At 53.9% G+C, this 269,435-nt stretch overlaps 72 protein-coding genes and 1 pseudogene across 73 annotated transcripts, besides 1 other annotated feature; 41 read left to right on the top strand and 32 right to left on the bottom strand.

Annotated features, from left to right (window-relative positions):
• Positions 1 to 1,199: 1,199 nt before the first annotated feature.
• NCS54_01263700 (ANAPC4-WD40 domain-containing protein) lies at positions 1,200 to 3,142 on the top strand (the record flags this gene model as incomplete). The annotated part of the gene is made up of 3 exons (XM_053157864.1): positions 1,200 to 1,534; positions 1,587 to 1,714; positions 1,770 to 3,142. 3 exons carry the CDS (start codon positions 1,200 to 1,202, stop codon positions 3,140 to 3,142), a joined length of 1,836 nt encoding a protein of 611 aa, XP_053013839.1.
• A 1,022-nt stretch (positions 3,143 to 4,164) lies between these two features.
• NCS54_01263600 (Glycerophosphocholine acyltransferase 1) lies at positions 4,165 to 5,880 on the bottom strand (the record flags this gene model as incomplete). The annotated part of the gene is made up of 1 exon (XM_053157863.1): positions 4,165 to 5,880. The coding sequence occupies one exon, from the start codon at positions 5,878 to 5,880 to the stop codon at positions 4,165 to 4,167; it is 1,716 nt and encodes a 571-aa protein (XP_053013838.1).
• A 1,896-nt stretch (positions 5,881 to 7,776) lies between these two features.
• On the top strand, positions 7,777 to 11,763 carry NCS54_01263500 (Structural maintenance of chromosomes protein; the record flags this gene model as incomplete). Its single annotated transcript, XM_053157862.1, has 5 exons — positions 7,777 to 7,807; positions 7,879 to 7,972; positions 8,025 to 10,962; positions 11,013 to 11,690; positions 11,746 to 11,763. The coding sequence occupies 5 exons, from the start codon at positions 7,777 to 7,779 to the stop codon at positions 11,761 to 11,763; spliced, it is 3,759 nt and encodes a 1,252-aa protein (XP_053013837.1).
• A 783-nt stretch (positions 11,764 to 12,546) lies between these two features.
• NCS54_01263400 (HTH TFE/IIEalpha-type domain-containing protein) lies at positions 12,547 to 13,902 on the top strand (the record flags this gene model as incomplete). Its single annotated transcript, XM_053157861.1, has 3 exons — positions 12,547 to 12,641; positions 12,698 to 12,793; positions 12,846 to 13,902. The coding sequence occupies 3 exons, from the start codon at positions 12,547 to 12,549 to the stop codon at positions 13,900 to 13,902; spliced, it is 1,248 nt and encodes a 415-aa protein (XP_053013836.1).
• A 4,870-nt stretch (positions 13,903 to 18,772) lies between these two features.
• On the top strand, positions 18,773 to 20,712 carry NCS54_01263300 (annotated as a pseudogene). Its single transcript has 3 exons — positions 18,773 to 19,682; positions 19,731 to 19,910; positions 19,967 to 20,712.
• Positions 18,773 to 20,712: a sequence feature.
• A 968-nt stretch (positions 20,713 to 21,680) lies between these two features.
• Positions 21,681 to 22,245, top strand: NCS54_01263200 (Hypothetical protein; the record flags this gene model as incomplete). The annotated part of the gene is made up of 3 exons (XM_053157860.1): positions 21,681 to 21,715; positions 21,772 to 21,929; positions 21,989 to 22,245. The coding sequence occupies 3 exons, from the start codon at positions 21,681 to 21,683 to the stop codon at positions 22,243 to 22,245; spliced, it is 450 nt and encodes a 149-aa protein (XP_053013835.1).
• Positions 22,246 to 22,503: 258 nt separating this feature from the next.
• On the bottom strand, positions 22,504 to 24,159 carry NCS54_01263100 (Hypothetical protein; the record flags this gene model as incomplete). The annotated part of the gene is made up of 1 exon (XM_053157859.1): positions 22,504 to 24,159. One exon carries the CDS (start codon positions 24,157 to 24,159, stop codon positions 22,504 to 22,506), a length of 1,656 nt encoding a protein of 551 aa, XP_053013834.1.
• A 1,210-nt stretch (positions 24,160 to 25,369) lies between these two features.
• Positions 25,370 to 29,608, top strand: NCS54_01263000 (Hypothetical protein; the record flags this gene model as incomplete). The annotated part of the gene is made up of 2 exons (XM_053157858.1): positions 25,370 to 25,724; positions 25,782 to 29,608. 2 exons carry the CDS (start codon positions 25,370 to 25,372, stop codon positions 29,606 to 29,608), a joined length of 4,182 nt encoding a protein of 1,393 aa, XP_053013833.1.
• A 545-nt stretch (positions 29,609 to 30,153) lies between these two features.
• On the bottom strand, positions 30,154 to 32,136 carry NCS54_01262900 (Signal recognition particle subunit SRP72; the record flags this gene model as incomplete). The annotated part of the gene is made up of 2 exons (XM_053157857.1): positions 30,154 to 31,339; positions 31,397 to 32,136. The coding sequence occupies 2 exons, from the start codon at positions 32,134 to 32,136 to the stop codon at positions 30,154 to 30,156; spliced, it is 1,926 nt and encodes a 641-aa protein (XP_053013832.1).
• Positions 32,137 to 32,579: 443 nt separating this feature from the next.
• NCS54_01262800 (Hypothetical protein) lies at positions 32,580 to 33,466 on the bottom strand (the record flags this gene model as incomplete). Its single annotated transcript, XM_053157856.1, has 2 exons — positions 32,580 to 33,190; positions 33,253 to 33,466. 2 exons carry the CDS (start codon positions 33,464 to 33,466, stop codon positions 32,580 to 32,582), a joined length of 825 nt encoding a protein of 274 aa, XP_053013831.1.
• A 2,323-nt stretch (positions 33,467 to 35,789) lies between these two features.
• On the top strand, positions 35,790 to 37,223 carry NCS54_01262700 (Hypothetical protein; the record flags this gene model as incomplete). The annotated part of the gene is made up of 1 exon (XM_053157855.1): positions 35,790 to 37,223. The coding sequence occupies one exon, from the start codon at positions 35,790 to 35,792 to the stop codon at positions 37,221 to 37,223; it is 1,434 nt and encodes a 477-aa protein (XP_053013830.1).
• Positions 37,224 to 39,099: 1,876 nt separating this feature from the next.
• Positions 39,100 to 40,381, top strand: NCS54_01262600 (Hypothetical protein; the record flags this gene model as incomplete). Its single annotated transcript, XM_053157854.1, has 2 exons — positions 39,100 to 39,183; positions 39,242 to 40,381. 2 exons carry the CDS (start codon positions 39,100 to 39,102, stop codon positions 40,379 to 40,381), a joined length of 1,224 nt encoding a protein of 407 aa, XP_053013829.1.
• Positions 40,382 to 40,691: 310 nt separating this feature from the next.
• Positions 40,692 to 41,711, bottom strand: NCS54_01262500 (FAD-binding FR-type domain-containing protein; the record flags this gene model as incomplete). The annotated part of the gene is made up of 3 exons (XM_053157853.1): positions 40,692 to 41,372; positions 41,428 to 41,514; positions 41,565 to 41,711. The coding sequence occupies 3 exons, from the start codon at positions 41,709 to 41,711 to the stop codon at positions 40,692 to 40,694; spliced, it is 915 nt and encodes a 304-aa protein (XP_053013828.1).
• A 367-nt stretch (positions 41,712 to 42,078) lies between these two features.
• NCS54_01262400 (Alpha-1,2-Mannosidase) lies at positions 42,079 to 47,376 on the bottom strand (the record flags this gene model as incomplete). Its single annotated transcript, XM_053157852.1, has 6 exons — positions 42,079 to 42,165; positions 42,221 to 44,303; positions 44,360 to 44,548; positions 44,627 to 44,887; positions 45,497 to 46,633; positions 46,685 to 47,376. The coding sequence occupies 6 exons, from the start codon at positions 47,374 to 47,376 to the stop codon at positions 42,079 to 42,081; spliced, it is 4,449 nt and encodes a 1,482-aa protein (XP_053013827.1).
• Positions 47,377 to 48,951: 1,575 nt separating this feature from the next.
• NCS54_01262300 (calmodulin) lies at positions 48,952 to 50,110 on the bottom strand (the record flags this gene model as incomplete). The annotated part of the gene is made up of 7 exons (XM_053157851.1): positions 49,991 to 50,110; positions 49,745 to 49,801; positions 49,654 to 49,669; positions 49,376 to 49,501; positions 49,249 to 49,319; positions 49,056 to 49,197; positions 48,952 to 48,986 (listed from the first exon to the last, which is right to left on the bottom strand). The coding sequence occupies exons 1-7, from the start codon at positions 49,991 to 49,993 to the stop codon at positions 48,952 to 48,954; spliced, it is 450 nt and encodes a 149-aa protein (XP_053013826.1). The 5' UTR covers positions 49,994 to 50,110.
• Positions 50,111 to 50,787: 677 nt separating this feature from the next.
• Positions 50,788 to 51,943, top strand: NCS54_01262200 (Hypothetical protein; the record flags this gene model as incomplete). Its single annotated transcript, XM_053157850.1, has 3 exons — positions 50,788 to 50,810; positions 50,882 to 51,429; positions 51,480 to 51,943. The coding sequence occupies 3 exons, from the start codon at positions 50,788 to 50,790 to the stop codon at positions 51,941 to 51,943; spliced, it is 1,035 nt and encodes a 344-aa protein (XP_053013825.1).
• Positions 51,944 to 52,192: 249 nt separating this feature from the next.
• On the bottom strand, positions 52,193 to 54,790 carry NCS54_01262100 (Hypothetical protein; the record flags this gene model as incomplete). The annotated part of the gene is made up of 1 exon (XM_053157849.1): positions 52,193 to 54,790. One exon carries the CDS (start codon positions 54,788 to 54,790, stop codon positions 52,193 to 52,195), a length of 2,598 nt encoding a protein of 865 aa, XP_053013824.1.
• Positions 54,791 to 55,173: 383 nt separating this feature from the next.
• On the top strand, positions 55,174 to 55,636 carry NCS54_01262000 (Hypothetical protein; the record flags this gene model as incomplete). The annotated part of the gene is made up of 4 exons (XM_053157848.1): positions 55,174 to 55,178; positions 55,311 to 55,395; positions 55,455 to 55,515; positions 55,584 to 55,636. The coding sequence occupies 4 exons, from the start codon at positions 55,174 to 55,176 to the stop codon at positions 55,634 to 55,636; spliced, it is 204 nt and encodes a 67-aa protein (XP_053013823.1).
• Positions 55,637 to 55,957: 321 nt separating this feature from the next.
• Positions 55,958 to 56,912, bottom strand: NCS54_01261900 (Clathrin light chain; the record flags this gene model as incomplete). Its single annotated transcript, XM_053157847.1, has 3 exons — positions 56,744 to 56,912; positions 56,476 to 56,687; positions 55,958 to 56,416 (listed from the first exon to the last, which is right to left on the bottom strand). The coding sequence occupies exons 1-3, from the start codon at positions 56,784 to 56,786 to the stop codon at positions 55,958 to 55,960; spliced, it is 714 nt and encodes a 237-aa protein (XP_053013822.1). The 5' UTR covers positions 56,787 to 56,912.
• A 536-nt stretch (positions 56,913 to 57,448) lies between these two features.
• On the top strand, positions 57,449 to 58,788 carry NCS54_01261800 (CID domain-containing protein; the record flags this gene model as incomplete). Its single annotated transcript, XM_053157846.1, has 4 exons — positions 57,449 to 57,546; positions 57,606 to 57,697; positions 57,756 to 57,956; positions 58,007 to 58,788. The coding sequence occupies 4 exons, from the start codon at positions 57,449 to 57,451 to the stop codon at positions 58,786 to 58,788; spliced, it is 1,173 nt and encodes a 390-aa protein (XP_053013821.1).
• A 747-nt stretch (positions 58,789 to 59,535) lies between these two features.
• Positions 59,536 to 61,953, top strand: NCS54_01261700 (Hypothetical protein; the record flags this gene model as incomplete). Its single annotated transcript, XM_053157845.1, has 1 exon — positions 59,536 to 61,953. The coding sequence occupies one exon, from the start codon at positions 59,536 to 59,538 to the stop codon at positions 61,951 to 61,953; it is 2,418 nt and encodes an 805-aa protein (XP_053013820.1).
• A 795-nt stretch (positions 61,954 to 62,748) lies between these two features.
• NCS54_01261600 (Hydrolase-4 domain-containing protein) lies at positions 62,749 to 63,704 on the top strand (the record flags this gene model as incomplete). The annotated part of the gene is made up of 2 exons (XM_053157844.1): positions 62,749 to 62,814; positions 62,874 to 63,704. The coding sequence occupies 2 exons, from the start codon at positions 62,749 to 62,751 to the stop codon at positions 63,702 to 63,704; spliced, it is 897 nt and encodes a 298-aa protein (XP_053013819.1).
• Positions 63,705 to 65,156: 1,452 nt separating this feature from the next.
• On the top strand, positions 65,157 to 66,521 carry NCS54_01261500 (ZT-dimer domain-containing protein; the record flags this gene model as incomplete). The annotated part of the gene is made up of 1 exon (XM_053157843.1): positions 65,157 to 66,521. The coding sequence occupies one exon, from the start codon at positions 65,157 to 65,159 to the stop codon at positions 66,519 to 66,521; it is 1,365 nt and encodes a 454-aa protein (XP_053013818.1).
• Positions 66,522 to 68,444: 1,923 nt separating this feature from the next.
• On the top strand, positions 68,445 to 71,340 carry NCS54_01261400 (Hypothetical protein; the record flags this gene model as incomplete). Its single annotated transcript, XM_053157842.1, has 7 exons — positions 68,445 to 68,486; positions 68,566 to 68,593; positions 68,656 to 68,762; positions 68,822 to 69,406; positions 69,465 to 69,886; positions 69,942 to 70,848; positions 70,924 to 71,340. The coding sequence occupies 7 exons, from the start codon at positions 68,445 to 68,447 to the stop codon at positions 71,338 to 71,340; spliced, it is 2,508 nt and encodes an 835-aa protein (XP_053013817.1).
• Positions 71,341 to 72,458: 1,118 nt separating this feature from the next.
• On the bottom strand, positions 72,459 to 75,299 carry NCS54_01261300 (RING-type domain-containing protein; the record flags this gene model as incomplete). Its single annotated transcript, XM_053157841.1, has 4 exons — positions 72,459 to 74,242; positions 74,290 to 74,983; positions 75,064 to 75,168; positions 75,264 to 75,299. The coding sequence occupies 4 exons, from the start codon at positions 75,297 to 75,299 to the stop codon at positions 72,459 to 72,461; spliced, it is 2,619 nt and encodes an 872-aa protein (XP_053013816.1).
• A 539-nt stretch (positions 75,300 to 75,838) lies between these two features.
• NCS54_01261200 (Hypothetical protein) lies at positions 75,839 to 76,720 on the top strand (the record flags this gene model as incomplete). Its single annotated transcript, XM_053157840.1, has 3 exons — positions 75,839 to 76,102; positions 76,156 to 76,473; positions 76,544 to 76,720. 3 exons carry the CDS (start codon positions 75,839 to 75,841, stop codon positions 76,718 to 76,720), a joined length of 759 nt encoding a protein of 252 aa, XP_053013815.1.
• Positions 76,721 to 90,297: 13,577 nt separating this feature from the next.
• Positions 90,298 to 92,919, top strand: NCS54_01261100 (Hypothetical protein; the record flags this gene model as incomplete). The annotated part of the gene is made up of 2 exons (XM_053157839.1): positions 90,298 to 90,823; positions 91,553 to 92,919. 2 exons carry the CDS (start codon positions 90,298 to 90,300, stop codon positions 92,917 to 92,919), a joined length of 1,893 nt encoding a protein of 630 aa, XP_053013814.1.
• Positions 92,920 to 94,620: 1,701 nt separating this feature from the next.
• Positions 94,621 to 96,235, top strand: NCS54_01261000 (Aa-trans domain-containing protein; the record flags this gene model as incomplete). The annotated part of the gene is made up of 5 exons (XM_053157838.1): positions 94,621 to 94,758; positions 94,808 to 95,069; positions 95,119 to 95,310; positions 95,368 to 95,759; positions 95,810 to 96,235. The coding sequence occupies 5 exons, from the start codon at positions 94,621 to 94,623 to the stop codon at positions 96,233 to 96,235; spliced, it is 1,410 nt and encodes a 469-aa protein (XP_053013813.1).
• A 595-nt stretch (positions 96,236 to 96,830) lies between these two features.
• On the top strand, positions 96,831 to 97,736 carry NCS54_01260900 (Hypothetical protein; the record flags this gene model as incomplete). The annotated part of the gene is made up of 1 exon (XM_053157837.1): positions 96,831 to 97,736. One exon carries the CDS (start codon positions 96,831 to 96,833, stop codon positions 97,734 to 97,736), a length of 906 nt encoding a protein of 301 aa, XP_053013812.1.
• A 542-nt stretch (positions 97,737 to 98,278) lies between these two features.
• On the bottom strand, positions 98,279 to 102,058 carry NCS54_01260800 (Hypothetical protein; the record flags this gene model as incomplete). Its single annotated transcript, XM_053157836.1, has 3 exons — positions 101,812 to 102,058; positions 101,329 to 101,753; positions 98,279 to 101,278 (listed from the first exon to the last, which is right to left on the bottom strand). The coding sequence occupies exons 1-3, from the start codon at positions 101,969 to 101,971 to the stop codon at positions 98,279 to 98,281; spliced, it is 3,585 nt and encodes a 1,194-aa protein (XP_053013811.1). The 5' UTR covers positions 101,972 to 102,058.
• Positions 102,059 to 102,464: 406 nt separating this feature from the next.
• On the top strand, positions 102,465 to 104,732 carry NCS54_01260700 (Protein CASP; the record flags this gene model as incomplete). The annotated part of the gene is made up of 3 exons (XM_053157835.1): positions 102,465 to 102,573; positions 102,629 to 102,796; positions 102,844 to 104,732. 3 exons carry the CDS (start codon positions 102,465 to 102,467, stop codon positions 104,730 to 104,732), a joined length of 2,166 nt encoding a protein of 721 aa, XP_053013810.1.
• Positions 104,733 to 106,289: 1,557 nt separating this feature from the next.
• On the top strand, positions 106,290 to 107,195 carry NCS54_01260600 (Hypothetical protein; the record flags this gene model as incomplete). Its single annotated transcript, XM_053157834.1, has 3 exons — positions 106,290 to 106,503; positions 106,560 to 107,097; positions 107,153 to 107,195. The coding sequence occupies 3 exons, from the start codon at positions 106,290 to 106,292 to the stop codon at positions 107,193 to 107,195; spliced, it is 795 nt and encodes a 264-aa protein (XP_053013809.1).
• A 1,462-nt stretch (positions 107,196 to 108,657) lies between these two features.
• NCS54_01260500 (F-box domain-containing protein) lies at positions 108,658 to 111,387 on the top strand (the record flags this gene model as incomplete). Its single annotated transcript, XM_053157833.1, has 1 exon — positions 108,658 to 111,387. The coding sequence occupies one exon, from the start codon at positions 108,658 to 108,660 to the stop codon at positions 111,385 to 111,387; it is 2,730 nt and encodes a 909-aa protein (XP_053013808.1).
• Positions 111,388 to 112,398: 1,011 nt separating this feature from the next.
• Positions 112,399 to 113,355, bottom strand: NCS54_01260400 (60S ribosomal protein L17; the record flags this gene model as incomplete). The annotated part of the gene is made up of 4 exons (XM_053157832.1): positions 112,399 to 112,554; positions 112,609 to 112,796; positions 112,926 to 113,139; positions 113,353 to 113,355. 4 exons carry the CDS (start codon positions 113,353 to 113,355, stop codon positions 112,399 to 112,401), a joined length of 561 nt encoding a protein of 186 aa, XP_053013807.1.
• A 685-nt stretch (positions 113,356 to 114,040) lies between these two features.
• On the top strand, positions 114,041 to 115,245 carry NCS54_01260300 (Hypothetical protein; the record flags this gene model as incomplete). Its single annotated transcript, XM_053157831.1, has 5 exons — positions 114,041 to 114,164; positions 114,233 to 114,280; positions 114,336 to 114,406; positions 114,473 to 115,136; positions 115,187 to 115,245. The coding sequence occupies 5 exons, from the start codon at positions 114,041 to 114,043 to the stop codon at positions 115,243 to 115,245; spliced, it is 966 nt and encodes a 321-aa protein (XP_053013806.1).
• Positions 115,246 to 115,947: 702 nt separating this feature from the next.
• On the bottom strand, positions 115,948 to 117,670 carry NCS54_01260200 (Hypothetical protein; the record flags this gene model as incomplete). Its single annotated transcript, XM_053157830.1, has 4 exons — positions 115,948 to 116,372; positions 116,422 to 117,187; positions 117,241 to 117,366; positions 117,419 to 117,670. The coding sequence occupies 4 exons, from the start codon at positions 117,668 to 117,670 to the stop codon at positions 115,948 to 115,950; spliced, it is 1,569 nt and encodes a 522-aa protein (XP_053013805.1).
• A 2,458-nt stretch (positions 117,671 to 120,128) lies between these two features.
• Positions 120,129 to 122,620, top strand: NCS54_01260100 (C2 domain-containing protein; the record flags this gene model as incomplete). Its single annotated transcript, XM_053157829.1, has 5 exons — positions 120,129 to 120,230; positions 120,276 to 120,413; positions 120,463 to 120,767; positions 120,815 to 122,104; positions 122,260 to 122,620. The coding sequence occupies 5 exons, from the start codon at positions 120,129 to 120,131 to the stop codon at positions 122,618 to 122,620; spliced, it is 2,196 nt and encodes a 731-aa protein (XP_053013804.1).
• A 5,988-nt stretch (positions 122,621 to 128,608) lies between these two features.
• Positions 128,609 to 130,456, top strand: NCS54_01260000 (FAD-binding FR-type domain-containing protein; the record flags this gene model as incomplete). The annotated part of the gene is made up of 1 exon (XM_053157828.1): positions 128,609 to 130,456. The coding sequence occupies one exon, from the start codon at positions 128,609 to 128,611 to the stop codon at positions 130,454 to 130,456; it is 1,848 nt and encodes a 615-aa protein (XP_053013803.1).
• A 1,674-nt stretch (positions 130,457 to 132,130) lies between these two features.
• On the top strand, positions 132,131 to 132,898 carry NCS54_01259900 (Nitroreductase domain-containing protein; the record flags this gene model as incomplete). The annotated part of the gene is made up of 1 exon (XM_053157827.1): positions 132,131 to 132,898. Exon 1 carries the CDS (start codon positions 132,281 to 132,283, stop codon positions 132,896 to 132,898), a length of 618 nt encoding a protein of 205 aa, XP_053013802.1. The 5' UTR covers positions 132,131 to 132,280.
• Positions 132,899 to 133,260: 362 nt separating this feature from the next.
• NCS54_01259800 (Phosphatidylserine decarboxylase proenzyme 1, mitochondrial) lies at positions 133,261 to 135,011 on the bottom strand (the record flags this gene model as incomplete). The annotated part of the gene is made up of 3 exons (XM_053157826.1): positions 133,261 to 134,350; positions 134,404 to 134,535; positions 134,599 to 135,011. 3 exons carry the CDS (start codon positions 135,009 to 135,011, stop codon positions 133,261 to 133,263), a joined length of 1,635 nt encoding a protein of 544 aa, XP_053013801.1.
• Positions 135,012 to 136,058: 1,047 nt separating this feature from the next.
• NCS54_01259700 (Hypothetical protein) lies at positions 136,059 to 138,446 on the top strand (the record flags this gene model as incomplete). The annotated part of the gene is made up of 2 exons (XM_053157825.1): positions 136,059 to 136,355; positions 136,428 to 138,446. 2 exons carry the CDS (start codon positions 136,059 to 136,061, stop codon positions 138,444 to 138,446), a joined length of 2,316 nt encoding a protein of 771 aa, XP_053013800.1.
• A 799-nt stretch (positions 138,447 to 139,245) lies between these two features.
• On the top strand, positions 139,246 to 140,328 carry NCS54_01259600 (Ubiquitin carboxyl-terminal hydrolase; the record flags this gene model as incomplete). The annotated part of the gene is made up of 3 exons (XM_053157824.1): positions 139,246 to 139,267; positions 139,324 to 139,337; positions 139,393 to 140,328. 3 exons carry the CDS (start codon positions 139,246 to 139,248, stop codon positions 140,326 to 140,328), a joined length of 972 nt encoding a protein of 323 aa, XP_053013799.1.
• A 470-nt stretch (positions 140,329 to 140,798) lies between these two features.
• On the bottom strand, positions 140,799 to 143,049 carry NCS54_01259500 (Hypothetical protein; the record flags this gene model as incomplete). The annotated part of the gene is made up of 9 exons (XM_053157823.1): positions 140,799 to 141,135; positions 141,187 to 141,311; positions 141,360 to 141,840; positions 141,888 to 141,997; positions 142,045 to 142,402; positions 142,460 to 142,553; positions 142,601 to 142,697; positions 142,747 to 142,836; positions 142,885 to 143,049. 9 exons carry the CDS (start codon positions 143,047 to 143,049, stop codon positions 140,799 to 140,801), a joined length of 1,857 nt encoding a protein of 618 aa, XP_053013798.1.
• Positions 143,050 to 144,408: 1,359 nt separating this feature from the next.
• NCS54_01259400 (Hypothetical protein) lies at positions 144,409 to 146,196 on the top strand (the record flags this gene model as incomplete). The annotated part of the gene is made up of 3 exons (XM_053157822.1): positions 144,409 to 144,914; positions 144,961 to 145,436; positions 145,487 to 146,196. 3 exons carry the CDS (start codon positions 144,409 to 144,411, stop codon positions 146,194 to 146,196), a joined length of 1,692 nt encoding a protein of 563 aa, XP_053013797.1.
• Positions 146,197 to 146,698: 502 nt separating this feature from the next.
• On the bottom strand, positions 146,699 to 149,618 carry NCS54_01259300 (Hypothetical protein; the record flags this gene model as incomplete). Its single annotated transcript, XM_053157821.1, has 5 exons — positions 149,442 to 149,618; positions 149,088 to 149,383; positions 148,305 to 149,031; positions 148,166 to 148,251; positions 146,699 to 148,112 (listed from the first exon to the last, which is right to left on the bottom strand). Exons 1-5 carry the CDS (start codon positions 149,568 to 149,570, stop codon positions 146,699 to 146,701), a joined length of 2,652 nt encoding a protein of 883 aa, XP_053013796.1. The 5' UTR covers positions 149,571 to 149,618.
• Positions 149,619 to 152,371: 2,753 nt separating this feature from the next.
• NCS54_01259200 (Hypothetical protein) lies at positions 152,372 to 153,827 on the bottom strand (the record flags this gene model as incomplete). Its single annotated transcript, XM_053157820.1, has 3 exons — positions 152,372 to 153,200; positions 153,249 to 153,515; positions 153,562 to 153,827. 3 exons carry the CDS (start codon positions 153,825 to 153,827, stop codon positions 152,372 to 152,374), a joined length of 1,362 nt encoding a protein of 453 aa, XP_053013795.1.
• Positions 153,828 to 158,847: 5,020 nt separating this feature from the next.
• Positions 158,848 to 159,891, bottom strand: NCS54_01259100 (Hypothetical protein; the record flags this gene model as incomplete). The annotated part of the gene is made up of 4 exons (XM_053157819.1): positions 158,848 to 159,197; positions 159,249 to 159,314; positions 159,364 to 159,705; positions 159,756 to 159,891. 4 exons carry the CDS (start codon positions 159,889 to 159,891, stop codon positions 158,848 to 158,850), a joined length of 894 nt encoding a protein of 297 aa, XP_053013794.1.
• Positions 159,892 to 160,404: 513 nt separating this feature from the next.
• Positions 160,405 to 161,423, bottom strand: NCS54_01259000 (Hypothetical protein; the record flags this gene model as incomplete). Its single annotated transcript, XM_053157818.1, has 3 exons — positions 160,405 to 160,871; positions 160,921 to 161,016; positions 161,072 to 161,423. 3 exons carry the CDS (start codon positions 161,421 to 161,423, stop codon positions 160,405 to 160,407), a joined length of 915 nt encoding a protein of 304 aa, XP_053013793.1.
• A 3,301-nt stretch (positions 161,424 to 164,724) lies between these two features.
• Positions 164,725 to 165,727, bottom strand: NCS54_01258900 (Hypothetical protein; the record flags this gene model as incomplete). Its single annotated transcript, XM_053157817.1, has 4 exons — positions 165,634 to 165,727; positions 165,222 to 165,572; positions 165,103 to 165,174; positions 164,725 to 165,056 (listed from the first exon to the last, which is right to left on the bottom strand). Exons 1-4 carry the CDS (start codon positions 165,695 to 165,697, stop codon positions 164,725 to 164,727), a joined length of 819 nt encoding a protein of 272 aa, XP_053013792.1. The 5' UTR covers positions 165,698 to 165,727.
• Positions 165,728 to 166,694: 967 nt separating this feature from the next.
• On the top strand, positions 166,695 to 167,159 carry NCS54_01258800 (Hypothetical protein; the record flags this gene model as incomplete). Its single annotated transcript, XM_053157816.1, has 1 exon — positions 166,695 to 167,159. The coding sequence occupies one exon, from the start codon at positions 166,695 to 166,697 to the stop codon at positions 167,157 to 167,159; it is 465 nt and encodes a 154-aa protein (XP_053013791.1).
• Positions 167,160 to 167,953: 794 nt separating this feature from the next.
• NCS54_01258700 (Hypothetical protein) lies at positions 167,954 to 168,832 on the top strand (the record flags this gene model as incomplete). Its single annotated transcript, XM_053157815.1, has 1 exon — positions 167,954 to 168,832. One exon carries the CDS (start codon positions 167,954 to 167,956, stop codon positions 168,830 to 168,832), a length of 879 nt encoding a protein of 292 aa, XP_053013790.1.
• A 2,721-nt stretch (positions 168,833 to 171,553) lies between these two features.
• Positions 171,554 to 173,908, bottom strand: NCS54_01258600 (Hypothetical protein; the record flags this gene model as incomplete). The annotated part of the gene is made up of 1 exon (XM_053157814.1): positions 171,554 to 173,908. The coding sequence occupies one exon, from the start codon at positions 173,906 to 173,908 to the stop codon at positions 171,554 to 171,556; it is 2,355 nt and encodes a 784-aa protein (XP_053013789.1).
• A 2,749-nt stretch (positions 173,909 to 176,657) lies between these two features.
• On the top strand, positions 176,658 to 178,316 carry NCS54_01258500 (Hypothetical protein; the record flags this gene model as incomplete). The annotated part of the gene is made up of 9 exons (XM_053157813.1): positions 176,658 to 176,751; positions 176,823 to 176,954; positions 177,006 to 177,185; positions 177,236 to 177,286; positions 177,340 to 177,459; positions 177,514 to 177,603; positions 177,658 to 177,698; positions 177,750 to 177,934; positions 177,986 to 178,316. The coding sequence occupies 9 exons, from the start codon at positions 176,658 to 176,660 to the stop codon at positions 178,314 to 178,316; spliced, it is 1,224 nt and encodes a 407-aa protein (XP_053013788.1).
• Positions 178,317 to 179,644: 1,328 nt separating this feature from the next.
• Positions 179,645 to 180,563, top strand: NCS54_01258400 (Hypothetical protein; the record flags this gene model as incomplete). The annotated part of the gene is made up of 2 exons (XM_053157812.1): positions 179,645 to 179,751; positions 179,810 to 180,563. 2 exons carry the CDS (start codon positions 179,645 to 179,647, stop codon positions 180,561 to 180,563), a joined length of 861 nt encoding a protein of 286 aa, XP_053013787.1.
• A 117-nt stretch (positions 180,564 to 180,680) lies between these two features.
• On the bottom strand, positions 180,681 to 182,081 carry NCS54_01258300 (Hypothetical protein; the record flags this gene model as incomplete). The annotated part of the gene is made up of 2 exons (XM_053157811.1): positions 180,681 to 181,824; positions 181,954 to 182,081. The coding sequence occupies 2 exons, from the start codon at positions 182,079 to 182,081 to the stop codon at positions 180,681 to 180,683; spliced, it is 1,272 nt and encodes a 423-aa protein (XP_053013786.1).
• Positions 182,082 to 182,696: 615 nt separating this feature from the next.
• Positions 182,697 to 183,167, top strand: NCS54_01258200 (Hypothetical protein; the record flags this gene model as incomplete). The annotated part of the gene is made up of 2 exons (XM_053157810.1): positions 182,697 to 182,870; positions 182,922 to 183,167. The coding sequence occupies 2 exons, from the start codon at positions 182,697 to 182,699 to the stop codon at positions 183,165 to 183,167; spliced, it is 420 nt and encodes a 139-aa protein (XP_053013785.1).
• A 2,003-nt stretch (positions 183,168 to 185,170) lies between these two features.
• NCS54_01258100 (Importin N-terminal domain-containing protein) lies at positions 185,171 to 188,121 on the top strand (the record flags this gene model as incomplete). The annotated part of the gene is made up of 3 exons (XM_053157809.1): positions 185,171 to 185,272; positions 185,340 to 187,967; positions 188,020 to 188,121. 3 exons carry the CDS (start codon positions 185,171 to 185,173, stop codon positions 188,119 to 188,121), a joined length of 2,832 nt encoding a protein of 943 aa, XP_053013784.1.
• Positions 188,122 to 199,714: 11,593 nt separating this feature from the next.
• On the bottom strand, positions 199,715 to 200,308 carry NCS54_01258000 (Hypothetical protein; the record flags this gene model as incomplete). Its single annotated transcript, XM_053157808.1, has 2 exons — positions 199,715 to 199,903; positions 200,024 to 200,308. 2 exons carry the CDS (start codon positions 200,306 to 200,308, stop codon positions 199,715 to 199,717), a joined length of 474 nt encoding a protein of 157 aa, XP_053013783.1.
• Positions 200,309 to 202,747: 2,439 nt separating this feature from the next.
• Positions 202,748 to 206,455, top strand: NCS54_01257900 (Zn(2)-C6 fungal-type domain-containing protein; the record flags this gene model as incomplete). Its single annotated transcript, XM_053157807.1, has 10 exons — positions 202,748 to 202,802; positions 203,981 to 204,006; positions 204,059 to 204,079; positions 204,133 to 204,236; positions 204,299 to 204,340; positions 204,398 to 204,700; positions 204,753 to 204,980; positions 205,032 to 205,068; positions 205,120 to 206,090; positions 206,191 to 206,455. The coding sequence occupies 10 exons, from the start codon at positions 202,748 to 202,750 to the stop codon at positions 206,453 to 206,455; spliced, it is 2,052 nt and encodes a 683-aa protein (XP_053013782.1).
• A 2,133-nt stretch (positions 206,456 to 208,588) lies between these two features.
• NCS54_01257800 (Protein SSH4) lies at positions 208,589 to 210,263 on the bottom strand (the record flags this gene model as incomplete). Its single annotated transcript, XM_053157806.1, has 3 exons — positions 208,589 to 209,550; positions 209,613 to 209,918; positions 210,005 to 210,263. The coding sequence occupies 3 exons, from the start codon at positions 210,261 to 210,263 to the stop codon at positions 208,589 to 208,591; spliced, it is 1,527 nt and encodes a 508-aa protein (XP_053013781.1).
• A 1,966-nt stretch (positions 210,264 to 212,229) lies between these two features.
• NCS54_01257700 (Hypothetical protein) lies at positions 212,230 to 213,387 on the bottom strand (the record flags this gene model as incomplete). The annotated part of the gene is made up of 1 exon (XM_053157805.1): positions 212,230 to 213,387. One exon carries the CDS (start codon positions 213,385 to 213,387, stop codon positions 212,230 to 212,232), a length of 1,158 nt encoding a protein of 385 aa, XP_053013780.1.
• Positions 213,388 to 215,737: 2,350 nt separating this feature from the next.
• NCS54_01257600 (Hypothetical protein) lies at positions 215,738 to 217,555 on the bottom strand (the record flags this gene model as incomplete). Its single annotated transcript, XM_053157804.1, has 1 exon — positions 215,738 to 217,555. The coding sequence occupies one exon, from the start codon at positions 217,553 to 217,555 to the stop codon at positions 215,738 to 215,740; it is 1,818 nt and encodes a 605-aa protein (XP_053013779.1).
• A 6,755-nt stretch (positions 217,556 to 224,310) lies between these two features.
• Positions 224,311 to 225,228, bottom strand: NCS54_01257500 (Hypothetical protein; the record flags this gene model as incomplete). Its single annotated transcript, XM_053157803.1, has 1 exon — positions 224,311 to 225,228. One exon carries the CDS (start codon positions 225,226 to 225,228, stop codon positions 224,311 to 224,313), a length of 918 nt encoding a protein of 305 aa, XP_053013778.1.
• Positions 225,229 to 225,701: 473 nt separating this feature from the next.
• NCS54_01257400 (MFS domain-containing protein) lies at positions 225,702 to 227,661 on the bottom strand (the record flags this gene model as incomplete). Its single annotated transcript, XM_053157802.1, has 8 exons — positions 225,702 to 225,847; positions 225,896 to 226,097; positions 226,151 to 226,873; positions 226,926 to 227,055; positions 227,107 to 227,331; positions 227,385 to 227,434; positions 227,486 to 227,512; positions 227,572 to 227,661. The coding sequence occupies 8 exons, from the start codon at positions 227,659 to 227,661 to the stop codon at positions 225,702 to 225,704; spliced, it is 1,593 nt and encodes a 530-aa protein (XP_053013777.1).
• A 1,198-nt stretch (positions 227,662 to 228,859) lies between these two features.
• On the bottom strand, positions 228,860 to 230,027 carry NCS54_01257300 (Hypothetical protein; the record flags this gene model as incomplete). Its single annotated transcript, XM_053157801.1, has 3 exons — positions 228,860 to 228,898; positions 228,949 to 229,725; positions 229,779 to 230,027. 3 exons carry the CDS (start codon positions 230,025 to 230,027, stop codon positions 228,860 to 228,862), a joined length of 1,065 nt encoding a protein of 354 aa, XP_053013776.1.
• A 640-nt stretch (positions 230,028 to 230,667) lies between these two features.
• NCS54_01257200 (Zn(2)-C6 fungal-type domain-containing protein) lies at positions 230,668 to 232,779 on the top strand (the record flags this gene model as incomplete). The annotated part of the gene is made up of 4 exons (XM_053157800.1): positions 230,668 to 231,158; positions 231,229 to 231,656; positions 231,706 to 232,309; positions 232,359 to 232,779. The coding sequence occupies exons 1-4, from the start codon at positions 230,902 to 230,904 to the stop codon at positions 232,777 to 232,779; spliced, it is 1,710 nt and encodes a 569-aa protein (XP_053013775.1). The 5' UTR covers positions 230,668 to 230,901.
• A 2,532-nt stretch (positions 232,780 to 235,311) lies between these two features.
• On the top strand, positions 235,312 to 236,109 carry NCS54_01257100 (Hypothetical protein; the record flags this gene model as incomplete). Its single annotated transcript, XM_053157799.1, has 1 exon — positions 235,312 to 236,109. One exon carries the CDS (start codon positions 235,312 to 235,314, stop codon positions 236,107 to 236,109), a length of 798 nt encoding a protein of 265 aa, XP_053013774.1.
• A 2,086-nt stretch (positions 236,110 to 238,195) lies between these two features.
• On the top strand, positions 238,196 to 244,465 carry NCS54_01257000 (Hypothetical protein; the record flags this gene model as incomplete). The annotated part of the gene is made up of 1 exon (XM_053157798.1): positions 238,196 to 244,465. One exon carries the CDS (start codon positions 238,196 to 238,198, stop codon positions 244,463 to 244,465), a length of 6,270 nt encoding a protein of 2,089 aa, XP_053013773.1.
• A 1,388-nt stretch (positions 244,466 to 245,853) lies between these two features.
• Positions 245,854 to 247,669, bottom strand: NCS54_01256900 (Hypothetical protein; the record flags this gene model as incomplete). The annotated part of the gene is made up of 4 exons (XM_053157797.1): positions 245,854 to 246,127; positions 246,179 to 246,705; positions 246,756 to 247,592; positions 247,655 to 247,669. The coding sequence occupies 4 exons, from the start codon at positions 247,667 to 247,669 to the stop codon at positions 245,854 to 245,856; spliced, it is 1,653 nt and encodes a 550-aa protein (XP_053013772.1).
• Positions 247,670 to 249,380: 1,711 nt separating this feature from the next.
• Positions 249,381 to 250,247, top strand: NCS54_01256800 (SAP domain-containing protein; the record flags this gene model as incomplete). The annotated part of the gene is made up of 2 exons (XM_053157796.1): positions 249,381 to 249,522; positions 249,616 to 250,247. 2 exons carry the CDS (start codon positions 249,381 to 249,383, stop codon positions 250,245 to 250,247), a joined length of 774 nt encoding a protein of 257 aa, XP_053013771.1.
• A 6,189-nt stretch (positions 250,248 to 256,436) lies between these two features.
• On the top strand, positions 256,437 to 260,619 carry NCS54_01256700 (Hypothetical protein; the record flags this gene model as incomplete). The annotated part of the gene is made up of 2 exons (XM_053157795.1): positions 256,437 to 256,464; positions 256,493 to 260,619. 2 exons carry the CDS (start codon positions 256,437 to 256,439, stop codon positions 260,617 to 260,619), a joined length of 4,155 nt encoding a protein of 1,384 aa, XP_053013770.1.
• A 731-nt stretch (positions 260,620 to 261,350) lies between these two features.
• NCS54_01256600 (TRNA (adenine(58)-N(1))-methyltransferase catalytic subunit TRM61) lies at positions 261,351 to 262,722 on the bottom strand (the record flags this gene model as incomplete). The annotated part of the gene is made up of 3 exons (XM_053157794.1): positions 261,351 to 262,283; positions 262,346 to 262,581; positions 262,638 to 262,722. 3 exons carry the CDS (start codon positions 262,720 to 262,722, stop codon positions 261,351 to 261,353), a joined length of 1,254 nt encoding a protein of 417 aa, XP_053013769.1.
• Positions 262,723 to 263,612: 890 nt separating this feature from the next.
• NCS54_01256500 (Clr5 domain-containing protein) lies at positions 263,613 to 266,350 on the bottom strand (the record flags this gene model as incomplete). The annotated part of the gene is made up of 3 exons (XM_053157793.1): positions 263,613 to 264,972; positions 265,019 to 265,200; positions 265,256 to 266,350. The coding sequence occupies 3 exons, from the start codon at positions 266,348 to 266,350 to the stop codon at positions 263,613 to 263,615; spliced, it is 2,637 nt and encodes an 878-aa protein (XP_053013768.1).
• Between the last annotated feature and the right edge of the window lie 3,085 nt (positions 266,351 to 269,435).

Raw genomic sequence — 269,435 nt, 5'->3', positions numbered from 1 at the left:
TATCTGAAGCCATCCTTTCTTGGGGCCGTCATTGACCATGACGCCGCTCCAGTAAGCAGACAGTGTGCCCTGTTCCATGTGAGTGGTCACGTCGGCACCTACCGAGCTCTTGGACGCGGGAACTACCTCCAAATGGAAGTCGGCAGTAGAAAGGCAGAGACCGCGACCAAGCAGGTAGGGGTCCAACGGGAGCTGAAGTGCGGGAAAAACCGAGAACCCGTCAATCGGTCCATGTTTGCAACGGGTTTGGAGAAGCATTGGGGGGGAGGCAGAGGAGGAGGATAGGATAGGTGCATGCATCAGGTACAACTAGAATGGGCAAAACAATGAAGGGTTTGACACACAATGCTGGATGCAAACCAAATTATCCAGCCCCTCGATTCCCCTTCAATGCCATTCTCAGGCTCGATTCATGGAACAGCAGGGGATCACGGTCCTCTATTATTGTGGTGGTGGTTGTTATTGACCCGCGCGTTTCCTGGTCGTCCGCGGTCTTCCTTGTCAGAGCCCGCCCGGGCGCAGGGGGGCCCATCCTGGCGTCTTGGACCTCTGATTGGCCACGCGCCTGTTAGCGCGCCCTTCTGAGTCCTAGGTCAACCTCCCTCCAGCAGCAACATCCCTCATGAACCTGAGCCCGCGACCCTCTTTCCCGCCACCCCCAGTGCTCCTCTCAGCGTAAACCCGGCAAAGCCCAGTACCGCACCCGCCCACCTCGACCTCTATCCTGCTACTTGGATCTCGCACATCACGTCTCGCATCACCAGCTGCCGCGTCTTGCATCGCCACGAGCTTCCCCTCTCTAGGTTATTCTCCTTCTCATCGCGGCTTCGGATTCTCTGCTGCGTATTTCATTACTTGTCGACTTCAACCACTTGGCCAAACGAGCGCCCTCAGCCGAGCACCGTGCCCGACAACCCCCCCAGTTGCTGGGTCCTTGCGAGATCGAGACGATGCGATAGACGCCTTCCGAAAAACAAAGCCGAGATCTGCTGGACGGTGCTTGGGATTGCGCCCTCACCGTCTCGCCTGGACTCTCCCTCCGCCCTCGCCGCCTGTTCACCTCATCAATCAAGCGTCACTTCGCTTGCCTGGCAATCCTCCGCTATCCTCTCGCGCCGTCACGACTTGTTCTCCCCACCGTTTCCCGCACGATTTCTTTAATTAGGTACTAGGAGTCGCAACCCGACTACATCTCAACTATGGCGGCACTTCCTGGAGCCGCCGGCATCACTGCCTCGAGTCATCATCGCTCTAAGCGAGCCATGGACGAATCCAAAAGCCATGCCGCCGCTCCTCGCGCATCTACTCCTCCTCCCCGCTCAGATCGCGGTCGCTTGGAGCCCAGACAGACCCTCGACAATGGATCCAATCGTTCTCTTCGCAGCAACGCAAGGAAAAGCGATGCCACCCGTGCGAGCCCGTTCGATGTCGACGCCGTCGACAACGCTTTGTTACGCGAGTTTCAACGACCACAGCGAGAGAGCACACCAGGTGCCAGTCCTCATCGTAAGCGACAGCGGATAAACGGCGATCGGTTGGTCAACCATGCAATACGTCAACGTCGTCCCTTGCTTACCCTTTCGTAGATTCATCCCGACTCGTTCCGGCCAAGACCTGCAAGCTAGCTTCAGTCTTCTCCATGAGGATGGATCACCTGCTACCCCTTCGAAACAAAAGAAGCGTACTCCTCACGGTGAACTGCACTTCCAAAAGAGTATGAACCCCTCTGATAGCTTCGTAAGTGCTTGATATACTGACAACTATCGTAGCGGAGGAGGCAAACCGCACTTTCTCACACCTGCTTCGTGCTGAGCTCTTTGAGAACTCAGTACCCCAAGCAGCAACCCCAGCTCTCTCCCCGAACCAAGCTCTCCCCACAACCTCTCACATCCCCGCCAACGATGGCACTCGGGCTCACACACCTCCCACTAATGCAACTGCGCCTTCATTGCCGTCTTCTTCTTTAACGCCATCAACACCCCACAAGAATCTCTTCTCATACATGTCACCACGCCACCACAGCAACGTCGCTGGACACCCGACTCCCTCGAAGACACCACAAAGCCGCCACGGCCCCAATTTGGATACTCGAGCTGAGATATACAGCCTATCGCCAGTACGATTTGGCAGCCAGCAGATGCTGCTCAGCCCTAGGCGCCAGCCAAGGGCTGTTAGCAAAGTGCCCTACAAGGTCCTTGACGCCCCCGAACTGGCCGATGATTTCTATCTGAACTTGGTGGATTGGGGGAGTGCAAACATTCTTGGTGTCGGCCTGGGTTCCAGTGTTTACATGTGGAACGCGCAAACCAGCAAGGTAAACAAACTTTGCACGTTGGAGGACGACACCGTGACAAGCGTGTCATGGATACAAAAAGGCACACACCTTGCTATAGGGACTGGCAAGGGCCTAGTGCAGATCTGGGATGCGGAAAAGGCACGAAGACTACGAACGATGACTGGTCACACAGCGCGTGTGGGATCCTTGGCCTGGAACACTCACATTCTTACCTCTGGATCCCGCGATCGACTCATCTATCACCGCGACGTGCGAGCTCCTGATCAGTGGCTGAGGAAACTCGTTGGCCATAAACAAGAAGTTTGTGGCCTCAAGTGGAATTGCGAGGATGGGCAGCTGGCGAGTGGTGGTAACGACAACAAGCTCATGGTCTGGGATAAGCTCTCAGAAACTCCGCTTTGGAAGTTTTCGGACCACACCGCAGCCGTCAAGGCTATCTCATGGTCTCCTCACCAGCGCGGCTTGCTCGCGTCTGGAGGTGGTACTGCTGATCGCCGTATCATCTTCCACGACACCGTCAAAGGATCAGTCATCAACGAGATTGACACAGGTAGCCAAGTCTGCAATATTGCTTGGTCAAAGAACTCCAACGAAATCGTCTCGACTCACGGCTACAGCCAGAACCAGATCGTTGTCTGGAAGTATCCTTCCATGACCCAGGTGGCCAGTCTGACAGGACACACCTATCGAGTGCTGTACCTGGCTATGAGCCCGGATGGCCGAACGATTGTGACAGGAGCTGGAGACGAGACTTTGAGATTCTGGTCGACATTTGGTCGGCGGCCAGGAACTCGAGAGGATGGTGACAACGGAGGTCGACTTGCTGACTGGGCTGTTATTCGATGAGCTTCTGTATTTGGAGGCAGTACATGTTTTCATTTGGTTGTCACGCCATCGAATTTTCTGGCCAGCTTGGATTCTTCATATTGACGACGTGTCATCCGTACACTTGAACGGCCGATTTATTACATGCCGTCCATCTACAAAAAAGTTTGGGCGTGGAGAGCAAGTGGTTCTCAAAAGTCGCATCTCACGCATTATGGAAGAATACCCTGAGGAATATCGCATCATCTGCATTAAACGGCGTCGCATCTGGACTTAGGCTCTCCTCTGGCTTAACGGAGGGCTTAACGGGTGGTGGTGTTGGTCGGGTTGCTTTGATTGGGAACATTTTGGGACATTGGAAGGGGCAGGCGGATATGCCCCCTTGAATGAATGGACGGGTTTGATGAGGGATGATGATCTTGGGCGCATTGCTGGTCCGGCTGGCAAAGGCAGAGCAAAGCAAGCAAGCGAAACAAGCTCTGAAGTTGCAGCAATTGTCTTTATCTGCACTTTTGTTTGTCATTTGGCCTGCATAGCGCAATGGGGCTGTTTAGCTAGGGCACAAAGATGCCACATGAACACAATGGACGGGTTGATACCCTTCCTTCAAGTTAAAGCGTCATCTTTGTCCTATGCATGCCGTGATATGTAAACAAATTCGACACATGAGTCTTCAAAAGGAGTCAGAAGCCGATCAAAGGTCTTTGGGCAGAGCTTGATGATCATCACACGACGTAGTTCTAGATCACATCACATCACAACTTGTAAATTGCCCATGTCTGATCTCTCTGAGGTGTCTGCAAAACAAGGGGTATTCTCCGTGCATATTGGTTGTAATGAACGGTAGGTTCTCATCAACTGAAGAACCAGCAAGACTTGAAACGCTCCATACACCTCCAGCCAAATAAAGTAGTAAACAGCCAACCAATCGTAACAAGCGCCCAAACATCATGCCAAGGGTGAGATTGCAGGAATCATCAAACAACAAGAACGCAACAAAGCCCAGAACATCGACTACGTAGCCGTCTATCAAAAGTTCAACATCAAGCAGTGGGTGTCTCACCCGACTTCCTCTCCCGAGTCGTGTCGTTGCACTCGCCGTCAACTCCAGTACTGGTAGAGCCCCTTGTCTCATCGAGAAGAGGGATCTTATCCACACTCACCGGCCGAGCGGCTTCATCTGTGGGTAGGGAGGTGTCGCCCAACATGTCCTTCTCGCGGGCTACTTCGTTCATCGATGGGATCTGGCTGGTAGACACGAAACCAGTCGCTCCTTTGTGAATCTGATTAGGAGCGGAGGATCCTTCCGGCCGAGGCCCCAAAGGAGGCGAGTGTGGCATGTGTTCTGGCGAGTTCTGCCATTGGATCACCTCCGCCTTCATAGCCTCCAATTCCTTCTGGAACCGAACACCAAATACGTCAATGTAGTATGTGGCGCCGTTGTAGATGCTCCATGTAAAGACCGCGATGAGGAACGCGGTGGAGGCCCAGCGGCTCAAGAACCAAAGAGGGCAAGGAAGCATGGTGAGAACAGCGTAAGAGTACTGAATCATCATGAAACAAGCTTCCTGCATGCGCTCAGGGCGTGCCAGCACTAACTTCCCGATCCATGTCTTGGAGTACGATTTTCGCAACCAAGTGAACGAGGTGGGTCGACCGGCCGCAATCTTTTCCTTCCGACGGACCGTAATGAAGAAGTAGTACGAAAGCTGCCAAATAGTATACGGAATCGTGCTCCAAGCTAGCATGGAGACAACGTTCGCATATGCAGTGGGTGATCCCGGAGGCGAAGTTTTGACGGTCCAGATCGCCGGAAATCGCTCCCTCTGGGTTTCCGGGGACAGCAGGTGGACGATGCAATGTAGAGTTGCACAAGGCATGATGTGGATGAAGAGTGAGGTGACCTTGTCGAAGCTGTGAAAGACGAGTGAGTTGCGCCACATGATGATAGCAACTGCATTGTTTCCAAATGCGAGGCAGTAAGCGGCAAGGAAAAGTCGCTTCGAACTGGGGAAGACCCAAATGGAGAGGAAGAGCAGAAAGTTGACGAAGTAGCATAGATCTGCCAGGAAGTAGTGGTAACCGCGTCGATGATAAGTGAAGAAGCGGATAGGCATAAAGTACAACAGTTGCACCGTGTACCACAGGTGGAAGTACTCTGGGAACCCGCCGATGAGGTATCCGCTGACGAATATGTTCATGACGCCAAAGATGAAGGACACCTTTTCCCGTGCGCTGATGACCTTGGTGTCGTTCCAACGCTTCCCTAGCTTGTCGACACGGCGTTGCATCTGCTTGCGGTATCGGTCGAGCTGTTCGTCAGCCGAAGGAACGCGGCGCCGCCATTCCTCAACCATGCGATCACGAGCGAGCGCTGTCTTGGACTTAATGGCCTCTCTCGATCGTCTAACTTTGTCCGTCTGAGCAGAGATGCCCTTTTGCAGCTTCTCAAGCTGCTGGGGCAGCGCGAAGTTGTCGAGTAGATCGAGGACCGTCAATCGATCGAGAGGTGGCAGAGCGTCCCAGTCTTCATGGTTAGAGCTGCTGCCAGAGAAGGATGGATTTCTCGAGTGAAGCGAGCTTCTGGGTGTCGTGGCCCCTAGCATTGGTGTATCAAGTAGGGAAGAGTCGGCGGGCAAAGAGTTGGGAGAGGCAGGAGCTTCGGGCCCGGGGGTAAGGACGGGATCGCTATCAGTCGAGATGTTGTCGGATTTGAGGCCGTGGGAGGCACCCGAAGGTGCCTTGGTATCGTCATCCATGGTGTCGTTCTTGGTTGACGTCGTGCTTGATCCGCGCGTCGAGGGTTGCCGTGCAGGTGGTAGCTAAGCTCCTAGCTATTGGAACGAACGTTAGCAATCATAAATAACCAACAGAAAGGCAAAATAAACGTTGCCAGGAACGAGAAGAAATACTCACAAGGCGAGGGATGCAGGGGCTGCTCTAGCACGGACGGGGGAAGGACGGTGTAAGGGAGCGCAGAGCGAGTCCAAGTACTTATACAAGGCCAGCTGCACAAGCTCCAGAGACAAGGGAGGGAGAGACCTGGCGGTTAGAAAGTCATTTGTGCTCTGCGAGACCCTGAAGAAGCGGTGACTAGGAATGGAGAGGACAAATAAGACAGACGAAGAAGATAAAGTTAGAAAAAAGAAAGGAAAGAACAAAGGGGACAGAAAGTGAAGGGAAGCACCAGCGGTGACGGAACATCCACGTGGGATTGCCTGGATGTTCAAGTCCCCAACACCTTTCACGTTGAAGCTGGACCCCAGACCCAGGCTGCTGATGATGAAAGCGACGGGCTGAAAGCTTGCTGGGGTATTCCGTAGTGTGGCACACACTGCCGGAAGAGCTGGGTAGGTATGGAGTACTTGGTCGATCCGCAGCTCATTCTCGTCCACATTTCGCACGAAACACTTGTCTGGTATTAATATTTGTAGAAATATATCTCTTCTATTAACTGGCCTACTCCTTGACGAGTATTTCTGCATACTGAAACCCGAATTAAAGTCACTTCATGGCTCCAGCTCCAGCTTCGTTCGACCCCGTCAGTGGGGCCAGGTAGCCACTGGCACATGCATTTGCGCCACAACCTGGATATCAGCTTGGATCTTTCCATCGACTGGCGATCAAGGGCCGTTTCAGGGCACAACTTTGCCATCATCGTCCAGGCAAGAATCGCTTGCATCATACCTACCGAGGCCGCCAAGCGAAGCCCTTGAATCCGGGCTCTGCTTCGTCACCTCGCCTGCAACTGCATGTCATTCATGCCTTGGAGTCAGATGCACTCTAGTTCCAAGTATGTTTCAAAATCAAATCCACTGCGAGTATCACGATACCCAAACCCATCATGTGAATCCTTGACCTAGGCCAGACCCGTTCTATTATTGGTCGTTCTACCAAGTTGGGATGTACGTGTACAGTCGTTGATTTCTGACTGGTTGTCTGGGTTTGGACGTCACTCTAGCTCTCTTCCTGTAGACAACTGATGATTAATCTGTTTATGGAAAGGAACAGTACGCACGCATTTGTTCTCCTTCTTCTGCCTTTTGGTACACCCCGTCTTGCTTTCTTGCCAGACTGCGGAATGATGCAAGCCACTGTTGCTCGCCCAAACTGAAGTGGACCTTGGCATGCTGGTTTAAGTCATGCTTAGTTGGTAGGTACTGCTTATCGGTAGTGCCTTATCCGCAGTTTTTTGTTGGATGGAATTGGCGGCACACAGGCACGGGCCATGCCCCAAGCTCGTCGCACTGAGAGAAGCCCCAAGAGGCTCCCGCCTCAGGTACCAACCAGCCAGCTTTGTTCGTCGCGCGACGCGTTATCCATCATTTTCAAGCGTCGCAATACGGCAAACGACATTCATCTTTACCCACCCATTCTCGCCGTTGACTATGCGTGCTCGTCACATCGAATTGGAAGACTTTGCGGCATAGCATTATTCTGCCTCCGAGATTAGTCTTAACGCGCTTCCTTTCTGCCTTTTCTTTGCGCGACTCACCGGCGCACTGGGTCCCCGGCCACTTGACGCGCCCTCTTCCTCCGTCGCATTCGCTTCGCGACCCGTGATACCCCTCTAAACCAACCTCACTCTCTTCTCTCACATCCGTAAACCTCCTCTCGACCACCGATACCCGGGCTTGCTGCCCACCGACGCCACCATGGGCAAACTCATTCGTCTCGAGTTGTTCAGTGCGTTATTCCCTCTTGCTGCAGGTTGAGTCAAGCGACGAGGGACCCCAGAGCTGACTTGCGCGCGATAGACTTCAAGTCCTACAAGGGCCACCATACCCTTCTTTTTGGCGATTCATACTTCACTTCCATCATCGGGCCCAATGGATCTGGGAAATCTAACTCGTAAGTCACATGCCGTCGTCCTTGCGCCGCCCGCTTTGCTGAACCTCGCCAGTATGGACGCCATCTCCTTCGTCTTGGGCATCAAATCTTCCCACCTGCGCTCCGCCCACCTCAAGGATCTTGTCTACCGAGGGCGAGTTCTGAAAACTGCCAAGATCAACGACGATGGCTCGGCTCAGACCAATGGTGACGCAAACGGCCATGCTGATGGAGACGACAAGGCTTCCCGAGGTGACCCCAAGACCGCTTGGGTCATGGCCGTGTACGAGGACGATGCTGGCGAGGAGCAGAGGTGGAAGCGCTCAATCACCAGCCAGGGCGCCAGCGAATACCGCATCAACGACCGTGTCGTCACCGCTCAGCAGTACAACGAAGCCCTCGAGTCGGAAAACATCCTCATCAAAGCCCGGAACTTCCTCGTCTTCCAGGGAGATGTTGAAGCGATTGCGTCACAGTCCCCTCAGGACCTCACACGCCTGATTGAGCAGATCTCAGGCAGTCTGGAGTACAAGACAGACTACGAGAAGACACAAGCTGAGGCGGAGCAGGCGGCTGAGAACCAAAACTATCAGCTTCACAAGCGACGTGGCATCAATTCCGAGATCAAGCAGTTCCGCGAACAGAAGAAAGAAGCCGACAACTTCCAGAAGAAAACAGATGATCGTGATGCTGCTATTGTCACGCACAGCCTGTGGAAGCTGTATCATTTCCAGAAGGCTATTGACGATTCATTTAACGCCATACAAGATCACCAACAAGAACTCAAGGAGCTGCGCCGCAACGTCGAATCTTTTGAGAAGCGTTTGGAGGCTGCCCGGAAGGAGCAGGCCTCGGCGAGTCGTCAGGTTGCTCGCATTGACAAGGATATCCGGGCCAAGCAGAGAAGTATTGAAGACAAGGAGAGCAGTCTTGTTCCGATCGAGGAAAAGATTCATGAATCAACACAACAAGTTGAGGGCCTACAGGCCCAAATTGCCAAGGTCACAAAAGAGCGCGACCAGCAGGCAGAGATCGTACTCAAGATCCAGAAGGATATTGAGAATGTGGAGAAAGCCCGAGAGGTCTTCGAGAACGACTACAAGGAGCAGATGAAGAAGCAAGGGCGAGAGGTCAGCGACGAGGACCGAAGGGAGTACAACACTCTTCGCGCCCAGGTCATGTCTCGCTCCGGCCCAAATCAAGCCAAGCTTGAGAATCTCGAGCGACAGCGAAAGGCAGATGAGGTTACGGTCAACAGCCTCAAGGGAAAAGTCGACAGTATTGCGGCAAGCATCGAGAAGATCGAAGCGGAGCTCACGAGCATCGACGAGAGGAGAACCGCAGCACAAACTGCCTCCAAGGAACTCTCGCAGGAAATTGATACCAAGAAGAAGGAGTTCAACCAACTTCAGTCAGAGCGTGTCAGAACCAGCCAAAAACGAACCGAGCTCGAGGAGAAGCTTGAGGACGTGGCCCGGAAGCTCAGGGAGGCCGATGATGGCAGGCGGCAGAGCGCCAAAGACACCCGGATGAAGGAGATGGTGTCTGCTCTAAAGCGCATGTTCCCTGGTGTCCATGGCCGCATCGGCCAACTTGTCAAGCCGAAGCAGAAGAAGTTTGACGAAGCTATTTCTGTCGCCCTTGGAAGAGACTTTGACTCGGTTGTGGTCGACACAGAGAAGATCGGTGTCGAGTGCGTTCAGTATCTCAAGGAGCAGAGGTTCCCGCCAATGACCTTCATCCCCCTGGACAACATCAAGGTCAATGCTGTGAACACTGCAGTCAAGGGCTTTTCTGGAGCCCGGTTGACCATTGACACTGTCGAATTCGATTCGGTTGTTGAGCGAGCCGTGTCTTATGCATGCGGCAGCTCTATTGTGTGCGATACCCTCGACATCGCCAAGCACATCTGCTACGACAAAAAGATTCCGGTCAAGGCTGTTACGCTCGAGGGTTATATCATCCACAAAGCAGGTCTTATGACAGGTGGTCGTGGGCCTGAGTCAAAGAACAAGAGGCGCTTCGAGGAAGCTGATGTTCAGAACCTTCAACGGATGGCCTCCAAGCTCAAAGATGAGATTGAGCGGTTGCCAAAGGCTGACAGGCGTGGCACACAAGAAGAATCACTGCAAATCGATCTGGCTGGATTGGAGAGGCGCCTGGCAGCTGTCAAGGACGAGCTGGCTGCTTTCAACAAGAACCATGCAAGCAAGAAGCGTGAGTTGGATAACCAGAAGAGGCAGCTCAGGGAGCTGGAGCCTAAATACCAAGAGCAGGCGGCACAGCTGGAGAATACCCAGAGAACATGTCAGGAGTTTCGAGATGCTATCGCACAGGTTGAGGACCAGGTGTTCGCAGACTTTTGCGCGCGACTCGGTTACAGTGATATCCGTGCTTACGACGCTTCCCAAGGCAAGCTCGAGCAGGAGGTTTCGGAAAAGCGCAACCAGTTTGAGGTCCAGAAGCAGAAACTGTCGAGGCTATTGACTTGGGAACAGTCCCGTAACAACGACACAATCGCTCGGATTAACAGACTGCAAAGCGTCATTCGACGCGTCCGTAACGATGCCAAAACGTATGTGAAGGAGAAGGACGAGATTCAGAACGCGATGCGAGATGAGCAGGAAGAGTTGGAGGCTCTCCAGGAGACTCTTGAGGAGAACAAGGCCGAGCTTGCTGAGAAGAACCAGAAGGTGTCCGAGGCCAAGGTCGAGGTGCAAAAACGCAGCAAGGACATCGATGAAAACCTGAAGGAGATCAGCGCGCTCGAAACGATCCTGCAAAAGAACAGTGCCAGCAAGTCAGCACTGCTCAGAAGATGTCGCCTGGAACAAATTCGCATACCCCTCGAGGAAGGTACCTTGGATGATCTGCCGACCGAAGACGATCTCCTTCGTCAAGATCCAGATGCTATGGATCTAGATGACGAGGACGAGGACATGATGGATATGGCAATGGCGACCTACGGAATTGCAATCGATTTTGACAGCCTCGACGAAGAGCTTAAAGCCGTGAGTGGTCCTCTGGGTTTCGTTTGGACAAATTCACTAATTGCATGCAGTCGGACGACGCGAGTGTTGAAGAGAGTCTGTCAGACAAGATTGCAAATCTGACCTCCGAGCTGGAGAAGCTGAATCCCAACATGCGAGCGATGCAGAGGTTGGAGGACGTGGAAACCAGACTCAAACTCACAGAACAAGAGTATGAGGACTCCAAAACGGCAGCACACGAGGCCAAGGAGGCCTTCAACGAAGTCAAGCAAAAGAGGTTTGAACTCTTCAACAAGGCCTTCACCCACATCCAGGAGCAAATATCGCACGTCTACAAGGATCTTACCCGATCAGAGGCATACCCCCTTGGTGGTCAGGCGTACCTGGACATTGAAGAGGATACGGATATGCCATACCTGTCGGGCATCAAGTATCATGCGATGCCACCGCTGAAGCGCTTCCGAGACATGGAACACTTGTCGGGAGGTGAGAAGACGATGGCTGCACTCGCGCTTCTCTTCGCTATCCATAGCTACCAGCCAAGTCCCTTCTTCGTCCTTGATGAGGTGGATGCCGCTTTGGATAACGCCAACGTTGACAAGATCAAGAAGTACATTCAGGACCATTCGGGACCTGGAATGCAGTTCATTGTCATCAGTCTCAAGGCTGGTCTCTTCCAAGACAGTGATAGTCTTGTGGGTGTATACCGCGATCAGGAGGTGAATAGTTCACGCACCCTTACTCTAGATGTGAGTTACCCCCAACCCACTTGGTCCTCCGTTCGCTTGCTGACTTTGTATACAGTTGAGAAATTACGCATGATGAGAACTAAAATTCTGAATCTTTTCTTTCGTGGAGTATGGGTGGACTCGAGAGTTTTTGCTGCAACTTTGAGTATTGAGCCTTGCGAGCTCTGCACGCGCTGTGTCACATATGAGTTTATGAGTTGTTACTGCGCTGGGAATTCATGTAAAATTACACCGAATACGTAAATCATGCAGCGCTTGGCGGATTGAACACTGATTAGGCGCAACTTGTTCTCTACCTACTACGTACTTAATCACACTTCGTACTATCAATAGTGGTGAAGCTGCATAGGTAAGGCTGAGAGTTGGGGCTAAGATGAGGCTAGGCTCATGCAAGACGGGTGGGTCCCATGCAGACCAAGCCACACCAGATCCCAGGCAGCTGGCAGCCTGTCTCGAGACAAAAGAAACTCCTCCAACCCGACATTAGAGATCCAAACTCTCCCCTATCAAGAATTCAAAGGCGTACTAGGACCTCTTTGCGCCCCCGCGCGAAGTTTGGAAAGTCTTTCAATCGGCTACATATTCTAGGCCTCCTCCCTCGCCATGTTCGATCGCCCATAAAATGGTTGTTGGGCCACGCTTTGTTCGAGACGGCAACCTCTATCGCATTCCCATGCTCTTGTCGCGACGAGCCGCAACAACCTGATCGGGGCCCGCGCAATCCCCTTCTGCTATCTCACCCTCTCAAAACGCTGCCATCGTACCATCGATCCGATTGAAATCCTCGATAACACCCTATTCTCCGTCTGCGCAAATCCTTCCAGAGGCGACTATCCTGCGATTCGCGACCGACACCATGGATCTCGCAGTCACTCTCATCAAGTCCGTGATGCGGGCTTTCTACCAAACTCGCGACATACTTGTCATCGATGCGCTTATCCTCCATGAGGCGTATGTCTCTCGATCTGGAGAAGTGTGAGGCTCCTGCTAATGTGGTGTGGTGGCAGGCTGAGAGATGATGACCTGGCCTACCTGATGGCTATCAATACAAAGGACCTCCACAAGATCTGCGGCAAGCTGCGTGAAGATAGATTCTTGACTGTGTATGGGATCTCCAGTCTTGAGGGGAAACAAAGCCACTGACTGTTGGTGCAGGCACACGCGATCAGAACTACGAGAAGGAAACCCGAGACCGAGCAATCGAACTTGGTACTATATCAATTATCGAAATACCATTGACGCGATCAAATGGCGCGTCTACACGATCGACAAGGAGGTGCAGGGCACCACGCAAGTGGCCAGCGAGAAGAAGGAATACTTTTGCTCATTCTGCAAAGCGGAGTGGACAGCCATGGAGGTCTTGGACAACGTTGGTCCGGATGGCTTCCTGTGCCATCGCTGCCACCATACGCTCACGTTTGAAGCAGACCGAACTTCAACCGGTCATGAGCAGTCGACTCGCCTCAACAACCAGTTCAAGTTCATCAGCGAGCTCCTGCCCAAGATCGACGCAGTCCACATCCCAGAATGCGACTTTGATCGTGCCTTTGCCAACGCTCGCCCGGTGAAGCGAGATGCGACACATCAGCGTGCCCAAACCGTCGCGGCGGACGCCGGCGCAAACCGACCCATGGCGGTCAAGGGCTTGACAAATACTGGGCCTCAGTCTATCGCAGTTAATATCTCGACTTCTGATGGGCCAACAGATGCTGAAAAGGCGGCGGAGCAAGCGCGCAAAGAAAAGATTGCCAAGCAAAACGCGCTGCCATCCTGGATGTCCAACAGTACAGTCACCGGAGAGTCATTCTCGGCAACTGCTACACCAGGCACTACCACGACTATCAAGAAGGAGGCCGCTGCAAACTCATCACTTGCTGCTGCACCTGACACCAAGGCTACCACTCAGATTGATGATATCTTTGAGAAGCTCAAAGCAGAACAAGCTGCAGAACGGGCTCGGGAAGAGGACGAATTCGGATCTGAGGAAGAAGACGAGGACGAAGATGAGTTTGAAGACGTGCCACCAACGGGTAACGTGTCCAGCCGGGACACTCCTGTCACGCCAGCAATCAAGCGAGAAGCGACTGCAGACGGAGACAACTCGGATGAGCGACAAGCGAAACGAGTCAAGGTTGAGCCTGAGCCAGTGGTCAAAAAGGAAGAAGAGGAAGATGAGGACAGCGAAGAAGAGATTGAGTTTGAGGATGTATAAAAGGCGCAAATTTGCATACGCCAATGGGATTTTTCTCATTTCTAGAGGCTACAAGTGCTTGCCATGTTCAGGCTGGCTTGATGTTTTAATAACGATTTGTCCACGGGGGTGGATGGATCTCAAGGACTGGCGAGAATGGATCCATTGAGACGGGAGAGAACCAGCCAGATTGGTATTAAAAGCCCGCGAGGGTAGGGACATGATACTGTGTTGCTATGGATGATTGCACAGGGACACGGCAGAGGGCGCAAAGACTACTATAGACAATATGAATCAAGAAGCCACAACTCCTCCTTCCACCTTGACAAGACGAGACTACCAACCCGTGCGATGGGGGTTTCAGGGCATTCTATTCACACTATATCATAAAGCCTGCCTATTCACGATAACATGCTTTCAAAGAGGAATAATTGATAATTATACACGCCTATTATGATATTGCAATAGCTCTTCGCAGTTTATTATTATATGGTCCTCTTACAATTTGTAGTAAGATGGATGTTGTGTTGTGTTCCTATCCTAACGCCAGAACGTTATCCTAACATATCGAATCCCCCGTGGCCCTCGATCATTTCCTGTAATATCTTGAAGGGCTCTCCCACATCGGTTCCTTGCAATTCCTCCCAGTTGAATCTTCCCAGGGCAACATCATACACCTGCTCTATGTGACCTGTCTCTCCTCACTTGTCTCAGAGCTTGAACGCTAAATGAATGTGTGAGAATTATCTCCCGTCGAGTGACGCTGTTCACCCTTCAGAGTGGCTGAATAAGCGGGGTCGAGAAAGTCGTCCATGTGGTCTTCGATACATACATGCCTTGGTGTACAGGTGCCGTTATGAAAAGCTGTCTCTCGCTGCTCTTCCTGGGTATATATAACAAATGCCTTTCGTCCACTCACAGTAGTAGAAGACTCTATCTCCGACGTTAGACTTGCAGTATGACCCGCCCTCCTTGTCGTGCAAGAGACAGAGGCTACATCTCGTGTGATTGAGTTGTTTGACCATAAACCCTGTCTCGGGAGCTGCATTGGCAAAGCTGTATAGCTTTGGATCGCAGAACCAGGGGGCAATATTTCCTCCACAACAACCAACTCCTCTCTGTCCAGATTAGCAATGATGACTTGAGTCGACAATTGTGATACATACTGATAAATCTATGCCACTTTGAGTTTCCGAGTGCTCCGGTGTTGCCGCTCTCTAGGTTCGAGACGGACATCCAAGGTCAAGACCGCGTGCTTGCTGTCCGCCGATTCGTCACCCTTTCGGGTGCGTATCACCAGTTTGTGACGCCTGTCTTCTCTACCAGTACGGTAGAGGCCCGGCCAGGTGACTGAAAGAGAGATCAGGCAAGTCGGTCATTTTAGGGGATGCACCGGCGACGGTAAGACTCGGCAGGTGATGAAGCTGTAAATGGGGCGAAGGAATGGGGGGCATGACAATAACCTCTTCTCTAGGGTGTCCAGCGACTTTTATTCACTCTAGATCTCTGGCTCGTGTTGATGTTGTGATGATGTGAAGAGAAAGTGAGCCAAGGGGGGGTATGCCAGGAGAAAATATGTAGATTGTGTGCAGAAGCATTGTATATTTTTCTCCCCGTCTCTAGCTTCTACTTGAAAAAGCACCGGGCACACACAGAAGTGATTCATAGTCGAGTTCTCGACAGTGAATCACTGAAGTTATCTGCCAGCTGGCGATAACTGCCAAGCTCTTGCAATTCCTCTCTCATCCTTTTCTTCCTTCAATCTTCTCCTTTCAAGCTTCTTCTTCTCTTATCACAGCAACTCTTGTTTCGGCTCGATTGTTTTCGTGATGCCTCCTATCTGAGGGAAAAGGTACTTGGAGGAACTGGTACTAGAGTCCTGGGAGCAAGTCGAAAAGATGGCGGAGCAGGCTCTTCAGAAGAAGGTCAGGCAATGGGATGCAGAAGCCGAGTCGAGACGTAACCAAAATACAGCACAACGCCGTACACCGGTAAGCCAAACCTTGTGGCTGTTTGCAGATAACCGTCACTCACTGTTCGTCTTTTTTAGCCACGAAAAGCTGCGGACAAGGTGACCAGCCGCAATGAGGAGGAGAAGCGCCCTCGCACTCATCCTCGCCTTCGGAGAATCAACAAGACCAAGGTTAGCAAGCGTCTTCGAGGCTCACAATCAGATTATTCAGAGTTAATAGTATCCCACTGGACAGGTTCGGAAGACAGCGCGCAATGAGGCTCAGCATGAACACCAAACTGTGGCTCCAAACAGCTATGACTTGCCACCAAGTCTCCCGGGCGACCAAGCTTCTCTTGGTGGCATGTCTGAGATCCGTTCCGTTCACGATCCACCAGATGTCAACGACGCCGAGTCTTCACGCAACTGGCTCTGGACACACAACGTCATCGGACGACTCCGGCACCACCCATCAGGAAGCCACACCCGAGAGAGACGTTGACGTTGATATGGACGAATAAAAGATAGCTCTCACGGCCCAGATCGTTCAACAACCCCAGGTGCTTCCCTGCAGGTTAGCTTCATAGGTACCTAAGTAGGTAGAACAAACATACCACAATCGCACCATCCTTTGGAGAACCCTCCCTCAGTCGCGACGCCAATTCTCGTGACTTGCTTCTCTCGATGTATTCAGCGCGGGGTCGGTTCACTTCTTCCCCCTTCCCCCAGAGGAATGGTGCTCCCAGGCGTTCGTCAAAACATCCGCGTCTTCTGTATCTTATCTTCTCTTCTTCCTCATTCTCTCCATCCCCTTGGTTGATATTTCGAGTAGAATCTCTACTCTCATTCAACTCATCTGATGTGGAGCCTGATGAGCCTGTGTCGGACCCCTTCGCCACCAGAAGCCCTATGTTCCATGCTGGGCTTAAGCGATGTGGCAGAGAAGATTTTGTGAAAGCGCTCCCTACGACAGGTATGTCAGCTCCTCTGATGTCTCTAGATACAAGTCTGATATTTCTCTCCAGGGAACAACAAGTCCCGAACCTTGGTGACCTGGAGCGCTTTCTTACACGATACCTAGTCACATCAAGTCCCTCAAAATAAATCGCGACAACAGCGCCATCTCTACAGAACTATGGCCAGCGCACTCTGCTACGCCGTGAGCCACTACATCTGCATGTACCCTTCGTTCAGTCTCGATGCTCGTGATCTGCTTAGACTTGGTACTTATCAGGCCAAAGTGTTTAAAACTAATGTAGTACTGCAGGGGCGCTACTTCAGAGTAAATGATCAGGGACAAGATTCTCGCCAAGGAGAGGGCTCGCGGCAAGAAGATGTGAATCTCATGAACCCAAACCTCACGTCTACTGTGTTGTCAAGCTCCTGACGATTTGAGCTATGCGTGACAGCGCTGTTTCTCATTCGAATTGGGAAAATTACATCGGCACTCTCCTCTGGACCCGCCCGACTTTCTAGTTTTCTGTGTAATAGAGAAGGGGGATATTAGATAGTTTGGACAATTATACTATGACAATCTTTCTGCTGTCCAGATGGGCCAACTGATTCTATCCCGCAGTACTTAACTTGTCAAACTTGGTTGCCCACCTATTCACAAACCATGCAAGTTCAGAACAGCAAAGAGGGTCAACCAACTCTTTTTGAATACACCGAGTAAATTTATACTGAATCGGATGAAATCTTCAGAGATATCATAATAAGTTGTAATATTCTAGAGCTCTTTCATCCATTTTCCCATCCCTCATTGATTGCATTCAGGGGGATAAGCTAACATGTGTGTACCGCCTGGCGTCTTGTTTTCCTCAACCCAAGCCAACCATCCTCGGGGCCAACATCGAAAATGCTCGACTTTCTCAATCATTCTATACATGCCAAGGGCCGCGGTGTTACGCAAGAATATATTAACCACGTCGATACAGTCTGGGTGGCGCGACTTAAAACATCAATAAGTACATTCCCTGGCTAGGGTAGGGATGATGAACAGCAGAAGGCGCAAGGACTACTGTAGATAATATGAGTGAAGGAGCGACAATGGCGGTCTTTGTAGATTAGGTATTCTAATATTCTTTTCAAATTATTACGATATGATTTTCAGGTGATTCAATTCAATTGCAATAAACACATCTACTGGAGGGAACCAACTCTACAGCGGCAGCCACCCTTGCTGCGGGTGATGGAAATGTGACAAGCAACAAAGGTCAAGGCTCCCATGGGCCAACCAAGCATTTGCACTTTCTGTTTGCTACCCGTGAGAGGCCGTCCCCAGGCGTGTGCCGATTGTTTGCTTTTGTCTAGACACCCGTTGGTTCGTCTGTTTCTTATTTCAACGATCGCCACGGTTCTTTAGCATCTGCACAGCCCAACGAGTTTCTCATTTTGGTGTGTGAGCACATGCCATGCCTCTTATTCTTGGTTACACTGTGGGAAGCACGCTACACGCCCATTTCGTCTTCTTTTCCATTCCCTGAATTAATGGCGGAAACCAGCTCTTATTTATTATGTGGGATCCCTTTAGGCGACGAAGTCGAGCACCATAACCATGATAGGATACGTGAATGGATACACACCATCACTGGAGAGGGGGATCTCCAATCATCCCAAGAGAGGGGCACCTTCTCGCAAGAGAGCGACAACTCCTCCTCCCACCTCGACCCGACGAGCAGTTCGCGCCACAAAGCTAGCTACAGCAAAGAATCCAACGACACTTCTACTGCCCAAACAACCCTCCCAGGTGAACAACAAGAGACCGGCCAGCAATCATCGCTGAGCGAGCGCCCAAGTACGCGCAATAGAAAGGCGAAGTCGAAACTGAAGCTTAGATTGTACCGTGAATCCCTCGATGAACGAGCCAAACGTCTAGGGAAATGGCCGGCCGTCAAGCATACCCCTCCACAAAGTGTTCCTAACCATTCTGATACAAGCGCCATCAATCGCCCAGAGCTCTCATCTACATCGCCCATCGAGCTCGACCAGAGCGACACTAGCAGCTTTGTCATGGCCCCCGACTTTCCACGCATCTTTTTGCTTTCGACGCGCCTCAGCGTCAACGAGTTACACGAGCTCGAGAACCAAACCCCGACGTTGACATATGACATCAACGAGGCTAACGTTGTGGTGGGCAATATCTCGCAAACGCAGCGCGCCAAGTTCGAACTGAGGAAGGCGAAACTCGAGACTGTGCCCATCGAAAGCCCACAGATACGTGACAACAAGTCTCAGCAAACGTACACAACCGCCAGCACGCAAGAGAGGGATCTCGAAGATGCTCCCAGCTCAAAGCGGAGAAGAGTTGCTGAGCCATTGACACCAAATGATAGTGATATTATCAAGGTTGTCAAACTGGCATGGCTGAAGGACTCTTTTGAACATGGAACTGTTTTGCCCGTGGAAAAGTATCTCCTGTACCAAGGCAAGAAGGTCTCGCAAAGAGATGCGACGTCAGCATCAGCCACAATCCAACATTCTTCAACAACAAGCATACTAGAGCGAGCCAGACAAGACCAACAAGCGCAACCACCGAGCAATTCACCTCGTGATCGATCCAAACATCGTTCTCATACTTCAGCAACCTCAACTGATCGTGTACCCAGCTTGCTTCATCAGACAACTTCGGAGCATGATATCACATTGCCTTTATTCCCCGATTTCCTTGAAACGCCCTATTCTTGTCAGCGGCCTACGCCGATGAACCCGCCTAATGAGGCCTTCATCGAGGCCTTGATCAAGGTCAGGACCATTCGTCAACTTCAAGGCGACGAGGTTGGTGTCAGGGCGTACTCTACTTCTATTGCGACTGTATCGGCGTATCCACACAAGTTGCAGAACACACACGGTGAGTCTCACCCTGCCAAGCAATATTGCACAGCTAAACGCCCTATAGAAGTAGAGCGATTGCCGGGCTGCGGTGCTAAGATTGCCGAGCTTTGGCGTGAGTGGAATGAGACAGGGGAGTTGACGGAGGTTCGTAAAGCTGACGCAGATCCTATGATCTCTGTACTCAGACTCTTCTACAATATCTGGGGAGTTGGAGACACGACGGCACGCGAGTTTTACCGCAAGGGTCAGCATACAAGGCATAGTTCCTGAGGATTAAAATCGAAGGCTGACGGACTATAGGATGGCGAGATCTAAATGACCTTGTCGATTTTACTTGGGACTCGCTCAGCCGCTCCCAGCAGGTTGGGGTCAAGTTCTATGACGAATTTCTACTCAAGATCCCACGAGACGAAGTTGAATCTATCGGAGCCGTCATACTGAAGCATGCGCGTGAGATTGACGCTGGCTTTGAGATGATTATTGCGGGAGGATATCGACGAGGCAAGTTGCAGTGTGGTGACATTGATGTCATTTTGAGCCACCGGGACGAAAACAAGACACTGAGAGTTGTGAACACGTTGATTCAGAGCCTTGAGCAAGCTCAATTTATCACGCACAACCTCGTAATGTCGCTCCACAACAGCGAGCGAGGACAGCGGCCAGTGTCATGGAAGGGCGAGGGCGCAAGCGGGTCAGGCTTTGATACCCTGGATAAGGCGATGGTTGTATGGCAAGACCCGAGCCAAGAGGGCGCACCACATCGACGAGTCGACATCATCATCAGTCCATGGAAAACGGTAGGATGCGCGCTTTTAGGCTGGAGCGGCGGAACAACGTTCCAACGAGACCTCCGACGGTACTGTAAGAAGGTGAAGGGGCTCAAATTTGATAGTAGCGGCGTCCGGCGTAGGTCTGATGGGATGTGGGTGGATCTGGAGAAGGGCCCCGCTGGAGACGGAGCTCCGGATATGGAGACTGCGGAACGGAGGGTGTTTGAAGGACTCGGGCTGACGTGGCGACCGCCCGAGGAGAGATGCACCGGGTGAGGCGGGGCGGAGGTGTGGGGCCCGGCGCCGAGAACTCGGCCGGAGTCAGTGAGAGACACACAAGACATTTAGACGGCTATTTGAACTCGTATGTTTGCCCTGCACTCTTGGGTTTCCAGTTACTCTGTCTCGTTCCTATTAGATCATGCTATCCGTCTCGTGTCCTGTGCCTACTACGTAGTACATGACTCGTGAAATCGGGCATGAATAGTTGCGGACTTTGGGACGGAGTTGCGGACTTTGAGTCGAGCCCGCTTAACAGAAAACAAGCGCCACAGAACAAATCGGAAACTTGGCCGGAATTCAGTTAGGCCGTCGGCACAACCTTGCCGCTTCCGTCAGGGGCCACTTGGAGGCAACCGTGTGGGATATGGCGCTTGGCGCTTGAAACCCCCCCGTCGTCTGGAGCCAGAGACTGGAGCTAAGAGGAGTTGGCGATTATCTAACGTCCGAATTCCTTTTGGGACCAATGGCCGCTTACATGAGAGCTGAGTAACAAGCCTTCTTTTGCATCGGTAGGAGGGGTTATTTCCCCAGCCTCAGCTCATACTCATGATCGGGGCATCGGGCGGAGCGGGTCTCACGTCGGCATCTCGCCTGTAACCCCCTTTTTTCGTAGGCGACGATCCGACGACGTACCATCCAATGCGGCACGGAGCAGGTTTGATACGACGCGTAGAGCGAAAAACGAGTGTTTCGTGCATTACCAGCCAGACATTGGCTGACCCCGTAGCATTTTCTGTGGCTTTCCCTTCTGGGTGGAGCTTCCCGGGGCTGGCCCGCTCCGGGAGATCTTGGTCCACGCGGACCCAAGTTTTGCAAGCTGGCGAATATTTAAGGCTGGGAGACCACGTAACTATCTCGAGACTGTTTAACCTGTACACACAACTTTCTGAAACATCAATCCCATCTCTTGACCTTGTAGAACCTCCTTCTTCTCCAACTAGCAACAACTATCAATCGCCATCATGCCTCCCACCATCCAACTTCCTGAGGAGTACGGGTAAGGATAGCTTCATCTTCAACAGTCAAACAAAACTCAACTAACACGGCCTCAAGCTACGTCCTCGTCGCCGCCACCTCCACCTTCTTCATCAACAGTCTCCACGTGGTGCTCACAAGCAAGGCCCGCAAGGCCAGCGGCCTCAAGTACCCCATCCCCTACGCCAGCAATGAGTTGGCCGAGAAGAATGACCTCGCCTACAAGTTCAACTGCGGTACGTTGTGACAAACTCTTACATCTCACTCCGAAGCCCTCTTACTGATCCTTCTCTAGCCCAACGATCTCACGCCAACTTTACTGAGAACCAAATCTCCTTCCTCGGTGCTCTCCTCATCTCTGGCCTACGCTTCCCCGTGGCCGCCGCTGCTATCGGCGGCGGTTGGGCTCTCTCCCGTGTCATCTATGCCGTTGGCTACTCGGCGGGTGGCCCCCAAGGAAGAATGCGAGGATCCATTGGAAGCTTCCTCTGTGACACCATCCTCAAGTTCATGGCCGCCTACACCTCCATCAGCTACATTCTGGGCCAATAAGTAAGGGAGGGCTGTTGCAAAAAGAGACCATGGTGTTGTTTCAATATTACTTGATTCCGTGTAAGAATAGGCCACCCACAATATTCCTGCGCCATTTTCCCCAAGTCCTGCCTTGTGTAGTGACCAATGGACGCCCCAATCTTTGTACCTTGTAGCATGACATAAACAAAACCGAGAGTTCATGACCTATAACCGCCTGTGTTCCGAACCCATACGTTGCATATCCGTTCCCCTTGAACCAAGAGTTCAGTCTTACCATTATCTCCGCATCCTTCTCCTCCTGAGCTCCTGACTAAATTGAACATCCTCCTCGCCAGCGGGCACAGCCTGTTTCTCATTCGCCTTTGCCCTGTGGTGCTTCTCGGCCTCCGGGAACCACTCGATTCCATTGTTTCCAAGGAGATAATCACCGTAGTACTTCATCGCGTTGAAAATCTCCTCTCCCGTTGGAATAATATGTTCCTTGGGCAACAGAAAGCCGTAGCTACCTGTATCCCGAAGCTTGAGTTGGTAGCTGTAATGAGCTCTCATCTCGTGGTAGAACCAGTCGACTGCGGATCCGCCACCGGACTCGATGCGAGACCAGAAATGGCCCCCGCTGGATTCTCGTGCTGATACAGCACCCTCGCATGCTGAGGTCACTGTATATGACTCTCCATTCGAGAGCCGGATCGACTTGGCAATGCCTGCTGCGAGTTCCTCGAGGTTCTCCAGGTTTGGTGGATCGACCGAGCAGGTATAAGAATAGGGGTATAGAATCTGCTGGGAGTAAGAGTGCAGATCAATCAGGCCGACGAATCGAACGTTGTTATTCCACGACGCATTACGCGCCCAGTCAGCAATCTGGACAGCTTCAGTCGCCTGGAAAGGCTTCTCTCCTCCGTAGCTCTCAGAGCATGGGTCGCGCTGAATCCGTGAACCATCCCATTCATATCCATAAGCGCGGTCCAAGTCCAGTCCACGGCAAAATTGGAGGTTCGTCTGTTGTCTCGTCTTGCGCCAGAGCCGGTCAATGTGCCATGTGTACTCGAAGCCATCAGGGTTGGCGATTGGTAAAAACACAATGTCAAACTCGTCAAGTAGCTTGGTGATCATCCGCTCCTTGCCGTAGCTTGTGATGAAAGACCAAGCCAGATAGTTGACAGTACTGGTCGAGATCCACTCGCGGGCATGGGAGCCACCCATAACCATGATCGTCTTCCTCTTCGGCGCATCGGGTTCAAGTACTGGAACACCGACACGAAGGGCAGGAATGTCGCGCCCCTCGTAAGACTTGCCAATGTTCATATATTCCACATATGACGGGAACATGGCCTCAAGCAGACGCATCCAGCGGACCACCACCGCCAGCGGCTGGTAATCCTGGAAAAAGAGGTTGTCACCAGGCGACAAATTAGTCTTGACCATGGGGGCAACAGTCTGAGGGTCGGAGCGCGTAGGGTTGCCATCGGATGGGAGAGAGTTGTAGACCGCGGCGGCCAAGTCGGGGATCAGAGTAGAATGCGAAGTGTGAAGCGACTTGGGGAGTAGGCTGAGCAGAGCGCCGACCTCATCGCTGTGCATTCGAATGTCGACGTAGTCTTCGGTAAACGCCCATACATCAAGGAATAGTCGAGCAGCGGCATCGGCGAGGGCACCCTCCTCGTGGGAAGTAGTGACATTGAAACGAAGGACGAGCTGGTTGGCATACTGGGCGCGGAATTGGTTCAGGATGGGCGGCTGGTTGCTATCCTTGGTGGGGTGTCGCCCGAATATGAACTCGATCGCATTATCGCGAAGCTTCGTGAGGAAAGGAAATAGTCGAGTATTTGTCTTATCGGCGTGGGAATTAAGGCTGGCCCGTTGAGTATCGATGCCGGCGGCGTCGGAGGCCTGCACCAGCAACAATGCTGCAGCGAGGAGCTTCAACTTCATATTTGACACGGGGAGCGCAGTCGGCGCGGCCGATTGATATTTCTTAATAAAAGTACCCGATGCTGAGGATTACCGAGCCCTCGGCAAGGGGAGTGATAAGTTGGATATGAGAGGCGATGGATGATCAAGTATGATGTCGTAGTGGAATCGGAGATGGGTCGTGGTCGCTGGATGCACAGCCTCAAGAGCAGGTACCTCTGCGCAAGGGTGGAATAGGTACAGTGCGAGATTTACCAGAGCCACGGCCGACCTGCCCCTCTGTAAGCGCTTAGGTCCGTCCTTGGTCCTCTCCCATTCTCTCCCTCCTGCGAGTTTCCCACTCAGGAGCAGGAGGAGAACCAACTGGCATGATGCCGTCGTCCGGAGAGCGGGGGCCTCTCGCTTGGGCTCAGCTTCCTGTCCCGCTTAGGTACCCAGGTGGTGGTGGTTGTGGTGAAAAGAAATGGATGTCTGGATGATCACCGAGACTTAAGATTGCTCTGATCTCTCACGGCAAGCTAAGTCCTAAGCGAATAGTTTCAACAGCCTCATTAAAATGGCGAACATCACCGTTAATGTCACCGCATGCTGCAACCGATACGCACTGAAATTGTCGGATTCCGCGGACAGGAATTCGACTTGGAACACCAGCCAAGCATTCTTTGCTTACTGTTGCCAACCGCTAAGATTGCACGGAGACGCGCCATCATCAGGTCCCCAAAAACGCTCGCCCTAGGACTGGACGATGACACACATGCACTGTGCACCAGCCACATCAACAACCTGAGGGACTAGCGCGCAAAAGCCTTTTACAGTGGGCCTTTCAGGTACCTCCCAGCCACATGGGATCCAGTGGGCTGGCACTGTACATGGGAGTCTAGCAGGCGTTGGGCCAATTGAGGCTGTAAAGTGGCCCAGCCCCTGGGCCCTTGTGGGAAGGCGCTGCATCAGGGTACCAGAGTGATCAAAGACAACTCGGAGCATCGACGACCACGAGCCTCGCGATCCCGCCCGCACTCGTCATCTCTCCCCTTGCTATCCGCACTTTCCCATCATATCATCGCCATCAACGCGCTGGAGCTGCCTCAATGATACCCGCCGCGCCTGGGTCAAGACTCTAGCTCGGTAGGTCGTCAGACGCCTGCCGCCCTGCCACGCTCTCTTGCCAAACGCCGCCTGGATCGATCTCGACAACGCCCGGGCTGGCCGCGTACCATGAGCAGTCGCCGCCATGCCTTTCCTACGCCGCCGCGGCAACATGGCCAGTGAGACCGATATACGCCGTCATACCTTCTTTGCGTCCAGCACTTCCGGCGACCTCCCTCCTCCGCTACCCTCCCAACCCGAACAGACCGATGATAATGATGACGGTCCCAACGAGCAGCATGCCCACCCCCAGCCTGCCGACGAATCAACCAACAACCGCCCAGAAAGCCGTCCCGAAAGCCGTCCGGATACCCCCCCAATCCAGGAAGAGAATAGCAAGCATCGTCGCTTCTCTGTCCTTCGCTTCCGCAATGCTTCCGACTCCCAGTTGTCTCTTCGAGCGAAGCAGCAAGCTGAGAAGCCCCCTCCACTACCGCGACGTAACCATCCCTCCTTCCTCTGGTAGATATAGATATAGTTGGCTGACGTTGACCTAGCACCCGAGATCATCACCACTGCTCCTACCAACGACTTCAATGGACCTAAGAAGAAACCGTCCCGCATGAGCTTGGGCGCCAAGTTTCGCCGTTCGACAGACATACCTCGTGATGACGATAGTTCCAACCGTGCTTTAGGGCGCCAGAGGACACTTCGCAAATCTTTTACAGACGAGAGGCGCCGTCCTGCGCTCGAAACACTGGAGGAACCAGAGTCTCCCCGACCCTCTACAACGGCTACGCATAGCAGTCCTAACGGGACCGTGCTGACGCCTCCGGGAAACCGACCATCCGAGTCGTCACGATCGGATGCCAGTTCCAACGATCGCCTGTCCCACCAGAGTTCCTCGTACCAAAGTCCCGAGACGACCCCCAAAAAATCCACTGGACGCTTCAAATTGCGGAGGGCCAAGAAGCCACCGGAACCACTCTTCCCCTTCGCGCATCTCCAACAAAGAGGAAGGGCACCCCCTGGGATATCCTCCGTGTCCTCCCTTGGTATCTCCGCCACTCCGCGCCCGGCGTCCGCACAAAGCGGCGGAACGGCTGGGGGAAGTACCACCAAGGGCGAACAGAGCCATCGACCAACCCAGTCGCCTGGGGGGAACTTGTTCGCACCCGGAGGAGATCAGTCGGGACATTCCTCTCCAACCAGGGGTAATCTTTTGCGAGGCAGGTCCTCGACCATGAGTTCCATGGGCCGCGACTCAACCGACGATCATCTTTTACCTCCGACAACTCGCACATCGTCTTCTACTGGCCGAAAAAGCTTTGGCGACTTGTTTGGGTTAAGCCGCTTGCGCCAGAATTCCGAGCTTAGTCGCCAGGGCACTCTGACGCCAACAACACCCGGATCGATTGGATCTAAAAACAATTCATTGCAACTCGCAAGAGAATCATTCGTTCTCCCAGAGCGCCGAGAAGACGAGTCAGCAGCCAAGTATCTCGTCCGCGTCGAAGATGTTGCCAGCCGAGGCATCATTGCCGCTACCCTTTCGAAAAGCGCAGACACATTCATGACATCTGTCTTGAGGAGTTACATGCGCAGCTTTAGCTTCTTCGGCGACCCCATGGACATGGCGATTCGCAAGTTGCTCATGGAGGCTGAGTTGCCCAAAGAGACACAGCAGATTGACCGGTGTCTGCAAGCCTTTGCGAATCGCTACCATGAGTGCAACCCGGGGATTTACTCATCTCCAGACCAGGCCTATTTCATTGCATTTTCCTTACTCATCCTTCATACTGACGTTTTCAACAAGAACAACAAGCACAAGATGCAAAAAGCGGATTACTTGAAGAACACGCACGGGGAGGGCATTTTTGACGACATTTTGGAATGCTTTTATGACAACATCACTTATACCCCCTTTATCCATGTTGAAGACGAGTTGGACGTAAATGGCGACCGCTTTGCTTCACACAAATCGAGGCGAAACCCTCTGATCTCATCGACAAGCAACGACCCTACTAAACGGGCCATCAAGGAGCCCATAGATCCATATACAGTGATTCTAGAAGGAGCCATGGATGCTCTGAGGCCAAACCTGAAAGACGCGATGGACCTGGAGGACCACTACAACTACCTAGGCACAGCAACCAGCCTGAACCTCAAGGACCTCCAAAAGACCTTCTTCAGGACCGGTGTGCTGCAGATTGTGTCAGCTCGATCCCGTCCGGATGCTTTCATGACGGAGCAGACAGCGACGAACCCCGCAGAAGCTCACCCTGGCATCGTTGATATCAAGGTGACCAAGGTCGGCCTCCTATGGCGCAAGGATGCGAAGAAGCGCAAGGCACGCTCTCCCTGGCAAGAATGGGGTGCCATTCTCACAGGGGCTCAGCTCTACTTCTTCCGCAATACAGGCTGGGTCAAATCTCTGATGCACCAATACGAGAATCACATCAAGGCCGGCCATGACGGCATCCCGCTGATATTCCAACCACCGCTGGAGGAGTTCAAACCGGACGCACTGATGTCGACTCACGGTGCCGTTGCTCTGCAGGACGGGACATACAAGAAGCACAAGAATGCGTTTGTCTACGTGCGACAGGGGGGCTTGGAAGAGGTGCTCCTGGCGGACAATGAGGAGGAGATGAACGATTGGCTCGCCAAGCTCAACTACGCTGCGGCTTTCCGCACAACGGGAGTCAAAATGCGGGGGGTCATCGGTGGGAATTATGACGGACAGGGCCGAAGAGGCATGCGACGGCTTGACAGCTCTGACGCTGCCACGCTCATTCAAACACCGACAGGACCTGTCTCGATTGCTCGGAGCCGGATAGACCATAAGATGGCGGAAGATATCTCGGCTGCTAGGCGAGACGTCATGCGACAGAAGATTGCCGAGGCGAATGAGAGCCTGCAAGAGGCCCAGAAGCAACTGGACGATCAGCTCAGAAATGCGCGCCATCTGCAGATCCTTGCGCCTATCCAACCGAGGACGAGAGAGCAGCTCCTGTCGGCTGCAGCTCGCATGTCTGCACAGTTGAAGTGGACTCGCCAAGAGATCTGGAAATGCAAGTGTCATCGTGACATTCTGATCCAGGATCTTGAAGAGGAGCACCCGACCCCGGAGTATACCCCAACCCAACAGCAGTCCAACCGGCTTCCTCATAGGACTGGTTCGCCTACTCCGCGCTCTAATACTACACGCAGGGGATCGCGAGGAACGCATCATTCCACAAGCGATGCCAGCCCTCGAACGCCAACAGAGCCTCAGGCCGTTCACATCCCCCATCCAGCCGAAGTCACGGAGGATGTGGACTCGCCCCTGGACCAGGTGTTCCAGACGCCCCCTCAAAGTGCCACTCGCCGTCGCCATAGCTCGCGGGATCTCACATTTACTCGACCGGAGGCTGGCAGCACAAGGCACGGCTCTATCTCGAGTATTGCGCAATCCCCTGTGAAATCGCTCCCCTCAACTCCACAAGCGAAGCCGCCGTCATCGCATGACGAACGAGCTAGCAAGCCCTCGCGGCAGTCAGAGCACGGCAGTCAGCACGACCCTGACGCTGATGAGCGAGATTTCTTGGAGCAGGCTGGCCTTCTTGAATCGCGACCCAGTCGTGACCCTTCGGACAAGGCAACCATGTCGACGGGTGCAGACGGAACCGTCGAGCGTGGGACTTCTATTGACAAGGGTGACAGGAGCAAGATCCGCCGAAGTCTTCAGCGAACCCTTAGAGAGGGCGCTGGGCATCTCTCGCACCATCGCAACAGCAGGCGAGGTAGAGAGGTCACAGGATCAGCAGAGGAGTCGGGACAGGACCAACAGCTATCCAGAGGGACAGGCAGCTTTGTGGTCCATGGCAAGAAGGCATCTGTCATCAATTTCGGTGATGGACTACAGAACATGTCCCAAGACGAGAAGATCCGCGCTCGAAAGCAATCGCAGCAGCAGGAACCGCCATTGTCGCCTATGCCTAGTGGTCCTGAGGATGATGACTTTTACTCAGCTGTTGGCGTGCCAATGGAATCACACGAACGGAGAGGGTCAGTCGCGAGTGCAAGCACGGCTACTGCCAGAAGCTTCCGAGAGCTTCACAGGAAGTACTCGACCGCACAAGCAGCTAGAAGCACTTCGGCTGGCGGAAGACTGACGATCCCCTCGGACACTGAAAGCGAGGTTGCAGTCAGTTTCTCCGATGGGCGGCGAAGCCCCCTGCCCCCTATTGAAACAGAAACGGATGAGGAAGGTGATGATACCAGTGAGGAAAGGGGTCGGAGCATCAAACGAGACGAGCTGGAGAGCCGCGGCTCGGACGCGGAATCGCTGCAAGGCCTAGAGCAGCGATCCAGCCAGCCCATTCAGCCCGTCAACGCATGATATTAGAAAAGGGAGATAGCGGGAGGCTCTTGTGTGACATGTACTTTGTGTGTATTTAGCGTTCTTTCTTTCTGGGAATGGGCTGTCAGGGGCATTTTGGCTTGGAGCTTTTCCTTCGTTTACCAAGGGCTCAAACAAAGATGGGTGAAAAATGAGTTATTACCAGGGGAGAGACGGCCTTGGTCAGAGGCTCGGTGGTTCCCACAAGATGGTGGACGCCGAGCCGACATGATGAGGATTCATGTGTATTTAGATATTACGGTGTCCCTTGAGCCCGTGTTGTTTTGCTTTGTCGACTGTTGAGCGGGCTTCATGATCTATCTTGGCGGAGCACATATAAAAAGTAAGCGTTAGAATTCCATCACTATCCCCCTTGCTGCATTTACATATACTTGGGTATTAAGAGATGTTGAAACAAAGTGATGTTTAAGAGTTTAAAGAGTGTTCGAAAAGACGAGTATTCATTGGTGTCTTGCTATTTCCCTTGACATTGTGACAATGTTGCGAATCAACATAAATCATTACAGTCATTGAAACGAGATATTCTACTTTCTACCCTTCTTCTTCTTCTTGGAGCTTTGGGGAGGCGCCTTTTCCACCTTCACGCCTCCTCCACCTACGAGCTCCAGTGTCTCCTCCTCCTTAACAATACCTCCCTGTGTCTCGCCGGCCTTCTTCTTTCCCTTCTTGCCCTTGGGTCGGTATGAGCTCCGATCGCGCAGCGGCAGCCATCGCTCAGGGTCAGGCTTGGTGCCCTCCACGTAGTTCTTGGGCAGACGGATCTTTCTGCGGCGCTTGCGCGTCTTCTCGGCCGACTCAGGAGCTGATCGCTTGAGGGACTGCGAAGCCTTGCTGCTCGCGGTGGCGACACCGACACCGAGAAGGGCAGTGACGTCAATGCCTTCGATGAGAGAGTCGACTGCGGGGAGGTTTCCGAGGTATTGCTCAACATGGGAAGGGTTGGAGGGAGCAAGGGATGCCACCAGGCCAGCAGCAGCAATATCCGAGGCCTGTTGCTCGTTGATGAGTCTCTGGAACGAAGAACCAGCGAGCTGCAGGTCCTGAGCGTTGGACGACTTCATCAGCTCGATACCGGCCTCCTCAAGTAGCGAAGTAGCAGTGCTGTGACGAGACTGCCAGTGTGTCGCCGCCTTGACGAGCTCAGCCTTGGCGGATGACTCTCGGCTCTGGGCTCGCAGGAGTGTTACAAGCAGGGCGACAAGGCCAGGGCTGAACCGGGCATCTAGAGCATTGGGGGTCTCGATCTTCTCGAGGCGTTGCAGGAATGACTCCAGGATCGACAGTGCCGAGCCGGTGTGACCGTTGTTGAGTTGTATTTGAACAAGAGTCAAAGCGAGACCGACATCGAGAGGTCGCTTCTTCGCTAGGTTGTGAATATTCCGTAGAAGTTCCTTTCCAGTGGTTCCTTGAGAGCTTGCGGCAGCATTGAAGACAGACAGGATGCCTGCGTCGGCAGATGTCGTAGGGTGCTCCACGTCCTCAAGGAGAGCCTCGGTGCGGCTCTTGACACCAGGGGCCTTGAATGCTTGAAGATCGATGGCCAGCTTGTTGCGCCGGAGGATATTGGACTGTTGCTTGAAGAGCTTGGCGTGTTCTTCTTTTGCTGCCACTGATGAAAACTTGCGTTTAAGCAAATGGGGGCTCTCGACGTTGGGTTCCAGAGCTACCAGGTTGTTCTCGGTGATCAACGAGAGATCAAGATCCTCGTCGCTTAGGAGATGGTTAGTTTCTAGATTCACGCTGTGTATTTGAGTTTCGAAAACCCACCTTGAGCCTGGTAGTGAGTTGTATAGCTCGAGGGCCTCCTTAAGCTTGCCCAGTTTCGCATATACAAATGCCTGTTGAGCGAGAATGGGACGCATCTCAGACTTCTTATCCTCCTGGGTAAGATCATCAGAAGCGTCGCAGAGCCTGGCAGCACGTTGCAAAAGCTCAGCGGCAGTCTCAAGAGAGCCCCGAGCAATATGCGCACAAGCAGCATTGTAGCAAAGTTCGAAGCCATCAGAGTCCTGAACCGTGATGGCATCCACTGGCGAGTAGCCTAACCAGTCAGACTGCGCAAAGGTAGCTCGAATGTTAATTCCGAGATCGTTCTCCTCATCAGAAGCATCAGTGTCGAGAAGGCGGCTGTATAAGGAGCGTGCCTCGTCGAATCGTTCAGCTCGATAGGCAACTTGCGCAGCGACATGCTTGAAGCTCCGGCTGCTATCAATGCCGGCAGATTGCAAAACCTCAGTAGCCTCCTCGAGCTTTCCTGTCTTGTAGAGCGCGTATGAATGTTCGAGGACACATCGAGAGAGTAGGGCGGTGCTGCCTTCTGCGATGGCGCGCAGGGCGTCGTCAAAGCGATCGAGCTTCAGTAAGGCAACAATGCGGGTGTGCTGGCTGACGACGTCGTTCTTTTTGGCCTTAATGGCAGCGTTGGCAGCTTTGAGTATTTCATCATGGTCTTCGATGGAGGCCTGGCGAAGCAAGGCGCTCAGAGCGGCGGCAGGATCTGGAGACATGATGGCGGCGGCGCTATAGAGACGAAGGCATGTCCGGGTGAAGCGAGGTTGATGACGATGTCAGCGACGAGGTGGTCGAGACGACTCGAGTAAGTGATCCTTCTGCAGATCGTGTCGTCTTCGTCACCGCCTACCGCCGTCTTCGAGTGGTGCGCAAAGATAGGTCGCGGATAGCTTCAATATCGTGTCGTATGTCTTGTCGTGATGTTCTGTCCGTGGCGGGGCACTTTCATTGCTCAGTGGCATTTTTGGACTGCGGGGCTCGCCAATTCGAGCTGTTCTGTGGCAGCCTTGACAGTGTGGCTTGTACCGTGTAAATTTCTATTCGTACTGCCACTCAGATATGTCCGAGTTGGGTTCTCATGCCTCAATCTTCGCTTGGTGGTGTTTTCCCAAGGACGAGATGACAGGTCTTTTTACAAGTCTTGAACCGAAATTTCTTCTTAAAATGAGCCTCTAAACGGGTTCCACCACTTCTTGCGGCCTTGCACCTCTTCAGCATTGGGTGAACGAGGCAGATATGCCGTCCTCCACACGTCTTGATCGCCGTGCCCCTGCCTTGACCCGCGCCGTCTGACTTCTCCCAGCTTGGTGGAAACCGACGACCTGGTTACGATAGAGATGCGGTTCCGGTCTCCGGGGGCCTCCGGGGTACGTTCGGCTCCGGGAGTTTGTTGGCGATGCCGATCTGCGGACCGCATTCCCCGCCGGCTTGTGGTTGCGGTTGCGGATTTCCTGCTCCTTGTCTTGTCTCGCTTGTCCCGCCCTCCTGAGCCTTTCTGAGATCTGATTTCTCTCTGCTGGTCATTTCGGCGAGACTTTTGCCTCCCCCTACTAACCGCGCTGCCCCGGGATCTGGAGCTTACCGTTGAGCCGACTCTGCTCGACAGGTCGTTCATGGCACGAATGGCATCCAGGCTCGAACCATTTGACAATGCCATGAGGGATTCGTAGTCGACCGGCTGATGCTCATGTCCTCCCAGGGCGTGGACGACATTGGCCAGGGCGGTGGTGAGCTTCTTTATGATGCGTCTCAGAGCAGATCGTGCAGGAGCTGGGGCATGCTTCAGATCCACGGCTCATGTGGTTTCACAAATATACGCAGACATGACTCACCATCGCCCTTTTCGAACCGAGCACCATTCTGCGAGAGGCGCGAGGAGTATGCTCGGCGAATTCGGGCTCGGTCAGAACGAAGCGAGCTGCTCAGCTCGGAGCGGGTCTCGCTGCCAGCTGCCTCATGGCGATTGCTGCGGAAACGCTTGAGGAGAGACAGGCAGTCTGTATAAGTGTCGAGCAAGGAGGCAACAGTGGCCCCAAAATTGCCCATGATATGGTGTAATAATAACAACTCGGCTCGGCGGCGTGGCGCACAGTAACAGCGACAACAAAACAAGACCCGAAACTGCTCCGCCAGATTGCATAAGAATCGCGAGACGACGTCAAAGGGGCCCGCCACAGGGGACTGCACGTGGGCGCAAACAAGTTCTTTTGCAGGAGAGGCGTGCTGTGGGTGTCAAGGGACGAGGCAGTCAGCGGCCCACAGCCTCCCACTCCCGCCCACAGTCATCACCCACGACCACCCACCCTGATGTCCGTTACGTACTGCGCTTCCGCTCGGAGCATTCACGGATGGGGATCATGATCGATGGCGGGTTGCCTTGGTCCAAGCTCTCGTGTCCACGAATCCGCACACAAGAGAGATTGGGGATTTCACACCGTACCGAGCCCAGCCGGTTCCAGAGATCCATGGCCATGGATCCATGGAAGGATGGATGGATGGAGACAAAACTACGACGTACGCATTGCAATACCGACTTCGGAATGCATCCCAAAGGGACCCGCTGATGCGAACCTTGGCGGACGTGAGCCCAAACGAGCAAGTTTGTTTGATAACCCTGCATCAACAATGGCGTCGATAACGGCGGCATTCGAGGAGCCAAGGAGCCAAGAGTGCAGGCGGAAGGGCAGAAGGGAGACTTTAAAAAGGAAGCAGAGTCAAGAAATAACGCCCTTAGGGCGACTCTGCGAGCGACCTGAGTAAGGTACGGGACAGTAAAGCTGGGCGGGCGTTGGGGGGAAGTGTGACAGGTGACACACCGATGACGGCTTCGCCCTCCCGTCAATCAGGTCCCGCGATACTACGGAACGGGGACCGCGAGAACCGGAGAGATCAACAGGCGCAAGCGGGTGCGGGAAGAGCCACAAGAGGTCAACACCAGGAGCAGGAGGCCAATCTTGGCAGCAAAAAGGGTGTGGGGGTGGACCAGCCAGAGAGCGTCTGCTAATCAGCTCCAGGTGGCCCGCCCTTGTCGTCTCTTGTCTCGACCCAGGCGTCCATCAATCACCAGCGCAACCCCGACCACGGATCGCAACTCATGGCGCAAAAGCCCTGGCTCTTTGAAGTCAACCCCTTGCGCCCGTCACGACCACCGCATGGCCGCCCCCAACTTGCTCACAACCACCCATTCACCCATTGTCCTTGCCTTTGTGGTCCCCCAAACAGACGGGAATACACATGGGACAAGACACACAGGCACCCAGGGACCGAGAACCAAGGACCGGCAAGGGGCCAAAGGGTCATGGGAGCCTAGGGGGGGGTCGGGGGTCGGGGGGTCCAGCCAAGCAAGCGTGGACGGGTTATCAATCAGTGCCAGGTGTGGGTGGGCGTCCATCCGAGGGAAGAAAAAAATTTATCGCCCTTCCGCCCATCAATACAGAGCGTGCACGCGCGCCCAGGGTCTGAGGGTCCTGCGGGCTGGGACAGTTTTGGACCAGAGCTGGCGCGTCGCAGCAAATCAAGACGTCTGCGCTATCTGGGTCCTCTGGGTCTTTGCTGGGGCTCTACTGCATCCCCTGAGTTCCCCGTGCCCCTAGCTCTGCCCTAGATCCCTTCTTCAACCTCTGGTGGGTGTTCTCTCGGCGTTCCGTGGGCCCTTCCCGGCCCTCCAAAGCCCTCAAGGTCCTACCAACACGTCCCCGTGGTGAACTTGGCCGTGGGCCCCTTCGCGTGGGCCTGTCGTTTGTCCCTCGCTGCCGCGGGCCTTTCTTTGCCTTGCCTGGCCTGGGTTCTGGGGCTGCGCTCCGCTGGGCTACGTACTGTACTGGGCTCTCCGTGTCCTGGCCGCGTCCCCCCACCCTCGTCGTCGCCTGTGGTGCCATGGCCCTGCGGGTCTCGACGTGGGAGTTGTGATGCCATCAGCCAGCCAGCGGGCGCAACCGGTCTGGGATTCGTGGGTTGCCCGTCGATGTTGATGGCGAGAGCGGATGATAACGTCGCAGCAGTGGATCCCATTCAGCAGCACCCTTTCGGGTCCGCTAGCGAGATACCTCGCCCAGCATTTCGCAATCGCTCGCAATCGCCGTTCCCGTCATCCTCTGTCCGCCTCGACTCGACATTCAGTCGCCTCGACCCGCAGACCTGACCCGCGTACTCTGCTAACACGGTTGGCCGGAATCACTCAACCCAGCATCCCTGGGGCTCGAATCTCGACATCGCCCTGCTTTATGATTAGAGCCGCCCGCCTGCTGCCCTGTGGGTTTTCCCTTCCGTGCTCCATCTCATATCTGGCTCCCACTGCCGCCGACCTTTCCATGGACGACGTATCTCGCCCTCGATCCCTCTCATCGACGCCTAGGTTCGACGAACCCCAATGTCACCGCCTCCCTCTCGCTCTCCCCCACCGGCCTCGGCGCCGCAGCTCGACGAGTCTCAGCTACCAAAGGGACAATGTCGCTACATCCTCATGATCCCCGAGCTCAAGGGCCAGCGGTGCGGCTGCATGGGTTTTGACCACAACAAATCGCTTCCCGGTGCCACATGCCACTGCGGCCATCTCTCCTGCTTCCATGTCCCTTCGGCGGATGCGCCTTCGCCTATCAAGAACAAGGCCGAAATTGAACTCATCAAGCAACGCGTCCGGGAGATCGAAGAGAGCCTGGACAGGAACGATCATGATCGCCTCTCGGGCTTGATCTCTCGCATCAGCGAGTTGGAGGAGACTGTTGAGAAGAACAAGGAGGAAGCTTCAGCTGAACTCAAGGGCTCCTATCGCAATGCCTCGGCCGCATGGCAGCTTGTCTCCCAGTTGGAGCAGACGGTGAAGAAGCTGCAGGAAACCGTCCAATCGCATGACGAGCAGATGACCAAGACGGGAATACAGGTGGACGAGTTGGTCAACCGTCAGCTGGAATTACTGGATAGCGACGAAATGATGGAGGAGAGAATCGAGAAGCTGGAAAGTGCCGAGCCCTTACTATCACCGCCCCAAGATATCGACTCTGCCGACACACCTTTTGAGCCCCTACACCTATCACCCACACCTATCAACACTCAACAGCAACCTATCAACCCCCCACAACCTAACCAGACATTTCGATCCCCAGCTATTGGACCCCTGAGACCGTGGACGATCCATGTCTCCCTGATGCCCTCCAGAGAACAGCCATTTCCGTTTGAAAAGGACACCACCTCATACAAGAGATGCCTCTCCCGTGGCTTACACCGAATGATCGCAGTGGAAGGTGACGATGCCCACGCCTTCACAACCGCCGTTTCGCGGGCCTTTCAATCTCTGCTCAAAGGCCGGCCGTGGATGCCTCTGCAAGCAAAGCTGTGCGATGCCGAGCGTCTTCAAGGCTTGCCCATGCTTCGGCAACTGGAACCCTCATTTATCCACGGTCAATATGACAGGGCCTTCCTCCGGCAGCACTGTGCCGTACTCGACGTAAGTGGCAAGATGGACTCGTTGTACATTGCCATGGAACACGACACGCTGTCGTGGAACTTTCTGAAGCGATCGCCCATCTACCTCGAGGGGCTTGAATCTGCATGGGAGCACGACGTCGTGCTCGACCAGAAGGACGACCAAGACCCATCATCCAGAGATCACTATGGTGACGAGGGGGGTGATGAGTCACCCCCTGCCGGCAACATCGTTGGAGCCTTCAAAGGGCTGAAGCGCAGCATGTCTGAAGTGTCATGTTCATCAAGCCTGGACGACACAGAAGGACCCCTCACGAAACTGCCACGGACGTGCAAATCGTCCCGACTAGAGATGCGACGCGGAGTCGAGACTGCGCGATAGGATGAGGAGGGATCGGGACGAGAGCACGGCACCAACAACTAAACACCATTTTGCGATTTCACTCACGGGCATTAGAAAAGGGACACCAAGGGATTATGAAAGCGACTGGTTTTCTCTGCACTGGGCATGTAATTGGGGCGTTCAGACACTTTTGGGAAACTACTATTGAGATACCTCGGGCACTGCACTGGCCCGTCTTTTGAAACAAAAGAAAGGCTCGCTCTTTTTCGGGATGGTATGACTTGGGAATAAAGGGATTTTTTTTTTCTTGCATTTGGATTTGGTTAGAAGCATAGACGAAAAGAGGTTGGAATATCCATCCCGATACTTGTACATGTACACATAGGAAGAAGAGGATTCCTCATGTTTGAGCCTTTACTTGCTACCTACGATACGATAACGATTTTGCTACGAGGGGCTTCATGTTTCACAGGCAGAGCCTCGCTGGTGATGACACGAGAGATGACGGTGTATCTGCCCTGGTCCAAGACATGTGTTGGGATGATATTGGTCTCCTTTGTTTCCTCTCATCACAGCGACAACAACACAGCTTGGCTGAGATGCTTTGACAATAGATAACGCCATACCGCCCCCGGGTGGTATCGCTTCCACTCAGCCACCGGTGTCAGATAGAACCCCTGCACCGCAGGAATGGGCCTCATTGGGCCGATTAGATCTTTTTTTCTGAGGCGGCATGAGGGCCAAGGTGAGATTTTCCCATGCCGCCCACCCGTCGAACGGGCCCTATCACGGTGGTGGGGGTCGGTGAGCCTCAAACAGAGGCGGTCATGGCTTTGAGTCGCGTATACAGGCTGGACAGGTTCTCTTTGTGCCCAAGAACTCTAATCAAACTGCCGTGTTGCTTATCTCGGTTCCGGAGAGCCGGATGGGCATCCCGTATCGTTGATCTCTCAGACCGCCTTATGGCCGTTTGTATTGGATCTGCCGGCATGAAGTTGCCCTCGGCCATGACGTCGGGCGTAAACATTACCTGCGTGCACTATGTTTGTTTGTTTGCATTAGGGCTATGCCAATATATCTAGACACCGCGGCGTGTCGTTCATGTCAGATAGGCCCTGAACATCTGAGGCCCCTAGATAATCTTTGTCGTCACGTGTGACTGCAGATATGTATCCAATGCTCATCATCGAGGGGGCGATATCTAGCCGTGAAGAGACATGGCGACTCTTGACACATATTACTTGCTGATTCAGGATCAAGCCCAGTTTGTTCGCCGACCAGTCATCATATGCAATAACCCATCATGCCAAACTGCAATTCAACCGTTCAAAGTCCTACAACCTTGTAAGATGGGGAGGAAGCCTTGTCGTTGTTCCATGCAGCCAGAGACGAGGAGGCTGAGATCAACGTGGCATCCCTGTGAGGGCATCGTCACAAGGCAGTCTGCACTCTACAAACGTTGACCAGGGTGTTGAGGCGATCTTTGAAAAGCCAAGAACCGGTTCTTTCATCCCATCTTTTGATCGTCAACGGCATGGCATTGGATCCAATGGGAAGTGTTTGTTTGCGATGCTAGAGTATGAACGGTTTGGGCGTCCCAAGTTGTAGCGGCTCAGCGGGTACCTACAGCGCGGAGGGCGCCTGGAAGCTTAGCGGCGGAGAAGCCGGGCTCTTACTCCGATCGGCCCATTTGGGACAACCTCCAAACGGGACATCAGCCTTAACCTTGGCCTTTTTCACATCCTTCTTCCATCTTGAATCACAGCCTGTGTAATAGATTAGCTCTCAACAGTGAATCACGGCAGAGCGAAACTCATCAATGCTCCTCTAACTTGTTCATCTCTCCTCTCTTCAACCACAACTCGCAACTCGCTCCTCTTCCGCGCTCTCTACATCCACACACAGCCTCACCACCATGGATCTCGATATCGAGATGGACGACGCCGTCGACACGGCCCCCGACGCGCCCGTTGCCGATCTCGGTCGCGATGACATCCTGGTAAGACCGAACCGCTCTGCTTCCCTCTGCGACAACCGGAATTGACCCCCACCATCAGCAGCCCGACGAACCAGAAGAGCCTGGTGAAGTCGCCGACGACGAGCCCGCCACGGACGACTCCAAGATCCTGATCCCCAACAAGATTCACATCCGGGGCGTCGACACACTGCACACCTCGGACATCAAGGCCTACGTCAAGGCCCATTTCGGCGACGTCGATAGGATCGAATGGATCGACGACTCGTCTGCCAACCTCCTCTTCCCCTCCGAGCCCACGGCGCGCGACGCCATTGTCGCGCTGAGCTCCGTCCCCGTGGCCGACGCGACCGCCCTGGCAATTGGCGAATCCCTCCCCGCGAAGCCCTTTGAGGGCAAGCCAGAGATTTCTCTCCAAGTTCGCTTCGCTGTCGCGAGCGACAGGAAGCAGGCCGGCGCCGCCCTCCGAAGTCGGTACTACCTCCTCCACCCGGAGCACGACCCCGAAGAGCGGCGCAGACGCAACCAGGAGAACCGCTCCAGGTATAGAGATCGCGATGGTGATTATCACAGGAACGGTGGCGGTAGACGGCGACGAAACTCGGACGACGAGGTAGAGACTTATGAAGCTAGCATGTACGACGACGCGCCCCGTCCGGAACGGAGAAGGCGCGATTCGGACTTGATAGATGAACGACCGCGCTCATACGCCCGTGAGAACCGAGGAAAGGAGCTCTTTTCCGGCCGGAGGTCACAGCGAGATCGGTCTGCTTCGCCGGTTCGCGACGGTGACGGTGATGACCTCATGGGCGAGCGAGCCAGTTCTTCCGGCAACAGAAACAGGGCGCGCGCGCTCAAGGATCGCGGATCAGCAGACAACAGCGCCAAGGAGCTGTTCCCGGTCAAATCGTCCATTAAACAGTTTGGCGGAGGCAACCTGGACCACCTCGAGGCAGCCATAGGATCGGCGGGCCTGAGAGAAGAGGATCGCCCCAAGATCGTTTCAGTGCCGACCACAAAGCCCAGGGGCAGCAGCGCGTTTAATATACGCGGCATGGCGAACCAGCAAGGCAGCGGCGAGGGCTTCTCCATCAAGGGAGCCGCGGGGGCTAACGCTCGAGAACTGTTCCCCTCCAAGCTGGGCGGGAGCAACGCGGGCAAGGAGCTGTTTGGCGGTGGGAGGTCCAAGCAGCGGCAGAAGGCCGAGGACCTCTTCTCCTAGGAGGACGGGGGGCGAGGGAATCGGGTCTTTGGATCAACTATACGGATGCATTGAGTTGGGCTGGGCTGGACTTGGACTGAGGTGGTGCATGCATGCATATTGGTGAATAGATTGGTTTTGATACGATACCACGGCGCAATAAAATCAGCAGCCAGAGTCTGGGCAGATTGTCCCGTCTCTTGTCTTGTCTTGTTTTGTCTTGGCTTCTCTTGCTGTTTAGGATGTTGCCTTTGACAGATAGCTTCCATCTTGATATTTCGAGTTACCCTTTAGGCGATGTGAACGACTTTATCCCTTTAGGATCTCAACTCTACCACCATTTCTCAACCAGGACTCGTCTCTTGTCAAGTCCTCCTTCTTCTGTTAAGCCTTCCACAAGCTCATCCGTCATTCCCTGAGGTCCACACACATACACCAGTCCCTCATCCACTCTGTCTCCCACCGCCTCTCTAATATCTTCAACACCAAACCGTCTTGTCAACACCTCGAACCCAGTGCCGCTCGCTCCCTCGGTCACTCCTCCCGTTGCAAAGACCTTCAGCTCACCCCTAAGCTTCCCTTGATCAAACCAACCCGCAATCCTCTCCAAGAAAAGAACCTCCTTGAGTCCTCCTTTAGGCACCTTGCTAGCATACAGAACCCTCACATCAACATCATGTCCTCCATCAGTAATATGCCCGATCATGCTAACAAGCGGGTTAATGCCAACACCCCCAGCAACAAACACCACACGACGTATCCCACCCATCGACACATCCTGCGGTGGAAAGACAAAGCTCCCTCCTACTCTAACCTGGAGCGTCGAGCCTAGGATTTCAGATGGCGGCTGCCACAGCCATGCGGCGGGCGGGTTCTCGGGAGACGCCTGCACAGCGAGGTCAAAGTACGGTTCGTCTGCGGAGGAGGCGTTTGATGGCCGGGACGTGATGGTGAAGCCGCCTGGCTTGTCGACGCCGGGGACGTATGTGTCGAGCCATTGGCCGGCAGAGAACTGCACACCATCAGCGAGGTTCTTCATGGGTATCTAATGCTTGATTTTGACGTACCTTGACCGGTCGAGGGAGCAGCAGATGGAACAACCGGATCCTCTCATTGACCTGCTCTATCTTGCTGAGCTTCGCAGGCAGAAGGCTCTGCCAACCACGGGTAAACATTCAATCTCCATTGTAGCGGGCATACCAACCTCATCGCGAGGCTCTTGGGCCGTTCGCTCGAGATGAGTAGTCCGGTTGGTCGACATGGCTACCACGAAGGACTTGGCTGGGCAAATCGTTGAACTTTGATACAAAGAAAGCACTCGTCTATACGACAGCGGTATCTTAAAAGGCATAAGTAGAAGTTGTCTCAAGTGATAGTTGTTCAAACAACAATAATTGGTCTGTATGCAGTCTTGTGTCATTCACTGTGGGGGTTCACAAGCCATAGACTCCCATGCCAATAGATCGTCAAGCTGAGTAAGGCAAGTAACACCAAAGACGCTAGTGTTTTAATATCAACAATGCTCGACATTTCAAACGAGTTTAATTATTGAAATTTTGTTGCAATGAACAAGAATTGATGCTTTACCGTCCGTTTTAGGATTCTATCTCCCCCCCAAAGCTCCAGCTCCTATAAGCCATGGCCCCCCGAGCCACATTACCTTGTCGACATCCAGTGCCCGTCAACTCATATACACAGACAGCTCCATGCTTAAGATTCTAAGCAGGCTCTGTCCAGTTAACCTGCTCCATGACCTGTCCAGCAGCAGGGTGTGTATATCCGATCCTCAGACGGAGTCGCAGAGGCTACAAAGACTGTTAGCATATTCAAAGCATAGTATAGGAACTGTACAGAACTTACCCCCTTGCTTCCAGACACCCTCATCATCTGGGTGGCTTCAGCTCCAGGTCCAATGTCCGAGGAAGAGATGCTCAGAAGCTGAAGCTTCTGAGACTTGGGAACGGCAGCCTGCAGCGACACGTTGGACAGGCCAGCCGCGCCCGATGTGTTGCGGAACTTGGCAGTGGCCTGGATGAGGCCTTCGGCATTGCGCTGGATCTGGAACGTCACGTTGAGATCGTTGTTGTCGTAGCAGGGGATGCCAGCAGGCGCTGCCGGTGCCTGGGGCTGAGGGGTCGAGGAGGAAGCAGCAGACATGAGGTCAAAGCTTGATGATGCAGGGGGGGCGGGAGACGCAGTAGCAGATCCAGGAGCAGAACCAAATAGATCCATGATGGATGAAACATTGGATTGCTGGGGAGGTGGTGAGGTTGAGCTTGGAGGAGGAGAGGTGGTGCCGCCAAGAATGTCAGCCAGCAGATCAGTGTTGGTCGTCGAGGGGGCGTTGGACGGCGTGGCAGCTGGCGCGTCCATGATATCAAGGAGATCCTGTTCCGTCGGCTTAATGACTCGTGATTTCCGGTTGGCAGCCTTCTTCTTTGTGGGCGCAGGTCCAAGGACTCGCGACTCCTCCTTGATCTGGGGAATGGGCATCTTCTCGAGAACACCCCGTCGGATCTGGTCAAAGCTGAAGAGGTTGTTGTACTCGACCACTCGCTGCTGGATCTCAACATCAAGACTTGTCTGGTGATATTGCAGAAGTCGTCGGATCTTCTCGATCTGAGCGGCATCAGAGAACCGGGTCGTCAACTTCATGAGTGCCGTCACAATGTACTCGGTAGAGACCTGCGTGGCATAGGCGCTGTTGAGGATAAGGGAGAACAGGTCGACAACCTCGTGCTCCTTGACCTCCTGGACAAGCTCCTCCTCCTCATACTGTCCACCCTTGAGGAGGACATCCGCGTACTCGCCGATGCACCAGGCGCCAGCCTGTGTCAGACTCTCCTGAGTAATGTCCTTCTTGAGGTTGATGTACAGTTTTTGCACCGCATAAGTCTGGAGCTCAGGGGTAGTGGCGACCAGGCGGACAAACGACGAGAGGATCTGCTCCTTGACGTAGTTGCCGGCCAGCGACAAGACACGAAGCATTGTGTCAAAGTGCCATCGCTTGTTGGGCGCAAACTTGTCAGCAGCAATGCCAATCTGGCTAGTCATGGTCGGCTTAAACTCATTATCGGCAACCTCAAGGAAGGCCAGTAGCTCCCGGATTAGGACTCGGACATTGGTCTCGTTGATCAAGGTAAAGCTCAGGTCCAAAGCTCGGCGTCGAATGCTGATATCAGGGTCTCTCAAACATTCCAGGATCGTATTTCGGTGCCTCTGCACGGCATTGGGCTCGATGGCGACCACCTTGATCAGGGTGTTGAGGGCCACGTATCGGATGTTGTTGTCGCGGTTGGTAAGGAACTTGCCCAGGATGTTGACACCCAGTACCCTCAGACCAGAGTCGGCCTCGATGTCGAGGATGGTTCGGACCGCTTCGTAGAGAATTGAGTTGCCGACGTTCTTGGATGATTCCGTGTTGGTGGCGACCTGTGCTAAGATATCGTTGATCTGCTCGCTGGTCTCGGCGTCGCCCACAGCCAGAACCCTCAGGAGGTGTAGAATCTTGACCTGCAGGAAGGGATCCGTAATGCCAGTAACATCATGCTCGGGTGCGTAGCCTGAAGTCGCGAGGCCCTTGAGAGTCCTGACGAGTCCAGGGACAAAGGATCTGAACTTCTCAACGATTCCTTCCTCTCCGCCCTCCTCCTCGTCTGCCTCGCAAAGGCTGGTCACCAGGGTCAGTCCGCAGAGCAGGACACCGTGGTTCCTATCCGCCAGAAGCTGCGTCGCCTTCTCGAGGAAGTGCTCCTGCAGATCCGGCACCTTGCGACATATCCTCATGGCGCAGAGGGCAGCCTTTCTTCGAATGTATGGGTTGGAGGTGGAAATGAGGTTTTCGATTTCAGGGAAGAGATCTCTCGACATCTCGATCGACGCAATGTTTCCCAGCGTGCAGAGCGCGAGGCCAACAACATATTGATTGGAGTGTCCGAGGTCGCTGGGCCAGAGGTTAGCAGCCAGTTGGCTACATCAGGGGTTACGGCATGGGCCTACTTCTTGAGTGAGTTGGTGACAAGCGTCAGAACCTCCTGGTTCTCATCCAACAGCAAACTAGTAGCAAGGTGTCCTAGGCGCTTATCGGCGAATCGAGGCGAGGCCAGGAGCTTCAGACATTCGATCTGTCCAAAGTGGGTTCGCTCTCCGAGGGTGAAGAGGTAGAGTAGCTTTGCGACATTGTTCCGACTATCCCAGAGTCAGCACGACAACGCTCCAGGATAGCTTTGCTAGCCGGCAGTCCTCCAGGCCGCACACAGCACCCACCGAATGTTATGATCATGGCTCTCCTCTCTGAAGCTGGCGCGGATTGCAGCGCTCTCCTTCTGGATGACAGCTCGCTCGTCGGCAATGGTCTTGGCCGCACGCACGTTTCGAATGAACTGTTTCACTGCGCCAGGTAGAAACACAAAGTAAGTCCTTGTCCGGTCAAGTCGCGGGGGGATGGCTCGTAGAGCAGGGACGTCGGCGCCGTACGGGAACTCATCTTGAGGAGAACGACCCAGCGGTTGGGCCGTCTTGTCGATGCTTATCCAGGGGTCGAGAGAGCGGTTCGAGAAGTAGCGGAGGTGGCCAAAAGCTCAATCAGGTCCAGCAGGAAGCAAATATCCAGATGAAGCCTTGAGCAGGACGACAAGAGGATGGCGGACGAGGTAGTTATTTGCAGCCTTGCTGTTGGCTCAAGGCAGCTGTTTAAAAAGAGGGCAAGGTAGGTTGCGCCGTCACGGGTCAGTGACGGTGTGTGCTGCTGTGCTGTGCTTCTGCTTGCGTTGCGGCGGCGGACACCTTTCAACGTGGGGCATGGGCACGGGCTCCACTGCCCCCGAGCCTGAACCCCTTGGCGACGTACCTCTGTTAGTCATCCGCAATGAGCTTAATGAAGGTATCAGGACGGATGGTTGAATAAAATATTCATATTGAATAGGGCATAGGGTCAAATAGAAAGGCTCAAATAGAATCAATGCTATGGCTCATGACCGCATAATTTCGACAAGAATAAGAAAGACTAGATTACACGCCAAGCCCACTGTTACAGGATCTCGGCCGTTTCCATCTTCCCCCTCAAACCCAATGCCTCTCATTATCCATCCCAACTCATGTTCCTCCTCCTGATATTCATGTCTCCTCGCTGCCTACTTTACATCTGGGCGGCTCAGCGGGTGCGCTTCCGTGTTCAGCACCCACTTGTCCAGGCTGATTACGTCGAACTCGCTAAAGATGAGGTAGAAATACTTGAGCGTCTCGGCCAGCCAGAAACTCTCCATGCTGTCCATCTTGACCGGTTCCGTCTTGGTCACATCGTCCACCGCCGACGCCGCAATATCTGTTCGCGTGACCTTCTCAATTGTCTCGAACATGGTCCACGCCTTGTCCATCCAGCTCGAGTCACCGGTAATTCGGTACATGATGAAGATGGACTCGATCGCCTCCGGTCTGAGGATGTATCGCCCGTCAGTCACCCCCGTCATTCCCTTGGGGATGTTGTGCTTCTTGACGATATCCTCGACGGTAGGCTTCTTCCACTCCGATGCTCTCATCGGTGGGGGGTTGAATTCAGAGGCATGTTGCTCCTCAACGGCCTTGAGCCATCTCTCCTCACTCCAGACACAGTCGTTGGTCGCTGGTGTATCGGCATTTCCGCATGGGATAAAGTGGAAGATTTCAGGGCCAAGTCCAGTCTGCGTAGCATGGTAAGACCAGACGCAGCCTTCTGTGAGCTGCGTGGCAATCTCGAGATCCGCTGGGCGGTTAAAGATACGACTAGCCATTGCCACCATGCCTCCAGCAAAACAGGTCAGGTGCTGGCCTCGGGGGACTGAGCTATACTTGGGCTGTTCGCCAGGCAGATCTGTAACCTGGTAGTCACCCGAGATGATGATAGGCTTCTCCCAAGGCGTCAGTGCCCTCCTGAACAGATGCTTAATGGCGACGGGAATGAAGCTCTCATATAGTCGCCGCGGCTGGTCAACTTGGCCGTTGAGGAGGAGATACTGCTTGGGCAGATACTCGTACAGTGAGTCTGACATGCCTCCCAGGGTGAAGTCGGTGCCCGCATGGAAGGCAGGCGTGTAAGCGTCAATGACGACGGGCCACATGCCGGGAAGACGAGTGTTGAGCTGCGTAGACTCAAACTGATCACCAATTCGCTTCACCGCATCGTAATATCTCATGTCGTTGGTGAGCTGAGATAGTTTGGTGAGTTCCAGGCTCAGAGAGCCAAGCTCCGAAACGAGAGCTTCCCGTGAGGCTGACTGCTGCTGTCCATATGCAGCCCTAAATCAGGTGTGAGAAGATGAACAAACTCCATGAGTAGGGGCAACTTACTTCTTCCACTCCCATCGAGTGACGGGCATGTGGTTGGGAGTATCAAAGGCGCACATAATCAGGTTGCCAACCTCGATGGCCTTCTTCAAGAGAGTGGCATGAGTCCTGCCACTGAGTTCATAAGCTGAGAGAAAACCTCCCAGGTAACGAATAGTAGTCTCAAAGATGTTGATGCTATTCACCGAGCTCTTTGTAAAGTCAATTCCGTCTGCTGCGGCGACAGCCTTTGTGAACTCATCCTTCATGTCCATGATCCATAGCGTGTCGAGAGAGTCGACCAGGGTGGCAGCCCATCCACCAAAAGGATCCTTTGACTTGCCGGTCAGAGGGGTCACTTCATCGTGCATCCACGCGTAGTTTGAGTAGCCACTCCAGCTGTGCTCAAAGCTCTTCTTGACAGCAGCCAGACGGGTCAGTCGAAGCTCCTTGGCGACGGCGTTCTCGGTGGGCGGGACAGCTTGGATCTGGGGGATCTTGACATTGGCGTCGCCCTTGGGTAATGTGGCCAGCTTCTCGGTCGCGATGGGATACTTTGCAGGCCGTCGCGTCCAGGCATTGGGACCTTTGCCCTCGAGAGGATCTTCATCGCCAAATAGAGTAAAGGAGCCCGAGTTTGACAGGTACCAAAAGCACAGGATCCAGACGCACGCGACACCAAGCCAGAGGCGCCCACGACGCAGAGGGCCGACCATTTTGTAGTAATTACACGGGCAAACCCCCGAGAGGCGACGCAGGGTCAACAAGAGAGAGGGAGGCGCAATTCAGGACCTCACATGGCAGGCCCAAGACGGGAAAAGGCTGAAGAAGACGAGGCGCGGGGACGGGTACGGGGACGTTGCAGCTGTCAGAAAAGTTTGGGCTTTTCGCGATGTGTCTGTCTCGACTAGGAGCAAAGGGACGGGAATCAGAATCAGCCTCATCTAACTTGAACCGAGCCTAGGCAGCTTAAGTTGGTAGCGGCTGAACCTCGCGGCTTTTCCTGCTGGAGCTCGTATAAAAGGAAGGGAAGGGCAGCCCAGGCATCCCTCTTCTCCTCGCAGCGCAGCGCAGGCCGGGCCTGTTCTCGCCCAACGCCGGCCATGTCTGATGTGTCAGTGTCTGTGGCTGGTGGCTATTGAACACAAATTGCGACGAGCTGTCTAACACGTGCAATGGAATGCACCGCCTTCGAAATACGACAGGGCCATTCATCAATGCTCGCTCATGCTGCCCTTGCTTGGCGCCCATCCTAACTAATATTGACACCCATGCCGCAGTGTAGGACAGATTTGGAGGACAGGTTGTCAGCTAGACCTGAAATACTCTGCTACTGCCGTATGCTTCTTCTCTTCCCTCTCAGCTTGCGTTGTCAACCTCGAATTAGCTGGAGTGGCAATTACTTCAACTTCAACTTCGACCGACGCCCTCGCATACCTTGTAATTACAGCCCGCTTCACGAGATCAACTCGTACTTGTGGGGTCAATCCTAGCTCCTCCCTTGCACCATGGACTCGCATCCATGGAGCATGTGTGGGCATAGCGTCCCTCGTAAGCTGACCCGGCTACCTGCTCCGAGTCTAGCCAAATCCCTTTAGCAAGGAGCGCTGCGAGCTGCCATCCACTAGACGCCCCAGATTCCTCTCAACAAAGGGCTCATGCCCCCTGAACAGGAGCATCAACACAGCGCCCTGTGACTGGCCATTCAATGCCACGTAGGATGTTGTCGAGACGTATTGCACATCAAGATAAGCACTCAAGTCTAGGCCTAGACGATACGGCCAATTTGCCGAGCCCCTTATCGGAGAAGGCCTGGGTGGGCTGGGCTGTAGGGCTGAGAGACATCCTCCTCAGTGCATGCTGAAAACGGTCTTTCTGACCGCTCGCCGCCCCTCACCAGAGTGCCTCAACAGTCTTGCAACATGAGGCTGGCTGCACATGTCAGCCGTCAGCGTGTCACAATTTCAACCTGGCGACAAACACGCACAATCACATCAAGAATCAAGACCAAAGACCATGTGGAAAAATTGCTCTGTTGTCATGATTCATGAGCCATGTAGATAAAAAATCATGGGACAACAACAGCCGTGGAGACATGAGTAAACACGGAAAGCTAGTCACTCCTCACAACTTTGGCCCAACTATCGAAGATGTCCTCCGAATCGCTTGCAGTTTTGCTATTAAATAAAGAAGAGTACCCGTGCTCCCTAGGACCATGCGCACTCGCTGCCAGCGTCGGCATGCAAATGGCATGTCTGGGGATTCGGTTGTTCAGGTATCAAGCAGGTCGTTTATTTTTGCATCATGAGCTGGACAAACTCGTTGTCTATTGTCGTGGTCAGTATTGGGAAGCTTCGCTGGCAACTTCTCGTCAGCAGTGACGGAAGAAACTCACAGTCGATTCGGCCATCACCGTCCTGGTCAGCCTCCCGGATCATCTCATCAACCTCGTCGTCGGTAAGCTTCTCGCCGATAGAGGTCATGACGTGTCGGAGCTCAGCAGCAGAAATGAAGCCGTTGTTATCACGATCGAAGACCTGGCGGTGAGTTAGCACATCAAGGCTTCAGCGAAGCATAATTTCACCAACCTTGAAAGCCTCGCGGATCTCCTCCTCGGAGTCGGTGTCCTTCATCTTGCGCGCCATCATGGTAAGGAACTCTTGACACTAGCGTCAGTCTTGTTTTGTCGGCCCAGGCTTGTCAAGTTCTACGCACCAGGGAAGTCGATGGTGCCGTTGTTGTCGGCGTCGACCTCGTTGATCATGTCCTGAAGCTCAGACTCGGAGGGGTTCTGGCCAAGGGAGCGCATGACGGTGCCCAGCTCCTTGGTGGTGATCTGGCCTAGAGCGAAACGTTTAGTTTACCGTCTCGAAACGATTCGCATCGACTGAAGTGCAGTGTGCGCATAGAGGTTCGATGCATCATGTAATTCGGAAAAGGAATCGGGCTGAGGCCGACGAGGGGCTTTGCGAGCAGGAGGGAGAATCACTCACCATCGCCATCCTTGTCCTATGCAAGAGGTTAGCGACAGCCTCGCCAGAAGATGGCCGCTAAGAGGAGCGACAGAGAGTGAGAGTAACTTACGAACAGGGAGAAGGCCTCCTTGAACTCAGAGACCTGCTCTTCGGTGAGGGAGTCGGCCTACAACGACAACTTGCGTCAGTCTCTGGTCTTGAAAACATGGCAACAAAACCATCAGCGTGAGCCCCTCTCATCAAGTCGCCGCGGGGTCAATGCCCATCGGCAGTAAGGGGAGAGGGGACAAGGCGGTAAAGAACAATGGATGGCGACTACGTCGCGCAGCCAGGCGGAATGGGTAGCGCAGCTCACCATGTTGGTCGTAGGTGATAACAAAAGACGTGATAGTAAAAGTGTGGGTGTCGATCGCACGAGAAAGGAGGAGGATGACTTGGACAAGTTCTGAGGTCGCGGGGTTGTCGAGCCAAGAAAGTCGGACCTTTTCGCTTCACGGGTTTGGAGCTTTCGTGGGGAGTGTCCAAGGTCAGGGGGAAATAATAGGTACCTAAGGCAAAAAGTACAGGACGGCTTGAGAGGGGAAAGAGAATGCACTGTGTTTTGCACGGCCCGGGGGCTCTGATGGAGGTGACCCAGGGGCCTCGAGGGGGCTTCCAGGGAGCCTGTGCAGTGGCTGGAGCTCTGTGAAAGGGGCACATGAGGCGCCGTAGCGGCGGGGACTGCCGAAGGGGATGGCGTGTGCGGAGCCTCCAGGTTGCTAACACTGTGCGGCTCCCTCTCGTTTCCGTTTCAGCAGTTCCCTCAGCTGTCACTGTATGGAAGGAAGCTCCCGTCTGAGGTGAGCCGCGCAGGCGACAGTCGGTCGGTACGTACCTCATCTCCCAGAACGGAAAGGGACACTCCTCGGAAACCCCTGTCGAATGGGGACTCCATGCTGTGTCGTAATGCTCCAGTCCAGCTCCCAGCCAAAGCCAGCTACAGATACCACCAGCCTCAACCCGCATTCGACTCGGCTCGCGATCCTCGCTCATGACGACAACGACGCCTTCATTGACCGTCCCATGACGCTCCCTTGACAACTCGCTCTGCTCGATCCAATTTCGCATTCTTGCTCGCTCTGACGGTCGTTCCTATCCCCGTCTGCGTCCGCCATGTGGCGAGACCGCACTAACCTGTACGAGGGCTCCCATTGTCAACTCATCATTGTTCGCTGTCAGGGCGGAAGCTGATTCTCCTGGGCATCAGATACATCTCCTACCGGCAGTCTTACGCGCACCATCCCACCCCGCGGAGACCTTATGGACCCGGCGCTTCTGCCGGCAGCGCCCTTGCCGACTCATACACCACCAGTTATGCGAACGACGACCGTCGCGGCCTTCTCTCGGCCGGCGCATTCGAAGACGATGGCGACGCCGTGATTGAGATGGACCTGCTTCCCCCTCGCTGGGCCGATGTTTCCGATGAGATCACAGACTTGCTCGCCAATATCGCTACCAAGGGCCAGAATCTCGAGAAGCTACATCAGAAGCATGTGCTACCCGGCTTCAACGATGAGGACGCCAAGAGGGCGGAGGAGGCACAGATAGAGAGGCTCACGCAGGATATCACCAAGGGTTTCCACGATTGCCATCGCTGTATCCAGCGGATTGAGCAGATGGTGCGCGAGTCTCAACACTCCAATACCATTACAAGGGCCGAGGAAACGATGGCCAAGAATATCCAAATCTCGCTCGCCGCAAGAGTTCAAGAAGCAAGTGCCAACTTCAGAAAGAAGCAAAGCGCATATTTAAAGAGTTTGTTACACCAGCACTCTGGCTCGTTTTTATCTAACCCTGTATCACAGAGCTTCGTGGCATGGGCGGCCTCGGTGCTCTCAGCCCTGTCGGCGAAAGATCCAGCACTCCCCAACCGGGCTATCTCGATCCCTCACTCCAAGAATCCGATGCCGACCGCTCATTCTCGCAAACTACCCTCCAGCAAGCTACTCAACAAAGGGTGCTTCACTCTAATGATGCCGCCATCGCCCAGCGCGAGCGGGAGATCGAGGACATCGCTCAGGGCATCATTGAGCTCTCGGACCTGTTCCGCGATCTCCAAACCATGGTCATCGACCAGGGCACAATGCTCGACCGCATCGACTACAACGTCGAGCGTATGAACACCGATGTCAAGGCTGCCGAGACGGAACTCAAGGTCGCGTCGGGCTACCAGCGGAGGACGACCAAGCGAAAGATCATCCTTCTCCTAATTCTTATCATCTTTGGCATGTTCATTCTGCTGCTGATCAAGCCCAAGAAGCACGGCTAGAAGGCGTCTGGTGATTGACAATGTCAGGGATACCCGCTGCCATCCGACGCTCTGCGGTCATATAGCGATCCGGGTGCTCAAGGAGGCAGCTTTTACTATACGGATGTACCAATACAATGTAAAGCAGGTCATGAGGGTCATGTCGCCGATGTACTTGGAGTCACGGTTTTTTTGTCTAATAATATTACACTGGCTAGATTCAGCTTTCATTATGCGTTTCATGGCCAACAATGTGGGCTATTTGGCCTTTCATATCTCCTCATCATCACCTCCATCTTTATCATAGGTCTTCTTGAAGAGCCTGGGGTAATTCTTCCACATCTTGGGCTTCTGGTTCTCGATCTCTTTCGATAGCTGAGCAACTCCAGGGAGAATCTCAGAGCCCCATGCCTCATCCACAAGACGCTTCATGTTCTCGGGCGATAGCTCCCGATTGTCCCTCGCCCTGGCTCTCGCTCGTCCAGGTAAATGTGCCACGGCAATGCGCTTGATGATGGCACTCCGCACAATCTGCTTATCAATAAAGACGCCCCTGTCACGTAGGAGGGCCAGGAGGCGAACTCCATACGCCAGGTCAAAGTCTTGAGCCCCTGCTTGCTTGACCTTCATGAGGGACAGTGTCGTCGGCGCCTGAGCCAACGTCTTGTCGAAACCCCATCTCAGGATTGCGCGCTGGAGGCTGTTGTCAAAGATCTTTTGCACTGGGTGCTGTCTGTGTGTAAAGGGTAGATCGGCCGGTATGCGAAACACCTTTTTCACCTTCTTGGTCCGTTTTTGCCAGCCGTCATAAGTGTTCTCGTCCGGCTCGGACTTGTCGCCTTTGAGCTCTTCCTCTGTGAGGCCCATCTCAGCCCTCCAAAACTCTTCAGGGAAATGGCTTCGTTTGCCTTTCTGCGGTTCTTCAACTGAGGGGTCTAGCAACAACTCCGTCTTCTCAGATTCCTTGTTTTGTATTACGCCCGGTTTAGGGGGCAGGTCTCTCCAGTGAACTGGGATCAGGCCTCCATACTCGGGGTTGTATAGTTCGCAGATCTCATAGCTCAGCTCCTCGAGCTCACTGAAGCGGCCGAGACGCCCCAGGTTGTAAAGAAGCATCTGCCAGTACCTGATAGGGATAGCGACATCGTGGCGTGCTACCCGCAAGGCAAGGTTGATGGCCCTGTCAAGTTGGGGATCTCCCTGGAGCCCGTAAAACTTTTGTTTGCTGGTCTTTGGGTGGTACCAGATATCCTTGAAAACTCGGTGTAGCAGCGCGGCTGAGTTTTTTTGCCACAGACTAACATGGGATGTGTCCATCTCATCAAGGACCAACCTCACTTTGTGGAGGTCCTCCCTGTCCAGCATTGCGCGGAGATGATTGTTGAGCTGTTTTGCATGAGAATATCTTTGCTGAGACGTGAAAACCTCCAAAGCCTCCACCTCTTGAAGAAGCCGCTCTCGCCCCCAGTCCTGCTGTCGAGCGGCGGCCGCAAGCAGCAATTGCCGTGTTTCTGGGTCGTCGAATTCATCAGGGTGAATGTCACAATGCAACAAATCCCTGAGCAAGTCATCATTGCCTCCTTGAGCAAAGGACATGATGGCTTTGCAGTAAAGTTTGGGGGCAATGGCAATCCTCAGCTTCTGAAGCTGGGTGAGGCGGTCTAATACGCCACGAGCGTCGTCTTCTCGAAGGGCAACAGACTGCAGTGAGAGTGGCCCGATGGTTCGCAAGCCAAGCTTGTGCATGAGGTTGATTGCAAACTCTGAAGAAGTCCAGGAGCTTGCAAACCATCGAGCCGTGAACTTGTCGCTGTATATGCCCTTGGGTTGGTCTGCTTGGGAGTCCTTGGGTGTCGAATCTGCCAGGGCGCCTTGATCGCTACCATCGGGCCCGAGGAGTTTCAGCTCCTCTTGAGTAAGACCAATTGTGGGAAAGTATCGTGAAGCAAAGTGGAGGAATGGTTTCGACTTTGACGACGTCGGATGGTCGTTGAAAAGAATGAACCTTTTCCTCCAGACGCGAGCCGGATGAGATTGACCCGAGACAAAGAGAGCCGGCACAACGTAGTCGTACAGCTCACGAAATGGGCTGAAGATATACATCCTCGTCAGGGTTCTCTGAATCTCGGGAGAGAAATCAATGACGAAGCTGGTCAGGAGAGCACCGAAGCTATCCAGGTCAGGACGAAAGCCCGGCATCAGCTTCAGGTGCCAACGAGACGCAGCGTCATAGTCGCTCTGGCTGAGGTAAAAGTGAACCACCTTCATGTACAGCTCAGGCCAATTGAAGTCGTATTCGTCGCGAAGCTGTTGAGCAAATGCGAAGAGTTCCTCCATTCGATCTGCGTTTGTTAACGCTGCTTTCAAAATATTGTCACGCAGAAACTCTGCTCGAGGCTCAGCTATAACGTGCACCTCTCCGGCCTTTCGGAGCTCCTTGAACATCTCCCATACGCCTTTGTCTCCCTGACTGTGACGAGTTGTTACGATTCGACGCTCCCAGTCAGATACCTCGTCCAGCACAGGGTTGTGCGCAGACAGATTCAAGTTTCCGCTCCCACAAAGCCGTATACCCAAAGGCGTAGGTACTCTCGCCTCGCGTGACCCCAATGCTCCATCCTCATGGCGTATTCTCGGCGACCCAGACGTTGTCGACCTCCATCTCCTCTGCGTTATTACATTCTCAGCAGTCGAAGAGCATGTGATGCAATTTGGCAAGCTTGGTGTCGCTAATGGGGGTACGAGAGCCGGGCACTGGGATCGGAGTCGAACGGCGATACTCAAAGACCGGGGGCTTGAGACGGACGAAATTCGTGCTGGTGTCGGTGCATCCGGGAAGCGTTGAATGCGCTTCAGCATTCGATACATAGCCGGTAGTCGGGTTCACCAGCTCCAGTTGGATTCACATCACCGCATTGGGTCATGTAAAGGTCGTAGCAGCAAAAGCATAGAAGTTCGCAACGTCGAAGAATTCGGCATGGATATCCAAATCTTCAACCCGGAGCTACAAGACTTTTTTGATTCGCGCATCAGTGACCTCGCTCGCGGTAATGGATGCATGGGTCGCGCTAGCACGTGCCCACCAACGGGAACGCTGAAAGCTGTGCTGAGTCATGCTCTGCTTCCGGCTCCAATCAGGTTATGGCCTCATTTCTTCTACCGAACATCGACATCCTCCGTTCACCACTCAACCACCCCACACGATACCAACCATCGGAATCTCTCACGCCTCTCAATCAACCTCTTTCAAAATGGGGTACGTGCAATTGATCCCTAGCCGACTCTCGCGGTTACCAGAATCGCCTCCTTCGATCCCAATGGCCATTGCCGAGCCCGGACAGCACCGAACATCACATCATACGAGAATCCGTCACTGACATTCTCGCAGCCTCGTCGACGCTAAGAACCAGGTGCCTCAGCACCAGCGATTCTACCAGAACGCCTACAAGAACCACACCCGTGTGTGGAAGATTGTACGACCCGAATTGATCATCTCGCTTCCCGCCGAACTTCCCGCTGACCGAGTCGATAGAACCCCCGCAGCCGCGTCTTCCTCACTCCCTACCTCATCCTCCTCTGGGGTACCTTCGGCGGTGAGTTTCTTACATTGAATCCGAAATATCAGTTGGAATTTGGGGCCCCAGTGCTGACCAACATACAGTCAGCGTCTACGGTGCCGGCCGCAAGGTCCTTGGCTACAACTCCTACTTCTAAAGGATGGAGCTTAGTCGACTTGTCCTATAGCTTGCGAGACGATGGATGGTCAATGTGACTAGTAGAGTGTGTCAATAGATGGAGATGGACCCAATATGATATCCCCACGGAGCTGTCATCGTTTCACTGTGTTGTGTTGGTGCTCTGAACCATGTTCATCTATTCACACGTGATTGCCATTAAACCTGGACTCCTAAATTCTAGAATACAGCACGGGAAAAGCCGGGAACCGGCGTATATCAACGATGGTGTCTAGTGCTCTGCACCGACCAGCAACTGTCCGTTGAAAGATTGGGGGATTGACAAACAAGCGAGCTCACTCTAGTAGCCCGTGGCACCAGGCGCCTTCTCGTCCTTGCGCAGGCTCACGAGCAGCTCACGGAAGCGCTCCTTGCCAGATCCAGAGGCACCACCCTTGGTACCCTTGCCGCTGACATCCACCAGCTTGGCGATACGGTCCCAGCTGGTGCCGCCAGAAACAGTGTCCTCCTGGTTGGCCAGGAACTCCTCAGCTTCCTTTCGTGTCTGGGCGATACCCTTCTCTTTCTTGTTGTTATAGTTGTCATAGAAATCGTCGATGTTTTGCTGTGCCTCCTTGATGGTCTCCTCTCGCTGGGCGGCAAATTGTTCGACACGCTTCGCAATCTGGGCATCTCGGCGTTCGCGCCACTCCTTGATAACCTCGGGCTCCTCCTCTTCCTCAGCATAAGCTTGGTATCCCGAGTTGTAGCTGACAGAAGGTCCGGTGACAGCGGTTCCGCCGGGCGCAAGTCCAGTACCCTGTATCCGTACACGTATCAGCATCTGCATCCACGTCCCCTTTAGAAGGAGCAACTCACCGCATCAGGCTGAGTCAAGTCAGGGAACTGAGACTCGAATGTTGACTGCTCATTGCCGCCGGAACCGAGGAGATCGCCTTCGGCATCGACAAAGGCAGCAGCGTCATCGTTGGTCGCGAACTGGTCAGCATCGTCTCCGAGAAGAGCCTTCTCGCGGGCGAGGAAGTCATCAGTCGAGGGATCGGCGGATGGGTCCTTGATATCGGTTTGCGCTTGATCATTTCACATTAGCTCCCAGCTCTCTCATACTCCATCGTCATGAACTCACCCCCCGAATCAAAGTCCTCGAGAGATGGGAATCGGTCGGCCATTTTATCGATGCGCGAGGGTGTTGTCTTGTCGAAGAAGATGTGCGCAGTTGCAGGAGGGTGAAGGTAGGATGGTAACGAGCGAAGCGACGACGTCAGGGATTCACTGCTGTTGTTGTTGCGATCCTCCTATTCAGGTACCGCCTGCCAAATAGGCCATCCTAGCTGATGATGTGGAATCTGCCGGGCGGTGAGTGGTCTTGTTCCAAAGAAGCTTAGCGGGTGGATCTCTAATATTCGATAACACCATATGCTCACATGAAACCATGCATATAGAAGCTATTTTCGCATTAGCGGATGTTTATTTGGATACTTGCCCAAGCTCCTGTTCTATAAACTCTCCCGGTTTTACCAGAGAAAACTTCACTTCATCGCACAACTCAGTCACGCATCACTTTCAGTCATACGGCAAACATTCTCAGTTCAAGCGCAGCGCAACCCGTTCCAACTGGTGCTGTTTTCGTGAGGGAGTCGGTTGGCGCGAGCTCTGAACAATCTCCCTGCAAGTAGCTGTCGTAGACGATTCAAGTGGTACCACAGCAACGACTCCAAGTTGGCTCTTAAATTGATACCCTACGCCACCTATTTTATTCGCTTGAGGCTACGCTTCTCTCCATTCTCATCCGTTTCTATCTCTCGCTACAAGGAGGACTAGCGCAGTCAACATGGCTTACAATGATGATTCTGTGCTGGCGCGGCTCTCATCGCTCACTGAGACCCACGACAGCATTGCCACTGCTGCCCAATGGATCATGTTTCATCGGTATGTCTGCTTGCCTTGACGGCTTGGGTAAGGATCAATGAACTAATGCAAGTCGGTAGGAGACATGCAGACCGTACAGTCCAGCTCTGGTTGCAACGCCTCAAGGACTCGTCCAGCACTAAGAGGTTAAGCTTGATCTACCTCGCGAACGGTATGTTTGACATGGGTCATTATGAGGTTTCCAACAACAGCTAACAACCATTCAACAGAGGTGGCCCAGCAGTCCAAGATCCGACATAAGGATGACTTTATCATAGCCTTTGCTCCAATCATCGCGGAAGCTGTGTCTATCGCGTACAAGGGTGCTCCCGCTGAGCTCCAAGCGAAACTCAAGCGCGTGGTGGATGTTTGGAAGGACCGGACAATTTTTGAATCGCCCATCCAGGCCGCTGTTGAGGCTCGTATCGAAGGTCAGTTGTACGAAACAACCCAGCAGAGTGAGTGCTAATTTGTGGTATAGAGCTTGACAAAGCTCGCGGTACAGCCAAATCCAGTTTTGGGGGCTCTCCCTTTGGTGGTGGTGGTGGTGCAGCTCCCATTCCAGCCGAGTTTGCACCATTGGTGACTGCTCATCAGACTGTCACCAAACTGAGCATCCCCTTGAAGGCCACGGTCGCGTCAGCAGACCAAGAGTACGAGAAGCAAACCAACTCTTCAACCCCAGTTCCTTCGGCCCCTGTCTACGCTGCTCGTCTCAACGGTCTCCTCAAGACCCTTGCCAATGCTGAGAGCGCGGTTGCCGAGTGTGTGAAGGCACGCGAGGACCTTATCTCTGGCTTGGAGAAGCTGCTTGGTGCCAATCGTGCTGCATTGGAACATGACAAGACTGCCGCGGCCCAGTTGACGTCTCGAAAGACGGAGATTGAGGAGAAGAAACATGCGGTGGAGGTGGGCATCATGCGAGCCTTGGGTCCGGCGGACAGCAACGGCACTCCAGGAGAGGGAGAGGGTTCTGGTACACCACCAGAGCCTGACAGACCGGAGATGGAAGCACTTACTCCCCCTCCTATGGAACCCTTCGGCGCGCCTACCCCTGAGGCATTGACTCCGGAGGGTAACCCGCCTGCTCCAGCTACTACAGCTGAGGATGAAGCGCCATCGTACCAGTCGCTGCCAATCTCAACTAATGGATCCAACAAGCGGCGTCGGGTCGACGATGGTGACGACTTTCCGGATTTGGGAGGTGATGACGGCATTGATGCTGACGTTGCTGAAATGCTCAAGGAGGAGTCCAAGTCATGATCCAGCATCAGTTCAGGGGAAGTCAGCGTCATGACTCCAAGTTCCTTTTGAAGCTCAGTTGGAGGACACTAATGGGCGATACACGGGTTTCTTGGCAAGATTTACTGTATTCTTAATATCCGGACAAGGACAAATTTCCTATTTTCCAAGAAATGGAGGAAGATTGGGTCCGTTGTGGTTCATGGTTATGGGGGTATGATCGTTGTAAAGTAGTTTGTGGTGGGGTATCCTGGGTCAGAAATTGAGTTGAAGCACAAAGTGCTCGCTTTGTAATGGACCAATTTTCTATCCACGCATTGACTGAGAGACCCATTGACGAAAGCGGAACAATTGAAACATGTAATACTCAGACAATGCCGTCTTCAGTCGGAGTTATACCCTTCACGTTCGGGCAGAAACCGAGTTCATTCGGTCAGTCGGATCGGTCGGGAACAGTGAGCGCGTAGCTCCGACCGAGGGGCGCCACAGGCGCGATAGAGGGCTCCACTCAAATTTTGAGCCTTCGCAGACAGAGGTTTGCTTCGTCCGTCGCAACATCGGAAGCTGAGAAATGCCGCGGCGATGACGGCATCGCAACCTCCTCAACTTTGATTTTTCCACTCTTACGTCCCTCCAACATACGAATTCCTCACGGCTTAGCTCGGTCCTGCTCTGCTCTGCTCTACTCTGCCCCTTTGCCCTGGCAAACAGCGTGGCCTCTGAACATGCTCCGCTGAGTGGGCGTCTGAACAATCCCCCGCCGTCACCATGGTTTCGGGAGTAGCACGCCGGGTGCTGCTCCCACGCGTCGCCGAGACCTCCCCGCTGCCCTTACAAGTGTCTCTCGCTGCATCGCGGAGTTCATGGTCAGCTTCTCCCTACAAGTCCGACGCTTCTCCGCTCCAGGCGAGGTTCTTCCACGCCTCTTCCGCCCGCCAAACCGCACTGCCGCCCTTCTCTATCGCCGCCTTCCGATCATCGGCGCTCAACACCCAATTCCGCAATCCGCTCTCCCAGACGCAAGCGCAGACTCGGCTTCTTCAGAATGGTTCGGTAACTGATGCCTTGCGCCAATTCTCTACGGCGCCCCGTCTACTACGGGAGATCCAAACTAAGGCCGAGGAGGGCGTCAAGAAATCCGTTGAGGTAGAAGCTCAGCAAGAACAGACGGAAGAGCACGAGAAGCATGAGTTTACCAAGAGCGAGAAGGCTGCTCGGGCTGCGCAGGTCAATCTGTCCGCCAAGTTGTCCAAGGAAGGCAAGGTGCATGCCAAAGCCGGTCTGGACGAAATCTGGCGGTTGATCAAGATCGCGCGCCCGGAGCTTCGATGGCTCGGTATTGCCTTTGTCTTCCTCGTCATCTCCTCTAGTGTCACCATGTCTATCCCCTTTTCCGTTGGTCGAATCTTGGATCTTGCTACCAAAGGCGAAGCTGAGGATATCCGCCTGTTCGGATTGACTATGAACCAGTTCTTCTTTGGTCTCGGTACAATTCTGACTCTGGGTGCTATGGCCAACTTTGGCCGTGTGGTTCTTCTCCGTATTGTCGGCGAACGTGTTGTCGCTAGATTGCGATCCCAGCTTTACCGACGTACATACGTTCAGGACGCCGAATTCTTCGATGCGAACCGAGTTGGAGATCTTATCTCCCGTCTGAGCTCTGATACCGTCATTGTTGGCAAGTCAGTGACTCAGAATCTGAGCGACGGTCTTCGAGCCCTTTTCAGCGGAGGTGCCGGTTTTGCTATCATGGTCTGGACGAGCCCCAAGCTCACTGGTCTCTTGCTACTCATGTTTCCCCCTATCGCTGTGGGAGCCTTCATCTACGGTCGAGCCATCCGGAATGTCAGCAGGTCCATTCAGAAGAACCTGGGTACACTGACCAAGATTGCTGAGGAGCGTCTTGGCAACGTCAAGACTAGTCAGGCTTTTGTTGGTGAGGTTCAAGAAATCGGCCGGTATAACCGACAAATCAGAAGAATCTTTGCCCTCGGCAAGAAGGAGTCTCTGATTGCCGCTACTTTCTTTGCTTCGACTGGCTGGGCCGGTAACATGACTATCTTGGCCATGCTGGTCGTGGGAGGCAGCTTTGTGCGAAACGGGTCCATGTCAATTGGAGATTTGACCTCATTCATGATGTATACGGCATTCGCAGGCTCCAGTCTGTTTGGTCTCTCGGGTTTCTACTCAGAGCTCATGAAGGGAGTTGGTGCGGCCAGTCGACTATTTGAGCTCCAGGATCGCAAACCTGGGATCCACCAGACCGTTGGTGTTAAAGTCAAGTCAGCTCAGGGTCCCATCAAGTTTACCGATGTCTCTTTTGCTTATCCGACACGACCGGCCGTCAAGATCTTCAACGGGATCAACTTTGAGATTCCATCTGGCAGCAATGTCTGCGTTGTTGGTCCATCAGGAGGAGGCAAGTCAACAGTGGCCTCTCTCCTCCTCCGGTTCTACAACCCTACTGGTGGATCCATTACCATCAATGGTCAAGATATTTCCAAGATGAATATCAAGTCTCTGCGAAGACGGATCGGTATGGTCTCACAGGAGCCTGTGCTCTTTTCTGGTACCATTGCCGAGAACATTGCCTACGGAAAGCCCCGGGCGAGCCGCCTCGAGATCATCTCCGCCGCTCGACGAGCCAACTGCAACTTTATTAGCGATCTACCCGATGGCTTGGAGACCCAGGTCGGTGCCCGTGGTTCCCAGCTCTCTGGAGGCCAGAAGCAGCGCATTGCTATTGCGCGAGCCCTCCTTAAGGACCCCGATATCCTGATCCTCGATGAAGCTACATCTGCTCTTGATGCCGAGTCGGAGACTCTAGTCAACGAGGCTCTGGCCGGTCTCCTTCGCGGACGCAACACGACCATCTCCATTGCTCACCGTCTCTCCACCATCAAGCGATCTGACCAGATCATCGTTCTCAACAACGAAGGCAAGGTGGCCGAGATTGGCAGCTACCATCAGCTCGCGGCGGACAAGGAGAGCGCGTTTAGCAAGCTGATGGAGTGGCAGATGAGCGGTGGTGAGGTTCCCGAGAAGGGCAATGCTGCCTCTCGGGCACACATCACCGAGGCAGAGGAGCTCGAGGATGACCTGGAGAGGCGAGAAGAGGAGGATGATATGGATATCTTTGAAGAGGAGGAGAAGAAGGAATCCAAGGATGAGGAGAAGCGTCCTTGAAGTGACGCACATGGCATAGAGCAAGCACCCTTTCTCGTCGCAAGGATGTAATACCACAGGCTCAACTCTGGGCCACTTGGGGGGGAGAACCGGTTTTAGACGAATCATGTACATTATATATCCCGATATCTACGTCTGGGTTCTGTGGCAGATGATTCTGCTGCCAGCAGCTGCAGAGAGAACTCCACTCGACAGGTACCCTACTTTCATTGGCGTCGTCGGTCCGGTCTGTTATTTAATCCCAAAAAATGGAGAAAATGGATCAAGGGGTTGGGGGCGGGCGAGCGTGAATAGAAGGCAGAGTTTCAATATGGTGTTTCTTGGCCAGGGGCCTCGTCTACTAACTAACCGACATACGCAGTAATGGATCCATAGCAGTTATTCGTATATGAGTTGGCCTGCATCAAATATCACTGCGAGGCATATCCATATCCATACTCCATGCTCGAAATGATGAGCATAAGCAGATTTGAGTGGTAATCTTCTAGCGCGACGCCATCCAAGCCTCGTTCATGTGGTGAAGCCAATAACTATATCGCAGGTTGAGTTTCTCGGCAACGGCTGTCACATGTGACCCAAACGGATCAAAGACAAGCGGCATGACCCTTACCTAACGACCAAGTTTAATCTCATGGCTGCCTTGAGTTTCGGCGCAACACGATTTCCCTCCTTGGACAGCTTCATTCGTTGCTAAAAACAATATTGGGCATCGTCTGATACATCAGATACTGGTATTTTTTGCTGCATTTCGCTTCTTCGTCAGCTCTTTTACAACTACCCCGACAAGCGAGCTCCATGTCAACCGAAACCGAGGGTACGTTTGAGGTGGGGGGTGCCAGCCTGTACACAAAGACATGGACGGTAAGTAGAGCCATGAACGTAAGGTCGAGACAAGAGAGGGGATACTGATGCTTGAATAGCCCGAGGGACCCATCCGGGCCAAGGCCGTCTTGTTACATGGCTTCAGTGACCACATGGGCTGGTACAACGACGTCTGCCGCGTCCTGGCATCCAACGGCATCCAAGTCTTTGGCTTCGACCAGCGCGGATGGGGTCGCAGTGTCAGGAAGCCCTCTGACAAGGGCAACACCGGCCCGACGTCCCAGGTAACTGCCGACATCGCCGCTTTCTTGCAGAGCAAGCTGCCCTCGGAAGTGCCGGTCTTTGTCCTCGGCCACTCCATGGGCGGCGGCGAGGCCATCGCGCTCGCGGCTGATCCGCAGTACGCCGAGTTGGTGAGCCAGGTGCGCGGCTGGATACTCGAGGCGCCGTTCATCGGGTTCGCACCTGAGGAGGTCCCCAGTTCGATCAAGATCGCTGCTGGACGACTGATGGGCAGACTTCTCCCGCATTTCCAGTTGAAGCATGTCATCACACCAGAGAACCTGACGCGAAGGCCTGAGATAGGCAAGGGGTTCCGGGACGATCCGCTGTGCCACGATACAGGCACGTTGGAGTGCTTGGCGGCGCTGCTCGACCGTACCGCAGCTCTGCAGTCGGGATCCGTCAAGCTTGGGAGCGAGGTGAAGGCGCTATGGCTTGGCCATGGCGATGTTGACATGGCGTGCAGCTACGATGCGGCCGTCAAGTACGTGGAGAACCAGGACATCGCAGACAAGGCCATCAAGACGTACAAGGGCGGGTATCATGCGCTGCACCTGGACCTGTGTCAGGATGAGTTTGCAAAGGATGTCGTCAACTGGGTCCTAGAGAGGAGCCCGGATAATGGCAAGATCGAGGCAAAGCTATAGTGTAGCTGCGCTGGCGACGGTTCTCGTGCTACCGTGATAGAAGCCAAGGGTGGGGAACCTGTGATACAGAAGAGCCACTGGGCTCTGGGGTTTCGGGTACCTGTACGATGTGAGCGCTGTAGTGAAGCATCACTTGATGCTGTCACACCTGTTTCGTGTATTTTCAGAGAAGTCTCATTTATTACAGAGAGCGATGAGGTAAATTTTATATAGACATCGGCACATCACCCTGTGGCTAGCTGAGCTATCTAACCACGCTGACTATCGATGGCTAGACCAACAACTACCCCAGATTTATTGCCGTTTCTTGACAACGCAGCAACCAACAGACCAATAGATCGAAATGCTGCAGCTAGGCCCTTCTCACGCTATTGATTTATGATATGGAATTTCCGCTGGTGAATGAGCGTTTCCCGTTGCGTCAGGGGCGGGCCCAGGTGCCCGTGTCTGGTTCCGAAGACGCCCGAAACCCAGTGCGTTTTCGAGACGCCCGAAGCTACGGGACGCGGAGCCCAGCCCCGGCCGTTTTTCGAAGCACTCTCGGCGCCGTTGTGGACTATAATTGAACCTCATCCGCTCCCTAATTCAACGTTGTCTTTGCCCTTTCTCTTCCACTGTAATATCAGCCATTTCTCCCACCTCTCCCACGCCGCTCGGAGACGAGCCTCCGCCCCAAGCGCTCAGGGCGGGGACTCACTAACCCCTGCCCGACCCTCGCCCAGGTACCCCGCGTCCTTAGCACTATCGCTCCTGCAAGTGCATCTGCGCGGTGCTCTGTTAAGACGCCCGTCGAAAGCGACCTTTTACACATTGGGCGATCATCTCCCGGCGTGGGATCTTTGAGGGCCTTGACGCATTGACGTAAACACCCAGGCCCTTTGTCTTCGCTTTCTCTACTCGCAATCATGCCCAACCCACGTGGGCGGACCAGAAGACATGGCTGGTTGGCCAGACCGGACCGGGTATGTTTGTTGTGGTGTTTATCAATCGCTTTGCTATCAGTCTCGCCTCTCCTTTGGGGGTAAGGATGGTAGGGAGGGCCAAGAAATCCATGTGACTGATCTTGGTTATTGGTGACGATCGTTTTGGCTCATCGCAACGCTAGGAGAGGCCTCTTTGAGGAGGAGAGAAATACTACTCCGCTCTTCAGGACCTGTTCATCCTCCCACAATATCTTGGTTCTTGTGTTGCCCTCTCTCTTCTTGTGTGTTTGCACTTTCACGAGTCTCGTTGTCTTACCCGGTCTTCCGGTCTCCTGCCACATCAAGAGGCCGCATTGTGTCGGTCTTCTCTTCTGGGACAGCTTCCCCTCAAGCTCGTCACCTCACTGACCGCCATCCTCGGCACTTGGATATCTCCCATTCGCTCGCGTGACTCCTCACAAGCCCTCGCAGCTTCTCAAATCCCCCTCCTCACAGCTCCCAGGTCGATTGAAAACTGCAGTGGCCCATCATGTCTCCCGACAACTCCAGCACCGTCATCCATCACACACACGCCATTCACCTCCAGTCCCTCAATGTAGCTCGCAGCAGCTCGCGGAGCTCCAATAACCGCCATGCATCCAGTACCGCCTTTGAGCCCGTGACGGCGGACGACAACGAGACCATTGCCCGGAATCCCTCTCACTTGACAGATGTCGAAAGCCAGGTCACAGCCACTGGCCGCCGACACCCTAGCTGTCTCGACCCTGACCCGTATGGCCTCGCGCGGGCGTACAAGACGGACTCGGACCTAGACGAGATCAAAGCCAACACGTCGCGGAAGCGCGACGGCGCCGCTGGCCGCAAGTGCATCCCCGACCAGGTGGGCTCCAAAGTCAAGGCGCGCAAGCTCCAGGGCTTCTACAAGAACCAGAACGCGGCCATTGAGCGCATGCTCAAGTCTGTCGAGGAGCACCGCGACGAGGCCCGCCAGGAGCATGGCGATGATCAGCTCAAGTTCCGCATCGCCGTCTGGGGCTCCTTTGCTGCCAACGTTGTCCTGTCGGCCGTCCAGCTCTACGCCGCCATCTCGTCAGGCTCCCTCTCGCTCTTCACCACCATGGCCGACTCCATCTTCGACCCTCTGAGCAACCTCACCCTCATCCTCTCTGCCCGAGCCATTCGCCGCGTGGATCCCCGCCGCTTCCCCGCGGGCAAGGCCCGTCTCGAGACTGTGGGCAACATTGTTTTTTGCTTCCTCATGATTGCTGTCTCTCTCATTATTATTGCGTTTGCCTGTCAGGAGCTGGTTCAAGAGAAGGACGATAAGAAGTTCTACCTACCCTCTGTTGTCGCCGTCTGCTGCGCTTTCGCCACCAAGTTTGCCCTCTTCCTGTACTGCTGGGCGCTCAAGGACAAGTACAGTCAGATCAACATTCTCTGGCAGGATCACCGCAACGACCTTCTCATCAATGGCTTCGGTATCTTGACATCCGTCGGTGGTGCCAAGCTCCTCTGGTGGATTGACCCAATGGGCGCCATCCTCCTGTCGGTGCTCATCTCTGGTATCTGGCTGGGCACCGCCTTTGGCGAGTTCCTCCTCGTCGTCGGCGTTACGGGCTCTGTCGAGATGCAGCAGCTCATCACGTACGTGTGTGTCACTCACTCGGACGCTATCCAGGGCATCGACACGGTGCGGGTATACCACTCGGGCCCGCGTCTGATCGCCGAGGTCGACATTGTCATGGACCCAACCCAGACGCTGCAGGAGAGCCACGATGTGGCCGAGGCGCTGCAGTTCAAGCTCGAGGATCTCCCCGACATTGAGCGAGCGTACGTCCACATTGACTACGAAACGACACACAAGCCAGAGCACAAGTTCAAGAAGGATCTGTAGTTCTAGCTGCGGAATGTGTTTTCAGGGGATGAGGGCGTCTTGAGAGTGGTTGAGGAGTTTAACAAGCTCGTATTGTGTGTTGAAATGTCTGGTTAAAGGGGTCATGGTGGCTTGAGACATGACCCAAGAGAGACAGGAGAGCTAAGACAATGCAGTTGAACACATTGGCAGATTCAGCTCTAGAACCCCAAGTGTAAGATGGGGAGATGACACGCCGAGAGCAATAGACGCAGCTCTCGAACCAGTCAAAGCCAGCTCGATACTGTAGCAGGCAAAGTGTGTAAATCATGGACCGACTTTTTAGGAAACAGGAAGGAGATACCATCATTGATGCAACTTAAGCTCACGTGGACCATGCAGGTAAGATCGTGTGATGCGCAAAGATCGACCTAATAGGTAGATGAAACAGGCATCGTCGAGATATCTTTGATGCGGGTATGTGGGCGCATTGCAGATCTCGGCATATTGGGGTCCGGGGTAGTTCTGAGAACGAGGCTTCCCTGTCTGAAGGAAGTGAGATGGACTGGCATTGGCATGGGCAAAGGCGCCTCCTCTCGGATGTACTTGGCCCGATTAAACATGGATGTCTCGGAGAGGAGAATCTCAGGCGTGGCGCAAAAGAGGTCAGGGTTAATATCTGCAAGCAAGAGACGTCACGGCATTTCGACTGGCATATGAGAGGAGATTGGATGTCTTTATAAGGGATGAAGAGAAGAGGGGGCTCTGCAGCGCGCAGTGGTCGTATATGCGGTGTTAACATCCAATCTGCAACATCGATCAAGGGAAAGATGGCTAGGAATGGTTGAGATTGCGTATCCAGACCGGGCAAGCCTTGTTGCTTGATGCTAGGGCGCGTCGCATACTTGCAGCGGCTTACAAGGGGAACATGACCAGTTTGGGATGAATGCAGGAGACGGCCTCAGACCGAGGGACAAGGAATACGCTATGCTGTGTATGATGCGAATGCATCAAGAGCAATTGCGAATTTGCAAATGGATAAGTTCGCCTAGCCCAGGATAATTAGCATGCACATCAGACGAAAGGAATTCCATCATCGTGCAGCCGTTGAAATTAGTGGCGATTTGCTAGAGCCGCTGCTACTGGTCCAAGCCCATCTCGGCCGGGACTCGAGCCTGCCAGGGGGTACCTACGTACCAACATATCATCCGCTGCAACCCCAAAAACATGTCTATCCGTTATGCTCATTTTTGATCACAGACGCACTGCTACCCTCAGACTTTCACCTCGTCGGCGCTTCTAGAACGCCCCTTGCTAGCCAGCCGTGGCTTGCAGCAGAGTTTCTGGTCCCTGAGGGAGAGAAAAAGTTCGCTGAAGCTTGTCCAAATTGCAGGGAGCGGTTTGGCGTTCATGCCTGCTGGTGGGGGCCGCCTGCTCCACTAGAAAACGGCAATCCCTGCGCCTCTGCCCCACAGGAGCTCGCTCGGGTAGCAGGCCCAAGGTTCCTGGCCAGGTTCCCCCTCCAGGGCCATCATCGGATCATCACATCACCATCCATCCATTGCTGCTGCACCTTCTCTCGCTCTCTTTACCTACCATCCTCTCTGTTATCACGTCACGTCTCGCTTCCAATCTTATTCCTCTCTTTTCCGAGAGTCCACCTGTCGATGCGAGGGGATTTTTACAATATTCTCAAACGCACTAGTTAATTCGCTAGCTTTTTCTTTTTACCAAGTCAAAGCTCCCAACGTCCTCTGCCTTGACTGACGACGACTCCTCGGCTTCTCGACGCGCTCCGTCCGTTGACCGCGACACCCTGTCAAACCTCCACCTTCCGACTCGCTCTCAGCATCTCCTCCTCTCGAGCTCCCATCCATGCGTTGCTGACCGGCATATTCAACCTGTAGCTGACCTGGGCGGATTGCTCCCGAGGTTTGTCTTACAGCCAAGGTCAACTCAGTCGCAATGGCCGCTTCAGGTGCAGGCGGGGAGCAAGTCTATGCTACGGTTCGTCCCCTATCCGCGCCCTCCGAGCTGTTCGGAGCTCCCATCCGACTTGGATATCGGCAAACTGACTCTCAAATAGCTTCTTCTGAGCGATTCCTACCTCCCTGGTCCGTCAATTATTTTCAATTAGCTTCCGTACCCTCTCGACATCTCGCTGACCCTCCTCCAGGCGCCCTGGTTCTCGCACACTCCCTCCGCGATGCTGGAACCCATCGCAAGCTGGCCGTTTTGGTCACGCTCGACTCTGTGTCTGCCGACTCCATTACCCAGCTAAAGGTAAGTTCCCAATGCCCTAGGTTTTCCAGATTTGCCCATGCTAACCAACCACCCCCTAGGCGGTTTACGACTACATCTTTCCCGTCCCGCGCATTCGCAATGACAACCCAGCCAACTTGTACCTTATGAATCGTGGCGACCTGCATTCAGCATTTACCAAGATCAATCTTTGGAAGCTCACGCAGTTCTCAAAGATTGTCTACATCGACGCCGACATTGTCGCATACAGAGCTCCCGATGAGCTCTTCGATATCACCCACCCTTTTTCTGCCGCCCCCGACATTGGATGGCCAGATCTCTTCAACACGGGTGTCATGGTTTTGACGCCCAACATGGGTGATTTCTATGCCATGATTGCAATGGCTGAGAGGGGTATCTCCTTTGATGGTGCCGACCAAGGTCTCATCAACATGCATTTCGGCAGCCAGTACAACCGCATCAGCTTCACTTACAACGTCACTCCATCCGCCCACTACCAATACGTCCCAGCGTATCGGCACTTCCAGTCCAGCATAAATATGGTGCATTTTATTGGCGCCAACAAGCCATGGTTTACTGGCCGAGACGCCCCTCGCGGGACCGATCCCTTCAACGACATGGTAGGGCGATGGTGGGCAGTCTATGACAGACACTATAGGCACCAAGTAGGTTGTTGACATTTTGCGAGCTGCAGAACCCGGGTTTGCTAACATAGTTATCTAGGAGTCTGCTCCAGAAAAGGGGCCTCCTGCTCCCGAGTATGTGCAGTACTTTACCAAGGGTGAATGGCACCCTGAGCCGACACACGGGCAGCCACCTGCTGATGAGCACCATTCCCATGACCAACAGGGCTCTTCGTCTGGTGGGCACCATCCTGAGCATCAACCGCATCATGATGGGCATGATCATGGACATCAGCACCATCTACAAGATTCCGGGCATCATCATGAACAACATCATGGCGAGGGCTCTCACGGTGAAGCTCCAGCTCCTGGTCCCCAGGGCGAACAAGCTCAGCATGAACACCACTCGGAGCACCACGGCACCGAGCATCACCACCATGAAGGGGCCCCGCATGTGCACCAACATGTAGAACCAAAGAATGAGCCTCCCCCTATTACGATGCACAGCTGGGATGCTCAAAGGTAGGCATAACTTTTGCAGCCCTCTAGCCCCCGAGAGAATTACTGACCTTATTAGACAACCGCCTCCCTCCGACTCGAAGCCTGAAGCGATGAACTTCCCATCAACACATTATGAGATGTCCCAGGACACAACCCCGTTCGTCCCGCCCGAACGATACCCGAGTCCGCCAAAGAATATGTGGTACGAGGTTCCCAAAGAGCCTCCTGCTCCGCCCACCAAGGCACCTTCTGAGATTTTCCCTTGGGAGCGCAACCGACCACCCCCGACAAGAAGCTTTGCAGAGCCCCCTGCACCAGAGCCTGTCGTCGAGCCCACGCCACAGCCTTCGGTGGTGCATACGGGAGGGCCTTCACACCAACCTCCAAGCCAACCTTCATGGCAACCCTCGGGAGAACCTTCAGGGCAGCATTCGGTACAACAGCCAGGACAACAGCCAGGACAGCCATCTGGAGAATACTCCAGAGAACCTTTGGTGGAATCTTCGGTAGAATCTTCCACGGGACCATCTGCAACAACCGAGGTTCTGACTGAATCCGCTGGAGTAGCTTCGTCCACGACTGAAGCAAAGAGTGAGCCATCCACGCCAGTCACGCCAACCCTTCAGATCATTCCATCAGATCCCTGGACGTCATTCACGCGTGTCAATGCCTGGGATGAGGTCCCAGAGATTGAGCGTTATGTTGAGGGTCTGCGCGGCCACCGACGTGGCAAGAGTTCGGGCTCCCTCGGGCGTATCAAGAGCCCATCAACTGCACCGTGGAGAGATGACCGGGGTGGTGTGAGGCTTCGTGGTATGAAGCTCACTGATTTCCCCAGCGCAGCGGAGCGTCCGAGTTTGCCAGTGACACCAGCGCCGATCCACCGGCAGTCATTCTGGTCGGGAGATGACACAGAACATGGGGCCCATGGAGGGGCAAGGCAGCTTCCGGAAGCTGAGGGGGTGCCGTCGCAGTCTGACTGGGTATGTGTGCATGGGAGACGATGGGGGCCTGCAGACTGCCTGTGTGAGTTGACTGACTTGGTGCTGCATCACCAGGATCCATTGGCACAGCTTCAGAAGTTGGCCAAGCAGCACGATGTGTTGCTAAAGAAGCTCGGTGGTAGGGACGAGGGCGAGGAGCGAGAGAGCGGTGCGGGAGGTGTGAGTCGCGAGATCCCATCACGCCCATTGCCCTTTGGTTCAGAGGATATAAAGTCACCTACTTATGTTGCGCAGTCGGCCCCAGGAGTGCTCAGCCCCCAGCCGGTGAAAGGCGAGAGGTCGGCGAGCATCCTGCGGGAGATGAGCAGTAGCAGCGGCCTTGAAGCCACGACTACGACTTCGAAACCGTCATCGATCCCCGAGCCGAGCTATTCAGGACCCGGGGCAGCATGGGAGAGGGGAGAGGAGTTCTTGGAGCGCGAGACCCCATTGCCACCCAAGGACGAGGACTTGGATGTGCTCGAGACATAGGAGGAGGTGATTTTGGGGTCGACTAACACTCCTGGACTGGAAGACATGGACGCCTTCGGAGATGAGATGGAATGATTAATGCGCACCGTTTCAACGGACAAACATGGGAGCAGGTATAGGCACAGGTACAGGTATGGCGGAATTCTTGGGTAACCGTACCGCGGATACGGGTTTTCTTTGTCAATCGCGCTCTTGGCTTACCTTGGTCACCTCTCTTTTTCTTTCTTCTGCTTTGCTTCGACGCTCATGGTCAACGGTGGAGGAATAGCAAGGAGGGGAGGGTATATTTTGTCTCGGAATGTCGACACTATGGAAACGTCTCTTTAGGGGAGTCATGAAGAGCAGGAAGCATATTTCCCTTTGAGCCGCTGCCTTTTGGATTCGTTCAACTCGCTTGTCTTCTTCCTTCATTGCATCCTGCATCTCTCTGCTGTGTGTTTCTGTTATTCGCTTTGGTATGTTTCGATGCATTGTTTGTCTTGCCCCTGACTTTCCATATCTGCATCATCTCCTTTTTACTCATCAATCAGCATCCCGTCACTGCAACGACCAATGGCATCATTATCATCGTCATAGGAGTTTCTGGGTCATGTCGAGACTTGATGTATAGTACGGATTACTTTCGCATGTCCAGCGTTGGAAGATGTACAATATTCGATTCGGCAGTCACAAACTTGTATTCTTGAGTATTGCAGTATATTATCAGCCAACACAACATGAATGATGTCAAGTCAGAATATGTGATACCTGTTCGATAATATACCATCCGGTAAAAAAAGAGCGGGTGACCCGATCACGCTTCTCATTCTGCTATGTCTTGTCTCTGATACAACCAATATCCACGTTTCTACAGCCCATCCATCATCTTGACTACTGTTAGTCATGTGTGTAACACAACAAGCCCCATACAATTGAGCAAAGAAAATCAATATGAAAAAGGAACGGAAAAAAACTCCCCCAAAACGCCGGGTTCATGTCGCTACTTGGAGTAAAAGATGTGAGTTTTGAGCTCATTGATGAGCCAACTGAGTATGTATGTATGTATGCAGTGGGTATGCCGGTGTAGAGAGAGAGAGGTAGGGGGGAAGCGCATCTAACTTTTTCAGCTCAATCATCGTCTAACCCTCCCTCCGCTCGCTGCTGGTGCCCTCTTCACTTCTGGCCATGCCCTCCTCGTCATCTACATCCTCAACAGTCACAGCTCGGGCCTTTCCCTTGGCGGGTTTCGTCTCTGGCAAGTCGTCCGAGTCACTTGACTGCGCCGACGAATCGTCTTGCTGCATCTGCTGGTGAGACTCTGCCTCCGGATGGGCTAGCTGGGAGGATGGGTCAACAGGGGCAGCTTGGCCTGCAGTTACATGTGGCTCGTTTCGAGGTACTGAATCTGTCTGGTCCAGGCGAGCGCCGCTGCCACCAAACAGCTGAGCCGATCCTCCCCAGTTAGGCATGCGAGGGCTGGGTGCAACTACAGTAGGAGGGTCCACGGCGCGCATAAACTGAGAAGTGAACTGAGAGGGTTGGGAAGAACGAGAGATGGTTGTCTCAGGGGCAGAAACAGACGAGCTGGGTTCAGTCGAGGCCTGGGCGTCATTGCTTCCACTTCCACTGGGGGACGGCTGTCTGGCAGTAGGCGTAGGTTGAGGCACATTGTTACCATCAGCCACTGTCGTCTGAGGCCCAGCTTGAGGCGAGGGCTGAGTCGAGCTCTGGCCCCCATCTAGCCTATGCAGGGGCAACAGAGACCAACCAGGCGGGATGACAACACCCTCTGGGAGGTCGGTGCTTCCAGCGGGAATAGGCACGGCATTGGCAGGTGCGCCGTGCCGGGCCATGAGAGGGCTCGAGTTTCGTGGAGGGATGGTGGGGAATGAGGAGAAACCGGGTGGTTGAGTCACGGCCACTTGAGGTGGCATCTGATAGTGGTGATGGTGATGGGGGACCAGGGGAGGTTGCGTCGTGGGTAGAGCAGAGGAGGGCGCCAACTGGGACTGACCACCCTGCGATTGCTCTTGAGACTGCTGGTGCCTTTGACGGAGGCGTTGAAGCTCAGCCTGAAGCAGATGGACGGTTTGCAATTCTTGCTGGGCAACCTGAAGTGACTGCAATTCGCGTTGAATCATCATATCCGCTTGATACAGCAGAGTTCCAATATTCTGAATGTTGTCTCCGGCGAGCGGCTGAGGAGTCGCCGGACCAGTCTGGACAGCAGGGTTGGGAGTAGCAGCCGCTGGGGTAGGAGGAGCCAGACCCTGATTAAAGGCAGCTTGAGGTATACCGAACTGCTGAGCAAGCTCTCGCACTTGCTGGCCGTTGGCTCCGAATCCTATCCGTATGGGGCCAAAGTTGAATATTCTCGGCCCTTGGCGCTGTTCAGGTCCAGGTCCAGGTCCATCCCCGTTCTGCTGCCCCTGAGCTGCGGCGTTTCCAGCATCTGCTGGGGCTTGCTGGTTTGCAGGGCCCCTAGCTCCAAGCTCAATTCGAAGTCCGGCTGCTCTGTTCTCGGCTGCTCGGGCATTATCGTTGAGGCTAACGGGCCGACGGCAGATAGGACAGGCCTGTTGGCGTTCAAGCCAGCTTTTGAGGCAGCCAAGGTGCAGAATATGCCCACAGGGAAGCTTCTTGGGCCGGACTCGGTCAATCGTGTCTGGGTTATTTTGGGGATCCCAGAGCTGCATGTCCTCACGGCAAATAATGCACGTGTTCTCTCTTGCCAGGTCCTCCTCGGTAGCGTCGGGATATCGATTCATCTCCTGTACGGCCTTTCGATATCGCAGCAGAGCTCCCAGTCTCTTGATAAAGTCCCTTGAGGTCATGAACAAGTCCCTCATGATGTGGATAGGAAGGCCATAGAAAGCAAGGAGCATAAAGAAGAAGGCCACGTAAATACCCAGCTTCATCATATCTAGTCTCGTCAGTATTGGACTTGGATTATAAATCGACAATTCTTACCGCTGATGAGGTCCAGCCAGAGAACGAATTCTCCCTTGGCTGACCACCCTGGGACCTCGATATCCATCTCTTCGATGTCGTCTGGGTTGGGCAGAGGTTCATCAGACACCTCCTCGCCTGCTGCCGCCGCCACCTCCCGTTGCTGCACGATAGTATCTCGCTCCCTTTGAACCTCGGCCCTCCTCGCAGCCAGACGCCTGTGCTTCTGTGTCTCTTCAATGCGATGCTCCACCAGGGAGAGTGCGTAGCGAGCCGACGTCCGCCATGAGCAAGTCGCCAGAATGGCAAACTCAAACAGAAACATAAACATCATGTTGGGCTTTGCCTGCTGAATAACCGTGTTGACCGTGTAGCGGAGGATGAACATGTCGTAGGCGAAGCTCAGCAACAGGGACGCGCTGAGTCGCAAGTGGAAGAGACGGGGATTCGGTGGTGGTGCCTGCTCGAGCAGCTCGACCCGCGCGTCGCCGATCCATCCCCAGATCTTGCCCGTAACCAGGGCTGTAAACATGACGAGGAACCAGGCCCCAATCTCGTCTCGAAATATGGTCATGGCCAGGCATGTCTCTGTTATCGCAAACCAGGCTCGTTCGGTAAGTTGCTCGACCTCGACGGCGCGGAGGGGGCCAAAGAAGAGCCGGATGAGTCCGTAGACGATACTGCTGTACAGCAGCAGCGAAAAGTTGACCAATACCTGGTGGTTGTGAGATCAGCATGGGATTACGCTCACGATGAGGGGAGCTCCGGTTTCCGGGACCGCGGGGGGACACATACCAGCAGACAAGAGTTGCTCTGGGCCAGATAGACCATGGCCGAGTAGAAATTGGCGCGCTGGTAAAAGGCCGAGAGCACGATGGTGCCCGCGAGGGCCGTCGAGGCCTGGATGCACAGCTGTCAGCGCGAGTTCTAGGTGATCTACCATAGCTCCAGATAGCTTCCCCAAGCTTCCACCAAGAGATCCATCCATTACTTACCCCAGCATACCAGCCCAGCCGCATCTTGTTGGGCATGGAATCTCCAGCGATAGTGGGATAGCTCTAAAATTGGAAATGGTAACAGATCATTCCCGCATCCCCATTGTCGAAAACCGCGTGTCGCTTGGTGAGTGTTTCGACAAGAGTAACAAAGGCGTCTCTACTGTAATGTGCTTCTTGATGCCACGTTAAGCAGAGCCAGAGCCACACGAGCGATGACGCAGGGGTGGCGGCCGAGGCACGTGATGCTTATCGCACCTTCTCAGTTCGCAACGCGGGTTGCCGGTGTTTACCCGCTCGGTCATCAGAATCAGCGGAAACTTGGTTGCTCGTGAGAAGCCTACCCTAAAGCCGGGGACGAAGAATGAGTTTCTGACAGGTTGAACAGAACACTTCAACTTCAACTTACATACTCCGATAATCCATTGTCTAGTATGAAGTAAGCTAGATCATACACTTGGCTTTCCATGTGAGTTGAGCCCGGATTATCCGGTCTAGTTGTTCAATTGCTGATTCCGGCCTGCTGTGCTTCGTCTAAGTGAGTTCTGTTGGCAGAGCTGGATACAACATCCGCCATGGCAGCGCCGATTCTCACACCAGCATTACTTGCGGCAATCAGGAAACAACCCAATCTACCCCAAAATACGTGGTACTTTATTGCTGCCACGACACTATCTGCGCTCAACCGGCCAGACGAACTGCCCAACGTCTACAAGCATGCTGTTGAAGCAAGTCCCGACATACCCGAGGCTATACCAGGGCGGGATGAGCAGCTAAGCATATCGAGGCGCATTCGCGAGGCCCTCCTAAAAGCATCTGCAGTTGGAGGCATGCCAAGAGTACGCAAGACGGGAGGACATAATGCCAAGCCGGAAACTGACTTCGCACATAGACCATCAATGCTCTGCTGACACTCAGGACCGTGACACCAGAGGACCTCCTCGACGCAACTCCCGGGGACAAACCCTCCCCGAGGTTTAAGGACGTATATCAAACACCGCCATCGGAGGTGCTGGAGCGCGGCCAGACCTTCTTCAACCAGATATATGGCAAGATTTCCAGGCGTGTGATGGGACAGATGGACCGCTCAGGAGCAGAGGACCTGGGCCTGATGGCGAGACTGACGTACGGCTACGTCCTCAGCAACACGGATGTCCTCACGCCAGCAGAAACTTCATTTGTGCTCATCGCTGGTCTTATACCACAAGACGTGAGTGAGAAACATCTCATCGGACTGCTCCTGGCCCACCTTGGACACTATACTGACTGGTCTACCCTAGGTCAACCCTCAACTCAAGGGTCACTTGCGGGGAGCGCTCAACGGAGGAGCCAGCGTAGAGGAAGTAAGGGCAGTCAGAGATGTGGTGATAAAGATATGTGAAGCATCTGGTATGAAAAGGCTCAGTGAAGATGCCACCGGGGGATGGGGCTGGAGAAGTGAAGTCGCAACAGTATAGAAACATACACATGAAGCACCATTGGATATGACCACGGCTTGTTCGCGTGTTTACGACATACCCTAAACCACCCATCATGGGTGTCATAAATCGACATGACGGACCACACTGCCGGGCCAGTCACGTTCAGCGTACAACCCCAGATGCGTGTCATGATAATAACGGAAGTGTTATATGTCATGCATGCAACTTCCCGTCGATCATAATCGATCATGACCCATCTCATTATCGCAAGCAACAACTTCACGAATGCCCATTCCAGGAAACCTATTGCGTGCGCAGTACATACTCACTCGGAAAGAATCTTCAGTAAGCATAGGGTTCCATTCTTCATACGGGCCCGTACGATGGATAGCGCTCTGTTTCATGTGCAAAACGACCGCAAAAAAACGTCCGTGTCTCTGCCCCTCTGTGGAGGAACGATGGCAGTTGAGTTGCCCTGCTCCCGGGCAGTTGGGGCTCTGCTCGCCAAAGGTGTTGGAGGACGGAATGAGTTCCGCAGTTAGGCGAGCCTGCGCGTAGATCTAGGCGTTGGGGTTCCGAGGTCACGCGCCTAGCCCAGGGTATCGACCAAACGAGTTAACTGCAATGAGGAAAGGATGAGCTTGCGAACCGGGGTTCGGGGGGCCGGAGAGTTGGAGAGGGGCGGCGCCGGGGGTGGCAGCCGGGGCGCGAGCCAATGTCTAATGCCGCTTGCTACCCGCAGATTCGAGGCAATCGAGGCCACCCATGGCCAAATTCGGGCGCACCATGGCCCTGGTCTGATGCTGCTCAATGCTGGTTCGCTGCAGGGGACCCTCGACATCTCATCGACAGGAGCTTCCCGTGGCCAAAGCAAAGGCAAACTTTCAACCGTCGGGGGGCTGAGACACTTGCTTGACGAGTCTCGACCTTGAAGACGCCTGGGGAATTGACGCGGGTCGCCACGTCAGACTCCTCAACGGTCTGCTGTACTGTATCTGCCGGATGTATCTCATCAGGCTGAGAGGAACCCCCACAACACCCGACTTGACCATCTGGTGACGGATGTGTGCGCCTAGGTCGGCTGTCGTCGAGATGTGTGCCCCCAGGCACTTGGTACAATCTGGACCAGAAAGTACAGTATCCATCTGTACTCCGTATCCCCCGACAATTGCTTTCGCGAGAGAAGCTGGGACGCGGAAAGAATCCTTCGTCCTGTCGATCTCGTCGGGTCAAAATCACTTGATCCCCGTCGTCGTCCATGGATGATTGTTTCTAAGTCCGTGGGTTGTTCCTCTGGCAGGCAGACAGCGGAACCACACCGATCGGCCGACCCCAGCACACCAGAGAGCTCCTGATACCGAAAAGGGAGCCTCCCCAGGTCCAGCAACCCAGGCTCCCCTTGCGTCATGCCGACTCTGGGCGGGCAGACTCAGACTCCAAAGACGAGAAAGCCTAGATGTGGGGAACCTCGGGCCCTTGGAGCCATGTCGCAGTGCAGTCAAAGGAAAGGACTCAGTGGGACGTCCAACCACACCACAACCCTCTCAATCGCTTGAAGACGACCAGACAAACCCCCAATCAAGCACATGATGCAGGGATCGCTCTGGACCCCACGGCTCACCGACCAGCCACACCCTCTTTGAGAGACTGGTCGAAGCCCGATAGTGTTGCTCGTAGGCGAAAGCGGCAATTGGGAACCTCCAATAGAGGCAACCATGGCGACTATTTGAGGATGAAGCGTAACATTCTGGTCGGGGAAGGGTCGCATTATTCTCTTGGGCTGCAGGAAGGCTAGGATAAACTGGTTGAACTGCAGCCAAACACCAGGCTTGGACCGACGTCGGCTTGCAGCAATAATCTCGGATGCATGGCTGTCCGAGGCTGTCACACACATTCTCTTTGTTCGCTGAGACCAGCGAATGGCCAGAAAAGGCCGGCCATGACAATCGCCAGGGCCGGGGTTTAGAAGGGGACCTACACTCCCCCCAAGGCCTGGTAGTTGGATCCTCGTCCCCCAGCACCAACAGGCCTTGTTGCGGCTTTCGCCTCCAGAGCGTCTGGGTTTGAAGCCGACAGGGCTCTCAAGGCGCCTCTCGCTGCCAAGGGGCCATCATCCATCTCCTTGTCGATTGATTCTACACGTGGCCAAGGGCCAACAAGAGGGGCGGGCACGTCAAGCCCCCCGATGCTCTATCTTTGACAGGGGGGACCGGAAGCGGCAAGGCGCGCATCACCCACTGTGTCGGGTCACTCAGGACGAGGTTGCTGCCGACGAATCGACGTGAAACGAACCTCTACCGCCTAGTTCCGCACGCCTCTCCAAGCGCTGTGGACACGCGGGGCCTACCCAGGACAGCGCCCATGGTCTTGCGCCGAGTCTGCCCTCAGGATACCGAGCATTCTGAAGGCTCGAGCTCGCATTGAGTTCAGATATCGCCCGGGAGCGATGGAGCATGGTAGCATTCGGTCTTTGTACCCGTAGGATGAACCCGAGCCGCAGATTGTAGATCACTCGGTGTTAAATGCGGCCGCAATTACGTCGCCGATAACCAGCGGAAACAGCTTTTGGCAGGGAATCGAAGTGCTTCATTGAGCACCTTCCGAACGGGTTCACTGTGGCAAGAAGCCAACAATTGACAATTCTCGCTAGGCGTGTATCGTGTGCCTTTTCCCTGGGACATGCATGCCATCAAAGACACGATTAGAGCCCAGTCACACCGTTGCTGCATTTGGAACCGTTAAACCGCGGTTGTCTCGCGGGGGGGATCTCGCTCCATCACTTTACTTCTCAGGGCCTTGCCCCAATCATCCGACAATTTGGGTGTGGCTTTTATGGCGTTCGACCCGCCCCCTGCCCCTTCACACCATAAAGGGTCGCTTGGCCAAAATGGCGTTGAGATATCATGGTAACAAGGCAACACTGGCCTGAAGAGAACATCGTTCGAGAGCCTTGATGTGCGGAGACGATGTGACACTATGACCAGGTGACGATGTCGTGGTTGAATCTGGACCGAGACCCAAGTTCCTGGAGAGCGGTACTGGCGGCCCGACAGAAGATGATTACGAATAGCGATTGTTTCTTTCCCATCTCTTCAACGTTCTAGGCCTCGATCATATTCCGACGCGATTGTGATTTCCCGTTAGCCTGACAGTTAGGCTGGTGGCGCTCGCGTAAGGCTAGTCCAGTTGATATTGGTCGGCAACGGGTTTTTCAATGTTGCAAGGCTGTCCCCTGAGTGACGAATGCCTAGACCAACGCTAGAGGCCAAAGTCGAAGCTTGAACAGAATCGCGCTTCAACCTCGATCTTCGGGCGTTTCGACGGACACCAAACTTGCACACGGGCCATGCATCACAAAGGGGGGCCTAGGCCTGGTGGAGTTTGCGGTGTTGTCATGATGGATGGGGTCGACGCCTTCCTGCGCCGAAAGGTTGAATCTCTTCTCGCCGAACACCGGGAAAATGATGGCAGTGGGTCTCCCATCTCCAGTCCAAACCTCATACTCTTTGTCAAGAAAGAAGCGGTGGGCTACGGGCGAGTTAGCACCGTTGGGAGAAGTTTGGAGAACGAGGCCTGTCTAATTCTCCGAGTTTGCTTTTGAGCGGAGTATTGCGGGAAATCAGTTGTCCCGCTGTCCATACTCTCATTCATGATATGACAAGCGAAATCAGGCTGGGGCAGTGGGGGTAAGGCGGAACACCACGGTCGGTCTCTGGGCACTCGCCAGTCTCATAAAAATGTTTACAGCAAGGTCGAAGCCCATGATCGACAGAACTTGACCGTGCTTGCAACCCCTCCTCGCTTGTGAATGTAATACCCCAGGAGGCACAGTCAAGCAAGCCTATGGAAATACAGACGAGTGGAGCCTCGGTGTGCATCGAAGAGGAAGCATGTTATCAGATGAGGGAGGATATTGTCTCGAGGAATGAGTGCCGTAACTTGTATCATGCTGCTGCTTCGCGTGACATCCTCTGATAGACATGGGGGGGCGGTCTTTTCACATGCCTCAGAGGAGAATCCATGCTGGGTCCGTAAAATGTGCCGTGTCTCGTGGATGGCTGGTAAAGCGTGGTGATATAAGGTTAACTGACATGTAGTAGTAACCTTTATTGAGCTTGTTTCCGCCGCCTCAGGAGGCGACTGCGAACCCATTAGGCTTGTGATCCAAAAAAAAAAAAAAAAAAAGGTGTGTTGTTTGGGCCTGGGTGATCACGCCCGGGAAGTCGGCTCGCAGGCGGTCAACCGGTGCCAAGATTCAACACAGGATTTTGTCTTTGGCAGCGCAACACGAGGGAAACGAATGGTGATTCTTGCCGAAGCAGGAGCCCGGAGACACTGCGTCTCAGACAAGTAGTGATAAACACGGGCGATACTCAATGCAGCCTAGAAATACGGAGCATTTCCTGGTGGAGCGGCTCCCGAGTTTGATAGGACGCCCAGTGATTCCTTTGAGTTTCGGAGATGGGTTGTTGCAGTCTCGAGTCCATATCTGAGATTAAACGGGTCCTTGCATCTCCCAAAGCGCGTAGGGCAGACGCCCAAGTTCTGCCCCTAGCCGCTGTCATTGGGGATCTGCAAATCACCCGTCGTCCGTGATGAGACGGGTGGTGTCCTTGAGGGGTCTGAATTGCGGGACAGCAGTGGTCTGATTTCTCAAGTGCTAAAAGAAACGGCGCAAGATCTCAAGGGCTGGCATAATTGATTTTTCCGAATCGTGTCGTATCGTTGGTGTCACTTTGTCTCGGCTAGGGGTGGGGGCCATTTCGTTGTCTGTCTGACATGCTGGGCCGTCATTCTACCTGTCTGAATGAAATTGACCCTCGTCTTGCTCAAGAGGGACAGACTCGCGCCAGGGTGGACCGATGAACAGCCTCCTCCCATTGTGATGTGGTGATGATGTATGTCCCTCGGCTCCCTTCAATCCCAATATGGAAGAACCCGTGATGAAGTCAGGTCTCAAAGAGGACGAGGCGGAGGGCGGGCCACGGAAATGGCGGCGCCGGACGGTGCGGGCAGTCAGATTGATGGCTGGTTAGTCGCATCGGCGAGGCCGAAAGGGCTTGGCAACTTTATCGATTTGCTAGGATGGCCGCGACCAATGAGAGGGCGCTAAATGACAGGGTAACGGCGCTCAGGGAGCTTGCTCGGGCGGCCGACTCTGGAATGCGTTTCCTGTGGGTGTAGGAGCGCGGGTGCCGAGGCTCTGAAAGCTGTCCAACAGTGTTTGTCTGGCGCACCGGTGACTGGGATGCCGGAGGTGTTGCTTTTGCGTAGCTCCGTATTTCCACTGTCCTCATCGACATGTTTTGCTTTTTCCCTTGCTTTGCTGGCGTCGCTTTGCCTTTCACGGGGACATTGAAGGATGCATACCTTGCCTTGGTGTGAGGGTCTCCCAAGCGCCGAGTTTGGTAGAAACTCCGCGACGACTAGGAGCTGAGGAATGCGTCTTGACTGAAGACTCTGACGAGATACAGGCATGTCAGACAAGCGACATCATCGCACCGCCAATGATGTAAACAATCTCGACAGTCAACTCACCGTCTCAGGTCCTCCGTACCCTGTGGTATCATCGCTTAGGCCGCAGGTCGCAAGGTGATGGTTGCTGCTCAACCTGACATGGTCTTGACCCTATGTGAATTTTCATGATAGCGGCAGATGTCAAGCGACGTCGATGAATGGCGGGCGGCTACGGTGATGGCGGTGATGCGACAGAGGCCCCCGTGTCATGCTGTCCTCACAGACGTGAGACAGACAAACAGACGGTTGGCAGATGCGCTGCACATTACCACTTCGAGGCGCATACTTGCTGGATGAATCGGACGGGGGACGACGCCGTGTGGGCTTGGCATCTAGGGTTGAATGAGGACGCTTGGGCTGGCCGCTGGTCTGAGGGCGGGAAGTCCTTGGGGAAAATGGCGGAGGTTACATGGGGTCGCAGCAGTGAATGAATTGCTGGCAGGCACAGCCTGGGAGTTCGACTGCAGGGAGACAGATGGATCAGATGGACGTGGGCGGGTGTGGAGGCAGGCAGGTACGTACCGAGCGGTACTGCCGGGCTTGTTCAGATCGCGGTACCACAGAGGGCAGCCACATGTACCGTCCATACCTGCCCGCCCTGTCTGTGCTCAGCCCTACACACCGGCTCGCTCCCAGCAAAGTGAGGAGCCCGGTCACCAAATGCTACCCTTTATTATTAGCGTCATCAGCCACGCCTAGCGTTGCCGTTCCCGCCAGCCCACACCCACTCAGTGTGCACCAGAACAAAGCCAGAGCAACACCATCGCGAAGAGACGGTGAAGGCTGTGTCTCTGCAGCGGATGTCTTTTGTTAGCCATTGAGGCATGTGCATTACATCGCTCCATGATGGAGAGCTCGTGGGAGCCCGCGACACATAACCTCATGCAAGAGATAAGCAGACGCAGCGCAGCGGTGCCTCCGCCCTTACAAGACAAATATCGGCCTTGTTGATGTTTTCGGTCTTTACTTTCCATATCGGGCAGGAAATCCATGATCCAGTAAGCGCGGGCATCATGAAGGCGCCGTTGTGTCGTCGAGCGATACATGTCCTGGTCCGCGTGGTCTGGAACCTCTCTCTCGAATGTCGTGCCGTGTCTTGGGACGAAGCATTGATTCCCCAACTCAACAGACTCGCATCTGATGGGCCAGCATAGACGAGCCACCATGTGGCCATGACGACCTTGTCACGAAACGTGGACAATCTCGCTGAAAAAAGCATCGGGATAATGTGAAATGTGACTAGAAAATATTTTGATGACGCCAAGGCGGATCCTCGATGACTTCTGTTGGTGATGCCCAGGGTCGTCCTCTCCGCCGCCCAAGCCTCCAAGCAGGGGTCAGGGGGAAGAGCACGCTTTTACAGAATAGGACTAGTCGGCAGAGGGCGTGAGTTTGGGCATTGACTGTTTGGGAAACAAGCTCGGTCCATTACTGGCCCGTGCCGCTCGCATTCGCCAAAAGCGCTCTGGGCAAATGAACGCCGCGGAAAGCCACGAGCGGAATCGCGCCTAAGCAATGAGGCGAGTGGCCGCCCAAGTTCTGAGCCGCCATCAACGGCACGACTCAGACAGGCGAGGCTCCCACGCGTTAAATGTTGAGGTAAAACGAGCGGCCGCTGGGAACAAGACGCTGAATCAGACCCGGGGTCTTGTTGAACCTGTGGCTGTTTCTTCCCGATGCTACGATCAATGGGCATCGGACACTAGAGTCGGCTCGGACGGGACAGGGGCAGGCGACCGGACTGTTGGTGTCTCTCCGTCTTACTGCTTGACTTGTCGATGCTTTGATGGCCATTCATGTCCCGTATAGATGATATCCGTCAGACAGGAAGTAGCCTCGGTCGTATTTGCTCATCCATCATAATACGGAGTGCGGGTAGCAAGCCAGGTATTGAGATTGATAGGGCTGAGTATTTCGTACCTCGGTGCCACGTCGTGATGGCGGTGCACCCGTGTGCAAGGTTGGTGCACTGTGACTGCGCATAGCCGATAAACGGCCAATGGGTATGCGTGGCTATTGGCTCAACGTCCTGTTCGTGGTGTGCGTCGTCGGCTGGCGAGAGGGCACCGGCGCAGGGTCTCATTCGGGAGCCCCTCATCTGCATGCTTGGGTTGCCAAATCGCTGGAATAAGTTAATTCGGCCTTGACCGATGCACTTAACGCATGCTGACGACGGGTCTTTCAGTCAGCCACAGAACCGGCCAGCAGGATTCGATTCGACCCCAAGCGATCGGGGGAGAAGACATCGAACCCGGAGGTGAGGATCAGACAGCGCAGGAGCAACAAGAGCAGGAGAAAATTGTGAGATGTGAGAGCCTGAGGGCAAATTATGCCAGCCAGGCGATGTACTGTATGGGGTTAATTGTGGATTGCGAGAACAGAACTGCGTGTCTGGGTGGTGCATGTAAGGAAGGATCATTGCAGCAAATGAGCGGCCAGGCCACTGTGTTGGATTTCGAGGTTCGTTTCTCGTGACCCACTTGTCAACCCCTGCAAGTGCCCTTCAATGTCTGCCCCTTCCGCTTCCTGTTCACCATGGGAGATTTCTCCGAGCCAGAAAACTCGTCGTTCATCATGTCATTTTCGTTGGCGGAGTATTTCCTTGCATCATTGCTTTTTCTCGCTTCTTGTTACCCAAGTTATGGCCCTGCTATTACTTCTTTGCCTATATCATGATTTCTCTGTACCAGGGTGTCGGATCATCGTGAACTAGGACATGGCACCCAGGAAGTGTCACTGCAAGCCGGGGGAGGCATGGCCGTTGGCAGCCTTGGCGTGTCGATATGGGTAAGCCACGTCAAGGATGGACAAAGTCTGGTTGTGCACAACGTATCAGGCTCAGGAGCTAATCTGAAACGATTGGATGCCAGTGCCCGAATGGTCCCCGAGGGTGACAAGGCGCCCACATCAGTCCCCGAAATCATCATCTCCCCGTTTATCAACCTTCACCACGGCGTCGAAGTGCCTGCATGTAATAGGGGACAGTCAATTCGAGTCGCGACCTCCCTGCCGTGGGAACTAAAGACTGACCACCTGGTCCGGGTCACCTTATTGGATACACCAACAAGGCGGCAGAAGCCATACGCCATAGCCCATTCGATTCAATGACTCTCTGATCAGCAAGATGTTGCTTCCAACCTCTGACCGAGAGACTGTGCACTGCTCAATCCTGTGGTCTCAATGGAACCATACTCCGTACCCAGGCAGCAATCCCGATGTGACCTACCTGGGTAGGCAGCCGAGTCTGCATCGGAGAGACGGCTGCCTTGCCCGACGGCAGCATTTGAACCGTCAAGAAAGGTTACCCAGTTGGGTAGGTGAACTGCCTATCCCTTACTACGCCTTTCTTGTGCTCCATGTACCGAGCACTGGCCTGCGCACTACCTACCGCCTATGACGTTGAAGCTTTCACAGGCGCTCGATATGACTAGCGCTAATGGAAATGCTTAAGCGGAAACGCGATACGATAAGATGCGACGACAAGGCGACCGCAAATGCTGCGAGGCCATGGATTTCATTACATCCATACATCCGGTACCTCCTGACTCGCTGGGAGAGAGGAATGCATCCATGAATGGCTGGCAATAAGAACACTCTCGGCAGGATGTTACTGACGCCCATCATTCTTCCTACATGAACTTGCCTAATGCTTTCATGGTTGGAGTCCTCTCTTGGGTGCGCTGCATAGGTATTATCGAGGATTGATCGAGCAACCAGACATGCGTTGCACAGCCATCCCGCTTCTTTTTTTAAACCTCAACCACTTGACTGACAGGCCCTCTACGATTGGGTGGATGCCCAGTGGGCGAGGCGTGTTGGCGCACGGCATCCAACAAGAGGCACATGCCCGTCAACAATGGCTCAGCCCGCGCTAGACCGGTTGCAGCTCCGAGACTCGAACCATCACCGCCGCCAAACGCAGGAACTCTGCACAACATGCGGTGGGAGACCTGGTGGGGGATGAGGCTTGGGATTCAACCTTCTCAAGGCGTCTTTTACCGTTTCACCTCGAGCTCCAGCACGCAGTGCCGGACATGGCGTTCATCTCCAACCTCAAACGGAGTAAGCCCCGGCGCCACAAGGGTCTCCGGGCGAGAGGATTTGCATCACCTAATTGCTGTCTGAGAGCCAACAAGTCGATATTTCAGCATTGGCAACTCCTATTGCGTCCAGAATTTGCTGCGAGGCATGGAATGTTGATTCTACCTTCTATCTTCTGGGGCCTTGGTAATATGGGCGGCCGCCTGTGAGAACAAGCTTGACTTAACTGCCAGCACTCAGTCTTGTGCTCCGTGTCACATTCACTAGGAGAGTTCCCTCGGATGACTCTGGTGAAACGATACGCCTTTGGTCAAACAGTCACTGCTCTTTTTGCAATCTGGGCCGGAGGTCGATATGTGGACCACCACGGTGTGAGCCGCTCTTGTAGCACCAGAGGGTGAGTGCGCAACCCAGTCGTGCCGTGGAGGATCTCACTGAGCGGTCTTCCCACCGACAAGAGCACAGAAAGGCTCGGAAATGCAGATATTTGGAGCCCATTTCTCTGATTATTCCCATCATGGAGCCCTCAATGGCCCGCCTCCACCGCCTCGGCCGTTGGGATTCCGATATTTTTCTCGTTGCGCGCCGAGTTGAGTCGGCGCCATGTGGAGAACGCATGTCGGCGTCATGCTAGGTGGCCGGACAATTTTGTTCGACAGAGCTTCTGGAGTGAGATGGTGAGATGGAGATTATGGGGACAATAGTTCGGGATGAAACACGCGCCAACAGCAACAACCACAGAGCAAAGACGTTGGATGTTGATAGAGATCTGGGGGCGTTCGACTAGTTGGGCTAAGCGCAAGGAGATTGACAAGCATGCCGACCGTCATCAAAGTGCAAGAGATTCATCTGGGGCAGTCATTGACATCAGTGATCTTCCGGGAGCGCAAGGCCCCAGACACGAGTGACCAAATTGGGAATAGCAGAGGGATGAATGAGATGCCCGAGACGCTTTCCCCGGGAGATTCGACTGAGAGCCAACGAGAAACGAGCAGCGGCCAGGCGGCCACGAGCAACGGTGATCAGGAAATGTTTCGACAGGGGGAGATGGGGGCAAGAGAAAGCAGACAGGACAGGGGCAAGACGGGCGAGGCCGGGCTGTGCCTCTGGAGCTCGGGGCCGATTTGGGCTTCCTGCAACCGAGGCATCGGATTGGTCCCAGCGATGGGAGACATCTTGCACAGCACCCGCGCCTGCATATCGGCAAGGACGAGAGGCACAGCACAGCACACCGCAGCAGCACAACGCACCCTTCGAGCCCTCGGACAGGGGGCTACATAACTTGGGATCCATGGATAAAAATATCCCCTCGAGCTAGGGCATCAGAGCCTCCACCACCTGGTGGGCAAAGCCTCCTTCACCACGTTCTGGGGAGGGGGCTTGCAGACGCGGGATGCCTGATACTTACCCTGAAGCCGATTAGAATTATGTATGTGTAAGTTGATTTCGGGAGAGTGAGGAATGCTGCGCATGTGACGTTGGAAGCAGCGCGGCCAGAGAATGGAAGAAAACATTGTGCGTGGCTAACGTCAGGCCACAGTACCCGGGACTACAGTACAGACTGGCCTCGTGGCGGCGACACACTCGCAACGCCAGACTTGAACGGTTGGCCGGTGCAGACGGCAATGGATGCAGCGTCGCGGACATTGAAAAGTCAATTTCATCAATTCAAGACTCGATCGATACCTGGCGCTCACCGACAGGCTGGTCCATGTCAGATCAGACAGATAGTCCATGGACAACCAACGGGGGGCCGGTTAGAGGTTGCACTGGGATGGGGGGGCAGCAGAAGGGAGGGCAGGGAGGGGAATGGAAGACGATGATGGTTGATGATGACGGTGAGGAGGAGGAGGAGGAGGAGGGGTCAACAAACGCAAACACCAGGCAAGGCAAGCAGCAAGCATCAGACGGATCATGGCGAACCATGGAGGGCGGACAAGGGGAGAATGTCCTTAAGGTTTGAGCTCCATCCCGTCCTTTCTTCATTCTTTTGATTTGGGTTAAGCTTCTATCCTAACTCGACTGGGCCAAATACTCGAATTTCCCTTGCTATGGCGGTTATTCTGGCCGTTTACCAGCATACAAACAGTGCCATGAATGAGCTTGAGAGACAACTTCATCCCGCAACACGCACACCCACGGAAGGCGGAAGACCTGGGCCGGCAGGAGACGAGAGGTACCAGACGGTCGATGGCCAGGTACCTGCTATACAGATTGGGCCGCCCGTGACGCGGGATTGACTTGGGGACCCCTGAAGATGGGAAAGGTGGCTGTGGGACCATCGACTGCGGATGGAGACAGTCCCACTGACAATCGATTTGGGCGAGGATTTGCTGTGCGTCCCCCTGGTCCACCCCCAAGGAGTACTTGCTTCCTTGTACTGAGACTTTGGCAGAGCGCCCCCGGTCAGAGCCATTGCCTCTGTGAATCCCTGCGAGTTGCCCTGTCAGAGAGCCAAGCTGCGACCCTGGCATGCCGGGAGGCCTGCTTGTCTTGTATTGGTACTTCAGAGCCAGGTATATCCACACTCCATGGGCAGATCAATTGTGTCCGCGGCGCACGCCTCGGTCGTCAGGGCACACACCCCGTCTCCGTATCCGTGGGTTTCTCTTCTCTTACCTCGCGATGCTCTGTAACATCCGCCTTTTTCGAGATGCTCCCCTTTGGAATGGCCTCAGCCGGACGTCGAATCACCAGAAGTAGGCCGGCGGCGCAGGAACTTGCTGTCCTGGCAGACGGGTTGCCATGTCTCGACAGGATGAGTTGATCTCACGAGTCTCATCAGACAGACGACAGACAGACGGGAGGCGATACGCCTCAACCTCTGTCTCTTCCCCCTCCATGATTCTCCCGAAACCCATGTCAAGGACCCCCAGGCACTGCTGCCATTCAATACCGAGTCTGGAACTGACTTGAAGGCACGGCATGGCATTCTCGTGAGCAACTTTTTTCTGCAACTAAATGTCTCTGTACGGATACCCTGGTTCCTATTTCGAGGCTGGCGCTGTCTGGCGCTGGACCTCTGCCACCACTTTGACCTTAGTTTTTGGCCTTGTCTTCTCACTCAAGTCACCCACACAACTCTATTATTGACACGGCTGTGCCCCTGCAACCACACACACACACATGCACCCATACACACCCTCGTCGCCTGGGCAGATGGGCTTTGGCTGTCTGGCGAATGGGGCGTGGGCTCACCCTCCCCCCCCCGGCCCCTACTCCCACTAGGCCCTGCCCTACCAGTGTACCAATGTACCAGGCCTGTCCGTCTCTCCTCTGGGCTCGTCTACCCCAGCAGCCTCCTCTCGTCGTGGGCTCAGGCTCGTCTCCATCACTCCAACTGGAGAGAGCCGATCCGTTGCGGACGGGGCCCGGATGCAGGTTGCAGTGGTGCCTTGTCTATATCTACTTTGGCAGCCCCCAACCCGTTCCTTGGGCCCAGGAAGAGTTCGTAGCTCTATAACCTCTACCGGTCCCATCATCACGATATTGTTCTCTACGAACGACACTGTCTCTTGACTCTTGCACGTCTTGACGACAACAAGAGATAAAAGAGGTTCCCTCGCCATCAGTGTTCCTCTCGCCTACCCACCACCACCGGCACCACGCTTCGCCCTCACCAGCGCAGACATACACAGTATTGCTCACCTCTTCACTTTGGTTTGAGCAACAGGATTCCAAACCACCGAGGTCGTCAACTAGTACTTTGTCCGTTGTGTCCACGTCCACATCCACCAGAAACATCTTGGACCCTGCGAGACGTCGACTCACACCAAGCCTCACTCCGTCTCTGGAATGCGAAGTGCAGGTGAGCTTCCCCGGGAATATGACATCTGATCCATACTCTGGACACCTGCAACATATCCTCTTCTGCTCTGCCTGGAGCTCCGAATCTGACATTTGCCTGGTGCTGCGACTCTAGATAAAGGTGATCGCATCCCGAGCTTGAGCTTCCGTCGCTTCAAGCCCGTCTTCGCCTTCGCCTCGAACAAACCCACACCGGGTCTTTCGCCTATCCCCACGCTTCTCTATCTCGCCTCTTCGACCAACACACCATGACATCCTTGACAGAGCAACCCTTCGCCATGTTTGCTCACCAAACCGACTCCTCGGACGAGTTCGGCCGGTATCCGGACCACTCTGGTGTCCAGGCCGTCTTCACCACGGGCCCCATGGACGTTAGCATCCCCGCGGATGCCTTCAGTTTTCAGCAGACTGCCGGCCAGGACGCATTCGCCTCATCGATGGGCTTTGTCGAACAGCCTCTATACGCCGAGGCTCCCAATTACATGCTTAACAACCGGGCTTCGCCGGGCATGTACACGGACGAGTCGGACATGAGACTCTCTTCGTCTAGCCTTTCAACGGCGTCTGCTCCCTCGGCCGCATCTTCGGCGATTGGATCACCCCAGTCCAACCACGGCCAGATGGGTGCTGTGCCCGAGTGGGCGCCCCAGGGCCTCGGAGTTCAACCAGCTATTGTGGGCAGCGACTTCATGACCGGGGCCGATTTCGCTTCGTTTGCTGGGCCCGGCATGGAGGAGCTCAACTTTGACTTCCCTGCGGCAAAGGGCTTCGTCGGTAAGTTGCTATCATTGTCCAATTCCTCGCTTGGAAGCGCTCGGCGCTCCCGTTTCCCTGCCTCGCAAGGGCATTGGCAGAGCAAGAGGCACAGGCACAGGCAGAGCCCCAGCCCGAGGCCTCATGTTCCCCACCACCACCATGCCCTAGCTCCCTCAGATCCCTGCTCTCTTGGACATGCCGGGTCGACGTGTCGAACTGCGTCTGTCTCTACCACGTCGTCGGCTCTCCAAGCGGTGCAAGGCGAGCTGAAGGGTGTCGATCCCCATCTTGCCCTTTCCTCATCCTGTCTCTTGGCCGTGTCGTCCCCTGCCTCTTCCAGCCCCGTCCCCTCCACTGCAGCATCCACATCCACCTCGGTCACATCATTGTCGGTGCCAGTGTCAACGTCTTCTCCGTACCTGGCCTCGTCTTGCAAGCGACGGCGGCTTAGCCCGTCGCCTGCCTGTCCAACTGAGACATTTCACCCATCAACCCAATCGGCACTTGACTGTCCCCCTCCGCCGCCATCGATACGCGACATTGCTTGCTTTTCTCACGGCAGTGGCCAGCTGGAAACCTCGTTTGGGCTTAGCTCCAATGGTTCCCAGTCCAGGGTGCTGCAGCTGTCACCGTCCCCCCTCTCCCACTCTCGCTCTCGCTTTCACATCAACAGCTCCACCACAACTGTTTCTCAGTCTCACACTCAGACTTGGACTCTGCTTGCTGACCATGCACCTTCCATGATAGATCCTACTCTCATTCAGCCTGAGATTACCCGACCTCCCATGGGAATCCCTTCTTATGATACTCACTTCCAACAGCCCAACCACACCTATCCCACCTCTCCCTCTGTGTCCTCCTCGTCCCCTCAGCCTCATATGATGAGGACCAACAGCTCCTCGCCCTTCCTCCACAACGGTACCTTCCAATCCGCCTTCCCCAGCAGCCCCTACGGTGCCCCCATCGACAACCACGTCCGCGCCCCTAGCATGAGCCAGTTTGTTCCCCCTACGCCTGGCGAGTACAGCGACAATGAGTCCAAGGAGAAGCAGCGATGCACCTGGCCCGACTGTGGCAAGACATTCAAGGACCTCAAGGCGCACATGCTCACACACCAGAACGAGCGCCCCGAGAAGTGCCCAATTCAGACCTGCGAGTACCACACCAAGGGCTTTGCTCGCAAGTACGACAAGAACCGCCACACTCTTACTCACTACAAGGGCACCATGGTCTGCGGCTTCTGCCCTGGATCCGGATCAGCCGCGGAGAAGTCGTTCAACCGCGCCGACGTCTTCAAGCGCCACCTGACTGCTGTCCACGGTGTTGAGCAGACTCCCCCCAACAGCCGCAAGAAGTCTTCGACTGGTGTCAATGCTGCCAAGAAGCTCACCGGCTATGCTCCCGATGCCACTGGCAAGTGTAGCACTTGCTCTCAGACCTTCTCCAACGCTCAGGACTTTTACGAGCATCTTGACGACTGTGTCCTGCGCATTGTCCAGCAGGAGGATCCTGCCGAGGCTATCAACGCCAAGCGCCTGGCTGAGGTTGAGAACGACAAGGATGTCCACATGACTCTGGAGAAGAACAACCTCCCCACTACTACCGAGGCCGCCATGACTCAGGATGACGATGAGGAGGCCGACACTGGTGATGAGGACGAGGATAACTCGCCACGAACCAATACGTCTCCCACCACCCGCAAGAAGGGCAACCCTCCCAACGGTGTTCAGAAGTCTCGGGGCGTCACCCACTCTCGAGGTGGTGTGACCCTGACGACCAAGACGCGCAGCCGCAAGAACCGTCGCGATTATCCTTCTTCATGGGGCTTCGACAAGGGTCAGATGACCATGAAGAAGCGAGTCATGGCCGTCTTTGATGGTCCCCGTCGCCTTGCCAAGGACGACATGATGCTCTCCACCGACCACGAGGTGCGCATCCCCTTGTCTGATGGCAAGTCCTACGTCACGGATCTCGATGTCCAGACCCTCAAGCGAGCCGCCGGCTTCCATGGTGCCACGGATGAGGAGAAGGGCCCCTGGATCTCTGACGACCCTACTGCCGAGCAGCTCCACGAGATGCAGCAGATGCTTGCCAGCAGCACCACGACTGTTTAATGACCTCGACACATCGACATCTACCTTATGAATCCAACAACACTCCCTTTCTTTAAGCACACGCAACAGAAAACTGTTTACAAAAAAAGGCTAGGCTAGGCAAGGCATGGCAAGGGCGGCGCACGCGAACTGTACTAGAGCAAAGGAATATCCGGACGGGTACGGACTACTACTATTTATGACGGGTTCTGATCGGGACACATTTTTATTCATGACAATCGGGATGGGGCGACAGGAAAGGGAAAACACTCCCTTTGGATTATTGGGCTTTTGTTTGCTGCGCCGGGAGTTGACGCATCGATACCCCTGTTTTATTCGTTCTTGTCCTTTTTGACGACTTCTTTCTTTTGGGACTGGCATCTCCCGACAACCCGATCTGATGGCTTGATGATAATGGACGATTTTTGACAAATCACTTTCTGAATGGACCTGGATCTTTGTTTTGCATATGTTGTTGTCTACATGGCTTCTCGGGGCTTGTCTGGCATGACTAGTTTTTATGCATTGCTCGGCAGAGCTGGAACGCAATATAGGGGTGGTGTATATTAATGGAGGAGGACTTGCAAAGGAGTTGTTATGGAAAGGGGACCACATATCGGAGGAAACAACAACCTGATATAGTGATGAATGATAATGTACAATGCTCAACACAGTTTGGTTCTTTCAATGTGATTCTTGAGGATACTTCAGCTGAGTGTAGATATATTGTCGAGCTTGAAGTTCTCAAGGTAAACTATGCTTGTTGAACCGAGGCAGAGCAGGTGATGCTTATTGACTTTGTATAAGGGTCTCCTGATGGTCTTGACTTCTAATGTAGTAGATCTTTTGGAATTTCATAAGCAACTAGAGCGTTTAATCCCATTGCCTCCCGGCTCGAGTTTCATCTCCATCCACACCAGTCTAGTTACGCATGCATGAACGTGCCCAGGCAAAGTGAATCCATATCTCGACCCCTGAAAGACACCAGCATAAAACAGTCCCTCTTTCAACTATGATTCTCAAGCAATTCCTGGTCTTTCAGATGTATCATCCCCTCAGAGATTTATTTCCACGTGATAGGAGGTGCATATTGTAGGCGTCACCTGGCAAGCTTAGAGTTTATGGTCGTTGACCCTGATAACAGAGAACAAGTCGCTGTCTCGTGACCATGGGACGGCCAATTTCGCCGAGAACATGTAATTGTGTATCAATCGACATTCTTGCTGGCTAGACACTACACAGTCTCTATGATCAATTCTTCCCAAGCCCCGCAAAGATATAGGTGATACCTTGTTTAGAGAATCTTGGGTATGAAGAAGGGAAGCGTTGGAACCCGGAGTCGACGAGGAGGATGGTTGACTGGGGGTTCAATGTAAGCTTTCGAACCTGCATGTCCCCTCCTCTCAGCCAGGAGGAGGCACATGATCAGGGCCCCTTCTTATCCATCACAGGGGAAAGCAAAGGAGATTGTGGAACAAGGTTCGTTGAGGCGGTAATGGGCGTGCATGGTGATGCAACTGAATCCCTTTGGATATGGCCTTTGTATGATAAGGTACAGGTATAAAAGATTCATGTCCGCTGTTTGCTGTCATGTTTGCCACACGGTTACGTTTCCTCAATCGAGTCTTGATAGTCTCCTTTCGCTTTATACAGGTGTCTAGACGACAACAGCAAGTTTCCGTGCAGTAAAACAACCTCTTACTACATGATATTGTCAGCACAATGAGAGGTAGCAAAGAAGACACAGAGGAGGGACTCGCCACTCTGCCTTCTGGAGCGGGGGAAGTCGACAACGATCCTACACTCGCCCACGATGCAGTCTTTGGCAACATTACCGAGAAAGGACCTAACTACCGCGACGTGCATATCCCGTATTTACTATTCCTTAACAAGAACTAATGGTAAATAGGTCGGATGGCTTGGCTCGGCTGCCCTCATGATGAAGTCCCAGATCGGCCTCGGCGTCCTCTCGATCCCGTCCGCGTTTGACGCGCTTGGCATCATCCCGGGCATCATCTGTCTCTTGACTGTAGCTGCCCTGACGAGCTGGTCGGACTATGTGATTGGCATGTTTAAACTGAGGCATCGAGAGATCTGGGGCATTGATGATGCCGCTGGTCTCATGTTTGGTAAAGTTGGGCAAGAGTTCCTCGGCGTTGCGTTTGTTCTGTGTAAGTCAGAGTCCTTCATCAATGATATGACTTGACTGATGTAGTGTAGATACCATCTTTGTTGCTGCGTCGGGGATTCTTGGCATCTCGATCAGTTTAAACGCCATGTCGACTCATGGAGCTTGCACTGCCGTGTTTGTCGCCGTATCCTCCATCGCAGTCTTTGCCTGCAGCAGCATCCGCACTCTGGCAAATATAAGCTGGCTTGCCTGGGGCGGCGTAATCTCCCTCACGATCGCAGGCAAGTAAACCCCAACCGTAACCCCTTGATACACCCATGCCAACTGTAACTCGTCAGTCTACATCGTCACCATCGCCGCAGCAGTCCAAGAACGTCCTTCAGAAGCCCCCCAGGAAGGAGTCTGGGTGTCCGACTACAAGCTCTCCAACAACCCCAGCTTTGCCGACGCCATCTCTGCCATCTGCACCTTTGTGTTTGCCTACGCCGGCACGCCGCTCTTCTTCCCCATCGCGGCCGAGATGCGAGATCCGCGGCAGTACACCAAGGCGTTGGTACTCTGCCAGTCGACCGTAACTGCTACGTACATCATCATCGGTATCATGGTGTACTACTACTGTGGTTCTTATGTTGCGTCGCCGGCTTTGGGTTCTGCGGGGCCTGTTGTTAAGAAGATTGCTTATGGACTTGCTCTCCCTGGTCTTCTTGCCGGCGCAACCATCAATGCCCACGTAAGTAAACAAGAGTCAACCTGTAAGGGGCAAATTGCTAAGAGTCATAGGCCGCAAGCAAGTACCCGTTTATCCGCTTCCTCCGCGGATCGAGGCATCTAACCGCCAACACATTCACCCACTGGGCATGCTGGCTCGGCTGCACATTCACAGTCTCCCTAAGCGCCTACGCCATCGCCAGCGGTATCCCCATCTTCCACGCCCTCGTGTCCCTCGTGGGAGCCCTCCTGGGCACGCTCATGTGCTTCCAGCCGATGGGGTGCATGTGGTTGTACGACAACTGGAGCAGGGGCCGTTCTGGGGGGAGGACCATCGGGTGGACTGTCCAGGCCTATGTAGCTGTGTTTGTCGTCGTCTCGGGAATGTTTCTCACAGTTGCTGGGACGTATGGGACTGTTGTTGGGGTTATCAAGGCTTTCAACGAGACGAAAGGGGCGGCGGCTTGGTCGTGTGCCGACAACTCCAACTCTGTATAAGGTATGTATACTACTGTCAGAGGTCCTATATTACGAGATTTCTAGAGGAAAGGATTGGTCACGATTGCTTTAGTTGCCCATCGAGTTTAGATATCAAGGGTGGTCTAGACTCTGAAGACAGGAACGTTGCCTACACAAACAACATGTTTACTCACTCAAGAGAGTCGCCAAAACATGATAATAATTTCAAACCCTTAATTAAAGAGAAACTCGTGGCCCCGACTCATGTTGGCATCCGTGTTACTCAGTGAAAGCGGTCGGACTTGGCAAATTCTCTAGTTCCATCGATGGAAAGGTTGCGTTTGCCCCACCAGATCGATCGATAACTAGATATCTGCCCATACTGCGCTGTCGCTCACTCACTCACTTAACTCTTGCGCTTCAACAGTTGCAACTCATCTCTCTTTGAAAATTCTTGTCTTATCAGACTAGACGGACTTACTTATTCATTCTAGAGCCTGTTTTATGAGACTAAGTGGTTCTTGAAGAGTCATCAGGGTGCTCGCGTGAGCTGGTTAGGCATCAACACCAAAAACATCACATCTCATACAAGAGATACACACACAAGGCACTCATCACCAAAAAAAAAAAAAAAATGTCCCTCACCTGGAGAATCTCCCTCAAGGGAGAAACCGCCGACCAGCCAGAAGACTACCTCTCCACAGCCCTCGGCGTCATCTTCCCCGACGACATCACCAACCAGCACGGCGACGCAGAGCACTCCCTCTCGTACGCATCGCCGTACCTCCCCAAGCCTCTCCTCATCGACCTCGCCGACCCTGTCAAAGAAGATGACCGCAAGCTCTTCTCTCACTACCTCTGGAATGCATCTCTCCTGCTCGCCGAGTTCATCGAGGCTGATTCGTTGGGTGTGCCGCTGGAAAAACCCCGCGAGGCGCTGGATAGTCTTTCGTTTGATGTCAAGGGGTTGGATACGCTTGAGCTCGGTGCTGGAACTGCGCTTCCTAGCATCATGGGAGGGCTGTTGGGCGCCAAGAGAGTCGTCGTGACCGATTATCCAGCTGAACCCGTCCTCAAGACGCTCCGCACAAACGTCGCCCGCAACATTCAACCATCCCTCTCACCATCCCCCCAAGTAGTAACTCCGACATCCTCCATCGTCGTCGAGGGTCATTCGTGGGGCGAGTTTGCAGATTCCCTAAGCTCTTCCAACCAACACGCTTTCGACCGTGTTATCGTCGCCGACTGTCTCTGGATGCCCTGGCAGCACGCCAACCTCCACCGCTCCATCGCCTTCTTCCTACGGCGTACACCTGATGCTCGTTGTTGGGTCGTCGCTGGATTCCATACGGGTCGGGAAAAGATGCGTGGCTTTTACGCTGCGGAGGCGTTGAAGGAGGTCGGGCTCGAGGTCGAGAGGATCTGGGAGAGGGACTGCAACGGTGAGGAGAGACCGTGGGATACCGACAGAGAAGACGACGTCACCGTGAGGAAGAGATGGCTCGTCGTCGCTTCGCTCAAGTGGATTTCGACATCGTGAGGGAGACTCGGTTCGTCAAATGGTGGAATAGCGAGAAGGGAAGAAAAGGGGGTTGAGAGGCTCATTTATACCCACGACCACAGACCCCTCGCAACACCCGGAACCCTCGGTATCACCCGTGGCGGAGCAAGACAATGCCGTACGGCCTCTGTTTTGTTAGCCCTGGATGATTGGTTCTCTGCCCGCTTGCCCGTCTCACTACCGCCCGCAGCATTGGGGCGGAGCATGGCGGTCGTGAGGGGGCGTAAGATTGACCCAGAGCACACGACGCCATGGATCGACGGAGGAGTTAGACTAAGCATAGTAAATGGGCCATGCAACAGAGGTAGAAAGACGGTGTAGGATTGTAGCTAGACCTGAACATGACCGGTCAATGTATCGTAAGAGATCAAGGCAAACATGATAGCTGGACATGGCTGTTGAATGGGTTGAATATACCTCGACTGTACACAAATCCGCCAGGAAATCCTTCTCTTCCACCCATCACATCACATCATATCATCTATATTAAAATGGCTGCCCAGCTCCCTGCAATTGGCTCGTCAATTGGACGCCTCAACACTTGGTCCCTTCTCCTCTATCTTGACCACCAGATCATAATTCACTCGCAAGTTCTCTGCCCCACTGAGCGCTCTCGTGAGCATAGTCTCGCGTCGCTCGCCGACAAGACGCTTGAGTGCCCCAACAAGGAAGCCTGCAACGATGTCGACCGACCAGTCATCTGGGATGAGTCCCAGGACCTCGTCGATCTCAAACCACCCACCGAAGCGTTCCAACAGGGCACCCGTCTGTTCTACACGGTCGCTGGCATCTTCTATCGCGAGGAACTCGCGTAGTACAACGTGAAAGAGGCGGTGTTGCTCCTCAATCGAGGGTCGCTCAGCAGGGGCGGCGCCCGAGGTTTTAGCTCCGCCTCGGAGGCAGTACGAGACGGCTGTGTCATAATCGCCAAGGTTGTGGATCAAGAGACGGAGGGCGTCGTCATGTTTCTGTTCGCGGCCAGCGAGGATGATGGTCTCGGGAACAAGCAGGTCATCTGGTAGACTAGAGATGCGATCTCTGATTGCCGCAGCATCATAATCATGCGCATCTCCCAGAAGTTGTAGCAGCCGCAGACGGCTGTGCCAAACCTCATTGTCGTCCGGGGCATTATCCCGAAGGAAGTGGCTGTACGAAGGCTTCGGGGCTTGGAGCGCCCGGTATGCCGCGTACGTTGCCCTCACGATGTCTCGGCTGACAGACGACGACTCAAGGTCCGTCACGACGACGTCGAGGTAGTAGGCCATGAGGTCGTTGATGTAGGTGGTATGCCCCTTGCCAAATACCAAATGTTCAAGGTAGTACTTGACTGCTTCTGGTGCTTCTTCCCGTAGAATCTCGACCGCCTGTGCCGGCTCAAACTTGGGTGCTCGCCCCTTGTCCTCGGCAAAGACCTGAACGCCGAGCTTTGGGTTGCGGTTGGCCAGCCATACACCATACTCTTGGACGAGAGCCTGGTTGCTAATCTTGGTAAGATATTCACGAACTCGTTGCTCGCCGTCGCGGAGTTCCTGGCCAACGTCTGTCTCCCCTTCGATGATTCGCCTCCATGTAGCCAGCACATCGCTGGACATCTTGCGGCTCTGGTACAGCCGGCTGAGGACGAACAGGCGGCGGTAGGACTCAAGCAAGCCCACGGCACGGTCGAAGCAGTCGACGCCCTTGTCCACCACTTCGTACAGCTCCGAACGGACAACGCCGCCTTTGCCCAGTCCCTTGGGAGAATGTTGATCGATTTCAAGTAGAACGAGTAACAAGGCAGCGTCAACCGTGTGGAACACCTCTCGCTCATCGGCAACGCTACCAAATCCCTTTCGTTTTCGCCACGTACCGAGGTATCGTCGGAGGAAGTGCATCGTCATAGGTTCCAGAGTTCCAATGCCGTCCTTAGCTGTCATCTCGAAATCTCTGCTTCGTAGGTAGGCATCCGCTGTCTTTCTCACTCCACCGCAGATCCAGATTCCACGCTGACCTTCGATGATTTCGTTCCGGATGCTGGGGATCAGCGATAATACCACTCTCGGGTCAAGGCTGCTCTCGACCAGGACCTCCTCAAGCGCCTTGATCTCTGATTCTGTAAACTTCTTGTCATCAGGAGACTTGAGCATGTTCACTAGGAGTAGGATCCCGGCCTTTTGTCGTATATATCCCAAAGTCAGAAACTCCAATTCGGTCCGGGCTTCCTGTCCCCGGATCTGATTGAGAGCAACAAAAATAGCTCGCCTATCCAAGTCACATGGACTGAGAACCTTTCCTGGGCATGCTGCCTCTAGAGCAGCATCAAGTTGGATGAGCAGAGGGTTGCGGATCGCCCACCAAATTCGACTTCCGCTCCAGACTGCTATTCTTGCTTCAGTTTTCGCGAGTTGCCGGGTAAACTCTTCGCCTTCTGAGTTGCGGTTTGCTTCCCACTCTTCTGGTAGCGATTCTTCATCTTGAGAGTCGATATTTCTTTCGAAAAGCTCCTTCTCTTTGGACAGCTGTTCTATCGACAATGCTGTCCTCGAGTCCACAGACTTGATGGAGGCTGAAGCCGGGTCAGGGGTCGACGGAGAGACAGAGAAAGGAGTGTATCTCCTCTGACATAATCTGTCTACGATTTCTTCAAACCGTGTCTCTTCGCTGCCAGCTAGCGAACGGATGCCATATACCGCATCGTGACCGGCTTGGGTGGCTGTGAGCCAATGCTTCTGTGGATGTGTCGCCGAGCCCGCATCAAGTCGCTGAATTTCGAGTCCATGGTACAGATCGTTGTCGTGTTCTTTAGTCATTGAGGCTAAAACATAACCTTCTTCTTGTGGCGGCAGACCTGGCTGTGACGATGCCAAGTCTGTTGATGGGCTATCAACGACAATTTCCCTTGGGTATCTAGCGAACTCGAGTGTTGGGCGAGTAGGGTCGCCATCAAGATTGACAAACATGCCAATTCCAGGTTCCAGAGGACTAGTTCCGGTAACGATTAGAAACTCGTCTGGGGTCGGAGAGGTGATATGAGGCTTCAAGAAAACTGAGCCCGGTTTGGGTCTCGGATCTGCTTGCGGAACAGGAGTGCCGGAAGGCGAAGGCGCAGCAGGTAAGGGTTTATCTAGTGACGGAGGGTTTGGTGAAGAAGTCCTTTCGATAGGGGGTCTAGGACTCGTCGATGGCTGCGGTGAAGCATTGCGAGCAATTGGATCCTCACTCTCATTGCCGCGTTGGTCTTGCCGGCGTATGCTCCCCAGAATTGAGCCTCCCAAACTCGTGCTCCGACTATGACCTGGTGCCTCTGATGATGGGCGACTGGCGGCAGAAGAGCTACGAAGGATCCCGCTTGATGTATCTGCGGCAATGCTCTGGGCATGTCCGATTTCACTTGGTGGGGTCGTCTCTTCGAGCGACGAGATACTCATTAGGGGGATCTTGAGTTGTTGCTCCACATCGATAAGCGCGTAAGATTTGGAGTCTGCCACACATGCGATCGAGTCTCGGCGCACTGACAGAGTGCTCCCCGAGAAGTCAATTTTCTAGCACATGTCAGCAGAGCCAATGTCAGACACGAACCGCATAAACGCACCTTGAAAGCACGAGCGTCTTCGCCAACGCGAACGACTTGGATTTTCCGCATAAGAGAGAGGAGGATGGTGACTCCTGAGCTCCTTTCCGAGCTTCCATCATCAAGCAAAGGTTCGTTCAAGTCGATACCACCAATCCAGCTACAGTTCTTAACCAACGTCGATCCAAAAACGGGGCTCAACTCGGGGAGGGAGTAGAAGGTGACGGTCCAGTTGCATAGGATGCATGCCTTGCCGACGCGCGGCAACAACAAGATCTGCTGAACACCGGGTCGCGAGGCTGGCGTGCCTGGGGTTTCCACATATTGGGGGCATAGTCGGGAGGCTAGGATGTAAACGGGTTGTCCGGACTTGTCTTTGGGGTCGGGAGGAATCTGGACGAAGTGAAGCAGCTCCGAGGCCGATGTGCCGACGTACAAGTTCGAGTCTGTGTACGATTGAATTAGCAGGGAGATGCGACAAGAACGGGTAGCATGAGCACCCACCTAGGTAGTCGACGCAGTTGATCTTGATGTCGTCCTGGGAGCCATCCGCGGAGAGCGGTACCTCATCAAGTAAGGCCCGCAGAACGTAGGGTCCATCTTCGCGGGTGTTCAGCGCCAGGCTGGAAGCTGGAGGCCCGTCGCCTGGGCCATCTGATGTCATAGCGGCGGTCTTGTTGGCAGCATCATCTGAACAAACTCGAGGTAACAAACAAGCTGACTTGTTGTGTAGACAAGATGCGAGTCCAAGCTGCCCACTCTAGGCTGGCGTAAGTTGACATGAGTGGATACAGTACGTAGCTGCAGCTGCTGAGCTTCCGGAAGTGGAGTGATAAGAAGTGGCTGAACTGCAAGGCTGTGGCGGGATTAAACGTGCCCCTGTGGCGCTGGCCTTGGCATTCTCAGCCTGACAGCTTGCTCAGCCAATGACATTTGATGACGCGCCAGCAACCTGGCCCCAAGTTCAAGGGAACACATTCCCTTCAGCTCGTCACCGGAATCACCATCTCATGGATCCAGTTTGACCACGTCAACGGCGACTCCTAACAACTAGTTACTGGAAGCACCAACTGCGACACACTCGTTCTCATAGCATCGTGGCGGTAAAGGCCATTCACTCTCTGCGCCGCCCCTGATTCTCCACGACAGACAACGCCATGACGGACGCAGCCGTAGAAGCCGCTCTGGCAACTTCCAACGAAGCCCCCGCGGCTCCTACTTTCGAAGGGGAGAACAAATTCCAGCATGCTATTTCAGCATGGAGGAGTACGACACTAGGGAGTCCTCAACACACAATGCATGATACTAACTCTGCTGACAGCCATCGACCTCACCACCCTCGTCTCCAACCTAGACAACACGGCATCCGACATTGTAGCCTATCAGCGGGACTCGACGGTACAACGCAAAGAACTAGCGCAAAAGACCAAGGAGTTTCGCAAGCTCGACGATGCCACCAAGCTTACGGAGATCAAGGGCCTGCTAAAGTGTACGATCGATACACCCGCATAATGGGATTATTCTAACTGGATGCAGCCTACCAAACCTTCATTGACCTTCTTACGAACCACTCCAAGTCGGTCAACTCGGCATTCTTGCAAACATATACCTCGTTCTCTGACGCTCCCGATCCATATCCACTCCTCGAGGCTTCGGTCGACTCGATGCTCCTCTCTGAGGACACCTTGCCAAAAATTACCGAAGAGAACCAGCGTTTGCAGGAAAGTGTCACAAATCTCACTTCCCAGTTAGAGGAGACCGAATCAAGACTACAGACCGAACGATCTGCCCGAAAGGAACTGGAGGAGAACCTTGACAGCCGAGTGAAGGAGGTAGAGTCATCATGGACCGCCGTGCTAGAGGAAAAGACGGACAACTGGGAGGCCAAGGAGAAGGCTTTGGAAGATAAGCTGGAGAAGCAAGAACGATTGTTGACCGAGATGCGGGCAAGCTACGAGGTCAACCAGCGACTGGGCAAGAATGGCGACGACCAGGAGGCTCAGCGTAGCCAGGTCTCAAGCGCCGAGCTTGATATGCTTCATGCCGACCTTGATCGCACGAGCTCTCGTCTTGCCGAAGTTGAGGCTCGAAATGAGCAGATGAGACTGGAGCTGGCGCAAGCCAAGTCTTCAGTTCAATCACAGCCCGAGGCCTCTCTCGAGGATGACCCCAGCTATATGCGCATGAGGTCGGAGAACCAGTCCATGATTCGCAAGCTGGAAGCTGCACGCGTGGAGAAGGAAGGTCTCAAGCGAGACTTGGATGGTAAACTACGATCCATTGAGAGGGAAGTGAACAAGTTGAAGGGCGAGAGGGACACTCTCAAGGCCAAGGTCCAGAAGTGGGGCGACTACGATGAAATCAAGCAGGAGCTTGAAGTCCTCAAGAGCATCGAGTTCTCCACGGGCGACGACGATGAAGTACGCGAGCATCTTGAGTCAGGGGATGCGGAGGGCAACTCTCTGGAGAGACTTCTCTTAGCTCGAAACAAGAAGCTTGGTGATGAACTGACGGTTCTTCGTGTTTCACACAATGACCTACAGAGTCGCCTGGAGAATCTTCAGGAGGAGCTGTCGAGGACAAATGCTGAGCTAGAGCGGTCTCAGAACCTCAACCAAAAGTTGGAGAGTGATCTGGAGAATCTCCAGGAGGAGGGCGCCAATGCTTTCCCGTCAGGAGCCTCTGTGGCTGGCACATATGTCACCCGAACAATTGGCCGCAAGAGCGGCAGAATTTCGCCGACCTCGTCCATTATCAGCGGCATGGACCCCCGCATGGGTGGTGAGCCAGGCGAGCGAGTATACGGAGGTGGCTCAGGCATGCTGCCCATGGTCACGGCCCAGCGTGACCGCTACAAGAAGAAGAATACGGAGCTGGAACAAGAGCTTTCAGACACGCACCGAACAGTCTCGCAGCTGCGCCAGGAAGTTGCAGCTTTGCAAAAGGACAACCTGAATCTGTACGAGAAGACGAGATATGTGTCGACCTACAACCGAGGTGGCGGCGCAGCTACGTCCTCCGCATACGGGGCAAACCCGAACCCCTCAACAGTGTCGATTGGCGAGACAGGAAACCCTGGCATCGCTCTGGACAGGTATCGCAAGGCATACGAGTCCAACATTTCTCCATTCGCGGCATTCCGCGGCAGAGAATCTGCTCGAGCGTACAGACGGATGAGCCTTCCGGAGCGGGTGGTGTACTCGCTGACGCGTATGGTTCTCGCCTCGCGAACCAGCCGAAACCTGTTCGCAGCATACTGCGTAATGCTCCACCTGCTGGTCTTCCTATCCATGTACTGGCTCAGTTCGTCAGATGTCGACCGAGCCGCTCACCTGGAATCTGCAGCGGCGGCGGCAGCAGCAGGTGTGGCCGGTGGTGGACTTGGCAGCCCAATGGATGGAGCTCCCAAGGACCCTGCCAAGTAGCCGAGAGGCGAGGCCCGTTTTGGGTGTGTTTTGCGTATACTGCGTATAGGGTTCAAGAAGGGTATGGGAATATATGTCTTGTAATACCACCGTAAGCTTGGAAGGGTTTGGTTTGAAAGTAGAGGAGATGACAGCTCGGGAACTTTGCGCTATGGAATCAATGGGTTCACCTATAAAATACATGTTGCCTGCAAGGTATTTGCTTGTCAAAATGAACTTGACAGACACGTCAGTCAAAGAACCAACATGTGAAGAAGGACTCGCGGCTATCTCTCGACATTCCACTGCAGATGCAAGTCATGATGGGACGGAAGCTTGGCTCTAGGGTGCCCGAATAGCCCGTCCCAATCAGAAGCGTCATTGGACGCGCGGGCCCAGTCGATGCTATTTTCTGCAGCCGCTGGCCGCTTCTCGCGGCCCGTCAAGAGGCGCATGACAAGACCCGCGGTGTCCAATCACAGCGTCACAGACGGGCGGCAAGATGAACAAGGACCCTGGACTCCATCGCTTTGGACGTTTTGGACATTGCTTGCTCGTTGCCGCGGAGAAACTTTGTTTCTCGTCTCGGCGAAGCTTGGCTTCTTGATCGGTTGGTTCGCGGGAGTGCGCCGAGATATCTTGGGATCTTGATCCGCGTCTTGGCCGATGGGTTAAGACGGGCGGTACGAGAGATTGGAGGGTAAGCGAGACGTTTTCAGAATGTACAATTGAGCAACTGAAAGGTCGTTTACACCTGGTCCTGGTCAAGCAAACCCAGCAATGTAACAATCCGTCTAAATGCCTCAATGGCTGATGAGCAGATGATTACAGTCTCGTCCATTAATGGACCTTTTTTGTTTAACGAGGACCCAGATCCCACATGGCAACGACCGAATCAACCTGCGCACGCATACAGCTCTCTTCCTAGCAGCGCCCATCCATAAACGCCCATGCATATGCCGACGCCCGAGACAGGCGCTTAAATCTCCCCCATGCCACCAATCACAACCCAGCAGACCCCTACCGTCTCGTCGATCATTGGACATTGCTCATCCATCTGCTTCTCAGTCACAGAGAGCAAGCGAAGGGGGGGGGGTTGGTGTTGTTCTCGCAGACGTACCCGTTTAATGGGTGCGTCGGCGTCATCAAACCAATCAATGTTTGTGTTTCTAGATGCTGCGGACCAAGTTGCCGCCGAACTTGCGCAGCCGAAAGAGAACGCGTATGACAAGGGCTTGCTTGATGGAGGGGGGGAAAGGCTGGTTATAATAAGAGACGGTTCGTCGCCGCCCCGTCTTCTTGTTGAAAGTGAAGAGGCAGGAAAAGACAATCCAATCTCAATAGTAGACTTTCGGGACGCTGGGCGTTCTTTTTCCTTTTTATCTTTTTCTTCTGTGTTTCCTTATTTCCTTGAGTACTCGAATATTCGTGTTTGCTGTTATCACGCCCTCCAGTCGAATTACTCCGTGTATTTGGACGCTCTGCTTCCTGTAGTTCTCAGGTCTCTCGAGTTACGACGATATCGACACATCCCCGAAACCAATCACTTCAATCATCTTTAGCCCGCACGACTTCAAGATGCAATTGTCAACATTGCTCGTATCTGCCCTGGTGGCGATTGTTTCTGCGGCGCCCACATACCCCGAAGTCAAGGCAAAGGATGCCCGTTCAGCCATCGACTCGTTAGGCTCCTTGTCCGACTACTTCAACTCTCTGGCATACAAAGTCAAGGCGGCCAAGGTTTCTGGAGAGGTTCCCGTTTGCGACCTGTCACAAGCCAGGATGCCTCTGAGTATGTCCAACTTTCAACCCTGTTCCCGGAAGCCAAGTACTAACCTGTGGTCAAAGACGGAGCCCTGGCCGATCCCGCCAAAGGTCTCACCCTCAAGCATGTTGCTGTTGGTCGCGGCACTCAGAATTATACCTGCGACCCCAAGGAGCCCTCAGTTGCCCCCAAGGCCAACGGTGCCGTGGCTACCCTGTTTAACGCCAGCTGTGTCGCGGCCCTATACCCTGACCTCCTCGAGCGCATCCCTGGCATGGCCGTCCACTTCCCCCTGACGAATTCATCCAGGCTTGGCCCGGCTGAGCTGCCCGTGTCGGGCCACCACTACTTCACCGCCGACGGAGTGCCCTTCTTCGACATCCGCACACCGGGTCACGACATTGGCGAGGCTCCCTGCGCGAAGAACGACTCAGCTCCCGCGCCGTCAAGCGCCTCGGTGGGACAGAAGGGAGAGGCTGCCGTGCCTTGGCTCAAGCTCGACACCATCGAGGGCGCCACCCACAACATCAAGCAGGTGTACCGTCTCACAACGGCTGGCGGTAGCCCACCTGCCACTTGCGAAGGAATGGATGCGCAGTTCCAGGTTGAATATTCGACAGTGTAAGTGAACCTTTTGTTGAGTGATACCGACGTTGAGAACTGACGTGTTGATTAGATACTGGTTCTGGGCTGGCGACATTGAAGAGGATGAAGAGTAAGGATAAGGGAGGAACTGAAAGGGAAGCAAGTCACGATCTGGTCGGCGTTGTTGGGGGATGGAAGCAAAGCTCATGATACACGTAGTAGTATGGTTCGTCACGTAATATCCCCATCATGTTGTTGTTAGCGCTCTGTACTGTAGGTTCATTAATTCGACCTTCGTCCGTACCTACCTACCTTTACGACAGTTCCCATTGAAGTCGTGTCATGTCTTGCCATAGATCAGGTCTTCAAGTGCGGATCCTCGGCATGGCGCATCAATCAAACATCACCTCACCGACGCCCGCAACACCCCGAGCTTCTCCGCGTCTTCGGGGGTTCCGTTCCCCCACGGGGACACAGGGCTGGCCCTAGCAGGAGACCCTTGGAGTCCTAGATGCCCGTAGCACTCGCTTATTCTGGGACTGGGGAAACAGAGATGGGTAGCTGCCTGTCATGAGAAGCGGTGATAGATGGATGGATGCTGAGATCTGGGATGGAATCTGCGCATGGTCCGTTGCGTCGTGGGGTTGTCTTTGACGGATGCTGAAAGAAATCGACTTCCAGGTTTCTTTCAGCTGGAAATAAACAAAAAACTTTCAGGACCGTCTCCACTATCTTTTAGGCTCCTCAGCGCCGACTCTCACTGAAGCTGGGGTCATGCCACTCACCGCGGCTCCTTACATTTAGCAGGCCCTGCAGGCACCGAAGAGGTACTTGGACTCCCGCCGTAGCGTAGGTGCCACGGAAGTACACTTCCATCCATTGCGGGACGGAACATGACCGTACCTTGCCTTTCCCCCGCGCAACCACTTCCCTCACTCTCCGTCTTTTGGTCCCAAGCGTGGGCCTTCTCCAAACTCAACCTAAGCCATCTCCAACATCCATCACTGCAGCCCGCACGCATCATTTTACCCCCCCGTTGGATCCTCCTTCTTGTCACGTCGGAGCCGCAATCAGACAACAACTAATATCACGTCGCCCAATTAGACCCGACGCACACGCTGAGAGCGGCAGCAGGAGGACGCTACCAAGCAGTGGGAGACGCGGGCCTCCCGTCTCTGTCCCCGTTTCCCGCCGTCCGCGAACCTGTTTCTACCTCTGTTTCTACTTCCCCAGAGGTCGCCACAACTCGCCGCGTCGACCCGACCCAACCCGCCCATTCACCCTGCATCACTCTGCAGCCTGGCTGCTGTTACTTCCGGGCTTCGCGACCAACCTCTCTACGACTTTTTCAGACCAATTTTCTGCGAATCATCGCCTTGTCGACTCTGCTTAATTAGACTTTGAGCCTCTTCTCGCATACTCATCGACTATTTTAACTCGGCGACTTCTTCCCCGCCCCGCCGCTGTTCCCCGGATCGATAAACTCATCAACTCCGTCCGACCGAACGAATGCCTACGAACTGAACCAGTCAGCTGCGCTGCTGCATTGGTTGAACCGTCACTTCTCGACAAAAACTCAGTTTCCCTGCCATAATCATGCCCGATATCATGATGGCCGATGCCGCTGGTCTGGCTGATCCGCCCGACTTTGAGGCGGATCAACGGACTCCAGAAACAGCGCCGCCATCCTGCGACGACGACGCTTCCACAAACGCTGATGCCTCTGACCTTCAAGCTTGGCCCTACGACGCTCCCTCAATTGTCTGGCCTCGCGACCGGCTGCCCGTCGAAATCTTCGAGATCATCACCACCCATCTCACCAGGTTCGAAGTCAGAAGCCTACGACTCGTGTGCAGGGAATTCGAAGCCAAGGTGTCGGCGCAGTATTTTCGAAATGTCGTTGTACCATTCAAGTCGGAGCTCTACAGTACCCTGGGCCACGATAGAAACGGCGTCCTCAACCGCACGTCATCAGCTCTGCTTTCTAATGGCATGCGAATCTTTGAATCTTTTGGCCCTCACATCTGGCGCTTTGCTCTGTCGCTCGAGCTTGACGAGGACGCCTTGGCCTACCCGCCTATAAAGCCTACACAAGAAGCCGTCCCGGCCTTCTGGGGCGTGTATCGTTGGCCACACACCACCTATCACCGGTACTCAGACCTCGAGGGACTCGAACAAACCGCCGATGAAACTGGGGCTATGAAGGATGCTCTCAAATGCTTGTCCAAGGTCAGGAATCTCGGACTCTGCTGCGACGCCGGCCTCGGGTTTCTCTCAGGACCTGATCACATTGCTCGCAATGCAACCACTCTCCATCCCGTCTTTGCAACTCAAAACTGGCGCCGCGCGGGTTCGGAGCCGGATCAGCGGAAGCGTCCCATCGTCACGGTGGGTGAGGTGACTGATCTCGTCAAAGCCATGAAAAAGCCCGTCTTTGAAAACCCAATCAGCTTTAAGAAAACTGTTCTACAGAAGATGGTCACCGATGCTGGGTTCCAAGGCACTCAAATTAACGAGGCGGTGCGCATGATCCTGGAGACAGAGGACTCCAACCTGGCCGCGATTGATTTCGATGAGAGGGCGTCAATGCTCAATAACTTTGAGGGACGACGGCCATTCGCGCCTAACAGGCTGCTGGCTGATTTTGAGCCCTCCTCAGACACTACGAAATACCCACTGATCCCCTCTAGCCTGACGACGGCGCAGAAAGAGATGCTCCTTGAGCTCGAGTGGGCACACCGAGCCATGATTCAGTCTTATGTTATTGGCTTGATTGACAACGCTCGCGACGGTTGCTTCCAGAACCTGACAACTCTCACGATTGCCAAAATCCCTAGCAGCCATGTGTACATTTTCAACCGCCATGACCTCTGGCAAAACCTCCCAACCCTCAACAACGTCTCATTGGGAGTGATTGCGGATTGGCGACGAGTCTCCAAACCAGCTCCTGGTTGTGTTGAGGACAGACCTGTTTCCCCTGTCGAGGCGGTTGAGAAGGTGTATCAGCTCCTCAACACATACATCGGAGCTCAGCAGAACATCGAGAGTCTTCACTTTGAATGGATTTGCGGTGGAGAGTTTGCGCCTGGAACATACCAGCGAAACCACTATATCCTCCCAGCCCCTTTTCTCCCAATGACCTATCTTATGAGTGCGACGGACAGCCCCAAGACTCACGGAGATTCTATTCTGAGTCTTCCCTTTGTCAAGCACTTGTCGCTCAAGAACTGCTGGTCATCCCCACATGTGCTTCTGCACATGCTACGCTTCATGGCACTCTCCTCGCTTGAGAAGCTAGAGCTTGAGTCAGTGTCGCTCTCGGGTCCTCCCACAAACCAGACCCAGGCTCCCCTTCTTCAAGGCGGTATGGGTCCAAACACGAACACCGCAAACTTGCTAAATCTATTCCAACAAGTGCATCATGGACCCGCCGATCAGACGCTGCTGCCAGCGCACCCGCAACCGCAACCTCAACTGCAGCTACAAAACCCACTGCAGCCGACCTTGGGTGATATTGGCATTGGGGCTCATCCAGGCGGAAACTGGGCTGCAAACATGATCCAAAATATGCAGCCCCTCGTACAGCCACAACAGCAAGATGAACAACAGCAAGATGAACAACAGCAAGATGACCAGCAAGATGCACAGCAAATACCCCCACTCAACTTGCTGAGCCAACTCAACACCTTGATCCCAGACTCGATGCCTGCGCCAATGGAGACGCTCCACCAACCCGAGTGGCTGTCTTGGGCAGGTATCATTGAGCATTTCTCTCCCAGCATCAAGATTCGCGATATCCTGGCAGAACAGACGGCCTCGACTGGTGCGACAAATGAAGACTCGTGGTTCGACGAGTTGGTTCACTTGGATCAATACCTGCCATGGGTAAACGCCCTCGAGATTGATGAGATGACGTATTCCCTGAAGTGCCTCTCATTCAAGTCATGTGGCTACGTGTCGGTCGACGCACCCTTCCTCAACACGAGAGGCATTCTTCCTCATGGCGCCCAGGGACTTGGCGGTAACGCTAACCCCCACAACCAAGATCTGACTGCTCTCATGCAACGATGTCGTGATAAGATGCTCGGCCGTATTTCGCCCTACATCTCAAGCCGCGAGCTGTTCCAGCTCATCAACGCCTTTGGTATGGACATCGGCTGGGAGAATGTCTATGATAGCAAGACGATCTCTGATGCTGTGGCTGACGGAGTCGAGAGCCCTGGGAGAGGCCGCTTCTCGGGGACTATAGATGCCGACTATGCGGAAGTTCGAAATACAACCGGGCACTTGGGCAACCACGTGGAAGGTCCGGGCTCGTTCTCATAGGACGAGGATGAAGATATGGCTTCCATGGAGGAAGAAGATGAAGATGAAGACATGACTAACACGGAGGACCAAGGTGCGGCTGAGGTCGAGGACACAGACATGGACGCAGAGAGTGATTCTGAGGACGAGCAGCAAGTTGGTGGTGTTGCTTTTAATTACTCTCCTTTTATTTCGTAAAAGAAGGGCTTGAGGACATGATATTGGGCAAAACAGGACTGTACAACCTCGCAACGGACACGCGAATGATGATGGACGGCTGGATGGGTTTGGGTTTACAGGGATTACGATACCGGCTCGGGAGAGCCCATGTTCATATGTGTTTGTCAATTGTTGTTGGACAACATTGATGTTGGAGTACAGTAAAGGCTCGCGCTGAATAGCTTACTTAGATGGTCTGGTAGCTTTGAGCACAAGACGATGTGAAATTTAATGATCTTATGACTTGGCATGAAGAGATTGTGAAGCTTGTGAAGGTGAAGCTTGTGAAGGTGAAGCTTATGAAGGTGGTGATAGGAGGACGATATCATGGCATGAATTTTTCTAGCATCATTGGCATTGACTGACTTGTATAAATTGCTGTGCAGTCAATCTTCACTGAAACAAGCATTGGACGTCAATAGGTAGTCGTGAACCCTGGGCCGGGTTGCTTTGTATCGTCATTTATGCCATTGCTCATCATGTGCCAGCATCACCTGGTCTCTGATCTCCATCACATTCACATCACATCACAAACCAACATTCATGAGGACTTGATTGATTTTATTTCGTCAAGAAAGCCTTGCGAATTTTTGCATGCGTTTCCCTTTAAAAGCCATGCTCACCGTAGCCTGCCATACACCAGGAGATGAAAAGCCACGAACCGCCCCCGCAAAAACCCTTAAAACATTGTGGAGTGCTTTGTGTTGTGCCTTGTTCACGTCACAAGAGGTTCCCCGAAATAACCAGTCTCGACCAGCGCTTAACAATTTTTGTCTATTGAGAGCTCCCAAGAGGAAATTGGAAGACCTCTACTTAAGCGGCGGTGATGGCCTTGCGGAGACGGGCACCGCGCTGTCGCGAGCTGAGGTGCTGGTCACGCTCGGCGACGGCATCGGACTTCTGGACGACCTCCTCAGCCTCGGTGAGGATGAGCTCGATGTGGCAGGGGTTGGACATGTAGGGGTTGATCTGCCTTGGGTCAGCACTTGACGAACATGTCATCTGGGGTTGAGGTTAACATACACGACCGTGGGCACGGTACGTCCGTCGTCGCTGCTTGGGGGCCTGGTTGACCTGGATGTGCTTGACGATCAGGGCACCGGTGTCGAGACCCTTGGCATCAGCGTTGGACTCGGCGTTCTTGAGGAGGCCGAGGAGGAACTCGGCGGACTTGACGGGCCATCGAGCCTTGGAGACACCGAACTGCTTTCCTGTTGGAAAATCCATCAGCATCTTGTTCCCAGCGTAGTGACCGAAACGTGATCCCATGATTCACACTCTCCACCTCTCCACCTCCTCCAAAGTGTTTCGCATGCGGGAGGGAATCTCGAGGGTCGTACCTTGGGCGGTTCGGCCAGTGCTGCCGGCATATCGTCGCATGGGGACGGCCTCCTTGTGCTCCTTAACGTTCTCGAGGAAAGCAACAGCGCGCTGAAGCTTCCAGCCGTTGATGGCCTGGGCGGTCTCGCGAGTGTTCTTGAAGGACACTCGGAGGTAGGCACCGCGGGCGCGGGCCGACTTCGAGGACTGAATCTCGGTGGCAGCGTATCGAACCTGTGTTGCGAAGAAAAAAGCCAGTCAGCCGTGGCATGTTCTAAAAATCTTCCCATCACGAGAAAAAAAGGACGCTGCTAGCACACAGAGCACGAAAACTCGCACCCGACGACATGGCCGTCGGAAGCAACAATTCGTGCCGTCTCGCGCGTTTGTTCCTCCTCTTTCTATTCATCGCGATCGACGGGGGGGCGCATTGGTATTGGTACTCACCATCTCGGCGACTTGGGTGGTGAGTGACGGTTATCGACGACGACGTGGGTTCGGGCGGGCTGAAGTTGAGAAATTCTGAACTTTTGCCCTAACAGGTCGGGAGGGACCACAAACTCGCTTACTCAATTTGGGTGGTGAGAGGTCTTAGGGTTTGGCTGCCCTGCTGGTGTAAGGTGCGAAAAAAGACGTAGTAAATCGTAAGAAAATCGCAAAAATTCTGAAATAGTCTAAAAAGAGTATCTAGACTCTAATTAACTTTCAGAATGAGTTTGGAATACTTTTATCTCTTCCTATGTCTTGCACAAAGGGAATATCAAATTCAGACTGATGTGCACCAGATCACCTGACCCTGCCATCCATCTGCACGTGATTTCTAGCTTTGCACCTTGCCTCGTCCGTCCCATCCCCGGAGCCACTCCCCACTCTCGGAACCGGAGAAACTTGCTGCAGCAAAGTGGATCTAAGCTTCAGGAGCTTCAAAAAATTCTTTCTCGACAAGTCCCCCAAACGCCCAGCGTTCCCCCAGGCAAGGCTACACAAAAGACAAGATTGGACTCTGATCCACGTCCGCCTTCTCTCGACGATCACTCCTCGCTTGGATTCCTCCTCGAACACGGCTCTCTGTCGTCCCTAGTTTCTTCAGTCCCTTTCAATTCTCCCCCAGGGAACCTCAAATCAATCCGATATCATGGCACCTTTCACCCCTCGAGGAGGCGCCCGTGGTGGCCGTGGCGGCGCTCGCGGAGGCCGTGGTGGTTTCGGTGGTGATCGCGGCGGCTTCGGTGGCCGTGGCGGTGCGCGAGGTGGCCGAGGTAAGAAGAATTGCGCTGTCGCGCGTTCTTGTCGTGTTTTGCATCTTGAGACTGACTGTTCGCAAAAGGTGGTGGCCGTGGTGCTCCCCGTGGCGGTCCCCGCGGTGGTGCTCGAGGTATGAATGACTCCTACTATCTACACTCTTGAATGGAAACTGACAATCTGAAAAGGTGGTCGTGGCGGTGGTCGCGGCGGCTTCGGTGGCAAGCCTGGCCAGAAGGGCGGTGCCAAGGTCATTGTTGTACGTTGAGGCGCGATCCTGGCCTTTATCAAAGTTGAAAGTTTTGCGATCTAACACCTTATCTAGGAGCCTCACCGCCACCCCGGTGTCTTCGTCGTCCGCGGCGGTAAGGAGGATGGTCTTGCGACTCGCAACCTGACCCCTGGCGAGTCCGTCTACGGCGAGAAGCGCATCTCTGTCGACGAGACGGTCCAGAACGACGATGGTACCACCACCACCACCAAGATCGAGTACCGCATGTGGAACCCCTTCCGAAGCAAGCTTTGCGCTGCCATCGCTGGTGGTGCCGATGAGATCTACATCAAGCCCGGCTCCCGCGTCCTCTACCTCGGTGGTGCCTCTGGTACCTCCGTCTCCCACGTCGCCGACCTTGTCGGTCCTACCGGCTACGTCTACGCCGTCGAGTTCTCTTCGCGATCCGGCCGTGATCTCATCACCATGGCTTCCAAGCGACCCAACGTTGTCCCCATTGTCGAGGACGCCCGTCAGCCTGCCCGCTACCGCATGATCGTCCCCATGGTCGATGTCATCTTTGCCGATGTTGCCCAGCCCGACCAGGCCCGTATCGTCGCCATGAACGCCAACTGGTTCCTCAAGGTTGGCGGTGGTGTCCTCATCTCCATCAAGGCCAACTGTATCGACAGCACTGCGCCTGCCGCCGAGGTCTTTGCCAATGAGGTCCAGAAGATGCGAGCGGAGTCCATCAAGCCCAAGTTCCAGCTCACCCTGGGTAAGTTTTTCTCTCACAGCAGTCATGAAGCTCGACTAACATGTCCTCAGAACCCTTCGAGCGTGACCATTGTTTGGTTGCCGGTGAGTACCAGCGCTACAAGTCCTAAATGACCATGGCGGCTACGGAGTTTTCGCTTGGAATCAAGATGAGAAGAGATGGTCTGCTTTGTCCTGCGGTTTCCCAGGTTTCTCACGATCCCCGGTAGACATTTCTTGCGCGTCTTCAGCTTGCATCAGGGAAAAATGGTTGACGGCTTTTCTTCAACAAACGGCGAGGGGCGTTCCGGGTGGGTTGGATCTGTATACATATCAAATGTTGTCCCAAATCATTTTTTTGGTGTTTCACGGCTCCAAGAAATCTATAAACAGTTGATCACAACAATAAGCACCAACACCACACCGGAGGGACGTCCTTGATTGAGCGATCGGAGACGAATATGGCACGGGATCAGACAGACGATGGATGCTTATGTGACCAAGCAAGCAGTCTGGTACACGTCTGCCCGGCCTACGACTTCATGATACCCCATACGATGGCCACGCCTGGCGTCCCTGTGTTGTGTCTTGTTTATAGAGGATAGTTTAGGAATGCAATTTGTAATGTTTTGACAGTTTACCTCAAAGTCGAATGACTGCAATGGAGTATTGTGCTGAGAGTGACGCTGTTATTAAAATCAACGGAACATAGATTGACAGGGCTGGGAGCCATTTAAGCTCATTTGTTCATGTATTCATCTATTATCGTGATGTTTATCTATCTACAGCAACAGGGTATATACTAGTGTCATCAAGGTCTATTTCTGTTCCGCTCATACTGCCAGTGACCGGCGTCGAAACTCGAGCTCTGCATCTGGAGAAGGCGCCTTGGTCATGACCATCGCCATGGGCATTGGGCGATCCTCGCCCTTCTTGAGACGAATGTCGTAGTTGATCAGCAAATGTGCCAGCACAAGCTTGATCTCATTGCCAGCAAAGAAGCGCCCAGGACAAGCATGCTTTCCTGCGCCAAAATTGATGTTTGTGTCGTTGAGGGATGTGAATTGCCATCGGTTACTGGCCTCATCCGACTCCTGGCGAAGATTGTAAAAACGCAGGGCATCGAAGCGTTCGGGGTTGGGGAAATATCTCTCATCGACGGAGATGCCAGCTTGGGGAGCGAGCACCTTGGTTCCAGGGGGAAGCTGGGTGCCGTCGGAGAGTGAGATCGGTTTCATGACTTTTCGGATGAAGGATGCTGCGTTTGGTTAGCTAAGCAGAAATATGAGGCAGAACTTGAAACTCACTGATGTTTCCACGAAGGCGCTGAACTTCCCTCATGAAACTGTCCATCTTCTTCAGCTTGGCCATGTTCTCCTTTTTCTCCCACCCCTTCTCCACTTCTAGAATACGATACGCCTCTTCGCGTAGCTCCTCTTGCACCTCGGGGTATGCGGCCAAGTCGCAGAGGCATTCGCAGAGCAGGTTGTTGGTCGAGTGGATGGATGCCGCGGCAAGAATTAACTGCAGTTCGGCCTGAACCGTAACGTCGGCCTTCTCCTCCTCGGGCAGCCCTTCAATGAGCCACTGGATCATATCGTCTGGGGCATCCTCACATCCAGGCATGTCCATGTCTCGTAGCCGCTCCTCGAGGATGGGTAAGAGCATCTCCTTGGCCGTCTTGATATCGTTGCGAATCTGGCCCAGTTCCGAAACAAAATGTTGGCCAATGGGTCGAGCCCATTCGGGGAAGAGCTGAAGCTTCACGCAGGCCGTGAAGACATGAATAGCAAAGTTGATGGTAGTGTTCATCCACTTCTCATCTCGGCTGATGGAGGGTCCGACAAAGGCTCTGCCACTCATACGGGCGACGGCGCGGAGGCCGAAGGGCTGCCATTTCACTGGCGTCCAGTCCTCGCAAGATGGGAACTCAGTGGCAAGAATGTATTCCAACTCTTGCTTCAACTGAGGCATGACTCGGGTGAGGTTCTGCGTCAGCTTTGTCCGCACTAACAGTGCGAGCATGTCGCCATTGTGGCCGGGTGTGAACTTGGTGTACTTGGTTTGGAGAGCCTGCTGAAGGATCAGTATTCGTTATGGCGTGGCTGCATGGGGGTAGATATTACATCTGATACAGCTTCGGTGGCACTCAGGACATCCTCTGGTAGCACCTTGAGCTCGCCAACAAGTCGTGCTGGTACCAATACTTGTACTCCCTCGGTGGCCTTGATCTGGTATACTCGATCGCGGAACTAACACAGTATAAGCACGTGTGGTGTAACGTTATACTCTTTTCCAACAAACCTTTGTGTAACTATCCTTGATCAACGTCTCGGCGTCGAAGATCCATTTCGTCTTGGGGGCTTTGTAGAAGGGGAACTCTAGTTCCGAAGGTTTTCTTCTTGACCGTATCAACCATACGGCTAGGAGGACGATGGCGATGGTGAGGTAATAGCTGGCACGCTTCCCTCCAGTGACAACTTGAGGTAATTGGACATCAACGCTTATAGGTGAAGCGAGGAGGCTCGATACGTTTTCCATGACGGTCGACGACATGGAGGGAAATCGGGTGGTGATGGGTTAAAAAGATGAAAGGATCCGTGGAAATCAAAGACCCTTCAAAGATTTGGCGTTTTCTAGATTGACAAAGTAACCCGTGGTCGTAGCGGGTTATAAGTCGTCTCAGTATCCGACAACAGGCCAGGGCAGTGTCGTGTATTAGACCGTGTCTCTGCAGCGTCAGGAAAGGGCCCTAGTGAAACCCAATGATTCGTCAAGGATCGACCGGTTCGGCGAGACTCGTGGCTAATAACACAGCACGAGACAGGAAAATACCCGATCCCAATCCAAAAGAAGGATCGAGTTGGTTGTGTAGGGCAGGGCTGAAAGGGTAGAGGTAGAGCAACTGCACCAAGCCGTACAGATGACCTCAAGTTACATCACGGGAGTCATCAAGTGCGCGAGGGACGGCCTGCTTTTTGAGACCAACCTGTAGAAGGCTTCGATGCTCCGGAGCACGCTCCATGCTGACGGAGGATTTGTTGGAAGTCCGTCTGTGTGGTGCTGTCTGAAACAAATTGGTTCCCAGAACAGCGCTCGGGATGTGCCACCTCCGGATCTTAGCCTGCCGCTGGGGTACAGGTAGCGTGTGAACGTCGTACCATGGCGTACAAAGTACATGCAGGACTGCCCGCCCTATTGATGACGATCTCAAATGCCGATGGAATGGAAGATGGGATTGATGGGCAGTTATCTTGACGAGATGCGTTAGACGGGTGAGAAAAGGCCATGTTTTTCGTCAGATGGGAGGCGATCTGCTTACACATCCGCACCTGCCCTGGCATCACCAAGTGCCGTTTTCAGAGGAAGGAGCAACCCCAAAGGACAGAAACTTCCCCAAATGCATCTAGAAAACCAGCAGAATTGTCCAAGAAACACCAACAGACGCCTCACCGACCTCAATATGCACAGACTGGTCGAGATCCATGTCGGTAACATGGCAATCCTTCAGCGCAAATCCGTATTTGGTGCTAATCGCGAATTCCTCCAGCTGCCCTCTAGTCTCTCGGAAGTCAGGCCTTCCATTCACTAGCGCCATTGTCCAGCGGCGGAAACATCGTCTTCCGTCAGAGGTCTGCGCGTCTGGGACATTTGGATCTGCCTTGCGACCAACGACAGGCCGCACAGCTCCTGATTACCACCTCTGACCCCTCAGCTTGCCGGCTTGTGCGTCTTCAACGCTCCAGCCAGCCATGCCCTCGGCAGTGCGGCAGCCCCCAGCCTCAGACATGAGACTCGATCCAGCTCCCTGCAGGATCCATTGCGACGCACTGAACGCAACAAGTTTGTGGCGCCCACTGTTACCGCAATCGCTCCTGAATCACCCTTCAAGAGCTCGCCGTTGTCAGCAGTTACTGTTCGAGAGCCGATGGCATTTACATCATGGTTGCCCACCGACATAAGCAAACAACGTCACCAGATGGCAAGCGTCTAGTCCAATATTTGATTCAACTTGAAAACTCTGTCCCGGATACCAAATGCCAGCAGTTGTCTCAATTCGTGTTGAGAAAGGCCCAGACCTAAGCCCCAAACCTCACCGCTCGAGTTTTTCCACTTCCTCGTCGGGCCACCATCACGAGAGGCTCGTTTGATTAGCCTCATCACACGTATGCTTCATGATACATAAGCTTCGATGCCTTATGATCATCAAGCGCAGATTGTCGACAAGTTTTTCAGGGCGGCATTGCGAGGCCTCAAATTCTAGTCATGATCGAAGTTTCAGTATCGAAGGACAACACAGTTGGTTCTGACCACTCACCTTCGTCATTTTCCAGCCAGATCTCGTATCAGACAGTCAACAAGTCTGATGACTTCTCAAATCCAAATGCTAGCTGCAGCAAGCCCCATCAACTCAGGTAACACAACCCAGGCGAACAATGCTGAACGGTTCGCCCGCTTAGCATGACTGTTCCACGATCCGATCCGTTCTCATCCCGCTGTACCCCCACACGGTTCCTGGCACATCTGCAGTTTCAACCCAAAGCAATCTCCAGACACCAATCATATCTGCCAATGCTTACCCCAGACGCCCGTTGTCGAAAAAGTTTTCGCATCATGCTTGGGGAACCCTGCTATCAAAGATCCTCTGAGCCTCCTCTTTGGCTGACTCGAGTTCATAATCACCTGTGTCTGCCTTGCCAGATAATGGGACCACCTCAAGGAAGGCAACCGAGTCAACGTATGTCGACTGCAAGGCCAATCGGGCGGTGCTTGGCTGCGTTGCGAGGATGATCAACACTGGGGAAAACGAGAGGGAACCAGCTGCAGAGTGCAAATTTTTCTCTTTCCTTCAGGGGCTGTGATAATCGAGGTGGCTGTTATCATTGCCTACCTAAGTGTCGAGGATGGCGGGTTTATATGTGAGAGCATGCACCTCTACATGTGTCTTACCAGAACTCCTCTTTATTCTCCCGACGGCACTTGACTTGCCCACTCCTTATCCAAAACTCTGAAAATGTCAGATTTCCAGGGGCTCGGTGCGAAGTTCGAAGAGCTAGATGCTCAGGGCTTCCAGAGCTCTGTGACTGGTAGCACTTCAAGTCCAAGTCCATTTGTGGTAAGGCTGTGAGCATCTGTATTGTCTCGCCTCTCACTCGAGCAGCAGGCTTCCGATGCATCCTCGCACACTTCACTATCCCTCACTTCCAACGTCTGTCTTCCCGCTCCCACGACGCACGATACTGCAAGGTCACACCATCACATGGACCACCTCGAACGCTTTGTTGAAGATCTCCAATCGGTAATGGCAGCTTTGTTTTCAAGAGAAGTAGATTACTTACATGTATCAGTCCGCGAAGAGGGCGTTTCCCAACTCTGCGTATTCTCGATACAAGAAGGTCGAGGTGCTGTTGATTCGATGGGAGGAAGACGAACTCGAAGTGGAATGGGAACTCAACGAGTTACACAAGATCTTCCGTGACCTGTATGGGTTTTCGACTGAGCAGTTTCTCATTCCAAGTCAAAACTCCCACCGGAAACTCAACCTCAAAGCTTTGAGGTTCGTCGAAGAGCACGAGAACGAGGACACTCTTTTGATCGTCTACTATGGTGGACATGGAGTCATCAACAAAGCTAGACAGTCGACCTGGTCTTGGTAAGAGAAAAATCCATCATCGATGACAAGAGCTAACTGTTGCATAGCAAACGGGACAAGACTTATGCAACGGTAGAATGGTCTGCCATCCAGACCTTGTTCGAAATGGCAAAGTGCGACGTCCTCCTGCTCCTCGACTGCTGTGCTGGTGCCAGTGCGGCTCCGCTTACTGAGCGGCCGACCAACATCAAGGAAACAATCGCAGCTTGTGGGTTCGAAACATGGACACCACGCCCCGGGGCGCAGTCGTTCACTCATACATTGATCGAAGTGATGAAGGAGTGGGCCTCGCAGCTCCCTTTCTCCGCCGCCATGCTGCATAGTGAGATCCTGACTCGACTCAAGCATGCGCCGCCTCACCGGTCATCTCAGGGAGCATTGGTTGAGTCGAGGAAAACACCAGCTTACATCGTCTCAACGCCCGACCCGCATACCGCCTCCATTACCCTGGGCCGCATGTTTGAAGAAGAGTCTTATTCTCTCTCGTCATCTCAAGCCGTACCCGGATCCATTCCCGGAAACCTCTCAGAGAAGGTGCAGTCAGACAGTTACGTCTCGAGTGAGGACCGCATCCAGGCCCTAATGGCGGTGGACGATAAGGGACAGAGAGCGGCTCCACATGTTCTCCTAACAGTTGCGCTGGAGGAGGACCAGGTGCTCGATGCCGCGAGCTGTGCTCGATGGCTGAAGCAGTTTCCACTTTTGGCAAAGTACGTGAGTGTTGAGGGCGTCTATCGCAGTTACTCAACACTTCTGCTGCTGTCTGTGCCCGTCGTTTTGTGGGACTTGCTACCAGATCATCCAGCAACGCAATTTGTGGGATACGTCAAGTCCCGCAACCTCGTGCCGAGGGAGGTGATGCAGGACCGGGCAGCTACGCCAATCCCTATTACCAAACACTCGGCTCGAGACCAGGCAGTCGATCCCTTTGATTGCGTTTCTCCGCTGAAATCGACCTCGGGATTGAGCAGCCTTGATTCCGGATACGACTCGAGTATTCCGCGGCCAGCAACGCTGGCAGCATTGAGACGCACCCGGCAAACAACGGATGGCATGGTTGGTTCTCTGGCTAGCCAGGTACTAGCGGGCAGTAGACGAAACAAGCTGTCATCAACGGAACTTCTAGGCCCGGATCGACCAACCTCTGTGCCGGCCAACACAAGTTCGGGCTTGCAGCAGGGGCTCATGTCTGCCAGCCAAGGACCAAAGCGTCTGATCGTATCTGTTAGGGAAGCAGACTTTGATGACGACAAACTGGGTGTGACCTGCGTGCTTTGTTACGGGCACAATGTCCAGCGAAGCCAGTTTGTGAGGAGAGCGACGCCAAAGCCGATCTGGTGAGTCAATTAAGTTGAGGATGCCGAGTCGCTCGGACAGTGGAGGTCCCCGGTTCTGCATTGTCATTTCTGCTGGATCGGACTGGAGCCGGCTGCCCTACCACCCTGGCTCTTCTGGAAGATTGAATGGCACATGGTTACTAACGTTGGTCTAGGAACGAAGAGTTCCGCTTTGAGGTGCACAATTCACCAATGTTCTATCACATGAGGCTCTCGGTGTGGGGAGACCAGATGCTGGAGCTCATTGGTGAACTGCATATTGACCTTTGTGAGTTGGTGCTAAAAGGCCGGCTTCCGGACCTGGATGAATGGCAGAGCCTATGGCGCGATGGAAAGAAAACGGGGTCAATCCGCATAAGGTTACAATACCTAGACGTGAACGAGGATGAGGAGCGGCAGGCGGCAGAGACCAAGGCGACGGCGGCGCAACGGCAGCAACAGCGACAATGGCTGGAACGGCAACAGAGCGACGACGGGCAAGCTCGGGTGCATCAGATGGATTTTCAGGTCTGGTAAGGGGCAATAAGACGGCGCCTGCGATGACAGGGAGCCAAGAAGCGGTGGCTCAGGTCCGGTTTGCCCAACGCCATAGCTTTTGACCAGGGAGGATTCAAGGAAGAAAAGAGTACATGGTTGGTACACGACGGGCACCACAAAAAGACAGAGCTCAAGCGATCGAATGGCTGCACTAGGGGAATTTGTTGACAGGAGACACCCCTGCCTGGCAAAGGGGTCGGTACTTGGAGGAGCCGCGCCGTCTCTCCACAAAAGAAAAAATCCATCCATCTTATCAGATCGTGGCTTACTGCCTGACCCATGGGCCTGGGCCGGGACTGAGGCCGGTGTCGTTTTTCTGTGGGACATGTCGAGGGTGTTGAAAAAGGCAGTCAATTTCGATTAACCTTACTCAAACAGACGGCGGCCTTGGACGACGTAACGCTAAGCTTGTCGGTGAAAGGGATCCTTGAAGCTGACTGACCCTGGGCTGGGTAACAGGTAAATCAGGGAGGCGCAGAGATGACACAGGCCAGCTCACACAGGCAGCGTTGAAAGGCGTTATCTGACTGCACTCCCCGGATGCGATACTCTCCAATGCCGCGCCCCTAACGACGCAGCTGCAGCATGGCTATATGCAGAGCTGCAGAAGCGCCGGCGAGGCAACTCAACAGGCTGTTGGTTTTTGAGACCAAAAGGAAATACTGGGCGAAAAAATCCCAGACGAGTCACGGTGAGCCAGGTTCCGAGATCGGTGGGCCTACGTGTCCCTACTGTACGGGGATCGTCGTCATTAATAGGTTGCAGCTCATCATCCAGCCAGCAGAAACAGGGAGGAGGTCCGAGATTAGATTGGATTGATAAGATTTTTCCAGTCTTTGCATCTGATAAAACAATTGGGTGGTCAAGGCTGAGGAAGACGAGTCAATTGAGGCATGCGATTGGTCAGGTCCCACCGGCTGGAACCCTGGGGAAAGAGGAAAGAACGCCCAGGTGCTGGCGATGGGGCAAACGCAAAAGTGAACCTGACCCAAGGGGAGTGTGGACGAGATGGATGCCAACAAGAACAAGGCTCCGCCCGTTTTGTACTGGAGCTTGCGACTTGATTACGGGGATGTTCCCAGCGGCTTCGTTTTTGAGTCGTCTGCCAAGGATTGGGTCCTCGGTTTGCTCAATCCCGAATCTTTTCCACAGGTCTGCGCACATTTCGGTCAGCAGCTGGAGACGACAAGACTTTACATCTCGGAGATACACTTCTTTCTCTGCCGCCCAATCGATCTCCGAGCGGCTTTCGATACCCAAATCTTTTAGGATGTCAATGAAGAAGGGGACAGAAGGTGAAGCACTTGGCTATCTGAAGAATGATGTTGCACTTGGTCAATGGCAACATGAACCCAGTAGCCTCGGACGTACTTCACCGCCCGGTTCATATTCCAAGCTGGGAGTAGTCGAACAGACTACCAAGGACTAGCATGTTAGTTAACATAGTCTCCTGTATGTCATGAAGCCGGGATTCAACTTGTTTCCCATCCATGCAGCCGGGAGTAGCAAGGTTTGGCGTGTTTAGTTTACATGCCTGGATTCCAACTCGAAAGGAGTGCATGTCGAATCTGGGATCCTCTTCCGTGGCTAGCCAGGAAGCTCACCCTGGCAAAGACTTCGGTCTACTGTGTCAATGTCTGGGCGCTCAAGGTAATATTCGTTTTTTTTTCTTTTTTTTTTTCCTGAATAGGCACACATTTTCTTTGCATGTGGGCTGAGTGTATGCAGGTTGGAAGATTTCTGGTGCTTGATTTTCTCTACCTTGACTCGTCAGTGAGTTCCAGCCAAGTTCTTGTGACATGGTCGCGGTAGCGAGCTCATTGGCTTGAAACGGATGTTGCTCGACTGCAAGTTAATTGTTTGGGTATTGGAAACGACACCTATTGGCTCTTTAATTTTGGCCGAATTTCCCTTTTGTTTCCTTTTTGTGAGTTGATGTGGTACAGGTGTCGATCGCAGGGTTGTTTCATCAACCGCTGGGCTTGGATGATCCTGGAATTGATAGTGCAGCTGTGATCTTGGGATCCAACACCTGCCATATTCAAGACTCTGATATGTCAACTCAAGCATGAAACTCAATGATTACCCAGAAGATACATTCGTCAAACTAACATCATTACTGCAACAGTGTCTCGAAAAGTAGGCACAGACGCACTCATCAACTGGTCTGGAGATAACCTATACCACAACTCGGGGCCACTGGTGATATATACCTATCCTAGTCTGCTTCGAACCCCGTGGAGGCTGTCCAAATTCTTCAGTGGAGTCGCACCAGCTCTCTTTACCCTAAGACGTGCATGGGCTTAGGGAAGTTACTGGCTGGTTTACTGGAGGCCTTCAAGGCCTCCCCTCAACTATGTTAGGGGTGGGTCGAATCGACGACATAGTCCAGCTTAGCAGTCTGCACCAGCATCGAAAGCTTTTAATGGATTTCAAGGTCAAGCTGGCCAGCTCTTCCATGGTGAATGAGCGATATTTTGCCTGTTCAAACTTTTACTAATTTACTGCCACAACGATGAGGTACATCCAGGGAAGCACCTGGCTGCTGTAAACAGTAGCATGAATGGATCAGATGATGACATGTGGTCGGAAGCAATGCCCGCATGTGTCATCCCCAGAGTGCGTGTAGATGCCCAGCACGTCAAAGATGGGGTAAGGAGGAGAGAACTGCTGTTTTGGGGCAATGAAATGGCAGAAGTGATAGGTTCCGGTATCCCACACCAACATGAAGAAGCATCGGCTCGGGTTCGGAAAGCGAAAGGAGGGTGATCGGACGCAGGACCAGAAACCGAGAGTGGGAGATAGAGAATGCGGGGAGGATGGAGGTGGGGGAGGCAAAGGACGCTTGCGCCGGCAAGGACAGTAGTGCTCGATTCGATGGATTCGAACAAGAGCCGGAGATGCTGCTGCAGAGCCCGCGATACGGAATGTCGCCCTTATCCCTTATCGAAGGCCCGCGCTGGGATTCCCTTTTCCCCGGGGCGCCCGCGGAAAGGCTCGGTTCGGGGACCGGAGCTGATCCGGGCCAAGGCCTTTCTTTCTTTTCCTGGACCCCGGATGGAGACCTGCCTGTCCTGTAGGTAGGTCGCGGCTGTGCCTTATACATCCATGGATTCATACATGGATAACCTACCCGTTGAATTACGTCCCCGTGCCGGTGACGAGACAGTGAGCTGACTTTGACTTTTCCCTGCCTCGCCATTGGGGACTCGGTGAGCGTCAGGGGTAAAAGGATCAACTTCCGGTTGTTGGGAGCAAAGAAAAGGCCACAATCGCGGGAATAGACGGCGCCTTCGAAAACCGTGAGGCTAGCCGGGACGTGAGACTGCCGCCAGTGGCCTGACCTGAGCACGCCTTGACTCGGAAACGGAGACGGTTAGTGGTCGGTTGATGGACCCGACCGAACCCCTGCGGGTTTTCCCCTTGGAGAGACCATGATGGTGATGATGGGTGACATGGTGTCCCTTTTTTCCTTCTGGCAGAGCCTCATGGAGAGACTCACCGCTGCCCAACAGAACAGGATGAAACCGTGAAATAAGGAGTCGTTGCTTGCCAATTGATTGATTAATTGACAGCAAGGATTGGTCTCCGAAGGCGCACCGGAACGAGACTCGATTAGCCTGTGCGACCCACGTGTGCCTTTACACAATGGATGGAAATTCGCTGATACTGCGGGAGGTGTGCGTCTATCTAGCATCGTGTTACAGTGCTGACAACCACGAAACGCTTGAGCTCTGGCGGGCTGCTGGGCTAGAAGACCGTGGCCGATAGCCGGGCGCCTTACTGTGTAGACAGGGCACCGTCCATACCGGTAGTCCGGTTACGGTAAAGCACGTGAACGAAGACTGGTGCAGTGTAGGATCGCTCATCACCCTCGGGCGGGCCGGTAGGTACGATTTGCGCATTTCTTTTACTGATGAAAAAAAAAGGTGTTGTTTACTTGGTAAAAATGTTGGACATTGACGGTGGCGGTTAGTGGCGGCGGACATTCCTTTCTTCTGCTGACGGTGGTAGGTCACGTTGCGAGGAACAAGAGAGACGGGAGTTGTCCTGCTGACCAGAAGATGCACAAGAGCTAGGAAAGAGAAGCCGAATGGAGGAGCAATTCCTGTGTCTGTGTTGGCAAAACTCCTCGCGAGGGCTTCCCCTTCCCTTCCCCATTTTTGGTGCTGCCTCTTGATTTGCGCCGAGACCTGGTGACGTTTTGTGGGTACTGCCGAGGGTATGTACCGAAGAGTTTACCAGCAGCAACAGGTAATGATTTGTCCTGCCTTGACTGGACGTGCCACGACAAAGCGGCGGTCGGTGAGTGGTTGATTGATAAACAGGGTGGCCAATCACATGACGGGAGCATCAGGGCCCTCCAACGCCCGGTGGCAGGCGTCCGGTCACTGGATCGGCAAGTCATTAGATCATCCGCCGTCATTGAAGGAGGAAAAGAGAATATTTGCTCGATGTGGAAGCAGATAGCAAGCAATGCATTGGCGCACAACTCTAAGACAACAATGTTTGCTTGTGAGAGGGGGGGAAGCTCAGAGGTTATCCGGAGAATGGAAGGAGAAACCGAGAGGCGGCTTCCCTTGTCCACGTGCATAGATTGATTAAGTGCCACGATTGATTTGATTCGATTGATTAAGTCATTGATTGATAACGAAATTGCGATAATGACAACCCAACAAGGCTCCTGTCTCGGACACGGACCCCAGGAGGCGTGTCCAAGCCAAGGGAAGGGCCAAACATTCCCAAGCAACCGCGCGCGCCCCTTTCTCAATCATCATCAGCATCCCCAATCAATTACCCATCCTTCACTCATCAGCTTCCATCCTCGATCCCAGCCGTTGGGCATTTGCGCGAATCGTGTGTGTGCGTGGGTCCACATCCACCTCCCTTCGGTCCAATGTTTCGAGGTGGGCTTGGGGCTGGACCTGGGGCCCGGCTTAGCTGAGCGGAGAAGAGCGACGAATGGCCTTCTCCCCGGGGCCAGGCCAGGTCATGGAGGAGGAGCTCCTCAGTCAGTCATGGAAGCAAAAGCAGCAAAGCGAACATGACACCGCATGAATGCGTGTTTGAAGCCGGTCGACAAGGGGAGGGGGTGTCGTCGTCTGCTCCTCGAATTCGGGTTTCTCATTCTCCCTGGCAGAAAAGAAGCAACAGCAGCAGCAGCAGCCCTATCCTTGCATGTGCTGCTTAGGTTCTTATTCACAGCTTAGCCGTAGCTACAAAGCAGCCAGTGGGCATTCTTCGGGATTCCGACTGCAGAGTTCGGCCAGCCGAGGTTCAGGAAAAACAATCAAGGCATTGAAGCTCAAGACATGAACCCGGACGAGTAGACCCTGGGCCTTGCCTGGCATATTTTCCACACCTACCCGTGTGTTAATGCCAGAATTAATTAGTGAATAGACGAGGAAAAAGGAAAAAAATCCTGGCACAGGAGTGCTACCGCAGATACCTTCGTTTTTCCCTTCCAGCAAATCCTCGCCCGTATAGACCCACACCCCCCTTTGGCCGACGCACACACCACTCCCTCCAGGAAGCCCCGCCGAATATCCCCAACCCGCATCGGGGGGCGCGTTCCTTCCATTTTTTATAACCTCCCGCCATCGGCCGGGCTAAGGTATTATTTGAGTCTTTGCCCCCTCCAACCTTCCTTCACTTCCTCCTTCCCACACAAGCCTTCAAAACCTTGTTATCGTGCCTACAGGATCTTATCAATCGCATCTCCTGTCCTTCTCTCTTGTTGACTCGTTTTTGAAGTTTCATCCATCCTATCCAGGGCATACCATCATCCTTGCTGAATTAGGTCCCTGCGATATGCCCATCAGGTTCTGACGTCGATTCCCACCTCTACCAAGAAAAACTACCGCCACGATTCTCCCAATTCGACGGGCATACCAATACCTTCACCCGACCCTCAATTCGCTCAACAACCACCTTCTCCGTGTGACCAACACACGTCTCTGGCCCATCATGATTGCCGCCGCCTCTCCCATCCACATTGACGGCATCGTCAACCCCGCCGCACCAAACCCCGCCGAGCTGGCCATCACCGAGGGCACTCCCTCAATTGCTCCCTCCCTGACCTACTCGGACGAATCTGATGACCAAGAAGATGAGCCCGTCATCCCCCTCGAGCGCCGCCGTCGCGCATCTACACGCCTGATTGCCCAGAACGCCCGTGACATCCAGCGAATCACTGGAGAGTCGAGGGCCGAGTTTGTGGGACGCTGCTGTGGCGGCGCCTGCTGCATGGGTGACAGGGCCAACGTCGAGTATGAGGACGTTCCCCTTCCCGACAACGATGCCTACAAGTCTCTTGGACTTCGACTTGGAAACATTCCCGCTCATCTGACTGGCATCATTGAGATGCCTGAGAAGACCGTCTCTTTCACCTCAATTCCTCGTCCAGTCTCTTCTCCCACCGACTCGGCCATCTCCCTTGGATCTGACACTGAGCCCTCCTCCCCCAACACCAAGTTCCTCACCCCCGGACCTGGCTATGAGGCCGTCGACACCACCATTCAGCCTCCTCAGTTCGTTCAGCCTCATCCTCCTCACCATGTCTACCCCGCCAAAATCCACAACACTCGCGAGTTGACCGGGCCTGGTGCTGAGAAGCGCACCTACCACTTCGACCTTGACGTCACCGACTACCCTCCTGAAGAGATTTTCGACTTCAGAGTCGGTGGTGCCATTGGTGTCATGGCGCCCAACGATGAGATCTCGGTTGATGAGATCCTTGACACTCTCATGATTCCTCGCTTCCAGCGAGACAAGCCCGTTCTCATGAAGACCACCAAGGGTCGTTGGCCTACCGTCTGGGGTGACGAGAAGGCCCGTGAGCTCATCACCACCCGGCGTGAGCTCCTCACTTGGACCACAGACATTCAGTCATATGCCCCGACCAAGGAGCTTCTCCGTATCATTGCTGAGCACGCCTCGGCTGCCAATGAGAAGAAGATCCTCATGTACCTCTGCTCGAACGAGGGAGCTAGCATCTTCTCTGACTTCCGCGGTGGTCCTCACGTCACCCTCTCCCAGATCCTCAACGCTTTCCCTAGCTCTCACCCTCCTCTGGACGAACTCCTCTCGGTCCAGCCTCAGCTCATGCCCCGATTCTACTCTCTGTCCAATGACCCCACAGAGTCGTACGCTCTTCGTGACCACTCTCAGCGTCGCCTGATTGAGATTGCCGTCACTGTCCACGACTCCATGGATTGGCGACGTGGCTGCCGTGCTGGGGTCGGTTCCGGCTTCTTTGAGCGTCAGGCTCACAAGTTTATGCGAGCTCAGGCCGCGGGTGAGAAGGCTCCCCAGGTCTTCATCCCCATGTTCAAGGGCTTGATGGCGAACCCCCTGGCTAAGCAGTTCAACTCTGACGGCCCCATGCTGCTGATCGGTGCTGGTGTTGGCATTGCTCCCTTCCGAGGATTTGTCCAGCGTCGCCTGAAGCAGGCCAACTGCGCCAACAAGGTCTGGGTCCTTCAGGGCATCCGTGACTCCCTCGTGGACGAGATCTACAACGGTGAGTGGGGTGTCCACGAGGAGGAGGTCAAGCGCGTTGTGCAGAGCCGAGTGGGCACTGGCAAGTACGTACAGGAGGAGGTGCGAAACCAGGCCGACCTCGTGTGGTACATCATCAACAACTCCATCGACGGACGCATCTTTGTTTGCGGTAGCAGCAAGGGCATGGGCGAGGGTGTTGAGGAGGCCCTCTGCGACGTCGCCATGGAGAAGGGCAACCTGGAGCGCGATGAGGCTCACAAGTTCTGGCAACTCAAGAAGGAGGAGGGCAGATACATTGCCGAGACATGGTAGATGTCTGCCCATTGGGATGGAAATGACGACGACGAAACGATCAAAAGAAACTCGAAAAGTTACATTGACGGGTGGACAAAACCTGCTTTTCTACGCGAGGGGATGAGCATTGTACGAGGGGAGGGACATGAGCCGACGCATTCTAGGTGGTCGCGGCGCAAGCAAGAGGGATAAGCATTTGCATTTGTTTGAGGTGAGAGGAGCATTGGGAACATGGAACAAGGCGTTGAGAGGTTGAAGCATTTTATATGGATTTGTTTTTTTATGTCTGAGCGATGGAAAAAGCCCATTGGCACCTCGCAAGTGGACGGGTTTCTTGTATGGAAAATACCCCAGCGGCGATTTGAGACGGACCATGACCATTAAGGACTTGCTCTGTCCAGGCTGGGAAGTTGAGTTGAATGATATATATCTGTTCACAATATTGGCTCTTCTGTAACGTGTTGTGTGATTGGCCGAGTTTGGTGGTGATGGTAGAGATTCCACTAAGCCGTACGAGCAACTCGATATTATCATTTCCTCGTACGTGATTGGCATCGCATATTTAAACAATATGCAATAGGCTGTAGATCCATTAATATGGATATCACTTTGGAATCACACCTCCGCATCTCTTCCAAAGTACGTACTCCATCGCTGACCCTTTGGAATCACTCCGCATTATCACACTTGGCACATCAGATCGGGGGTAATGACGCGCAGGAGAGCTGAAACGAAACAAGACATGACGTTCCCATTTCCGGGTCTAGCTCTCACATGCCGGGTCAGCCTTGTAAAAGGTCACGTTGATTTACGTGAGCGAGGCGCATACATAATCAGCGTCTCGTTGTTATCAATCATTGCGAGCTCCCGCGCGGTTTCACGATAAATCAGAAACTGGAGGGGTTAGGAAAAAATGGGTACGTATCTTCCCGTGGGGCCGACCCGCTCTGAATCAGCGGCATGTAATCGACATGGCACCACTTGTAGTGCAGAGCACGTGCGCGCTGTAGGTAGCGAAGCCGGTTTATCTTTGAGGGGAATTATAGGGTAGTGCATTGGGATCGTATCATGTTGGGGCAAAAGATGAAATAGGTCGTGCCATTGGGGTACAGAGTTGCGAGGTTGGATTTGTGCTGTCGGCATTTGAGCGGGATATGGTGGGATACTACAGATGCAATGATGTTGGAGGCATAATGCAAGATACAGCAAAGATTCCACAGAGCAACACACCGCTGTATCAGCTATTGAAGCCGTAGACATCAATTGTCACAGATCAACTAATCCGAGACGGATAACCCGTCGAATGGTAACAGTCCTTTCCATCTATTTCCGCAATTCCGAGATTTCGCTCTGTTCTCTAGGGTAACGTTCGGAACTCTAACCTGATTCGGAACCTTACATCCGCATTTCTTTCGCTGATCAATCCTGACACAAGCGGCCGGGAGCCCCACTTCATCGCCGGTCGACACAAATTTTACGGCGGCGGTAGGCCACGGAGCCTGTCTACACTCCGGGCAATGCGCGCGCTAGCATGACAAACCAGGGCCGAGTAACCGCGCGCGACGCTCGCAATTCTCCCGAGACCTGCATTAGTCAGGCCTTTGCAAAAAGTCAAGGTGGGGGGTCTCTTGCTTTGCGACATTCCGTCAGGGTCTTGATGTGTTGTGACATTTGGCGGGGCTGGAGGAGGGGTTTGTTGGTGAACGAGTCGGTGGAGAGATTGGTATATATTCGACGTGTTTCCTCTTGAATTGCTTCTCTTTTTTCTCGACAGACTCATTCAACTTCTACAGCTTCTACTACTTACACCTTCAACTCCAAAACCACAAACCAACCTTCACAATGGCTGCCAAGCTCTCCGCCGACCTTGTCCTCCAGCTGGCCAAGAACCGCCGCACCTACTACGCCCTCTCCAAGGACCTCCCCGTGACTGCCCAGCGCATCCAGGAGATTGTCAAGGAGACCACCCTCCAGACCCCTTCCGCCTTCAACTCCCAGACCAACCGCCTCGTCGTCCTCTTCGGCGCCGAGCACGACAAGCTCTGGGACATCACCTCTGACTCCCTCAAGGCCATCGTCCCCCCTGAGGCCTGGGAGACCACCGCCAACCGCATCGCCGGCTTCAAGGGCGCTGCCGGAACCGTCCTCTTCTTCACCGACCTCACCGTCCAGGAGAGCTTCCAGGCCAAGTTCGCCATCTACGCCGACCGCTTCCCCCCCTGGGCCCAGCAGACCAACGCCATCCAGCAGTACCTCCTCTGGACCGCCCTCGAGGCCGAGGGTCTGGGCGCCAACCTCCAGCACTACAACCCCCTGATCGACGAGAAGGTCGCCGAGACCTGGAAGCTGCCCGCCACCTGGCAGCTCAACGCCCAGCTCGTCTTCGGCGCCAAGGCCGGCGAGGCTGGTGAGAAGGAGTATGCTCCTGTTGAGGAGCGTGTCAAGGTCTTTGGTGCCTGAACACGCCCGGACCAGAGAGCCATGAAGCTATGATTAATCATGGGAGAAAGCGTTTTTGGAATTGCATTTAGCGGTAGACTACTAGAAGCTTGAAATGAGCCGGCATTGCATAGTCTAGACTTTACGAATAAACTACTAAGAAATATACCTGTTTATGAATGTGATATATCTGTCTTACTATTGAGCTTGCCAACTAGCTGTTTACTAGACAGCTACCAACTAGTTCTCGCAAGTCCTATTGGCCATAAGCACTGATTCAACATAAGCAATTGACTTGGCACCAAATTGTAATACAATTATAAATTTCTAGATATCCAATGCTGACATCATGTGCCGCCTTTTACTTTTGTTTATACAATGTCTCACTCAATCACTCGTCCTAGTGCTTGGCCCATCTTGACCGTCTGTCCCTTCTCTACAGCCCATGCCCAGCCTCTTCGCTCCTTGTGCTCATCCGTCTTTTCTGCTGGTGCCTCAAATACTAGTACAATCGTGCTTCCTAATTGGAAACCACCCATCTCCTCACCACGTCGAAGTGCGTGGCCTCGGAGAACGGGACTGGCTGCCTCGTAAGTTGCCTCAGCAAAGCCCAGATAGGGCTCACCACGCTTGGCCGCCTCCTCAGCTGCCCGGTCGGCTGCCGTGTCCGTCAACAGGCTGTTTGTCCGAAGTTCCTTGTCAAAGTTGATGACAATGGAACCCACATTGGTTGCACCAACTGGGACGTAGCTGAAGAAACCCCAGCGCCACCGACCCAGAAGCACCACACGTTCGTTGAGAGTGAAGAGACCAGGGAGGGTTCGCTGTAGATAAGGGGACACACTGTACAGCTCTCCGGCAAAGTGACGACGTCGGTCAACAACCCAGTTGGTGGGAGAGTGGAATCGGTGGTAGTCGCCGGGAGCCAAGTAGATGACTGCGTAGTAGAGAGAAGTTGCCTTGTCGTGAGAGAGGACATCATACCAGGGCCGCTCACCCAGGGCAAGTTCAGCCCGAACCTCGGACTCAACACCAGGAGATGCGGGCATAGCCTGGTCCTTGTCTGAGGGACCCTGCTTTCCGGCACCAGAGAGAAGGTCAGGCAGTGTGTACGCGATTCCATTGACCTGGGCAAACTCCTCATCCTGCTTCACAAGTTCTTCGCTGTCCGAAATTTCGGTGAGTGTTCGTTCGTCGTCCGAAGACGACGAAGACGACGAAGACGACAGGCTCGAGATGCTGGGGGCAGGTGTGTTCTTTCCAAGTAGAGCGTCGATACTATAGGTCATACCCTTGACCTGCTCAATGTCACCGCCTTCGATTTGGCCAAATTGAAGAACCTTTCCGTCGGACGGGCAGAGCAGGGTATGGGGGTTAGGATCGAGAGGACGAGCACCGGGCTTGAGACGACGGTAGAAGAAGGATGCGAGGTTGGGATATACGTGAAGGTCGGGTTCGGCAACTTCGTCGAGGCTGTACACGTCAGTATAAGTTTTGCAAGATATGGGCCGATATGGGAGACCGACTTTACACCAAAGACGAGCGAATAAAGCTTGAAGCCGGGAACTCGAAGATAGTAGGGAAGGGTCAATTCATTGAACCTGCCCCAAAGCCTGGAGATAGCCTTGAGAGGCAGAGTCGACATGACCTGGACTTGCCTGGAGTCGAATTAGCATTGAGGGCATCGAAGTGGGATAGGGGCGATGATGGGAATTGCGTACCAAGGACCATCAGGACGCACTCTAGGCCGCCTCTTGGGGGCTTTGGTGCTCTCCTGACCATCTTCAATCTCTCGACGCTCCTTCTCTCTGGAAGAGACCTTATAGAACTGGACGAGGCCTAGAAATCCGATACCCAGACCGACAGGGATCCGGTACCATTGGATTTTGGTGTTTCGCATGGCCTCGCCGAGGCGCTGTGAAAATCTCGGTCTCTTGCCCGAATTGGAGGCAAAGGTGCGGATGGAGGATAGTGAGGGCCTTGGCAGGCATCGCGACCTTGTCGTCGAGTTGAGAAACATGTGTCGAGAGGCAGACGGTGAGAAGCAGTTTGCGCAGCGAGAGCGCGCGTAGAACGAGCAGCGGAGCATGTGACTGCCGACCTGGGAGGAGCCAGGCCCAAGGGTTGGTGCCATGGCGGCGGCGAACGAACGGACGGATCCCGTTCTTTAATTGCACGCTTTGATTGCGCAATGCGCGATGCGGTTGATAGGGGGAATAAAAGACCCTCTTCTAGATGGACTCAGGATTGACGTCAAGAGGACGATGACGCTGAGTTGAGGCTGTTCCTGTTCAGCCGTTAGCCGCACCCTCAGCTTTGTCTCGTGGGTGGGCGGGCTGCAGCTTCGGATGCAAGAGGCGCCGATATCCCGAGGGAGGAGGAGTTGAGCTCTGTCACTCTCTCACTCAAACGTTGGACTTTGGACTCTGGGACAAGCGGGAGACGGAAGGAAGGGACGAGCACAAACGGGCAGGACCGCAGGGGCCGATCCCAGCCTGGACCAATCATAAGCCCGCCCCATCAGCGGGAAGGTGGCCAGAGCTCAGAAGCGACTGCACAGGACAGAAAGAACACCCAAAAAAAAGGTACGTACCGACACCGCAACTGTTTGTGGCCTTGAGTGCCTGTCGCAGGTTGGCAGGCTGGCTCCATCCATTACAAGGCTCCAAAAGGCCACCTACCCTGACCACCGACGTCCGTCCATGTTGATGAACGGGGGGAGTATCACATCTTTCACCTCTCTTTTCTTCTCCCATCGATTTTATCGCCTCTCTAGGGGCATATATCGAGTCTCTGGCACTTGCTTCAGCTTCGTCTCATTCCTTTTTCGTGCCCTTGTCCAATATACCCCATTGCTTTTGTATCCGTCTCCAGATCCATTTGTTGGACATGCGACCCGACCCGTGTTAGTAAGACGATACCTCTGCGACCCGACGTCAGTCAACAAGTCGGTGCTTTTTCTCAACCAAGCTTGACGCGAACACCTTCATACGTAGCCGCAGCCGCAGCCACAGCAAGGGCGGGGACTGCAAGCAACAGACTCTCGATAACCGAAATCCATCTCCTTGCTTCATCTCCGTCATCCCTGATCCTTCAACTCTTCGCCCCCGAAGCTCTTCCTCCCCGTGCTTACCAACCCCGAAGCTATAGCCTGGTGTGGCATGCTCGCAGCTTGCCCATCATGGCTTTCAAGCCCCCCACTGCTCGTCCCAACGACGAGGGACCGGATGATGCCTCCTCGGGCTCCTCAGTAGACGACCAGACCGTCAACCTGCAGGTCGTGTCGCCTTCGGTCGGCGTGAATCGACCTTTGCTGTTCCCCGGTATCGCTGCCAACACCACCGTTAAGCAACTCAAGGAAAGGATTCGTCAGACTCTCCCTTTGCGACCTCCGGACGAACATCAGCGACTCATTCATCGTGGACGTGCTATTGTTCGCGAGTCAGATACCTTGTTGGACATATTCGGTGCCGATGCGGTAAGTTGCTTCGATATCGGACTTCAATTGTCCCCATCTACACTTTTGCTAACTGGCACCTCGTCTTTGCAGCTCCGTACCCCCGAACAACAGACCATTCATCTTGTCATTAGGGATACCCGAGATAGTCAATCATCTACTCCGACAGTGCCTCCCGTCACCGCTCCCGCTCCCGCTCCCGCTCCCGCTCCCGCTCCAGCTCCAGCTCCAGCTCGCGGCCCCAGCCCAACTGCTTCCGCTCCCCCAACAAACGTCCCCCGCCAGCATGTTCAACATGCCCACGGCCATGCCTTTGGATACCAGACTGCGCCAGGTTTCACTTGGAGACATTCGATGCCCCCGACCTCAAACCCGTTTCCTCAGCCGCGCATGCCGTCACCGTCACCGTCCCACACTCCCGAGCAAGCCGCCGCCTTTCAACATCATCACCAGAACATGACTCAGTGGTTGAACAATATCCAGCGAGAGGCTATGGCGAGGGCATTGAATCAGAATCAGCGGACCAGAGCTCAGATGGGCATGCGCGGCGTTGGGGACACCGCAGCTGGGAATGCTCCTGCAGGCGACAATAGCGGTCGAGCGAGCCCTGCTCCAGGTCACACCATTTATCGCGAGCATGTAGGACCCAACGGACACACTTACCAAGTTGAGACTGTCGTTCGCACCTCGGGACAAGGCAATGCAAGTGGAGCTATGACTCCGGCAGATGTTCAGAATATCATTCGAAATGCCGATGTCAATCAAGCAACACTGGCAATGACGAGCGCAATGCAGCGCAGCGCTTCAAGCACCTCTCTTTACAACCGCTCTTTGGCACAACCTGGTGTGACCACGCCAGTTTACCCTACCCCCAGTTCAATGGCTGGTAGCGGAAGAGGAACTCCGGACCAGTCGGCTGCTCGACTCACTACTGGGGCTCCTGGAAACTTACAGTCAAGACCAGGTTCCGAAGTATACATCCTGTCATCGCCTGAAGGACCACGAGCATTGCTCTTCAACAACGCGGGAGCTGAGACTTACTATACTCCGCGACTTCGAGGTCAAGCGAGTTTCCCGCAACTTCGAACCCCTTCTACACTTAGTGCTATTCACGATGTTCAAAATCAGATGCGAGCAAGGCATCACCACCACCATCATCACCATCATCTGCGTCCTCATGCGGCACCACAGCCACTGTCTCAAATCCAGCCTCAAGTACCGCCTCAACCCCAGCCGCAGGTTCAACAACAGCAGCAACAACAATATGTGCCTCCTCCTCAGCAGGACCAAGCGCGCCAGGACCAAGGCCAAAACCAGGCACAAGTTCAACAGGACCAAATGGCAGCTGTGGCCCCCTTGATGCATCGTGGCAACCCTCCTGCAGCAGCGCTTCCACCTCTGCTAATGCAGCTTTGGCCGCAGATGTGGCTTCTGTTCCGGCTCACCCTATTTGTCTGGTTTTTCACTTCTCCCACTGCAAGTTGGTCGAGATGGTTCACCATCATTACCATTGCAGTGCTCATCTTTGTTATCAGCACAGGTGTTTTGAATGGTGTTCCGGATCATATTTGGCGACCTCTGGGACGGCATCTGGAGAATCTGATTCCCATGGAGCAACCAAGGCGCCCACGCGCAGACCCGCAAGGAGCTCCACAGAGAGGCGGTGACCAGAATGGCCAGGCTCGACAAGAGCCAAACCCAGAGGACATGGCTAGAAGACTAGTGGCGCAGCATCAGGGTCCAGAGAGTTGGATTATCTCGCAGGTGAGACGGCTGGAGCGAGCCGGTCTCTTGTTTCTTGCCAGTATCGCCCCGGGCGTTGCAGAGAGACACATTGCCAACCTAGAGGCGGCAGCGCGAGCCGAGAGAGAACGTAGAGAGGCCGAAACGGCGGCGGCGGCAGCAGCGGCGGAATCAGCAGCAGCACAGGAGAATGAAAACAGCGAAAACCAGGAGGAGACATCAGCTCAAGGAGAAAATGCCGATACGGGAGCGGGACAAGGTGGCGAACAGGCAGAGGGGCAGGGAGGTGATGAAATACGTGAAGAACGAGGAGTTCCGGAAAATAATGAGGCGAACGAACCAGTGATTGAACAGCTTGTCGCGGTCTAGGTACCGGGCGTGTTCCGCTTTGGTCTTGGGAGGAGGGAATGGTAAAAGGGGAACGAATATGGATGATGGATGGATTCAAGCGAGATGATGTTGGCATGAGCGGAAAAGTTTAGCATGGGCAGCTTTGCCACGGCAAGCGTCTCAAGGATGGAAGGGTCAGGGAGTTGGGGGTGTTTCTCATCTTGGGGCAATATTCTTCAAGGGGTACAGTATTATTTTTATTCTTCTTCATTTGCAAGACGCTTTCCTCAGAAGGAAGCTGGGCGCAGGCCCTTGTATTGATTAGCCAGAAGCGACGCAGTCAGATGCGAGCTTTGCTTTGTTTGGGTTAATGGTCGAGCTGAGTTGAGTTGACTTATTAGTGCTCTCTGCGTGGCCATGTTCAGGGCGTATTTAGACAGTTACCAGCGGTACACTCGACTGTTTGTTCAAGATCGAATACATGGTAGTTTAGCTTGCTTGTCATTGTCAATGTCATGTCAACCAACCCCTGTTCCTTGTTGAGAGCTGTCGTCGTCGTAGCTGTTGCTGCTGCCTCGAGGGGTGGCTTATCTTATCAGTACACAAAGTGGCGGATGATATCAGAACGTGGCTGCGAGCTCCGTCTTTGCTCCGAGCTTCAACTTTCGTCATTCACCTCGTCAACCTCGTGTCAGTTTGTCCCGCAACAGGCCAGTTGAGCGACTGAGCCTATACTATCCCTTCCTTTTCGGCATATAGTTTCCTACAAAGGAATTTCTCATCGGAATCTGCCAGCGCTGGCTTGGAATTACTGGTCACCGCTAGGCCTGTCGCAATCATGAGTGGTGGATGGAACACCAGTCAGTACTTTCCTTGCCTCGTATGCTGGACCTTGCGCTAACCTGAACCTGTACAGTTGAGTCCGATGCGGTACGGAATATATACATCTCCTAGACGTGTGCTAGAGCTGACTGCAAGCTTCTAGGGCGTCTTCACCTCGCTCATCGAAAATCTCGGCGTCAAAGACGTCCAGTTCGAAGAACTCCTAACACTCGACCCCTCCGAGCTCCTTACCCTCCAACCCGTCTACGGTGTCATCTTCCTGTTCAAGTACCCGACCGACCAGCCCTATGCGACACCTGAGGGACCCCGCGACGGCTCTTTTGATCACTCGGCCTCGGAGAACATCTTTTTCGCCGCCCAGACGATCCAGAATGCGTGCGCCACGCAAGCGCTGCTGAGTGTGCTGCTCAACAAGACGGATGACGTCGAGATTGGCGAGAAGCTGGGCGAGTTTAGAGAGTTTACTATGGTGCTGCCACCCGAGTTCCGTGGTGAAGCCCTCAGTAACTCGGACCTCATTCGCGAGGTGCACAACAGCTTCGCCCGTAGCAGTCCCTTTGCCGATGAGACGGACAAGACGGGGGCTGAGGCTGAGGATGCGTTCCACTTTATCGCCTATACACCCATCAACGGGACCCTGTACGAACTGGACGGCCTTCAACCGGCTCCCATCTCGCACGGTGCCTGTACGTCGGACAACTTTGCCAGCCGCGTGGTCGAAGTGCTACAGCGCCGTATCGCCCGCTACGACGCTACTGAGATTCGCTTCAACCTCCTCGCCATGTGCAGGGACCTGCGACAGCGCGCACGTGACTTTGGCGACGAGGAGCTCCTGGCACGAGAAGAGCGCAAGCGACGAGACTGGGCATTTGAGAATGCGTTGCGGAGACACAACTTTGTGGGCTTTGCAGGCGAGGTTCTAAAGGGGGTTGTGCGAGGCAAGATCGCCGAGGGAGGTGATGAGGCTTGTGAGAAGTGGGTGAAGGAGAGTTTGGAGAGAAGAAAAGCTGCTGAGCAAGCCTTGAGAGGCCGAGGAGGAGGAGGTGATGGTGACGGCGATGTTGATATGGGAGTTTAAGTGATGGCAATGAGGATTAAGATACCATGTCTCGCGGCCGGTGAAGGGCAAGCTAGAGCTTTCTGATACCACTTGTCCATGATGGATGTTTTAACGGCTGACGCGGTGCCTTTTAGACGCGAAGAAACAGGGAGTTGTACGGATCATGACACTTGAGCAAAGCATTCAACAAGGCGTATATGATTTTGATTTCTCATTTCTAAACCAGTTACCTTACTACACGGCATCTATCAAGCCCGTCAGTCATCTCATCTCATCTAGCTCTCTCTGTCTCTGGTGTGCCGTCTGTCTCTATCTGAGTGGATTCTATTCCGCTGACATGACGACCCCTTCTTCTGAGCTGTTCAACAGCTTGTATATATCATCATTATGCAGAGTAAAACCTGCTTCTCACAAAGCCAAAATGAGATGTAGTCTCCCCTGAAACGACTGCTTACATAGGTAGATGCGAAAGACATTCGAGTATGGCGCTAGTTCACCCAGTGGCCAGGAGGAGAAGCGGGACGTCCAGCCTTGGTGACGGTATCTCCCTTGCCAGAGGAGACGGCGGTCTCAGAGCTGCTGTGACCAGGACGGTCGATGTAGTCCATGGCAACGTCGGATCGGCTTTGACGGCCGTCATCGTCGTCGTCGCTGTCATCATCGCTGACACGACGGCGGATGGCGCGGACGAACCAGGGGGCGCGGCCGGATCCCTTCCAGGTCCAGTACTCCTTGAGATCGTACTCGCGGGGCTCGAGCTGGCCGCGGGAGAGGAAGACGACGATGGCAATGAGACCGTTGAGGACGGTATAGACAAAGACACCGCTGAGAATATGGTTAGCTGGGATCTGAGAGGGAGGATAGGGGTGAGGTTACGCGATGAGACCGTAAGCGACGCTGTAGCTGAATGGGATAAAGGTCATGACAACAAACGAGGGGAGGACGTCGCCGATGTATCGCCAGTTGATCTGGGTGATTTGGCGGATCATCATGCAGCCGACCTGGGAAGAGTTAGCTCTGGGCACAAGCCCAAGACGAAGGGAACCTACCAAGATGAGGGTACAGCCAGTGGCCCATGGGGGAACAGACGCAAAGATGGGGGCTAGGAACACCGAGACGATGAAGCAAAGCCCAGTGACCATGGCAGTCAGTCCTGTTCTCCCGCCCTCTGCGATCCCGGCACCACTCTCAATGAAGGCCGTGACAGGGGAACTCCCAAACAAGGCACTGATAGAGATAAAGGCAGCATCAGTGCAGTAGGCGATGGTGGAACGAGGAAAGTCTCCGTCACTGTCCCTCACGACGCCGCAGAAACGGACCATAGAGTAGAGAGTCGCAGTGGCATCGATGATGTCAACGTAGAGGAATGTGAACAGAGCGAGAGCGAACTGCGAGGCCGGAGCTTCAAAGGCCCAGTCGAGCTTGTTGAATGTCTTTTCCATGGGGTGGAACACGACGATTTGCTTGAAAAAGTCAAAGCGGGAGTCGCCCTCGGGGGAGTGAGGGAAGTAGGTGATGGGGGTGTTGCGGCTGATGGAGGTTAGAGTGTGAGGAAGATAATAGTGGAGTGAACATACGGCCACGAGAGCATGGAGACGAGGGCGATGCCCATGATGAGGGCATACTTGATGCGGAAGGCCATGAGAAACGCGGTGACGATGCCACCGCAGAAGACGGCGACCCAGAGCTGGTATTGTCAGTATTGACATTGCTTGGATATAGGGAGCGACTCACCTTGGGGCTGGACATTTGACCCCCAGCACACATGCCCGTCACCTCATCAATCATCTCGACAGGACAACCACCCAGAACCAACGGCGTAGCTGTCCAGCCACCAGTGATGGCACCAATACCCGCCGAGTACGAGAGACCAATCTCCGTGAGGAAGAAGCCGATACCGACACCGGTAGCAGTCTTGATAGTGGCGGGTATAAGCTTGACGAGCCACTGTCGCATGCCTGTGAGGGCGAGGAAGACAAAGATGAGACCTTCGACAAAGACGGCGGTGAGGGCGAGACGGTAGGGGATGGGGCCGCTGGCATTGTAGCCCACAACTTGGAAGGTGAAGTAGGCGTTGAGACCCATTCCGGGGCTGTGAGGGGGTTAGTATACACGAGACTGAAGGAGATGATAAGAGGAGGCGACGTACGCGATGGCGACGGGGAGGCTTGTGAGGAGGCCAAACATGAAGCTTGCCATTCCAGCGACGGCGGCGGTAGCGGTGACAAGGTCTCGTCGAACATCTGATGCTTCGTTAGTTGCATTCTGCGAGACTCTACTATTGACTTGCCTTCCTTGCAGGCGACGTATTCGTCAATCTTGTCACAGGCCTGTCTGTCGGTCAAGTCGCAGACGCAAGTACCGCCAGTCTGAGAAAGAAGCGCAGCCTTTGAATATCAGCTTGAGTTAGAGACCCAAGAATTGAAGGCGACATACGTTGACGGCAATGATGTATGCCATGGTCGCAAAAGTAGTCAAACCAGCGCGAATCTCTCGAAAAAAGGTAGACCCAGCGATCTCGTCGGGCTGAAGGGTGGTTAGATCAGAACCAAGAATAGAGGAGGGGATTCTTACGTGACCGCTTCCAGAGAGACGAAAGAAGTAGCCCAGAAGAGAGGAACTGATGTAGCCGTCGACCTTGTTGAGAAGATCGCGGGCACCGCAGAAGCGAGACGACGAGGGTGCGCCTTGATCGCGGTTGGCGTCCATCATGCCGTGAGGGGGAGGAGAGGAGGCCATCGTTAGGTTCTTCGTCGCGGTAAATGACCTGAAGGTGAAGAGATTGAAGGATTCTTGATCGTGAAGAGAGAGAGAAAAAAAGAAGGGTTGAAGGGAAAAAGGAGGTAGAGAGGCTTGGCTGGTGACGCCAATAAACGCAGTGGAGAGGATGAGGGTGACACTGAACGAGTGTGACTAGGAAATGAAATGAAGAAGAAGAAGAGGAAGCAGATCAGAGAAGAGGGGAAGAGGGAAAAAGTGCAAGGTGATATGCACCTCAAGTGGCCGACACCTGGCAGCCAGCTGCGAAACTGTCAATGACCTCAGACTAGGGGAAGCGTAGTTACCGAACAAACGGTTGTTGTGTGCAAAAGAGACTCGAGTGCTTTCTCGAGTCCAAGTTGCGAGGCACAGGCACGACGTGAAGTTTGCCCTTCAAAAGGGGGGGCATCTCGTGGGAAGAGGTAACGTCGATTGTTTTTTTTGCTGGGAGGTTTCTTTATTGGAGTTACAAAGGGGAGGGTGGTGTTTCTGCGGGCCGGCTGTGTATCACCATCGTGAAGAGAATAAAGCAGTTGGAGATTAACATATATATCCACACTGGCTAGTTGTAGTGACCATGTCCGGAGATGTCAAGGCCTGTTAACATGTAGATGATATCGCAACATACATCCAACCCTTTAATTACTCGTCCCTTATCATCAATTTCCACCAACACACTAACCTATCCCTAAAAACCAGATAGTTCACGACCCTCAAGTAGCACGAACCTGTGACACGACCTGCACCTCCCCGGCCTTTATCAAGCGAGAAGACGTCCAATGGCGCATCCGAATCCAGCTGTACATATCCGAAGAGGGGTGAAGCCGCTATTCTAGAAGAGGGTGTATTTTACTATTGGGTCAGGTCGTGATGGTCATATATCTGTGTGACTACGCTTGACCTGATGAGACTATTCCTCCGTTCTTTATATCCCATCATGCCAACGCATTCTTGGCCTTCATGCTTGGCTCTTTGTATGGAATATGCTGGGGGAGACATGCCTCGGCCCATTGATCATCACTGACGTTGCACGTTGTGTGCGGATGTGCACTAGAAGGGTCTGCCAGTGCTGGCAGCTGGCAACGGCCGTCAACGAGACGAGCCGAATGGTGCTAAGAAATACTTTCTCTTGCGGTAGATGCCTGATGTGATCTCCGCAGCTTCATCATTTGCAAAAACATCTCTTCCTTCTTCACCACTCCAAGCACCACCTACGAGAATAGACAGCTCGACACTCTTCCACTTGTTCCATTTCATTTTTGAACCTGTTTCCAGACCACACGAGATTTTCACTCCTTAAATCTCTTCTGGCATCCTCGCGATAGCTTCATCGCAACCATGTTCGACGTCATATGGACCGATCCCGACCGCGAGCTCGTCGGAGAGCACCGCGCAAGAAAGGAAAAGAAGCGCGAACAAAAGCTCAAGCAGAAAGAAAGAGAAAAGTCCATCGTCAGGCGTTCTCAATCTGTTCATAGCGGTCGATCCTCTTCTGACCACCCCTTTGGCTTCCTCCTGGGTCGAGGTTCAAAGAAGGACAAGAACAGCATTCGCTCAAAGGATTCAAACACTGCTAGCCATCGCAACTCGGGTTTGTCGAATGAAATGTCCAATGTTGATCTTCAGGCGACGAGGGCAAAGAGGTGTTCGGGCCCGGAAACTTCGAGGCCGGAGACTTCGAAGCTCGTTCAGCCTCTGGGGCCGGCTTCGTACGTCACAAAGCAAACAGAAGTATCGTCTGTCCCTCGAACTTCTGGATCTGACAATCATGACTTGTCTTCTGAGGTCTGTATCTCATCTGAGCCTGATACTGATCAGCCTGTGACGCCGCCCGAGGAAGATAGGTAAGCTACCCAACCCTTCTAGAGAACTGCCACTGATAGGAAATAGAAACTTCCCAGCACCGCTTCTTCGACCTGATTCTCCATCCAACGTTGTCCCCGGCGTTAGATTCGCTGCTCGAAAAAGGGTACCCATGATGACCACGTTCAAGTCAAACGGCGTAGACAACTGGCGTCCACCCGAAGAATGGGCCTGCCTCTCCGAAAAGGGCCCCAGTGAAGACATGAAGACGCCAACACAGGCTCTGATAAAGACGAGTCATGATATCGGCACAGACTTGGAGACTCTGCACAGAGAGGTCAAGCGTATGGCAGCTACGAACGCCTCAGTCGTCCTCTCGCGGATTAAAGAGGTTTGGAGCACCGTTGACGAGAGTCTCCATGGGGAGCTCGTCATGGAGAAGAAGCGATGGATGCTATCTACTCTGCTTCACCTCGATCCTATTCCACAGAGCCCTGTTCGCTCTCTTCCACCTAGTCGTGATGCCAGAAGCGTCAAGATCCTAGCGCTCTACGAATCTCAAGGTAAAGAAAACACCACAAGAAGTAGCAAGGCCAGATGCTAACATGTATAGCGATGGCCTCATATCTCGCAGCGCTTTATCCAAGCAAGAAAATCTACCATCTCTCAGAAACACCGCTTTCAATCTCCAAATTCCCAAATGTCAACACCGTGCTGGTCCCATCGGTATCTCCATCAGCTTTCCCCGTTGCGCCGAACTTCTTCGAAACCGTCTACTCGCTCTCTCTTCCCGCTCTATGCCCATCGTCAGACATACCCGCCGTGCTTAAGAACATCAGCAAGTGTCTACGCCAAGGAGGTTCTCTACACCTGACGCTTATCGATCCTCTCCCCTGCGCCAAGGTTCTCGGAAACCGTATGCGTACATGGCTAGAAGAACATCTCCTTCTCAATCTTGAGCGTAACTTTCGCTGCACGAACCCAAGCAAACTATTCGGAGACTGGATGGGCGAAGCCTCCCTCCGTGGCTACGGCAGCACCATCACTTCAACAAGATTCTACGCAGTCCCCGAGAGCGTCAAGAAGAGTCGTTCATCCGAGGAGAGCAGCGATCCCTTTATCGACAGGGTGCGGGACGACAACGAGGTCAAGGCGGAGCTTAGGTGCCTCGTCGGGCGGATGCTGTGGATGGAGGTCTGGGGAGGTTATGTCACGGGCGACACGTGGTGGTGGGAGGAAGAAGACTGCGTCAAGGAGTGTCTTGAGCTGGGGACTTTTTGGGAGTACAAGATGATTGAGGGCTTTAAAGACAAGGACATCTAGAGAGAGAGAGAGATAGACCGTGGGAGATTTGGTCCCTTTTTCTCTTTAGACGCGGGAAGAATGGCTTTATACCCCAAGAGAAGATAGGCGCTTGGCTTTCATGTACAGAGAGGCTGGAGAAGAATGCCTTGTTTCTGATGAATGGCCGTGGAAGAGTTGTTGCTTGGTTGAACTGTACGAGGAGATGCTGTCACGAGTTTCTGTTTGAAGCCTTTGTATTGGCTGTTTATAGCATGAGATATCGGTTGTAGCATTTAGAAAGTAGCAGAAATGCTAATAATAATGGTATTAACTTGTTAAAACAAGTATTTGGAGCTATATAGTGCCTATCATATTGCAGCTGGCTGGCCAAATTATCGAATCAATATCCAAACGCCTACCGTGAAAGCCCTCGTGTGCGCTATACTAGATAATCTAAGTGTAGTCTGGATATGAACAATCCTGTACTTTTCATGACTCGCCTAGAAGCGACAGTTTCCATGTATCATGTCTGCTTGAAGAGTTACCGCACTGAGATGGATATCCCATCCATCAGCCTTGGAATCTCCTCAACGTCAGACTCTGCATCAGAAGCTTGCTCCTCACTGGCAGTTGACTTCTCATCGTCTGAGTAGTCGACCTCCACAGCGTCATCCTTCTCCTCGTCTTCCTCTTCTTCCTCGCTCGACACTACCTCATCGTCATACAGATAACCATACTTTGACGGTGTCTCCCACACAGGGGTGGCCAGCTCTTCCCTCAGATCCTTGAGATAATCCTCAACATCATCCATAGCGAGCTGCCACTCCTCGTGCTGTATCCTCTTATCAACAGCCTTAGCCCAAGCAACATAGTTCTCGCGCTCCCACTCCTCCTCCTTCTTGATCAGGGGCACCAGACGCACACGTGCCATGGGGCCGTCTCGTGCCTTGAGAAAGCCCAACACTTTCTCAAGGGTCTCGATGTCGTCACGTAGGTTTCGATCTCGAATACCGCCATAGAGCCTCATGAATGAGCTCTGCTCCTCATAACTCGGGAGACGCTTCGACCCAATGTCTAGCCAGTATGGGGCATGGCTGATCCAGACAAAGCAATCCCAAGGGGTGTAGCCACCCTCGTTGCAGCGGTAGGGGTTTAGATCTGGGAGGTCTAGTTCGTTGAGTAGTTCCAAAGCCGGCAGGGATGAGAATTCTGCAGCAAAGTGTAAAATGTTTCGAGAATCATAGTCAGTGACGGACAGGGAAGCACCCGCATTGATCAGACATCTCAGGCCTGACACTTGATCATACATGAGGGCATCGAGCAGCGGAGTAAAACCCAGGTCATCAGGAAACTCGAGGTCAGCCTTGGCCAAGAGAAGCATATCAATGACCTTTGCGAGGTCGTCAAAAGTACAAGCTGACCCCTGAGCCAGGTGGTGAAGCGGTGTGCTGTTTCGCTCATCACACCCCATGGCATCGGCACCAGCAGCCAGGAGTTGTGCCACCATCTCGGGATAGTGGCGACGTACAGCAAAGTGGAGGGCTGCAGCACCGTCGTTTTCAGTAATGTTCGGGTTGCAGCCGGCTTTGAGGATGACCTTGACTGTGTCAACATCACCACAGTTGGCAGCAAACATGAGGGCCGTCCGGCCGTGGTAAGCCTTGATGTCAACATCGGCGCCCGCGTTGACAAGCATTTCAGCATCTCTAGTGCGGTTCATCCGAGCTGCCAAGTGAAGGGGGGTGGAGCCGGTGCTGTCAAAGGTGTCGATGGCCCAAGGCTCTTCCTCGAGGGCATGTTTCAGGCCCCATCCCTGGCGGACGGCAGTATGAACCTGGGTGGTTGTTGTCTCGGGCTGATCTTTGACGAAAGACTTGACCTTATTGAGGATGTAGATCTCGTGGTCAGTGAGGAACTGATGCTGAAGAGCGGCATTTGCCTCGTATAAAACATTCCTAGACTAGGTTAGAGTTGCCTTTTAGGCGAGGAGAGCATAATAAACACCTACCTGGGAAGTCCAGACTCTGGTAAGACACTTGCCCATTGACAAAGGAGAGCCTCAACGCCATTGTAAAGTCGACGGCGGATTGCATACTATGAGAGAGGTATTAGCACAACGGTCACTCAGTTTTAGGCTCACCACTAACCTCCATGAGCCCTTCACCGGAAACATCATGGTCATTCGGGTAAAAAGGCGCCTTGGTTAAAGTCTTTTGGGTGATATGAATACCAGCCCTAAGATCACCCCAGATATCGTGAGTAAACTCGATCAAGGTCAACGGCCGAAGAGACCAGTTGAGCCCTGAGAACTGGCTATAAGCTGCCTGAAAGCTAAGAGCCCCGGAAAAGAACCATGTGGGAACCTGATACTGGAACTGGAGGCGCGGCGAGCGTTTCTGCCTGCAGCAGTTCGGGTTCGTGCACTGCTTCGAGTCGTTGCTACGGAAAAGCCACGAGCCTACCAAGGGCCGCGTCCAAGGTGCGCTCTGGTAGCTGCTCTCCTTAAAGTGGCATCGACATTGGCATGTGTGCGTATAAGTCATTCGTCGAGCTGGCATGGCGGATCTTAGCTGGACTGAGCTGTTGTATGCCCATGGCGTTGAATATTCGTCTTTTTTGGATCCTGGAGGGTGTACAATTCCTCGTGCATGAGTTGGTACTAGACCGATGGACTTTTCTCCGAGATAGTCTGAATCACTGTCGAGGTCCTCCACACGATCGTCGTCGAGTTCCTCTGGCTCTGATGTTAGGGCATAGGATGGTGGTAGCTCCTCAGCTGGTTGAGGTCCTGGCAGTTCAGCCTGAATCCCCAATGCTTTAGTTCTCGACTCAAGCATGAAAAGGTCCATAAACATCTGGAACCGAGCTCGGAATCTGCTTTTAGCATCAGCGAGGGGTGGTCTTGGCGAAACTCGTGGGTAGTGGCTGACTCGGCTTCACTGGATATCCCATGCGAGGTCATTGCGAGATGCAGAGTGCCCTTTGCGTTCTGCAACTTGCGTTCGAGCTTAAGAATCCTCTGCTCCTCCAGAAGCCACTTTCTCTTCTTCGTCTTCCACAGCTTCTTATCGGCCTCGTCGGTCCCGCGAGCGCAGCTCTCAAGGACCTTGTTCAGCTCAGTCGTCACCTCGTTGACCTGCTCGGTTGCCTTGGCCAAAAAGTCCTGCTCTGGCGAGTTGGACGGGATCTGCTGAGCGACCTTGGCCATGGCCTCGGTCAAGTCCAACTAGAGCAGTTGAGTCAGACGCTAGTTCCCACCGCCAAGCAAAGGAATAAGAATATACCTCTTTTATAAGGCCATCGAAATCGCCTTGTATCTCAGGAATCTCGCGTATCAGGCCGACTGTCTTACGGACGGCTTCCAGAGCCTGCACGACGGCGATGCCACTGGCGACCGCGCCGAGTACCTCCATTTTCGGACATGCAGTGGCTGCAAAGGTTGTATTACGTGAGGAGAATGGGGGGATTGAGAGAACCAACGGGCCCGTCAGCTCACGCAGGCAACGAAGCCATAGAAGGGGTTCTTGGTGAGGGCTGAGAGGCCAATCAGATGGCGAGGAGACACAGCCTCAGCGCGTAGAGCGCAGTGAGAGGCGGTGCAGGGAGAATCTGCCATGACGGAAGTCTGCCTCGCTGGTGATGTAGGCTGAGTTTGGATGCCTCTGCTATTATTATTGCGGCTGAAGCTGTTTCAGGGAGAAGATCTGTATATGCTTTTTTTTGTTGTTGAGACTGAGAAGCGAATGCTCTTGATCAATTTACGATGTTTAAGCCACCGACAAGCCACAGTCCACTTGCCGCTCTCTCCACCTCCACTATTCTCGGTGGGGATGGGGACTTGAGCAGGAAATAACTCACTGGGCCCTCACCTAGCACCAGCCGACTCACGTGAGCTCAAGCTTCTCCATACCTTGGATCTTAGCGAGAGCAACCACCTTGGGCTTGTTTCTTGGCTACCGTTACAGTCTTGATTAGAGTGTTCAACTCCTGGGATAGGGATAACCTTATCCTTGTTTCCTCTATATTGCTGGGTTCATGAGTCGGCTGCCTCCTGCTCACACAATGGCCTACCTGCTCCCTAGCTAAGCGCGGTGCGTGCTTGTGCGTCCTTCAACACCATGGAACGCGTCCGTGAGTGAACAAGGCTTTGAGGCAGCCATTCCCTCTTAAGCTGGGAATAGTCTTGGCGACAGCATAAATTGCTCATCTGCACAAGTTACTCATAGTGAACTATGCATTGTTTTGTGCAGACTTGGTGGACTCACAAGATGCTGGAACTTGATGAAGCCATCAAGACATGACGCTCCAGATGACATCTCCGTGAGATCGATATCACCATGAACTGCCTCTGATAATGATTATAATATCACAGTGATAAATAAAGGATTCATAAATAAAAGACCTCAACTCACTCATCAGCCTGTACCAGTCCTGCACACTCGGACCAAGACAATCATTACCAGTTCATCCCAAGTTTACCGAACAAACCGCCTGACACATAGCCGTGAACCGAGGTCCCAAGCGATCGGATGGACGGGAGAACCATCACCTCTTCCCGCAGATGGCTTGTTGGTGAGGAGAAAAAAAATGGATAGTCTTTTTAGAAGATGGCTTCAAAGGCCAAGCTCTCCTCCCCCGCAAAACAGAGCTTTAGCCAGCCAGCCATCTCGCTTCTCTTCTTTTCCCCCGCATTTTGGCCTTTGTCTTGGCAGAGAGCCGGATCCCCTGACCCTGCCCTTGGTCACGCTCTTTCTCTGACCATGTCTGTTTGGCGGGCAGCTAAAGCGGAATAGAGAGAGTCGGAGGTGATAAGAACGCCACTTGGATTGTCAACGGAAAAAGGCATCGCAAGTTAATGCTGTGCCCCCTCACAACCTGCATCTCCCAAGGCCTAGAAGCTCCCGCTCCCGTTTCAAAAGACCAAAAAGTCTATTCTATTAAAACCTCGTCCACATGATCTCCATGTAATGAATATCCTCGGGCATGCTGTCCAAAAGAGGAAGCTCAAGACCGTGGTCCAACCCCACTTTGAGAGAGACCATTTGAATTGCCGCTTCGTCAATCTTCTTCCCCAGGATCTCATCTGCCTACATCTCTTGGAAAAAAAGGGGGTCGGTAAAAAAAAGGAAAGAAAAATGAAGGAGAGAGAAAAACGGCCCACTGATATGTCCATCCCCGGATTTTCCCCAGATTTGCTCGTGTGCTCCTGTTTTTTGCTGTTCACGACCACCTCATTTTCTCATCCCCCTCTTCTCCGCCCTTTTTGCACAAAATATCCCCCCCTCTCTCTTCTCCAACAAACATATCAGAAATACCTAATTTCTCCAAAATCCTTCCATTCTATCATCACTCCCTCCGGACAAGCGGCTACACGCCCCCTTTATGTGACAGAACGCGCATGGCTTCCATCCCATCCCCTGCCCACCGCGTGGTTGATAGAACACCACGTTTTCTCCTCGTGTACCGGATAAAAGCCCTCAGCGCGAAGGAGGTCCAAGCGTAAATTGTATGCAATCCACAAGGAAAAGTTCTGTGCATTCTTCCTTGTGCATCTAGGCCCTTTCAAAAACTCTGCAGATCTCTTTGCTTCTCTCCAACCACCGCATGTGGCGGTCAAGGATTCTCGGTTCCTTCGCTTCGTTAATCGCTCGCATGAATTCGACAGCAAAAGTAAAAAGGAGAGGCGGGTTGCATGTTTCATGGAAAAAGCAAGAGGAAAGAAAAAAACAACCAAAATGTGACGCATCGATTTGACAAGGGGACTTGACGAGCAAAAGCAATGCTCACCCGATAAGCTTAGATGGATTTGATGGAGCTCAAGTCTGGGTTGAAGCCTGACAAAATCTTCACGTTGAGCAGATGTTTTCGGATGAATGCCAAAATATACACTTAGAGTCTATTCAGACGCTTGTGCAAGTAAATGTATGTGCCGTCAACTCCCCAATCCTCCTATGTACTAGTCCACATCCATCTTCAACTAGCATCCTACCCATCAGATGCGCAATTCAAGCCCCTAGGCTTTTCCGTAAACATATAATCAGTCGCGACACGAAACTGGGGTATCCGTTATATCCGTCCGGCCAATCCTCCAATGCCGTCCTTTAATGTGTCGCTATCCAAGACGCAGTCCATCATGGAAGCTGTGTCTTCATTATACAAGGTGATACAAAAGAAAAGTATGTAAAAGCCACTCCTCCAATCATACACGCTGGCCTCATACGTGTATGTTATCTCGCCGTCCATCGTCCGAGTTTGGCCTGCTCTCATTGGCCAGCTCCGTCATACTTTCTGTCTCGTACTTATTTGAGCGTGTGTTGGCCCGGAACTGGCTAAGATTATGTCGGTGGTGGTGATGATGGTGCACGCCGATCTCAGGCGCCATGCCACCCACCAACTCAGTCACGTCTGGTCGTCGACCCATGCGTAGGTCGCTCAGCAGGCTCTTGCATGCACCCCACGATGTGACCATGTAGATGAGCGCGTTCCAAAAGCCCTGTAGTGGAAGCACAAAAGCGCTCATGAACTCGAGCGGCACTGACGAGTGCTTGGTGTGGAACACAGCATACACACGGTTGGCGCTCGACGGAATCCAGGTGATAAGGATGGCCGTGAAGAAGAGGAGGGCACACTTGGTGTATTGCCATGCTGCGTTGTTGAGCTCGCGATTTCGTCGTCGAGCTGGGTTGCGCTGAACGGGGGGCACCTGCATGCTGGTCCGCGTCTGCTGCTGCTGGATCGGGAGTACTACGTCGGCAATATCCCCGGAGCTAGTATCTGCCGAGATAGTGACCGAGTAGGCTCCGTTTGTGTCCTGCGGGCTGTTGACATCCGGAGCTCGGCGGCCCATGGGCTGAAGGTGGATTGCATTTGGGGCCATCACCTCGGTCGTCACCGAAACCTCAGTAGTCTTAATAGTAGCGAGGGCATCTCCAAGGGAGGTGAGATCCTGATCAGTCGAGCTGAAGTTGTCGAGGTCCCTTCGCTTGCGATAGATGGTGTGACCAGCGCGGATATAGATGAAGAAAGTAATGGCAATGACGACCCTGTGAATGTCAGCATTGGCTTTTGGTTCCGGCTTGAGTGCTGCTTACCAGATAGGACCGTAGAAGGTAATGATGCGCCAGATATCCCACTCAGGACTCACCCAGCACCACAGGGTTGCATCACCGTACATTCGCTCGCCCTCCCGGTTCTTGATGAAGATGTAAACAAACGCAGGAATGAACGGGATTCCATAGCAGCCGACGAGGTAGGGAATTTCCATCTTGCGTAGTCTTCGAGCGTCAAACTTGAAGTAAAACGTCAGGTACACATTGATAGCCATGGAAAGAGTCCAGAATGCGTCTGCAGGCATGAACCTGCACATGTTAGTGTCTGTCGAGGAGTATTCCGAAAGGCACATACATCTGGATCAAGAAGGCTTGGAACTGGCAGCCCACGGAGTGAGGGGAACTCAGGTATTGCCTCGACATTAATGTTCCAACATTGGTCATCATGTTTCCAAACGAGGCGTAAAAGACGAGACGGTTGATGGGTTTATGAAACGCCTTGGATGACACAAACGTGCCAATGACGAAGAGGGAGCCTAGCAGCGAAAACACCGAGCATACTCGTTCTATGATGCTTATCGAATTGAGCTGCGACGGCGTGAGGATCTCTGACGACGACATGGCGACGGAGTTGAAGCACGAGGCCTAGGGTGATGATTGTTGTAGTAATGGTATCGTGGGCGTCGTGTAATTGGGTCGTTAAGTCGGGGTGAGAGCAGGCGATGTCTTCTCACCGATAAAGTATCATTCTCGTAAACACAATTCGATCCTTTGAAGAGTTGGAATAGCTGTTCGAGACGTGGCCGGCTTGTGGCAAGTCTTGTGAGGTTGCTATTAGAGACGAAGGCAGGCACAACCCAGTCTTGAAGTATAAAACCAGGAACAAAAGGCAACCGAGTCAAAACAGGCCAGGGTGATTATGATGTACTCTAGCGTGATGACGGACAGGCGAGAGTTAATGAGGGGAGGACGCAGATCATCATGGCAGGATGGCAAGAAGGAATATGGAGGGGACGATGATGGTGGGTGTGGTGGGAAAGACAAGATACAAGTAGTCTTGCCCAGAAGCAGCCAAGAACCCGGCACAAAGGAAGACAAGAGGTGTGTGTAGATGGGTGTTGCAGGGAGGGGCAGGAACAGGATTCGAATGGTTCGAGGGACGATCCCAAAGAGGAAGATGAGGCTGCTGTTGCTGCAACAGAGGAGGGGGAACTAGAAGAGCTAGAACAGAGACTACGACAGAGAGGGGGATAAGAGGACAGGCGAGGAGGGAAGAGGAAGGGTCTAGGTCACGGAAACCGTTGACGAGGGTGCCCCTGCGAGCATGGACGGCTAGCTTGATGCGCTGGAGATGCGAGTGGGCTTCCTGCCGGACGCATCATTAATGGGTCCCCGGGGAACAGGGCAAGGAGACTCCAAGGTGTCCACAGGCACAGGGAGAGACTCGAGATGGAGCTCCACAGGGTTGGTTGGCTTTGACGTAAGAGAGATCAAGGGCAGCTGTGTCGACGGATATCTCGGTGGTCGAAGCAGCGGAGTGGCGTAATTTTGTATGACAAGAGTTAGGAAAAGGAAGAAACGGCCTTGAACACGACAGCGGGAGGACGATTAAGCCTCAAAGTCAAACTGGACGGCAGATAGCATGGGGAACAATGGGCGATGGCAGCCAGAGGCATGGCCATCCATCTCGCATTAGGGCTGTATCTGCTCTACCACAGATAGGCAGCGTCCGCCAGACGAGACCCGTTGTGGCCTAGACAGCTCAGCCAAGCTCTCTAGGGCCTTGTCGTCGAGGTAGGAACGCGGATGGAGAATGGCACGGAGAGCAGAAGGTGGCGACGAATCAATGGCGTTGGAGAAGGGAGCAGCTGGGCAGTTAGACGCGGCGACGGGCCAGCGGGCCTGTTGTGCTGTGCTGTGCATTTCCAATGGGTGGCCGATAATGGGCGTCGATGGTGTGTGTCTGTCTGATGGAGGTGTGAAGGCAGAGATGATGTGTGTGGAGTTTGTGGAGAAACCTGGTGAGCAAAGCCCACAGTGCCCACTGCATGCCTGAGGATCTTGGGGTTGGTCAGCCCGCGCCTTCCCCCGTCTGTAACCCGTTGATGCAGAAGGTGCAGTGGAGACCTTGCTGAAGGAGTGGGCAGGTGGCGCATGCCCACTGGAATGGCCTCCTCTGAGCAACCAGCGGCACGTAAAACAGATCCCCTGGTGAGCACTGACTCTGTTGAAGAAGCACTGACTCTTCACTGCTGACATTGAGTGGTCCCTGGCTTCATCTCATTACTCAAAGATCCTGATCCGCCTTCTCTTTGCCGTCATAGTGTCAGGAACGGCGCCCTCCTTACGGCCCTATTCCTACGTTGCATGTCGTCGTCGGCCCCTGAGCGGCCAGCCAGGAGCTTCATCTCCTACCAAGCTTTTCTTTAACTGTCAGACTCGGCACTAGATGCCGTCGATTCAATGACAAATGCCCCGAGAAACTCGGCCGCGAGACAGTTGACAGCAATGATCTTCGCCCTCCCGAGACAGAGCTATCGATTTTAATTAAAATTCGTCTTGTCTAGGCCTCGGTATAAGTCGCAACTTCGGAATCGGCATCCCTCGAGTTTTGCTCTTGATCTTCACGTGGGTGCCTGTTGCTCGCCTCCCTCCCCCTTTCCCAATTTCCCCAGAGCCAAGCCCATCGTGATCCTCCCCCAGCTTTTTTCCCTCTCAGTTCGACAGCGCCCGCTGGAGAAAAGGAGCATCCAATTGACCGCGTTGTCTTGGTCTTTCCCATGTCTTTGCTTGGCGCGGGGTTTTTCTTCGCCACGACAGCTCTTGGCCAGCCACGCCCAGCCCATGGGACCCCTGCTGTATGACGGGGCTTGGCATCTGGGGGAAAAGGAAAAAGAGCGAGAGGAAAGGGAGGGGGGCGATGGGGACGGCAGATGGAGAGGATCCGGGGAATATTCAGCAAAGGTCAGCAGTTGACGGAGGCGTCTTGCCTTGTCGTGTTCAACACCATCTCTCTCGTATCCAGACGATATGCTTTGCTCACCGCTTCCTGATAAGCTTCACTGACCTCAGGCCGTACACAGCATCTCCTTTTCATCATCCAGAAGCACGCGGACCCATGACCCGTCAGCGCTCACAAAGCCCAAGTGGAACCTTTCTTCAGCGTCTTGTCCCCCCTCCGCCAAGCAGTTCCACGACTCAACTTGCCGCCTTGTTCCCTCTTAAACCCGTGTCGAAGTCAAAGCGCTCAAGCCGTGGCTGTCCAACCCCAGACACCAACTGCGCTGTTGTCGTTAGGGCTTGCGTCGTCTTCTTCACCGGAGCTTGTGGTAGCAATCGCCGGTGCGCCTCATCACACGCCGTCTCTCGTCCTGGCGCGATGGAACATGTGGTAGAAGAAGCGGCTCCGGTGGTATATCCAGATTGCCTCTTAGAATCAGGCCCCTTTCTCTGTGCGGGCGGCTTTGCTTACGGGATCGACTGCCGCCTCTTCCGTAAATCGAGTCCACGTTTGGCGCCGTCACTGAAACCCTGCGGCTTGATCGATACTGCGACAAATGAAGCGTCCATCGAGGTTTCAGTCCATCTTTATCGACCATGTTCGCGCCGTCGTCTTGGCCACGTGTGCTGACCGCAAATCATTTCCCACGAGGGCTACTTTGCTCTGGATGCCACGCGGGAGACCGGGCTCACGATGCCACCAGTATCATGTCACATCTCTTGGGGTGGTCTGCTCCTCTGCCTTGTGCCGATAGACGCCACATACGCAGCGGAAACGACCTGAGACCGTCACTCTCTTGAGCGGTGTTTTATGCCACGTTTGTTGGATGCAGGATGCAACGGTCTGGGCTTGGTCGACGGCCCTTCAAGGTTTTTGGCTTATGCATATCTGGTATATGCATCCATTACAGATGCTGCTGAGCACCAAAAGCCATGGTGGTGCCATGTCGACGCACACTGACGGCACAGTCACCCAATCTTGGGCCTCGCTTCTGCAACACCAGGCCCATGGGAAGCGTCATGATGCCAGCTTCCCCAGCTTCTCGTGATGCCATTCGTTCGACTATCTCGACGCCGAGTGATCAGATCCCATTGTGAACCCAGAAAATCTTGCAAACCCCAGATTTTCCCCGGGGCTGGGGGATTCTGGGGTAAAGACGGAGAGATCTGGGGCATTCTTGGTCTGCTGAGGAGGTGCTCACCACCCGTCTCTGCTCACGATGGACAAGCTGAGACTCGATGGAAAAAGAACCGCGGCTCTTGGCAGATGGGGTGATTGCGAATTCTCGTCCCAGCGAATCCTCATCGTCGGGCCACACCAGCCAGTTTAGTACCCGGCCCCGCGGACTTCCATCACCACCACCAAGGCATCGCCAATTGCGTCGTCACTTGGCACATCCTTCAGCACCTGGAAATGGAGGGTAGCCCGAGTGGTCGGGTTTCTGTTAGCCCGCGCCCAGACTCTGAAGCTACTGTGAATCTTGATTATTGACCAAGCATCTTCTGAGACAAGAGGACAAAGGAGAACTGGCTGGCCAAGAGCCATCGGTCACTTTTCTAAGCCCGGGTCCGACGCCATTTGCTGTCCCGGACTCATTATTGCCACAGCTAATTCCCGCCGCCAACGAAACCATCACCAACCCCGCGCCAGACCTTTACTCTTGGCAATGGCACCATGGCTTCAACAGAGTCATCGTCGCCGCACGTGCCATTGTCTAGATCCTGATAATTATACATCCCATGTCCTGCCCCCTTTCCCTGGTCCTTGCAGGGCAGGGGAAACTACGCCCGAGTTGTCTGAACGAGAGCTCGGTCCTCCTAGCATAAACCGCCTGCCTGGAATCAGGGTCCCCTGACACCTTGGCGAACCTAGATTGTCGAAAAACACGGCTGCATCGACAATCTTGGCCCCTGTGCCGTTCATATTTGTCAGATCCTGACGGCGTATCCGAGCGGCGTATTGTCTCTTGTCGCGTGATCCTTTGAGATGCTTGTTGTGTTGTATTACAGAATACGAGCTACGCTCATGCTCAGATGGGCCAGTCATTGACAGAGAGTTCAGAGTATCATTCCAACGCCCTTCTTCTAGGCTGTCGACGTTGGACTATCAAACAACCAAGATAGAGCCAGCCACACTAAAACCATAGCAAGACCAGCTCCAGACCCCTTGCTGTGCCTTATCGAGCCGTTTCGTACGCTAACCTGGTAGCCCCTGAATAGCTTCAGATTGAGCGCAAAGTCCGGCGCTTCGCCCCCAAGGTCTCACCGGCTTAGCCTCAACTGGGAGGCGTTTTCCGGAGCTATTCCCGGGAATCGATAGACTGAACATGATGGTCTGGTCCTAGAACGAGCTTGGGGGATGGGGGTCGTTGATGCTATTTGTTGAAGATAGGCCAAGACGGACTCCTCATGCTGGGACACGAGTCAATGTCGAGTCGAGCTGTCATTTCTCGTAACAGTCAGCTGACCTATGGAAGAGTCTTCTTCCCAAGCTCGATCCTGGGCTTGGGCTTGTCAACGTCATTTCGCGGCCGGGCATATGGCTGGCGTCTTACCTCGACCATACCTTTTTGTAGACGCATCTCAAGTTCGACTCAAGAGATAGCCCCCAACCCTATCTATCCGAACTTTCATTCCCCAGCTAGTGTCTTAGACTGTTCACCTCGGTTGGCATCTCCTGAGCAGGCACTTCATTCGCCGGCATCTCAGCTTCAACAGCCGTGTCGGATGAAGAAGAGCCTGGAGCTATTGGCGCTGACCCTTCTAGCTCATACGTAGGACGAGGAACGCAGTCTGAGGGTAGCTGTGCTTTGTACTCGATTTCTGGCTTTTCTGAGCTGCCACCCTCGACGTAGGCGAGTTTCGACTCCTTGGGCTGCTTCTGTCGTCGCTTCCACCACCAGATGCCAAAGAAGGCAGCGCATGCGAGGAAGACAAAGGATGGGATGACTGATCCGACGACGATGGGTATGTTGGTATTTGAAGAGTTGTCTGGTTCTCGGTCATTTCGCCATTATTCATTGGAAAATATATTCGACATACCATTTGACTCAGAGCCCGGGTCTGCTGTCTGAGTGACCTTGAGGGTGCGTGTCACCGTGAAAAAGTCTTGCTCATGATTAGCTCTCATCCCAGAGGCCTTGCCCTGTCAACATACTGCTTAAAGATGCTGTCGCCGCTCCTGTCTTAGTACCCAAAACGACTGTGATAACCCCTCCAGTGTAATCGGTCAAGACCGTGGTAGCGCACCCAGCACACGAGGTTGTCTGTATGACATTCTTGTTGGGTGCTATGGTGGATGCACTCTCAGTATCTTTGCACTTGCCGAGAAACTGCTTGAACTCGTTTTGGATGTCGGCGTTTACGGTGTCTTTGGTTGAATCGCTGTTTTCCTTTACGCAGTCTATGCAGATGTTGTAGACCTGCATGAAGGAGCCGTTCTCGGCACATAGTCTATCAGTCTTGTCTCCATCCGAGAGACCAATCTTGTAGGCGTTGTCTAGAATGGGTTAGTTACTGGACAATCATTGTCAGGGAAGGGAGGCGTACTGCAGTCATCGTAGCATATTGCAGGAGTTGTGTCTCGTCGAAGGTGAAGATGTCCAGTAGGGTTACTCTGCACAGGGACTTGAGGCTGGAACATGGACTTCCATGTCTGTCCAGCATATTGGAGTAGAAAATCCATCTTTCAATCGTATAAGCGATGTATAGGCATGCCAAGCAACCAAGGTAAGGACATGAGAGGGAAATGCAAAGGGGCAAAAGATGACTAGTTTTCGGGTTGTCGGTAATCCTCTTCCTTTTACTTATTTTAAGCATCCTCTTCAAAGATTGTCGATGGCCAAGGCCAAGTTTTCCAACAAAAAAACACCGCCTTGATCATCTCCAACCAGCAACACAGCCTGTGCGATTTAATCAGTGGCGTCGACGATCTCGTACCGCCACTCCAACATTCAGCAAAAGACGTCTCTTTTGAAGGGATTCGCCCGAGTTCCTAGCGCTGATGTCGATCAGCCCTATGCTCGCGCTTGACGTTATGGTTGTCGATCATTGAGGCTTGAAGGTGAACCCCCCCTTTTTTTTTTTGGCAACGTTGTAAATTGCGAGAGTGCAACATGAGAAACCTTAGGCTTGGCGAATTATGTGTTGTAAATGACATTTCTGGGATATCAAGGCTGATATACTTGGGTTTCAGACTTTAAGAGCACGTGTAAAAGAATAACAAGCATGGCCAACCTGCCGCTCTCTCAACCTCAACTTTACTTGGAAGTTCCTGCTGCGTTGTTGTCTCCATTCCCTGGATTTCTTCCGTCTCAATCTGCCCCTCCTGAACTCTTCTCTCCCCCGGCTTCTTGTCTGTCGGCATCTCGTGAGCGGCAACCTCATTCGCGGCCATCTCAGCCCCGTCTGGAGAAATCGGATCTGGAATGAAGGGTGTTGAGCCCTCCAACTCATACGTGGGTCGAGATATGCAATCCGAGTGCAGCTGGGCCTTTTCCACCTTGGGTTCTTCGTCCGGTTCGATCTGGGCTTCTTGATCCTTTATCCTTTCTCTCTTCTTATACCATCGAAAGCCGAGGAATGTGAGGACGATGAGAAGTATGACCGAGGGGACGACAGGGCCAACGATGGTGGCAATGTCAGGACCAGGTGGACTGTCTGGCTCTGGAAGCAGGTTAGTACATGCTGAGAATGGATAATGTGGTAGACATACCGTTGTGATCTGTCTCTGAAGCGACAGTCGACGATGTTTGTCCAGTTTCGTGATACGTAACCGTCTGCTTGACTGTTACATACCTGAAGACCGACTCTTGTCAAACTGTTAACCCTGGCCCAAGCAACGCAAAGAAGTCCGTGTAGCTTACTATCAAGGAGCGACGATGTTGGCACCGCCTTCGTACCCAAAACGATCATGATGGTAGAGCCTCTGTAATCTTCCAAGGCCGTCGTGATGCATGCATCACAGTCTGTAGTAGCACTTGACTGAGGGTTCTGAGGGTTACTTGTATCCTCCCCTTCACAGTAGTTGATGAATTGGCCGAACTTGGGTTCGACATAACTCTGAATCTCGCCGTCTTCGCTGTTTTCTGATATGCATTTCACGCAGCTGTTGTATGCGAGCATAAAGGAGCTGCCCTTGGCACATAACTTGGGGGTTTTCCCGGTCGACAAGGCGACCTTGTAGGCGCCATCTACACAGACATGGCCGTCAATCATGTTAGTACGCCGACCAAAAGGCTTTTAGACTCACCACAGTCATCAAAGCACACCGACGTCGCGGTGTCTCGGAGGAAAGGGGCTGCAGTGTACACATCTTCTGTTTTTAAACAGTCGAACAGCCAACAGGCGATTGCAGACATACCCTGGCACTCGCATACTGCAAATCGCTCCCATTCGGTGTTGTACAACCCAATCGCTTTTTTAGCTGAATCCTACGCAGCCTGATTTGAGCCTCTCCTCAGGAATCTCGAGACGAAGCATGCTTCATCTAAGAGAAGGCCCAAAAGACATATACTGTCCAATTAACGAGGTGTTCAAGGGCACCAAACTTCAAAATGAGGGTTAAATCATCACTTGTCATTCGCGACTTTCTTATTGTACTTGTTGTGGTTGTATCACAACGGCATTCAGCCTTGTGGCAGGGGCGCAGAGCTTGCATATGCACCGCGGGGAGCCTCGAGTGGGCACATGTAGCTCGTGTCTGTCCCGGCCTTTTGTCAAGCTTGGATCGAGGGTGGAATGACTTGATAAGCTTGAGTGTAATACGCTGTCAACTTCTGGCACAGGTCAGTTCGGTGAGGTCCATGCCCAGTAGAGCCAATATTTTTTTTTGGTTTTGGGTGGCATCGCCCCTTTGACTTGGGGGTTGGCTCGGCCACAGACGACAAATGTCTCGGACTACCCAATAAACAGGTATATAGCTCATTGCTACTAGATATGCTTTGCTCAAGGTTGGAGACCTGCCACGGGCTGGGCACCTGTAATCGGTTGAGAAGTGGTGCTTGACACTCCAAATCAATCTTTGCCAACTGAGAACTATGGTGATCGAGCTATTACAATCTCCAACTGATACCTTCTCTCATACCCAAAATGTACCTTGAATTCTCGATTGGATCGAGAGAACCTCCAACCCATGAAACCCCCATCACCTCAAGTTCACCGTTGGATCGTTGGCCATGAACCCATACGACAACATAAAACTATGCGTACCCAGACCACATGTGGCATCATTTGTCCAACATGAATCAATGCAAGCCTAGGTCATCCCGCCCATTGGACAAAAAGTTGCGTCGCGGTTTGATACTAAAGCACCACTCCAGTGTGTCGAATTGCCTGACTTCCAGTCTCCCCTCGTTTCGGCGTATTAATGACTTTTGCGTCTCCTATGTGGCCCCCTCAAAGAAGAGTTGCTTCTCTGCGCGGCGAATATATATGTTGCCCCTTGAATCAAGTGAAATCGGTTCAGTGAGCCAGTCTAGACGGACCCATCCCACAGAATCGCGATGGCCGTCGGCAAACTCGACAAGCAGACCAGTGAGGGTTTGGTACCAACGGCTATTGACAACCCCATCGATACAGGGGTAAACTTTGGATGCATCTTTCATGGAGCATGATGTATACCAATACTTCCATTTGTCGATGTTCCTGAGTGACGAGCAAGCGGGACACTGGTTGAGTTGGCAGAGCGTCTTGAGGAGCAGGAAAGGGGTGATTGCTGTCTTCTTCGAAAGCGATGAACTGGAGCTTGGATATCTTCATCGTATGCTCTAGTTCACTAATAAAGACACGGCATGGCTTGGGAGGCACTGTAACAAGACGTTGGATCTTGAAAGCCCCAGCTTCAGATGTCCCAAAAGCAAGAGTTCGCCCTTTGTCAGTATAAAACTATGAAGGATGGCTGTTAGTCATGCGCAACGACAGGGAGAGCTTTGTGGTCGTACCAATATGCCAGTCGCCCCGGGGAAGAAGGGTCTCTTGTTAGGTCTATGGTATTTCCTGTTAATTATATAGATCTCGGAGATTTGTTCGCCCTGGTGCAAAGGTATGAAGGCCAAAGACAACTCGGCGGGGTCAGTGATGTCCTCCAAGCCCGGCACCCTAGGCAGACTCGGCTGGTTCAACCCCTGATCCCGTTTATGGGAAAAGACGGTTAAAAGATTCCCCCGATGATCGAGTGCCACAGAGTAGCCGACGACATCGGGCGAGTTGCACTCGAAGAAGCGCATTCGAACATTAAGAGGCTGTTGTACACGCGGTTCCTGCATTGTGCCAAGGTCGATGATTGTGGGAGGATTTTCCATTGGAATCTTCCAGTAAATTATGTGTAGACAGCCGCCGGCCGTTGTTGGAATATCAGGCTTGAGATACCACCAAGCACCTGGTATGGCAGGATAGTTGCGACACCAAGCTTCTCGCTGATGGGGGTAGACTGGGAACATCTGCAGAATCCCAGATGAATCAGCCGCGACAAAGCAATCTTTTGCCCCATCAAGTACCGGCAACCGGCATATAATCTGAGACTTGTCTGAAGCATTCCTCGAAGAGTCTAGCAGGGCGCTGATGCCTCTGGGCGATGACTGTATCTTCTGGATGTAGTGTCGACCATCAACCTTGATGAAAGAGACGTACGTAGGACGACTTAGGTCATAAGAAAATCGGTATGGACCTAGAGGGGACATCTTTTCTCGCCCCAGTGCTACAGTGATTGAAGTCTCCCGGACAAGGTAACTGGCAATCATCCGCCAGACCTCACAGGGGAGCTGTCGTGGCCAGCTTTCATGGTAGAGCAGCTTACTGGATAGAAGTTCCACAAAATAACGGGCCGTGCATCTCCGGTGTCTGGCTGAAGGCGTAAATCCGCGTAGTGTTTCATCAATATTCCTCGGGTACAGATCCAAGGAAGGGCTGCGTCGGTAACATTGAAGATGCAAACACCTTCCACCCCGCTCGTTCCTCCAGCAAAAGGCTTCGGGAGCACACGTGTGAGGTTTGTTCGCTCTCTTGATACTGTATTGGCTTCTAACTTTATAAAAGACAAACTCCTCAAAAAAGCAGTCTTTAAAGAGATCTAGAGATACCCAGATGCCCCAGTCAGCCGAAGCATCGGGCGAACATGGCAAGCACTTGCACGCGACGATCTTCTCGCCTTCAACAAGGTCGAACTTGCACAATATGCATTGTGGAATACACCAAGAGAGTGTGAAATCAATCGGCTTATCGGGTTCATCATGAGCCATGGCAAGACGGAATGTAGACACGACAGAGGTAGGCTTGGTCTGGAGGATCTCACGAAACGAGGATGATGGAGGAAAGAAATGGGAATTAAAAAGAAGCCGGAGATGAAGTTTTAACCTCCAACACCAGCGCAGAACAGGCAAAAAGACGCCCAGCATCCATTCTCATGTTCAATTGGCTACCTTGCCAACCCAGGTGGCTCCGGCACGGTTGGATGCAGCCGTCATCAGACATCGTCACGCCTGACAAACAGAATCCTGCGGTTGACATGCATCCAGTCTCTCTACCCCATTCTTCGTCTACCTTCAGCCGATAGCTCGTAAGCGGGTGCCTCATTGGCTGGCATCTCGCCATAAGAATACGAATGAGCATGGCCTTGGTCGGCAGGCAATGTTGTAACTACTTGTCCGGGGCTGGGTCGAGGAATACACTCCGAATGTAGCTGAGGCTTGTCAAACTGGTCCGACTCCTGGTTATCTTGAGGGTTTGAAGGAGGTTTGGGTGTCCTCTTGCGCCGTCTGTACCACCAGAAGCCAACGCCTGCGAGGATCAACACGGCCACGACTGAGCCGACAATGGGTCCGGCAATCCAGGCTTGACTTCGGCCTGAGCTGTCTGGACAAGGGTCAGATAGTGTACGGAAGAAGCATTGTCAACGTACCCTTTGCCTCTGAAGCGCTACTCGACGTTGGTGGATCTAGCTGATCCGACTCGCCCGTTGCTGAAGGGCCATCTACTCCAATTAGTCAAAAACAAGGAGAGAGAGAGGCCAATACTGACTATTGGAAGTGGCAGCTGGCGCATTTCTCGAAGTCGAATCATCTGCGTCATTAGCACTCGCCGCCTCTGTAGCAGAGGTTTGCTCATCCTCTGCGGCAGTCGCCAAAGTGGTAGAGGCAGTAGCCAAAGTGGCAGAAGCTGTAGCCATAGTCGCCCAGTTTGTCAACGATGTAAAGCTGGCGCAATAGTCGATGAACCGCCCCAGCTTTGGTTCGACATATTCTCTGACATTGTCCGAGTCGGTCTCATCCTCGATACAATTTGCGCAGGTCTGGTACAAATCGTAAAAACCGTCGTCTTCGCACAACTCTTCAGTCCGTCCAGCCAGGCGTGCATACTGATACGCACTTTCTGTGTATCATTCGAATTAGTAATTCCCAAACAAACAGATTAGTGAGGGCCTTCGGCCTACCGCAGTAATAACATTGCGCTGGAGTACTCTGCCGACGGACCAGCGTCAATATGTCGCCAGCCATAACTTCTCGAGACGTCACTACCCGCAGCCAAACAGTTTGAAAAAGAAAGGCAATGCAAACAAAAAGCGCTGGAACCCGGAGGTCTCGGACGTTTTTGACCATCGCTCTGGAGTGCCAGGGATGCAAACATGCCAAGGCTGCAAGCCGTTCAGCTGAGAGTTGAGCGCGATCCTGATTTGCTGCATGCCTCGGCAAAGTGAAGGGGTGATGAAACGGAAACTATTAACCGATGCTGCGCATTTAGAGCTTAATCTAACTGTTGTTTCTTTGGGGGGGGAGTTGGATGAGGCTGTTGCAAGTTTGTCAAGAAATGGCTGTCAGACAGGTTATGCAGTAATTAGATCAAACCCACAAGTTTAGGCTGTAGGATTCTTAGCATAGATATCATGTCACTTTATAGAGTGAATCAATCTTGGAACTACCGAAACCTTTGGCGTTGACCCTGGTTGAGAGCTGGGATCTTCAGGCGAAGATGCAAGCCATGTCACGCGCGAATTTCTTGAAAGATTGCCAATGACCCAATTGGTCTTCCTTATCACCTCTCCGTTCTCTCTGTCTATGTGTGGCTTGCTGGTGTCTTTCCTTTCAAAGAACATGGCTCATTTGCACTGCAAGTCCTGATGTTTGCTCGATCAAGACCAGCCCTCCAAGCACAACTTCACAGAGGGACGTTGCCTATTGCCCGGTGAAGTAAGAAACACCATGAAATATCAAGGCATCAGTCACCGTCCCAGTATATTTAGTGACTGCTGTTTGACGTGCCTAGCGAGGTCTTCACCTCCTGCCTACCTCTTCCTCACCATTCACTCTCAGCCCGGAGGGTTCTACTCTTTGTACTCAAAAGATCAGCAAGAAGACAACATGGCAGCAATAAACTCTCCGAAACACCTACCTCCCAGCGGGGATCATGACATTGGTCCACGGGAATCCACCCTGGCTACCTTGATCACATCACCACAACTTGGAGATACATCCATCGCCGACATCCATCTACAACATGTCTCGCAGAAACAACCGCCGGGCACGATCTGCAAAGCCCACAAACCGTACCACTGAGAGCCAGTTGGTAATCCCAAAGTCCGCCAAACAAATCAAGAAGCAGAAACGTCGCGATCGCCGCGAAGCAAAGCGGAACCAGGCGCGAAACCGTATGCGAGAGCCAACTGTTGACAGCGACGGTGACATAGACGCCATTTCCGAGTCTGACGCAGAGCCTGAGCAAGATATTTCGCACCGAAACACCAGCCAGGAGAAGATGGATCTCGACCGACCTGGACCATTTGATCTCCAGAGACTCCGCATGGCTGTCACGTCCATTATCAAAGAGTGCGTTGAGGAGTTTGGCATGGGGAGCAAGATGAACGACTACATGGACTGGCAGCCAGAACCGCCTAGACCTGTGTATCTGGTGCTGTGGAGCGAGATGCCATGTTATCCGGATGGGAAAGTCCGCAGACATTGAAAGGGACTGCAGGTCTTGCAAGACCTGAAACGTGAGCTGACCATGAGAGTTAGTTGGTGTGTTGTTGAATATGAGATATGATCTGAGATTGATATTTGATGTATTTGGATCTTTAGGGAGGAAAAAATGGTGGGTGATTGGGATCTTTGTGGTTGACGAGAGTTGGAGTTTTGTGTTGTTGGACATGAGAGCTATACCGGTGCTAGCTCCCGGAGTACGATATCGCCCCTAGTTTGTTACCTGATGATTGGGCATTTGGATTAGTACCTAGTATACGAAGAGAACTAATTTATTCAACGAGCTCATAAACTAAGTGCTGCGTTCGCCGCTTGAATCAGCTACTTATGGGTGAGTTCAAACATACCCTGAACCCGTGTAGTGGGAAGAACGTATCAACGATGGTACGAAAAGAAATACACTTGAATGACCTTAGAATAAAGATTTGTACTTCTCCCCAATTTAGAATATATTATTTGGTAAATATGCAAAGGTGAGAGGCTGGCTCAGCGAGGAGGCATACAATGGAACAGAGAAGGTAGTTGCCATCTGCCACCCCTTCCCTCAACAGCATCAACCATCGCAAGAACCACGTGCAAGTGCACCTAGGTAAACATGATCCTCAGACCTCCTGCTCGGCCAGTCAATCTAACATCCTACAATTCTCCTATAACTCATCACCACCAAAACCAGCCCTATACCGACTCTCCTCATCAGCTGTCGCCAGCAATGGATACTCCCATTTAGCAGTATCACTTTTTCTTCTCCCCTCTCCCGAATTTGGCTACATTACAATCATGACGAGTAGATTCTCTTATGGTGTCTCTGGAACGTGCGGCTACTCTGGAAGCTACGGCTACAGTTACGGAGCCCTCACCTCACAGCAGGCCACCCACTCCCGCGAGGCATCAAGGCACTCGGCCTTGTCTCATCCCTCTTACCCGCCTTCGGTACGCTCAAGGAAGAGAACTTCGACCGACGAGCAGCATCCTCGGGTCGAGCCGTCTTCGCATGCCCACGCCCGCGAGTCTTCTGCTGTTGGGAGGAAGTCCTCGGTCGAGGACGAAGGTACACACGGTCATCGCAGAAGACACAACGAAGTCAGACACTCCGAGGAGGCTCGCAGGCGATCTATTGATCATCAGAAACACTGCCATCACCCACATCAAGCACACCTTTGCGTCCCTGATACTCATCATCTGCATCATGCGCATCACACTCCTCATTGTCACCATTTGCACCAGCGGTACGATCCACAGACAAGGCAGTTCCAGTACTCCAGCAGCGTTCCCAAAGATATCAAGTTTCCCGAGCTAGTCCAAAGCAAGGTGGTGGCGGTCAAATCAAAGAACAACGACATGTCCTGGCATCGGATCAGCCAGAGTATGGGGTTGGCCAAGGCGAGGGAGCACGACCGACTTGAAGAGAAGATCCCTAGCCCTACTGTGATCAAGGTGAAGAAGAAGAAGAAATGGAAGTGGTGGTGGGGTAAGAAGAAGGAGAAGGATCCTGTCGAGCCAGAGCATCATGATGTCTACAACGCGCCAAAGACCAAGGAACCCGAGATAATGGTTCGACCGGAATCAAGACCCGGCATGCTAGAGTGGCTCGGCGGCGAGTCTCTACCCGCTCAATCACCACAGGCTTTGAAGGAACTATTCGAGCGGGAATACTGAGTAGATGGACTTGGTACTAGATCAGCATCGGCTGGGTCATCGGTTGTTACGGGCAGGGACAATGAATGTTGTTGAGGGATGACCACTCTTTCTTGTTTACCCAGAGCAATATCCGTTTCACTACAGAGTAGGTCAAGTATTTTACTCCTATTAACCTGAATATGCCCTCCTTTCTCGTTGCCTACACTCCTCTCTCTGAGACGGGAACGGCGAGTGAGCAGTGTGAAACCATTGGCACGGTATAAAAGGCACCGTCTACCTTATCATCAAGGAACTGGTTGACTAAGAACTAGTCTCATTATTATGAATTGAATCATCCCCTATCTATGCTCGTCGGGTATCAAAGGTACAACCTGAGATGCTGAACCACCATGATGGGTTCAGTCGGCTCAACCCTTTCACACAAGATGATGACCACCCTCGATAAGTGAGATAAAAAGCAAAACAAACATGGTGTAGAACCCAAGTCTCAGCCCTCTGGTTGATGGTGACATCACAGGCTTGCACAAATGGCTTTTTCCCCTCCCCTCCTTTCAAACGGCTGAACGCCAATGCGGATAACCTCACATTCAACGTTGGGTGGCGTAAACTTACGGTGAACAGTCAACAAGACTTTGGTTTCTCGAGAGAACAAGCGAAAAAAGAGCAGAGCCTCAATAATTTCCTTTTTCGATTTGATCGACGATGGGAAAATGTAGAATGTGCACATGCAGCCCGGGTCGGCTTCCCCGTGGCCCCGGGTCTCACAGCATCTTAGGTTGTCAAATGTGAAGCTGGCGTTGGTGCTTTTGTGATTTCCCACAAAGATGCATGGTCGTTGCCTATGGGCGCATGACGTCCCGCGTCGTGAAGATCCCCCACGGTGTGTGTGGTTTCTCTGACATGTGGCTCCCGCGGAAACTTTGATGGGATGGGATGATAAATCTGGGGTATTGAGTGATGGCTTGAAACACCTTGTTTCTGTAGCACGCCGTATCCGGAGCTGTCTAGATAGCTGCTATAGCTAGGGATATCCATGTATTGTCATGACCCCATGGCTCGAGTATCATGTCTTCTTGCCTACGCATAAACATACATCTTTACTGTCGTCATCTGCCGTGTCACTCTCTACACTTTTCAACACCATCTTTAGAATGACTCACCCCCTTCCCGAAAACACAAAAATGCAACAAATCCTCCCACAGCCTTGCTTACTTACATCCCCGTCCCCCCCTCCATACCGCACTAGGCAATTGTATTTCCGGCTCAAAGTGCATTCAGCCCAAAATGATATGCAGGTGTCTCCTGAACATTATTTTGGAATTTGCAAGAAATGGCTGTGGCATGATGATGTCGCCTTCTTACGCGATGAGAAAATCACAAAAACAGAAGAGAGAGAAGACTATGGATCCATACGGGCGGCAACGCAACACACACCCCCCGGCAAAAGAGAAGCCGCGAAAACACACAATAACAACAAGAGCTCCAGTTAAAACGAAACAAAATCACAGTCACATGCCCGGCTGCAGAGGACCTAACCTTTCCCGCAGGACCCACGGCTGCTGCACACTCCCCCCTACCCTTCTGGCGAACCGAGGACCCTCCAAGATGGTCTCTCGAGTACCGGTACTTCCCAAGGATCTCACACACACTCACTCTCCGACCCCCCGCTGGTGGATCCCCGCGTGAAAGGCTCGTCCCGAAGCCCCCCCTCCCCTCCAAGAAAGGACGAGACGACACCCTCCACAACGGGCACGTTTTTTTCTCAAGGTCCCCCCCCCCCGCCGCTCGACGGGAGCTAACGCTCGCTCTTTTAGCGGTTCAAGTGGAGAAATAGTTCGAGACGAAGCGCATGGCAATCACAGCCCGAGGGGAGATCGATCCCGGGGAGGGGGGAACGGGACTCGACGGACAAGGTCGGCCAACTTCCATTCTGGACATCCGTCCATCCATGGCATGGCATGCTCTTTAGACGGATCCTGCTCACGGCGCCACTCTGACCGTCCCGTCATATGTGACAGCTGCTTCTGATTCAACAACGTGATGGGTACTATAAAGACCGCCTGCCTGCAGCTAAGCAATGGGGACACGTCGGGTATGGCTGGCTATAAAGAACCCCCCCTAGTATTGATCTGATCAGTTCAGTTCAGTGGATGAACGTATCCGCAGCCCATCCATCGTCCAGCCCGGCCCAGCCCAAACCAGTCCACTTCAGTCTCCAGTCGAGCAGGTGTTCCCAGCGCCAAAATCCATATCATTTATTTTCCCCGTCACATCCTATATGGAACAAAACAGACAGCACACGAATCCAATCCTCTGAGCCCCCGTTCAGAGGGGCGGAAACAAATTGAGCCTTTGGGGTATCAGGTTTTGCACCGACGACGCCTTGCCTTTCGCACACACAAAAATATCGACCAAAAAAAAAAAAATACAAAAAAGATCCATCCCTAAATCCCATAAAAAAACGCTTCAAGAAAGAAAAGTCGTTGGCACCCTAGGCTCGACCCAGGTCCTGTTGCGACCAGTCTGGTTCTGGTTCCGGTCTGGTTCCGCATAACGTATCCATGGCTCTCCTCCTCTGCCATCCATCCCAAACTAACCATGGCCACAACCCCCATCTTTTAACAGACAAGCAGATCAATAAAAACAAGATAAAAGAAGCGAAAACAAACAGCAAAAACACACAAACACACAAACTACCCGGTGCCAGTAGCAGAATGTGGCGACATCGTCGTCCCAACATCAGTGTGGGTGCCACCCTTCTGATGGTGAGCCGACTCCACTGCCCACGTCCGATGTCCTCCTCGACTGCTGGCTTGTCCTGAATTTTGACTGATAATCTGAGCTCTCACTCGTTGCTCGATTCGAGTCTCGCCGCTCGCCAACCCACCAATAGTGCAACACGTCGCGTTGCCACCGCAGAAGGTCGCGAATCTTGAGTCCTTGGCTGGTGGTAAACGTCACGTAGAGCAGCAGCGCCTTCAGAGGTGACAGCCTGAGCTGATGCAGAAGCCACCGATTGACAAAGTCCGTCTTGCCACCTTCGTTGTGCGCAATGATGAGCCGGTCGATGGAATACTCCTTTGACGCGAGCTGCATCCGTCCTCGCTTGCTTGGGTCGCTGTCTGGCAGCTTGGCTGCAGCCATCAGCGCTCCACCAGCCGTTGTCGGCACTTCCTGTAAGAGATGCTCCGGCTGGCTTAGTAGCACCGAGAATCTGGCATGGGCGAGGCTGTGGGTAGACTCGTCCTCAGAATCAAGGTCGATGTCCTCGTACCCTTGTTGAGGGTACAAAAGATAAGCCACTTGTGACGACAGGTGCTTCTGCATTACCCCTTTCTCCTCGCACAGCTGCCGGAGCTGCGTTACCTTATCCTGTAGCTTGGACACGCTATCAGTCATTCGCTCTTGGTCCGCTGGGAAGTCGGCCAAGAATTCCTTCTCGGCTATCGTCAACTCCATGTTTGCCGTAGTTTTCATCTTCAGCTCCTTCTCGTGCTCTCCCTTCAGGAATAATAGTTCATCGAGGTCCTCCTTGGCATTTTGAAGATCGCCCACAGCCGACATGAGCTCTTGGAACAGTGGGTGAGGGTCATCCGTAGGACCATTGGGAGAAATGCCCCTGAGCAACTCTGGCGTGTCCTGCTTTGGTTCAGGTTCGTTAGGTGGCCGTATGGATATGGTATTGCCCACCGCGAGCAAGCTGAAGAAGTTGGTTTCCAATTTGTTGAGTTCTTCCTCTTCTTCGTCCAGAGTCATTTCTTGGTCCTCGTAATCACGCTCCAAGGCCTGATATTCGGTCCTCAAGCGCTGCATCTCTGCCAGCCGACGATCAACACGATCAACACTGCCACGCAACGTCGGAAGTGAACCATTCGGATCGACAAGCACAGGCCGTATGACAGCCATGAAGGCATTATCAGCCTGGTCTCTGGCACCCCGCAACTCTTTGAGCCTTTTTCTTTTTCTCGACATCTGAGACTTGATATCATTTAATTTGGCCCTTTGATCTTTGAGCTTGGTCCAGAGTAGCTCCACTGCATCCTCTGGGGGTGCAGATGCCTTGGAGACATTGCTTTTGCTGGCATCATTCACCTCTGGTACAGGGTCAACTCGCGTGTCAGTACCGGACCAACGCCGCGGAGTACGGCTCCTTTCGTATTGAGAGATCCATGTCGTGATCCGGTTCGTCATGGACGCCTTGCGGCGGATCACTCCTGGGGCTCCTGGGGTAACAAGAGGCGCTGAGGGAGGCAGAGGTGGGAATTGTCGGGTGCCAGAGGGTTCAATATGCTCTAGCTCTGACCCGGCATCGAGGGAAGACCCGGACCATGATTCCGAGCCTAAATCAGATGCAGAGTCCGAGTCAGAATGAGCATTCCGATCAACAGGGTTGGGGCTCCGACCCCTCGACGGACTACCGTCAGCCAGCTCGATGGATCTTTCGTGGGGTGTCGAAGTGTGTGTCAGGGATTTCGTTGCCGAAGCCCCGGAGTCTCCCGGCGTCGAGGCGGCCGGTGACCGAGGAGGCGGTGGCGGCGGAGCGGGGCTCGGAAGCGTAGCTTGCTGGGGCCGAAACGGATCGAAGAGTTGTCGAAAAGACGGCAGCGACGTGGACAGGAATGTCGGACGAAGGGACTCGTGGCTCTTTGATACTGGCGGAAGGGAATGTTGACGAACAGGACGAGATATTAGTTTCTGCGAAGACGATCGGGACAAGGAAGTTGGTGGGCGATGTGGTGTTGGTGAAACGGAGGCCGTGGGCGCTGGAGTGGAACGCGACACGACAGCGTCTTCCGGCTTGGTGATTGGGAAGCTAGCGGGCTGGAAGCTGGAGAGTGAAGCAACACTGTCGAGTGGCATGGAGTATCCAGATACGGATGTGCTTCTGGAGGATGGCAACGATGGCAACGATGGCAACGGAGCATCTTGGACCGAATCATGAGCCTCGCCCTCGACCCGGACCCGGGTTCGAGGATACGCATCAGTCCCAGGCGAAGGCACAGGGCGGGGCGAGGATTGAGCGTAATGGGGATGAGGACCTTGGAAGGGTTTCGTGAAGCTCTGGTGGATATCGCGTACCAAGGCAGCATCCATGGACGATGATCAAGATGGCTATGGCAAGGGAGAAGACCTCATGGGGGCGGCTCGTCCATACCTATCCCAAGGTGGCATCGATAGATGATGGCTGATGACGAGAGTGTGGTGGATGGATGGAGCTTTAGCTTGAGCTGGAGCTGGAACTGGGAGCCGAGGAGGCAAGAGGCGGGCGATCAAAAGTCGAGGCAATGAATGACAATGCGGCTCTGCAGCTTTGCGGGGATGAAAAGAGAGAGAAGGAAGGGAGCAGACTCAACTTTCCGAGTTTGGGAGCTGGAGATTTGACAGCTGGAGCTCCGACGCGAGATCTTCCAATTTCCAGGCAGGCTCCCCCTTCTCTCTTCACTAATCGAATCGCTGGAGAGGACGGGAGAGACGAGATAACGGTGACACTAAGGGAGGGCCCGTGTCTGGGGGGGACGGGCCACTAAGGTAGTAGATCCTAGCGAAGTGCTAGCCCTGTTTTCGGGGAAGCTTGCCCCGGTTCCTGGATGGCCTGCTCTGATTCACCGAGGAGCAACACAATCAACAGCTTAGGCCCCAAATTTATTCATGGACAATCTCCTGCCTATCAAGTGGAAACATGGCGTCTCATGTGAGAGGGCCAAGCCATGACACCTCCGAGATACTGTGTGAGGTGGACGCAAGCCTGCCGGGCTGCATAAATAGCCCGTCAAGCCCACTGGAGGTCATCCCTGGCCTGCTCTGGCCAAGGAGCGGCACGGGCATGCACCCAAGCAGTTTGATGGCCAACGGTCCCCCGTCGATGCCGCCGAAAACGGGGCTGCGGGACCCCCTCCTCCGGGGCACCACTCCTCCTCCTCCTCGGAGCTGGAACCATGAATAGGTAGGTCCACTTCACCGACTCGGCCGCTTCGTGCTTCGACTCGTCCACCGTCATCTCGAGATGACTCTTGAGGCTCTGTGGCTGCGATTTGAGGCCCACGAGGCCTGCAGCTGCCGTGTACTGTGTAGCGTTATCACTGGAAGGAAGCTGGACAAGCTGGAGCAGCCACCGTACGAGCTTCTGACTGGTGCCTCTCCCGCACTGTGCTATTTTTGACCACTCATCTTGCTCCATCCCAGAGCCTCGTCGACGTTGTAACTCTACATGGTCACCTAACAGCTTCAAGCTGCACGCGTTCCCGGTGCCTCAAAATCGCTCACTCCCCTCCACTTCGTCTTGGTCCAATCACTCTGCTCCTCTGTGTGTTTCGTCCATGTCTTCCCGCGCGCTGGCTCCATCTGGAGGGGCGTGTGCCTTCACCCGTCGGTCCCTCTCTTCGGAACGTCCTCAGATGGGCGCCAGTGTGTGGTGTTCTCCAGCGAGCGCCGGGTTTATCTCAACCTTGGCTGGTTTTACTTCTCTCGCTTCCTCCTTCTCTGGTCTCTCCCACAGAGAATGGCTAGAGGTCGTCATGCGAGCCTGCATGTTGACTCCTCAGTCCCCTCCCTGAGTCCACCTCCTCCACTTCTTCTATCCCCACTTGTCCCCCGTTCTATTACTCGCTGGGTGATGCGCGACATAAGAGATGCTGGGCTGCATTGTAAAAAGCAACTGATAAGCTACGGCTGCCGCTCTGCTGTGCACTCTTCTCTCGGCCGTCCGGTTTTGTCCTTCTGTCTCGTCCGATAACCTCCTCGGGCTGGCGGGACTCGTGAGACTTGTTTTGGCTGGAGCCCGTTGACTTCAGTCTACATCACAGCCGTCTGCCTTCTTGACGCAGTACAACAGCTCCCACAGCCATAGCTACAGCTACAGCCACCGCTACCGCTGCTGCTTCTGCTTCTGCGGCTGTTTCTGCAGCTGCTCATTGCTCAGCCCTTCCTGCGATCATCACGGGCAGATGTTGATGCCTTGTTCCACCACCACCACACCTTCGAACAGTCCACCATCAACCACCAACCCCAGCTGCTCTAGGATATCAAAAGACCGCCACTAACTGACGCCCTCCAGCATATCTTATGCGTCTTCAAGTGGTCATCCTAGTCTTTGCAGATACTCTGGCCTCTCACCGGCTTGCATGCATTGCATAGGGACACCGCTTCCACCTCAACTGAGTTGACAGGAGAAACACGCAACAAGTCCCATTCCGGCTTTGAAACAAAAGCAAGACAGCTTCCCCGCGGCATTCGCCAAGTGCAGTCATTTACACCACTCCCCCTCCGTCTCGATACGTCGCCAGCACATCCACGACAGGGACCAACGGGAACCCCGACCTCCGTCCCCGTGCAACCAAGCCGCAGTTCCCAGATCCGGCTCGCACCTTTGGGAACAGCTGAGCCGCAAGACCTGGTGCTATTCCGGCCCTCCTCTCTGCCCTCTCTGCTCTTCCTACTTCCAGTCGTTGGCCTATTTCTACATAAGCCCCCAACCCACCATCTTCATGTTGGTGCTTCTACACTTCCAGCCTTAAACCCAGAATCCCGGAACCTCGAATCCTGCACGTTTACAAAGCCTTGGAGCCTTTCGAGGTGTTGGCGCCAGGCTTTGTGTTTCGATATTTGCCCAGTCGTCACCTTGAGCAGTTTCAACGTTGACGTCTACTCCCACCACGCTGGTGGATCTTTTCAGTTGCTCCATCTTTATACTTGGGCGACCTTGTTAACTGTTGCACGAACCAACTATATTGTTTCCCATCTGGTTGTTCAGGTTGCTTTATCGTTACGTCGGTCGATATCCTGTTCGATTTTGCTCTCGGTGCTACGGAAACTTGATACATGAGTTCCCGCGCACAATGCCATCATGTCTATGTATCCATCAAGCAATGTTCAATGGTCCGACTGGATCTATGATCCAACCTATGGTCAGCACTATCGCCAGGGTACAGATGCCAATGGTGCGTGATCCTTCTCCTAGTCTACCTCCTTTTGTCCCTTGAGGATACTCAACTAATCATGACGCCCATAGGCGAGGCCCTGATGCAATGGGAATCTGAACTCACCAATGACCCTTCCACGCCTCGCGAAACTGACGAGGTCCCGGACGTATCGACGCTTACTCTCCAAGATCCCCCATCTCCGGGTGACGGCGACCCAGCCAGTACGTAATACCATCCCAAAGTCAGTCTTGGCTAACGTCGAGCCGCGATAGATTATACTACAGAAGCCTCGTCAAAAAACAAGTCCAAGTCCAAGCCTCACAAATCATCCAAAAAGGAGTCGAAGAGTTCAAAATCCAAGTCCAAATCATCGCATCGAAAGGGGAAGAGCCGTGCCCAAGATGAAGAAGAAGAAGAAGAAGAGCCGAATCCCGGCCAGGCCAGTCGCTTCTGTGAGTATTTGGAAAGCCATGTTCATCCCGAGTCTGACTAACTGAAACAGATCTCGATCATGAGACCGGACAATACCTACCTTATCCAGGGAACGAACAAGGTGCGTTTGGCTGAAATGTGACAGTTGGCCGAGTACTTACCTATACATGATAGATCCAGGAGGATATCATGGCGCTGGGGATGGTGATGATGCAGCTCTCGAGGCAGCCTATCATGAAAGCCGCAAATATAGCAGGGATCAATACTCTGCCGGTGGACCTGCAGGCCCCGCAGGTATGTTGTCTAGTCCTCAACTACGAGCCTGTCAACTGATACATGGGAACACAGCCTATGAACCCGCTGAACCTGAAGAGACGCCGGCTCGCGTTGAAGAGCACATCGCGGGCACTGCGGGTGAATACGAGCCGCTAGACCCTCGTAAGTCTTGTGTTTCTCGTTAACGTGGTTCAGTCCTAGCTAACGACATTTCAGGGTATCAGGTTGTGCACTCGAGTTACTTCCAACCTGGCGAGGTGCGTATATTCGTTGGCCGTACTCCTACACATCGCTAACTACATTTGCAGGTTTTCAAGGTCCTATGGCCTGAGCCAGCGGGATCAAGATCCGCACCCAGCGTGGCGTCTTACCCTGAAACAACAAGAGGCGCACCCAGTGTAGCGATTTACGCTGATCAATATGGCGGCCAGATCTTTGCTCACTTCCGCCGCTTCATCGTGATCGCAAATGATCAGGGGCACTGCCAGTGCGTGTAAGTCATCCATCACGCACTCACTTGATAAGAAGCGAGCTAACTGCCCAGGCCCATCTCAACGTACGGCAAAAAGGGCTGTACCAAGAGCGGCGCCAAGCCCTCGCAACACGGCATCGTCCATGACATGAGGTCAAGGCCACATTATCTGGCAAACGAGCCTGAGCTTGGGTACAGTCCGGTTCGAGTCGAAATCACGGACCCGAGCGAAAAGATTTCCAAGGAATCCCGGGTCAACTACGCCAAGCTGACGACTGTCGAGCACAATGTCAAAGTACTCTTCGTCGGCCGAGTGATACCTGAGGACCTACCAATCGCCAAAGACGCGGTCGATGCCTGTTGGCTCAAGAAGACCCATACCAGGAGGCATCGCAGGCAGTAGCTTGCCTACACCTCGCCTCAACAACACGTTCACGGGACCCAAACGGGCCCCGACTTCACGGTGTCATGAACGGCACTAGCATAAATACGTTCACCAGAGGCCGGTGGTCCTGTCCACCGGCACATCTGCGAAATTGGACTAGGTGATTTTGTTACCATCGAGTCCAGCTGGGGAGGAGCCTCGACTATGGCTGATGCTACCTGAAAACCTAGGTAGCTTTTTGAGTGCGTCGACCGAAGCCCGCCTGCGTTAGTTAGACGCTGGGGCTGATGGTCGTACGCCTTGAGAGAACACGACACATGACCTTCTACGCACTCTCTTTTTACAATGTTTGAGTCTAATATTTGGTACACATGAAATTGAGACGTTTTCCTTAGATACGAATTCACGCCGGGGCATTGCCACATTTCACTTGGATACGGCAGGAAAGTTAGGTGTAACAGGACTCACCAAACAAGTACAGTGCCTCACAGGCGAACCAGAGGCTTTTGGAATGGATGTTTCAGAATCTCTACTATTTTTTCTATGTTGTTATTTGGGTCATGTTGGTGGATGTCTGCTTTTGCACATTGGCTTATGAGCAAAGTACGAGCAAGGAAGAGGAAAGATCTATGGGCAGATTGTTCGGAATGGATATCATGAGATGTCATGACACCTTTACTCTCGTTAAAGTCAATCAGATACTGATTCTCTAGTCAAAGCCGTCTTTCCGTTGAGCAAACTTCTTCGTGCAAGTCTTTGTAGTGTTGTGCTGTAGTTAAGTGAGATGGGTGTTAGTGATGTATTGCTCCCCTAGCCCCTAGCACTCACCTAGACATGCTTCATCAAGCCCAAGCAACATGTCAACGCCGTCATGACACACGACGATCAGATAATGCAGTTTCGCCTTTCCTCCCCCGCAAAAAAAGAACCCCGGCACATGTGCTCCAACCGCTCTCTTTTTTTCGGCCGAGTCGTCCTTGACGATCCAGGCCCAAATAAGGAGCTTACCGAGAGGAGACCCACTCGTGGATCCTGTGCCTCGGCATCTTGTTCCCCGCAACGCGGCCGAGACCGACCCCAGTCGCGCCCTCAGAGGAAGCTCCGAGGCCGTGGAAGGGGGGGATTTGCCGCTGGTTTTGGTATATAGGATTTGGATCCTTCATCTCTGGAACTGAGAATTGAATCTTTAAATTGAACTTGTGGATCGACTTTAGCGTTGGTATTACTTTGAGAGTGAGCTGTCTCAGTCGTGTCAACAAGCAACCACAACTTCCATCTCCAATTCTAGCCTTCCAGCTGTCATCTTCTTTTTCTCTCCTTCAACATCAATAGCAAACGACTACACAATGGCTGAATCTCACCTCGAAGACTTTCCCTCGCTCTTCTCCCTCAAGGGCAAGGTCGCCGTCATCACCGGCGGCTCTCGTGGTCTAGGCCTCCACGCTGCATCCGCGTATGTTGAACACCTTCTCTCTTCGCCCATCACCCTGCTGACATCATACCCCCCACAGGTTCCTCCAGGCTGGAGCTTCCAAAGTCTTCATCTCTTCCCGAAAGGCCAAGGCCTGCGAGGAGGCATGCAAGGCTCTCAACGCCCTGCCCAACCGCTCACCCGGCGCGGTCGCCATCTCGGCGCCTGCCGACTCCTCCACAATTGAGGGCGTCGAGAGTCTCCTCGCGCAGGTCAAGAAGCACACTGACCGCGTCGACATCCTCTTTGCCAACGCCGGCGCCACTTGGGGCGAGCGCTTCGACACGCACCCGGACTCGGCCTTTGCCAAGGTCATGGATCTCAACGTCAAGGCTGTTTTCAACACGATCCGCCTGTTCACCCCTCTGCTTGAGAAGAGCGCTTCTATTAAGGACCCCAGCCGCGTCATCATCACCTCTAGCACCGCTGGCCTAGGCGTCGGCACGATCGGCAAGCAGGGCACGTATGGCTACTCTGCCAGCAAGGCGGCAGTTCTGCACCTCGGCCGCAACCTGGCCATGGAGTTGGGTCCCCGAGCCATTACCGTCAACTCCATTTGCCCAGGCTTCTTCCCTAGCAAGATGTCCAACGGACTCCTGGAGATGTCGGGCGGCGCCGAGCAGATTGGAAAGGCGAACCCCATGAGAAGGCTGGGTCAGCCCGAGGATATTGCGGGTGTTGTGGTGTACCTTGCGAGCAGGGCGGGTGCTCACGTGAATGGAGAGTCGATTGCTATTGACGGTGGTTCGCTATGGCAGCGGGGAGAGCTCATGGCAGCAGATTCGAAGCTGTAGTCATGGTGTTTGGTAATGTATGATAGACATAGAGTTGGGGCAGTTTGTAGTTACATTCAATGAGTTTATTGATGCTTCCATTTTGCTTTATGCATCTATTCTAGTCTTTCCTTTGCCTCATGAGCTACCTGCATCAGCTGGTTTGCGAGCCACCCAAGTGCTCGCCTTGTATATCGTTTGTAGTAGGCTCTCGCTGTCATGTATGTATGGTGCCTCGACACCAGTCTGATGCCACTCGACAACGAACCCCATCTTCTCAAGAAGAGCAATGACCTCATCATCCGACAGCTCAAAGCTTCCAGGGTCAGCAATACCCGATGAGGCGTGGTGGTCGTGTTCGCCGTCTTCTCCATCGCCCAGGCCATGGTTCCCGGGAGCGTTATTCTCAAAGTGCCATAACAAAGGGCCAACGTTGATGAGTACACCTCCGGGTCGGAGGCAGTGTCGGATGACTTCGAGGTATCGGATCAGGTTTGGTGCTGTGTCGAGGAAGAAGACGCTGGCGACAGCGTCATACTGCTCCTTGTGATCTTCGTCTGAGTAGAGGCAGAGGAAGTCGGCAGCACACATGGACATTTCCCCGGTATTCGGGGTGGCAGCCAGAACCGAAGCCGGGTGGACGTCTGGAACCTGGTAGCTTCGGAGGTGGTTGGCCCGGGTGAGGTGGTTTGAGAAGGAGTGAACCCAGGGGTAGATAGTATGATGCTTAGCTGCGGGACAGCTGTTGAGGATGTAGGAAGATGCCAGGAGCTGATGGTACGAGATTTCGTTTCCCTCGGCTGTGTAGCCATTCACACAAAGGTCAAACACTAGTCGGCCAAGCCCTGCACCTGGCACCAGCACCTTCAAGGACGTTTGCTCGGGATGCTTTTGCTTCTCTGTTTCAAGAGCCTTCATGATGGGGCCGTAACTAGCCTGTCTCTCAGTAGCTCCAGCTTCAGTCCAGTCGCGGTAGAACTGGCGGATGGTGCTCCTAGCCTTGTCGACGTCAGAGTGCTTAGCTACTCCATTCCACTCCGGAGGCATGCTAGGCTCTCCTCCTTCGGGGTCGGCTGCGATCGCCCGGAAGGACTGGAGTCCATAGCGAGCGATGGTGCGGGCAAACTCGGCATTCTCATCGATGGCGTCGTCCACCTTCTCGAGGGTGTCGAGAAAGTTGAAGGGAGGTCCTGCAAGGAGTTTCCAGTGGTTCTGGGGAAGTGCGTAGAAGGACTGGCGACGGAGGTGGGTGACGTTGAAGTGAGAGACTTTGGCGTATTGGCTGTGAATCTCTCAGCATAAGGAAACATTCGAAATAGAGCAGCTCTCAAGAAGAGAACTCAATCTGATTGAATACGTTTTTCTGATGGTGAATCGCCCCTCGTGGCCGCAGGTCTCGCCCCATACTCACAAGAATGAATCCAAGGCGCAAAAGATGACGCGAACCTCCTCAGGGTCCTCCATGCTGTCCTCTACTCCACCCCAGGCGCTGTCATCTGGGACTATCTCGATGTGATGGCCATCTTCGGATCCAGCCATGGCTTAGAAATATGTTCGTGTGTGTGTTGATGCTGTGTGTGTATGTTCTCTCAGGAAGGGCTCATGGCGGGGTAGAAGTAGGAGATGGCTATGACGATATCTGTGCAAGACCTTTTATCTCAAAAAGAAGCCGATCCTGGCAGATGTTTGGAAGAAAGTTGATATGAAGAAGAAGATGATGAAAATAATGTTCAACTCATGCTCCATCCCCTCCCGTCAACTCGAGCAGTCATTTTTGCGGAGCTGGAATGACCATTTACCATTTCCGTGGGGTTTCGGCCAGATCATGTGATTTGGGAAAGCTCGACAATCAACCTGCAGACTCTGTGATAGCGACGACAGCTGCAGGAGCTTCTATTTATGCCTAAATGTTGCAAGAAGCTCTGTTTACTTGTTTCTGATTAATAATTATTAATTTTTTTTTAATGTGATCGACCTTCTGTGGTGCTTCCTCGAACGATCAAAGAGAACCCCGCCACCAACATCCTTCAGCCTCCAACCTCGATCTGATAAAGCTCTCCTACACACTCACCTCGTCAACTACACCACCAATAGAAGACACACCTTGATCTCACTTCAGCCTCACTAATACTTAGTCTGATTCACTCCATCGCCATGGCTACAGACACAGTTGAGCTTTCGGTGCCCCTTCCCCGCTCTCTGGACACCCGCATATACCTCCGCCTATCCACAAAAGCCAAGTCAGTCTTGCTCAACCTGACGACGGCTTCACAAGACGAGCTCGCTACCCCAACGTCCATGGGCTCATTCGTCTATGCCCTGCCAAACGTGAGTGCAACATTTTGTCCATCTGGCATCCAGTTGCTGACAGAATGTCAGAGGCTCGACCCTGTGCAGCCACTATCCACGACGCTCTACTCGTCAGAGTCGTCAGTCGAGTTCACGACCCGGCTGGCTAAGTTGCTGGCCCGGAGAACGCAACTCCCGGTTTACATGAGCAACTCGATGAGCTTTGCCGATGCCGGCATGGGTGGCACGATAGAGGAGGAGATGGAGGCCTTCAAGACCATTGTTCAGATTGTCTTGGAGAAGCTGCAGCCCAGTGCCAAATCGATTACGGCTTGAGTTGAGGCCGAGCATGGAATTCGGAATGCTGTATTTACCAGCACTTGACTAGACGCCCGAACTTCTTGCGGGAGCCCCAACTCAAGGACCCAGCTTTAGCAGGAGAAGCCGGAGCTACATTGTGCGATTCAGAAGCATAGCTTCTCGGACGTTTGACATGATCACCTCGCTTATGACAGAGCTGTCAGGGCGATATTGAACGATTACAACATGGACGATGTACAGCTCCGGACAATTCCGCCGTTATACACACAGAGATGGGTGGCTTGAGACAAGATGTTTGTCATCTCACGGGAACGTGCGTGTAGCACAATGATGCCTTTGTTGGTCGAGACGGGCGATAGTAGATTATTCGGCTTGAGACTACGCCTGGATAGATTAGGTATCTGGCCCGGACCAGACAATGCATTACGCTTCTCGCTCGGCCTCGAGATGGTAGCGGACCTTTGTTGGGCACCATAGCTTCAATGTCAACGCCCACTCTTGCTGATCGACAAAAATTGGCTTGCCAGGTTAAAGGCTTGAAAATGGCCACCGCCAGAGGTTGTGTCACATTTGTGATACATGAAATGAAGCGTGGTGCAACAACGCATCGAGTGGCACTCAAGCTAGTCGTGAGCTGGCAGTGATGCATTGCTGTGAACAAGGCCTGTTGCTAGGATAAATGCAGAGTGCGACGGGTTGAGATGAAAGAAGAAGGCCCCCTGCTTCAGGCAGCTTTCACACGCGGCTAGCCACACTGCAGGGAGGAGTCAATATCGATTGAATTTCATGATCTCTTGGCGGTTGTTGTCGAGCTCGCACTGTTGCCAACAAAGAGGAGAATGTCGTTGGGGGTCTACTTTGTCTCCACGTACCTACGGAACGTTGCAGGAGCGGATGACTTGGGAGATGAGTTGAAACGATTCACGTCAAACGGGTTAAATATTCCATTTCCAGATTTAAACGGACAGGCAAACGAGCAGCATCTCGTCGTTTAGAATCAGCCCGGCCAATAATCATGATACTGGACCTACAAACAAAAGGCCTGATCTTCAAGGGCATCAGCGGCGACCCCCGCATTCAAAGGGAAAAAAAAAAAGAGAGACCTTCTGACCCGCTCGACCCAGGCGGGTTATCGTTATCGCACCCCGCCACTGAATAATTTTTTTTCCCCTTCTTTCCCTTTTCTCCTCGTCTCGGGTCGTTTGGCACCGTGCTCCAACAGCTCGGATGTTTGTTTCAGGTTTCATTTGGCTGTTCCTGCATGGTGCCAGATGGACCGTGCTTCTTCCATCTCGCCACGGCTAACCCCAATCTAGCAAGTCGCTGCCGCCCACCGGTCTCCGTCCCCTCCCCTCCTTCGCCTGGTCTGGCTCTGGCTGGGCTGTCCTCCCACTTTATTACTGCGTACACCAAAACCTCCGTCTTTTGGTGGGCAGCTTGTGCTGTGCTCTACTGTGCTTCTTCATCTCGACCTAGGTTCGCTGGAGCAATCGCCTCTTCCTCTCCATCCATCTTCTTTCCTTGCTTCTCTTCCTCCCACCGTCGCGATCGTCGCCAACCCAGTCGCAGTCGCAGCGGGGACTCTCACGCCCTCTATCAGTCCCCGGCATCAACCGCAGGCTTGACAAAATCCAGCAGCAACCTAGGAGAGAGTCGGGTACGTTCGAGTCGAGCTCCCATCAACGTGTGGCCCCACGACCTTTGCACATCCCTGCACCTGAGGGGCACCTTCGCTTCTCGCCCACTACCATCCCAGCCATATCCCATATCCCATTATTCCATAGCCCACCGCTCGGCCTCCTCCAAAGCCTCTGTCCGCCTCCAGAGCCTCATTGTCCTGCTGAGCTCTGCGCATTGCTGACCCTCGAACCGTAGAAGCTGCGGACCTTGGCTGATGTGAAAGTCGATCTCGAACTCGCCATCCCGCTTCTGCGCGCCTCCACTTCGCTACAACCACCTTTTTCTTTTGCGAACCTCAAATAAAGATCCTGCCCGAACCGAACGACGCCTCAGCAGCCATGTCCTGGCAACCCGCAACCGAGTCGCTGCAGCAGCTTGCTGCGTGCCTCAAGGACTCCCTCAGCGGCTTCGACAAGAATGCCCAGAAGCAGGCCGACTTGGTGAGACGACCCGTACCTGTCGCAATTGTTGCGCCGACCCTAGGGCTGACCATGTTCCTCTCCGCAGATGCTCCAGCAGGCCAAGAACTCGCCTGACATTAACAACTACCTCGCATACCTCTTCTCCAGCTCCTCGCCTCCCGATGGCCTCCAATTCTCCGAGCAAGACTTTCACCTGGTGCGGTCCGCCGCCGGCATCATGCTCAAGAACAATGTCCGGACCGAGTGGAAGAAGATTCCCGAATCCAGCCTCCAGCTCATCAAGATGGCCGTTCCCATGTGTCTCCAGGACAAGAACTCGCAGATTCGCAACTTTGCTGGAAATATTGCCACAGAGGTTATCCGCTGCGGTACTCTCTTGGGCTGGCCCGAGCTGCTACCTCAGCTTCTCGACCTGGTTGGGAACACTTCAGGGCAGACCTCCAACGAGGCGCAGGAGGGTGCCATGTCCGCTCTGGCCAAGATCTGCGAGGACAACCTCGGCCAGCTGACCAAGGAGGTCAATGGCCAGAGGCCTCTCAACTATGTGCTTCCCCAGTTTATTGCTGCTACCAAGAGCCCGTTGCCCAAGGTGAGAGCTAGTGCTCTGACGGCAATCAACGTCTTCACCCCTCGAAAATCGCAGGCCATGCTCAACTCGATCGACGACCTTCTTCAGCACTTGTTTGTCCTGGCCAGCGATGAAAACACTGATGTTCGACGACAAGTTTGCCGTGCGTTTGTTCGACTCGTCGAGGCCCGACCCGACAAGCTCCAGCCGCACATGAGCGGACTCGTCGACTACATCATTTCCCAGCAAAAGAGCGACGACGAGGACTTGGCTTGTGAAGCTGTTGAGTTCTGGTTGGCCGTAGGCGAGCATGAGAACCTCTGGAACGCGCTACAGCCCTACCTCAACAAGATCATCCCAGTCTTGCTTGAGTGTATGGTGTACAGCGGCGAGGATATTGCGCTGCTCGGTGGTCAGTCAGATGATGAGGAGGAGGAGGATCGCGAGGAGGATATCCGCCCCGCTTTCGCCAGAAAGGCCCTTGCGCGAAAGGCCAATGGTGAAACTTCCGAAACTGCAGGCCAGTCCCAGAACGGCGAAGGTTATGAGAAGCTTGGTGACATGGATGAGGATCTTGAGGAGGGAGAGATCGACGACGACTACGACGACGGCGATGATGCCAACCCCGACGAGAGGTGGACCGTTCGCAAGTGCTCTGCCGCCGCCCTGGACGTTTTCGCCCGCGATTTCCGAAACCCCGTCTTCGAGGCCATCTTCCCCTACCTGTCCCAGAACCTTAAGCATGACGACTGGCCTCACCGAGAGGCTGCTGTCCTGGCTCTTGGCGCCGTGGCCGAGGGCTGCATGGAGGTGGTGGTCCCTCACCTTCGTGAGCTAGTACCATACCTTATCTCACTGCTCGAGGACCCTGAGCCCGTGGTGAGACAGATCACCTGCTGGACCCTTGGTCGATACTCGTCATGGGCTGCCAACTTGGAGGATCAGGAGAAGGACCAGTACTTTGTTCCTGTGATGGATGGCATCCTGCGTCACATGCTGGACAAGAACAAGAAGGTCCAGGAGGCGGCCGCATCCGCGTTTGCTAACCTCGAGGAGACGGCCGGCAAGATCCTCGAGCCCTACTGTGGTCCAATCATCCAGCAGTTCGTCCGATGCTTTGGCAAGTACAAGGATCGCAACATGTACATCCTCTACGACTGTGTTCAAACCTTGGCTGAGTTCATCGGACCTGTTCTGGCAACCCCTGAGCTGTCAGGCCAGCTGATGCCCGCCCTTATCGACCGATACAACCGCGTATCCGACCAGTCCCGGGAGCTCTTCCCTCTGCTAGAGTGCCTTTCTTATGTGGCGATGGCACTTGGCGATGCGTTTGCTCCCTACGCCGAGCCCACGTTCCTGCGATGCATCAACATTATTCACGTCAACCTGGAACAGACGCTGGCCGCCGCCAGCAACCCGGCCCTCGACCAGCCCGACAAGGACTTCCTCGTGACGAGTCTGGATCTGCTGAGCGCTGTCGTTCAGGCTCTCGATGACGACAAGGCAGCCACGCTTGTGAAGAGTTCGCAACAGTCGTTCTTTGAACTGCTCAGCTTCTGCATGGAGAACCCTGCCGACCAGGTCCGACAGTCTGCATATGCTCTGCTGGGTGACTGCGCCAGATACGTTTACCCCTTGCTCCAGAGCTACCTTCCCACCATCATCCCCATCCTACTCAAGCAGCTCGAACTAGATAACGTCCTGGACGAGGACATTGACAGTGGGTTCGGCGTGGTTAACAATGCCTGTTGGTCGGTGGGCGAGATTGCCATGCAGCACAAATCGAACATGGGACCCTGGGTGCAGGAGCTTCTCCAGAGATTTGTCGAGATCATCACCAACCCACGCGTGCCCAAGGGCTTAAGCGAAAATGCCGCGATGGCTCTGGGTCGACTTGGTCTGGATAACTCGGAACAGCTGGGTCCTGCGCTGGGAACATTCTCCGAGGAGTGGATCAGCCTCATGGACGAGGTTGAGGCAACCGAGGAGAAGGCGACGGCTTTCAAGGGATTCTCGATGATTGTCGGACGCAACCCCCAGGCCATGGAGAAGGTGTTGCTCGACTACTTTACGGCGATTGCCCGATATCGTGATATGAGCCTGAAGAGCCCTATCAGGCAAGAGTTGCACGATGTCTTTCAGAACGTGAGTCTTGACTATCAGCGCCGAATCCAAGACCATCTACTGACATTTACAGGTCATCAACATTTATAAGCAAATAATCCCCCAGTTTGGCGACTTTATCAACCAGATGCAGCCGCGAGACCGACAGGCTCTGGAAGCACACTACTCTCTATAGGTAGCGAGGACAGACGGTCGCTTCCGTGTGCGGGTGAATGAATGCCGTCGAGGTGGAGGATGTGGTGGGAGCAGCAGGCTCGATCGAAATTTATTACATAGTTATAGATAGCACTGATTTCAACTGCAGTAGGTAGCATGGCATGACATGGTATGGGTTGCATGGCGAAGTTTGAGCAGGCTGACCAAAATTCTGGGGATGGATGGATTTGATGCCGATACGACGGGATGAATTGATGATGGAGGGCTGCAAGGCAAGCAAGGCAATGCAATCATTATTGGGGAGGGGAGGAAAATAACTATACCTGGAAGGCTTGGGACTGAACTGAAGGAAACGCATCTCGTTTGCAAAGTAGATAGAAAACTCGGGGGAGTGTGGTTCATGGGAGGAGTCGATGGGCATTCATTTCATTGGGATCCAGCTAGATAGATAGGGTTAGGGTAGTTGTTGATGCGAGTTACAAGCGTTGCCATTCATGGATGATACGGGGTTGGTGATGGTGATGGTGATGGATGGTGTTTTTGACTTTGGGGCAGCACCACAGGGTTATCACCACAAGGATATTAATCTGCTCTCGGGTTGAACTTGACAGTCTTTGTATCCGTATTACTCTTATTGATCCGATAGGTCAAATTGATAATACTCGTTGTCTCTACGGTCGCAGACGGAACAATCTCGTCGGGGGGTATAGGGTAACCGAGTAATGCATTGTAACCCAGATTCACTCCATAGTTACCACCGCAGAAGTATAATGACATCTAGATTGTGGTGTTTTATGACTCCTTTTAGATTCTATTGTGCATCTACGCCTGTATCATCTGTTGTAGTGGCTGACGACCTCTCTTAAGGCCGTAATGATGGCCAATACCTGATGGCCAATACCAAAACACCAAGATTCACATCCCAACTAAACATTGAGACTGCCCGCACCCCTCGAGGAATTACACATATACATTTTAATACACAAAGCCCTATAACATATGAATCTTCATTCTGAATTTAATCACAACAACCGAGAGACGTCTTCTTCGGTCTTCTGGCTTAGTTAACCCATCAAGGGCAGGGCTTCAATTATAACAAAGAACGCATTATCAACACATCATAGCATCATATCCCAATGCTAATACAGTCACCTTTTTTCTTTAGTCTTTCTGCTGCCTGTAGTAAAAGACTCGCCTGTCTTCTTCGTTATTGTAGCCAGTGACCTCTCTTGAAGCCGTAAAAATGATCAATACCTCAACACCAAGATTAAGATCCCAACCAGACAATGAAGCCACCTAGCCCCCCTGGGATATTAGATATTTGTTATTTCAATACTTAAAAGCCATATGGAGAATAAAAAAAACTCCATTGAAACGGCCATCGGTCTACCTTCTTCGTTATTGTGGCTAGTAGCCTCATGAAGCCGTAAGGATGATCAACACCGAAACAGCAAGATTTACATCCCAACCAGGCAACAGGGCTACCTAGCCTCCACGAGATATTCTATTTGTTATTTCAATACCTAAAGACTGATAAATAATTAGTTGTTATGCTAAATTCCATCAAAATGACCGTCAAGACACTGGAACGTCTGTCAAGCTATGAAGTGACGGTCAAGACCAACAAAGAAGATAAGCTTCTAGTGAACACACCAGGGGGAATGTAGCTCATAGAAATTCACAGTAGAGCCGAGATTGAAATTGATTCAAGCCCGAGACCGATTTTCCATTTGTCTTTGTCGGCTATAGTTGCCCATTCCCCCTTTCTCGTCTAGAGTGCCAGGCACAGGAGCAAGGAACGCTAATATCATCACATCAACGGCATCAAAACCTGATTTCTAAGATGAAAGAAACGCAGACTAATCATCTTTTGCCAATTTCCAGCACATCCGAGCCTGTCAACCCTCTGTCAATCCTCATGGTGCTTCTAGCCCCCTGGGAGTAACCGGTTGACCAAGGAACGACGACGACATCACCCACGCGGAACCACGCCATCACATCAACCTAATGCAATCTTGATCACATCCGCACAAGTCAGAGAGACCACTGACTCGAAAATCGCAATGGAACCCACTGAAAGAGTCCACCCATCCAATACTTGTAGCCCATTGCGATCGTCAATCCTTGCAGACGCGCGCCCAAAACCAGCGCACCAAAAGAAGCCCAACATGAAGCTATCAAAAGACACGGAAAAGAATCCGTCAGTACTGTCTCTGAGAACATACGTTAATGACGTCTTTTAGTCCCGTCACCTATCAGTTCTGCCAATCTCACTTGAATCGCAGAGCTATTCCTGAAGGTGTGGATGTGGCTGGCAATGGTTTGAATAGGAATACGAGGTTTTCATCAAACTGGCCTAGACGGGCCAAAAATTCCACAGAAACATGCAAAACACACCAAAGCAAGCGCGTAAAGCTCGATAAAAGTAGAACCGCGTTTCCAGGGCAAAAGTCTGGTTGTGGAGTTTCAATCATGCATCTCTATGCGTCGGACCTCTAGAGCAAACCAACTCACAGCGACAGCAACCGCCGGCGCTTAGCACGCTCGCGATATTGGACCAACACATCGAGAGAGGCAGCTAAGCCTCAACAGTCGCGCTGAACAGCCTGGCGACTGGAAAAAGGGGTCGAGGATATCAAACACTGCCAACCACTCGTTTAGCTACCAAGGCTGATAAGCGCCGCGGTCTATACGAACATCAGCAAGAGTCGTATAGCAATAGACAGACTCAATTAGAATTCTTGCAATGTGGAACATGTCCAACCACAATTGGAAAGATGAAAAGGGGTAATGGGCATTGTTGATGGTGTAAGTGACGAGTTGTCGTCACCTCCATAGACGAGACCCATCGCGGCGGGGAATAACTTCACGAACCCCTTTGCAAGGGGAATGACTTTGAGCAATTAATGATTCAATCCAAGGGGTAAAGGCATAGCGAGTAATTGAGGAGCCGGAAAAATAGGAAAAGTGAAACTTAGGGCGCGAATGACATACTCCAGCCGCAGTCGCAGAGGGACCAGAGGTGTGAAGTGAAGCAAAGCAGACGTCAGGCATATGGCACACTTCAGACCAGATGCATGCATGACATTAGCATGTTCCCTCAAATCCGTGACAAAAAAGTTGGGGTACTGGAACCATATCGAGACCTCAAACACAAAGGCTGAGGCGATCCTAATTCCAGGGCGCGGGTCAATACGCCGATGAGACGAAGTGACAGCCAAACGGAGGCCCCGAGAAGCTTCTGTCCCCGGGGAACTTTTGTGGCGAAACGAACCGGCGGGACGGATGCATGTCATGGATGTCAAGTCAAATATGCCAGACTCAGAGAATGATCTGATGTCAACCCGCCATGAAACCGGCCAGGCCATCCGGGAATCTCTCACACCCCCCGCAAGCAGCTAGTCTTTGGTCGACAAGCGTCTCTTCAAAGTTGTGCCCCTGCTGGTCATCGATCCCACCGAGCGAGGGGACGAATCTCCTCCTGGGCCGAGGAAGGGCCCCGTCCCATCAACGACCCTTAAACCCCCCGGATACAGATCCTTTGACTTCCTGGTCTGGTGGCGGGAATGTGCAGAAAATAGGGGTCTTCCGAGGACCAGGGCTGTCGGTTGGAAGGCTATTATTATCTTGAAAGCAAGCCACCTCACCTCAGCAGCACTCTACCAGCCAGAGAGGCCAGACCATGCCTCCGCTTCGGCGCATCGACCCGTCTGGATGTGGGATGCCGCCGTCAGGACCTGCGAGCAAGTCCGGTCCCTTGGATCGGAGAAGATAGTTGCATGGCGACGGGCTTGCCGGTCTCTGGCCCTGCACGTGGTCCACATGAGGCTGACGGAGTGGCGGTAGGTATAACGCCGTAGTGTGCAGACATACCACCTCGTTCATCGATATGGCATCTCATTCATCGACAGAACCGTTGAAACGAACACTCCCTTCTTCCGCCGACGTCATAGTCAAGCAGCCAGCACAGAATGGGCGGAAAATAGCCGGTTCGGCCCGACAAGAGCTGACTCCCAAGCCATCTTTAATGGCTTCATTCATCGATGACAGTCCCAGTCCAGGCTCAAGCCCAGGCGCATGAACCATCAGCCCAGCAAGCAGCGCCGCACAGCACAGCACAGCACACAAAACAGCAGCCAGCAGAGGAGCATTGCTGCTGTGCCGTTTAAGCTTTGGCACTAGATACGTCGGTGGTCGTCGGAGGCCGGGGACTTCAATGTACGGCTGTCTTGGCGGTGATGCATGGCCCCTGTTCATGTCACCATTAATAGCATAGCCACCCTGCTTGCTGGACGCTGCTTGGCCCACCGCGGGCTTCATCTTCCCCATTCTGGCTCCATGTCCCTTGCCCCCTGTCCCTTGGCCCTGTCGGCAGGGCGCCGACGCCCTGCGAGCAATCGCCCGGTCCAGAACAACGCCCTCAACCTCAGTGGCTGGTCCGTAACGGGTGGGCCCTCAGGCGAACCTTACGGGGCTGGCGCGGCTGGGGACAGTGACAGTGGCAGAGACAGACAGACAGTAAAAAGTCCCTGTGAAGATGGCCCGTTCGTTGCTCCGGCGGACTGTCCGCCTGTCAGGGCCAAGCCTCTCGCCATCATTCGCCCGCTACGGTTAGGCCTTGGGGCTTGTACTCTGACGCCTGGTCCAGTTGGTGCTAGATAGAATTGGTGCTCAACTGGCCATTTGTCTTGATTTGACCTGACCCGCCACCCTGGGACAGTCTTCGGTGTCAGAGGTTGATCGAACAAGTCTTCGAAAATCCTGGAGCAACTCTCTTTGCACCATATTGCACTGCACGCTTGGTTTAGTTTGGTCAGGCGCCACCGTCGCGTGCCATGCCATGCAGTTGTCGTCGGCCCGCATCCGTGGCTCCTCTTGGGTGGCTTCAGCCAGACGAGTCAGCACTCAGATCTGGGAATGATACGTTACTGTAAGCCATTAAGAGACCCTTGCTCGAGGAGTTCGTCGTCGTGAGGACCCTGAAAATTCTGTTAATAGAACAAACAAATGCAACTATGTCATTGCCTGCTGGCCATCTCACTGGCTGACCAGACCCATCGTCATGCTCATGGCTCATGATTCGCGAGCTGCACTCATGACGGGCCTCGTTAGCCTGCACGAGTCGACGGCCAACTCAACATCTCTGAAATGCACTCTCGATGGCTTCATGAACCCGGTGTTGGCTCGATCAGCACCGTCTCGCTCTCTTCTCCAAATCGATTGGTGCGCAAGTCGGCCTCTCCTTGGGAACACCCATTTGGTCCCGAGTGAGGGACACCGCCGCAGATCTGATACAGTCCGCCCACGTCGATGCCCAAATTAATTTCTCCACGCTTGCGAAACATGATGAACAGTACAGTAGAGGCAAGATCGGCCAACTGCAGTTTGGTGCCCGAGTCTGTGATGGATGTCCTCAGATCAGCCATGGTGAATTCTCACTCCATGCCATCCGTACTCGTAACGTCGACAGTCGTCCATGTTTGCTTGTCCTCCGAGTTCAGCTCAGCCAGAGTCAAGAAGCGATGACGCGAGACGGGAGCAACAAACTGCCCGACAAGCGATGTCGATCAACAAGGAAGTCCACATGACATGCCCTCCCTAGACAGTTACAGTACAGCTGAGATGGTGATCATATCTGTGATCGCTGCGCGGACCCGACTGGCTCCGGAGCACTCAGCTTTGAGGGCGCTGCACTGACTGACCGACTGACTGGGCGCCCAACTCCATGCCATCCGGAGATTTTTTCTGAACTGTGACAACATGATGCGTTACACACCCCAAGAGCACCGCCTCCAACCTGGCCGATGAGCTTTTCCCAGGCGGTCTAACACACCCGTTGCGGCTTGACCATCAATAAAGGCCTCTCCTTGGATGCACTAATGTCTCATCTCGCTGACGGGTTAGCGGACGCTACAGACGCATTCCTGCTGCGCCCGAGCTCATAGCTCTGCGACGGTGAAGGTGAGCGACAAAGAAAAAGAAAGACAAATGCCATGGGTCTGCATACGCAGCCAGACCAACAAAGCGGTGCGGCTTGCGAGTTGCGCTGCGTTGCTCCGCCAGGTTTCGGCCAAGTCGCCAATCTCTGCATGTCCAAAAAACTCATGGAGATGAGAGTGGGTGTGAAGGGGGTCGCCCTGAAAATCTTTTGTTGCAATAATTGCCTCTTGACACAGTCCCCGATCCATCCCAACCCCCCTCGCTTCGGCGGGTTGGGTTGGCATGCAACAAGAGGGAGGTTCTTGACAGAAAATCCATGGTCATGATCAACACTTCTCCATGCCTCGGCTCCGAACGCTAGAGGACATGGCATTCTGGCGTGTTGGGAAAAGAAGATGCCCAAAACAGGAAGTTCTATAAATAAAATGTCTCGCGGGGCCGACCCTCGTGGCCGAGCCAGGGCGAATCAGAGCAAGGCCAAGAGACCCGGCATCTGAGGTCTCGCGCAGGCATTTCGTCACCGTGGGTTCATGCGTTGAGCTGCCGTGTCTGTACAAGACCTAACCACCGACCGTTGAATTCTTCTTTTCCCTCTATGCAAGGGTAAGTAGCTTCACGCATCTTCTTCCTTCTCATCCCAGGGGGGGCATCAGAGGCGGGGTGGTGTAGGGACTTTTTGTCGTGCGCAATTTTGAAAATGCTGATCAAGCCTCGAGACCCTCACCCTCTCGGCAGACCTGCGGATCCATGCGGGGGCCTATCGTCTTATCCCGACCTCCCCGTCCGCTTCAGGCGAATCGTAACCACGCTGGAGGTCCAACGGCGTGGTAATGTTGGGCCGAGTCGAGCATTCCCCGCAGCGCGAGCTTGCATGGGATGGGCCGATGAGATAGAGCGTGCTTCAAGGTGCTCTTTAACCGGCCTCTGGGTTTGGACTGGGAGAAAGGAAAGGCGCTCGCTTCTTGATACCCCCAAAGTAGATTGGGCGTGCGGTGGGGTGATAGACCACGACAAGGGACCGTCCACATCCCATGATAGTCACGTCGCTCGCTGTGATTGTTGGAGCAACCAGTCCGGCGCGGGTCCCCGAAGCGATCATCGGTCTGTCTGCATCTCGATCTCCCTGTCCCTCCCAGCTACACGGGACGTGCTTCATTAGCGTCTTCTGAGACAGGTGGTGCGATGCACAATTTCAGCTTCCCAGGCACGCCAGAGCCCTTAGCCGACCCAACCTCACCGCTTCCGCTGTCTGTTTCTCGTGGGGGAGCTCAGACTGGAATGTCGAGGGTCCCTCATGGGTCGAGTCGATTGGAAGAGGTCATGGCCAATTCCCCATGCCCGCTGCTTCTGGCTGACGGCTAGAAGATGAACTCATGGCGAACCTTTAAGAATAGCAACGCGCTAGTGCTGATTGCGGCAAAGAGCCATGCCCTAGCCGCAGTCTGCACGTCGTTGCCAGCCTCAGCAGTATAGGAGAGAGATCTAACACGATTTGATCTGTCCTTATGCCTGGACCACCGCAAATCTGAACCGAATAGACCAGGAGGCCGGCCACAACGTTGATAACGCAGAGAACACTATCGACTTTGTGTAATTTGGAATGCTTCTTGCTCGAGTCAGGCCCTAGCGTCCCCACCTCAACCAGCAAGCGACCAGCCTCCCTAGCCAGGTCGAGCGTATGAAGGTATCGTGAATATTTGTTGAGCTGAGCGGAAACGAGCATGCCCGAGTTGTTGCAAGCTTCCGTATTGAGCACCTGGATGACAAGGGAGTAAGCGAATGCAGGGATGAAACCTCTTGATCCCACGATGTGAACAAGAAGTTCCATAAATGGGAGCGTCCTGTCTAAGAATGGTGGTGAAGTTGAGCCGTTGGTGCAACGTGGGCGCCTGGGATCCTGGCGTCATGGTCATGGCACGAACGAAATATGGCCTAGGTTCTGATGGGCAATTGGCGAAATACCCTATCTCTAGTTCAACATGGGTCAGGGTTGGCAGGGAGAATCCCATTTTGGGACACGAGGTTTGCGGTTTCAGCCAAACAGAAGCGTCAGAGGCCTGTGAATCAGATCTGATCCAGGGGCAGGGGACCCTGTCGTCTCCAGACAACCTTTGGACAGCAGCATTGGCTTAATGCCGCCTCAACATCTCCGGTGGCAGGCGCAAAGAGACGAGAGAATATTCCATCGGCCGCGTCCAAAACACCTTGCCGCGGATTGGCCTGTCCCCTTTGAGACATGGCAAGTCTTGACATCCGTCTGTCTCAGATACTTTTCAGACATGATCCACTCGAGGCAAGGGCATGTCTGAGGGCGCTATCGGCAAGGCCGGCGCATGCAGTAGAGGATGGAAGAACCCTCGGAGAATGGCGAGTGCGAATATTCGTAGCCTTTTGGCATATGACCTCATAGCGGCAGGACTAGGCCTAAAACCTGGGGCGATCTCGAAAAATGGCCATATTTTCTCAATGTCGAGTCTTCAATTTTTCGGTCTTGGGCCCTTGCGCAGCCAATGGCAGGTGGCAGTCGACGATATGTCGGCCGAGATGGATTTATGGAGCGGCAGACGAGTTTGATGACCGTTAGTTTGTCATCGGCCAACTTGAAGGCTGGTTTCAGCTGTGGGACCTAGGGCGGAGAACCAGGACCCAAAGAAGAAAAGAGCTGTCCATGTGATGAAACCGTCCCATCTGAGGGCGGCCGCGGAGTGTGAGGTCATGGCTCGCTCTGAAGTTGTGGTCCGTGAAGAGATTAAGCTGGCTTAGTCCATTCTTCGTCTGGTCTTTGCAGCAGAACGTCTGCTCAAGCTCGGCACCTGGAGCGGTTCGCTCCACCCACGGGCCGGAAGGCTGGGCTCGGGAGAGCTAGGGGCGAGTTATGGGGACCGGAGGGCATCTAGACCACGACATGAATCAGTTGGAGGTTCAAGAAGGGCAGCTCGACGGTGGCCAGGGTGACGGACGGCGGCGTCCATAGCTTCTCTTGGCCGACCTTGGGTTGTCCTCATTGAGGTTTGTCCCCCGTTGACCACGACTAATAGAACCCGATTCTATGACGGACAGGGAGGAGACACCACTGACCCGGCGACTTTTGGACTGCAGGCGCACGGAAATGACACTGGAAAAAGCCGGTTACATCTGCGAGATGGACTCTTCCGAGCCGCCGATTTTCTGAATGGCCCCATCCCTTGACGGAAAGTGACCGCAATGGGGGAATGGGACGGGCCAAGAATGGAGCATGGAGATGGACATGGATGATTGGGACCTGATTGCCGGGCGTGTGCGACTTCGGGACGGTCGAGGTTGCACAGGACAAAATGTGCTCGTGGCTCACAGGCCGGTGCCAGGAACCTGCTGATCATTGAGTTTCTGTGCGAGACTGCCATCTGCATCCCACGCTTGGCCTGATTGGAGTACTGCGCATTGGTGCCGAGGCGATAGGCGTCTTGTTGGGCTGCTGTACTGAGGGGATCGGGGAGAGCGGTGTAAGTGGCGGCGACGTGGACTCAGATTCCATCAGAAGTGATGGCGATGGTGGTGATGATGATGATGAGTCGACGAGGCCATCGTTGAGGGAGTGAAGGAGCTGGTTGGCTCAATGCATGGGATGCACTCCTCGTGGGTGAACATCACATGGCAGCCGTCGATGGGATTGGGTCTGAGGAGATGCAAAGTCGGAAGGCACCTTGGCAGGGCGTTGCTTCCTTTCGCATGAGACAGAATGCGCCTGTACCCAAGGCAGGGCAGGAACTCTCCAGCTGCATGCTCCATCCGTTGACGGAGCCCAGGGCAGGCCCTGCCTTCCCCCATCCCATCAACGTTGAGGTGGACTAGGTAACCTGCCTAGTCTATTTTTGTCCCAGTTTGTAAGTGATAAGATGCTTCATGACTGACAAGCGTTGACACTCCCTGTTCCTTGCCCAGCCTCATTGTTTTTGGTCAATGTTTTGGAAGAAATCAGCGGGAATTGCTTTTTTGGAAGAAACTTGCACTTTCCTTCACCGGGGAGACCTTGCATGGGCATGGGCGTGTGCTATCATGCGCGTCCTCTGTAACATCGTTGACAGCCTCAAACCTAAAGAGAAGGCTGTGACAGCACATCAAAAAGATCGTCTGGGATACCGAAACTGCCGGAGATCGTCTCATGGCTTCGTGCTTCCGTGCTAGATCCTGCCAAAGGCTAAATGTGATGAGAATGCTCGTGTCTTGCTGATTAACGAAATGACCCTGGAAAAGGATATTGATTCGAACAAGTCCGATCAATTTGCCAATGCCCTGGCGAGTCCTTGCCCCATTGAGTAGCGGGGCTTGGTAATTAATCGCGTGCCTGAATTGAACCGCGCCGGTGAGGCGCTCGCACCACATCCGGTCCCCGATAGGGCATCGGCCGCCGCGGCCAACAGCCCAACCTGGGCTGAGCAACCCGCCAGCGGAATCAGTCGTAGCTGGCTCCAAGCCGGGAACCTGCAGGACATCTTCTAGGCGCAAGTGACTCGAGGTACACGGCCTTTGTGTGTGCTGAGATCGGTTGCTCGGGCAGTATTCCAGAGCCGATGAAAACTCTGTTGAGGCGGTTGTCAATGACACCGTGATTCTAATTACATGCCGAGTGGGATGAACAAGTGCTCTTCGAGCCTGGGTCAGTTGTAATAGACTAGCAAAGCATCTTTGTTCATCCTAGGCATGGAGGCTCAGCCTTGACACAGCTGTCATTGGCTGCCTTCCATACCAGTTCTAGTAGTTTTCTGAGGAGCCTTGAGCCTAATCAATCTGAAGCATGTCGAATCTCATACAAGGTTCAAAGGATTCGGTTGACGAGGAACACACAGGGGCCTTGGAATGCCAAGCACTTTTCTCCAACCTTGTTTCCGCTCCATTCGGACGGGTCGTCAGCCCGCGTTTCTCCATCATGTTCCGTTTGCCCCCGGCCGTTGTTTTTTTTATGTCTCATGCCTCACCCGCCGAGGGCTCCGTGCCGGCCTCAGATTTCCCACCGACCCTCGCCCACTTAATGCTGAGGACAGCTGGATGGGCGCAGGTTATGCTGCTTGGCACTTGGCCCTTTGTCGAAGGGAGTTGGACAGTCTGCTCTGGCGGGTTTGCAGGGTGCAGAGGGAGGTCGGCTATTTTTGTGCAGATTGCAGATCACCGGTCAGTATCTGTAAGATGCAACGGCGCGCTCAACGTGATTCGTATGGAACGTTCGATTTCGACACCTTTGTTGCGCTATTCAACTCTGGGACACTGCGGCATCCTGTGACAGCTCAATTCGCTTGCCATAAACGGGCATAACTGTCACCTCCATGTCATGTCCAGAGCAAGGGTGCTGGGCAAAAAAAGGCGAGCAAATGAGGAAGAGGCCGAGGTATGGCAGACATAATATTACCATTCCCCCCGACCGACTGACCCCGAATGCGAAAACCCTCAAGGTTGGTGGTTGGATCTGGGCCGTTAGCACGGACACCACGGTAGTATCAATTCCCATGCTCGGGAACCCGAGTCCGAAGGGGCAAGAGGAGACGGAGGGAGACCAAGCGAGGAGGGAATAGGAATAGGCCCGTCGAGGTTGGGGGAATCATGATCATGGGGAGCAAAAGCCGTCCTAGCATCAGATGATTTGCAGCTGTCCCCGATCATCCGTGCTGAAAATGCCAGTGACCAACCTCGTCGCCCAGTCAAGTTGCGTGCAGACTGCAGGCATGGCACACGCAGGGATGAGAGATACCGCCAAAAGAAAAGAGCGCTGTTATGTCATGGCCGATGTCGCGGTTGGAGATAGCCTCACCATGATGGTGGAGAGCATACTTTCTCGACCAACGACCCTCATTGCGCTCAATGCTCCGCTCCTTTCTCTGTCTTCTGCCCTACGAGGTGTTAGCTGGAGCCTCGCGGCACACACCTCGGCCGCCAAAGGCCCGGGGACCCGGTCGGCCGTGGCACCGCACCAGGACCAGGAAGGTTGGGTGTGTCCAAGACATTATTACATTCAGATGGAAGCCCTCACAGAATTGACCAGGACAAGGGCCGGCTGAAGCGGGCTCACGATCTGCTGTACAGTACTGCTTAGCGCACCCGAGGTTGTCCCGTCCAGGCACGTCGAGGCCAACGTCACAGACAGCCCAGTCGTCTTGGTAGGGTTGGACAGAGAAGTGCTGATGGGAGAGTGGAGAGGGGGTGACAAAGGAAAGGGTGATTGAGTGATGAGGAATGATGACGCTCTCAGAAGGATGGATGAGACAGATAGACAGGCCCGAGAAGGGAACGAGCATAGCCCTCTTTGATGCTGCTGTACAGCTACTGCTACTGCTACCTTGGGGCCAGGATGCAGAAGTCGAGGACGGCCGTCAGCGATGGAATGGACGGATGTCATGATGCTGCTAAGAATGATCAATGCGATGCACGGCACGGCGGGTGCAAACTTGAGGCCATTTGCCCTCTGGGCCGTCTGAGTGGCCATTTGTTCCATGTCTCAGCTGCGAGGCAAGGCAAGGCGACGCAAAGCAACGCAGACCAAAGCGCTGGGAAAGCGAACCAAAGCAAAGAAGAGCCCTGAGCTAGAAGCATTCGCGCGGCCATGACGGTGGGCCGTAGGTAACGTTCCAGCGTGTCTCGTCCACGACTTTACCAGCTGCAGTTAGGGCAGTGCCTTTTTTAGATGCGCCTTCTCCATATCTCCATCTCAAATCAAGCCTCACATCTCTCTTCTGCGCCGCTTCTGGAGCGATCCAGCCACTGTGAGATGGCGCTTGGAGGGATTGGACGCTATGCGATGCGATGCGGTGCAGTGAACCGTCTGAGGCATTGGATGGGATGATGAGGCTGGAGAGACCTCAAGGGTCAGGGCCTGGCCTCCATGGCCTCAAGCTCAACTACCGGCCCCGGTTTGTCCGTCCGTGACGCATCCCCACCGCCCACCGTCCCTCCACCGCCGCCGTCAGAGCCCGCCAACAGCGCCCTCTTGGCCATTCGGCGAACCACAGCCCAATCATCTGCTAGGAAGGGCCGGCCCCCGCGGCCGACGGGCGAATAGAAGTGGCGGAATACCACAGTGAGCCGTGAACCCGGCCAGCCAGCCTGCCTTACTAAGGCCCCGACAGACGGCGTTGGAGCAAAAGGAACGGGCGGCTTTTGACGACAACGACCTGACGACCCTAGGATGAAGAACGAGCACGGACTCGAAAAGTTATTTTTACTCAGTTACGTAGGGTTTTTGTCACCCACCCGCTCGCAGCAGCAGCTCTGCTTTGCTTTGCTTTGCTCTGCTTTGCCTGGGGGAGTCTGTCCGACCGATAGCACGCACCTACCAACTGAACCTGTTCGCTGACTGCCTGCCCGTCTTGTCGTGGGCTAGGCTTGGCTTCCATTCGCTTCACTCGCTCGCAGTTTTTACCAATGCTTTCTCTTCAACTCTCAGCCTCTGCGACTCTGGTCCCCCCGGCGGTCGCAGAACAGAAACGGGCACTATCATACATCCATGACATTTGGATCCATCCCTCTTGGCCCTAGCCATGTGCGTCATGCCCTCCACCTAGAGGTTACCTCGGCCGCCGCTTTTTTGCTTCTGCTCCCGCGTCTCATGGCCCTCACTCGCCTCTGGTCAGTCAGTCTGCTGTTTGCTGCAGATGCCGGCCTGTCCGCTGACCCTCCCGTCCTGTCGCCCCAACCCAGCCCACTGGAGATGGCTCTAAACAGGCTCTGGAGGGTGCCCGCCCGCCACTGTCTCCCACTGTAGCCCTCTGTATTTGCATTTGCCTTGTTCCTCTCCCCTCTGAGCCAGGGCTGGGCTGGGCTGGGCTGGTTTTCCTTCCCGCCACCACCACCCACCGGCTGGAGCGGCGGTGGACAGAAGAAGCGGAGGACAGCCCACATCCGGCCCTCATCATGCCGTCCGTCCACGTCCAGTCCAAGCATTACCGTCTTGGTGGTCCTGTAGAACCAGACAACGAGCCAGCAGAGCACAAGCCAGCCAGCAAGCCAGCCCGGCTGCCCAATAGCTCATCCCCAATCTTCTGCTCCCCAAAATAGCACACAGCAGAGGGCACGGTATGGATCGATGCTATCCTCAGGTATGGATCCGTCCTACCTTGCCTTACCTTGCCTTGGCTTGCGGGAGCCGTACAGTAGCAAGCAGTAGCATCCATCTCCAAACTGATCCGTTCCCCGACGACATTAACATGCCCGCTTAGCTTGGCTGAGCTCCTGCCAGACCAGAGCCAGAATCCTCACGCACCCCCTCCCTCCCCCATCCTGTTCTGGCCTGGGCTGTTACTAAGGTTATGGTCTGTGATTAACCGACACACCCATACCGTCCGTCCCCATTCCCAGCAAACCCGCACGCATGGGTGGAGGATGGATGGGGACGGGGATGGTCGACGACTATGACAGATGCCCAGCCAAGGGACCTTTTGGAGACAACGGCCCTTTCTGATGAGGCTACAGAGCGCCCCCCCTGTTGCACCTGTGGCACCGGGCACACCCCCCCATCCTAGCGTGCTTGTTCTCCTTCTGTGGCTCAACGCGGAACAATGATACAGTACAGCCCAGACGTGCTCTGCTCTGCTCGCTCGGGGTTCACGGCTATGGGCCATGGGTCAGCGTCCGATTCATGGGGGATCCATCCATTGCTGCCGCTGCCGTAGTCCCGGAGCCCGCACTCCACAATCCACAAGTGACCTTGGCCCTAGCTAGCCCGAGCTCGCCTGCCTGCCATGCCAGCCTCTGGTCTTGACACTCCCTGGGCTCATTCTCACGCTTTGCTTTGGAGTGATTGACGCTGTTTTGTGGTGGTGGTGGTCCTGCTTTTGCTGGTGGGTGTGCCGTCGGGTATCTCTTTTTGGGTCTTGTCTGGCACCTGCTCACACACTTCTCTGACCCCCCAAGCACGCACATGGCACCCTCTTATTCTGGCACACAGAAAACGTACCTGCCTGACCTTACACAGCCTTCCTCCCAAGGTTCCTTCCCACTCCCCGGCACCACATCCACATCCTCACACTCCCACTCTTACCCCCCCGGTTGCTCCTCCCCCGGCCGCTCCTCCCCGGTGCCTGCTTGTATTTAACAAAGCCTCCTCCCCAGCTCCTTCCCGGATCCCCTCTTCGATTCCTTTTTGGTCAACTCCATCAACCATCATCAACGTCTCTCCAAACCAACAACACGTTCGCTTTCCTCCCTCCTCACCTCCCCCAACTCTCTTAGGAAGTCCTCGTCGACTCCTGTCACTCGCTTTTTTTACTGGTGCTTTGGGTTTTCAACGACCCCTTCTTCTTCTTTTCAACCAACGATACCTTTTCCCCAATATCTCGGGGTATTCAGTCGCTTCCCGCTGTGGATCGTTAACAAAGGAACAATCGCTCTGTGCAAAGACCAATCGACAGATAAGGACAAGAACCACGCTAAAACGCACACCCCGGCCCCGAACTTGACCTGCCAAACGGATTGCCGTCTCGTCTCCAAGTAATACGAGCTCTCCAAAATCTGCAGCCCTCATCACCCCCGGCTCGCCCTCACCCTCGGCCCCGCGTGTAGTTGATATCTTTGTCTCTGCATATCTACGCTCGCTTCCCTGAATCCGCATCAAGCTGTCTTGAAAAGGAAAGAAAATCAAACAAAGCCACCAACCATTCGATCGCTACCACCAATCACGGACAAGAAGGAAGACTTGGACACGGGCAACCTGACAGACTACGATACCGAGTTTTTTTTTTGAGATTCCCTATCCAGCTCATCTAGCCGAGATCGCCGCAGCTTCGTAGAGCTCCTCGAGCATTCCAGTCACGCTAGAAACTTGGAATTGCTTCCGTATCAGCTTGGTTCCTCGACTTGCACCTGAGCCTAGCTCATCAAGTCCACCAGCTCTCGAACTGCTGTCCATTCTTCCCTGAGTGTGTCGATCTTCGCAGATCTATTCTCTGGAATACCCTTGACTTGATTGCCTCAAGTCGGTCTCCAGAAGCAACTTGACTGGGTAGATCGCCAATTGCGCCCTTGTCTCTCCAACGCTCGCTACCCGTCCACAGGCTTGCCTTTGTGGACACCGCGTACGTCTCTTGACTCCGTCTTGAGTGACTGTTGTTTCTTACAACCTCGACAGGTCTTTCGCTACACTTTCACCTTCATCACTTTCACAATGGCTGGTCCCGGTGGTGGTCCTCCTCGCCGCAGCCACACCAAGTCCCGCAAGGGCTGTGACACCTGGTAAGCTTCATTGAAGTGGAAATATGGTTCTGCACAGTTTCACCCTAACGGCTTCTCTGCAGCAAACGCCGACACATCCGCTGTGACGAGAACTTCCCTCAATGGTGAGTTGGTTCCAAAACGGCACCTCGATGCAGCCTCCCTTGCTGACCATACCGTAGTCGCAACTGCACCAAGCACAAGATCCGATGCCCGTACAACGATGTGCAGGTTCCCGATGCTGAGCGATCTACCACTCCCGACAAGCCCGACCTCATGTGGACGCCCCAGATCGAAGCCGCCATCGCCGAGTGGCAGAGGACGGGCATCTTCCCGCTCCCGAGCCTTGGTCTGTATCCGGCTCCCATGCCCCATCTCTATTCGCTCGAAGACCTCCGATTGATTTACCACGTCGCCACCTTGTACTACCAGCTGGCCACCATCGATGCGAATAACTTCACCCTCTGGACTCGCCACATCCCAACGTAGGTCGCACAGATCTGGATCATGCGTTGACGGGTGCTAATATTGGTATAGTCTCCTCCGAATCGGCGCCACAACCCCCTACGTGATGCATGCCCTGCTCGCCTTTTCTGCCATGCATATTGCTTTCCTCACCGACTGCCCTCTGGTCGGCAGCCTGGCTTATGAACATCGAGGCATTGCTCTCAAGGGTCTGCAGGAGGCCATTGGCTCCTTTTCTCGAGAGACGTCCGACGCCATCCTTGCTGCGTCTCTGGTGCTCTCCTGGCAAGCCACCGACTGGTAAGTATTGTAGATTCTGCAGTTTGTGACGGCGGCTCACACAATGATTAGGCGCAGCTGGACACAGCTGATGCAAGGCACCTCCTCGGTGAGTAACCAAACCTCGAATTAACCCGAAACAGCTCTGACTTGCTTGCAGGTGATCGACGCAATGGACGCTTGGAAGCATGAATCCCAGTTTGGAGACTTCATCGCCGAGAGCAGCACCTTTCCCACGGCTCCGCCCTCCCCTGGACAGGACCACCGTCCCAGCCAGCCGCGACCCGAGGATCTTGAGGCTTTCCAGCGCACGCTCGAGCAGGTTCAGAAGGTGGAGGCTCATCTCAAGCATCACAAGGAGGACACCACTCAGATCCAGCGTCTCATTGGCTTTCTCCGTGGTTCTCGCAAGATCAGCCCCACGCTCTCGATTGCTCAGCAGTTTGAGAGGCTCCGGCCGCTGCGGACCTGGCTCTTCTGGATGCCCGTGAACTACCTGCAGAACTACCATGGCTCTCCCAACTCGCTGGTCGTCATTGCTCATCTGTACACTGTGGCCCTCCTCATGGAGCGACTCTTCCCTGAGATCGGTGCTGCCTACTTTGGCAGTCTGTCCATCTCTCCTGTTGAGGAAATTGCTCGGCGTCTCATGTCCATCAATGTCTCTGGTGCCAGGGGCGAGCTCCAGACGCCTCTCACGCTCATGGAGTTCCCCATTGACACTATCAGTGAGTTCCGATCGCGAATGGGCTGGCTGCACCCGGAGAGGACTCCGTCGTTCCCGCAGTTCAACCCTCCCAACTTCACTGTTCACGAGGAGATGCCGAGCAACGAGTCGTACCTGTATGGGAACCCTGCCTTCAGCTACAGCACTGAGGAGATGCCCATGCTCAATGCGTCTGGACCACCACCTTCGTCGGTGAGCCCCCTGGTTCTCTCGTCGCCGTACCCAGCACAGCAGTACCTCAATGTTCCGTCTCCGGCGTACACAGGAGCCTACAGTCCAGCTTCGTCCACCTTTGAGGGTTCCGTTGCGTACAGCGATACCGAGGAATACAGCACCTGGGACATGAACGCCCTGCAAGGCGGGCCTCCCACGATGCACGATTCTCCTCACAACTATGGCGTCGGGTTCGTCACTCCTGTCCAGACCGTGTGGATTTAGGCTCCTCGAGGCGGCCACCGGGTCTTTTGCGCGAATAAGAATAGGGGATTGACCGTTTCCACCCAGGATGAACACCACCACACCAACATACCCGCCTCCAGAGGACCCATCTCCCTACATGGCCTCGCTGACGAGCGCTCCGTCTCCGTACCTCAGCTCGGAGCAGTTCGGCATGCTTCCACTCCCCGAGTCTCCTGTCACCTCGAGCACGCCGCTCCCCCGACACCGCCACACCTCATCAATGTCTTCGGCTCCGCACCCGCCGTCGCCCCTTGTGCAGGCCCCACTGATGCACAGCTACGAAGACAACGCCCGACGCCGAGCGACTTGACGTTTCTCGGCTCGCCCTCTGATTCGCTCTCCAATCGCTTCAACCAATTTGCCGTCGATTTTGTTTTGACTTTATGTTTGATCCCGTTCGCTGCTTTTTCGAAATCGACGCAGACGCCATGTATACCACGTTCCTTCGACGCTCGCTACCACAACCACAACCAACCGGATCTGGGCTGGACCCCCCGGCCTCAGGATCCTTACGACGCTCCTTGAGATACAAGATTAAATTACGCTCCCTACTACGAACGAAACTCGCACTATTATGTGCTGTACACTACGTATTTTCACGGTCCTTACGATACCCAGCAAAGAAACGACACTCCTTCTTGAACACCACCACCAATGATACCCGATAGACACTCCTTCCTGACGACTTAATGACGACTTCATCGGTTATAGAATTCACTCCTTACGGACTCCGCCAACGGTGACGGAAGCACCGTATCCAAAATGCATAGCGACTGTTGTTTGTGTTTTTAAACGCGCTCAAAAAGCTTGGTGTTGATGGGAGTTTTTTGTTTTGATTTGATATGGGAAAGCATTTGTTCGGCGCACTTGATAATGTTTTGTGTTTATTGATATTGCTTGATTCGTTTTTGTTTTTGGATTTTGTTTTGGATTGTTTTGCCGCGCCGGATTCGACTCTTCGCAGAGTTGACGGCAGCGAAGGATACTACGGGACAGAAGCATGTTTTTGATGTTTTTTGCAATGATTTTATCTGATTTCGGATGTTGGGACCAACTGGCTCTATGAAAGATGCCATGGGATATCTGTACGCTTTGGAACGAGGAGGATGATATACGCGAGGGATATCGCGCGAGGATAAGGATAGACTGTTGTTGCATTGTTTTTTTTTTTCCAGCGCCTGGAATTTTGAACTGCTGAGGAGGACTTGGAAGTCTGATGGCGGTTCGAGGACGATCTGCCGGGAGATTAATTGACGATCGACTGATTGCGCGCCACAACATTGCTCCTGATGAAGTGACCCTGAATGACATGTGTGAATATCAGACAGTTGGAGGTGGGGTAGAGTCTTGGTGACGCCCTCTTGACACTCACTGCCTTGTGCCTGGGCTGGGGAGGGGTCATGGTCGTACCTCAAACTTTAAAAGTGTGCACACTGGTCACGCTTCCGGTTGCATCAGACACGTAGAGATGCAATGGCTCAGACTTGGGTGACCGGCTGTATGAGATGGTTGAGACCAGCATGCTCTCTGACTTGGGACGAAAAGGCTTCATCTCGCGTGGAATCATCTAAGGGCCTGCTGACAAAGGGGAAGCTATTGGGCTACCAGTATGTCCTATCGTTCCGTCTTCGGGTGAAGGTAGATCGGTGATGCCCGAGGGGAGATACCGTGAGGAACCTCGTGAACCTTGAACAGGACAATCCAATTCATGGGCTGTTCACCAACCTCGTCGTCTACGTCTTCATCACAATAAAACAAGCAGAGAAAGTGCGGTAGGATGGGTGAGTTTGTATTCAAGCCGTGGCTAATTCAGACCCCTTCAACTCCGTCTCTTTCTTTCTGTTGGTACACACACGCACAACATCCAAGGCGTCAGAACCAATACCACCGCCAGAAAGCCAGCAGCACAACAACTCCTCACCCAGACACCTAGCCACCCCTTGGAGCGGTCCTATAGTAGAAACCGAGGGGGAAAAAGAGACAAGAGGGCGGCGCAAAAAAAATGTAGAAACCATGACAAGAAAAAATGAGCGCGCAAGTCCGTCAGGTTGTTGTTGTGGTTGTTGGTATCACTAATTCCCGTCCAGGCCCAAATAAGTGTTTGTTCGTATCCAGCCGAGCTTCCCTAAGACGGGACCAGTTTTCCTCCGTCTAACAAATAACAAAAAAAAAGAAAAAGGGCGTTTGAACGACTATGGAAGAGTCCCATGCCGTGTGTTCACCGATGCTAAAAACTCCCAGGCGCCTCTGCAAAAAAAAAAAAAAAAGAAAAGAAGGATTGAAATGGATCGTGTATGATGATTTGTTCCTGTCAACTCCGGTGTCATGGTCGTTGATGCCAATCTCTTCCCGGGCATCATCGTTTCGTCTTCAACGTCGCTACGGCTGTCGTCGTAGCCAGCGATATCCAGTCGCATCGGGATCACCAGCGTTATCCTGGCACTCAAGCAGACGTACTGCTTCGAGGCCTGTTGGACGACGGTCGATCTCGCTGGGGTAACCGCGCACTATCGCTTCTGTCACGGCCAGCACCTTGTCGTACGGCATCGCTGTAGCTCGGAACCGGCGGATTTCGGTCGTTGGTATGTTGCCGTGGGGGAATCACAGTAGCAGCAGAGTTGCCCCTGCTTCGGTTCATAACTCGGATCAAAGGAGTGTTCTCCTCGCTGTCTGTGCTGTATCGGCGGTCGTCTTCACTGCCGGAGTGGTCGGGGCTCTGATATTCGGGTGGGGGGTTCGTTGCGTCTTCAAGATGTAGGTGTAGGGGGTTGTGGTCGTGGGTCTCGTGCTGAGGTCCAGCGTTGCTGCCTTCGCCGTTCTCTTCGTTGGGTACAAAGTGCGCCAGGGAGATATCGGTTGAACTCCTGCCTGGTCCGGGGCTGGTCGGGGGCAGAACGCGAAAGTTGCCACTTCGTGTTCTTCCATGCTGGGGGTTCAGGTTGCTGGTCGGAGGGCGTGCATTATAGGAGCATGCTGTGACCGAGTGACTATGTTGTCGACCTTGAGGATATGTGGCGCCGCTGTCGGTGCCCGTTTCCAACAGAATACTACCCTGCTCAGACCCGTACGGCGGCGGCGGCGCGAGACTACCGGTTGCGGGAGCCAGACCCCATTTCTTGACATTGGCCTCGATAAAGACAAAACCGGCTTGACCAAAGTTTACGTGGACCATAGCAGGACCGTTGGCGCCAATAGCGGGAAAGAAATTCTGCGACTTGAGACCATGAACCACCTCTTCGAGCTTCTTGCCATTGCGAGTGAAGAAAATAGCACCTGTTCGAGGGCGGTAGCCGACACCGACAACGTCGCCCTGCACCAGCTGGGGGCCGTAGGGAGTTGCGCCAAAGGGCTGGTTGTAGCGACGGGTTCCGGTAGACTGGTACCCAACCGAGTACTTGTGGTATCCTGGGAAACGAGAGTAAGCAGGTGACGGCGGCAAGAGGACAAGAGGTATGACAGGCACTCACCAGGTAACCGGAAGAGAGGATAAGGCTTGGTGGCCATGCCGATGCTGAGGAGGGTGGTCTCGGGCTTCTCGTATATCTTGGCCTCCCAGTAGTAGACGTCGTTTTGCTTGGGGACGGGGAGATTGCTCATGACGGTGCATTCCGAATCAAAAAACTCAATCTCGGTGCGGGCCTCGACAAAGCAGTTGGCGATCTCGAGCTCGGGTTCAAACTCCCAGGCGGAGACGCCCTTTTCCTGGATGGCGAGATATTGCGATAACGAGATGTCTGTCTGCGCAGACTCTGGAGTGTTGGCAGTGACCCAGGCTGGTGTGGCGGACACGCGTCAGTAAGAGATAGTGTTTGAGGGGATGTGCAAGGCCCCGGAGAGGGCAGAGAACCCAGCGACCTACCCTTTGCTCGCAGATACTCCTGGCGGGCCATGTCATCCATGACCTCGAGGGCCTCAGCCTCGTCACGCGCGAATGCTTGCTCGTCATCATACTCGCCGGGTCGACCGAGGCGATCGAGTATGATACGACCGGTGCTTGCGCAGCCCGAAACCCAGAATATGAAGATGACGAGGGCGATAAGGACGATGGAGCCAAATGATGATACGAGGCCGATGACGACGCCTGTGAAGGCTGACGAGGGGGAGGAAGATAACCCCATGATGGGCTTCCGTCGAAGGAAAAGAGGTCTCTCCTTCTCTAGGTTGGTTTTTTTTTGGTTTTTGAAAGGACAAGGAATTGCGTGCGTTTGCTTCGAGTCGTATCGTATTCGTCGGGACAATCGGTCGGCCGGTCGGATACGGGAGAACAATCAAGTCACGGCTCTTGGCGGACGGCGTCACCGCCGCGAATGGTGCATCCAAGAATCAATCGCGCGGCGAGGGAGGGAGACGCTAGTCGCAACGAGAACGCAGGAGGGAAAAGGAGCGCCGAAAAGGAGAATAAAATGATGGTCGAGGCGGAAAACAAAGTGCGAGAAGGTGAGAAGGAAAGGGAAGGAGGAGAAATGACGAGAGGCGATGGGAGAGGGTGGTTGGTGGTTGGTTGGTGGGATCTGGATGTGGAGGAGAAGCAGAAGAAGCCCGGACGAGGAGGAGGAGGCTCGGGCCTTGGCCCACGCGATGTCGCCACACCTCACAGATAGGAAAGTCCTTGGAACAGGCAGGGGCCTGGACACACGACACTGATGGTTGGTTGGACGGAAGGAAGGTGAATAAAAGTAGAAGGGCTTTGATTGATAAAAGACAAGTACGTAGACCAAGTTGTAAGAGATAAAATAAACCTTTGTTGTGCCTGTTGTTGTGCCTGTCAGCAACACTCGTTCGTCCCGGCCGCTGACCGGGCCCTTGCTGATGCTGACGCCGGTGGTGACGATTCCAGTGGATAGCGGATGCGTCCAGTGGCTTTCTTGGTGAGGTGGGCTTCCGGCGAAAATGGACCCGCAGTCCCTCTGGAGGGGTTCTGACGGAACCGGCGGGAAGCGGGCGGGTGGTACTCGCATCATGTTAGCGTCAGGCTGCATCTGGGTGCATAAATCTTAACGCTTCATGTGGGGATGTAGGTATTCCTCTACGTGCGCCCGAAATGTCCGGATCGCCCCCAAGGCTGAGCAGGACGATCAAGTGGCTGGACGGGGACCGCTCGGTCAAGGATTGGCCAAGCGACCCCTTCCTTCGATTGAGAGACGGGATCCTGGAAGGGGAAGGGCAATTCAAAAAGCCTGGATGAGGCAGGGCGTGACATGAAACAAAAACCCGTGACGTCGTCATTCACGACATCAACCACCAACACCAACACCAACAAAAACCTCTAATATTGTCTCCCCCTTTACAGTATTTCCCCCTTGCAATATTAAACTCGCTCTGCATCCTGCAACATCATCCATCCCCTTACACACCACAGCACAGCTAACAAATAAACAACTGGATGTCGTCCCTCTCGGCCCGGCGGCTACGCGCTCCAGCTGAGGCGCCCCAGGTTTCATCTTTTCCAGCTAGCGCCGCATAACTATTTTCAGCTTCTTCTGGCGGCGATACGCGCTTCACTTTGCATGATGATGGGGTTTTGTTGCACATCTCAATTAGAGCCCGCTGAGACAAAGCCGTAATCTTCAAAGTAAACAGGTGAGACATGAGAACTTTGTCGGAGCAACAAGGGACCGCAGTCGTGTCAGGGATGGGATTGATGCGTGCGTCCTGCATGTTGGTCGCAGGGAGAGAACCCCGTAACACAATGAATTTATTGGAGCCAGACATGATATTCAAGGGGTTTGTTGGGTCCGGGTCTTGCTAAAATAAGTCATCTACAAGCAACTACATGCGGCCGAGGGTCCGGATGAGTTGTCAACATCACCAACTCTCACCAAGACATAAACACAACATAATATAAATCACTGGATCAAGTTCACTTGCAAATACAACTAATGCCTAACGCCTTTATTCATTTACTGCATTGCCTATCTCATATGCTAACAATCTCAAGACATGAATGATGATGACCTCTGTATCCGTAAAGCAAGCCGTCCGTGACCCATTTCTTACAATCATACACAACATGATGCTTCCTCGTCGTGCGCAACAAAAAAAAAAAAAAAAAGCCCAAATTAACCCTCTTTAACATCCCTTCACTTAGTCGACCTCCTCCTGTCGGCTGCGTCGGTATCCACGCTCCGCCCTGCGGGCACGGCGCTCCTCCCTAGCCCTCTCCCGCTCCAGCTCCCGGAGCTCAGGCATGGGGTGGTGGTAGCTCTTGGTGCCGAGGTCGCTACCCGAGTCGCCAGTCGTTCGGGTCACCTGCGATCCATCCAACAGACTCTCGGTAGCCTGGCTCTCGGCGCGGGTGTAGCTCTCGGCTCGCTGGTAGTTGTAGTCTCGGCGCGCAGCTCGGCCAGCCTCACGGAGACGTCGGGCCTCAGCCCGCATGCGCTCCTGCTCACGATCGGCACGGCGGTCAGCGACGGAGTAGACCTTGCGGATACCACCGCTGGGCTTCGTAGGTGTCGTTGTAGGGGTCGTCTGGCGGTCAGAGAGAAGAGTTGTAGAGACGTTGGATTCGGTAGGGTTCGTAGATCCATCCCACTGCGAGCCTTCGCTCTCCTTGTTCAAGCCGCCCACGCGAGCAGCCTTCTCGTGTCGGTAGTTTCGAAGTTCCTTCTTGGCGGAGCGCTCAGCATCCTCATCCTCAACACCATCCTCGCCAACAAAGCGATGCTTGGGCTTCTTGCCCTTCTTGACGCGCTCGCGGTCTCGCTTCTCCTGCTTGCGGCGTCGCTTCTCACGCGAATAAATGTCACTCGCTCCCGCCGTGATGCCGCTCAGTCCCGTGGTCTCAGTAATGACAGTCTGACCATCATCATTGTGATCATTGTGGCCATCGTCATCTGCCACGTCCTTGTACACACTGCCGCCGCCCAGGTTTGTCGGTCGTGTTGCGTTGGAGAGAATTGTGCCGTTGGGGCCGGTTCGGCGAAGAACAGTCGACTTGTAGTCATCCCAGTCTGTTTCTCTGAAGTGGAAGCCGCCATTCTTGGCCCAGAAGAAGAACCAGATACCACCAGCGACGAAGGCGACACCGATGAGTGCAAAGAGAAAGAAGAAACCGGCGTTGCTGATATCGTGGGGGTCAAAAGAGCCCGACTCAGGGTCGACTGTAGGCTTGTGTCTATCGTTCTTGTCGTCATCCTTGTTGTCATCGCGGGCGAGAAGCACCTTCGAAGCCTCGAGGAGGTGGCCCGAGACGGTGGATATGGCCTCGGCCGCGCGGATGCGGATGGGAGCGGGCGCCATGATGATTGTTGCTGATGGAATGTGAAGGTCTCGGTCGAAGACAAATGTGTGTTCGGGCTGGGCTTAAGGTCGCTGGAGCCCCAGCCGAGCTCAAAAGTGATGCGATATGCCCAGGTGCAGCTGTCGTAATGCTTGACCCGAACGGAATTGTTGAGTCGATAGTGGCTGTCGTTGTGTGTCGTGGTGTGGTTTGGATGAGAGTGTGGTTCTGGAAAGAAATGGAGTGAAAAGAAAGAGTGACGCGCAAGTCAAGGTGCGAGAGCTTGTGCTTGGTTAACCCAGAAACGAGGCCCGAAAAGCCCGTGGCTGGGGTGTGCCCAAAGAGGTGGCTGGCGAGTCAGCGTTTAACTCACCTCAACAGTCTTGAAAAACTTCAAAAATGCACAGTTTAAGCTTGAAAACCAGCAGAAATGGCCCGATGCACAAAAAGAAAGATTTGAATATTGGTTCTTCTCTTGCATCCGCTCTGTGGTCGTCGAAATGTCTCTTGATCAGCCATCTCGAGCTCTAGAAAATGACGTCGAAGTAAATAATCCGCTCACTGACCCGGCAACCACGAACTGCGCTCCTCCCCGAGCAATCCAGTCCAATCAATGCAGTCCACGACTTCTAGGCCCCACTTCAGCCCGGAATGGGCCCACACCACCTGCCAAAGATAGGTTTTACTGAAGCCACCCCAGTTTCTATGCCCGCACTCCCTCCGAAGCTCCCATCCCCGGAGACCCGAGACGAGACCCCGGCCCAACCCACGGATCAAAGATGCTGTATCGGCATCGAAACATGTGTCACTCACGAGACAAGCCTCATGTTGTCCGGCTGTGCATTCATCAATGTGCCCAATATTGCCCCATTGTTTAGTGTTGGCCCTGTTCATGCTTCAGGAACATGAGACTTCCCCTGTCCTGTCCAGCCCCTAATGCAATGCCCCAAGAGACCTGTCAATACCGCCATCATGGCGGCATGGAGTCTGAACCATGGGGCTGGGAACGCTATATCGGTAACTTTCTTACAAACCTGTTGACAAAAGGTGACCCAGCAGATCAATGCTATAACCTAATCACTCTCATGCATTGTAAGAAGAGTGCATTGATCAACAACAATTATCAGATCGCTAGTGTGTCAAGTGCGTAAGACTTGTGTATCTGAGACAAGGAGTAACGAAACATATAACTTTCATGCTAACATCAAACATTCCTAACCCCGTGAATCTATGACGGCCACCCACGCTTGAGAAAATCACATTCCTTTCCAGTCGCCTCCATCCTGTCCATGCAAACTAATGCTGATGTCCTTTACCCAAGCCCATGCCCCCTTTTAGTCCCTTATCCGTAATTCATAACCTTTGTACCCCAAACCGAGAACCAGACGTAGGAAGGGGAACTGGTCTGGGCAGACGCTGTCGTTCACCTCCTCAACAAGTCAGATTCCCAAGTGATTCGAACAACAGAAGAGAGAAGCGAAATGTAGGTCATGCCAGTCGTAACAAATGATTATTCTCTGCAGGGCAGCAGATGAAGGCGCGAACCTCCTTTGCCCGTACAATCTATCGTTCTGGTGACGCGGATGGAATAGGCGGTCCAGCCAAGTCAACTTCCTCCTCTTGCGCCATGCTCAACAATGCGATACACTTAGCCGCACCCGGTACCATGGCTCACATAGCTTCCCCCAGGGATGCATGCAAGTCCGGTTGCAATAAATCAAAGAAATAACCCGGCGAGCCTGCAAACTTCCAAACTCACCCCAGTCCAATCCAGGGGACAGGGGACCATCTTTGATGAACTAGGTAGCCCCAAACCTTCCGCCAAATAAACGTGTCGGTAAAGCTCCAGCCAATTGACAATCTTCCGTCCCCATGGATAGGACATCCTTGTATCCTTCAATACACGAACCAAACTTAGACACCCCTTTGAGTGTACGTGATTTCCAAGACAGGATGGCCTTCAATAAGCGCTGTTGGTATATGCGAACTGAGGCGAAGGAGGCCGAGGCCTAGAAACATGCCAACGTTCCATGTCCTTCCACCATCACCGCTTTTGGGTATCAACTTTTCCTGCCATGAGGCCAATGAGTGGGCTTCAACCCACAAACAAAACCATAGGGATACAGGCTCAATAAAGAATTCCATGCTCAAATGAGAAACCAAAGAGCTGCACAGCACACCATGTCCGCCAGAGGCCCATCGCAGAGGCGGCCAAGATTAAAGGCGGACACTGCCGGTTGCTGTGACAGTCCAGGCACAAGGAAAAATAGAGATGAGAAAAACAAAAATAGAAATAGATCAAAAACAAAATCCAAAACAGTGCACGCTGATATCATCAACCGTATCATCTCTCATAAGCACAAATAATCATCAGTAAATGTAGTCGTCGTGGGCAAATGTCGGGTCGTAGGGAGCATGGCTTGGGGCGTAGTTGCGGTGCGAGTCTGACTGACTGGGAGCGCGAGCCCTGTAAGGCAGAGCCTTCTGTTCCGGCCGGGCCCTGACATCCTCGATCTGGTAGATAGTGCTAGCCCGGTCACTACCGACACGAGAACCGCCACTTCGGCTGGTAAAGGTGATCTCGCCTCCGTCAGCGCACTGGATCTCGGCACCCGGCACTCGTACGACGGCTGAGCCTGAGACTTTGATGGTGAGGTTGTCGGTGTCGCTGGATGAAGACCGAGTGAGACCAGTCGTGTTGCTTCGCTTGTACTCGCTCTCGTCACGGCTATCACTGCTTCTGCTCCGCGTCGAACGGCTGCTGCCACCAGTAAGGCGAGGGTTGCTAGCCTTGCGTAGGGTCTCGGCAGTCAGAGGCATAGCTGGGCCACCGTTGATGTCGTCCTGGTACCGCAAGGCGTCCATGTACTTGTCCTCCTCAAGGCTCACGCCTCCACCGCCCAGGGCACGGTCAGGACCGGGTCCATAGAAAGACTCTCTGCGACGCCGAGCAGGCATGATGTCAACACCAGGCTGCTCGTAGGCGACAGAGGGACGTCGAGTACGGGTCAAGGCTTGGCTGCGATGGTTGTAGTTGGGCTCAGGAGACATGTCTTGGAACAGATCGGCGTTGCTTGCAAGATCCTCGTCATCGAAACCTCGCTGATCAGCAAACCCAACACGGCTACGAGTGGTAGTCGGAGGCCGCGAGGGAGTTCGGGGCTTCGGCCGAGACAACATTTGCTGAGGAGGCGGTCGGAACGGAGTTGTTGGCGGCAATGCGGACTTGGGCCGCGGGATGGCAGCAGGGGGCGGCATAGCCCTGCGATCCTCCTCATTTTGCTGTTGCTGATGCTTCTTGGATCGAGAGGCACGTCTCATGAGGCGAGGGTCGGCCTCCTCTTCGGGCTCATCCTGAGGATATCCAAAGGCAGACGGTGGTGGTGGCTGCCGGAAACCAATGGATGAAGCAGGTCGCTCAAAGCGACCCCTGAGATGTGCACTTGCAGCCTGCGAAGGCATGTCGAAGAACCCAGGGCCACCATGCTGAGAACCAGGCGAGGGTGGCACGCCGACTACAGAAGGAGACGGTGCTCCGGGATAGACAGGCGGTGGTGGGAAAGAGCCTGTAGGGAAGGACGGCTGAGAGTGCTGAGCATGATGCCAGCTGGCGTGGGCAATCGGAGGAGTGCCGGCCTGGCCAGGATAGTAGCTGTTGGGACGGGTCTGGGCGCGGGGGCGGCCTGTGACGGCAGGCTGCTGGATGCCGTAACACGAAGGATCTTCGACATGGCCTCGACGGTATTGCTGAACGACAGGCTCAGTCCGGGACTGAGTAAGAGATGTGGGACGTTGCTTCCTGGCAGGCTTGGGCTCGCGTTCCTTGGCTGGTTTGGCATCGGCGCGGACTTTTCGTTGCTGTTGCACGGCTGCTTCCTTCTGCTTCCGCTCCTTGCGACGTTGTTCCTTGTTGCGTTCCTCACGGTCAGGGTTTCGGCGTGAGCGTTCCTCTCGGCGAGGGTAATCCTCCGAGTCGGTTAAACCATCGCTTGGCGACGAGTCGGATCTCCGGTTGGAGTACCGCTTGTCACCGCGGGATTTGCCAGTGTTGGGACGCTCCTTGTAGGAGGAGCTGACAGGAGCCTCCGAGACGGCATAGCGACGGGTTGACTCAATACCCTCAACGTGAGAGCTACCAGAATCCTCCTCTGCGTCCTCGACATAACAGACGTGATGCTTCGACGACATTGTGGAGTTGGAGCACGGGGTGGCGCGATCAGAGTTTGGTCGCCCTGTGGAAGCGTTTGATCAAAGAGGGGGGTCGTCAGTCTCCAGGAATGGCCGCACTAGGGCGGGACGGGACGGCGAGTCTATGCAATCGCAGATGCGGGTGGTGAGAGTGTCGACAGCGGCGACGATATATGCAATCGCGTACGCGGTGCTTTAACGTCCCCTTCTGTTGAGTCGAGCGGCAGACATAGGAGAGTTGCCGGGTTCGTAGCAGATGAGAGCAGCGCAGGCTGGACGAGTTGCGGGTAAAATATTGCTGCAGCTGAGAGGAGGGTTGAAGAAGGCGGTGACGATTGTGGCATAGACTAGGGCGTGATGATGGAGACACTAGTGACGATGCCGATAGATGAAGCTGGAGATGGTCAAGATAATAAGCGATGCTCGACTTGAAGCGAGAGCAAGACGATTGAGACGAGGAAGAAGAAGGATGTTTAAAAGACAAGGTATCGAATTGTCATGGGGGAAGGGAAGAAGAAGGAGGGGAGGAGGGGAAGAGTCGATGGGCATGGGACGGATGGGATGGTCTGTTTTTAATAAAAGTGGTGGTAATTTCAGGGCAGAGGGGGGTGTGGGAGGGCGTGAGCAATCCTGCCCACCCATCCAATGCCTGCGCTAAGGACTATCCACAACTTACCTATCCACTGTCGTGGTGCAGTCTGGTGCAGTGGAATGGCCCAGCGGTACCGGTAGAGCACCCAGAGCCCGCTAACATCCACTGTGGCCTTTGAGGCCCTGTCTGCCACGCACGTTGAGTCCAGCTCAGCAACTTCAGGTTGTCTATGACTAACATCACCCAGAATGGTCTCGAGCCACGCCTCAGTCGTCTGCTCCTCCAGACGTCCATGCCAGACTGAGAGAACAACAGGGAGAGTGAGAGAGAAAATTTGCGTGTGTGTGCGCGCGTGTTTCGTCAACACAGACACAGCAAGTGCGAGTGAGATGGGGGAAGAGGCAGGGGTGTGGGTTCAGGCTGTGGGCGTGTGAGTGCGAGAATGGGCAAGTGCGACCCAGCAGCACCGCAACGCTGCAACACAGCACAGGAAGCAAGGGGGAAGGAAGGAAGGGAGGGGTGCACCTAACTCACGGGACGATCAGTCAAGCGACTTCAACGCTGGAGCCAGCACAGCACTGCACGGTCTGCCTGCACCTCCATGCCGCAACCACGTCAAGTCGACGAGGGCAATGACGGATACACTGACACAAAAACAGAAACACACACAGAGAGACGCAGAGATCTTATCTCTTACTCGCTCATGACAGCCGTGATGCTCCGTTCCAGGCTGCCTCGATTCATCAGCGGGCATTGGGACCAGCGAGGTCAGAGCCAGTGGAGGAACTCCCTCCAGTTCGCACTTCATCCATCCAGCAACGAACGACACCTGACCTGTCAGCGCCAGCACCTATAGCAACTGCGCAACACGACGTCTCTCCTTATCGTCCATCCTAGACACCAGCCACGGGCATTGGTCCTCGCCAGCCGCTGTTGTATTCGTCAGCAGCAGCAGTCGTCAATAACAACAACTTATGGGACAGGGGAGTCTCGAGAAACAAACGATTGTCTCTCGCTACGGCCCGCCTCGGCAAACCGTCGTACTCGCGTTCTTATTCCCGCTTCTTCACTTCGCTCAACCCATCGCTATAGGAGTCGTTTCTACTGTCAATATTCTTGGTTCTAATTCCTCCTCAGCCTCCCGAATTCTCTGCTCCCGCAACGACTCAGTCGTGATGACAAGAATCATGCCAGAAATAAAGAGGTGGGGTGCATAGCGGCAGCTTAGAGGGGTGTTTGGACAGGGGCCTGCAGCTCCCTCTGGATCTCTGCGTTGGCTGTCTCTCAAGGGAATGGATTATGGATCCCATCCCGCCCAAAAGCACCAACAAGCAGTGAGCTGGACGATGGAGCTGCCGCCGAGACTCATGACATCGTTGGATTCAAGCTGGGGTGTGCCTGGTTGAGTCAATGGCCAGACCAGCCCTCGGTCGCTCACGCCGTTTCACTCGCTGGCGTTCCTGGATGAAGCCTCCATTCATCCCGTTTCGACCTATCCGCAGATTTCTCTACAGATATGGACCATGTTCAACACAAGTCCGGGCTGACCCCCTCTCGCATCCCGAATCCCAGGGGATAGCCGAAGTCCACCTCGGACAATTGGCGTCTAGACGACCCACGGGCTGCATTCATGACCATGGAGCTGCCCAGCGACAGGTGAAACCGTCAAAATGGGCAAAATGGTGAGCGAGCGGCCATCAAGCGGCACGGAGGAAGTGAGGCGGTTAAGCTGGCTTGCTGACGATGGCTTAGCGGCTAGAGGCCCCGGATCCCAGATCCCAGAGACCCAGTGCTTGCTGTCAGGCTACCCACGAAACCGCGCCGCCGAGAATGGATCTGATCTGTCGACGCAACCCCAGATAGTGTCCCGAAGGCCCGCAGCTGGACGCGTTTGATAGGTTTCCCGGTCGCGCCTCGAGCTTTGTTGAGAGCCTTCCAAGCGGGTCAGGGTGTTGTCTGACAGGGAAGTCCTCACAAGGCCTGGCGCCGGTTGCAAGCACGCAGGCCCAACTGTGGAGCTGGCTTCCGGCCGCCTCATCCAACGATTCTTTCGAATTTTCCCTCGCCTTTCCCCTCTCACGGATTTTTCTGCGCTGGTCCAGCAAGTTCTGTCCTTCCAGTCACGCCAGGCCAGGTCATTCGTCCTGCCTGCCAGAAGCCTCCACCACACACGCCCTGGTGAGGCTGTTGCACGCCCTGCTCTTCCACTTGGAAGGCTGACGTTGTGCCTCACTCTCACAGTCATGAGCTTGCAAAAACACGGCACACAGGGAAATGTGAACGACCAGTTCTGAAGAAATGCACATTTCGGGCCCTTGCCCTAATCTATACACCAACTCTGTGTATGCCGTGCTCTTCTTACACCAACGGCCATCCTAGTCGGAACGTTGGAGGAAGCACGGGAAGAAGCTTCGCTTCAGACAGGGTTCTTTGAGACAAGGAGCCATTAGCCGGGTCGCCCCCGCGACCTTGACGATACCGGCTATCTCGAATCGATACCACACAAGCTTCTAACAACCAAGAGGTACAGCTATTGAAGCAAGTTCAGGTGCTGTGCTTGAGGATGAGCTTGTCCGGCGCACATTCTATGCCGGCCTCAAAATGGACGAACTCCTCCCTCTACACAGAAGTCAGGACACTGCGACGAGCCCTCGTGGCAGGGATGCTGTCGCCGTGCACAGCAGCCAGACAAGCCTCTCTGCTATTCTAAGCTTGCCATCGCGTGGCACCAAAGCTTAATGTGGTAGCACAAGGCCCATGGAGCGGGATGACTCTGGCAAAGCCTGGAGAGACTCTTTGATACCCATGGACCGTTGGGTACATACATGGCCGTTAAGGCGCCGATACCAAAAGCTTGAGCGATCGAGAGGGGCGTGTTCCCGCAGACGATTGGAGGGTCCAAGGAGTTGTCCGTTGTCGCCCCTCCTGTGCCGGGTTCTGGCGTCTCCATTGATCTACACCTCCACTGAGTGCCGTGCTTAGGCCGCTTCCGGGCTTCACCTTTGTGCCTAACTGGGCTGCCCTTTGCCAAAGTTGGTTCCAGTCCCTGGGCTCAGGTATCAACAAGGAACCTCATCGACGTCAACCGGAAACCACAGAGAACTGAAACGCGGGGTGCACATGGAATACAGCAAGCCCGTCACACGATGAACCTGGTTGTGGCATGCTATCGGGTTATCCTGAGTCTGGGGTTAAATCCACAACTTGACAGCCACGGTCGAGATTATGTGAGGAATAGCTTTGACTCATAGGACAACGAGAGGTGTCGCGACGACATCTCGCCACGCCCCCTATCTCAGTCCAAGATTCGTCTCCTCCTCGAGGGACTGCAAGAAGTCCCTCGTGTTTCCTCATACCCTCGCCATCGTCTCAAGATTGCAAGAGGCCAGCTTCGAACCGACCCAGCTCATTCCACGAGTCTCTTCGCCGCCAGCTCCTCATGCACGCTCCTGCTGCCCAAAACCCAACGCCCCTACTCGGCTAGGCGTGTAACCCCAACCTCAGTGCTCATAGGCCCAAGCCTACCATTCGGGCTCGGGCCTTACCCCTCTGCCCAGCCCGGCCTTTGACCCCCGTTTTCCGCAATACCTCTCGGGCGGCCGCATGATTCTACTCCGCCGGGTATAGGCGATTCGGGGAGGGTCCCGTACGATGGAGGCCCTGCTCGCAGCCATCGACACGGCATGGACTCGTGTCCAGCTTCGCGACCAGTCCGGCTCAGGATGGACGGTTTCAGCTCCGTGTCCGGAAGTGACTCATCTCCACCATCCTCCGGTCCGATATTCTCTACTGGCCGCTACTCGTCCGGAGGCTGCCCTCCGTCTCCTCCGCCCAAGCATCGGAGGTCAGCTTTTAGCCGTATCAGTCTGAGGGGCTCCTCATCACTCAAGTTGGGTTGGCAGAGTCGAGCTGTCACTTTCATTCTTCTCTCCAAGTCGATCACGCGGGCCTCGGCATAAACACTCTTGAAACAATGCCTATGTGGACTACTTGAGATTATCAAGCAAACAGACTTGTTGGACATCTTACTTACCTGCCGAGGCAATGGTTTGTGCGTACCGGCGAGAGCATCAGTCAAGGCCCGCAGTACGAAGCATCGACCAAGTGACATGCCGAGTTTCCATCGACAAAACACGCTGCAGGTTCTTACTCGATCTATATCTGTCCAATGGAACCATGGCCTCGAATTCTAGCCCACCCACTCCTCTTTGCCCTACACCCTCCCCAAGGTGAGCATCTTGAAGGGCTTTGGCCACCTTCATCTTGCACGTCTGGACACCCACTCACTGTTCTGTTCACTGTGTCGGCCTTCAATTTTTCCCAGCGAGATGGACGTTTCGGTAAGCTCAGGGTTCTTGATTGGCCTTTACTCTGCGTCCGGACGGCCCGTTGTCACGCGCTGTACTTCCCAAGATCTCCAGAGCTATTACAGTCTCCTGCTGTGTCCCCTCACTCTGCCTATCCATCTCCAGCAGGCACAGGATCGAGTGGATGGGTGGAAGTCGTCAACGGACTCAAGGGTGGTGTCTAGCTGAAGCTGACGGGAATATCCCTGCCCGCGGTCTCTCGGATGGCTTGCTTTGGCGTTCAGATTGTGGGGGGATAGGCTCGACGTGCATCCAAGGCATTGACGCATCTACAGGGTGTTGGGCAACATGAGTGCCACACACATCTGGGCAAGTCACGACAGGACGGTTCTCGTCCTTTCTGGCAATCGCCGAAACATGTCGATTTGGATGCGGCTCTTGCGAACCAGCTCTCGCGGCTTACATGGACGACATGGGAATAACAAAATCCACAGAGCATTTTGATCTGACAGCAAGTCAGTGAATGAATGTCCTTCAAAGGGTTGACGCGTCCATGGACAAAGCCCGTCCCCCCTCGGAACGACGGACCAGGCTAGACCGGAGCTACTGTACCCAGAGCTACTAGTCGCGGGATGACAAGCATACCTGCCCTGCGACCATCGTGGACATGGACAGACGGACTGGGCCGATGCTCCAGGCCTCTAATTCCTGGGGCCTTGGGCTTCCAGCTTTCAGTTGACTTTGCGCAGCGAGTGACCGTTCCAAGGCAAATAGTTCAGCTTTGTTTGTTACATGCTGCTGCGCGCAATCGCACGTTGCATAACACCACCCAGAGATGTGGCCACCTCCTTTCGATGGCTACCACCCACCCAATTTCTCTTGGAACCCAGCATCTCTCCGTCCATGCTCAACCTGGCAGCCTCTCAGAGAAGCATCACTGACATCGTGTGTCCGGATTCAACCGTGAGAGCTGATGTCGATTGCACAAGGTGTCGGGACCAGTCCAAACCCCTCTTCTCCTCCACCATCTTCACTCACCGCTCTTTCAAGTTGCCCCTCCACCTCCGTCTAGATGCCTCTGTTCTCCTCCCGAAGAGCCTCAAGTCCCGAAAGTTTCCATCCGCCACCAAAGCCTTTGCCAGCAGGCCATTTCATGCGAGATAAGATTGCGTAGAAGCGGATGGAAGTCGGGGAGGCAAATACGCCGTCTCGCGTGGATGACTTGCTTTGAGCCAAGTTCAGGGACCAGCAAGTTTAGTAAGATGCCTGTCACTGCACAGGTGCCTTGTCCTCGGCTGGAAGATGATCAGCATCGTAGGCTCCTTTGTGTCCCTCTTCTCTTATCGATGTGCCAGTTGTATCTCGTGTCTCCTGACAGATGCGCAGACAACATCTGCCGACATCAATGGCCCAATCGTCCTCCCGAGCTTCATGCTGTGTCTTGATGTGATCGATCCCCCATTTACAAAAGCACCACGACACTAGGTGACTTGTTTCATTGACACTCTGGTTGCACTTGTACGTATTGTGGCTGGCTTGGTACGAAGACTTGTTTCCAAAGATCGTGACGGTGCTTGATGTTCCCAAGTCCGTCAATTTGCAGACTGGTGCCGACTTATCCCGCACGTACTCCCAATATCAACGCATGGGCGACATGCTGCTTGATATTGCGTGCCTCGGACAGAGACCAGCTATGCGAGCCGAGTCTCAGGCCATGCATCACCCTGCGTAGTACCCAGGTTCATATCCTCTTATCCATCCATGCTATCCAATGACGGAGGCCTTGCTTGAGTTGAGAGCATCGGCTACCCAGCTGTGCTCAGAGATCCCGTCCGAGAGCCTTCCTCGTCTATCCCTCAAACCACAATGTCCAGGTCTGATACGACAGGCCGGTGATCAGATACACGAACATCGTCATCAAAGAAATTGGCCAGGACACCAAAAGTCTTGACATGGGCTGTTCGAGGCTCCTGAATGAAGAGAAAGTCGATGCGTGCCTCCTCCCAGCCTTCTCCAGAGCCGTCGTACTTGCCGAAACTCGTGTAAGTGACCTGGTTCCCGTAGTGAGCGCTCTTGGGTAGTAAATGAGAGATATCAGACATGCCCGAGTCAGGTGCTGTCATGATCTTGTACCCGCCGTCATTGGGGGAGCTGTTAAAGTCTCCCCCGACGAGGACGGCCGACGGAGAGCCCGCACCTCCGGAGCCCCACTCCCGGGCGAACTTGATGAGGAGCTTGGCGCTATTCTCTCGGGCCTTGACGCCGATATGGTCGAAATGGGTGCTCATGACGATGACGCGCGTCCCCGTGTTGCGGTGCAAGAACTCGCCCATGGTGACGATGCGGTTCAGTACAGCGTCCCAGCCGCGCGACGGCTCAAAAGGCGTCTTGCTCAGCCAGCGTACCTCGGAGCGCTCGCTGCTCCAGTTGTCGCTGCGGTAGAAGATGGGTGAGAACTCGCCGTCATGCTCTCCAGAGCCGCGGCCACGGCCAATGTGCGACCAGCCAGCGCCGAGACGTGACTGGATATCCTTGACCTGCGGGTACAGGCATTCCTGCAGGCAGATGAATGGGCTCTCATGGCCAGCAGTGATGAAGGATAGCTGGTTGACCAGCTTGGGGCAGCGGACGTCCCAGGGCTTCTCATGGGGCTCAAAGTTGGTCGTCGCATAGCGGACGTTGAAGGTGACGATGCGGAGGGGCATCCGTTCGCGGGTAGATGAGATGTCCATTCTCAACAATGCGCCCGAGGGGATGTCGCCGACTCTGGTCATGGTGGAGGGGTTGAGGTGTTGTCTGTACGAGGTGGCTTGGCTTATTAAGATGGGATCGTCAGCAAGGCGGAGAAGGCTGCGTCTGCTGAGGGGTTAGGTAAGTGGGACAATAAGAGGTTCAGGATGAGTGTAGCAGGTAGAGATGCTTGGATGTTGTTATGAAGTGATGAGGCGCGAAGGCGTTGGTCGTCCAATGAGGTCATCACGTGGCTCGAGAGTGTAATGCTGAGATAGGAATAGGGCATTTCCCCGGATTTGACCAGGGTAATCATCCATTCATCATAAGGAGGAGGCTGGGGTTTCATGAGACTCGGATAAGATTAGGTAAACTCGATCAGGTAAACTCATGTTTTGGAGTTGTTTCAAATGCAGTCTTGACCAGACCATCCATATAGTTACAACCGAGGTCTAGCCATCAAAATGTGGCAACAAGATTGAATCCATTAGTTGCAGTCCTTGATATCGCCAATTAACTAGACCTTGTCAACATGTTCAAACTTAGAGTCAGCATCCCCCTTGGCAACTCTCTCTGCCTCGAGCCGAGCAACGCGGCTGGGAATAAAAGGAGCCCTAACGTTAGATTGCGAAAACAGTTCATCCATATCCTCCAAAGCAAGTCCTGTAGGAGTCGTTAGCTGGATCATCGTGTAAACGGGTCGTAACTCACCTTTGGTCTCTGGCACGAAAAACCAGGCAAAGACAACCATGGTGAAACAGAACGACCCGTAGACAAAGTACGTGCCGAATCCACCACGTCCGAGAGTTGCAAACATGCTCGGAGTGCTCTTGGCGACGACAAAGTTGAAGAGCCACTGACTGGCCGTGGCCATGCCCATCTGGAGGGCACGCATGCGCGCAGCAGGGATCTCCTACACGCCAGTTAGTCTCTGAGATAGATTACACTTTTTTATAACCAAATTACAGAGCAATACGTCCAGACGACGGGGCCCCACCCGAATTGGTACACGGCGGCGAAGATATAGATGGCCACAATGGCCACATAGCCAGCAGCGCCAACAGGAGAGTCAGGTTGAGGAGGATCGAAGCGGACATAGAACCCAATATAAAATAGGGCTAAGCCTTGTACAACTCCAGTCCACAGAAGGCTCTTTCTCCTGCCCAGGGTGTCGGTGACGAAAAAGATGAAGATGGCGCAAGACACCATCTTGACAATGCCATAGACACCTGTGGCAAAGAGACCAGTGGTAGAGGAAGACAAGCCAACACTCTTGAATATGACGACGCTGTAGTAAGTTAAGGCATTAGTACCTGTGAGGTTACTCCACATCATGAGAGTGATGCAGAGGAACGTTCTTCGACGGTAGGACTTGACGGTGAAGGCCTCCTTGACCAGGGTGAGCCCGGAGCTGTTGGCGGCCAAGGACCGCTCCTCCTCAAGCTGGAGAGAAATGTTCTCCATCTCTTCTCGCACGTATGCATGGTCCTCTGGCAGACCTCGTAGCTTGGCGAGCACGGTGAGTGCCTTGGTAGGGTTGCTCTGGGCGAGGAACCGGGGCGACTCGTTGGCAAACATCATTCCCACGAAGAGAATGACAGCAGGAAGGGCTTGAAGAGCAAGTGGAATTATGTATTGAGCATGCCCTTTGACGTGGAGAACGCAGCCATAGTTGATCCAGAACGCAAGCTATTGAGTTGTTAGTTGGCCTCCGACGGCACCGTTACGGGCGACAACTTACCGTCAGACCAGTAACGATGGAGAGCTGGTAGCAGCCTGTGAGAAGGCCTCGGATACCTCGTGGAGCATTTTCGGAGACGTAAAGGGGATTAACAGTAGAGGCGATACCGACAGCGATGCCAGTGATGAATCTGTCTCTTGTCAACTCACATGCCCAAGCTATGAGGAAAACTGTTTCCTACCTTCCGACGTACATAGCCGCCAAGTGACCGCTAGCAGCGGCTTGCATGGCAACACCGATAAAGACGAAGACGGATGCGGTCATGAGAGACAGTCGTCGGCCGATATAGTTGGCCAGCCACATAGAGATGAGACAGCCAAGGAAGGACCCAGCTTGGATAGTCGAAACAATGTTGGATGACAGATTTGCGAGGACAGCCGCGGGTTTATCTGTGAGTCCATACTGCCTTTTCAGCTGTTAGCTTGCTCTGAGATAGCACGCTGGAGCGTGGTCTCTTACTCCTTGAAGGTGTCCATGGCGAGGACGCCGCCCATGACACCCATGTCCATCTTGGGCCATGTCAGTATCGTTATCTTCACACTCTAAGATTGGATTCTTACACCAAAGAGGAGTGCACCACCGCATGCCTGAGAGGATCGTTAGCACATCACTGCCACATACTCCGAACAGCTGTAGGTAAACTCACTATCAGACTGACCACAACCGTCCTAAGGTTGTAAATCTCAGGAGGGTCCGTTTTGATGGCGTCATTGCGAACAAATTTCTGCATAAACATGATATCGATGGGAGATGAACGATGAAATAGATAGGCTTCTGCTGATTGAGGTGCATCTTTGGAAGAGATACATGTTGTTTAATACCGTTTCTTGACGACCCCATCGCGAGTCAGTCTCCGAGTGTCTGCTAGCGACGGTAATAGACGGAGCCTCCTCGTCAGTCGAGCCACCCCCGCAGAAACTTTAGCTAGAGCTATCCATGAGATGGCAAGATGCATCGCTTGAGACCCCCGCCTTTCTCCACATATTGGATATCGTCGAGTCTGGGGAAATGGGGCTAGCCTAGTCAGCTTGTGGGCCAGCCCGCCTGGGGCTTCGGCTGTAGACGGGGGAAACATGATCAAGGCACACAGATTGCGGAGATGAAGAGAATGGGGAGACAGTGTGCTTTTTCCACTAATCACGAGGTTGAAATATAGTCTAGGCAGTTGGAAATGTGGTTTGGGTTATTGGAGCTTGTGGGTAGGGGATCTATTACCGTCTGGAACCAGGGAGACGAGACTCCATTTCACACGTCAAAGCTTCCCACCAAAGGCCAGTTGGGGGATAGAGAATCTTGGCTATTGGGGGTTCGACCACGAATACTATGCCAAGCATGAAGTATCAGTATTGGCCAAGTGTTTCGGTGAGAAGGGAGTTAGGATAACCTCGGTCTTCGAGCGAGCAGGGACGTGATGGTTCCAAGCCAATGACATGACACCAGGAACCGAGCTGCCTTTGTCGGTATCACCAGAATTACAAAGCATTAGATGACATTATCAAAGGCAAGTCTTGCTGGTGTTTGAACGTATAGATGATACCGCCTGCGGCACTTATCTTACTTGTGGTAGTCATATAAGAATACCTAATTCTGGTACCTTCATAACCATGGAGATATTGAGTAAATCCTTTGCTAATTAAAACTATTATAGAATAATTATGATCTTAGAAAATAAAGAAACAATGTAAAATTCAGCAGGAGTTTTATCAAGTCCCTTCTGACTGGGATGTACCCTTATGCTGAGACATAAACTACGAATGCCCTCAAAGCTACAGTTAACCCAGTCTAGGTATCAAAAATCTACTAGCATACACATCGCCCATTAGCATATCATCTTCAAGATCAGAGAGAGTAACTTTAGTAACAGTGACACTAGTTGTTCTTGCATTTGCATCGTTATCCTACTCGTTTCAATATTCTACAAAGATTCAAATCCTTTACAATCCATCCAGAGGCCTGTAGACCTTCATCCAGCGCTACAATCGTCAGTTGGCAGGCGTCCAAGATCTGGCGTCAAATCACTTACCTTGTCGTAGGGCTTCTCGGGGTCAACGAATCTCACATCAGTGGCGAGGCGGATCTTGTTCTCGGGGTCCCTGTTCTTGCAGCTCGCATGCACCATGTAGGGGTTGTGGAAGATGACATCGCCGGCCTCGTATTCGGCGATGAGCCACTTTCTACGGGCCTCCTTTCCGTAGGCCACAGTGTCTCGGCTCAGGAAGCCGCCGTCGTTCATGTTCTTGTTGAAGGCGCTGATACGCTCCTCGTCGGTAAGGTTGTGAGCGTTCTTGGCAAAGTCGTCCTCCGTCTTTTTGCCAATGTCCGTCGAGCCCTCAAGGTACATCAGGCCGCCACCCTCGAGGGAGACGTTGCCGATGGGGATCCAAGCCGTCAAGCTGGTAGGAGGACCGGCGCGGAGGTACATTTGGTCAAAGTGCACAGGCGTAAGCTCGCTTTCAGGCACAAAGGCGCGAAGCATGGTCCTCTGAAGCATCTGAGGGTTCTTCCATCCCGTGAAGCGGCTGACAAAGTCGCGCAGCTCCTGGTTTTTGCAGAACTCGACATAGAAATCAGCCTCGTGGGCTGAAATCATGAGCTCGACGTACTTGTCGCTCTCGGGATCATCCTTCAGGCCGAATAGTCGGCGAAGGTTTCCAGGTGGGAGGTATTTGCGTGTATCGGCACCTGAGAAGATGCCTTCGACTGGCTCGGTGCCATTCTTGAGGAGGCCGCTAGGAGCCATGTGTGTAAAGTAATCGCGACGGCAGGCGAGGGAGGTTTCTTTGCTAATGCATCCTTTGATCTATCGGAATGTGTTAGTTGGTTACCAAGTTGACGTCAAGGCAGAAAACTCACAAAAAGATAGCCGTCTCTCTCAAATCGCTCGTGCATAACCTCCAAAGGAGTGTCAAGAGTTGTCGGTTGAAGATATCCAATGGTGTCGGGTTCCATGGGCCCGAAGTTGGACTCAAGGCTCAAGGTGTTTGGATCGGCGGGATAGTAGTGCCCATAGAGATCCTCTGAGGGTCCTTTTGACGCCTTGAGCTTCTGGACTGAAGATGTGGCGGTGTTCGCAGGGGGAGACTCGAGGCGACTAGGAGCCATGATGATGCGAGAAGTAGCTTTGGTTTTCAAGAGCAAGTACCAGAGCAGGATGTTTCTTGTGCACAAGAGTTAATAATGAGTCTGTGACTTGAGAGGTTGATGATGGTTGATTCGAGCGTCCCAAGAGGTCTTATATCCTTCCACCCTGACTTTGGGGGCGACAAGAGAGTAATATTTCCCGCTTGATGCCTCCATCAAATGCACTCAACACGCACCACTTGGCCCAATGACTTTCTAGCTACAAATACTCACTATAGCCGTCGAGTCGTCGAGTCCAATTCCCTCCCCCAAAGTCGTCATGATCCCATGGCCGTCTATAGCCGTCTACAGCCTACCCCCTGTTTTGCGGGGGTCAAATCCGTCTATTACCGTCAAAAGTCTGGGGCAAGTTCCACCCTGCTTCATCATCCCCAGCCAACCCCGGATTCTCCATTTCACCCTCTGACGGCTAAAGACGAATTTGTTTTCCTTTTTGTCGCTGAGCCATGACCAAAGGGCAGGGCATCAGACAGTATCGGGCCTGCGTCAGGTGCCGTTCGCGCAAGACGCGCTGCGACTTGTGGGTCCCTTGTCCTTCCCGCCCCCCTGAGCAAGCTTCATCTGACTTGAACTCTTTCTTCTTTTCTTTAGAGGCACCGTTGGAGAACCTGGGAAACCTCCTTGTGCAAAGTGTCTTCGAGAAGGTGCTGAATGCGTTCTTGCTGGCTCAAGACGAGGCGGCGATTTCTCTCATCTTCGTCGTCCCCGCCAACAAGCAAAGAGACGCCCTGAGACGGCTCTCTCCGTCTCTTCGAGCGATCATGTATCGCCCAGACAAACTAAAGCCGGGGAAGATTCGGTCCATGATAAGTTGCAGAATCCTAGCGATGCTTTAATGATGCTCTGTCATGCTGCTGGCGAACAAGGCGACGACGATGCTTCCGACGAGAACCAACACACCCCAAACGGGCTGATGGGCGGGTTGTCGAATGGACCTGGAGCGACACCCTCAGCCTATTCAACACAGACGCCTCACGCGCCTAGCCACCTCCGCCCCGATCCAGGGGCTCCGAGTGAGGTCACTATCAACGACTATCCCTTGGTCAAGGATAGAGCAATTGACCCCATCCTCCTTGTTCAGCTATTACGACAGTAAGTTGGATCCTACCCATCTGACAAGCACTATCATGATTTGAAGTAAAGTTTCCCTAACAAATTTCAGTTATGCCGACAATTATCACCATTTCTTCCCCATCGTCCCAACAGACGTGTTGCGACCCGAATACATCCTCGACACGATAAGAGACGAATCTTTCCTACTAACTGCCATCCTTGTCGTGGCCTCAAAAGATCGCCCCGATCTCGCAGATATACACAAGGCCATATGGGATCATATGCGAGGGCTTATACTTAACGTCGTCCTAGGCATGGCTAGTGTCCGCAAGGTCGGCACCGTCGAGGGGCTCTTGCTCATGGGTGAATGGACCTTGCACAATCAGAGCGAAGTCGACGATGGAGATGAAGCGTCAGCGTGGTCGATAGTTGGTCTTGCTGTGAGGCTTGCGTATCTACTACGCTTAGAGGACAGGGGATTCAAAGGAAACGACGCCGACCTCGATTCGGTCCATCGCGAGCGGTTGGCCTGGACTTGTAAGCGCCTCTACTATAGTCAACATTGACACCAGACTCACATTTTCAGTCACCTATCTCTCAGATCGCCAAATATCAATCCGCATGGGACAAGCCTTCTGGTGCAGAGGCCCAGCTCTATCAGCGCGCTTCATGGCCCATGACTTTCCAGCTCTACAACCCCGGCGGGCCCGTGATGAGGATTTTGCCTCGTTCATCCAGGCCCAAGTTGAGCTGACCACACTGTTTGGAAATGCCCACGATATCCTCTTCGCCTCGAGGTCACGGACCGCCGAACTCATGACGCGAGGCGACTACACGAAATACGTCGACGACGCGACAAAAGCTATGCACGCGTGGCAACTCGCGTGGACATCGCTCGCCGTTTCGCCACATCTCAAGAGCTGCCTGAGCCTCATGCAAGAATACCTCAGGCTCTACGTCAACGCGTTCGCTTTTCAGGCCGTCATATACCGTGCATCTGTTACCGACACCAATTCCGATCCATCAAATGGATCTAGGCCATCAATCATCTTTCCCGACTCGGCCATGGCAAGCCCTGATGCCCGGCATATATACGAAGCTGCAGATGCGGCAGAGGCTTTGATTCGGATCGTAACGGACGATATCGATCCGGTGAAGCATCTGTGTTACATGCCAGCGCGCTTTTATCTGTGAGTCGCCATTGGACACATGCAAGACATTCCAGCTAACCCTGTCAAGATATGAGATTCACTCTTCCGTCTTCCTTTACAAGGCCCATGCGTGCGGGGCCATATCCTCGGGCAAGCACGTCCACACAGCGTCCCTCATGGAACGCTTCATCTCCGTCCTCAAAACAGCCGCTGTCGACGAGAGCCACATCGCAGCGAGATACGCGAGACTATTAGACAGGCTATGGTTCCGCCGGGCGCACAGACTCGCCAGCGTCGACGACTCACAGAGCTCGAACCCGGAGCTGAGGAATCCGGGTGTGGTGGTGGACACACTATCGACTCTAGCTGATCTCAATGGGGGCCAGATGCCGCTCTTCGATGACCTTGGCTTGCAGCCATTCGACTGCACTGATACCATGGATGGACTATTTGCCATGCCTTCGGTGGTATCATGGGATCCTTCGAGTTTCTTGAACACCATGGCTTGATGACCGGACAGTATATTAGTGTATTATTAAACAAATGAAACAACCACGCACTTGCTTGCAGTGAGGGAACAGCAGCAAGTCACTCCACACGCAAGGAGTTTAGTGATGGATCATGCCCGAATACAAGCTAAACGAATTGTACGACTATGTGGAGGAGTTCATAGCATTCCATTCATACATCTTATCTTGATTCTCTAATCTCTTCATCCTCAGCTTATATAGTGTGAGTGGCAGCCCATTCTCCCACTGTGGCCTACCCTGTCCGACTGCCAAATGTGGGCCCTCCGGTGAACATCCGGGACCGAGCCCACAATTGCGGCCCGCGAGCGGAGGGGCCGTTCCGCTCTGACGGGCGTTTTCTGTTTCTGGGTCTCGTCTATCGACCAGATTGCGTTGCGGCTATCGACGCCTCGGCACGGGGCACATGGTCGCTCTCAAATCCCCAAACAGCTCAAGGTCAGAAAGGTGACATTCCATAACCACATCGGCTCAAGTCTAAGGGCGTGTTATCAATCAGACATTCCCCGCTTGCGCGAGAATGACGATGCTTCTTGGTGAGGGGAAATGCGTCTCGGCCATCCTCCTGCCGGGGCTTGGGGACGAGAAACGACCGGAACCTCTTGTTTCCAGTCGAGACCGAGGGCCGTGGCTTGCGTACAGTAGGTGTGGGTGGTCCCCTCCGAAACCAGGGAAGATGGTCATGGGATCAGCCACGAGACAAACCACGGGCCTGGGTTGAAAGAAAAAAGCAGGATTGACTTCTTGGAATCTGGGGGAGGCTGGCTGGGCACCTTTTTCCCTCAGGTCAGGTCGCACGGGGGATGGGCCAGAGGCCACTCTCGTCGAGATGGAGGGAGGAATAAATTAGAAATCAGAGAGGGCCTTTACGAGATGGCATTCACAGCACACCACTCATATTCTCCTTTTGGCCTTTTGGATGTCACCCTTTCCTCGTTGGGAAGCAACGACGATACACACGTAATATTTGGTGATCCCGAACAAGGGTCGAACAGTCTACTGGTACAGTACCAAGACGGATAAGCCGTACCCCGGTCGATTTCCTGTTTGATGATGACGATGATGGAGACTCCGACCTTTCGACTGATCACTTTGTCCCGGGTTTCAAGAAAAGAAACGACCTCGTGGCTCAGACTTGCGACCACCCACCTCAGACTGACTGTACTATTTTCCAAGGCAGAGCACATCTGGGGATGCCCTCGCGTGCTTGACATATGCCCAAACGTGGGCCTTGACGGATTCACGCTACAAGGACCAGACGTGCTGCAAGGCACCATGCAGGAGACCTCTGGGGGCCTCACGGCGATCGATCTCTCCTCGAATCCTCGATCGCAAATCCGAATCATGGCCAGCTCCCAGGGGGTTCAGCATGACTGCCCCTCAGAGGACCGGCCTGGCCGGACTTAGAAGAGGGGGAAGCACAGTCAGATGGTCACTCTGGAGTTGGAGATGGTGTCGTCCTTGTCTCACTCTTTATTGAGAAGAGCAACCCCAGCCACCGCGACGCCCGTAAACACGATATTTCTCATGGTGGGCGAATGCACATTGGCACCGTATCGTTGTGTCGATCACTGCTCATCTTTCTACGCCCTTTTACTGGCGGCTGCCGCGTTAGCTCCGAGGACCCTGCGTGAACCCGTTCATCCCACAACTGCCTATCATTCCCCATCCCCAGAAGAAGGAGAAGGAAAGCTGATATCGTCAGCCACCAACTCCTTCAGCTCCTCACGAACCCACCAGCTCAAGACCCATGACTTCCCATTTCCAGCACCGCCGAGCCCGTCTAGCGTACCGCCGTCGCGGACGCGTGGCGTCGTCGTCGATGCCTCATAGGCCGGACGGGCTGAGGGCTTCACGTGCGACGGCAGCCCTGTCCATGACCACCATTCGTCTTCTTCACAAGGCCTCTCGGGGGCTTACAGGAAATTCCTGGATGTGACTGGATGGATACAGCTGTGACTGGGAGGTTTGGTTTGCCAGCCCTGTTTCTTATCCCCCTCCCCCTCCCCTCCACCCCTCCTTTTCTTGGCCTGCGCGGCCTCGTTTTGTGGTGGGCACGGCTGATTGTCTCGTCTGCCTGTGTCTCGCAGGCTGCCAAAAGGTGGGTGAGTGAAGTGAGCTCGTGGTCGATGGGCAACATATATAGGTGAGGCCGTATCGCCTCTTCTCTCGTGTTTAGCCTAGAAATCATCAGTTTTGTCTAGCGTTTTACCCATCCTTCTTGTCAAGTATTGAGTCAAGGGCTTTCCAAAGTGCAGCCTTCGGTGTGTGACTCTCTTGGTCATCCCATGGAACAATATCAGGCTTCCACTTTCTTCAGCCTCGACAGTCCTTTTTCGTTGCGCCGGCCTAGCCGGTAAGGTCGCTTTGCCTGGTTCGCGAACCTCTCTTTTCAGTCACACATCGATCAGCTGTGGTGAGCCCTTCTCGTGCCGCCCACTTATAAAGAGCCCTTGCACGCCATCACTTGCGGGTCTCAATAAACAACCTATTCATATTCAACCCATCACTCGCATGTCCGTCATGCCAACCGAGTCTGAGATGCGGTCTCGTCGAGACTCATGGCCGCCTACTCAGGTGCGCCTCAAGCCAACCGTTTCAACAAAGGATGACCCGCTTCCGTCTCTGGATGATATTGACGATGATCCCCTCACATACTTTCTCACACCGGCGCCAAACATGGACGATGATGACCTGGATCAAGTCATGATGGACTTTGACGCAGGCATCGAAGACGCCAGCCAACCCCGTCCTATCGTCCGCAGTGTGAGCCCATCCACCCTCGACGGCCTCCGCAAGCCAGGTCTCCGCCCCATCTCTCCGGACACAAGCTCTGATATCTCAACATCCAACAACGAGGACGAAGACGATGACGATGAGGAATACATCAGCTTCTCGCCCAGCAAGCATGGCCTCCTTTCTCTGCAGGACATCTTTGCCAACAGCCGTCCCCCCGTGCGCCCCAAGAGCCCGGCCTTCAACCAATCTTCCAACACGACTCTCCTCTCGCCGGCCTCCTTCTCCAACTCGCAGCTCCGCGGGAGGGCCCGAGGCCGCGGGCGGCACGGGGCATCGTCGCGGAACCTCACGGCGCGGCGCCGAGCGGCAGCGGGTGGTCAGCTGTGGAGGGAGCCAAGCCCGGACGTGTGGTCGATCGAGGAGGAGACGGAGGAGGAGATGATGAGCGACATGGGGAGCAGCGTCGCTGCGCCGAGCGATGTCGGTGATGATGAGGTCGAAGGCGAAGGGAAGAGGGCTATGAAGCCCAAGAAGAAGGTCCGGTTCATGTTGCCAGCGAGGGAGGGTCAGTGATGGTCGGAGGACATGGTCTTGCATAACACGGTGTTTCGGTGTTGCACATCTTTTTTCTGTTTTTATTTCCTTTTCTCTTCTTTTCTCTTACCTCTTCATCTGCATGGTCGGAGTTGCGAGGCGAGACTGCATTCCCTCGGATTGATCAGTCTTGGCTGATCCATCGAGGAGACTATCAGGTTGTGCTTTTGGGTGGACTTTTGAAGCAGGATACACGGCATGGGAGCATCATTATTACATTTCTCTCGGAGCAATCCGTTTTCTGATACCTATTTGGATTTGGAGGATACCTTAGTTTTGGGCAATACACTTATAACTCTCATCTTGAAGATTTGACATTGTGTACTCGTGGAGCATTCTCCAGTGACGCCCTGTTTCACCGTCTCGGTTGTACTCACAACTTTGGTTACACAATTACGACAAAGACACCTGTAACCTGTCATAAATGCCTTTTAGACCGGGATGCATGTTGACCCCGGCATGTGCACGAAAACGAGAGCCGCTCACGTTGGCCAATTGGCTCTAGGGTGAGCAAACACGACCGGGAATCCCCTCATCAGGACGGCAACGTTCCAGGGTCCAAGCCCGGGACAACGGGCACGGCATGACCTGGAAGCACAAGCTTAAACGGTTCCCGAAACATTAAATGTCCATGGGAGCTGAAAGGTCAAAATCTCGTCGGTCCCCGGTAGACGGGAAGACGAGAATAGCAGCGCCACAATTCCAGTTCCTACGAGATCTGAGACTCTGTGGGCGGGTCGATCAAAGAGGCGGTATATCCCATCATACATGAAAGTTAAGAAGCGAGATCCATGCTGCGAATCGTGAGTGGACAAGAGACGACGAACCACGGGCAAAAAGAAGCCGCATGCATGCAACGCGCATAGTCGATGGCTGCCCAACGTGCGTTTTTTGCCAACACAGAAGCGCAGCGCAGCGCAGTGCATCGCATCGCATTTTTCAGCCATCCATGCATCTGAGAAAGAGGGCATTGCTGCAATCTCTCGGGCAGAGATTGGACGGACAGAGTGCTCCTCACTTTAGGCGGTTGTCGTCAGCAACGAGGAAAAAACAAGGCCGGAGCATGGCAATTAGCGGCTGTTTGGTCGAAAGTGTGGGAGGGCTACCCATGTCGATACAGGATGCTGTGTTATTGTTGTTGATGCTTGATTCGCCGCCTGCGGGACGTCTGGCAGGCTGTTGGTGAGGAGGAGGAGGAGGAGGAGGAGGAGGAGGAGGAGGAGAGAGGAGAAGAATAAGATGGATGAGAAGGAAAGGTTGACAAGCTCGAACAAGAAGAAAAAGAAAACATCAATCCCATCTCTCGCCGATCCATCTCATGGCGTTGGACAAAATGGCCGAGATAACTTGCATCCATGGCCCGGAGATCGGGTAGCTCGCCCAGACGGTGAAGCCACCCGCTAGAGCCCACTGGAGCTGCTCCACTGAGGCCCCCTGTATTCCATCGCGGCGCCACAGCTGACCCTCAACCGACGTCCCTGATAGGGCGGGGTCTCCCGTCTTGTTTACCAAAGGTGGGTCCCATTTGGTTGCTGGGGACAACCTACGGCACAAGCAAGCAAGTCGAAGACGACGACCTACGCAACCTCCAGGTCCTGCTCCAGGGACGCCCAATTTCGTCGACGTGGATGGCACAACAAACCCGTGTCTCCCTTTGGCGATACCCATTCTGTATCGTGTCTTTCGATTCTGTATTGCACTTTCCTATTCATTGCGTCACGTCCATCCGTTCATTACATTACATTGCATTACACCACACGCATGTGCAGTTCAACGGCTGCTCCGTCTATGCCGCCTCGTCACCCAAAGCTTATTGGAAACTTTGCCGGACTTTCCGATCGAAAAACCACTGGATATAGTCGAGAGCTGCTTGACGATATAGAAACGACTCGCATCGCATACACACAACACAACTAGATTACTGGATCCTCTCCTGAACAACCGCTCAGCATGTTACCAAGCTCAAGGTACGTTCGAGTCACACATCCCCTAAGCGAACCACGTTGCTTCCCCGCCATCGCCATGTCATGAGCTCACTCCCCTCTCCTCCTAGGTAGCTGAGACCATGTCATCAACAAACCTTACCTCTGCAGAGGAAGCCGTACTAGACCCCGAGACTCCTACACAATCTGCCACCGCGTCCAAAGATGACAAGGCCAAGGCGACCCCCAAGTCGGCACCGGCTACGGGCCGCACTCGACCGCGAGCCAAGTCTTTCAAGCAAGAGCCGACCCTCCTCCACGATTTCCTCATGGGCCGACCGTCGCCCGCCCGACTGGCCGCTGACCGCCAGAGGAGAATGAGTCTCGAGGCTGTCAAGGCCGAGCTGCGTCACGAGATGAAACAATCACAGGTCAAGCGGCTTCAGCCTCCCGGCGGCGTAAGGGATCGTGTAAAGAAGTGGCAGAAGGCCAATGCTGCCGCCATGGTGGATGGAGACCCGGACGACGCGGCGACCGAACCCACCGACGTTGCCTTCAAGGACGACGACTTCAGGAGTGTGACGGAGGAAGACCGGGTCCGCATCAAGATGAGGAAGAAGGTCAAGAGGCCTAACAACAAGACCAAGGAGAGTCTCGCCACGGGAGATGAGAAGACACCAGAACCCACGCCAGCCAACCCCCCGCCGAAAAAGCGAGTCGTTAGCGACGAACATTGGCGCAAGAACCGAAAGAACCTTCCCAAGAAGGGCGCCCCCGAAAAGTTCTCGAGTCCCGCTCCGCTACCCAAGGACTTTGTCGCACGCAATTGCGCCAACCCGTCTGTCTCTAACAAGGTCAAGGCGTGGGCAAGCAAGGTCGAGATCCCTGACACACCGCCCTCAGGAAGCCACAGGTTCTCCAAGTCAGTGGGATCCAGGCCTTGTTGGGATACTGATAGCGAATTCATGAGCGACATGGGAGAGACAATTAGCGAAATGACACCGAGCAACGTCAACAGCAGCCGAGTGACGGCCCAGCGAACCGCCAAGTCCGTGTCGGGGACAGACGACGGCATCCGAGTAAGAGCTCAACGAACCGCCAAGTCGGTATCAGGGGGAGATGATGGTATTCGAGTAACGCCGATGAAGAAGCAGTTGGACGACGACGGAATTCGAGTGACCCCGATCAACCCGGACAACGATGGAATTCGGGTGAGGCCCATGAGCGAGGTATCATCCAATGCCGGAACCTCAAGACCCGGATCAATACGAACTGCTAGGTTACGGTTGAAATCTGCTCCAACCTCTCGACGGCCTAGTATGCAGTCTGAGAGGAGGAAGCAGCATTCAGACTTGTCCAGGACGGATTTGACAGGGGCGTCATCCGAACTGTCAAGCAGAGTTATTGAAAGTGAATCCGACTTGTCCAAGACGACAAGGACGGGAGGCAAGTCCGAGCAAGCGCCCCGACCAGTCGACGTGCTGGATGATTCGATGGTAGACACGCCCACAAAGCGCCGAAGCGTATCGGGGAAGAAGCCTCGGCCCAAGAGTTACCACCCAGGTACGACGACTCACAAGGATAAAGAAACATGGGTCCCTGAGGACGACTCAACTTTGGAGCCCTCTCAGCTGGATGGATCCGACCTGTCCTCCAGTATTCTGGCCAAGTCCATCGCCGATATCCCTGGGGATATTCCCTGGGGAAACTCTGCATTTACTGAGCTCGATCTCCCTCTACGAGCCCGCGGAGGACCTCTTCGTAGTCGACCCAAGCGCCCGGTGCGTCCCAAGGTCGAGAGAAACACCAGCTTCAAGTCGATGCCAAAGGTGTTCAAGAAGGTTATGGAGGAGGGCAAGAAGATCATTCATGAGATGAACGAGCCTCCGAGACAGCCCGCACCAAACAACCCCCCGAGTATTGAAAAGTGGCTCAACAACACTGTCGACCCCTTTGTTGAGGAGCAAAAGACTGAGCCAGCAACAACCCCTATAGAAGAAGCTTCAGACATGCTTTCTTCTCCAGAGACAATCAAGAGCCGCCGAAGGTCCTCGCGTGTTGAGAAACGGAGGGAATCGGTTTCAAAGATGAGCAAGCCAGACTTGGCTGAGAAGGCTGCGTCGAAAGAACATCTGGCACCCGCACCAGAGCCAATACCAGTGCCGGTGCCAGTCAAGGAGGAGCCTCGCCCGGAACCCAAGCCAGAACCAGCACCAAAGGTTCCGGCACCAAAGGTGGAACCTGTGCCAGAGCCTGAGCCGCACGTAGAACCAGAACCTGAATCTGATCCAGAGCAGGAGACGGTCAGAGAACCATCACCAGAGTCTCGGTCGCAACCGAAACCCAAACCGAAGCGACAAGCCACAAAGCCACCGACCAAGACACCGGGCGGCCCGGGCCTGAAGAGAACTCGAGCAACAAGGAACACAGCCTCGCCTGTCAAGACCGGACCAAAGGCTTACCTCCTGGGGATGTTGAAGGAGGCCTTCCAGGGCGAGTCTGGCAACCATCTTCCCAAGCCAAAGACCTACCAGAGTCAAGAGGAGCGACAGTATGACGATGATCCCGAATCTGAGTACACGGATTCCAGATATGACGACCCTCGACATGATGATTCGCGATACGACGACTCGCGATATGATGATTCCCGTTATGACGACTCTCACTATGACGACTCCCATTATGATGATTCTCGTTACGACGACGAATTGACCTATGATGATTCAACCGAGAATTGGACTGAAACGGAGCTCTCTAAGCCCCCGAAGGCCGAGATGTCGGGGGCCCTAAGATCTATGTCTCCTGAAGAGCAACGTGAACGACCTCAGGAACGAGTTAGCCACCAGGAGCGAGTTAACCCTCAAGAGCCAGTTAGCCGTCAGGAGCCAGTTAGCCGTCAAGAGTCAGTCAACCGCCAGGAACCGGTCGCTCGCCAGGAGACAGTTGACCGCCAAGAACGAGTCAAGTCTCCAAATCGGGATGACCGTATGGACTTGCCATCAACTCGAATGGCAGGGCCTCGACTTCGACCGCCAACCAATGGACAATACGAACTATCCACAATCTTGTCCGAGGAGGATTCTAGTGCCATCGAATCGGATATGACCTCGGACGTTTCTCATTCGACCCTCACCCAATCTACCGTGCTAACAAGGGGGAGCTCACGTTCCAAGTCCCAGAAGCGAGGTTCCAGTCTCAAAAGGCGACTGACACGTCACTCTGACCTTGTCTCCGTCCTGTCGTTGCCCGATGACAACAACATTCCCAATGGAATCAAGAGCAATCGATCACGACCCAGCATCCGCAAGAGCAGAGGCGGACCCAACGATGTGACGAATGATGACCTTCTCAGGGAATTTGCCGAGGACGAGAACCTTTATCTTCGCGAATTGAAGACACTAGTCGACGGTGTCATTCCTGTACTCCTTTCTCAAGTCGTCAATGGCGACAATGCAACTGAGCTCTTTGGCTCTGCTGCTCCAACTACAAAGACCGATGCTGTCTCAAAGTCGGTGGTTCACATGGGTGTTGCCCTTGAAAAGCTCCGAATGGCACACCACAAAGCCCCTGTCTCAGATATTCGCCGTCTGGCTTCTTGGGGACATGGCGTTGTCCCCATCTACCACAAGTATCTCGATGCCTGGAGACTCGGATTCCAGGACCTCGTCGTCAACCTTGCTCCCGCAGTGGGAGCACCTGAAGACGAAGACTCTTTGATTGGCGCCATGCCTAGAAACGAGTCTGGTGATATTATTGATTCCACAGGAGAGCGGGTGGATGTTGCTCACCTCCTGAAGAGACCTGTACTGCGACTGAAGCAGATGGCCAAGTTCTTCAAATGTGTCGACTCCATCATCGCAACCAATGACACGTATGATCTGTTGAGGGACTTCGAGGACCTGCAAGAAAAGGCCCGTCGTCGTCACCGGGAAGAGATGGCTAGACTGACGGATGAAGATGCCATCAACACGGATACAACAAGAGCGCGTGATCTTCGAACACTTGGCCCCATGGAGGCTGTTTACATCGAACCGAGCCGTCAAGTCAGCGCCAAGGACTTTTTCTCGCTTGATTTGTCGCACTCCAACGGCCAGCGACTGGAATGTCAAATCGAGCTGGTGCACCGAGACAATTTACGCCATCCCGAGGACAAGGGTGACATTCTGATTCGCGAGAACGGTGTCAAGGGAAAATCTTTTCTTCTTTTCCCTCCTGTGCCTGTTGAGCTCATCTCTGCACGGACAGGAGACAGCAACTTTGACATGGTGGTCATGATTCGGGGAACACACAATGACAGGCCCTGGCATGAGTTGCTCACCCTCACAACAGACAATGAGGACCAGATCCTGGATTGGCTGGATATTCTGCCTGTCAAGCCCTACCCTCCGAGGGAGCCGGAGCCCAGCGTGATCGGTGATGAGGAGGAACCATCTTCAAAACCCGACATGCTGGATGTGCCAGTGGGTGTACGAGGATCCTCTCGCAAATATTCATCTCGTTCATCTCGTCACTCCTCTTACTCGGCTCGATCTCCTGTTGCCGAGTCGCCGCCAGCCAGCCCAACAACGCCAACGACCCCAACTGGCAAGCGGCCTCTTCCGTCCAGGTATCGACCTCGTCCTGCCTCGCCAGCTACACCACCTCCTATGCAGTCACCCGAGAATTATGATCTCCAGAGGACACCAACCCAAAATGACTATCGATACGATGACAGACAGCTGCCCTTGTTTGAGAGCCTGCAACCTGATCCTCTCAACATCCGCAAAACTTCTAGCGGTCCGTCTTACCGAACTGACGGTGCACCTCCTCCACCAGTCCATCGCGAGCTCACACCCAGCCCTGGGCCTACAGCCAAGTCACAGTTCGCCAAGCCACTCATCGAACTCCCGCCCAGCAGCCGCGTCAAGCGACGGACATCCTCTCCGCTCAAACATGAGTACCTGCCCTCGGATGGATCGTCTGTGTCTGGTACCTCCTTGACGGGAAGCTATCAGACCGAGGACTACACAGAAACCGAGTCGGACTATGAGTCTTCCGACGATGAGATTGAAAGTGTAGATCTTCCCGAGACCGAGCTGGGCTTCAGCATCAGGGACGATCTGCCAGAAGACATTCCAGAAGAACGTCCAGAGGATCTGATTGAGGAACTAGAATCATCACTGCCCAAGCCTCGGACTCTCGTCGACTCTGCTGTATCTGGGTCAACCGTCAGCTTGACGCCATCCAACTCTGCATCTCAGGCTGGCCTCCATGGGCAAAAGATGGCGCCTGAAGAGAACGCCATGCGGTTCATCGCCGCCATTTCAAGATGGTCCGACAAGGGCATGTGGAAGGACATTTCTGCGGATAACTGCTCTGTCATTGTTACGCCTGGCATGATCCAGGCCTTCCCCGTCCGCAGCGAGCAAAACGAAGCCCCCATCCTCGCCCTAGACCTCACTCCTCTCGTCCTCATCCGCCAGAGCACAGCAGTTGACCTAGAGATCCGCTCGTCGGTCAGGTCAGACTGCCAGCTTGCCAACTCACACGGTGGAGGCAACTTCCGCTTCCGATGCCAGAACAGTCCTGACTGCTTTAACCTTTACATGTCCGTTCACCACGCTCGCCTCAACAACCAAAAGTTCATCCAGCTTGAGAACGAGGCTCGCTTCAAGAGCTTTGGTGAGCGCAAGCCTCCGGCCGAGAACGATGACACCAGCAGCCGCCGACGAAGCTGGTTCGGCCGTAAGAACAGCTACCGCAGCTCAGTCCGTGCCCCTTCTCAATCCCACGACGGCGCGAGCACCACCCCTTCATCCACGCTCTCGGCCACCAGCTTCCTCAAGAGACTCACAGGAGCTGCAAACCTGCCCTTCAACTTGGCTCGCTCCTCTGTCGACAGAAACAGCCGCTACAACGCAAGCCTGAAATCACCGGGATCCTCATCCTGGGGCGGGGCAACCCCACGTTCGCCCTCTATCAGCGTCGAGAACAGCGGACGAGGCCCGGCCAACTTTGGCACCGAGGACATCAAGATCCGACTCCATCTCCTCGTGTCGGCAGCCAAGTGGGAGGACTATGGCAACTGCAGGCTGTCGATCCGACGACCACCACCGGGCTGGCACCAGGCGCTCCGAGCGGATCACGGACTGGAGAAGCGTGTCACTGTCAAGACGATCCCGCGCAAGGACTCAGACCAGCCTGTTGTACTCCTGGATGCAGTCCTGGGCAGTGGCTGCTTCACACCCATGGGGAGCCGTGGTATTGTCTGTGGTGTCTGGGAGGAGATGAAGGACCACAACGGCGTCGTAGGCGTCGTCCCAGCCACAGGTCCCACAGGCGGCAACGTCAAGAAGTGGTGCTTCCAATGCGCCAGCGTCGCCGAGGCAGGGTGGGTTCTGAGGCTCGTCCATCAAGAGGTTGTCACCGCTTAAGTGTCTTCCTCTCACTTTACAAAGGAGCCTTTGTCTCCTATTCCTTCTTCTACTGTACCTGCATTCCAAGCATATTCATATCCGCACTTCTTGTTGCATCATTATCTTTTCCGTTGCTCAACCTTTTTGATATCCCCCCTGGTGTACGCACCAACTCACTTTTCTTGACCTCTCTTCTTACCGTCAATAAGCGGCGGAAGAGAAATCCAGCGATACCAAACCTTTTCGACTTTTTTAATTGCTTGCATCTGTGTATACCGGGGATTTTCTCTTTCCCCTTGTTTTTCTTGCAACAGGCATCTAGACATGTGGGTGGTGGATGGCGTCTGGATGGAAGGGAGGGTTGATGGGGTGTTGGGGACTGGGATAGTACATTGAGTCTTGTCTTTTTTTTTTTTGGCCTTGAGATGCTCATGAGGAGGGTGTCTTGTTGATTAAGATGGGGGTCGAGGGGTGGTATATAGCGGAAGAGGAGCAATACACGTCTTGTTGAAGAGCTTATTCGTTGTTGAACCTTGGTACATTGTGAATAAAGAAACAGATATTATCCACACTATGGAGGCTATTGTACCTGTCGTAAGCCCTCGTTAGAAATCTCAGCATTTTCTAACAGGATAGTGACCCCTGGGGTAGGAACAAAAGACGTAGGGTAGGACGAGTTCCCCATAGCTGTGTATATAAAAATGGGGGATACAAGTCAAGTCTCAATACATGGATTAACTAATTATACAATCCCTCAATCTCATCAGATACGAAAGTTAATGTGTATTAAATAGCCAATTTAAGAGAAACGCCAAACATCCAACTGCCCCTCTCGAGACGTAACATTTCGTAATGTTGTCGAATAGGGGTTTGAGGCGGTATGATAAATAGGGCGGGATGGCGAAAAAGGGTGACACAGCTGACAGAGAGAGGCATAAATAGCCCACCTAGATAGATACAATAGAATCATGTCACTTCATCACCTTGGAAAGCTTCATGACACCAGCCATAGTCTCGACTGCTTTAACCGTCCCATAGAACCCAAGTCACAATCAAATCACAGATAGTGTAGGGTAACCAATAAGCCGAATAGTATTCATGACGTATCAAATGCGGCACCCAAGAATAACTCCATCCAGAACAGAACCGACGCTGTGTTATGCCATCGTCACCTCTTCCCACTAGTATACAAGAACAACCCATCCTATTCCAAGTGCTCCTTGATGTCACCCAAAGACGCAGTTTTCGTAAAACAGAAAAAAAAGGACCGCCCCATTCTATAGACAGGTAGCGACTGGCTCCAACGACAGCACACTGTCCTAAAACATGGATACAAGAAAGCGTATATAAAACGGGCGAGATGAACCCTCGAGGTGCGTCCTAGAAGAAAGCAATGCGTCGTACACTCATGAAGGGTTGGGCTTGGGCTGAGGCTTGCCACCGTCGACAATGATCTGCTCGTCGATACGGGCAGCGATGTCACCATACTCGAGCCGTTTCCAGGTCTTGATGCGAGCTTCGTTGGTGTCAACCTCGAAGAGACGCACACGGCGATGGTAGCCACCGTAGCCAGCATAGCCGCCGAAACCGGAACCACCGGCGTAGCACATCCACAAGGCCGGCGTTTTGTTCTCCCCCTCACCTGACAAGGAGAGGGAGCAGTAATCGTTACAGTGGTCACTAAATCTGGGTTAGCAATCATTCAGATCAAGATGATATCGGGGCACTCACTGTCCGGCGCTGACCATGACGACGCCCTGTTCAACGAGGGCGTCGCGGAAACCAGAGTTGTAGACAGGAGCAGTCACGCCCTCTTTCCATTCGCCCACTCGAGGGAGATTGAAGTCAGCATACTCGGTTAGGGGAATGTGGATAAATGCAATATCCATGTGCCGACCAGTATACTCATCATGGTTCTTCTTGAGGCCAGCGGCCGTCTTCTTGAACCACTCAATCTGGTTGGGCTTGACCCAGTCGTAACCGGGGAAGTTGCGCTCATCAGGTGTATAAGCATGTGTGTCGAGGAGATAGATGGTCAGGGCAGAGTGATCTGTCTTGCCTCGAGCAAGAACCTCGACATAGTAGTTGCCGACACCATCGATCTCGGCTGGTCCAGCTATAGAGAGAGAGTAGGGAAGAGACTCCATGATGGCCATCTGAGCCTCGCGAGACATGGTCTTCTCGTCGTCATGGTTTCCGAAGATGGCGGCGTAGGGGATTTTCCGCTCAATCAGGATCGACAAGATCTTGAACATAGCCTAGGGCATGTTAAAAAGGTGACCCAAAGGGGTGGAAAAGGAACACTCACTGTTGGTGCATCTGGCGCTGTGTCACCGTTGACTTGGTCACCACTCAAAACGACCAAGTCCGGCTTCTCCTCATCAAGGACACGGCTGACAAAGTCAAGAGTACGGGGATCCGCCTCACACTTGCCGCCGTTGTATGTGTTTGGAACGGCCTCACGGCACTCGCCAACACCAGTACTAAGATGCAGATCACCGATCTGCATGATCTTGTATCGACCATCATCTCGAATCCGGGGCTGGGGCTTCTTGATCTCGCGATGGGGACCTCGGCGCACGGTTAGTTGCACGCACGGTAGGCTGCCACCTGTGTTAAGGAGGAGAGGCGTTCCAGTGATAGTCCAACCGTCTCTTGCCTCCACGGCATCATCTCCAAATAGAACATCCAGGTCGGTCACGGCCTGATTAGAGTCGCTGGCCTGCTTCTTGGCTGATCGCTTGAGCCAAAGTCCGGCGGGACGAGACTCCCATAGATCCTCTGTTTCTCCCTTTGGCGGAGGGTGAAGCTTGCCGACCATAATATCCACGACAACGGTGTCATCCTCGGTGAGATCCTCCTCGTGTTTGCGACTGACATATAGGTAGGCGGTGGTGGTCCATGTTTTTCCGAGGTATAGATCCTTGTCAACTCGGTGCCATTCTTTAGCGTCGAGGTCGCATGACGAAAAAGGGTTGAGGCTGGAGCAGGTGACTATCGTAGCGTCTGTCACGACAAGACCTGGGTGGTGGGAGGGCATGTAGCCATGGAGAGAGTTGGGGAGGACACGGTAGTTTCGGTCGAGGAAAGCGATGATGAGGAAGGCGAAAATGGCAGCGCCAGTAAGCTGGGCGGCTGTCCGAACCTGAATCCATGGATGGAGTGGTCAGTGGATGGCCTGTCATACGAAGAAAAGGTGAGGCGTACAATTCGTCGAGTCATGATGTGATAATTGAACAAGAATTGAACCCAACTTTTTGGGGAGAAGCTGCTCAAGCAAGGAAGAAAGATGGACCACGAGCTACTTCAAGCAGCGGTAGCCAAGAAACGGTAAACGGAACAAGCATTCGGGAGCTGGGTCGCGGGTTGGATTATTCGCATCTTCCGAAAGGGGTCGTCGGCTACTATTGCATGGTTCGGAGGGGCCCGATCGAACAAGACGTCTGTGTGGAGGCCTCGGGAGTCTGGGATGCGAGGGTCAGAAGCGCGTTGCGGTCGCTCGAGAGCGTTGAAGCTATCGTCGTCGGGCCAGTTGCCTCTGCGTTCCAGGCCGGTCGTCGCAAGCGTCTAGAGTGTCGATAAAGAGGAGGCGATCGACAAAAACGTGGAGACAGGGAGAAAGGTTAGGATAGAATGTAAGGATGAAGTTGGTCGTTGTTTGAGTTGGCGGGCGACAAGGAAAGAGCAGAGCGAGCATGTGGCGAGCTAATACCTAGGGAAGGCCCGGCAAAGAGCCAGGAGACAGGGGGAAAGAGCTTTCCGTGTGTCAACATGCATGCGCCTTGCAAAACCTTGAAGAAGGAACGAACGGAACGGGAGCAGAAGAAAAAGCCAAGACTTCAATCTATTACGATGGATGCTCCGTGTCTCCTCCTTTCCCCTGGTCATGGTCATGAGGGCAAGTGGAGCAACAGTCCCGTCGGCTAGGACCCGGGAGTCGGGGGGGTTTTAGATCTAAGGGACTCAGGGAGGGAGGCTGGCTTCCTTCAATTCAATTCAAACATGGGAAAAGTCTGGGGAATTGCAACTTAAAACAAGCCATGGTGAATGACATTATTAATGACAATTATAAGCTTGTCGACGGAGGGCACTAATTTCAACGCCAGTTTTCAGAGTAGAGCAGCGAGAACAAGCCTCGAATCCCCTTTTTGCTCTCTCCATTTTCTTGCTGACCCTTTCTCCAGCGCACAGGCAACCCAGGTTTGGATGTTACATGTGCTCAAAATGCGGCCACGTGAGACCCCTCAAGTTAATAATGCGGGCTCCTCTTTCGTGCTTTTCTAATTACCTGGCACTGACTTTTTTTCTGTCCAGTCCAGCCTAGGTTGGCCAACGTTAAGTTGGTGACGGGAAAGCCACATGAGCAGTGTCCGTCTTGTCTTCCCTCGCACGATGCGGCCAAGCCTCCGTTACTACTTGTTCGAAAATGACTGGCAACCTAGGCAGGGTCGCAAGATGAGGCTGGTTGCGTGCGTCCATGCCTTGGCTTGAGGCCAACCGCAGCTTCTTTCAGAAGGCCTCCTGCGTTTGCACTGTAACTTACAGTATGAAAGTGGAGCTGGGCTGGGCTGAGCTGAGATGAGGGGAGCTCTCTGGAGCTTGCTTGCTTGCCTTCACGCCACAGGGCAGCCATTCAGAAGCCTGTATGGCCCGTGCGCATCTCCCTGCGAACAGAATACAGCCAAATTTGCCAACCAAGAAAGAGCGAGAGCAAGAGAGCGCGTCCCGCTAACTAAAATCCACATCCACTCCCGCCCATCCAAGCGTCATCCCTCAAACCGCGTAACAAAGAAAGACTCCTCCGTCAACCTTCTCATCGTCGCTCCATCTCACCTTCTTCTCCATCGCCGCGACAACCACCGCAATCGCAATCGCATACATCTCCCCTATTAAATCCATCTCTTAATAACGCTCCCATTCCGTCGCGCGCGCCATGGCCGAGTACTCTTCGCTCAAGGTGCCCGAGCTCAAGAAGCTCCTTGCCGAAAAGGGTCTCCCCCAGACCGGCAACAAGGCAGACCTGATCGCGCGACTCCAGGAGAACGACAAGAAGGCCGAGAGTGAGGCGAAACCCGGTACGTCCATCGAATTCTGAAACTGCGATCGACTTGCATCTTTTCGCACGCGCAAATCCACCCATCGAACCCACGGCTAACTCCATCCCCTAGCTGAGAACAAAGAGGACGAGATCAGCTACAGCGACGACGAGGCGCCCGCTGAGCCTGCTGCTCCTGCTCCCGCTCCCGCTGCTGCGCCCGCGCCTGCACCTGCTGCTGAGGCTCCCGCCACCGAGACAGCTCCCGCCGCGACCGAGGGAGCTGAGGAGCCCGCTGCGGAGAAGCCTGCCGAGACAGAGGCGCCTGCTGAGCCTGAAAAGTCCTATGCCATCGGTCTCTCGTCCACTGCTGCTGATGACGAGGCCAAGAAGCGTGCTGAGCGCGCCAAGCGCTTTGGTCTTGAGGAGGATGAGGATGCAAAGAAGAGGGCTGATCGAGCAAAGCGATTCGGTCTAGACGAGAAGGAGCTCGCATCTACTCTTGACTCGGCGCTTCCAGAGCGCTCCCGAAAGCGAGGCCGTGACCGTGGCGACGGTGAGGGTAACCGTTCCACCGAGAACAACCGCCCTGGCAAGCGACAGAGCCTTGATCGAAGGAATGACCGACGAAGGGGAGGCCGCGGAGGACGTGGTGGTCCTCGGAACGAGTCGACCCGCGAAACTCGAAGCCGGGGTAGTATCCTCGATGACCCGGCAGAGAAGGCCAAGGCGGAGAAGCGCGCTGCTCGGTTCGCTGGGAACTAGACGAACGACTCTGAAGCACAAACACGCGGCAACGGCGACATGACTTTTGGTTGAAAGGAAAGGAGCTCGGAAGGGGTGCGACAGGGCAGATCAGACTACGTGAATGGACTTTTTCAGTTGTACAACATTTCTTGGTTTCGTTTTTGTTTCCATGTTTTCAAGCGCAGATTATCAAGGGTAAAACGAATAAAGAGGAAATCGGCGTTGCGGGCACTTGTTGATCAAGATCCGAGTCTATTGTGTGCTTGTGAGGGAGTGAGGTTGTCTGAACGGTTTCGAGGCATGTGTAGGTAGTCAGCATCTACCTCGAAGGTAGCTGGCATCCCTAATCTTGTGAGCAACGACAACAGGAGCATCACTTACCAACATCATACAGAACTTCATGGGGACCAACAACCTCCCCTCTCTTACCTCCTTCGTCCATTGTCATCAGTCGAACACGGTGGCCTCTTGCAATTCTGATCGCCCCTTTCATGAAAATTCTGATTCTCAGGGGCGCAGTCGATATCCGAGATCTGACTTGGTGTGCACTAGAGCAACTTGCATCTCGGGGAGACATCTTCAAAACATCCGGCCTCGATAACTTGGACAGACCCAGTGGACCGCGAATAGCCTCGTCCACCCAGTACACCGAGAGGCTTCGGAAGACGAATCGTGAAGGGGGCCAAGGCTAGTCACCCACACTGCAGGAGATCCCCCCCTTCTTCAGGAACCACTGAAGACACGATGAGCCTCGATACTTATGACGGGGAAGGCTTCCTCGACTTTAGACTATGGGAGAAGGGTGCGCCGTTGCACAAGTTTAGGTTGCCTCGACTGCCGAGCCCACGAGTCTAGTGTAACAACGCCCCCCGTTGTCCGAGAGCCACTTGGAAGCCGCGCCGCTACCCTACCATACAGTTAGATGGCTCAGCCATGTTGACTTGATGGAGAGATGAAGAAACTTGGCAATTAAGACATGAAAAATTTTCCATCCTCGAGTTACAACACAAACGTCAGAGGGCCTCCAAGGCTCGAGTGCTTAGCGGAAGAGTTGGTTGGTAAAGGATGGGCAACCCTCAAAGTCGATTCGTCGCCGAGGGACTTCAGCAATGTTGGACGACGCCTCTTCTTGATTCTCGGTCCTCTGCTCGGGGCCGGCTCATACGAGGCCGCCAGAGTCACAGCCCTATCAAGAGCAGGGGCCGACCTAACTGCCGACGATTCGCAAGGGCTTCAGACCATCAAGCCGATCAAGTCAGAGTTTTCCCGACGAATCTGCATAGGGGGTTAAAGAGTCAGCCTGGTCTTGGTCCAACACTCATGGACTAAGCAGCACGCGATAGATAGCCCAAGAGCCTTTGCAACCAACGAGAGACACAGGTCAGCGGCTGCTGGATGGATGCGCTAATCCCGCATTCCCAAAGGGTTTGTGAACGCAAGCCACAGTGCCCATTCTCGGATGATTTCGCTCTCCTCCGAGTCCTTTCTGGGCAAACGTGCTGTGGCAGCCATGTCTCAATGGCTGGCGACGACTCGATCAACGACAACAACACCCACCAGGCGAGATAGCCCACTGACACAGGTGAGATACAGCCATGACCAACTCCTTGGTCTACTCTAGCTCGTCACGTTACCAGACGCTATGCCCCGTCCAGTCTCAGCGGGCAGGCCAATCCAGGCTGCGAAACCCCTGCTCACGCGACGATGCGACCCTGGTCGCCCAGCCGTCTGGCGGCTACGATTGGGAGAGGCGGCTAAGCAATTGGGCCATTCGACGTCCCCAGCGACTCCAGCGACTCCGTCGCCCGTTCGTCGCTCACAGCCCGTCGTTTGCGGTCGAGTCTCGTCTCCTTCTTGGGGACCCGCTCTGATCGCCCTACGAGGGGAAATGGGCTCGCAGTGAAACCCCATCGGAGGCTTGCGCGTGGCCGGCTGGAGAGAGATTGCAGCTTGATGAGTTGGCATCGAGGCAGAGCTGCACAACGGCGTTGTTTCTCTGGCTCACCGCTCGCTCAAGTACCGAGTACTTGGATCTGGAATTCGAGTGACTTTGCAGGGGCGCCTGATGGGCAGGGAACAGACGAAAGAGGCGCCGCTCACCCTCCTAGCCCATCTGCCATTCGCTCGGCCGGCAGAACAAGCCACATCGGCGATGCGGCTAGCCTGACGAGGCTTGATGCTGGACGGGGTGGCCAGCCACGCGCGAGGTGCCACGTCAGTTGCAGAAGCGTGGAAGCAGGGGCACCAGCCTCACCTCCGAAGAACCCAAGAACAAGCTTGTGGCGCCGTGGGTCTCTTCTGTGGCGGAGCAGACCGTGGGATGCCTCTTAGATTTCCACTTTTGGAAATCAAGCGCCGATTTCACGGGTTCCCAAGCCATGTCGGTCCTGCAGCAACGATCTAAGACTATCGAGCCTTTCTTTTTCAATGTTGCCTGGTTTTTCGTCCATCTCACTAAGATGACGACGTCAACGCGCGTGAATCTCCATGCCAGCGCATTAACCTCGCCACTGTCCAAGATGCGGGTTTCAGCTGGCCTGGACTTGGTCTCCGTTGCGCGGGAGCTTGTTCTATTCTAACTTTCTGGGCGGGAGCGGGCCTAGCCGTGGACAATCAATGGCCCATTGTCCTCTAGTCAAAGGTCACCTGGAGGCTCAAAATCTCACCGAGCGGTCAGGAGCGGTCCTCGTGATGGGCCAGCTGGGATATGGGATTCCAGAGAATGCCTTTCGCATTGGAAATGACGTCGTGAAGCCAGGGTCTCACGTTTCTTTTGACTGCCGACCGTTGGATTCGGCTTCCTTCTTCGGTCGCGTGAGAGAGTCTTGATGCTAAGGTGCTCGTCACGGGACTAACAATGGATGGCGGTGAACTTGAAGTAGCCAACAATCCGCCATTGCGCAATCGATCATGGGCAAAAAACCGGTCTTTCCAGTCACCTCTCGACTAACAGACTTCGTCGAACCTCCGTTACGGACTCGGCTCGCTGTGACCCCTGCGTTTATACCACCCATGTCCATAAGCTTTACCAAGACTCCATAACTGCGCGACGACTGACGGGCAGAATGCAGCCTCCGCGCGAGGATTGGCGAACTGGTTCGGTCTCGACACGGCGGATAAGATGGGCGTTGTGGACTAGTCGTCCATTTCTGTAAGGATAGACATGCAGGAGAAAGGGTTTGTTGACTCCATCCTGATGGAAGGGGGAGTGAAACAACCGATTGCGACTCCACGACCATCATTGGTAGAAAATCATTGCGAGACGGCCAATGGGATCATCAAGAATGCCTCGACGATGGCCAGTCCCAGGCAAGAAGGGCGCTTTGCGTGGCCTTTTTAGCGAATGAGAGATGGATGCTGGAAGCCTTTGCCCGCGGGACAAAGCAAATGAGACAGCGGGATGGCTGAACGTTGAGGACGAGTTTTTCTTCTGGCCGACCCTGAGGCTTCGGTAGACATTCCAATTCTGGAGTGATGCTCGACACGGCTGGAGGTTGGCATCATGAACAGGCGAGTGCCGAAAAGCGTCGGTATTGTCGCGTCTACGTAGACGCGGGACCGCGCCAACGGCCTCCCAAAGGGAAGAAAAACGCCTGAATGATACTATTCTTGTCGCGGCATCGCTTGTTGGCTGCAGAGAGGCTGGATGAAAACTACTGCAAGCTGCGTGCAGATGGTCTGGGGCAGGGTGAAGCGAGAGATGCAGGGAATATTGGCGTCCACAGGGGAGGATCTGGCCCCAGCTCACACCCCCAGACTCGCTCAGGACAACCAACGGCGAGTGCGCCCTGTCATCCGGGATGTTGATTCGAGGTTATTGGAGATTTGGATGCTCACTCTGCGTCTGTTGAACGCAGATAGAACAACATTGGGAAGAAGAAGAGCTGATGGTGTTATCAGATCATTTAGTTCTTACTGATGCGGGGGCTACAGTGCAATAGGTTAGGAAGGAGCCGACCGGCTCGTCACGGCGGGCGACTTCCACTTTCTGGATGCCAATTCAAGTGGAGACGGGAATCACCAACGTTGGGAAGGATCCACGTAGCGCCATCGCCACTTCAAGCCTTCAACTCTGTTTCCCATTGTCTAGATTCACGGGCGGCCGACACAATCGTCTTTTGTCTTCTGTTGTTGTTATTGTTGCTTGGGCATGATCGCAGGCCATTGCTGACACTCTCCATGACGGGACTAGGACCTTGGGCGAGACATACAGAGGCATATAGCCGAGATCGACCTGTCGGAGAAGAGAAAAGTGAGACATTCTGTATGCATGTCTAAGACATGCAGCCGCCTAGCAACGACTTCAGTTGCTGGGCTGGGGATGGAACGACTGTTACAGGCAGTGACGGCCGTTCGGTATTCCGCAACTGTACAGGCTCGGAGACTGTCCTGGTTGCATTCCACACTACACACCCGCCCGCCTACCTGATGCCTGTGTGCTTCCGCGGACGAGGCTTTATCACAACACCATATAGGTGCAAATGCCAATGGGTTTCCCATCACCGACAGGCATGGCCCCTGGAGCAGAGAGCGGAAAGAAGACGAGAAAACATAATCAGTCAATTGCGAATATCATTTTTTTCGCCCCTCATCCACCTGTATTACCACTCACAACGGACACTACCAACATCAAGACACACTAAATTCATCTCCCATTGACTTCATCCCCTGTACCCGCATTGGCTCTTGGTCAGGTCCTCTCCACTCTAGTTTCTTGATAACCCCCTCCATGACAGCTTCGCAGCACCGTCGCAGGCCAGATTTAGCCTTGGCCAACGATCCCCGGCCATCGGCCCATCCCTCCCACGACCCACCCACTCTGCCAACGGCCCAGCCCAGCCAAGTCGACGAGCCATTATGGGCAAACCACAAACCGTCGTCCAAAAACGTCCCCTGGGAGCCGAGCGGCCCCGCTGAAGAGTCTCCAGGGCCCTCTCAATGGCTCCCGGCTCACAAGTTGAGCGGACCCGACGGGCTGCCAGTGGCAGACGAAGTTGTTGCTCCCAGAAATGCGTGCAAATCCCAGCAAGGGCTCGATGCCCAATCAGCGGCCCAAGACGCCTCAAGGGCCGTCCCATAGGACCATGGGCCATGCACCCTGTGGGAGAGGTGCGGCGCAGTGTGCACAACGGCAGACGCTTAGTGAGGAGGTCCGCTGGCAAGGCTCGCTGGCCAAAGAGATGACTCAAGCCGTGGTCCTTGGCCTGCCATCGATATCGGCGACTCCACGCAGATGTCGACGCCTCAACAGGCACACACTCACACGCCCACACCAGGGTCTCGATGGAGGGCTCCAGGGTCCCATGTCTGCTGCCCAGCCAGGGTCGCAAGCGCCACAGTCAGAATCGCCCATCCCTCTCAAGTACCCTCGTCCCTTGGCCAAGGTACTCATGTACCGGCCGCCCTCATCCAGTCATGATTATGCCCCAGAAAGTCGTCCATCACCTAAATACTATGCTCCCGTCGCCCTTTCGGGCCTCCCCGCTGCTATGTCTTCTACTACTTCTATATCCCGCTCTCTTCTTTGCCACCGCAGTCTGTTCCTGCGTCTTTTTCTTTTCCTTGAGTCTCAAATACCCCCATCCCCACTTACACATTAAACAAACGTTCGTACACGGACATCGTATCGTCTTCACGACTCAGTCGGTCAGCCATCACATCGACGGAAGCGCCAACTCTACGACTTAGACGCGGGTTCTCTCACACCATCACCATTGAACTAGCCCTCTTCGAGCCGATATACCCTTGACAGCCCGAGAACGGTTTCAGTCCCACACCACTCAAGCCAACCCCCTCCGCACTAATACCGACGACTTTCTGCTCGCTCGATTCACAATCTCGTTCGTTTTGGCTTTCATATATCTCATAAACCCCTCTCCCATCTGCCCCCGCTTGTGAATCATGGGCCGAGATACACAGTTTCGGCACTGAAGGTTGGAAGATGGAATCTCTTAGAGCGGGGTCTGGTCTGCCGACCAGACCCGTGGAAGGGTCTCGCAGCAGACGGTTGGCCGAACCCGGAAGTCTGCTGGGCCCGACGAGGCCGTTGAACAGAACAAGCAAGAGGGAGGAAGTTCCACGATCATTACCGAGGCCTTCTTCGGGCTCGCGCCCAAGTGCAGGCAGAAGCGTTTCTCAGCCTTCGCCTTCTACTCGACGACCCTCGATCCCAACACCACGACCCGGCCTGAACCACCAAGCACAATCATGGGGTTCTACCAGCACCTCAACGACTGTCCGATCAACTGCTAACAACCGCGGAGGCTTGGGATCATCTTCTTCAGCAAGGCCCGCTGATAATGCCTCAAAGTCTAACCCCAATGTCCTTCGAAGGAAGAAGTCGTCCCTGTCCCGAGATGTCACGACAACTCGCAATGGATCATCTCGAACGAGCTCCTCATCATCTCAGCAAAAGCAACAGAGCTCGCTCGACCCGGAACGTCTCGGAACACCACTGGATCGAGAACTCACCTGCAGCCCGGCCGAGATCCAAGTTGCAGAGGTCATTGAGGTAACGAAGCCAGGAAGGTCATCGGTCATCTACCCTGAGCTCGACCGATATCGAAACATCCGACGACCTTCAGATAGCTCTGAGACCCATATCGAAGTTCCATTCCGATTAGCGACACACGACCTCCCGCCTCCTACCCCGGCCAGTTTACTCTTTTCCGGAACTAGTGGTAGTCCTTCGACTAGGTTTTCGGAGTCTCCTGGACCAGGACCTTACAGCCGTGACACCACCCCGACTTCGATTGCTTCCCAGTCGCCTTGCCTGATTGTACCTCATCGCAGCAACCAAGTCAAAGGCCGATTGCAAAGTCCTTCTATCACTAGGCCCCCGGTTACTAGACGAAGGGCCGGCAGTATCCCGAATGAGGTTGATGCTATCACCGCTGATCCCCATGGATTGGCGTCTGTCAGAGAGTCGCTGGCTTCTTCTTCCTCGAACTCAACTGTTCGGGAAGCCACCATCAAGAAGAACAAGAAACTGCCACCACCACCCCCAAGCCCTCCACCACGAAAGTCTTCACAACATTTCAGGGAGGAGACCTCATCGCCAAGGAGTGTGCGAAAGGTATCACGGCCTGTTCTGCGATCTCCTTCACCTGACCGGACCCAGTCCTCCGCGTCCCCAAGGGCCATCCCGCCTTCACGACCCAGCCGAGATGGCACCCCAGATATGCAGTCACAATTATTCAGTGCCATACCGGTCATCCACAGCAACCTTTCCTCCCAATCTCTGCCGATAGAGAGACGGGGAAGTGATTCGGGGATCCCGTCCACTCTCTCGCCTCCTACCACGCAGATTTCCCATGGCACTAGGGCATCGTCGACGTCTCAACTCCCTATCAAAGGTGAAATGTCTTCTCGGACCGGGACGAGAGTGGTAACAGAACCCCAAAAGACCAAGCCTACTGAGAAGCCTAGAGCCACTCGCACGCCAAGCCCTCATGTGCCGAGCTCCTTCTCGCGGTTCCCTTTTTTTGGTCGCAAAAAGACTGCAGAGGTAATTCAGCCAGATAAGAAGGAGAAGGAGAAGGAGAAGGAAAAAGAAGATGAAAAGGACAAGAAGCCTGTCCGCAAAGGCCCTGCAGCTGGCACCGGCCATGAAGGCTATGGACGCCTCGGCACTCATAAACGACGCAGTGGAAGCATCAGCAAATTGGTTCGTGGAAACAAAGCATCCCAGGAGACCCTCGCCAGCAACGACTCCTTTTTGTCCGACCGTGTCAACCCTGTGGTCATTGCTGGGGGTGAGGTTGTCGAAAACCGAAATGCGAGTTCAGAACTGTCTCGGACTGAGAGTTCTCAGAGTCTGAGTAGTGATCTGCCCAAGCCTGGAAGTTCACATGCCCGCAAAAACTCTCGGCACACCTTATGGCCATCACCTATGTCACGCACTCCCCATCCTGCCTTCAGCCCTCGCCGACCCTCTGAGAGCAGTGAGTCTGATGTTGTTACAATGAACTCGACTATTGCTTTTCGGAGGTCTGTTCAGCGTCTCCGGTCCTCGCCCGAGGATCCTTTGAGACTTCCCCATCCTATCAACACATCTGGCACTACCACATCACCAATGACGAGCTTTGATACCAGTGTCATGTCAGACGACTCCCACTTTGAGTTGCAACGCGAGATTTCTCGCGAGGCGAGACCAGCCCATCCTGCTCCCAAGAAGCTCGTCAAGAGACCACGCTCGCCTCGGAAGTGGAACTTGTTTGGAAGGTCAACGAGTAGCCAGCAAGTTCCCAAGCAGAACGAGAAGGTTGCTGCCACAGTCAAGGTTGTTGAGAAGAAGCCTATGCCCTTCTATGCAATGATGGACTCGTCTGAGCAAGACGATAGCGAGCCTATGGACGTTCAAGAAGTCTTGAGGTACGCTGAAGTTTATGGGAAGTCGCCTAGTCTTGGTGGAACCCCCGAACTTCCCCAAGAAACACCTGAGGTGCGCTCGTCCACGAGTTCTCTGACACGACCTGCACAGCAGGCGCGGAGGAGAAGCCTCGAGCCCAAGGCCAAAGCCAAGGTCCGATCACCTCCTGCTCAGCAAACTGTGAAGGTACCCATTGTTCAACCAACATCATCAGGTACCACCACGGGCCGACGCAGCAGGCTTCCCCAAGTTGGTAGGATCCCCAAGGTGGTGAGCAACCGGACTGAGAATACTGCCTCCCCCAAGAGCTTTTCTCGTCCCTTCAGAGCCAGTTTGCAACTGGATCCTCCCAATCTTGAGGTTCCTGACGTCGACCCGGTCGCCAAGGGCCCAACACCCCCCAAGCCATCAACTCCTGTCCCTGACCTTACCATGGAAGGCTCGACGATAGGAAGCACCAACAAAACCTCGTCGCAGGGCTCGATCCCTGGAATGTCTCCAGGAATTAGCCGGGTTGAAAAGGAATTCCTAGCCTTTTCACCTAGGAAGGGCTCTGAAGGGACAATCGGAACTTCTAGCTCGAGCTGCTCTGGGATCTTGTCATTCGCCGGCTCCACAGCCATCATTCCCCAACCCAATGACCCTCCAGCAGAGGATGAGGTCTGGGATGAGTATGATGATCTTCTTGGTGAGGACGCTGCCAAGGGACTACCCTCAGCTACTTCATCAAAGGGGGTTCCTTTCCACCTCGAGAGGTATCAGTCGAAGCTGTCCAACAAGGGGAAGCCTTTGGAATCCCCCACAATTGTCCTCGATGATCGAAAGGCAGATAGGCTGTCAAAGGCGACAACCATTTCCAGCACCTGCAGTGCTGATATGACAGAGAGACTCAAAGCTGCTTTCCAACCTCACCCAAGCCCCACAGCTTCCTTTTCAGTCTCTGAGTTTGTTTCGGGCTATGGAGACCGCAACAAGAGCACTGAGGTCGTCAAGGCGGTTACAGGGTCGCGACGAAGCAGCCAGTCATCTTCCGGTACAAGACGGTCGAACGGCAGCTGTTCCTCTGAGGATGGCTCCCCACTTGCGCAAGTCAACCTCCGGGTTGGCTCAATGACAGTCAGCAAGTGGCTCACCTTTGGACATGTGCTCTTTAGCGATGTTCGCCATGAGCTCGTTCCAGTCGAGGGCTCTCTGAAGCGACACTCCATCTTGGTGATTGATGGCCTCGGTAACGATGACTGGTCCTTTTACGCTGCCGAAACTTATCCAGCTGCCACCTTCTTCAATCTGTCCCCTCGAGCTCCTCTGCCCCCAGAGCTCAAGAGTTCGTCCTCAAGCTTCCCTCTTAGCCCACCCAACCACCACCAGATCCAGTACATGTCTCACCTCGACAAGTTTCCCTTTGCTCCTCAAAGCTTCATGGCAGTTGTCTACCGGTTCCCTGTGGCGGCACCGGAGGCATACTACCGCAGCATTCTTACAGAAGCTCGCCGTGTGCTGAAGCCTGGTGGTTACATCGAGCTCTCCATTCTCGATGTTGACCTGAACAATATGGGCAATCGAGGTCGTCGCACGGTACGCCGACTCAAGGAGAGGATCAACGAGAAGACCCCGGATACGAGTCTCGGCTCGACCGCGGATCTCATTCTGCGTCTTTTGGGCAAGGCTGGTTTCACTACCATCAAGGCAGCGCGTGTTGGTGTGCCTGTTGCCAGTTCCGTTACTCGCCCGAACGAGGGGAAAGGCAAGGATGTCGCTAGTAAGAAGAAGGATCACCCGAGCCTCTCTGAGATGATGAGCGACAACAGCCCCTTGGCGGACGAGGGCATCACCAAGATGGTTAGCCGTGTTGGCCGTTGGTGGTACACACGTTGCTACGAGAATGCAGCGGAGAACCCCTCCGGAAGAAGCATCTGGAGTGACAGACATCTACTGTCCGAGTGCGAGGAGCTTGGAACGAGCTTGAAGCTCATGGTCTGCTGTGCCCGAGCTCCCCTGGAACGCATCACCAGTGTTTGATTAACCCACACTCCTTTATATTTTCCTTTCTGTCATTGCATTGGGCAGGTATACATCATGACGGAAGATTATCAACGGGCGCGAGCCCCAACTACAGAACCCCATGCGTGGGATGTACAACATTATCTCAACTCTCACTAGGTCAAGCAAGGTTAGCAACACCTTGAAACTTGACTACGCCACACATACTCAGTGTCTCGCTTCACATACACGCGAGACACTCTACTATCGTTGCATTTCTTACTCGTTTAATGTTCGGTGCCGCAGGTCGGAGTGACCACGCACTGGATGCATTGGTATTTCTTTTCTTTTCTTCATATGATGAATGGCTTTCTGGCATGGAATTAATAGGGGGCAATGCTGGACATTGCACTTCTAGGTCTCCGCCGCGGAACAGCAAGTTTGGGGAGAATTGGAGTGCAAAGTTAGGTACTTTGGAAAAGGATGATGTGACGAAATCTTGATGATGACTTTTGGGGGAGGATATGACTTGATGTTTTATTTAGCATGTGCATAGAGATACCCTTCATGTTTTGGGGATAAGCGAGAACAAAATAGCAAGCGATGTTTGTTTGATTCTTCATGAATTCGTTTACTCTATTGATGATATCCGTGGCCGTTTCTCCATGTCTATCCTTGAGTGTAGCTATCATACAGATTTTCGTGTAGTTTACAAAAAATGTTTACATGGGAGAGTGACTTTCCAGGCAGGTGAGAGGCCATTTGGAGGTCTATGAGCTCTCTGATGGCTTTTCACTCTTGGGCACCTCATCGGTCCCCGTGAGCTCATCCAGCTCAGAGACAGCCTCATCGCCCAAGGACTGAGCTTCAGATAGCACCTGCCCAGCGGGCCATCGACGCATTACAGCAACAAATCCACCGCCGGCTATGCGATCACCAACTCGGGGTCGCATGACTTGGACAGGGGAACCATCAGGCTGGTCCTTGGGAATGACTGTCTTGACATCCCACTCCTTGCCGCCACCAGTGTCACGTACACCATCAGCCGTGGTGGAGACTGGCAGCTCAATGACCCTCTCTGGACGTATGGGCTGTCCTGAACGGAGTATCCAGGCTTGGAAGTCGGCGATCTGGCTGATGGACGGAGTGAAGATGATGAGCAGGCCGTTGGGCTGGAGGGCCTGGATGACGGGGCCGGCGTGGTCGTGCGCCGAGGGGAGGTCGAGAATGGCATGGGAGAGGAAGGGCTCATCGTTCGTCTGGGCGAGACGGGAGGAGATGTATTCGTCGATGGAGCCGATGTGGAAGTCGACGGTGGGGAAGTAGAGTGCACGGCGGAATTGGCGAATGAGGCTATGCGCCGCCCGCGAGTGCTTATGGTTGCGATCGAGAGTGTGTAGTATAGCACGGCGATTGTTACGGTAGGTTTCGTACTCGGTCTCGACCTCGGGGGAGAGGTCGAGGCCGAATTCGTCCCTTTTATACCGGGCACTGCAGAGGGCGTTGCGCAAGCTGGGAGGCACGGCTGGGTTTCCAGCATGAAGAGCCCGAGCAAGATGCAGCGTTAGACTGCCCATGCCCGTTCCAGCCTCGAATATCTCGAACGGCGGAGGCGTCTGGTCGGTATCGTACTCCTCTTCGCCAGGACGAGGGAGGTTCAAGTCAAGGAGCGAGACGATGATGTTTGCATCATGGGGATAGATCTAGAAGGTAAAGGCCAAAGTTAGCCATAGTTCAAGCCCAATTGATACCAGAGGACTTGTACCGGCGTGGCATACCGCGCGCTGTTGATGATGTAGGATGCCATGGACGGCTCATGCAGCACGACGCTGCGGCCCGAGCTGTCCACCACTGTATCGAGCACACTGCGGCCAATCAGGTCGGACGAGTTGACGGAGCCACCGTAAGAGAGACGTATTCGAGAGTCGGCGCGGAGAGGAGCGGTAAGGTGCCATTTGGGAGCTCTTTTGCCCTGCTGTCGTAGAAAGAGGACGTCATTTTCTGGAGGAGAGTTAGCATGATGGAGTCTTGGTGGGTTGGATTGGCGGTGTTTGGACCTTGAATTGTACGGGATGATGAGTATAAACGGCGGAAAGGTAGAGAGAGCCGTCCTCTTAGGACTGAGGGGCTGGCGAGGCGCATTGTGGGAGATTGAAGCCTGGAGCTGGAGAGCAACTGTTTGTCATGATGCGAATTTCTGAGAGTTGAGTTTTGCGCCGGGGATATCTCGGGTAACGGGATCTCTGCATCCTCAACATACAACACTGTTTATAGCTAATTGTGTCTCATCATATGAAGACGTTCAACATCTCAAAGAAGGAATGCTCACAAATAGGTAGGTAGTCCCAAGTTTAGAATGTTTTGTTGGTATTTCTCTTTCTAAAATTTGCCTGCCTCACGAGTAAAGATTTTCCCTCTCTTTCTCGCTGCAGGATGCGCCTATCTCGAGGTCTGTAGGTTGAAGGGGTTTTTGGGTATCGCCTTCCCTCGTTGATGGAGGGATTATAAAAAAAGATGTAAAAATCAAATGTCCTCCAGTTCCTTCCTTCCTTCCTTCATTCCCGTGACCGCCTGCCTTCCCTATCGCGGCTCTTTCAATAATCTCCTTTTCTCCCTTCTTCATCCCTCTCCCTCTTGATGCTCCGTCACCTCAACTCCGCCCGTTCAACCCCGAATTTCATCCAATGCATGTCCTCGCGTGGTTCCTAATATACATGGGGGATAATGCAAGAAAAAAAAAATGAATACGAGAATGTCCAAGATTCCATCGTCCAGCCGCAACGGGCAACGATCCGGAAACGCCGAGAAAAAAGAAGCCGCAAAGAAATATATGCTGGTGCCAGACTCCAGGCTGTGTATACGGGGTCGGTGAGACTGCATATGGGGCATTTGCATCGTCTCGGAGGAACGTTTACTAGATCCGTCATTCAGTCGTCCACGTCTTTCAAAGAGGCCGGTGTCGTCGGGGCGAGCACATGGCAGGTTGGTGTTTGCTGAGGCAGCGAGAACTAATGGTCGACCAGAGATCCTGCTCAGATGAACGACCACTTGTTGCCCCCCATTTGCTGCTCCATTGCCGCCGCCCATGAGTCCTGCGCCTGCAGCTGCGGCGCACGTTGTTGTTGTTGCTGCTGTTGATGATGGTGCTGCGGTTGTTGTTGCTGCTGCTGTTGTGGCATGTGCTCTGGGGCGTGTTCCGTTGTGTGGAAGTCCTCTTCGAAGTATGGAATAACTCGCACGCCCACATGCTCCTCGAGAAGCCTAACTCCAGAGTCGTATCTTCGTCGGCATCGCTTCGTCCAGGGATCGACCTTGACGGGACTGTGATAACAAAAGACGTTGGGCTGTTGGCCTCGAACAGGGAATATGAGTCCCATCCCTCGCGCATGATGCCAGAGGTCGATGGTCGTTTGCTTCGTTGCATCTGATTGGGGGTGTGCAGCAACCATTAGTTGCACAATGGTATATCGCAACACGAAGACCTCAACGCTGTTTGCGCCCTGTCGGTGCTCCATTTGCCGTTGCAAAAGTCGAAGTTCTGCCACCAACTTCTCCAATCGCTCGGGGTTCGCGTGGTTATAGAAGGTCGCCAAATCGGTCCACGTTCGAGCGACATATGGGTGCTTCCGCCCATAGATGGCCTCCAATTCTTCCGCAATGGTAGGGATGCTGGCCCACAAAAGGTCTGAGAGTGTCCCCGGGCCATGTTTTTGCTGAACCTCATATAAACAGGCAAAGATTTGTCGCAGAGGATGTGACCGCTCAAAGTTGGTTGTCGAGTATGCCGCCAGATACTTGCATAAGGCCGTCATCATGCCGGGATCACGACGGACCATACCAAGAAGCAGCTCCTGGATTCCTTGGGGTGATAGCTTCTTCAAATCGACTTCGAGCTGCTTGAAGGCCTTCATAAGGAAATGTCCGCCCTGGTCAGTGTCCCTCATTTCAAAGTTGTGGTTTGCCTCGAGCAAAAGATCGCTGGATCCTGCTCCCCACACCATGATTGTCTGCCATCCAACTTGAGCATCGGTTTCCACCTCGAATTGTCGACACTGCAAAAAGGCCTTCCTCATATTGCTGATGATAGTCTCCTGCGCCCGGAGCAGATCGGGGGACTGGAGGTATCCTGGCGCAGGTGGAGGAGTCGGAGTTCGACATCGGATGTGAGCTGGGAGCTCGGCAGGCAACTCGAAATCGATCAAGTCGTACTCGGTGACGCCCTTTCTCTTCAGGTACGTGCCCAGGTTGACGACCTTTCCGTTGCGAACAAACTCGGATACTTTTCCCTCGGCATCTCGTTGAAATTTCTTCGACAGCAGACGCTTAACCTCCTCCTCGGTGTTGTTTTTGACAAAACCCCACTGTGAGAATCGAGTCTTGTACATCTTGGGGCTGTGGAGGGTGAGAAATGATCATGCAGCCTAGGAGCGAAACTTACGTTGCCTGAAAGCCGTACTTGTCAGCCATGATGGACATGACCTCCTTGAGCGGCTTTCGTTCATCGAGGTAGAGGGTTCGAATTGTGTTCTTGAACGACTCCCAGGCCTCGGCAGGGACTTGTTCCCTCGAAGGCCGGCTCCCCGTTTGTGATCTTTGGGATACTGAACTTCTCCGTTCACTCTGACAAGGGCCATTAGCATGTTGATTCGCTCAGGGGAAAGTGTGAGAGACATACCGCCAGTGTATGTGGAGCAGGAGAAGCTTGAGATAAATGTGGTGTTGAAGGTTCACGTTTGATAGCAGGGCTGAAGGCTGCGGGTGTGGATATTTGTGATCGTGATGGTTGTCGAATAGGGTGTCTTGGTTTCGCGGGAGGTCTCATTGGAGCCTTACCCTTTGCAATGGAGCCAGAGTTGGAGTTGAAATCCAAGACGAGCTGGCTTCCAGCATTCATGACTGGTTTAGGAGTTGAGGGGATGGGAGGTTTTGCGAAATAGCCACCGGAAGTGGAGGAACTACTAGTACCTTGGAATTGATCCATGGTAGGTTTGGGAGTCATTGGCACAGGTGGTCGCCAAATGGCAAAACCAGGAGTGCCTGGCACGCCTGGAGTAGCCGGGCTCGGAGAGGCGACTTTGGGGTTATTCATGATGGGGGTTGCCACCATGGGCGACGCAGCCATGGAGGTTTCCATGGGGGTGGCTACTCTGTTGTTGACCATGAAGCTATTCATACTTCCAAAGTGTCCGGACGAGGAACCAACGCCTGGACTGGATACCGACAAATCATGATATCCGCCAAATGCTATGGGAGGTGGGCTAGCAATCGGGCTGGTGACCCTCGACTGGTCACCCAGAAGTCCATAGTTGGGTTCGGAGGGACTGGCGAGAGGGCTCGTGAGGATGGGAGATGCGACGCTGAAGGTACCGAACGGCGACGAAACAGACGGCTCTTGATTGACCGGACTTGATATCGTGTTGGATGGTCTCGGAGGAAGCGGCGGCGCAAAGCCTTTGTTCTCGAAATGCGCGACAAGACGACCAACGCCGCCTCCGGCCTGAGGACTCATGTTGTCGAGTTCGACATTTTCGGCTACAGCATCTTGGTGTTGAAAGCGCGTCTGATAGTCGGTTGGGGTCGGCGCCCAGTCCATGCCGGAGGAGTCGCCATATTGCCGGTCTGAGGCATAGATGGACTGGGAATGGTCGGTCGAGAAGGAAGCCGAGTTGTTGGCGAGGCCATACCTTGGCCAGGCTTCATCGGTGAAGCCATAAGAGGGTTGCCCGTTGGAGTCGGAAGCACGAGGCCCGCCGGGTGGTTGATTGAACATGTTCGCCTGGGGGCGCGCAGGGCGGACAAGAGATGCCCGTACCGCTGGCTCAAGAGCAGTCAGTGACGGGCTGAGGCGAGTGGAAAGCCTCGGCTGGGTCCTCAGTCGCCAATGCGAGGATTCATCACTCGTCAAGGTGGCGAGCGATGGAGCTCAGTTGGTGGTCGAAGAGCGGGAGGATGGATAGGCGGGCAGAAGCGCCCATGATTAAAGGTACGTATAATAATAAAGAGAGAGCGAGCGGGAGAGGGCGAGAAGGAGAGGGAGTAACAAGCAGCGGCAGTACAGCACCAGCCAGCAACCAGCACGCACGACCGAGCGAGCAGCAGCACAGCAGCAGGACCAGCACCAACACCAAGCGCGAACAGGGACAAGCAACGAGCGGGTCTGGGTTCGGGCTGGGGAGTGGACTGGGCTGGACTGGACTGGGGGGGTTTGTTCTCTGCGGCGACGGTAGGACGGTAACAGCAAGGGAAAACGGCCAGGGCTTGCTAACGTTATCGTTCCCCAGACTTGACGCACCAGCAAGAAGCAGCAGAGACAAGATATGGGCGGTGCTATGATAGGGCCGTCAATGCGACGAGGGCCAGAGGGAAGACGGGGAGAGACGACGGACAGAACGCCAAGCGATGCGCGTGAGAGAGGGCCAGCAAAAGTTCCTTCGCCTAAGTTTCCCAGAAGGGCAAGCCAATCTGCTGTCTACAGGAGTCTGGAGCGTCGCCCGCGGGGTGGTCGAGGGAGATAAGAGGACGTATCCCAGGGCCAGGAGCCCGGGGGGGGGCCTCTGCGGTTAAGATTGGGGATGCCCGAGGCTCAGGCTCAGGCACGGACACGGCACACGAGGATCACAAGAGAGAGAGAGAGAGGCAGACAGAGCTGCGGTTGGCCTTGGACGCAAGTCAAAGGGCTGTGCAGAGAGAGAGAGAAAGACGGCGCACTGAGAAGCGTGAATGGACGGGTGAGCGATTCAGCACAGAAAAAGAAGGGCCGACAAGGCCACACCAGGACGGCAACGCCATCCATGGTGTCGATGGCTGGCTCTCGAGCTGGACCAGTGAGAGAACAGCTTTCAGGGGTGGGCTTGTGAGAGCATGCGACCATGTTACCTGAAGCAGAAGGTGTATTTGACGGAGCCACCACCCACGTTGAGAAGCGCCAATCATGACGAGCAGAGAACAGCCCCTGGAGCCGTCGGGCGAGCAGGGAAATCTGCCGAGGGGGCGAGCCTGCATTCCAGCGCCGTCTGTTGCTGCAAGAAGGCTGCAGACCAAGACGAGGGCTCGCCGCCAGAAGGCAGAAAGGCTGGTCTCTGCGATTTCCAGAAGACTTCGCGCTGGCTTGTCCCGTCCTTGGGAGCATTAGCCGTGAGCGCCACCGACGAACCCAAGACTCGACTCCCGATGCAGCCGAACGCCGCGCCCGTCGAAGAAACGGGGCAGGCACAGGCAGGGCAGGGCATTGATGACCTGAGAGAGAGAGGATGGCTAGAGCTGACGGGCTTCTGAAGCCACGGCATGGCATGGCATGGCATTGCACGACACGCACGGCACGGCATGGCATCGTCAACATGGGATGGCCATTGGATTGGGGCTGAGAAACTCTGTTGGACGTCGCTGATCCCCCGCTGCTTGAGAGGCGTTCGGCCGTGGCGCCGCCACGCTATGTCGACCGGCTGTTTCTGAGGCCACGCCTCGGTCTTGTCGTCCGTGTCGGCTGCTTGTGAAGGACTCTCTCGCAATAGCAGGGCTGCTATGATGGCTGCTTCTATTCATGGAGCAGAGCCAGGCGCAACCGGCGGGTTAGAGTTATTAACCTTTCTCTTCCCATGTCAACATGACATTTACGAGCGGCCAGCTGCCAAGGAGCCCAGCGGCTGGATCACAGAATGGACAGAGCCATGTGGGGGTTTTGTGAGACCCGGCTCTTTCTTGACTCTGCCCTGTAACCAAGCCGGCTCTCGCCGATGGTCCAAGTGTCTTTTGGCTTCACTTGGGGTTGAGATGAAGCAGAGAATTGCCGTTCGAATAGGGCAATGGGCTCCGAGCAGACCGAAGCCCATGGACATTGTCCATGGTCTGGTCTACTAGTTCCAAACCTGAGACGTCCGGCGGCCTAATCGACAGATGCCCTACAGATGTCAACACGAACTCTACGATTACGAGCACAATGTCCTCCCCAAATGAGAAATACCTACAGCCCATGATAAGCGAGCGACGGGGGGGCTGCAGCAAATCACAGCTGACTGCGCGCTTGGGTAGGCAGGTTGTTAAGGTTGTTCCCACACTATCAGAATGGAACGTTCCATGATCGCTGCCAACAACCCACCCTTGGGCCAAACCCCTGATTCAACAACGGTCAGGTCCCGGGAGCGAGACTCGGCCGAGTGAGCGGCCGAATCGACGATAGAACAGCGGCCATAAATACCGATGGACGCTGCAAGACAATGAATGCGCTCCTTTGTCTTATCCATGCTGAGCTGAGTACCAAGATGAGGCGGATGCTATGCAATACCGCCGGATGAAGCTCCATGTGCCGCCGCCGATTCAGGTCACTGCCCCATGGATGGTGCCGTTTCCTGTCTCAGTAGAGAGAGGTCCATGTCACAAGCAGCAGCTCTGATGCCGGCAACCCCTGCCCTGCCTCTCTGCCCTCTGAACCGCGGAGATGGCGCCGCAGTTCCGTTCCCCCTTTGACAGAGCGGCAACTCGTCATTTCAGTGGGCTCATCAGCTCGTCAGATTCCCGAGCGCCACAGGCGGCTCTTGCAGCTGCGTCATGTGAAGGAGGAGACTTGTCGTTGGCCAGTTCCGCCAAGGCTGAGATGAGCAGTTGAGGCCAGCCACAGCCCACACTCACTCACTGCACTGCCAGACCACTCTGGCTGACGATTGCTGCAGGTCCGTTCCTTTTCTTTTTCTATTGTAAGCCCGCTCTGACATACATACTGTGCTGTACTCAATAGTGTGATCTCGGCAGTTGAGTTTGGTTTGCTGACGAGAGCGGTCGAGGCGTGGGATTTCGAGGCCGACGAGGCCAATCAAGCACAAGTCGCGACTCACCGCTTGACACCTCCAGTTGGTTGGTTA

The sequence above is a fragment of the Fusarium falciforme genome, chromosome 10 (assembly GCF_026873545.1).
Source record: "Fusarium falciforme chromosome 10, complete sequence".
Classification (NCBI taxonomy): domain Eukaryota; kingdom Fungi; phylum Ascomycota; class Sordariomycetes; order Hypocreales; family Nectriaceae; genus Fusarium; species Fusarium falciforme.
The sequence above is the reverse complement of the archived record's forward strand: the minus strand, read 5'-3'. Positions and strand labels throughout refer to the sequence as shown.